The sequence below is a fragment of the Carcharodon carcharias genome, chromosome 1, assembly GCF_017639515.1.
Source record: "Carcharodon carcharias isolate sCarCar2 chromosome 1, sCarCar2.pri, whole genome shotgun sequence".
Taxonomy (NCBI): domain Eukaryota; kingdom Metazoa; phylum Chordata; class Chondrichthyes; order Lamniformes; family Lamnidae; genus Carcharodon; species Carcharodon carcharias.
Genome location: NC_054467.1, coordinates 227,205,527 through 227,493,884, shown reverse-complemented (window position 1 = coordinate 227,493,884; position 288,358 = coordinate 227,205,527). Strand labels below are relative to the sequence as shown.

General features: G+C 44.4%; 1 protein-coding gene and 1 non-coding gene across 9 annotated transcripts; one reads left to right on the top strand and one right to left on the bottom strand.

Annotated features, from left to right (window-relative positions):
- Window positions 1-42,317: 42,317 nt before the first annotated feature.
- Window positions 42,318-42,455, bottom strand: LOC121285729. Its single transcript, XR_005944760.1, has one exon. It is a non-coding gene; the product is annotated as a U4 spliceosomal RNA (small nuclear RNA).
- A 27,207-nt stretch (window positions 42,456-69,662) lies between these two features.
- On the top strand, window positions 69,663-237,551 carry fgfr3 (fibroblast growth factor receptor 3). 8 transcript variants are annotated; one of them, XM_041185735.1, is made up of 20 exons: window positions 69,663-69,692; window positions 105,109-105,340; window positions 123,142-123,377; window positions 163,396-163,665; window positions 177,025-177,078; window positions 189,771-189,940; window positions 193,687-193,810; window positions 200,613-200,803; window positions 207,254-207,346; window positions 208,157-208,301; window positions 211,714-211,901; window positions 213,955-214,103; window positions 214,212-214,333; window positions 216,538-216,648; window positions 216,931-217,121; window positions 219,099-219,221; window positions 219,796-219,866; window positions 220,317-220,454; window positions 225,357-225,462; window positions 234,847-237,551. In XM_041185735.1, the coding sequence occupies exons 3-20, from the start codon at window positions 123,206-123,208 to the stop codon at window positions 235,009-235,011; spliced, it is 2,583 nt and encodes an 860-aa protein (XP_041041669.1). In that variant the 5' UTR covers window positions 69,663-69,692; window positions 105,109-105,340; window positions 123,142-123,205; the 3' UTR covers window positions 235,012-237,551. The 8 variants fall into 8 exon arrangements, with proteins under 8 accessions (XP_041041669.1, XP_041041660.1, XP_041041679.1 ...); XM_041185726.1 differs by lacking the exon at window positions 69,663-69,692 and adding an exon at window positions 70,163-70,404; XM_041185745.1 differs by lacking the exons at window positions 69,663-69,692; window positions 105,109-105,340 and adding an exon at window positions 70,163-70,404.
- The last annotated feature ends 50,807 nt before the right edge of the window (window positions 237,552-288,358 follow it).

Below are 288,358 nucleotides of genomic sequence, written 5' to 3'. Positions count from 1 at the left end.
CCACACTTGAAGTATTGTGTGCAGTTTTGGCCTCCTTATCTAAGAAAGAAAATACTTGCCATAGAGGGACTGCAGTGAAGGTTAGCAGACTGATTCCTGGGATGGCACAATTGTCATATGAGGAGAGATTGGGCCAAATGGCCTGTATTCCCTGGAGTTTAGAAGAATGAGAGGGGATCTCATTGAAACGAATAAAATTCTGATAGGGATGGGCAGACTGGATGCAGGGATGATATTTCCTCTCGCTGTGGGGTCTAGAACAAGGGGGTCACAGTCTCAGGATACAGGGTAGACAATTTAGGACTGAGATGAGGAGAAACTTTTTCACCCAGAGGGTGGTGAACCTGTGGAATTCTCTACCACAGAAAGCTGTGGAGGCCAAGTCACTGAATATATTTAAGAAGGAAATAGATAGATTTCTGGACTCTAAAGGCATCAAGGGATATGGGGAGAGTGCGGGAGTACGGTGTTGAGATAGTGGATCAGCCTTGACCTTATTGAATTGTGGAGCAGGCTAAATGGGCCCAATGACCTACTCCTGCTCCTATTTTCTATGTTTCTATATTTCTATGTTAACTGCCCTCTGAAATGGCCTAGCAAGCCAGTCAGTTCAAGAGCAATCAGGGATGGGCAACAAATGTTGGCCTTGCTGGTGACCCCCACATCCCATGAAAGAATAAAGAAAAAGACAGTGTTGGACAGTGTTGAAATTAAGATCTAGGACACATCACCTTCCCTATTCATTCTCTATTCACAGAGGCATTGAATTGGGTGAATTGTTACAGGTTCACAGTTGAGGGGTAGCCTGGGCTCCAGCAGCCTCAGTAGGCAGGTCTCTTGGTGATGCTGTGTGACAAAATGAAAACAGTGGATTAAAACGGCCTTCCATTCATGATGTTGTGGTCACTGATTTGGAGCTTCCCGGAATCTGGGAAATTCACATCTGCTGATTAAACAGGCCTTCAGCTGGAATTTCTTTTTAGCAAATTGTGGAATGATCCAGCCCTGAGCAAGGTCAAGGCTGAAATCTGAATCTGCAATGATCATAATTACCTCACCCAAGACTGGCTGGTTGTCATAACTTTCCAACCAGCAGCCAGCTTGTCTGCATTTACAACCAGTTCAATCAGCAGATTCAAATTTCCTGTGCTGGTGGTGACTCATGGCTCCCCAGAACATGCGAAATTTGAAACTACTCATTTAACCACCACAAGCATGGGCAAAGAGGGCTGCCAAGTAGCAAACTTCCCTCTGATTATCTCTGCAAGAACACGGCTTCTAGTTTCTTTTGCCTGGCTGTGGCTGTTTTTTCTTAATCCAAGTTATTCCCCCCTATAATCTTGAGCTATTTATTAGCAGATAATGAAATTGTTTTGACTTCATAAGCACGCACATGAAACTAAAAATTTTATCTCAAAACTTTGCATTGCGAGCCAGCAAGTGAGTTTTGAGCTTTTAAAGTCAACAACTGAATTGAAAGAACGCATCCACAAGCATCCTTTCAGATGCTGTGTTTCGTCCTTGAGTTTCCAAGGTTTGGCATATCTTTTTAACTTGTTCCACTGTAGACATGAAGGAGTAGACCATGATCAAGATTCTGGGACACATAAGCAGAGGTTTGGAGAACAACTCCCCGGAGATGATAATGAATCTATATAAAGCATTGCTATGGGCACTGCTCTTGACCTGGAATACAGTTTATAGCTCTCTGGTCTAAAGAGATGCAACTTGCTAGCAGCAAGGGTCTCCAGTCAATAAAAACAATGAAAAGCCAAACGGTTATCCAGCTTAAGGCTATCTCAAACAACAGCATCTGCAGCTTGATCCTTTTTCTTTATGGCCCTCTGTGCTTGAGGAAGGAGTTAAAAGCCTGAAAAGGCATACTCTAGAGAAGAGACAATTCAAGAAAAGATATTATTCATGTTTTCAAGATTCCCATTGAGCAACATAGGTGCTAAGTCAAAAATTACCTCACAGTTTCCACTTTAGTATAATTTTATTCTGAAGAAATTCTCTATAAGTGGGATGTTGGATGAAGGTGGCTCAATCATGTATAACATCTGATGAAGCGCCCAATCCAGTATTTGAGAGTAGGTCAGTATGATCAAGAACAGTGCAGGGGTGGGGAAAGAGAGAGTTTTAACCCTGCCCGGTTGGGTGAACAGTTAAAATGCCCTGGGTTACTCACCTGTTGGATGGCTGCCCAAATTCTGCCAGGTCTGATTTTTGAGTGCACCTAGACAGATGGCTAAGCTCTGCAGGGCCCTAAGATACATAAAGCTGTTTCGAGTCCAGTGAAGTCATCTGGTTTCCATGGAGATTTTAATTTTGGTCTGAGTAGGGAACCAGCCAGGTAAAGGCCAGCATAAGGAGGATTGGAACACGCAAGAGGCCCTCCAGGTAAAGTTTTATTTTCCATTTCTTTGTGGGACTATGAGGAGGTAAGTTCTCCTCTGGACGTCAGATGGAAACCTTCGGCCTCACCTGCACTGGATTCCCCCTTCCTCCACCACACCCCCCCACCACCAACAACCCCCCCCCAACCCCCTCCCCACCTCACCACCACATGGTGTGACAAATGACTCTACCCCTGAAGCGTCAGCAGGCAAACAAGAACTGCCCAGCTTCAGGAGGCCAGCAAGCACTTCCTGCCCACTTCATGCCTAACTCATCCCACACGCCAGAACATGTCACCATGGTCTTCTCTCTCAGACCCTTCTTTAAAGGTGTTATATTGAGAAGGTAATCAGTCAGAGTAGTTAGTATTACATATTGAAGACTGTAACAACAGTGCACCATCGATTGCTGGGCTGGAAACACATCCTTCGCCTTTTGTGCTTAAATAACATATTTCATTACTGACCAATCTATCATATCTAATAATTCAGGCAGCCGTGAGGTATAACTATTTGCACACCTCAGAGTCAAGGGAAGACCTTTTAGAACAGAGATGAGGAGAAACTTCTTTAGCCAGAGAGTGGTGAATCTATGGAATTCATTGCCACAGAAGTCTGTGGAGGCCAGGGCATTGAGTGTATTTAAGACTGAGATAGATAGGTTCTTGACTGGTAAGGGGATCAAAGGTTATGGGAGAAGGCGGGAGAATGAGGTTGAGAAATTTATCAGCCATGATTGAATGGCGGAGCAGACTCGATGGGCCAAATGGCCTAATTTCTGCTCCTATGTCTTATGGTCTTATGGTCTTATTTCTGACCTTCTGCAATTAACAAGACACAAAAACAAATCAAAGTAATTAATTTTCTGGCATTCCAATGCATCTTTTAGTGTATTAATATAATGTTCAGAACTTTTGTAGTGCCCACAGTTTCATAGCTCATAGCAAAAGTAGGTTGCATTTTCCAATGGCACTAACCAAAGCACTGGCGCTGGGAATGAATATTTTAAATCCCCAGAAGCTGGTAATTCTGTCCGAATCTAATCCATTGAAATAAATGACAAATGCTGCAATGGGGGTTACTTGTTTCAGATGTGACACTGCAACCCCTCTTGGCCTGTCACAACAAGCATAGAAAGATGAAGCGCCAATGCCTTGGTGTAACTGTGAATCATGCCACAGAAGAATCATGAGGATTAAGATAAAAGTTTTGAGCCCATTGCATTTCAGGTGTAACACAAATGTAGAAAGTATCAATAAACTGCAATATCCTTTAAAAGAAGATACATAAAGAAAGAAAAGGACAGATCATTAGACTGTCACTGACCTCAGGATATCCATTATCAACAGCAATTGGGCACAACAGCCTTTAAGTACAGCTTCGACTTAACACAGAAAAAAAGATCATGCTTCACATGGTACCGCTGACATTACAAAACAGCATGTTCTCTGACTCGACCTATGTGTTGCCATGGAAGACCACTTGTACAAATGAAAGCAGCATTACATAGAATATACGACTGAGAAACAAGCCATTCGGCCCAAGCAGTTCATGTCAGTGTTTATGCACCATTCAGACCTCCTTCCTCATCTAAATCTACCATTGTAACCATCTATTTCCTTCTCCTGGATATGCTTGTCTAGCTTCTCCTTAAATGCATCTATACTATTCACTTCAACCTCTCCCTGTGGTAGCGATTTCACATTCTCACCACTCCTTGGGTCAAGAAGTTTCTTCTGAATTTCCTATTGGATTTCTTGGTGACTGTCTTATACTGATGGCCTCTAGCTATGCTCTTACTCACAAGAGGATACATTTTCTCTGTATTCACTCTGTCAAAACCTTTCGTCATTTTAAAGATCTCTGTTAGGTCATCCCTCACCCTTCTTTTCTTAAGGGATGTATCTGCAAGATACATGTTACAGAATATTCCAGCGACTGCAACCCTTGTAGCAAGCAGGAAAGATATTGCAAGTTTTAAAATGCCTGAAATGTTTGTAATTGGAAATGGTTGGGGGGGGGGACGGGGGAGAGGGGCAGCAGCAGATCAACAAGACCTTCCCAAAACCAACAAGTGGTGGAAACACTGGGCAGGTCAGGCAGCATCTGTGGATGGAGAAACAGAGTTATGAGATTTTAACGCCTTCAAAACCCATCTGCTTGCACAGACTTAAAGTCGGACCAATGTTTCAGGTCCGAGTGACCTTTTATGTTGGTCCACAAAACTGAAGGGTTATAAATCGAGAGCAGGGAAAGTGCTGGGGGACTCATTCTTGACACAGTCACAAGTAGCCCAGGGTACAATCATAATGAAATACTATAAGCACTACACAGCAATCAAAGGTAGCAGTGAAATAAATCAGGCACCTCCATGTACTGTGGTTCTTGCTGGTACACAGGGCGTGGGTTGGCAAAAGGTGCAGATAAAAAGGAAAAGAAAACTGGGAATGCTTGAAAAACAAAATGAAATCAGAAAACGCTGCAAACACACAGACAGTACCGGTGGAGAGAAGAGATAGAATAATACTTTCAATGAAAAGATCTGACTAACTTCTGTTCACAGTTTCTGTCAGAGCTGTGTTATATTCCCACCACTCTCTATTGACAGAAAGTGTTGCTGAGTGATGATAATAGTTTGTACATTGGACATGAAGTGGAAAACGTTACAATTAAATACATGAAAGGAAAGCTACGCGATCTGCTAACCCAATTTATTGATTTTCTGTGAAACGTGCTTGCTTCCCATTAAGTAAGCCTCGAGTAAGGAAGGCACAGAAGCATTGTGATTTCAGTCTGTCTCATGAGTGACAATAAATGGCTCTGCTGCTTAAAGCAGCGAGTAATTAGACCATACAGAACAACAAGGTCCCAGGTTTAATTCCTAATCTATGTCAAGCGAGTTTATCTCTGATGTGATGATACAATTAGCCCCCAGCACTTTTTGTGAAGTAAATCAGCCTGAATGAGTTCCTGCTTCTGCCCACCATCCTGCTGGATGTGTTTGCATGCAAATATTGGTTGAGGAAAGATTGGGCTCAGCTGTAAAGCTTCCCCTTCTCCTTTCAAATCTCACTGACGACACCCTTATTTTCAAATATGAATATGCAAACATAAGAATTAGAAGCAGGAGTAGGCTATTTGGCCCCTCGAGCCTGCTCCACCATCAATAAGATCATGGCTGATCTGATTGTTGTCTCAATGCCACTTTCCCACCTAACTTCGACAACGTTTGATTCCCTTGTTAGTCAAGAATCTACCTACCACTGCCTTAAAAATATTAAATCACCCCGCTTCTACCACTCTCTGGGGAAGAGATTCCACAGACTCATGACCCCTTGAGAGAAAAGAAATCTCCTTATCTCTGTCTTAAATGGGAGACACCTTATTTTTAAACTGTGTACCCTAGTTCTAGTCTCTCCTACAAGAGGAAGCATCCTTTCCATATCCACCCTGTCAAGTCCCCTCAGGATGTTATACATTTCAATAAGGCCACCTCTCGTTCTTCTAAACTCCAATGGATAAAGGCCCAGCTGCCCCAACTTTCCTATTAAGATAACCTCCCTCCATCCCAGGTATTAGTCGAGTGAACTTTCTCTGAACTGATTCTAATGCAGTTATCCAAACATACGAATTAGGAGCAGGAGTAGTTAGAGGAGTTACATATGCTATTTCCCAATCTGATGGAGCCTTTCAAGAATTTAAGGAATATTGGAAAATTAAAACAAAGATATCCACTATCTCAGCAGCCACTTCATTTAAGACAAGCCAGCAAGCCAAGAGTGAATGTAAATAGGACTGGCTTGTTGCAGGGCTGGATTTCCTGGGGTTTAAAGGGTTGGATTGCCTGTGGTTTAAAGGGTTGGATTGCCTGTGGTTTAAAGGGTTGGATTGTCTAGGGTTTAAAGTGTTGGATTGCCTGGAGTTTAAAGGGTTGGATTGCCAAAGGCTTGAGACCACATCCCCCACCGGGATGGTCTGAAGGCTCTCCGCTTCTTCCTCGAACAGAGGCTCCGAACAATCCCCATCCATCACGACTCTCCTCTGTCTGGCTGAACTTGTTCTCACACTGAACAATTTCTCCTTAAACTCCTCTCACTTCCTCCAAATAAAAGGTGTGGCTATGGGTACCTGCATGGGCCCCAGTTATGCCTGTCTCTTTTTGGGATATGTGGAACATTCCTTGTTCCAGTCCTATTCCAGCCCCCTCCCACAACTCTTTCTCCGGTACATCGATGATTGCTTCGGTGCTGCTTCATGCTCTCATCTGGACTTGGAAAAATTTATTAATTTTGCTTCCAATTTCCACCCCTCCATCATTTTCACATGGTCCATCTCTGACACTTCCCTTCCCTTCCTTGACCTCTCTGTCTCAATCTCTGGTGATAGACTGTCCACCAATATTCATTACAAGCCTACCGACTCCCACAGCTACCTCGACTACAGCTCCTCACACCCAGCTTCTGTAAGGACTCCATCCCATTCTCTCAGTTCCATCGCCTCCGTGGCATCTGTTCTGATGATGCCACCTTCAAAAACAGTTCCTCTGACATGTCTTCCTTAACCGAGGTTTTCCACCCACGGTCGTTGACAGGGCCCTCAACCGTGTCCAGCCCATCTCCCGCCCATCCACCCTCACACCTCCCTCTCCCTCCCAGAACCGTGATAGGGTCCTCCTTGTCCTCGTTTATCACCCCACCAGCCTCCACATTCAAAGGATCATCCTCCGCCATTTCCACCAACTCCAGCATGACGCCACCACCAAACACGTCTTTCCTTCACCCCCCCCCACACCAGCCCCCCGACACCAGCAGAATTCCTTAGGGGGTCGTTCCCTCTGGGACACCCTTGTCCACTCCTCCATCACCCCCTACACCTCAACCCCCTCCCACGGCACCTTCCCATGCAACTGCAGAAGGTGCAACACCTTCCCCTTTACTTCCCCTCTCCTCACCATCCAAGGGCCCAAACACTTCTTTCAAGTGAAGCAGCATTTCACTTCCACTTTCTTAATTTAGTCTACTGCATTTGCTGCTCCCAATGCGGTTTCCTCTACAGTGGAGACACCAAATGCAGACTGGGTGACCGCTTTGCGGAACATCTTCGGTCTGTCCGCAAGCATGACCCAGACTCCCTGTCGCTTGCCATTTCAACACTCAACCCTGCTCTCATGCCCACATGTCCGTCCTTGGCTTGCTGCATTGTTCCAGTGAAGCTCAACGCAAACTGGAGGAACAGCACCTCATCTTCCGACTAGGCACTTAACAGCCTTCTGGACTGAATATTGAGTTCAACAATTTTAGATCATGAACTCTCTCCTCCATCCCCACCCCGTTTCTGATCCCCCTTTTTTCCAATAATTTATATAGATTTTTCTTTTCCCAACTATTTCCGTTATTTTTAAATGTATTTCCATCCATTGTTTTATCTCTACCTTTTAGCCTATTTCGATCCCTTTCCCCTCACCCCACCCCCACTAGGGCTATCTGTACCTTGCTCGTCCTGCTTCCTACCCTTAATGTCACCTATTAGCACATTCCTTAGATAATATCACTACCTTCAACACCTTTTTGTCCCTTTGTCTATGACACCTTTTGGCAATCTCTACCTATCATTGGCCCTTTATCCAGCTCTACCTGTCCCACCCCCCTTAAACCAGCTTATATTTCACCTCTTTTCTATTTTTCCTTAGTTCTGTTGAAGAATCATACAGACTCGAAACGTTAACTGTGTTCCTCTCCGCAGATGCTGTCGGACCTGCTGAGTTTTTCCAGGTATTTTTATTTTTGCTTGAGACCACATGTTGCTCTGAACATCTTAATTAGATGGTCTCAGCAGGGCAGTAGAGGCAACACTTAAATTTGCCTTAGCATTTCTGGGCTCAAGAAGTAAAATTGTCCACCTTGGGAAAGTGAACACAAATCAAATTGGGCTGTCATGTGCTCCACTGTCAGATTGCTTGCCAATGGTCACTATTGAGGATTGTCAATTCTGGTGCCCAGAATTGTCCACAATACTCCAGCTGTGGCCTAACCAGCAATTTACAAAGATCCAGCATAATCTCTTTATTTTTACATTCTATGCTTCTATTTGTAAACCCAAGCAACCCATATGCTTTTTAAATACCTTACCCACTTCCCCTGCCACCTTTAAGGAGTTTTGTGTATGGGCACCAAAGTCTCCACGCCATCGTACACTTTTCAAAATCATGCTGCCTTTCCAAAGTTGGTCCTCTCAAAGTGCAACATTTCATATTTCTCCGCATTGAACTCCATCTGCCATTCTTCTGCACAGTTCACCATCCTGTTTATGTTATCCTGAAACCTATGACTATCCTCACCTGCTACTTCACCAAGTTTCTTACCTGCAAACTTAATAATGCAGCACCCTACACCTGAGTCTCGCTCATTTCTAAAATTTGGCAAGTAATGAACCCAAAATTTACTCTTGAGGCACGTGAGCTCTGAAGAAGGGTCATACAGACTCGAAACGATAACTCTGTTTCTCTTTCCACGTATGCTGTCAGACCTGTTGAGTTTTTCCAGCATTTGCTGTTTTTATTCCTTAACGGTTGATTTGGGTTCTACATACCTCGTTGGAATTGCCTTACTTTAGTTAGCCAGTTAGGTTTGTTTGACCACTGGTTTCTGATTTGCCTGCTTCATTTACGTCTCCATTGCTTGAACTTTCTCAGGGTCTGGCAGCTTTTTTCTTGGAAAAGGATTCCTCCTAGTGAGTGCCTATAGTTCAGAAAAATATTTGTATGTTTACAGGAGAGGTTGTCGGCCATGGCTCAGTGGTAGTACTCTCACCTTTGAGCCAAAAAGTTGTGGGTTTAAGTCCCATTCCAGAGGTTTTAGCACCAAAATTTAGGTTGGCTCCCTAATGCAGTACCAAGGGAGTGTAGCACTGTTAGATGAGATGTCCTGTCTGCCTTCTCAGGTGAACACAAAAGGTCCCTTGACACAATTTCAAAGAAGAGCAGGGGAGTTATCCCACTGGTATCCTGACCAACATTGACCCCTCAATCAACATCGCTAAAACAGATTATCGATTCATTATCACATTGACATTTATGTTTTAATTAACTATTAACTTGAATGTAATAGATATACAAGCAACTTGATATTATAATTGAATAGAACCAAGTTAGCGTACTGAAGCCTTGCAGGAAGCCCTCGTACAGCTCTGGTGAAAGCCTGGCTTTGGACTGTGCCATCTCACCATGGGTGGCAGCAGTCTGGGCTGCTTTGCTGACAGTCAACACCAGGGGCACTGGCAGAGTGGCAGCAATGGGAAGACAAATGCTGTCATCTTGAGAGAGGACAGAAGGTTCGCACTCCATGGAGACACTGCCACTCCCTCAGTGTCTCAGTAATATACTGGAACATAGACTGCTGTGTGAGTTTGAAACCCCTTTGAACCCTGGTATCCTCAACCATGATGGTGGCAGTCTGAGTCTGCATGACAGCAAGCCGAACTTGTGGGCTTCAGTCTAAGCTTCCACTGCAGCACCCAGGCATTGGGTGGCTTATGCTTGTGCTGCAATGGAAGCTGAGACATCGGCCATCAGGTGTTGCGTCGCGGGTGGGTCCACGAATGTTCTCCTGAAGTTTGCCACCATTTTCAAACTGGAAATGATGGGCTCCGAGCTCTGCATGAATCCTGTGCCAAGTTGGAGTCGGACTCCTCCACACTTCATGGGAGTGACCGCAGGCTTTCTGGCAGGCCTGCCCACACACCAAACATTTCTGTATGCATGCGCATCAGCATTTTCCACTAGGTTGCCCCATCAAATTCCTCGTCCGAATCCTCTGCAGCAGGACTTACGTGTGACCTCACCCTCCAGGGGGATAGCACTCGCACTATCCTTTCCCATGCCTTGGCTGCAGCCCACTCATGCCCATGTGCATATCTTACCTCTAAGGTACAACCAGCGCCAGCATCTGATCAGGTTGCTGTGTGCGTGAGATGAAATGATGGTGTTTTGTCTTCATCAGTGTTTTATTCCTCACCTGCCAATTGTTGGCCAGGGGGCAGTTCTTGGGTATCTGAAATGAGGAAGTTGGAGTGAGATAAGTGGGGGATGCTTAGATCACCCGCAGCTTGTAAACGTAGAAGAGTTTGTGGCATGAGGGGAAACGAGGTGTGAGAAGTTGGATTAGATAGAGAGATACCATCACACACCATGTTTTCAGCCCTGTTGCTGGCCACGACCTCAGTTATGGCCACACTAATAATTGCCAGCACCATCTCATCCATCGGGGTGAAAACATGCAGCTGAGCCTGTTCCCTGTTGGTTAGATATTGCTGCCTCTGATTATGGGCTACCTGCAGGAGAGAGAGAGAAACGTGTCTGTGAATGGTGCAATGTGTTTAGGTGATGTGCCTGCCACCATTGAACACAAGCAGTCTGTCCAAGATGCCAGTGTGAGGCTTGCAGCAGGGCTAAGTGTGTGAATGGGAGGGGAGGGAGTGTTTTTGAGTTATTTTTGTTAGAGTCATGTGGGAGATAAGTGAAGCAAGATGACCAACCATCCCTTACTTAATGGGATTGTCCCGAATCCGAGTCCACTATCCTGTGTCCTGGACTGCATGGTGCCGGAACGCTGTTTGTTCCATAATTCAGACCTTTAAATTTCTCAGCTCTAGCAACAACCCTTTCCCCTCTCCTCCCCACACTTTCCCCATCTATATTGACCCTCATGGCAAGCTGTCCCTTAATTTTCTCCATGAGAGCTGGCCACCCTGGAGTGATGGGAGATTTGGTGTGAGGGTAATTTGTAAGGATATGACATGCAAAGATCATTCACTGACTTTGACCACTCATGTGAGTTATTGAACTTTTTGTAGCTCTGCATCCAGGTCCTCAGAGCTAGACTGCTGGTGTTGACCGTGACAGTTATGAGCTCTCACTGCCTTCGTTGTGTCTGTCTGGAGAGTCTCTAGGACCCCTGAGGGATGAGGACCTCTCTCCTCCAGTCCACCTCCTCCACCCAGGGGTGTTCCTTAGAGCATGTTGTCTGGCCTTTTGTGACATTTCAACTCCTCGTCCTTCTCATAAACTCTCCCACAACAACTTTCACCACATGCTCCATTCAAAATGCGCCTCCCCTTAAAGGCTAGCTTTTAGTGTTGCCAGCCTTGCACAAACCTGGGGCCCCCACTGCAGTGTGCAGCCATTCAGCAACACATTTTTAGCACTGGGCTGCACAGCACTATCACTATCATTAGCAACCGGCACAAAGTTTGCATGCGGCCTGCAGTACTTCAAATGGTCATGGGTTAATCACATCATGACCCCTGTCCCTAATTTTCGGGGAACACTCAAATTTTTAGCCCAGCTTCTTACATATAGACCCTTCTACTCCTAGAGGAAATATTGGTTTCAAACAGGCTTTAATATAAACTATCAGGAGTAAACGTTAGGAGAACAACCTTGTTCAGTAAAATGCATTCTATTATATTGGGATCACTATGCAATCTGAATATAACTATGTTCTACTGATATCACAATTGCAGTAATTGGGAGAAAGTGAAAAACAGGACATCTGTGAGCAATGTCGTATCAATTTGGGATTGTACTGTGGCATTACATTGTAAGAAAATGTTAAGACAATTCATGATTCACAATCAATATATCATACAAAAGAATAGGTAACTCTCACTATGTTTAAGACACAGATACTGAGGTAAAGATGAGAAATAGATGATCAAGGGAATTAAGCTTCTTCTGAACCTACGGTTCTCTGTGAGATATCTGGCTGCTGTATATTAGAAATATGTGCTCAGGCTTTGAATTATGTCCCTAGTGGCCCCTCATGGTCGGCTGTAAAACTATCCCTCTAAAAGAAATAAGTCTTTTATTTTTATACACAGTCCTCCAAAGAAATGATTAGGGAAGAGTTTGTTATGCACGGCGAAAGATCTATTTGCAGCTGTGGGGTGCTGCTGTACTCTCTTTTGAAGTGGGAATGATTGAAGCAAAATGCTTTGCATCTCTCTTCATGTCATGGCAAAGGGTTCTGCACTGATGGGAATCTAATGTATTGCTAACAAGGTTGGCAATACTTTTCTGTAAAGAGGTCTTAAGACTATGTCATTATCAGTAAACCCTCATGCAGGTAGAGCAGTTGCTTGGCAGAATAAGTCTGCAGTAATCATTTTAACTCTGCTTATTTTTTTCAAGAGTGTTCAACTGATTTCACATGGAAGCTCAAAGAGGAAGATGTTTATGTTCCGAAAAGCCAGTTCTGGAGAATAAGCAGAATTCAGCCAGCTTTATCCTACAGGTATTCAAAGCTGCTGTTCATGCTGAGGGGAACAGATTGTTTAAGATTATAGAACAACTTCGGTGATGTTGGATAGGATGGATAAACTCAACCACCGATAGTGTAGGTGTCTGGTCTGAAGATAAAGCAGAAGAGATAATACAGGCAGGACATGCCTGAGAGGGATAAATTTAAGGAAAATATTATCCAAGAATTTTTAGACAATCTTCAAGAAGAGAGTCAAATTTGAATGTATAGATCCCCAATGACTCATCCAGCACCCAAACAAAAAGCTGCATGTTTGAAACCAATCTATTATCACACCAATTTCTATTCATCATCATCCTCAATCAGCCCCATCCTCATGGTGGTACAGTTGCACAGGTACTGACTAACGTCTATCTAGCACTTTGTTCAAGTGGTTGTTATTGAAATTTGAGTGTTGAACGTGATTGGTATCAGACTATTCAATCCTGGGGGGGTTGTAAACCGAGATTGAACTCCATTATTCAAGTGTGCAATTTGAATGATGGTTGCTGGACAGTGGGATTCGGAGCAAATTTTTTTATTCCCTAACGAAGGAGTTAATTGATATGTTCCATGTGCCTGACAGATGGAAATCTCTTGCTTAATTCTTTGGTTTGTGGTGGCTGGCCACGTTTAGTTGGTGGAACAATTTGTGTAGTCAATTCTGATTAGAATCATATGACCATATGAATTAGGAGCAGGACCAAGCCACTCGGTCCCTCGAGCCTTCTCTGCCATTCAATAAGATCGTGGCTGATCTGATTGGCTGATCATTCCTACCTACCCCTGATAAGCTTTCACCCACTAATTTATCAAGAAGCTATCTACCCTTGCCTTAAAAATATACAAAGACTCTGCTTCCATCATCTTTTGGGGAAGAGAGTTCCAAAGACTCACTACCCTCTGAGAGAAAAAATTTCTCCTCATCTCTGTCTTAAATGGGCGACCCCTTATTTTTAAACAGTGACCCCTTGTTCTAAATTTTCCCACAAAAGAAATCGTCCTTTCCACATCCACCCTATCAAGGCCCATCAGGACCTTGTATGTTTCAATCAAGTTGCCCCATACTTCTTCTAAACTCCAACTAATATAAGCCTAGACTGTCCAGCCTTTCCTCATTAGACAACCTGCCCATTCCAGGTATTAGTCTAGCAAACCTTCTCTGAACTGCTTCCAATGCATTTACATCCTTCCTTAAATAAGGAGACCAGTACTGTACTCCAGATGTGGTCTCACCAACGCCCTGTATAGCTGAAGCATAACTTCCCTACTTTTGTCTTGAATTCCCCTCGCAATAAACAATAACATTCTATCAGCATTCCTAATTACTTGCTGTACTAGCTTTTTGCTTTTTGCGATTCATGCACTAGCACGCCTAGATCCCTCTGCATCTCAGAGCTCTGCAATCTCTCACCATTTTGGTGATATGCTTCTTTATCATTCTGCCTGCCGAAATGGACAATTTCACATTTTCTCACATTATAATCCATTTGCCAGATCTTTACCCACTCACTTAAACCTATCTTTGTTGCCTCCTTATAACTTCTCCACAACCTACTTTCCTACCTATCCTTGTGTCATCAGCAAATTTAGCAACCATACTTTCAGTCCCTTCATCCAAGTCATTTATATAAACTGTAAAAAAGTTGAGGCCTCAGCACCGATCCCTATGGCACAACACACATTACATCTTGCCAACCAGAAAATGACCATTTATGCCTACTCTCTGCCTCCTGTTAGCCAGCCAATCTTCTATCCATGCCAATATATTACCCCCTACACCATGAGCTTTTATTTTCTGCAATGACCTTTGATGTGGCACCTTATCATTATGTGACTCCTGGATGCAAGGCTGGGAAAATTAGCTGGTTAGAGAAACCATCTGTTCTATTGTTCTTGCCACTGCACAGCTGAGATCAACTAGCTTCGTACTTCAACCTGGTCAGTTTGCTTCAGCTACTCACTAGATAAAATTCATCAAGCGCTCAGGGAGGATATTTAATCAATCAGCTGACTGCCCTGATGCATCAAAGTTGTCGTACAAAAAGGTTATCAGTGTCCATAATGAACTCCATCAACAAACAAAAGGACTTGCAACTAAATAACACAATAACATACTTCACAGTGTATAGTCCAGTAATCTTAGTTTAGGGCACAAATGCTGCTTACAAATTTCATGAACGTCTGTCTCCCACTTTATGGAGTCTCTCTGGTTTAAGATGTCACCTGAAGCCCCATATGAGATTATTGGTTTTTAATCAATTCCAGGCATTTGATGTTTTCCAAATGTTCGGTTTGTTGTTCCCTAAAGAATGTTAAAGGAACAGAACTGAGGGCGAAAACCTCAGGAAACCTGGGCACACATTGGACATTGATGCAGCCATTTCTCAGGCATTTTACAGATAAGACAGAGTCCAAATTCGGCTCGCAAATCCTCCCCCCTTTTGATCTTGGAAGTGTGCCTCGTGCAAAGTTGAATCCTGCCGCTTTCAGTCAGTGAGAGTGCCATCTGAAATGGGAAATAGGCTAATTTTATTCTTAAATCATGGTCCTATGCCAGCCTAAGGACCCTGATGTCAAATTGGACAGTGATTAGGTGGAGTTCACATTGCAGGGGTTCTGACTAGTTTTCCCAGGTCTAAAATGGCTTAACAAGAGATGCCTTTGCTAGACTTCACTGAAATATTCCCAACATGTTTGATGTTTTCTGGAGTCTGAAGGAGAAGGAACGCTGACCCTTTCTCTGCAAAACATCTACAGGCCCAGGCCTGCCCACATCCTCCTCCCCCTGTTCCCCCTACCCACCACCCCACCACTCTAGTTGAATGCCAGAATAGGCTTGGGGGGGTGGGGGGTGGGTGGGGGGGGGGAGCTGAATGACCTACTCCTGTTCCTATTTCCTCTCTTTTTTTCTGATGAAGTACCTGCCCGAGGGCCACTGCCAGCTGTGTAGCAGCCTCAAACTGTTGTCGTTGCCAATAGTAGTTGCTTCAGACGACAGCTTAGCACCTGCAGCCAAAAGCAAATGAGGCACAGTGACAAATTTGGCACTATCCTCGTGACAGCATGGATCGCTACATGGAACATTCATTGCGTTGCCTTTCTGTTGAATCTAGGTCCAATTTCCTGCTTGGTGGATTAATATTTCTTTATCCTCCAGGCCACTGACTCCTTTTCTCAGCTCTGTTGCTAATGGAAAATATACAAACCTCTTCTTTGGTGTGATGTTCAGGAACAGGTTTGTTCAGGAGGAACCAGCTGAGAATCTATGCAAATTACTGGGCAGGGCTCAGTCTGCAGACTCCAGTCACTAAATAAATAGTAAGATAAAAGCAAAATACTGCGGATGCTGGAAATCTGAAGCAAAAACAAAAATAGCTGGAAAAACTCAGCAGGTCTATCAGCATCTGCAGAGAGGAACACAGTTAATGTTTTGAGTCTGTATGACTCTTCATCGGATGAAGAGTCATACAGACTCGAAACATTAACTGTATTCCTCTCCGCAGATGCTGTTAGACCTGCTGAGTTTTTCCAGCTATTTTTGTTTTTGTTGCACTAAATAAATACGTTGGGCGTGTCAATCTGTTCAACTGATGTGCTTATAAAAATGGGAGGGTATGCATGACTTCAAACAATCAGATAGGTTCTACAATTAAATGGTTGAGAACTGTCCAAGATTATTGTTACAGATTCTCTGGATTCAGAAGAAAGGAAGACTTGCGTTTATATAACGTTTTCACGACCACTAGACATCTCGAAACACTTTACAGCCAATGAAATACTTTTGTAGTGTAATCAAAGTTGTAATGTAGCAGCCAATTTGCACACAGAAAACTCCCACAAACAGCAATGTGATAACGACCAGATAACTTATTTTTGTGGTTTTAATCTGGGATAAATATTGGCCAAGACACTGGGATAACTCCCCTGCACTTCTCTGAAATAGTGCCACTGGATCTTTCACATCCGCCCAATCAGGCAGATGGAGCCCCTGTTTAACATTTCATCTCTAAGAAAGAAAAATCAGCTGAAGGCTGCAATTGGGTCTAACAAGCCTCAGCAGGAAGGAACAGATCCCAACTGGCATGCACTGGAGGCAATTGAAACAACTGGTAAATCCAACAGGAAATCAGTTGACTTGTGAACTGGCAGATGCAGATCAGTACTGCACTGGAATGCCAACCTTGATATTTTTGTGCTGTTGAACCCAGAATGTAGAGATTCAACAGCAAGAGTGCAACCAACTGAACCACAGCTGACATGAATGAAGTGTCAAACAACATGAGCACATATATGAATCTACTGTGGAACATTTACCCTGGCTTAGGAAGCAGACAGCGAACCTGATATAATGTGGCGACAATGCAAGGAGTTGAACTCAGGCAGATGTTACATTTGCACCTACAAAAGACCCGCGAGCAGCTCCTGACAATACTGGAGACTCTCGTTCATCTCAGGAGACAGGCAAATGTTGTGGTTAATCCACTCCTGTCACTTCCCCCAGTTAGAATTTGTTGTTGATTTTATCTTTGGGGATTTTTCACCCATTTTTGCACAGTCTCAGATTTATTCTCAAATCAAAACAAAAAGTGCTGGAAATTCACAAAGGCTCAGTCAGCATCTGAATGTTTTAAATTCAGGATTCCTAACAAAAGGTCTCTGCCTAAAAGGTTAAGCCGCTTCAGTTTCCCTTGAGGGGTTAATAAATGTTGTGTTTGTACATTTCCTTATTCCACCTCTGATTTTATTTGAATAATTCAGTAAATCTTAACTAAAAAGTACGGGGGAAAAAGATTTGCTTCCAAGAGGAGGAAAGGAATGATTTTAAGTTGTTAGCACAGTGGAGAGTTCAGTAGTGTGGGAGCTACGTGCACTTGCAACAACAACTTGCATTTATAAAGCACCTTCAATGTAATACAGTGTTATCCAGCTCTTGTTTCTACCCCTCTACTGGCTCACATGATAAATGCATCTTCTTGGAGCTGAACACTAGATCAGGAAGGTCAAAGGCTGAGATTTGCAAGTCAGGAAAGACTTTGCTTTTATACAGTATAGTTTTTCTAACAACCTCAGGGTATCCTAAATTGCTTTACAATGACACACTTCTGCTTTAAAGCATAGTTACTGATGCACTGGAAGAAACACTGGAGTTAATTGGTGCACAACCAGGTGCCACAAAAAAAAACAGCAACGTGATAATGACCCGCTTTTCCGCACAACAATGCAATTAAAGCTTTTATGTGCACGTGAGAGGGGGAGACAGGGCCTTGGTTTGTCTCCTGAAAGACAGCACCTCTGACAGTGCAGCACCCCTTCAGAGATGCCAGATTTTGCGTTGAAGTTACCAAAGAGCAACTTGAACCCACAATCCTCTGAGTCTGAGGCAAGAGAACTGAGCCACAGCCAATGGCTTCAATTGACCTCAGTGCCTATATGGGCCGAGATAGGTAAAAATGAATTCCCACTCCTGATCGCTATACACTAACAGGAATATAGATGTTCAGAACTTCCTTCCCCTATCTCCCAAGGAAAAATAAATGAACAATACTGTCAAATACCTCTATAAACTTCAATCCTGTACATTAACAAGAATTGATCCAGCACCTTTTTAACAATGTATATTAAGTTCAAATAAATTACCTTCCATATTCTACTATGGAAGTCACTGGGGCAAGAATGATCACTTGGGCAAGGCACTGATATATCAGGAGCTGAATCCCATCATGAACAACCACCTTCAAGAAAAGTGGGGGAAAGCAGCTTCTGTTTCTAATCATTTGAAATGTTGCAAACACAAACACGCATTTGGCTTCTTTTAAAAATAATAAAACACATCTAAAGGAATAAAAATCCTGCATAATTATTGGCGTCAATGTTAACAAGAAAGGAGGTTTGCAAGTGGTTACAGATTTTTTTTCTCTCAATCTTTATTCTTTTCTCTCGTGCTGACTATGACTATAGGCTCACTGAAACTGTGCAGACTCAGCACACGCTCACATGTCAGCCCTACTGCTGTCACTTAAATTACAGCATCATACGTGAAGGAGCGGAGCCACTTCTTTCATGCCAAACTGTGTCAGTTCCCAACAAACCCACTAAAAATAAACACTTAACATCATCGCCACACAAAACAAAAAGGTTTGTGATTGTTAATGTGTACAAATAAAGCAAATGCGTAACTCTATAATAGTATGTCAATACTATTGCTGCCAAGCATTATTCTGCCAATACATTTTAATGCTCGTGATTAGTTGTTCTAATGAGACGCAGCAATGATACCAGTCTTCAGCTCTAACAGAGTAAAATGGTGGCTTTATTAAGCCTAAATTAAGCCATAGTTACTGTTGAGTACCAAGACCTGTGAATCATACTCTAATCTCTGCCTAGTCTCCACATTTTAACGCCCTTTTGATGGGCAGACTGTTCCAATCATCGCAGCCAACATTTTCTCTTGGGAGGTCTCATTCAATTGACTTGGCCGTCGCTGAGCTGTATTCCCACAGCATTTGTCGTTATCCTACAGAGACGCCTATATTTACATAAAGTAAACCCATGTGGCTCAGTCACTGTGTCTTTGGGCTGAGCAATTACACTGATCCTATCACCAGTACAACTGGAATTCATTTATGTTGTCAACTGTAGCTTTTCAGCTTAAAATGGGCACGGGATCATGAGCTTGTGGCTTGCAAACCAAAATATTTTGCCTGCATGTCTGCACAATAGGATTACATAGAATATATAGCAAAGGAACAGGCTATTCAGCCCACATGGTTGGTGCTAGTGTTTATATTCCACATGAGTCTCCTCCCATTTTATCTATCCCATTTCAGTATATCTTTTCATTCCCTTTTCTCTTACCTGCTCATCTAGTCTCCCTTTGAAAGCATCTAAGCTATTTGACTCAACCACTTCTTGTGGTAGTAAGCTCTAAACATGTGGAGTGAACAATTTTCTCCTTTTTCCCTCCTAGATTTATTACTAACTCATGTATTTATAGTCCCTATATCATCCCCCACAAGTGGAAATATTCTCTCCACATCTACACTGTTCAACCTATTCTTAACTTAAAGACATCTAACAGGTCACTTCTGTTATGCACATTTTCTTCTTCATTCTTTCATGGGAGGTGGGCATCACTGGCAAGGCCAGCATTTGTTGTTCATCCTGAATTGCCCTTGAACTGAGTGTCATGGTAGGCCATTTCAGAGAGCAATTAAGAGTCAGCCACATTGCTGTGGATCTGGAATCACATGTAACCAGGCAGATTTCCTTCCTGAAAGGAGGGACATTAGTGAACCAGATGGGTTTTTACAATAACCAATGATAGCTTCATGGTTACCATTACTGAGACTTGCTTTTAATTCCAGATTTATTAATTGAATTTAATTTCTACTATGTTGTGATAGGATTTGAACCCATGTCTCAGAGCATTAGCCTCGGCCTCTGGATTACTACTCTAGTGACATTAGCACAATGCCACCATCTCCCCCTTCCACTGCCCATGCTCCCACGTCCTTTTGCTCTTCTGCCCCATTCAGCTTCTTGTTTTTCACAGTGTAGGTTTCTATTTGCTCTGTTTGCTACTATCACCTCATACTATAGAATCTTTGGCAGGATTTTTCAGGGCCTGGCGGAGACGCAGAGGTGGAACCAGGAGCCCTCCCACTACAACCTCCAATCATGGTGTGAGCTCATGCCAGCTGGCCAATTACTGGCCAGCCAACAGACTCACCCACCACTCAGCTTTCAGAGGTTGGCCTTTGGGCAGTGGCCGCATTGTCACCTGATGTAGAAGGAACTGACAGCGTGTTAGAAGGGCCAGCTCCCGAGCCCAGCTTTAAATGGAGGCCTGCAAGAATCTGACAGCTAGCAGCCAGAAACCACCCATGATGCTTGCAAGGAAGCCATAATGTAAACCATTTGTGGGCATGGCAGAAACAAGATCCAGCACAGGCACGCTGGGCTGAATGGCCTCTTTCTGCACTGTAACTTTTCTATGGTTCTATCCCGGCTGGCCCCATGGTTCAGTGATGACTCCATGCATGTTCTCCTCCAGCCTATTCAAGCAAGGCAGGAGGTCCTGTTCCCCAGGGACCAGAGGAGGAGATCGTCCCCTCGAACTAAGCAAGCCTGGACCCAGGTTGCAGAGGAGGTCAGCAGCCATGGAGCTATTCAGAGAACCTGGCTATAATGCTGCAAATGGGTCAAAGACCTTCTCCATTCCACAAAGATGAGTGACAAATCTGAGTTTCCTTTGGGGGCAACAGTAAATGGATGCTGTGGAGGGAGAACCCAATATGTCGGTGGCAATGGGTAGAGGCTGCAGCGTCTCCTTGGAAATGAATGGCTGTATCTTTGTCAGGGAATAAAAGCCTGGCACAGTCGACCCTTGCAAGGATGCTCCAGAGTAGCCCATGACCACAGACTCCACACCATGCTTGCAAAGCAATTGGGCATCATGTTTGCTCCAGTGTGGCCACTAACATTTTTCTCCTGGGGTTAAACTGACAGGCCTATAGTTGCCAGGATTATCCTTACACCCTTTGTTTAAACAAAAGTGTAGCATCTGAAATTCTTCAGTCCTCTGACACCTCCCCCATTTCTAACGAGAATGGAAGATTATGATCAGAGCCACCACAGTTTCCACCCTACTTCCCTCAATATCCTTGGATGCATCTTATCTGGCCTTGGGGGGCTCATCAATTCTAAACATAGCCAGACATTTTAATATCTCCTCTTCATCAATTTTTAGCCTGTCCAGTGTCTCGACTACCACCCCTTTCACTATGACTCCAGCAGCATCTTCTTCCTTGGTAAAGATAGACGAAAAGTGTTTCCGGAAACGAAATTTTAAAAAAACATTTAGGCAGGATTTTAATAACCCACCATGTAAAGGCGCGAGAACCCGCTGTGCGGACATTTTTTTTCCAGACTTTATACGCCTTTAATTTTGCCTTTAACAACTGTCAGCTCCCTGAGGCAGCTCTGTGCCTTAAGGGGGTTTTCAATGAGCACACCCCGGCCCTCCCCCCCACCACCCCCCCACGCAATGTGCAAATTCCGAATGCGCTCGTGCTCCTCCCGGCCCCACCCTGGCAGCGCTGACGCTCTCGGCACGCGTTTCGCGCTGGCTGGCCCGTTCATTGGCCCAGCCAGCGTGAAGTCATGGGCGGGGCCCAAACGCGGGCGGGGCCTAAACGAGCTCGGGGCCCAATCGCGGGCGGCGGACCGTCTGGCGGCCACTCCTGGGCCCGCCCGGCGAGGGGAAAATCCTCCCTTGTGATACAATGATCACTGACCTCTAAATGTTCCCCCACTTGATCCATCTGAAGGGGGCGAGTTACTGAAATACTTGAGGTAGATAAGTCACCTGGCTGGTCTGGATGGGAAGTTGGGGGGGGGGGGGGGGGGGGGGGGGGGTGGCGGGGAATGGCGGTTGTCAATAGTGGAAGGCCTTGCCATAATCTTTCAGTCTTCCCAGGATTAGGGGGAAGTGCCAGGGAATTGGATAGTGGCAAATGTGACACCCTTATTCGAGAAAGAGCGTAAAGACAGCCCAAGCAACTGCAGGCCAGTTAGATTAACATCTGCGGCAGGTAAGATTTTGGAATCCATACTTGGGGGGGGGGGGGGGGGGGAATCGACAGGCACCTGGAGAGGTTTGAGTGAATCACGGGGAATCCAGCACGGATTTGTAAAAGGTGGATGGGCCAGGATTTTCCGGTCGTCGGGCGGGCTCGGCGGGCAGGCCCGGGAGTGGTCAGCAAGCGACCGCTGCGGCGATTGGGCCCCATCGCCGATTTCAAGCTGGTTGGCCAATTAACGGGCAGCCAGTGTGAATCACACGCTGCAGCGCTCAGAGCTGCCAGGGTGGGGGCGTGGAAGTTTGCACATGCCCGTGTGTGTGCGCACGCACAGTAGAAGCTCCCTGAGGCACAGAGCTGCCTCAAGGAACTGAAGATTTTAAAATAAAAAAAATAGAAGATATTAAAAATAATGAAAACATGTCCCCTCATGTGGCTCAGTCACATGGTCAGGGACATGTTAAATATGAGTGTTAAAAGGTCGGAAACCTCATCCTGTCCGAGAAACGCAAAGGCTGCTTGGCCTTTTCGCCCGTCCACCGGGCAGCAGTTGGACGGGCAGCGAAAAATTCTAGTCAATTGATTGATTAAGGGCCTTAATAGGCCCACCGGCCGAAATATCGCAGGAGTGCATGATGACATTGGGACCCTCACCCAACGTCATCGTGCGTCGTTTTACTCTCATTCGGGTCAGGCAAGCGCCCGCCCGACAAGGGAGAAATTCTGCCCATGGTGTTTGACTCATCAAATTGAATTTTTTGATGAAGTAACAGAAAAGATTGGTGAAGGTGGTGGGTGTTTTCTCGAAGAATTTTAAGCAAGTGCGTGACAAGGTACCACATAGAAAAACTGATTGATAAAATTGAGGCTATGGAATAGGAGGGTCAGTGTGCAATTGGATAAAAACTTGGCTTAAGGACAGAAAGCAGCGGGTCATGGTATATGTTTGATTTTTGGACTGGAGTGTCATTGACTGTGGTGTTCCCCAAGGGTCAGTGCTAGGACCTATGCCTTTATTTGCAATATATAAATGATTAGGTCTTGGAATAAGGAGTAAAATTTCAAAATTTGCTGATGATATCAGACTTGAAGGAGTGGCAAACTGTGGGGGAGATACAAATTGCCTGCAATAGGACATAGATATGCTGGCAGAATGAGCAGATAAATGACAGGTGGAATTTAATACAGAGAAGTGTGAGGTGATACATTTTGGCAGAAGAAACAGGGAGAGGCAATATAGATGTAATGGCACAATTCTAAAGAGTAGGCAGGAACAGAGATGAGGGGTTGCATGGGGAGATGGTGATGTTGCGGTGATGTCACTGGACTAGTAAGCCAGAGGCTCAGACTAATGCTGTGGTGCCATGGGTTCAAATCTCACCATGGCAGCTGGTCAAATTCAAATTCAATTAACAAAATCTAGAATTGAAAGCTAGTCCCAGTAAGGGTGACCATGAAACTATCATCAAATGTTGCAAAAAAAAAATCTGGTTTGTTAATGTCCTTTAGGACTGGAAATCTGGCATCCTTACCTGGTCTAGCCTACATGTAACTCCAGATCTGCAGCAATGTGGTTGACTCCAATAAGGGAGAATCCAACCATCTCCTCCTTGATATTCAATGGCATTACCGTTGCTGAATCCCCCACTATCAACATTCTGGGGGTTACCATTGACCAGAAACTGAACTGTACTAACCATATAAATACTGTGGTTATAAAAACAGGTCAAAGGCTGGGAATTCAGCAGAGTGCTACTCACCTCCTGATTCACCAAAGTCTGTCCACCATCTACAAACACAAGTCAGGAGTGCAATGGAATACTCTCCACTTATCTGAATGAATGCAGCTCCATCAACACTCAAGACGTTTGACACCATCCAGTACAAAGCAGCCCACTTGATTGGCACACCATCCACCACCTTCAACATCCACTGTCTCCACCACAGATGTACAGTAGCAGCAGTGTGTACCATCTGCAGCAACTCACCAAGGCTCCTTCAGTAGCACCTTCCAAACCCGTGACCTCTACCACCCAGATGGACACAGGCAGGAGATGCGTTGGAACTCCACCACCTGCAAGTTCCCCTCCAAGCCACTTGCCATCCTGACTTGGAAATATATCGCCATTCCTTCACTGTCGCTGGGTCAAAATTCTGGAACTCCCTCCCTAACAGCACCATGGGTGTAACTACACCACATGAACTGCAGCAGTTCAAGAACGTGACTCACCAACACCTTCACTGGGGCAATTAGGGATGGGTAATATAAATGCTGGCCTAGCCAGTGACGCCCATGTCCCATGAAAGAATTAAAAAAAGCTATTCTGAACCTTTATAAAACTCTATTTAGGCCACAACAGATTGTTCAGTTCTGATCACCACAAGTTAGGAAAGATGTGATGATCCTTGAGAGGGTACAGAGGATACTTACCAGAATGGTTCCAGTGATGAATGGTCATAGTTACAATGTTAGGTTGAAAAGGAAATTGAGGGGAGATTTGATAGAGATGTACAAGATTATGACAGATAAAGCAGACCAGGGAAAACTGTTCCCATTAGCTGAGAGTACAAGGATATGCAGAACACAGATTTAAGGGTTTGGGCAATGGATGTAGGAGAATGTGAGGAAGATTTTTTTGCACAGCAAGTGCTAATAACCTGGGATTTGCTGCCCATGAGGATGGTGGAAGTGAGAAAGCCAATGATTCCAAAAGGAAATTGGATGGGCACTTGAAAGGCAGCAGAGTTCAAACGGGGGAGTGGGGCTGACCTGGGTTGTTCTATATGGACTTGATGGGCCTAGTGACCTCTTTCTGTGCCCTAAATGAATCTATGACTCTAAGTAGTAATGGTCTAGGTTATGGTTTCCTAGTCCTTTTTGTTGGATAGGACATGGCTGGACAACTTTCTATGCTGTTGACAGGATGCCAGTGTTCAATGTTGTTGGAATAGTTTGCCTAGTGAGCAGCTAGTTCTGGAATAGCTTGCCCAGTGAGTAACTAGTTTAAATAAAGAGGATTGTTTATTCTCATGTTCATGCCGAAAACCTAACGCTATATCACTCACTCACCACTTACATGTGCAGAGGGCGGTGGCATAGTGGTACTGTCACTGAACTAATATTCCAGAGACCCAGGGTAGTGCTCTGGGGACTCAGGTTTGAATCCTACCATGGCTGATGGTAACATTTGAATTCAATTAAAATTTGGGATTAAAAGTCTGATGATGACCATGAAACCAATGTTGATTATTGCACAAACCCATCTGATTCACAAAAGGAAATCTACCATCCTTACCTGGTCTGGCCTGCATGTGACTCCAGACCCACAGCAATGTGGTTGACTCTTAAATGCTCTCTGACCAAGAGCAATTTAGGGATGGGCAATAAATGCTGGCCTAGCCAATGACGCCCACGTACCACAAACGAATAAAAAAAAATCACACCTGGAATGGGTGATTTGCCTTATGAGGAGAGGTTGGACAGACTAGGTTTGTATCCTTTAGCAGAGTAAGACATATAAGATGCTCAGGGGGTCTTGGCAAGGTGAATGTGGCGTGAATGGTTCCTCTTGTGGGGGAATCTAGAACTAGGGGTCACTGTTTAAAAATAAGGGGTCGCCCATTTAAGATAGAGATGAGGATTTTTTTCTCTGAGGGTCGTGAGTCTTTGGAACTCTCTTCCTCAAAAGGCGGTGGAAGCAGAGTCTTCAAATATTTTTAAGGCAGAGGCAGCTAGATTCTTGATAAGCGAGGGGGTAAAAAGTTATAGGGGATAGGTGGGAATGTGGAGTTGAGCTTACAATCATGATCTTATTAAATGGCAGAGCAGGCTTGAGGGGTTAAGTGGCCTACTCCGCTTAATTTGTATGTTTGTATGTAATCAATATGACATGTCTTTATTGGACATGACACTTAGTTAACTGCAAATTAAAATTTGTGATCCATTTGATGTGCATGCATTACATTTTTGCAGTATTCCTGGTTTTGACTTCAAATGGAGATGTTTTCCTGCACACTGTCAGCTGAGAAGTGTTTGGGCATGAATAAGAGCCATTTATTACTCCTTCCAAACTCAATGATACCACCACTGCCTGACTCAATTCTCCTCCTTCATATTCAAGACAAACCAGTTCAAATAACACTGAATGATATGTGTAAAATGAGGCATGACAGCTTTAATTATTCTCCGTGAAGATACTTCTCTCTTTAATAAAATTGATAATTTGTGGCCTTGTTAAGACATGTCATACATCAGCCACTTATATTAAATCAGCATGCCATAGAGCCAGATTAGTTAGTGATGGCAGGGATTATTAAAAGTTTCTTTGCTGCAGGACAAAGAAATGAAGAAGCTGGAACCATAGCCTCAGATGGATCTATAGACCCTACATGATACCAGTATTTTGGTGGCAGTGCATCAGCAGGCTCAACCTCATTGCCCAGGATTGGCCCAGATTTTGCCATTTTAAATGACAGTGAAACTGTCAGCACTTGCCGTCATAACCCTGTGAAACCGACAGCAACATCTGGCTTGCACACATGCGCAGTTCAAAGCAGAAATTGAGAAGTTGCTGTCAATGATTCAGGTGTGCTGCTGGGATCCCCACAGATGGGAATCTTGAAGGTCACTTGAACTGACTTGAATTTCCACTTTTATGTCATTAGTCTCACAATAGAAACCCTTGAAAAGGTTACGCCTTGGTGAATATGGTGTAACTGGGCGTGTGAATGCATATTAAATGATAATCCTGCTGAGCAACATCACGGTACCTAAAAACCTATTTGTATATTTGATCTTTTTTCTTTGTTCGTGGAATGTGAGCATGTTGGCAAAGTCAGCATTTGTTGCCCATCCCAAATTGCCCTTGAGAAGATGGCAGTGAGCCATCTTCCTGAGCCGTTGCAGTCTATCTGGGGTAGATAGACCCACAGTGCTGTTAGGGAGCAAGTTCCAGGATTTTGGCATAGTGGAATGTCAAATTTTTCTATTGTGATAAAAAGTTTCCATAGGTATTTCAAATAATAAAAAAGAATGTGGAGTTTATGATATTTCAGCTTCAACCTTAATCCCATATGTATGTCCTGGTCTTTATTTCACTTTCTATAGAATGATTAAAAAGCGAAGGGTCTTTTGTCCTTCTTGCTTCCAGATTTGCTGACTATGAGAATTCTTCAATGTGATTGGCTACTTATCCTGCTTGGTGACATCATTGTTACTGGATGCGTGAAATCCTTAATCATTGGCTCCATGTAATTAACATTGGGAAATGTGAAATCCATTCCAGAGATACATGGACCTTCCCAGGCAGCCTTCACTGAGGTTAGTGGCAGGCTTCTCTGCTGACTGCAAAATCCGAGCCATTAAAGCTGACTGCCAACTGTTGTAGGAGAATTTGAAATGCAAGTAATAATTATTATAGTCTTACCAGGAGCTGTTAAAGCAACGGCAGCTATGATTTTCTATTCAGAGGCTTTTAGGTTCTATCCAGTAATCATCCTGCTATCACTCAATCCAGAAGTAGCTGCCTCCTATATAAGAGCATAAGTAACAGGAGCAGGAGTAGACCTTATGGCCCCTTAAGCCTGCTTCACCATTCAATACAATCATGGCTGATCTTCTCAGTTTCTACCTGGTTCCCCTTTCCCTTGTTTATTTTTGAGATCAAAATTCTGTCTATCTCAGCCTTGAATATCCTTCATGAGGGAGCATCCACAACTTGAACAGGGTAAGTGGTCAATCTTTCAGGTCTGAAACAGGGAGAAATCTCTTCGCTCAGAGGGTTGTGAATCTTTGGAATTCTCTACCCCAGAGGGCTGTGGATGCTCATCATTGAATATATTTAAGGCTGAGATAGGCAGATTTTTGATCTCTCAGGGAATCAAGGGATATGGGGAGTAGTTAGTAAAGTAGAGTTGAATCCTAAGATCAATCATGATCATCTTGAATTACAAAACAGGCTAGAGGGACTGTATGGTCTACTCCTGCTCCTACTACTTATGTTCCTACATTCTTTAATATAGATTTTAAATAGTTGAGGCCTGAGCACTGATTCTTGTGGTACCAGCCTGCCAATTTGAAAAAGCCTCATTTGTCCCTTCTTCCTGACCGTTTTCTGTTAACCAGTTCACTATCCATGTTAATACATTACCCCAATTCCATGGGCCTTTATCTTGCTTATGAACCTTTTATGTGGCACCTTATCAAATGTGTTTTGGAAGTCCAAGTACACTACATCCACTAGCTCTCCTTTATCTACCATACTAATTACATCTTCAAAAAACTGTAATGAATTTGACAAACATGATCTCCCTTTTGTAAAACTATATTGATAATGTCTGATTGTACAATGATATTTTAAGTGTATTGTGAAGACTTCTTTATTAATAGATTACAGGATTTTCCCAATAACTGTTGGCAGACTAATTGCTGCACTTTTGCTCTTCCTCCTTTCTTGAATAGCGCTACAACATTTGCTTTAACTTCCAATCCTCCAACTTTTGTAATGACTCTGCAACACAAAGATGCCAATGCCCAAATATTCATATTTTACAAGGATAAAATAGGCACCTAAACATCCAATGTGGTGCATGTGCACACATTCTGTGCTAGAAATGTGCTATTTTTGGTATAAGCATTCAGGGCACATATCTGGGCCTTTGCATGTACAAATAGGGGCCTAATAATTGTATAAGGCCCCCTGTCAGAAATTAAGCTGCCCTGAACTCAGCCCGTGTCAAGCTAGATGTGTTCAAAATCCATATGTGGCCTAACCAATTGTCCTTAAAGGGACTAAGATAAAAGCAAAATACGGTAGATGCTAGAAATCTGAAACAAAAACAAATATACCTGGAAAAGCTCAGCAGGTATGACAGCATCTACAGAGAGTAATACAGTTGACATTTTGCGTCCATATGACTCTTCATCAGAACTAAAGAAATCGAGAAATGAGGTGAAATATAAGCTGGTAGAGGAGGGTGGGACAGGTAGACAGGTAGTAAACTTATTTCGATCTATTGTTTTATCTCCACCTTTTAGCCCATTTCGATCCCTTCCCCCCACCCCCACTAGGGCCATCTGCCACTAGCTTGCCTGCTTGCTACCCTTAATGTCCCCATTAGCACATTCCTTAGATAATATCACCATTGTCAACACCGCTTTGTCCTTTTGTCTATGACATCTTTGGCAATCTCTTCTTTGCCTCCACCTATCACTTGCCCCCTATCCAGCTCTAACTGCCCCACCCCCCTCAACCAGCTTATATTTCACCTCATTTTTTCCTTAGTTCTGATGAAGAGTCATACGGACTTGAAACATCAACTGTATTCCTTTCCGCAGATGCTGTCAGGCCTGCTGAGTTTTTCCAGGTATTTTTGGTTTTGTGTCCTTAAATAAAAGCAAGCCAGCAACAAAATGGTACATTTTTTATAAGTATTTTTCGCTGAATGTGAACCCAGGGGGAAGACTCCTGTTCTTCCTTGCTCTCACCCATCCCCGTGTGATCCTCCCCGCACCCCCCTCACCCAACCCCATGTGTCAACCACTGCTGGGAGATAGCTGGTCCAACTCCATCTCCATTGAACCGGCTAGCTGTCTCCAGACTCCTAGCTGACATCCAGTACTCGCCTTCAGCATGCTGTTAAGGCATAAGGTCCAATTCCCGACAAGGTTCAGCTTCTTAATTGCGCCTATAAGCTGGAAAATCCACCTAAACAACTTTCCACCCCTAACTGTCCTCTGACTTGGCAAGCTCCCCTACAATCTTGGGGGCCAGCAGCTACACAGATGTTGAACTTTCTGCACTTTAATGAATGAGGCTGTTTACGATAATTGAGACTGACAGCTCAGTGTGAGATGCCAAAATCTCATAAGGTACGTGCCAGCTTAAATACTTTGGACCTCCTTTCACAGTCTCTGGGTGCTTTTAGCTCTGGCTATCTGAAGCATGAGTTGGAGAGGAGATTCCTGGACTGGCTTGTGACCAGCATTTATGACGCTGTTTTCAATCACATACCTGTACAGAAAAAATACTTAACATGTTCATCCTACCAGTAAGTGGTTTCTAAAATCTTCAGATGCAAGGATGGGTCTTTACTGTGGAACTTGACAAAATTCTAACCGGCACAATATGCACTTCACAATCCTACTTGCCCCTCTTTCCATTGAGGTCTGCACCATCATACATGTCCACCCACTTTCACTCACTCTAAATAATCTTATGTAGCAGTTTTCTACACTGGATACAGTGCAGGATGTGGGGCCTGACACCATCAATGATGGAGTGCTGAAGGCTTGTGCACCAAAACTAACTACCCCCTAACCAAGCTGTTCTAATGCAGTCATAACCTTACTCTCTGCTTCCTCTTAGCTAAACAATCCTTTATCCATCCCAATATGTTACTCCCTACACCACCTTTGATCAATTGCCTTTTGGAAATCCAAGTATACTCATCTACTGGTTCTCCTTTATCCACCTTGCTTTTTACTTCTTCAAAAAACTCTAGTAAATTAGTTAAACATAATTTCCCTTTCACAAACCACTCTGCCTGATCCTATTATGATTTTCCAAGTATCCTGCTACAACCTCCTAAATATTGGACTCTAACAATTTCCCTATGACAGATGTTAGGCTAACTGGCCTATAGTTTCCTGCTTTCTGTCTCTCTCCTTTCTTGAATAAAGATGTTACCATTTGCTATTTTCCAATCTGCTGGGATCCTTCCAGAGTCTATGGAACTTTGGAAAATTATAATCAATGCCTCTACTATCTCTGCAGTCACTTATTTTAAGACCCTAGGACGCAGGACATCCAGTCCTGGGGAATTGTTAACCTTTAGGTATAATAGTTAATATGGGCATAGAGTACAAGAGCAAAGAGGTTATTTTGAATTTGTTTAAGTCATTAGTTGGGCCTCAATAACAGTATTGTATCCAGTTCTGGATGTGCCCTTTAGGAAGGTTCCATGGATGAAGAACTTCAGTTATGAAGATAGATTGGAGAAGTGAGGACTGTTTTCCTTAGACAAAAGAAGGTTGAGAGGAAATTTGATAGAGGTATTTAAAATCATGAGGGGTCTGAACCAAGTAGATGGGAAGAAACTGTTCCCACTCATGAAAGGATTGAGAATGAGACAGTACAGATTAAAAGTAATTAATAAAAGAAGTAAAATGATATGAGGTAAAACCTTTTCACGCAGCAAGTTGTTAAGGTTTAGAATGCACTGCCTGAGAGTGTGGAGGAGGCAGGTTCAATTGAGGCATTCTAAAGGGAACTAGACTGAAAAGAAAGAATGTGCAGGGTTATGGGGGGAAGACAGGAGAATGGTACTGGTGATTTGCTCATTCGGAGAGCCGGTGCAGACATGATGGGCCAAATGGCCTCCTTCTAGCCTCAATGATTCTGTGATTTTATTATAGTTTTCCTATCACCTTTTCCCTCGTGATGGTCATGGCTTTAGGTTCCTCGCTCCCTTCCACTTTTTGATTTTAAAGTATCTTTGGAAAGTTTTTTAAATCTTCTACAGTGAAGACAGGTACATAATACCTGTTCAATACCTCCGCCATTCCCTTGCTTTCCATTATCAATTTCCCAGACCCACCTTTTAGAGAACCAACACTAGCTTTATATAGTCTTTTCCTATTTAAATACTTGTAGAAACTCTTGCTATCTGTTTTTATGTTACTAGATAGCTTTCTCTCATTCTCTACTTTCTCCCTCTTTTTTTAAGTCATTCTTTGCAGGTTCTTAAAATCTCTCCAATGTTCTGACCTACAAGTAATCCTTGCGGATAACCTTTGCACTGTAACAATTCTATGATTCTGTGATTTGTACTGTGTTTCTTTCAATTTAATACAATCCTTAATCCTTATCAAAGAGTCTTACTTTCTCACTGGGATAAATCTTTGCTGGCAAAAATCTCCTCAAAGTCTGCCACTGCATCTCTACTGTCCTACCTTTTAACCTAGTTTCCCATTTTACATTAGCCAGCTCTGCCTTCATATCCTTTAAGTTTAAAATACTGGTCTTAGACCTACACTTCTCCCCTTCAAACTGAACATGAAATTCTATCATGCTATGTTCACTGCTGCATAGAGGCTCCTTTATCATGAGTTTATTGATTAATCCTGTCTCAGTGCACGTGAGCGGGTCTAGAATAGCCTGCTCCTTGGTTGGCTGTAGGGCATACTGCTCTAAGAAACTGTTCTGAATACATTCAATGAACTTGTTTTCCTGGCTAGCTTTGCCAATCTGATTCACGCAATCTACATGTAGATTAAAGTCACCCATGATTATTGCGGTACCTTTCTTACATGTCCCATTTATTTCTTCCTGTATACTCCGTCCTACAGTGTAACTACTGTTAGGGAACCTATAAATTACTCCCACAAGTGACGTCTTACTTTTCTTATATCTACCCAAACAGATCCTGCATCTTGATCTTTTAAACCAAGGTCATCTCTCACTACTTTACTAATGACATACTTAATCCACAGAGCCACCCCACCACCTATTTCTAGCTTCCTGTCTTCAATATCCTTCAATATTCAGGTCCCAGCCATGGTCACCTTGCAACAATGTCTGTCTAATGTCTAGCAGGTCATACATATTTATTTATTTCTGTGCTAACAATTCATTCATTTTGGTATGAATGCTGGGCGCATTCAGATACAAAGACTTTAACTTTGTCTTTTCTGCATTCTCTGGCCTTATCTGCTGGTGCATTCTTAAGTATGTACTCTCTGTCCCCTCCTGCCACTCGCTGGTTATCGTTACAGAAATTGCTACCCTGCTCTATTACCTCACTGTTTCCCTTTGATTTACGACACCTCCCCTCACATGATCCCTTCCCCCACTATTTACATTAAAGCCCTCTCTACCACACTAGTTATGCAACTTGCCAGAACACTGGCCCCAGCATTGTTAGGGTGAAAACCATTCCTATGGTAAAGCTCCCATGTTCCCCAGTACTGGTGCCAGTGCCACATGAATTGAAACCCATTTCTCCCACACCAATCTTTAAACGACGCGCTCATTTCTCTAATCTTATGCTTTTCCCTTTAATCGTTCCATGAGATGTTGACATCGCTGCCCAGCATTTATTGCTCATCTCCAGAGGGCATTTAAGAGTCAACCACATTGCTGTGGGCCTGGAGTCACATGTAGGCCAGACCAGACCAGACCAGACCAGATAAGGACAGCAGATTTCCTTCCTTCCCTAAAGGACGTTAGTGAACCAGATGGGTTTTAACAACAAAAATCAGCAATGGTTTCATGGTCATCATCAGACTTTGAATTCCAGAATTACCTGGAAAAACTCAGCAGGTCTGGCAGCATCGGCGGAGAAGAAAAGAGTTGACGTTTCGAGTCCTCATGACCCTTCGACAGAACTTGAGTTCGAGTCCAGGAAAGAGCTGAAATATAAGCTGGTTTAAGGTGTGTGTGTGGGGGGCGGAGAGATAGAGAGACAGAGAGGTGGAGGGGGTTGGTGTGGTTGTAGCGACAAACAAGCAGTGATAGCGCTACAACCACACCAACCCCCTCCACCTCTCTGTCTCTCTATCTCTCCGCCCCCCACACACACACCTTAAACCAGCTTATATTTCAGCTCTTTCCTGGACTCGAACTCAAGTTCTGTCGAAGGGTCATGAGGACTCGAAACGTCAACTCTTTTCTTCTCCGCCGATGCTGCCAGACCTGCTGAGTTTTTCCAGGTAATTCTGTTTTTGTTTTGGATTTCCAGCATCCGCAGTTTTTTTTTGTTTTTATCTTTGAATTCCAGAGTTTTACTGAATTCAAACTTCACTGTCTGCCATGATGGATTTGAACCCAGGTTCCTGGAATACAAGTACCAGTGACAATACCACTATGCCACCACCTCCCCTATGCCAATGTGTTCGTGGCTCAGGTAATAATCCGGAGATTATTACCTTTGAGGTTCTATTTTTGCAATTTAGCTCCTAGCTGCTCATTCTCCATATGCAGAAGTTCTTTCTAGTCCAATATCATTGGTATTCACATGAACCACAACAACTGGATCTTCCCCCTCCCACTGCAAGTTTATCTCCAACCCAGAACGGATGCCCCAATCCCTGGTATTGGGCAGGCAACACAGCCTCCTAGAATCATGCTCTCAGCTGCAGACAACTGTGTCTATCCCCGTGACTTTACTATCCCCTACTAACATTAAGTTCCTATTAACTCACCCTGCTTGAGTGGCTTTGTGGATCACGGTGCCATGATCAGTACGCTCATCCACCTTCCTACCCCCGCTCCCATCCATACAAGCTGCAAGAACCTCAAACCTTTTGGCCAATTATTGCAAGGACTGAGGCTCCTCCACTTCTACCTTATCGGCCCCTTACCTGCCTCACTCACAGTCACACCCTCCTGTCCCTGACCCTGGACCAAACAAGGTGACCCTATCACAAGAGGTGTGACTGCCTTGTGGAATAAATTGTCCAGGTACATTTCTCCCTCCCTAATGTATCACAATTTCTGTAGCTCAGCCTCCAGCTTAATGACTCTGAGCCGAATCTCCTCAAGCCACAGACACTTATTACAGATCTGGTGCCATGGATCACACACATCAGCACCCAAGCTGCAACCCTTCACCTGCCCTGCCATCTTTTTTATGTGTCAATTGATTTATTTTTCTTCACTACTTTATAATTAATAAACCTTATTATTACTAATACAGTTTACAATGATTAGTAAACCTTACTTCTACTGAAAACCTTACAATTGCTCATATACCCGAGTTTTGAAAGATAAGCAAGCAAAATGCCCACCAACCAATCATTGACCTGTTTCCCTGTGATGGCACACTTTGATTTTTCTCAGACCTCGGCCACTCCGTAGACTGAGCAGCACCCCCACCCCCGCACATTTACAAGGCTCAAATCTCCGCTGTTCGCTCCCCTTCTCGCACAGTTTTAAGCTCCGAAATCTCCACTGCCCTGCCCTCTCCCCCTCTCACACAGTTTTTAGGTTAAATTTGAAAGTGACATACTCCAATCACAAACAACTTGAACAAAGCCAATTACATAGATATGAGGGGAGAACTGGCTAAGGTAAATTGGGTAAGTAGGCTAAAAGGTAGGGCTGTAAATGAACACAGGGAAACATTTAAAGAAGCAATTTAAAATCTTCAACAAAACTACATGCCTTGGAAAAACAAAAATTCAGCAAGAAAGACCTACCCATGGCTCACTCAGTAGGTTAGGGATAGTTAGATTATAAGAAGAGCCTTACAATGTTGCAGAAAACAGTAACAAGTCTGAAGATTGGGAGTGTTTTAGAAACCAGCAAAGGGCAGCCAAAAAGTTGATAAAAAGGAAAAACAAATAGAAACTGAGAATAAACTAGCTAGTAAAATAAAAAAAAGATTGTAACAGCTTTTATATGTGTATATAAAGGAAGAGAGTGGCTAAAGTTAATGTTGGTCAGTTAGAATCAGAGACAGGAGAAATTATCACGGGGGAATGAGGAAATGGCAGAGGCATTGAACAAATATTTTCGGATAGAAGATTGGCTAGCTAACAGGAAGCAGAGAGTAGGCATAAATGTGTCTTCAGGTTGGCACGGTTTAACAAGTGGTGTGCCACAGGGATCAGTGCTGGCACCTCAACTTTTTACAATTTATATAAATGGCTTAGGTGAAGGGATGGATGGGGTGGTTGTCAAATTTGCTGGTGACACAAAGATAGGTAGGAAAGTAAGTTGTGAAGGGAACTTAAGGAGGCTACAAACAGATATAGATGAAGTAAGTGGGCAAATGGAGTATAATGTGGGAAAATGAGAATCTGTCCATTTTGGCAGGAAGAATAAAAAGAAGCATATTATCTAAGTGGTGAGAGATTGCAGAGCTCTGAGATTCAGAGAGATCTGGGTTTCCTTGTGCATGAATCTCAAAAGGCTAGTATGCAAGTACATCAAGTAATTAGAAAAGCTAATCGAATGTTATCATTTGTTGCAAGGGGAATTGAATAGAAAAGTTGGAGGTTATGCTTCAGCTTTACAGGGGCACCACATTTAGAGTACTGTGTACAGTGACCTTATTTAAGAAAGGACGTAAATGCATTGGAGGCAGTTCAGAGAAGATTTACCAGACTTATACCTGGAATGGGCGGGTTATCTTATGAGGAAAGGTTGGACAAATAGGCATGTATCCGCTGGAGTTTAGAAGAATAAGAGGTGACTTGATGGAAACAAATAAGATCCTACGGGGTCTTGACAAAGTGGATGTGGAGAGGATTTTCTTCTTGTGGGAGAACCTAGAACTAGGGGCCACTGTTTAAAAATAAGGGGTCGCTCATTTAAAACAGAGATGAGGTGGAATTTTTTTCACTCAGAGGGTTATGAGTCTTTGGAATTCTCTTCCTGAAAAGATCATGGAAGCAAAGTCTTTGAATATTTTTAAGGCAGAGTTGGATTGATTTGTGGTAAGCAAGGGGTTGATAGGGTATCAGGGGTAGTGGGATGCAGAATTGAGGTTACTATCAGGTCAGCCGTGCTCTTATTAAATGGTGGAGCAGGCTCAAGGGGCTGAATGGCCTACTCCTGCTCCTCGTTCGTAAGCTTAATTAGGAAATTAATATTAACAGAGAAAAGTGTGCATGGAGTAGGAGGTAGTATGTTAGCATGGATAGAGGACTGATTAACAGGTAGGAAGAAGAGAGTGGGCATAAATGGGGCTTTTTCAAGTTGGCAGTTAGTGAATAGTGAGTAACATAAGGGTCAGTGCTGGGGCCTCAGCTATTTACAATCTATATTAATGACTTAGATGAAGAGGCAGAAAGTAATATAGCTAAGTTTGCTGATGATACAAAGCTAGGTGGCAAGGTAAGCTGTGGGAAGGACCCAGAGAGGCTGCAAAGAGATATAGACAGGTTACGTGAGGTGGCAACAAGATGGCGGATGGATTAAAATGTAGGGAATTGTGAATTTATTCACTTTAGTTGTAAGAACAAAAGAGCAGAATATTTTTTAAAATGTGTGAAACTTATAAATACTGATGTTCAAAGAAATGTGGGTGTGTTTGTACAAGTACCACAAAAAGTTAACATACAGATACAGCAAGCAATTAGGAAGACAAGTGGCATATTGGCCTTTATTGTAAGGGGACTGGAGTACAAGAATAAAGAAATCTTGCAACAGTTGTACAGGGTTTTGGTGGGACCTGTGGAGTACTGCATACAGTTTTGGACTCCACATTTAAGAAAAGATATATTTGCTTTGGAGGCAGTACAGCGAAGGTTCATTAAATTGGCCCCTGGGATGAGGGCGTTGTCCTAGGATGAGTGGCTGAGCAAACTGTGTCTATTTTCTCTGGAGTTTTAAAGAATGAGAGGCAATCTCATGGAAACATACAAGACTCTGAAAGGGCTCAATAGGTTAGACGCTGAGAGATTGTTCCACTGGTTAGGAAATCTAAGGATAAGGGCCCAGTGGTTTAGGACTGAGATGAGGGGAATTTACTTCACTCAAAGGGTTGTGAATCTTTGAAATTCTTTGCCCCAGAGGGTTATGGATGCTCACTGAATATATTTATGGGTGGGATAGACAGATTTTTAGTCTCTCAGGGAATTGAGGGATATAGGGTTCAATAGGGCAGTGGAGTTGAAGCCAAAAGATCAGCTACAATCATATTGAATGGTGGAGCAGGCTCAAAGGGCTATATGGTCTACCCCGATCCTATTCCTTTCTCCACCACTCTCTCCTCTTCTCGTGCTGTTTTAAGCTCTGAATTCTCTGCCACTCTCTCCTCTTCTTGTGCTATTTTGAGCCCTGAGGTGTCCTACTGGCTTATTAGCATCTTCCCAATAATGAAAGGAGTCATCAAAAATGCCAGGGCACCTACTCACGAACTAGCTACTAACCAATAACAGAATCAGTTTGGACTCTATTGGAAACACTTACCATCAGATCTCATCACATTCTTTATTAAATAAGAGTTGAAAGCCGGGGAACAGCTGAGAATTTTTTTTAAAGCTGGAATAGCTCAGCAGGTCAGACATTTTGTTTTCATTTCAGATTTCCAGCATCTGTGATTCTGTAATTCTGCTCATAACATTCAAGGCTATGGGCCAAGTGCTGGTAAATGGGATTAGGTAGGCAGGTCAGGTGTTTCTCACGTATCGGTGCAGACTCGATGGGCCGAAGGGCCTCTTCTGCACTGTGATTCTGTGATGTACAGTATTTTGTTTGTGGAAGAGGTGAGAATTTCTCCTCCCAATATCCAGGGACCATTCCACTAGGGCAGAGCCAAAGAATCTTAGCAAAACTGAGATCAATGAGAAACGCTGCAATAGCTAGAGTCATACCTTACATACAGTAAGATTGCCAGCGGCCAATCATCACAGCCTAGAACATTGCTACAGGAATGCCTCAGTCCCACTGACCAGAAGCATGTAAATATAGTGTCAATATCAGCAGAATAAAAACTGGGACCACTGGTGAATGATTGATTTATCTCCAATCTCTCTATCGTCTACAAGGCTCAAGTCAGGAATGTGACAGAATACTCATCCCTTGACTGGAAAGGTGCAGCCATAAGGGCACTTAAGAGGCTTGACACCATGGAGGGCAGAGCAATCATCTTCACTGGTGCCCCCCACCCCTACCACCCCAGTGGATTTAATATTCATCCCCTTCATTCTTGGTGCAGCTCCTGGAGTCTGTTCCATCATTCAATTAGGTCGTGGCTGAACTGTACCTCAGTCCATTCACCTGCCCTTGCTCCATCTTTCCTCAATGCCCATCAATCTCAGTTTTGAATTTTTCAGTTGGCCTAACCTCAGTTAGGTTTTTGGGAGAGAGAGTTCCAGATTTCCACTACCCTTTGTGTGAAGAAGTGTTTTCTGACATCAACCCTAAATGGCCGAGGTCTAATTTTAAGGTTATGCCTCTTGTTCTAGACTCACTACAGCAGTGGGAATAGTTTCTGTCTATTGAACTTATGAACATCCTTATGAACTCCTTTAAACATCTTAAACACCGCTATTAGATGACTCCTTAATCTTCAGTATTCAAAGGAATGCAAGCCCAGTATTTGCAATCTGTTCCCATAATTTAACCCTTTTATCCCTGGTATTATCCTGGTGAAGCACGCTGCACCCCTTCCAAGCACAATACATCCTTGCTGAGGTGCGGTGCCCAGAGTTAAATGCAGCTTTCTAGATACATCTAATCAGAGTTTTATAAAACTGCTGAGTAACTTCCATCCCTTTGATTCCGGTCTTCAAGGTAAAGGCCAACATTCCTGGGGTAAAGTGTCCCTTTAAGGGAATACAAAGTTACTGATCACGTGACAGCACTGACAAATCACTGTACAGCATGGGCAACTGGGAACTGTAAGTCTAGCTCTGGAGGTTACTGAGTGAGCACGTATAATCTGTTACTCTGCCCTATATAAACCATCACTGTTTATTCTCAAATCAGTCTCTCCCCGTTATTGATTGCAAGCAGCCATTGATGAGTACATAGAGAGGCGTGCAGTTAAGAGTTCGATTGACAAGTGAACTCACCAACCCAAGATATAAAAATTCCATTAGCCATTTTGATTTTTCTTTGTGCCAGCAAACTAGTTTTTATTGCGTTTTTGTACATGCACCCTTAAATCTTCCTGCTTCTCCACAGTTCTTACCATTTATCATACTATTGATCTATCTTTCTGGGGTCCAAAGTGCACGTTTCCCCACATTGAGCACCATCTGCCACTACTTAACCTATCAATGTCCTGTTGCAACCTCTGCTTCCATTTACAGTACTTAACTAACTTACGAACCTAACTTGGATACATGCCTCTCTATTCCTCAATCTAAACATAGAACTGCAGAGTTAGGTTCCCTCACTGTTACAATTGGAATCAAGGCTTTCAGTTGAAGGGACAGCTGGAAGTAAATAGGGAAGAACAGGATTGGTCTCTATTATATGTGTTGCTCCCTCAAAACCACTTTAAAGTAATAATACCATCACTCAGGATAATGTGGTGTTTTCATTTCAAAAGAAGTAGGCCACAATGGCGGTAACTGCATCCTCACCAAGTTTTGTCTGTCACTCAGCATCTTGCCCATTGGTTTGCTGAACTTCAGCCCACCTTTCAGCGGCACTAAGGTAAAGACTACGAGGCGGGTGTCCTAACAATGATTGGAATATTCACTCCCCCATCATTGAGTAAATGATGATTGGATTTACTTGTGAGTCAACAAATCCAAGTGGACCAAATCTACCTGTTTATGTAAATGAGATTTCAATTGCTTATCCCTGAGGGAAGCCTAAATAAACTGCACCAGCAACAGGAAACACTGTGCAAAGGACAGGCTACTTCCTTCCTTGTCCCTCAAAAAGAAGACCCGAAACTATTGGAGGATCCATGTTAACACCTTGAAAGCATTTTTTTTTAATCACACAATAGCCTCAGTGTGGAATGGAGCTGAATGTGCAACTCTGTGACAGATTGCTTTTGCTTGTACCTGTATTTAAATGTGTTGCTGGGGTGTTTGGAAATGTTTTCTGGTGGTGGTATTTGGCACCTGCTGTGGAATGTTGGCACAGTGCCATAAAGAGCCAGCTGACGGGTGCTGGAGAAGATCATTCTGCCTGTTTGTGCAGTTTTCATTTTGCCTCTGGTCAAAAAAAAACAATTATTCAGAGCGGAGAAACGAAAGCCTGGAGACGCTCGGCAGCCTCCATCTCAGGTTTAAAAAAATGTTCCCCATGTGGTCAGGTAACAAGATATGTTCCAATGCAGGTAATGGTTCACCTCATCACCGTAATTCATCCAGAATAAAACCATCTATCATCCAAACTCCCCCTCCCATCGCCATCCAAAAAACATGTCTTCAAACGCAAAATAATGCAGATGCTGGAAATCTGAAATAAAAACGGAGCATGCTTGAACTACTCAGTAGGTCAGGAAGCATCTGTGGAGAAAGAAACAGAATTATCGTTTCAGGTCGTTGAACTCTCATCGGAGGTTTTCATCAGATAACAACATGTCTGCCTACCTCTCTCACTCTTAAATGCTTTGTGTTTTTGTCTTCATTGCATTTAAGGAAGTTCTTCTCTTAAATACAGAATAATATTAACTTCTAAACTGACAACTTGTGTTTATACAACACATAATGTGATGAAACATCCCAAGTGATAACCAATTGGTGAAGGATGCAACTGCGGCCAATCTTTACATTAAGCAGATTTATTTGCAGAGTGAAACATTATGGGCTGCATCTTCCGGTCGCCGAGAGGGGGGTGGGGGGAGGGGGTGGGGCCCGCTCGCTGATGCGTAAGATAACGCAGGGTGACATTGGGTGTGCGTCCCAACATCACAGTGCGTCATTCAGACTTTCAGTTCGGCAGGCACGCATCTGAGTCGGCTGTGCCCGCCGACCTGTCAACGGCCTATAAAGGCCATTAACAAAGTAGTTGAAGTCATTAATGGACGTGCCCATCCAACCTTAAGGTTGGCGGGCAGGCCGGGAGCCCTGGTGGGCTTCAGAAAAAGCATGAAACCTCAACCACGGGCAGGATAAGGTTCCATGTAGGTTTTTTAAAAATTAATAAAAGTTTAATTAAAAGTAATGGATATGTCCCAACTCATGTGACAGTGTCACATGAGGGGACATGGCAGGGAAATTGTTTTTCTCAGCTTTATTTAAAGTTTAAAATGTGAGCTGACCTCCCTGAGGCAGCACTTTGCCTCAGGGAGATCTGTGTGCTCTTTCACGCTCATGCGTGAAAGAGTGTACTCCCGGCTAAGGGATTCCGCTATGAGTGCATAGTGCTTCCTGACGGACGTCATGCTTAATTGGCCCGCCCATGTAAAATGGTAGTGTGCCCTTGATTGGGAGCGCCAATTGGAAGCCCGCCTGCCCGCTCCTGCTCCCACACTTCCCCCTCAAAGGGGGAAAATATTGCCCTATGAGCATATACCTCCTAACTCAACCACACCACAGTGTCAGTGCCTTTTTTTTTTATTTTTTGTTTTGGATTTCCAGCATCCGCAGTTTTTTGTTTTTATTCTGTTTTTTAATTGGTTATCAGTCTCCGCAAAGACTATCAAAAATTGCCATTGCCGACTATATTTCAAGTCATCATAGCGGGCTATTGGGAAAAGTTTTCAATAAGTAATAATCGAGCCTCAGTTAAACCTCATTGGCTACTCTCCACCTGCATATGGTTAACCATGATTAATATACAATTAACGTCAAGGCACTTCATAGGAGCTATATTCAACAAATTTGACACCAAGCCTTAGTGGATGTTTAGGAGATATAAGCCAGATGAGCAAAACTTGGTCAAAGCATTTAGTATTAGGGAGCATTTTAAATGAGGAAAGAGAGGTGAAAAGATTTAGGGAGGGAATTCTAGAAATTAGAGTCTTGGCAGCTGAAGGCACGGCCACCAACGGTGGAGAAATCAAAATCAGGGATACTCAAGAGGCCAGAATTGGAGGAACGCTGGGATTTCAGAGGATCTTAGGGCTGGAGGAGGCTACAGAGGTAGGTAGGGGACAGACCATGGAGGGACTTGAAAACAAGGATGTGAATTTTAAAATCAAGGCGATGTTTAACCGGACCAAGGTAGGTCAGTGAGCACAGGGTGATGGGTAAACGGGACTTGGTGTGGGTTAGGATGTGGGTGGCAGAATTTTGGATGACCTCAAGTTATTGCGGGTGTAAGATGGGAGACTAACTAGGTGTGTATTAGAGCAGTCGAATCCAGAGGTAACAAAGGAATGGATGAGGATTTCAGCAGCAGATGGGCTGAGGCAGGAGTGGAATTGGGAGATGTTACCAGGTGCAATTAGGCAGGTTTAGTGATGGAGCAGATATGTGATCAGAAACTCACCTCGGGGTCAGGTATGGCACCAAGGTTGCAAACAATCTAGTTCAGCCTCAGACAGTTGCCAGGGAGAGGGGTGCAGTTGATAGGTGTGAACGGAGTTTGTAGCAGAGATCAAGGACAATGGCTTTGGTCTTCCCAATATTTTGTTGGAAAAAATTTCTGCACACCCTGTACTGGGCATTGAACAAGCAGTCTGACAATTTAGAGAGGTGATGGTGAGGCAGAGTTGGGTGCCTTCAATGTACCTGTGGAAACTGATGTCAATGAACGGCAGTGTGTAGATGAAAAATAGGAAGCGCTTCAGTAAGGGAAAGCATTGCTGTTGGGTGTGAGGTAGAAGCCTTTAAAAGGCCGAGCTATAAATTATTCCAGTGTAAATTGAGGGGTGATTTAATAAAATTCCCATCCTTGTTTTCAAGTCCCTCCATGGTCTGTCCCCTACCTACCTCTGTAGCCTCCTCCAGCCCTAAGATCCTCTGAAATCCCAGCGTTCCTCCAATTCTGGCCTCTTGAGTATCCCTGATTTTGATTTCTCCACCGTTGGTGGCCGTGCCTTCAGCTGCCAAGACTCTAATTTCTAGAATTCCCTCCCTAAATCTTTTCACCTCTCTTTCCTCTCTCTTCCTTGAAGAGATAAGAAGGATTTGATAGGTTAGAGACAAGAAGCTATTTCCTCAGGTAGGGAATCCAGAAATGAAGGGTATAATCTTAGCAATAGGCCAACACATGTGAAAACAGAAATGGTTTCACAGTTTGAAACAGGATGGAAGGATAAGCATGAAAATGTAGCAAGTGTTGAATTTTTTGATTAGTTCAGTATTTATTTTGGTTTTAATTTTGGTTGGGACAATGAATTATCATCGGATCAGTCAATGAAATGGAACTTGACATTTGTCACTTTCCATTAATCGAATATGTCTATTAATCTCAAGTAGCAGCTCTGAGATTTGTTGTGTAACACTAACAATGAATAGTCAGAATTACCTGCTTGACAGATGTTTCAATAATTTCCTTGCCAGGCGCATGTAGCTATGGTTTTGAGCTAAGGATACAGATGCAGCTCTTGCAGTTTAATATACTGCTGTCGATCTCACAAACCTCAACTCGAGGCCACGTGAGTGTGCAAGACCATGTTAGTTGACACCAGGAAACATTCCACAGCGGCAACGCTCTGCCAACCATTGCAACTGAAAATGAGTGCCACAGAAAAATAAACAAGGTCAAGCAGCAATTTAACATGAGATGCTGCCATTTGATCCAGACCGCCATGTTTATTTCAGGAACCTTTGAACTTCTGCAAAGGTACTTCAGCGAATTGTGTCAGTCTAAAATATTCACGCAGAATGTAGTTGGCAAAGCTTAATGTCCTGTTGCATCTCAACTGGAAGCCTGCTCCTTGAGTGCAGAATTATAAATATATTCACAAGGCATAAGAATACTACTGGTGTCTGTGGTACACTCAGTGTGAGTCAGCACCATTTGGAATGAGGACATCATGAAGAGAGAAAGGAATATACTTGAAAAGGAGACATTTGTAAGGCAATGGGGAAGGAACAAAGGAATAAGACCGAATTGGCTAAGTCTTTCAAAGAACTGGCACAGGCACAATGGGCCAAAAGACCTCCTTCTACGCTGTTTGATTCGATGATAGTGGAAGATCACCAGAGTTTTCTACACAGCAAAAACAGAGTCAGAGCCCTCTTGCTAGAGCAATACTGCACTTTTATTATTGGCATACCAAATATCTATAACTTATAACCATTTTATTCCCCAAGGCCACTGGACCACATTGCATACCAGACCGATAGTCACTTGGTTGCATGTTTGAATCAGTGGCATTTGTAACTCTGATACTATCACTCTTCTTGCACTTACCTTTGTAGAGGTGTTGACTTTCTTTACTTCTACAAGAGCTCCAACTCCTTGGCGAAAGATTTCCTCTGCTCACTAGTTGTACCAAAGGCATCAACACAAGTATAAAACAATTTAGCAAAGCAGTAAAAAAGGTACAGAAATGTGTTCTGACTTAAATTCTTTCTCCCTGTGCTCCTCACTCTGGCCTAGTAATGGATGTAATAGATGTGCACATTTTTATTCCTAAATGTTCAAAATGGTTGCCTTATTGCCACACTAGACTTCGAACTCCGGGACATTTGAGATCCAGCAAACTGAATTTCTGCTCTATATATCTGCAGTAAAGCAGGATGCGTCAAACTCACAACATGTATTTTCTTTCATCACCAAAGGCTACCACTCCTTGTCCTTCCTGTGGTGTCTGATCATACAGTATCCTGCTGGGACACCACAATGATTCAAAGTAATTTTTAAAACAATATGTGCTTAATAAAAAACAGGCCTTTGTGTAGTGGTCAGCCACACAATGAGTGGACGATGTAAGCCATGGTCTCAAGGGAAGAAAAGTAACTGAAGCAGTGCACTTACCCTCAGGCCGAGGGTTGAGTTATCCTAACCTACTCTCATGCATCTCCTGGCTGCTGAATACAGAATTGTATTACTGAAAACCTTTGGGTTTGGATCTGAAGGGTTTGGATCCAATGCCTACTGCCACGGACGGGACATAGGTAGAGGAGTGGACCATTCATCCATTTCAGCCAGCTCCACTAGTCAATTAGATCGTGGCTGCCTATCTTAGCTCCATCTACCTGCCTTTCCTCCATATCTCTGGATACCATTACCTAACAAAAATCTATTAGAACTTATTGAAAGCACCAATTGTCCCAGCATCTGCAGCTTTTTGGCAGAAAGAATTCAAGATTTCTGCTACCCCTTGTGTGGAAAGTTGCTTCCTGAAATATCATGTGCATTTCAGCAGAAAAGATAAAAGAATAGGAATTTTTTTTTAAAAGAAGGGTCATCATCGATCTGAAAGGTTAACTCTGTTTCTTCCTCCACAGATGCTGCCTAACTTACTGAGCATTTCCAGCATTTTATGTTTGTATTGCAGATTTCCAGCATCTGTGGTATTTTGCTTTTGTGTAAAAAAAATGCAAATATGCTTTATCTAGAAGCATTCTAAAAACCTGCGTAGCACAGCTAGACAGGGCAACATGGTGAGTTTAGTGAGAAACTATTTCCTTGTTACAACTGCCTTTGGAGAAGAGAGCTGTCCAAAAGTATCTTTGTTTTTAAAAAAGACATAACACTGAGTCCACATTCGTCCTGTCACATTTGATTTTGAATCCAATGAAGAAGCTGGAATAACTGATTAAACCAGTGTACAGTGTTAGAAGCTGCAAAATGGCTCCCACCCTGCCTTTGGGAGAACTAGTTAGAGAATGTCATTGGTATGCTAACAAGTCTCAAAGGGATAATCCAGGCTTAAGAAAAATAGCTGACATGAAACTTGTTACCAGTGGTTAAGGGAGCCATGTTTCACTGGCTACAATGGGTGCTGTGATTCTGAGGACCTGCCCTGTGATTTTGTCTGCACCATTTGAATTTCCTTTCTACTTGCCAACATGCGTTTTGATTATAAAACAAGGCACGTGTGCAGTATTGATTCATTAAAGGGAAAACTAAATAGCAAATCTTTCCAAAGTAATGACTCCTGTGACCTCTATCACCTAGAAGGACAAGGGCAGCAGACACATGGGAACACCACAACCTGCAATTGAGTTCCCCTCCAAGTCATGCATCATCCTGACTTGGACATATATTACAGTTCACTGGGTCAGAATCTTGGAAATTCCCTACCTAACAGCACTGTGGGTGCACCTACACCACATAGTTTGCAGCAGTTCAAGAAGCCAGCTCACCAAGAGCACTCAAGGGCACTTAGGAATGGGCAATGAATGCTGGCCTAGCCAGTGATGCACACACACAAGAAATATTTTTTAAAATCAGCTAACAAGCATTTTGGGATATCCTGAATTCAGGAAAGATGCTACAGAAAAATCATGTTTTTCTCTCTTTTATTTCACATTATCCCTGTTGAATTTCTGCAGTTATTAATGTAAGAGGGCAATAAAAGATTGTCCATACTATAGGGTGAAAGGTTAATAGTTATTATGCGTCATCAGTGATGTCAGGAGATGTCAGGTCAAATGTAACTGGAACCTATGGGCAGAAGGTTCTAATGGAGTCTTGCTAAAGTCCACCTCTGTAAATAGTGTAAATAGTCAATAAATGTTTGCTAGTTTGCAACAGCATGGGGCGGAATTTTACAGCCCCATTGTGGGGGTGGGAGCCGTTCAAAAGTCTGTTGACTTCGGCAGGACCATAAAACCCTGCCGGTGTAAAATTATGCCCTTGGTTTCCAGCTCTCTTCTATCAAAGGCACCCAGAGCCCACTTGTGATAATAATACATGGTGGCAGATGTCTGCCAACTCTCCACTGGCTGGAGTCATACCTAGCACAAAGGAAGATGGTTGTAGTTGTTGGAGGTTAATCATCTCAGTCTCAAGACATCACTGAAGGAGTTCCTCAGCTGCTTCATCAATAGCTTCCCTCCATCATAAGGTCAGAAGTGGGGATGTTCGCTGATATTCGGCACTATTCACGACTCCTCAGATACAGAAGCAGTCTGTGCTCATATGCAGTAGACCTGGACAACATTCAGGCTTGGGCTGATAAGTGGCAATTGTACCACACAAGTGCCAGACAATGACCATCTCCAATAAGAGAGAATCTAACCAGCACCCCTTGACATTCAATGTCATGACCATCACTGAATCCCCCATTGTCACATCCTGGAGATTACCATTGATCAGATACTGTACTGGACTAGCCATATAAATACTATGGCTACAAGAGCAGGTCAGTGGCTGGGAATTCTGCAGCAAGTAATTCACCTCCTGACTCCCCAAAACCTGTCCACAATCAATAAGGCACAAATCAGGAGTGTGATGGAATACTCTCCACTTGCCTAGATAAGTGCTACTCCAACAAAACTCAAGAAGCTTGACACCATCCATGGCAAAGCAGCCCACTTGATTGGCACCACATCCACAAACATTCACTCTCTTCACCACCGACGCACAGTAGCAGCAGTGTGTACCATCTACAAGATGCACTGCAGGAATTCACCACTTAGACAGCACCTTCAAACCCACAACCACTACCATCTAGAAGGACAAGGGCAGCAGACAGATGGGAACACCACCACCTGGAAGATCCCCCTCCAAGTCACACACCATCCTGACTTGGAAATATATCGCCATTCCTTCACTGTCGCTGGGTCAAAATCCTGGAACTCCCTTCCTAACAGCACTGTGGGTGTACCTACACCACATGGACTGCAGCAGTTCAAGAAGGCAGCTCACCACTACCTTCTCAAGGGCAATTAGGGATGGACAATAAATGCTGGCCTAGCCAGTGATCCCCACATCCCATAAAAGAATAGAAAAAGATCAATTTTTTTAAGGATCTGCGTCGACACCAAGAAAGGCGGGAAAGCGGAAAAGCAGTCAGCTCAGTAGAGCACACGCAAGAAACACCCATGGCAGAAAACGGAGCGAGGAATTGTTTGCAGAGTCCTGCACCAGTCAAAAATCGGCGCGCAGAGATATGGAGAAAGCCTTACCACGCAGAGGGCCTCGACCGGGCTATGCACTGAATCAACTGGTGTTGCCGCTTCCACCGCCACTGCACTGCCTCCAGACTCACGGAGAAACCGGGGATCAGGTCAGTGTGCTACTATACACAGTCGGCAGCAGAGCCAAAGACATGCTAATATGACAGCGGCTTCACGGGGAAACCGCTAGACATGCAGAAATCCTTAGTGCTTTTGACTCCTAATTCAGTTTGAAATGTGATTCTGATACAGACCGGGAAAAGTCTGACAAAACTCTGCAGCAAGTATTGGTTCCTTCCAAAAGGGTTGTTATTGGCTGCCAGTTCACAAGGGAATATGACAGGGCACCCAGAACGCCCACCCAACAAGGAGAGCAAGAGGCAGGGCACAGTCACGGCCATTGTTAGATGTTTCCATTGTGGCGGGAAATGATCAGAACGTCGCCGTGCCATTAAAGCAGAATGCCAAGCCTATCACGGGAGTGGGCCTTCTCAGACAGTCTGCCACGGTAGAAAGCTTTCAGCTCCAGTTCAAATATTTAAAGGCACACTCGTCCCAACAACAGTTTCTAAAGCACTAGAAAACCCTCATGAGTATCAACCACATTTTTAGTTCAGGTCACAGAATCCAAAGGGCATTTTTGGACCACTGAAATAATGGTCACTGGCCACAATCATAGAATCATAGGAAATTTACAGCACAGCGAGAGGCCACTTGGCCCATCGTGTCTGTGCTGGCTGAAAAACGAGCCACTCAGCCTAATCCCATTTTCCAGCATTTGGTCTGTAGCTCTGCAGGCTATGGCGCTTGAGGTGCATATCCAGACACCTTTTAAATGAGCTGAGGGGTTTCTGCCTCTACTACCCTTTCAGGCAGTGAGTTCCAGGCCCCAACAATTCTCTGGTTGAAAAGATTTTTCCTCAGGTCCCCTCTAATCCTTGTACATGTCACTTTAATTCTATGCTCCTTAGTCATTACCTCTCTGTTAAAGTAAATAGGCCCTTCCCATCCACTCTATCCAGGCCCCTCACAATTTTGTACACCTCAAACAAATTTCCCCTCAGCCTCCTCTGTTCCAAGGAGAACATCCCCAGCCTATCCAATCTTTCCTTTTAGCTGCAATTTTCCAGTCCTGACAACATCCTCGTAAATCTCCTCCATACCCTCCCTAGCACAAATACATCCTTTCTGTAATGAGGTGACCAGAACTGCACACAGTACTCAAGTTGCGGCCGAACTAATATTTTATATAGTTCCAGCATAACCTCCCTGCTCTTATAATCTATAGCTCAGCTAATAAATGAAAGGATTCCATATGCCTTCTTAGCCACCTTATTGGCCCGTCATGCTACATTCAGGGATCTGTGGACTTTCACTCACTTCCTCTACACCTCTCAGTATCCTCCCTTTTATTGTGTATGCCATTGTTGCTGGAGCTGCACTCATCCAGGCAAGTGGGGAGTATTCCATTATACTCCTGCCTTGCGCCTTGTAGATGGTGGACAGGCTTTTGGGGAGTCAGGAGGTGAGTTACTCACAGCAGAATTCCCAGCCTCTGATCTGCTCTTGTAGCCTTAGTATTTATATGGCTAGTCCAGTTCAGTATCTGGTCAATGGTAACCCGCCAGGATGTTGATAATAGGGGATTCAGTGATGGTCATGCCATGAACATCAAGGGTTAGATTCTCTCTTGTTGGAGATGGTCATTGCCTGACACTTGTGTGGCGCGAATGTTTCTTGCCACTTGTCAGCCCAAGCCTGGATATTGTCTAGGTTTTGCTGCATTTGGACATGGACTGCTTCAGTATCTGAGGAGTCATGAATGGTGCTGAACATTGTATAATCATCAGCGAACATCCCCACTTCTGACCTTATGATGGAAGGAAGGTCATTGATGAAGCAGCTGAAGATGGTTGGGCCAAGGACACTATTCTGAGGAACTCCTGTAGTGATGTCCTGGAGCTGAGATGATTGACCTCTAACAACCACAACCATCTTCCTTTGTGCTAGGTATGACTCCAACCAGTGGAGAGTTTTCCCCCAATTCCCATTGTCTCCAGTTTTGCTAGGGCTCCTTGATGCCACACTCGGTCAAACGTGGCCTTGATGTCAAGGGCAGTCACTCTCACCTCACCTTGGGAGTTCAGCTCTTTTGTCCACATTTGTACCAAGGCTGTAATGAGGTCAGGAGCTGAGTAGCCCTGGCGGAACCCAAACTGGACATAATCTTAAGAGGGCCTTGAAGGTGTTGTCTACTGCAGTAAGGTGCAGGGACTGCCAGCACTCCATCCTGGGGATTCTGTCTGGATCCAGGACCAGAACTGACTTGGCGAGTTTTGAGTCCCTTGGTTCATCCTCATTCTCACTTAGTCAACACTGACCACGGCGTCCTCAGGCACAACAGATCAGCGCCAGTGTCTACCAGCAAGCGACCTTTGCAGGCCTGGATTGTCCGGCCAGATGAAAAGGGAGATAGCGCGACCACCTCAGTGGATTGTTCACATCATCCTTCACAGGGTGCCTGTGTTCCTACCCCTCCTCTGAAAAAATGAATACACGGTCAGGCAGATTAGTTAAGTCTTTCCCTCTGACTTAGAGAGCCTGACAGTGACTTTGGAGGGGGGTGGGGTGGGGTGGCAGGGGGAGGGGAGTAGGAGTAGGGTAAAAATGTAAATATTTTGTGTAGAATAAAAGACTTGGGGAGGAAGGTGTGGTATAAAGAGTTAATGGCTATTCTGCTAATAGCTAGAGGGCATCATCAGTGATGTCAGATGATATGTAAGTGGAACCTGAGGGAAGAAGGTTCTAATGGAGTCTTGTTAAAGTCTATCTCTGTAAATAGTCAATAAATGTTCACTCATTTGCAACAGCATGGTTTCTATCTCTCTTCTATCGAAGGCACCCAGAGCTCGGTCATGATAATAATACACACATTTTTGTACTCGGAGGTAACATCATGTATTGCAAAATCAGGTACAACACAATTAAATGTAAAGTAAACATTATTCTACCTCAGTAATTCCTCGAGTCACTGTATGTAACAACAGTGTAAATGTGGCTGCGAAGATCTTTGTTTCATAATCCAAGCAAAATAATTAATATAATTAGGCTTTACAAATGTGCTGGAAAAGCTGCTTGTAATAAATATTCATGAACCCATTTATGATACTTCAGGACCACACTTGTAAGTAAAACTCTATTTTATGGAAATTCTTACAGGCCACTTGGATCAGAGTGAAGTCCGTTTCTCTTTCCAGTTATCCTGTTGACATTTAGAGTGAAATAAAAAAGTACTGTTAATTATCTCAAATTAAAGATAAATCTGTAACAAAAACAGAAAATGCTGGAAAAGCTCAGAATGGTCATAAGGACTCAAAGCGTTAACTCTGTTTCTCTCTCCACAGATGCTGCCGGACCTGCTGAGTTTTTCCAGCATTTTCCCCTTTTGTTTCAAATTTCCAGCATCCCTGCAGCCTTTTGTTTTTATCCCATAGATAATTCTGTGCTGTCCATTAAAAACAAAACACTTGGGCCTAGAAATTCTGGAAACTCTAGTCTGCTGTCAAAAGCATGGCAGTGTGGGGATGCCACCTGCCCACCTGACCTTACTGTGACACTGACCAAATCCCAGGGATGGGGTTGCTTGATCGCTTGTGGGGTAGGTGCTGCCTGAAGAGTAACGCACACAGTATGGTGGGGTACGGTGGAGGGCAGCACATTTTGGGGAATTTCAGTGTCACTCGGTGGAGAGTGCAGGTCTGTTTGGCCTAGGTGCTAAGTCCAAGCCATTTAAATTCAGCTTTTGCTCCTCATGAGCGATAATCGATCTCTCACTTACAGCAAACCGGCAGCAAATTGTTCTGATCTGGAACGTACTGCCTGAAGGCTGCTGAAAGCAGATTCAATAGTCACTTTCAAAATGCAATTGAATACATACTTGAAAAGGAAACAATTGCAGGGCAAGGGGGAGGAACAAGCAGTGGGACTAATTGGATAGTATCTTCAGAAGAGCTGGTAGAGGCATGATGGGCCAAAAGGCCTCCTTCGGTTCTGTAAGAGTCTTTGAAAAGGGATGGCCACCACATAGCTTAAGTGGTTGTATTTGGCATAACAATCGAGATATTTATAAACAAATCTGAAGGAGGCCAGTTTGAGGGATTTGTGGTTTTCAGTTTGGTTCCAGTCTCCTGAGTTACACAACAAATCTATTGTGTAAAGTTACCAGCCAGGCCTGAATATGACCACAAAGATTATGAAGTTTGATCTCACTGCTGTAATTTTGAACTGTGAGTATATCCATTTAGAATAGATGGTGCTTCATTCACGGCTTTAGGCACTTGTGGTCTGGAAACCTTGCCAATAAAAATAATTGCTTATAACTCTAGATTACGAGAGCATTCCTTAATAAATGGAGTCGCTGAAGCTGATATAAATATTCGAGCAAGTTCTCAGGCCCTCCCACCCTTCAGAAAGCCGAATGTGAACCCCCCGGGAAGGGCTTAGGAGCCACCACCTCGGACTTCCAACTACCAAAGTCTCTCCTCAACCCCCAACTGTCGAGCTCCCACTCCAGACCCTCAACTATTGAGCTGCCTCAACTCCCTGCTCTCAAGCTCTCCCGACATCACAGCCACCACCCCCAAACCCAAAAGTCACCCCCACACCTCAAAGACTCCAAACCAGAGGAGACAATCTTACCCGATTCATTCGATTAAAACCCTTCTTTTAATTTTAAAAATCTCTATTAAGTCTCTTCCTAAGCACCAGTGGAGATAGTCCCAGGATCTCAAGGCTCTCCTTATAACTGGTGAATCTAACCTGTAGGCTCTGTTGACCATGATGTCTTTCTTAATTTGTTGAGATGAACAATTATTAAGCTCTCTATCAGGGATCGTGGCAATTACAGCATCTTGCCAAAGGGTTCGTGGCGTGAATTTCACCCTCACTGGGGAAGGTACGGCAGTCACCGTTCACTTCACTGACAACAGCCCAGACTTTGCTGACTTTACAGTGCAGACATTGTTAAATCTGCTGTCTGATCCAGCTTGGAATCACCTACACATCTGTGGCACCTGTAAGCAGGGCAAGAAACAATGAGGCTCTTTGACCCAACAGATTGAAGAATATTCATTAAGACAAGTATCGGTGAGGGTACAGTCACATAGTGGCTATATTACTGGACTAATGATCCAGATATCTGGAGACGTGAGTTCAAGTCCCACCATGGCAACTGGGGAATTTAAATTTAGTTAATAAATAAAGCTGAAATGAAAAGCAGGGTGACTATGTAACTACTGGATTATTATAAAAACCTATCTGCTTCACTTATATCTTTTAGAAAAGGAAAACTGTTGTACTTACCAATTCTGGCCTACATGTGACTCCAGACCTTTTTTAAAAATTGATTCCTTCATGGGATGTAGGCTTTGCTAGCTGGGCCAGCATTTGTTGCCCATCCCTAATTGTCTTTGAGAAGGTGGTGGTGAGCTGCCTCCTTGAACCGCTGCCATCCATGTGGATCCACAGTACTGATAGGGAAGGGGTTCTACGTTTTTGACACAGCGACAGTAAGGAACAGTGATATGGCCTACTCCTGCTTCTAATTCATATGTTCATATAGTTCCAAGTCAGGATAGTGCGTGGCTTGGACTGGAACTTGCAGGTGGTCGTGTTCCCATGCATCCGTTGCCCTTGTACTTCTAGGTGGTAGAGGTCGTGAGTTTGGAAGGTGCTGTCGAAGGACTCTTGGTGAGTTTCTCCAATGCATCTTGTATATGGTACACACTGCCGCCACAGTGTGCGGTGGTGGAGGGACTGAATGTTTAAGTTGACTGATCAAGTGGGCTACTTTGTCTTGGATGGTGTCAAGCTTCTTGAGTGTTGTGGGAGCTGCACTCCTCCAGGCAAGTGGGGAGTATCCCATCACACTCCTGATTTGTGCCTTGTGGATAGGTTTTGGGGAGTCAGGAGGTGAGTTACTCGTCGCACAATTCCCAGCCTCTGACCTGCTCTTGTAGCAACAATATTTATAGGGCAGATCCAGTTAAGTTTCTGGTCAATGGCAACCCCCAAGATGGTGGGGGATTCAGAGATGATAATGCCATTGAATGTCAAGAGGAGATGGTTAGATTTTCTCTTGTTGGAGATGGATATAGTTTGGCACTTGTGTGGCATATATGCTACTTTCATACGAACAAGGAGCAGGAGTAGGTCATTCAGCCCCTCGAGCCTGCTCCGCCATTTAATAAGATCATGGCTTATCTGATAGTAACCTGCAATCTGCATCCCACCTACCACTGATAACCTACTTGCCACTTCTCAGCCTAAGTCTGAATGTTGTCCTACAGCAATGTGGTTGACTCTTAACGGTTCTCTGAAAATGGCTCAGCAAGCATTCCAGTTAAGGGCAAATTGCGATGGGCAATAAAGGATGGACATGCCAGTGATGTCCACATTTTGTAAATGAATAAAAATAAGTCCAAAGCAGGAAAAGTACATTATATTTAAATCACATACAGGAAGCAAAGTAAATAAAAATTGGGAAAGACAGATGGGATAAGAGAGAGAGATAAACATTTTTTTTTTACTTTTCCCTCTTTCTCTTTTATATCTCTAGTAAGATCTTCCACTTTAATTAATTTCTGAAGGAATGCGACTCCACACTTATAAAATTAATTTTTCAGGGCTAGGTTGCTCGGCAGTGATCATAACTTATTCCACCAATAAAAATTCTCTTACTGCTGAAGTTAGCAGCCCTAACTTTTCATGCATTTTTCGTGGGAAACTAGTAGGCAAGTAACTCAACTTCACACCATTGCAAGTCTTTCTCAGTGAGTGTTTCGGCAAGGGCTGTTATAGCACAACCTGTGAACAAATGGGGCATTCTCTGACAACAACATTTAATCTGCATTTAAGTGTGCGTGTACAGACATCTGGGGCTGGATCTTCGTGGTCCAAAGTGGGCCAGAACGGAGGCAGACAGCTGAAAAAGTGGCATCAATGACCTGCCATCTCCATTCCCGACACCAAAGATGTTCGAGAGAGCAGGGGGAGGGCGAAGTGTGTGTGTAGACCACCGAGCTTTCCCACATCCATGAACAGGTTAATTAGTTAAGCAGCTCTTCTGCACTGTTGTAATTCCCACCAAGGTGGGCAGCCTCCTGCAACTATCTGCTGCAGGTCTGCTCAACGGAGGTGAGCACAGAGTCAGCTACTAGCTAATGCAAGAAGATGCAGCTCGAAATGGCATTGAAGAAGCTGAGTAGGGCAGTGGGGTTCCCGTGAAGAGGCACTGGAGAGGCTGAGCATGGCAAAAGGGGCCTACCCCGTTATATAAAAATTCACTAGCTCAAAAGAACACGCCAGCAGCCTACCCCGCCCCAGGTTCCAGACCTCTCACTGCCCTCCGAAGTGTGGGAAATCTTAACTCTGCCAACTTCTGTCCTGAAACATTAATATGCAAACAGCAATCACAGCCGAAAAGCTACACAACTTGGCTCGCTTTTCAACTGACCCAACTTCATTCCTGACCCGTCAGCCACTGATTGATTGGCAAGCCCATCCCCAGCCAATTGACAGATCACCTCCAAAAAAATTACAAGAGGCTTCACCTCCAAAAAAATTACAAGAGGCTTCAGTTTCCCAAAGGAGCAGGTTCACTGCATTTGATACAGTGCCACACAACAGACTTGGGAGCAAAGTTATAGCTCATGGAATAAAGATTCACAGGTATGGTTCCAGGGATGAGGAACTTCAGTTATGAAGATAGATTGGAGAAGTTAGGACTGTTTTTCTTGGAAAAAAGGTTGACAGGAGATTTGATAGAGACATTTAAAATCATGGGGGCTCTGAACAGAGTAGATAGGAGAGAAACTGTTCCCACTCGTGAAAGGATTGAGAAGGTTTAACGTCATCAGCAAATGGAATAAAAGTGATCTGAGAAAATACTTTTCCTTGCAGCAAGTGGTTAGGGTTTGGAATGCGCTGCCTGGGAGTGTGGTGGAGGCAGGTTCAATCGAAACATTCAAAAGGGAATTGGACTGTTATGTGAAATGGAAGAATGTGCACTGTTACGGGGAGAAGGCGGAAAAATGGCACTAAGTGAAAGCTCATTTGGAGGGCTGGCACAGACATGATGGGCTGAAAGGCCTCCTTCTGCACTGTAACAATTCTGTGATTCTGCAAACCAGAGTTCAACCAACCTCCCAGTTCCCGACTCCTCTAGGAAAACCTTGCTGTTTGAGTTATTCCATAATAAAAATGCACATTGTTAGCTTCACTATCAATATTAACTTATAAACAGGGTCAATGTGTTTTCTGATATGGGGATGCCTCACTACACTGTCCTTACATTGATCATCTTTGAGTTTAGATCCCTTAAGAAATTGAGCTTTGTGTAATACATCTACATTTAAAAATGAACTTATCATTAGCATTGAGAAGGATTAATATATCACAAGAATAAAAAATAGATTTGAATGAGGAAGGCTCCTTAACCATTCTATTTCAATTATCTAGGAACATAGAAACAGGAGAAGGCCATTCAGCCCGTCGAACCTGCTCCACCATTCAATACGACCATGGCTGATCGAACACTTTTACCCACACTTGTCCCATAATTCTTTACGTTATTGTTAATCAGAAATTGTTAATCAGAAAACAGAAAAGGGCACCTCCCCCTCTTCCCAGCCAGTATCCAAATAACTTTTACATGCGCTAAGGTTTTTACCTCCAGCACATTGCTCAGAACCTCACACCATGTTGGTCATTTCTTGAGATTCCTTCACCAGCCTGACCCTGAAACCCTTTGTCCCACGGCCAGCTTGACGTAATGTTCTGGATTTACTTTTGTGGTGCATTTTTTTGGTGTTTAACTTTCTCAGAATATGGGCATTGTTGGCAATGCCAGAAATTAATGTACCTTAGTTGCCCTAATAACTGGGTGATTCCCTAAGTCAGTTCATAGGACTGTCAAGAATCAACCACATTGGTGAGAGACCTGGTGTTACATATAGGCCAAACAGGGTGAGGATGACAGGTTTCCTTCCCTATTGGGGCACTCGTGAACCAGTTGGGTATTTATCGACAATCCAACAGCTTCATATTCACTTTGACAATTACTAGTTTTGTATTTCCAGCTTTTTTAAAAATCTGAATTCAAATTTGCAAATTGCCACTTTGGAACGTGAACTTGCCTTTCCCAGATGCCTAGCCCAGTAACGGCAGAGTTAAAATAAAAAGCAAAAATTGCTGGAAAAACACAGCAGGTCAGGCAGTATCTGTGGAGAGAAACAGAGGGCAGAATCATCTCAGATTTGCAGCAAGTGCGATAGCAAGCAGGTAAAATGACATTTTAATCGCCGGCCGCAACGGCGGGTGTTCATGCTGTATCGTCCCAAACTCACCACTCTACAACTCACCACTCTACAACCCACCACTCTCCTTACACATTCCCAAAAACAAGTTGTTTCCATGGCTGGCGGGCTCTCATTCACCTGCTAGCCATCACTTCGCTGCTTCATCCAGCCAGGCACCATATTTAAAGTCCAGCTGCACGCACACCTCTCAGTGCTTCCAGCCCACAGCTGCTGCTGCTGGGAAGATGTCCATGAAAGGCAAAAAAAGACTGCAGCCCCTAGGTTTAATGATGCGTCACTGGAACACCTTTTGGATGCTGTGGAGTCCTGCCGCAATGTCCTCTACCCCTGCTCTGGCCGCAGGATAGGCAGCAGCGTGACCAACCAGGCTTGGGAGGTGGCAGCGGTGGTCAGCGTCAATGACCTGAAAAAGAGGACAGCCACGCAGTGCCACAAAGGAATGAATGATCTCCTCCATTCTGCCAGGGTAAGTCAATCTTTTCATCGCTCTCAACTCACACACTCACAAACCCATCACATATCCACAGGGCCCTCACTCACTGCCAGTTCAAGGGACATCACCATTCACTCTCTCACACACACCTTCATTGTCCTCATCCCATCTGTGGGACCACTCACCACCCACACATGCCAGGCATACTGATCATCTGACCTGGCAGACGTCCTTCTTACACTTTCTCCATCTGTATTCATGCAGGACAAGCTGGCAACAACAAGACGGAGAGGTTGAAGACCAGTGGAGGAATGCCTGAAATCAAGGTCTTCATGGACTTTGAAAACAGAGCCATCCAGCTGGCCAGCAATGATCTGGACCATTCCTGTGCTTACAGTGAGGTCGATGCTGCTGTACCAAATGAGGATCCAGCAGTGCAACAACCATCAGACAACCATGCTGTGAGTGATGTGTCCTGTTTCACAGGCCACTGCCATGCACTAATTATCTCCCCTTGCATTCGCAGACACATCAGCCCATGGAGTCCATGACCCAGGGCCTCAAATCAAGCTCCGAAGAAACCTCTGAAGAGGAATCTGGAGGCAGCCTCCTTGAAGTCCCATCACAGCGCTCACCCACACCCTCCACCAGTGCAGAGACACACATCTCAGTGGGACCTAGCTTTAGAATAGCCTCAGAATCACAATCTGGTGAGCACATCGCACTGTCTGATCCACAGCAGGCAGCGGCAGGGACTTCACATGTGTCCGGCACTCAGAGGACTGCTGGAGGCAAGATATTTGCTGAGTCAGATGACCAAAACTGTACTCAGTCATGTCACAGTTGCTGGAGTTGCAAAGGCAAGCTCAGGAACGTCAGGAAGGGATGTCCGCTGCACTCCTCAGATTGCAAGGCACGATGGAGGAGTCCGTCCGCCTTCACGCTGAGATGATCGCACCGGCATGCCAAAGCACCGAGGACAGCAGCCACCATAGAGACCTTGGTCCAGGATGTTGCTGCTGTGGGGGCTGAATTCCATCGCTGATGTCATAGTTGGCCTCCAACAGCGTGTACACAAGAGGGGCACTGGGCAGCTCGATCTCACTCCAGCTACTCTTTCTCAACAAGGAGTCAGCCTGCAGCCCTCGAGCACCCATACGGAGGAGGATCAGCAGATGCACAGCCAGTGCCATCCACCCAGGTGACTCCGGGAGTGTCCGAATCCCCTCTTCCTGTGACCCCAGCAGCTCCGGCCAAGGAGGGTGTCACTGCCACACGGCAGGAGCCCGAAAGCAGGCCAGAGCCCAGCAAATCTTGGCCCTCCAGAGGACACCCATCAAGGTCATTAAAGACAAGGCGCAGTAGTCAGCAGGCTCCCTCCACTTCCGCTGTGGATGTCCGGGGAGCACCAAGGCATAGTGACAGGGTTAGGAAAGTTAAGAAGTATTAACTCTTTTGAGTCCAACCAATTAAATTAAAGTAACAAAATCAGGGACAAAGTAAACGCAGCTCCTCAAAGGGAAACAGCAAAAACAAAAGACAAAAATTCAAAGGAAACTTACCAACGTTAAATCAAAATATGATTAAGGGAGTCGATAAAACACCCCGGTCCCCGTGGTGCCCACCAAGCATGGAAGGCCTCAACCGTGCCGGCAGACACCGCATGCTCCCTCTCCAAGGACACCCGGCTACGAACGTAGCCGTGTAAGAGGGGCAGACAGAGTCGGGTTAGACAACCCCCTTGATCACCCGCTGCCTGGACCTGTTAATGACTAACTTGGCCAGGCCCAGGAGTAGGTTCACGAGGAGGTCCTCCTCCTTCCCAGCCCCCCTCTGCACCGGATGAAGAAGAATTAGTTGCACAGCCTGGACACGGGTATTAATCATTGGTACATACTTTTCACTATTGTCAGTAAACTCCCAAGAATGTCTCCCTGCCTATGGCTCCTTGTTCTAATGAGCAGTGTTCTTGTCACTCAGATGTGAAACCTTTCTGCACAAGATAAAGGCAGGTGTCTCAGTCCAGGGCCTCTTCCCTGTGCTCTGTGCGGCCTTCAGACCAAAGTGATGGCCCGGCCTCACACTCCCGGAAAATATTACCGTAAGTTTATCCAACTGTTTGAACAAAAATACTTGCGAATTTTAGAGCAGTGCTTCATCCTGCTTAGGAATACAAAGGTTTTGTAAATTCTCAATCCTTCCCTCTCAAGGCTGAGGTAACCAAAACTATCCAGTCTTTTTCTCATACCTCAAGCCTCTAACAAATGGGATCAATGGTTCTTTGCTGCACCATCTCCATACTGAATGCTGCATTTGCTGCTTGATGGCTAACACTGGGAACAATTCTCGATGTCCATTCTCACCAGCACACTGTTCAATTTTGCCACAATCCTCCGATTTAAACTCAACTCATTTAGCAGAGAGAGCTCAGCACTCAATTTGCTTTGTTGGTTGTCCAGTCTACTCAGCAATTACCTATGATTTCATACATAACACAACAAAAGGACTAAGGAACAAAGGGATCTTGGTAACAGGTCAGATGCTGGTGACGAAGTTGATCTCAGGGTTGTTTCAGTAAGGATTATATCCCCCTTCATCCTTAAGTTCTTGACTATTTTAACTTCTGTCCTAATCTTTTCAACTTTAGTGGGGCAATACTTTTATATTTACTCTCTGAGGATGTGGGTGCAAGTGAGCAATGCTGCATTTATTGCCCATCAATGCTTGCATTGTGATGGTGTCTCCACTGCAGTGTTGGTGTTCTAGGATTTTGACCCAGTGATGATGAAGGAATGGTGATTTATGTCTAAATCTGGTTGTTGTTGTTTTTGGAGCAGAATTTGCAAATGATGGTTCTCCCATGATATTGCTACTCTTGCCCATCTCAGCTGAGAGGTTCTGCCAAAGCCAGCTTGAGGAGTTTCTGCAGTGTTTTCTATAGAATATAAAGAGATAGCATATACAGCACCAGTAGTGGAGGGGTTGTATATTGAGCTCAGAGGAATCGATTGAGCAGCCTACTTTGTCCAGAAGTGTTCTAAAGTGTTCTTACAGCTTTATGGGGGGGAGGGGGGCGGTGGAGAGAAGGTGGCATGGTGGTAATGTCACTGGACTAGTAACATAGAGGCCCACATTCTGGGGACACATGGCAGCTGATGGATTTGAAATTCAATTTAAAAAAATCTGGAATATAAAGCTAGTCTCAGTAATGGTGAACATGACAACTATCATCGATTGCTATAAAAACCCATCTGATTCACTAACGCCCCTTAGGGAAGGAAATCTGCCATCCTTACCTGGTCTGGCCTACAGGTGACTCCAAACCTCATAGCAATATGGTTGATTCTTAACTGCCCCCTGCAATGACTTACCAAGCCACTTAGTTCAAGGGCAATTAGGAATGGGCAACAAATGCTGGCCTAACCAGTGACACCCCCATCCCATGAAAGAATAAATTTAAAAAAAGAACCTCTTTGCTGTTCCCTACTACCTTGATTCCCACCAATCTATTTTCTAGTATGCATCCTCCAGTCCTCTTAGACCCTCCCACGGCAACTCCCTTCCCTCCTTCAAGAGCCTTTGACACCTTCCGTTGCAATCTTGCTTTTTCACCTTTCTTGGTTTCTAGCTATTCCCACACACACTACTGCCCCACCTTTTCCCACACCACACCATTTACTCAAGTGTCCTGTAAAGACTTCTGGCACCTCTTGTGTATATAATGGTTGCCATAAAAGTGTAAGTTGTTTGGGGTTGTTTGATTGTTACTAACAATGAAAGAAAACCCTGGCAAAAGAATGTCCTGGTAACCACCCCTGTAAACCCGATGATACATGTAGAGCTCAGCACTTGTATATGGGGGATGGTTGCATTATTAGCCCAGAAGACCCTGGAAGATAATGTAGGCTGCTCTCAACTCTATTGAAAATTGCAATGTGCAATGACATGGCCCCTGCCATGAATTAAATGTTTTGACTTAAGTGTAAAAAGGTCCCCCAAAGGTATAAATGTGAATGATATATTGACAGAACACTCAGTCGTAATATTTGACTGGCAGGCTTTGTGTAGTGGAGAGCACAAAGTGGTAGTGTTTTCAGTCCATTTTGTAGGTGTGTGAAACATTATACTGCAATGCCCTACACTATCGTGTATCGTTTTCAAGACCCATATGTAGCAAAAGAAATGTGACACGGGACATTTACAGCGTGTAGCTACAGTATCACATAAAGGTCAAGCAATCATAAAAGCAAAATGCTTTCCAGATGCTTCATTAAAGTAAATGAGCTCCTGGAAGTAAAATAAAATCTCCAAAATGGTTCCGTTTAGTTTTATAGAGGTAAGGTTTTAAAATAGCAAAGTGCAATCAATTGGTCGTCACTGTCCTGGATGATTGAGCTAGAGCTAATTGTGCAAATTTACATAAATATCTGTGAATTCTGCTCTCAGGCCCACTTTTCCATGGGAACATTACTCCTTTGCTGGGTAAGGCAGGATGGAACAATGGACCTGTCTAACTGAAGCTTGTGAAGGAGGGGTCACCCCATCCACCACCTCAAACTATCACTCTCTCCAATGGACAATGTCAGCAATCTACAGCATGTACTGTAGCAATTTGCCAAGATTGCACTTTCCAAACCTGTGACCTCTACCACTGAGAAGGACAAGGACAGCAGATGCTTTAGAACACCACCACCTGAAAGCTCACCTCCAAGCCATGTGCTATCCTGATTTGGAAATATATCACCACTTGTTCACTGTTGCTGGATCAGAATCCTGGAACTCCCTTCCTAACAGCACTGCGTGTGTTCCACATAAGAGTACAGCAATTCAAGAAGGCAGCACACCACCACCTTCTCAATGGTTACCAGCGACACTCATATTCCAAGAACAAATAAAACAAAAGTTAGGGAGATCAGTGAAGAGTGCATTTGGAAGTCAACTTCATGAAGTAACAAAGATATAGTTTAGAGCCATGACACAGCAATGGTTAAGAAACAAGTAGGCAATTTTTCAAGCGTAGAAGAAGCTGTTTTTGGTGATTGACTGGAGCTGGGGCATTTCAGAGTGAAGCACTACAGTGCTTAGTCTAAGTGAACAAGCAGGTACCAAATGTTAAGTGTTGTCAGGTTATAGGAGGTAATGACATTCTTGCTGTTTATTTGTCTAACAGCTGTTTCAAAAATCAGTCTCTTCAGTTCATAGAAAAAAAATGACTAAAATGTTGAATTGTTGATTGCCCTTGAACTGAGTTGAGTGGCTTGCTAGGCCGAATGGTCAACCACATTGCTGTGGATCAAGAGGCATGTTGAGGCCAGGCCAGCAGATTTCCTTCCCTATCAGATATTAGTGAACCAGGTGGGTTTCATTTCATTATTGAAACTAGCATTCAATTCTTGATTTTATTAATTAATTGAATTTAAATTCCACTAGCTGCCATGGTGGGATTATGAGCCCTTGTTATTCTGGGCTTCTTAATACTAGTGCAGGGGAATTACCACTGCACCACATTGTCCCTGGCAAATTTATGAATGAGAGCAACATTTTGATTCATTGATTGCAAAAAAGATTTAATGAATGGGGAAAGTTAGCCAGTTAAATGCATTGTGGGACTTCAGCTGTTGCAAAGTGATTAGAGGAACTATTAACTCCATTAAAACTGGGATGTGGACATTATTTCCTTAAACTAGGTCACCAATGTAAATGTAAAAGCCTAAAAGGAAACTATGCAAAGCTTGAATTCTCCAAATATAAAAACATTCTGAAAGAGAGAGCAATTGGGTCTTATTTTCCACTGTTAATTTTGTTTTAATGGAAAATAAAATGTGAAAAAGGGTGGTGCTCTATTGGGAAAATGCATTACTTGTGCTTGTCCAATGTTAGCACTGATTTGAACTGAAACTATGGAACTACAGAAAAAGAAAGTTTTAGATCAATTTGGGGAAGAAAAAACTGACAAAATTTCTCTCTAAACCCACCCACCTTCTGTTAGATGTAATGTTAGCTACTGTCAGGAATTTTGGCTTGCAGCAAATCCATAATTGCCTGGGGAGACAGGGGCATAGCAGCAATGTTCTGGACCAGTAATCTAGAGGTTCAGAACCACAGTCTGGGGACATGGGTTCAAAACCCAACATTGAGCCGGTGGGATTTAAATTAAATTAATAAAATCTTGAAATGAAAGTTAGTCTCATTAATTATGACCTGAAGCCATCTTTGATTGTCAGAGGAAACCCATGTGACTTACTCTTGTCCTTTGGGGAAGGAAACCTGCTGGCCTACCTGTGCCTCCAGACCCACAGCAATTAGGGGTGGGCAATATGTGCCAGCCTAGCCAGGCAATGCCCACATCCCATAAATGAAATTTAAAAAAGAAAGATTCATGTCATTGCAAATTTTGATATTGTGTCCTGTACCTCAAAGTCTAAATTATTGCACATAAAAATGTAATTTGATAATGTATATCAAAAACAGCAGTTGTCATACTACTGAAACTTGGGGAACATCATTGTTTACCTCCAGCCAGTCTGAAAAGCAGCCATTCATTACAACTCTCTGATTTCCATTCCTTAACCAATATTGTATCCATGATGCTTCTGCCCTTTTATCCCATGGACTTTAATCTTGCTATCAAGCCGAATATGTGGTATGGAACCAGAGAATCATAGAATGATTACAGCACAGGAAGAAGCCATTTGGCCCATTGTGTTCATGCTGACTGTCTGCATGAGCAGCTCAGCAACTCCCCTGCCTTTTCACTGTAATCCTGCATTTTTTTTCAGGTGCTTGTCCATTTTCCTTTTGAAAGCCACTATTGAATCTGCCTCCATTGTACTCTCAGGCAGTGCATTTCAGATCCTAGCTTCTCGCTGCAAAACATTTTTTTTCCTCATGTCGCCTTTGGCTCTTTTTGCCATTTACCTCATATCAGTGTCCTCTGGTTCTCAATCCCTCCACAGTTTCTTCCTATCTACTCTGTCCAGATCCCTCATGATTTTGAAAACCTCTATCAAATCTCCTCTTAACCTTCTCTCCTCTAAGAACAGCCCCAGCTTCTCCGATCTATCCATGGACTGGAAGTCCCTCATCCCCGGAACCATTCTTGTAAATCTTTTTTGCACCCTCCCTATTGCCTTCATACCCTTCCTAAAGTGCGATGCCCTGAATTGAACACAATACTCCAGTTGAGAATGAACCAGTGTTTTATAAAGGTTCATCATAACTTCCGTGCTTTTGTATTCTATGCCTCTATTTATAAAGCCCAGGGCCCCATGTGCCTTTTTACCCACTTTCTCAACCTGCCTTGCCCTTTTGAATGATTTATACTCCCAGGTAACTCTGTTCCTACACCCCCATTGAAATTGTGCGCTTTATTTTATATTTATATTTTATCTTGATCTTCCTATCAAAATGTATCACATTGCACTTCTCTGCATTATATTTCATCTTTCAAATGGCTGTGCATGCCACCATCATGTCTTTGTCATGTTGAACTCTCTCACTATCCTCCTCACAGTTCACAATACTTCTGAGGTTTGTGTCATCTGCAAATTTTAAAATTTTGCCCTATATACTCAAATCAAGGTCCTTAATATATATCAAAAAAAGCAGTGGTCATAGTGCTGACCCCTGAGGAACCCCACTGTATGCTCTCTTCCAGTCCAGAAAAATAACCATTCACCACTACTCTATTTCCTGTCACTCAGCCAACTTCGTATCCGTGCTGCTACTGTCCCTTTTATTCCACGAGCTTCAAGTTTGCTGGCAAGTCTATAATGTTGCACTTTATCAACCATCTTTTGAAAGTTCATAAACACAACATCAACTGTGTTGCCCTTATCCACCGTCTCTGCTATCTCATGAAAAAACTCAGTCAAGTTAGTCAAATATAAAATATAAACAGAGAATGGTGGAAAAATTCAGCAGGTCTGGCAGCATCTACAGAGAGGGGATCAGAGTTAATGCTGCAGATCTATGACCTCTTACTTGACAGTTATTTTTGGCTGAAAAGGCAGAATTACAAAAGACTAAAAAGCTCAAAAATAAAGTGTCAAAAATCAATACTTTCAGATTTGGAGCATGCCCCCGGTGTCTACTAGAAAATAAATCTTTTTCTTCTCTGCTCCTGCCCACACCCCCACTATGTTGAAATCTGAATCCATAGCACCGTCCAAACTCATAGCAAAGGAACCATTTCCCTTATGGAGTTATTTTGTTAAAGCTTTTCTGAGGGTTTGAAGCACAGAGGCTCTAAATTCAAACAAAAATCCAAAATTAGGAGTTGCAGAGAATGTTAGAATTTTCATTACCCACCAGTGCCTTTAAACCAAAGTGGAGACCCTACATACATACAAGTTGCGACCAATTTAGATGCAGCTTTATCGGATAAAGTAAATGACTCACATTTATATAGCATCTTTTATGGCATCAGGACCTCCCAGCATCCTTCATAATAAAGGAAGTAGTATTGAAGTGTGAGTCTCCTGACCAGCCCCCCGACACCCCCAGCCCCCATCCTCCATCCTCTATAAACTCAACCAAAGTTCTGCTACCTCTATGCTCTCCTGCTCTAAGTTCTGCTTGCCTATCACCAATGTACCACAGCTCTGAAAAAGTCACACAGACTCGAAATGTTAACTCTGTTTCTCTCTCCACAGATGCTATCAGGCCTGCTGAGTTTTTCCAACATTTTCTAGTTTTATACCTGTTGACTTAAGTTGACTCCTAATCCCCTAATGCCTAATGCCTCGGGTGGGGGGTGGGGGGGCAGTGGCAAAGTGGTATTGTCATTGGACTAGTTTTCCAGTAACCCAGAGTAATGCTCTGGGGACCTGGGTTTGAATCCCACCATGACAGATGGTGAAATTTGAAGTGATGACCACAAAACCATTGTTGTAAAAACCCATCTGGTTTACTGAAAACCTGCTGTCCTTACCTGGTCTGGCCTACATGTGACTCCAGACCCACAGCAATGTGGTTGATACTTAACTGCCCTTTGAACAAGAGCAATTAAGGATGGGCGATAAATGCTGGCCCAGCCAGCAATACCCACATCCCATGAATAAAAAAAATCTTTGTGATTAAATTGCTTCACAAGCTTACCCTGATTATCTCTGTAAGCTCCTCCCACCCCTTAACCCTCAAAGAACATTGCAATCCTCCAACTCCGGTATTTTGGGTTTCCCCATTTCCTTTGCCCCACCATAGGTGGATGTGCCTCCATCTATCTCAGTCTTAAAATCCAGAATCCCATTCCTAAACCTCCCTCACTCTCCACCTCACTTTACTCCCTTCGGGAGCAGCTGAAAACCCATCTGTATGACCAAGTTTTTAGTCACTACTCCTAACATCTCCTTTAGTTTTTGTTTGATTATGCTGCCATGAAGCCCTTTGAAATAATTTTTCTGTATTAAAGATGCTATATGCATGCAAGTTGTTGTTGTAGCATATTTGCAGACAGGGAAGTCCTACAAACAGCAATGAGGTAACTAACCATAAAATCTTAGTGCTGTTGGCTGAGGAATACAAGGGGAAGACTCCTGTTCTCCTGTGAATACTGTGAATAAGGCCATAATGATATTTCATATGCATCTTAGAGCGTTTGGAGGGGGGGGGGGGGGGGGGGGGGGGGGGGGGGGGGGGGGGGGGGGGGGGTGGTTGCGGGAGGGTGGGGGGTTGATTTCAGTTTATGCCTAATCAAAAATCAGCAACATTGACAATGCTCATTCACTATTGCACTGAAGTGTCATCTTAGATGACGTGCCCAAGTCTTTGGAGTCGCTAATCCAATCCTAATTGACGTCACATCTTGCTTCCTCTGTAAACTCTAAATCAAAACTCTCTGTTTGTGTCCCAGCTTGTGTCAAATCTTGTTCACCCATTACCCCTAAGCCCGCTGACCCACACTGGCTCCCTGACCAGCAGCACCACGTTTTTAAAATTCTCATCCATGCTTTCAATTGCTTCATAATCTCCCCACTTCTTTCTCTGTGACTGCCACCAGCCCAACAACCCTCTGAGATATCTGCGCCCCTTCAATTCTGACCTATTGCGCATTCCAGATTTTAATCTCTGCACGATTTGTGGCTGTACTTTCAGCTGCCTAGGCCCTAAACTCTGGAGGCCAGTTCCCAAATCTCTCTCTCCATCTTTAAGGCGTTCTTTAAAACCTGCCTTTTTAACCAAACTTTTGACCACCTCTCCGAATCTCTCTTTATGTGGCTCGGTCTCAAATTTCATTTGATATTCTTCCTGTGAAGTACCCTGGGACATTTTGCTACATTAAAGGTGCTATAGAAATTTAAATTATTGTTGTGGCTTGAACCCACAACTCTCTGACTCAGAAACAAAAGCTGTACCACTGAGCCAGGGCAGATGCACCAGCCTTTGAAAAGGGATGAGATGGGTTAGTTCATCAGTAGTAGAAACCATAGAAAAGTTACAGCCATTCAGCCCATCTTGTCCATGCCAGCCTGAGGACACCCAGGTTCCCTTTCTAATCCCACCTTCCTGCACCCGGCCCATAGCCCTGCAGTTTACAGCGCTTCAGGTGCAGATCCAGGTACTTTTTAAAAGAGTTTAGAGATTCTGCCTCTACCATCAACTTGGGCAGCGAATTCCAGACACCCACTACCCTCTGCATAAAAAAGTTCTTCCTCACATCCCCCCTACACCTTCTGCCACTTATCTTGAATCTTTGCCACTTTGTGGCATGCTGAGGATGTGACAGGCACTATATAACTGCAAGCTAATTCACTGAATCATTTTTTTCTTAGACATTTTGAAATAAGGTTCAATATCAATGCCAGATATTTTGATTATTTATATGCGAGTTCCTGTATAATCCCGGCACCCAGTTGATGCTATCAAATGGCAACAGTGCTGTGGGCAGGATTTAACCCTCATGATTATAATCTCGTGAGTGCTCGGGTTCGATTTATGGTCTGTGCTGAATTAACTCACTCACAGCACATTACCATTGACCTCTATCAGTCCTGGGGTGGAATATCGGTCAGCTTTTCTCTCCTGACCATCGGCTAGTAAACTTAAGCCGATTGAGGACAGAATCGGGCGAGGTTGTGATGCCTTTCACAGCTGAATAGCCTGTCAGCCCCGGGGTGCCCAGGAAGCCACTTGAGCATTAAAGTAGAGAGGAACTGTGTCACTATACACCAACGAGGAGCCAAGCACACAGCGGGGAAGAAGGCAAACTGGCAGAAAGACAGGCAAGGTAAAGAAAAGTAAATTAAGTGAGTTGGAACCTCCAGCGGCCGATTCTTGACTGAAGGGAATTTTTCCCTCACTATTTTAAAATAAGATCATGTTACATTTTGGGAATCGTGTGCTCAGTGCCACGAAACCACCATTAGCTGCTGTCATTAACAGCTCATTCTGGTATATAGTGTGTGCTAATGCCACCTCGTCAAGTACAGAGACAAGAGGGGGGAAATGCATCATCTCCCTAATTTAAATGAATTAGATATGTTTCAACTGGTCTACATTGAAGGCCGGGCCGGGATAAGGCAAGAGATTTCTGCACATTCCACCAGAGAGTAAATGGAATGCAAAAGGACAGCTTCTGCCTCATCCCAGCTCCGAAATGCAGATTGCACCGAGTCCAGTTTCTCTGCCCACGCTACAGTGTGATCTCACACTCCGCATCAGCAGCAGCACAGCTCACAGCGAGTGACTGGAGGAAAGGTTGCTGTGCGGAGAGGGGAGAACAGAGCAGTGATGTCAGGCGGAGAAGCTGCTCTGTTAGAGGGAGCTGGGTGAGAGGAGGGAGAGAGACAGACAGACAGAGAGAAAGAGAGAGAGAGAGAGAGAGAAGGAAAAAAAAGGCTTTAATTGCCAGAGTCGGGTTACTATCACTTGACTGCTGAGTTCTGCGGAGGATTAGCACGTTTGAATCAACTTCATGACCACACGGTGTTAGAAGTGAGGTAGGATTCTGTGAAACCCAATCCTTGTTTCTTTCGTCTGTTTCTGATTTTTTTTTCAAACACTGAAGGAGCTGCAGAAACTCGGGGCACTTTGCCTGCTGGTCACATTGCAAAAGAACAGCACACTAGTTTATTTTGGCTGGGAAAAAGAAGTGGAATTTTGATAAGTGTGGGAGAGGCGTCCTTCAGTGCCATCAATATATAGCAATGACGCGATGGAATATTTTCCTCCTGTTTTAAAACAGTAAATTTCTCTTTTAAAACATCTCTTCGTTAAAAGCTTCGGATAAAGTTGCTTACAGAACAGTAATTTGTTTATTTTTGTAGGTGAGTGGATGTGTATGAGGGTGTGTGAGTTTGTGCCTGACTACACACAAACTTTTACCCCTTCCGCCTCAGAATATGGTTTTCTTTGCAGCTTGATGCTTATTTATAGTTATTTTTTATGATTATTTCTTATAATTGCATTGCATAATATTGTGTAGGAACTTGATATAATAAAACGCTAAATGTAAGCGTGTTACAGTCCCAACTAAGGCCCGGGCTATCTTGGCATAGCCATATTGCCATAGCAACGAAGGAGTTAAAGTGATGTGCTGTTTGCAATATTGACCTCTTAAACGGGCTTAACTGGAGGATTGTGAGGTCGATAAATAACAATGCAGAAAGATAAATAAAACTTGGTGCAGCTAGAAATTCATCTCAGGCGGTAGCACAAAACTGGCGTTATCAGGTTGACCGCCTGTTCCATGTAGCATCTGATATTTAATTCCATTGACTGCAATGGATCTGAATATCAAGCACTGTACAACGGGCAGCCAATCCCATACCACCCGTTCTGTGCCATCGCCTGAAATAAATTTCCAGCCTCTTTGCGTTTTGGGAGAAACTCTTTTCTATTTAAAAATAACAACTTTATTAATTGACATACAAAATTCACCATTGCATTAAACTCTAGCAACCCTACTGATTATGGGCAGGATATAAAAAGTAAAGTTCTGATATATTTTGGTAAGCTCTGTCAGTTAAAACAGAGGCACGCTAAAGTGAATTTGACCTCTTGGTCATTGAGATGTTGGATTAGAATAAAAACATTAGGCAAGTGTGTGAATTTGACATTGGAGGAACTGTGAAGAATCCATCATTTGATCCTATTCCCATTCCAGGACCTGAGGTAACAATGTGTGACCCAGATTCTGCTCTAAATCTGGCCTATTTTATAGAGTAGAATGTGAGCCTGAGCTCAATGGCTCTTAACACCTGGTAAAAGTTCACTTCACTTCCTTGAAATCTGGTTTTGTGATTACAGAGAGCTACAATGAGTTTACAGCACAGAAACAGGCAGTTTGGCCCAACAGATCTACGGCTGTGTTTCTGATTCACACAAGCCTCTTCCCACCCTATTTCATTTCACCCTGTCAACAGGTGCTTCTATTCCTTTTTCCCTCCTGTGCTCACCAAGCAGTCTTAATTGCATCTATTCGATTCACCTCAATAACACCATGTGGCAGCGAGTTCCACACTTTAACCACTTTCTCAGTAGAGAAGTTTCTCTTGTCAGTCAAATAAGAGGTGAGACTGTTCAGAGCGGCTCAGGAACTTTAGCTAACATGACACAGGCAATCCACTGAGGCACCTCAAAAGGGTAGCAGACAGGAGATTAGACCTAAAAAGCTAGCTGCGGATGCTGGAAATCCAAAACAAAAACAGAATTACCTGGAAAAACTCAGCAGGTCTGGCAGCATCGGCGGAGAAGAAAAGAGTTGACGTTTCGAGTCCTCATGACCCTTCAACAGAACTTGCATTCGAGTCCAAGAAAGAGTTGAAATATATGTGTTCTATTGTACTATTGTCGTTGACATCTTTTGATGATCTGCTTCTATCACTGCTTGTTTGTCCCTACAACCACACACCCCACCCCCCCCCACCTCTTTGTCTCTCTATCTCTCCGCCCCCCACACACACACCTTAAACCAGCTTATATTTCAACTCTTTCTTGGACTCGAACGCAAGTTCTGTCGAAGTGTCATGAGGACTCGAAACGTCAACTCTTTTCTTCTCCGCCGATGCTGCCAGACCTGCTGAGTTTTTCCAGGTAATTCTGTTTTTGTTTAGGAGATTAGACCTGTCAGCTCTGATAAATCTTCTGCCCAGAACACTTCTGTATCTATTGGAGTTTAGAAGAATGAGAGGTGATCTTATTGAAACATACAAGATCCTGAGGAGACTTGGCAGGGTGGATGCTGAGAGGATGTTTCCCCTTGTGGGAGAGACTAGAGTTAGGGGACCCAGTTTAAAAATAAGGGGTCTCCCATTTAAGTTGGAGTTAAGGAGCCTGTGAAACTCCCTTCCCCAGAGAGCAGTGGTCAGTGAATATTTTTAAGACAAAGGTAGATAGATTCTTGACTAACAAGGGAGTCAAAGGGTATTGGGGGTAGATGGGAGAGCGGCATTGAGGTCACAATCAGATCAGCCATGATCTTATTGAATGGCGGAGCAGGCTTGAGGGGCCAAATAGCCTACTCCTGCACCTAAATCGTGTGTATGAATCTAGTCAGTCAACCACAAAATACTTTTTTTTTTGAAAAAATGAAGGTTGTTCTGTAAAAACATCACAAACTTGGAAACGAGCACTGGCCATATCAGCACCTAATGCAGACATTTGCTGGTATGTTGTTATGACAAGAGTGCTAACCTATTTAAAATGAATGGATGAAGCCCTGGGTTAAAATTGATGAACGTGCTAAGCATGCACCTGCATATATGGCCAGTAATTTCCAAGCTGTTGTGATAATAGTCACAACATCAGTACTGAAATGTGTTTGATTAGTTGCAGTTTTTTTCCTGCCATTATGCATTAAACTTTTGATTCTGTTGCCTGGCTGGGTATAATTGAATTTTGATGGGAGGAGCGAAATAAATGTCATTCCGCTTTCCCATAGGGCTGGTCATGTTGTACACAGCACCAGCCAATGGAAACACACAAAAATGCTAACCCACATGCCTGCCTCAGCAAATTAGACACCTCATCCCCTGACCCATTGAGTGGCTACCCGAGCTGCTGTTGTGTACATACATTCACACATCAGTATTTGTGATTGCACATGCCTGGGTGAGCCAGTGCTTTATGGGTGATGTTTTCCTCAATGTCACCATAGGACCCAACTTTTAGTTGGTCACTTTGTAGAAAATAGGCATTGCCACAATCAAGCATAGTAAGTGCAAATGTTTTTCCTACTTTCTTGCAGGTCTGACACAGCTGATGACAACTGCCAAGTGAGCTTGCCACACTCGCTGAGGCCAGTGAGTGGGAACAATCTAATTATTTTCCCCTCTATCCTGCACCTTAATCGAATCTGGCAAGTTTACACTAGGTTTGTCATTCGCTTGTGCCAAATTTTTACATGCAGCAACAACAGCTTACATTTAGATAGCACTGTTAACATAGTAAAACATCCCAAGGTGCTTCACAGGAGCGGAATCCAATAAAAATTTGATATTGAGCCACCTGAGATATTAGGACAGGTGGTTGGTCAAAGAGGTAAGTTTTAAGGAGCAGGTTCCACAGTCAGGGCTAGCCCACCCTTATCTAAACTGTTTCTCTACAATGTAAATCAAGTTTAATTGTGTGGACATTGCCTGTTTGATACTAGTGATGCCCAAGTGGCTAGGCTTACACTACTGGAGAGCATGTTGCCTTGTGAGTAATAAGACTGGCACTTAAAGCATTGGATACTTATTTTTTCAATATTTCTCAGAAGTGCAACTTTGTTACACATCCAAGATTAGAGTTAACAGTCAGGTTGGGTCACTGAGTATCAGTGTTGCAAACGCATCAGTGCAGATCTTTTTGGTGTGTCTAGTGAAACCATGAGCTGAAACACATGCTCAAGATTTTGACAAAAGTATTGAGCAGCAGAAGTCTTCACATACACATCACTGTCCATAGCAACTGGAAGAACTCTTACTCCTTGAATTTAATTTAGGAGTCAATAAACAAAAGTAAATTTTGGGCCAACATTTCAGTAGACCTACTCTACTGGCAGAAATGTAACAAAGAGAGGTGCTTATCCTGTTCCAAACTGCAGGGACACAGCTAATAGCACGTTCAAGGTGGGTAGGGGAGGTTTCACGAGGGCCTATCAGAGAAAGAACTATGCAACTCCTCAGTTCATAAAAGAGCAACTGCATGTCTTTGCAAAGTTATTGATCCCCTCAGCTTCCTTTTCTCTCATGCATTTAGGGGCCTTTCAAATACATATAACAGAACCTACAGCTGCTATCATCTGCCTGGTCCAGTTAGGTATGGGGCAGAATTTCTAGGGAGGCCTGGGAACTCCTTCAAATATGTCTCCCAGCCATAGATAGGCAGGGGTAGAGGATCCGACCCTTTTCCCCCTCCCTCCATGGGAATTTCATAATCTCCTCCCTATAGCGCATAATCCCTATGAACTCAGGTTCAGCCCTTCATGATGGAGCCAGTAGATCAAGTGGAATTTTGGGTCCGTTGTCCACATAATTCTGCTATTCATATTATTAACTTTTAGGTTTAGCTTCATGATAAAAAAAACTTTCATTTTAAGTAGTGTCTATTTTTGTTGTAAAAAACTTGAGGGTTGGGGCTACAATACCCATTCTATGATACCAGTATTATAGAATGTCACAGCACAGAGAAGAAGACCATTCAGCCCATCATGCCTCTGCCGACTCTTTAATAGAGTAATCTAATTATCCTACACCACTGCTCTTTCCCCATAGCCTTGTAACGTCTTCCACTTCAGGTATCGATCCTATTCCTTTTTGGAAGTTATTACTCAATCTGCTTACACTGCTCTTTCAGTACGTTTTGGATGAGAACAATATCTGCCAGGTGAAGGTGGCAGTTGATCCTCCATTTGCAGAAGGGGCAGTTGGCCTTTGGGGGGAGGGGTGATGTTAGCTAAGGATCCCATCGCTGACTGCTGACCAGCAGCTTTTCCCGGATAATGTGATATCCCGTCTCCTGGATGCATTTAAGGGGAAGCTAGATAAGTATATCAGGGAGAAAGGAATTGGTGATAGGGTAAGATTGAGTGCGGGTGGATGGAAGCCCATGGGAAGCATAAGCACTGGCACTGACCAGTTGGGCCGAATGGCCCATTTCTGTGCTGTCATTACTATGAAATGCGTTTGTGTGAATATCAGCTGAGAACAACCCCTCCAGAGTCGAATAGCCTTCCAGCACTCACCACCTGAATTAGCAAGTAAAATATGGCCATCTCTTGAAATACCCACAGAACTGAACCTGAGCAAGAAACGTCAACTGAAGGACAAAAGTGGAAAAGCAAAGAAAATCCCTTCATAATTTCAACTGAAATCAAAAAAAGGTCCTTTTAGCATGAGTTGAAAGAAAGGGGGCAGGAGTGAAGTCAGTCCACCAGTAATGGTAATTTTTTTATGGCACCAGCAGAACGTCGAGCTGCTAGTGTCTGGCAGAGCAGAAATAAACTAAAGGATGAGAGCAGATTCGGCTGAGATCAACATGACCTCTCAGTGCACCAACCAGCTACAATTATTTGGCCTTCACAATAATACCTGGATTAGAACAGTTTGGCATTTAACTGAAACAATACCGAGATACCTGGAGATTACAGTTCCCCTATCTGCATTCCTATTGTTTGTTAGCAATGTGTGTACTCAAAAACTGGATAAGATTAAATGAGGCCTACTCCTTTAAAAGAATGTAGGTGAGAAGGTAAAATGAGCAACCATTGGATTGCTCAAAATTGTGTTGCCATAGTTATCTCAAAAACTCCGCCCATAATTGACATTCTTCTTGGGTGAAGGGCGATCAGTTGTGCAAGTGGGACAATTCCTCATTTGAGCTCTTTGAGCGCTCTTAAGGTCAGGCATGGCACATTTTGAAGTTGCCACTATTTTCCCCCCAACGTTAAAAGAGCATCATTGCTGCAACAGTGCGAAATCTCCAATTCTTACACAACAGCGGTTCTGCAGCCGTTCAAGGAGGCGGCTCACCACCACCTACCTTCTCAAGGGCAATTAGGGGGAATGGGGCAATAAATGCTGGCCCAGCCAGCGATGCTGACATCCCGCAATTGAACAAATTAAATAGGACTGGCTCTGAACTTGCACCCATCAAAGAATGGGCCAAGAACAAAAAAACTGCGGATGCTGGAAATCCAAAACAAAAACAGAATTACCTGGAAAAACTCAGCAGGTCTGGCAGCATCGGCGGAGAAGAAAAGAGTTGACGTTTCGAGTCCTCATGACCCTTCGACAGTTCTGTCGAAGGGTCATGAGGACTCGAAACGTCAACTCTTTTCTTCTCCGCCGATGCTGCCAGACCTGCTGAGTTTTTCCAGGTAATTCTGTTTTTGTTAAGGAATGGGCCAAGGCAGCCGATAATCATTTCACGCGGGAACTTGACGACCAGCAGAGAAGAGAAGCATCCAGCCCGTAAAGTGGGACTGGATAACAGCCTGGGATCCTGCAAGTCAAAGGGACAGTCAGCATTCCAATTCATTGCAACCATTCCGACTTCTAATGGACAGTCATCGTATCAGCAAAATATGATGTAAGCAGGAAGACAAAAGTCGACAAACCACCGCACAGTTCACTGGCGGGCAGCCATCACGCACTGTGGTAGAATGCATCTCTTTTTAAAATGTTATATCTGCTTTTGGCCTATTGAGGTATCCTCTGGCACATGATGCCTGACACTCAGTGACAAATTGAGCTTTGAGAAATTACTGAAAAGCCTGAACATGCAGCTGGTTTTGTAACTTGTGTACACATTAACCATAAATAATAACTTAACCACTTTTTGTACATTATTGTAGGTTTCCCCCATTGCTCATTTGGCAAAGGCACAGTGCAAGTAGGCAGAAGATTACAAGTTCAAAGCAAAAAACTGCGGATGCTGGAAATCCAAAACAAAAATAAAAATACCTGGAAAAACTCAGCAGGTCTGGCAGCATCTGCGGAGAGGAACACAGTTAATGTTTCGAGTCCATATGACTCTTCATCAGAACTAAGTAAAAATAGAAAAGGGGTGAAATATAAACTGGTTTATTTTTCACCTCTTTTCTATTTTTACTTAGTTCTGTTGAAGAGTCATACGGATTCAAAACATTAACTGTTCCGATGCTGCCAGATCTGCTGAGTTTTTCCAGATTACAAGCTCAGGTCCCTAAGGTGATTTAGCTGAGTTAGCTGACCTTAGCTGCAATTAGCCCTAGCACCTCCTGTGTCAGGGAGGTGGAGAAGTCAAACTGGGTTCTGCTCTTGATGCGTCCTGGTCTCCATCTCATTTCTCCATTGTCATTATGGAAGAGCACTTAAGTGGAGAGTAGCTGTATGTGAATGGGTGTGGCTGCAATGGACCCCTCCTGGTCCCTCCCCTTTCCCCAAGGTCAGAGATAAGCTTATCAATGGGCATGGATGAGGTCGTGTTGGGCCCAAAGGATCATACAAGCAGAAGTCAAGTGGAGGAGGAGAGCAGAAAAAACTGAAAGAGGGTGTGAAATAGGCTGTATGGTAAGTGAGTGGTTATAATTGATTAAAAGGTCATTGTTGGTGAAAGTTGTTATCTGGTACACATTGACCTATCAGTTCCATGCTGCTGTATGAGATTTGAGTGCTGGTAAATTTATGAGGGGCCAAGATAGGGCATGCAGGAAAGACTTGCTTCACCTAGCTGAGGGGCTAATTACCAGGGGGCATAGATTTTAAGTGATTGGTGGAAGGATTAGAGGGGTCATGAAAAGTTTTTTCACGCAGAGGGTGGTAGGCATCTGGAATTCACCGCCTAAGTTGGTGTTTGAGGCTGCAATGCTCAACTCATTTAAAAGATACCCGGATCTGCATCTGAAGTGATGTAGCCAGCAAGGCTACAGACCAGGTGTTGAAAAATGGGATGAAAATAAGTTGCTAGTTTCCCTTTTTGGCCAGTGCAGACACGATGGGCTGAATGGCCTCTTTCTGCACCATAACTTTTCTATGGCTCTAAACACAAAAGTGCTGACTTTCACTGTTCAAACAGATCAGTGGGTAAATATACTGTAAGGTGTGGTGCTCAACCATATAGACAGGAATGTACCAGCCCTAGAGTCTAGACTGACACTCCAGTGCAGTGCTGAGGGAGTGTTAACACTGTCCTCTCATCTGGACATGAAGGAACCCATGGCTCTAATCATACAGGGCAGGGAAGTCTTCTCTAATATTCTGGCCAATGTTTATCACTCAATCAATGTCGCTAAAGCAGGTTATCTGGTCATTTTCACATTGCTGTTTGTGGGAGCTTGCTGTGTAAAAATTGGCTGTCCCATTTCCTATGTTACAGCAGTGATTCCATTTCATTGGCTGTGAAGTGTTTTGGGACATCTTGATATTGTGAAAGATACTACATAAGGGCAAGAAACCTTTCTATCTTCCTTTCTTCTTTCAGCCTGAGCTGTAGAGGGAGCACTACACTTGGCCTTTGAGATGCCTGTTTCTGACTGTCGTCTCCTCCTGGAACATACACGTGTAGATGTCCCACGGGGATTGGGCTGGGCTGAGCTGTAGTGAATACAGAGCCATGCATGAGTAGCATGCCGACATTCACTGTCTAACTTCATGAATGACAAAAGGCCATGAATGCGCAGGAGCCCTGGCTGAGGTCACTGCACCCCCTCCCTGTCCCCAGCCCCACCCCCTGCCAAACTTAAGACGTTGCCTCTCTGTCACACCTCACACAAGAAATAGGAGTGGGAGTAGATCATATGGCCCATCCAGCCTCTGACCGGATCTCGACTGGGATGAGCTAACTCAGCAAATACCTGGAAGGTCCCTAGTCTATGTGACTAGGGTTTTAGCTGGAGAATTCAGCTGCTGAGCTTGGTTATCCTTTCATTTTACAGCAAGCAGTATGTTAAGGAGTAAAGGCCCCTGGTAGAATGTAAATCAGTGACGACTGTCCTTCCCCAGAGAGAGGAAAGGGCAAGTCAAGCCATGCTGGTGCTCAATATTGGCAAGTCTACAGCTACCCACCTTACCTGAGGAAAACTCGTGAGTGATGCAGGAAGGCTATGGGGAGGGGAGGGAGAAAATGAGTGTAAATAACCATTAAATTCATTCTTAAAACCAGGGAGGAGGAAGAAAATAAGTATAAGCAACCATTAAATCCAGTCTTAAAACCTGGGGGAGGGGAGGGAGAAATTAAGTATAACCATTAAATTCAATCTTAAAACCAGGGGGAGGGGAGGGAGAAAATAAGTATAACCATTAAATTCGGTCTTAAAACCAGTTGTTTCTGGCCTGAGGAAGCTCCCAAAGGACTCCTCCGCTCCATCAAAGCAAAATAGCAGCAACTGAGCAGAATGACTTTGAAAATTCAACCTAATGATGATTCAATCGTGTTTATACAATAATTAATTGTATAAAGCCCATCAGATGAGCTCAGAACATTATCCAACAGCTTTTGACTGCGCTACACCCTCTAGTGGACAGAGGTGACATTTTCTCACCACAAATTGTTTTACGAAAATAATGTCTTGGCTTTCTGAGACTGGGAAGGGATTTCATTTCACTGGAGCACCTTTTTGCTTTGGCTAGAACCTGAACTCTTCAGACCATTTCATTGCGAGATGTAGATGCGGGAAGTGGGATCAGAATTCTATCTGCCTTCAGGGCTGGGGCTGAGCTCTTCATCCACCTGGAGATAACAGGAGTGGACTGGAGCCAGTCCCTGAGGAGCAGGGTCCCAGCTGAGGGGGTGTGGTGGTTTGTAAAGGAGTTGTAATTTATGTTTTGCCAACAATAGCTGCTTAATCCTCCAGAAAGGCTTCCCTGGGAGAGGCAAGCCTTTGTCTCTGAGATTCAGAATGCAAAGAAGACTTGATTCCATCATGTAATTCATGGTTGGGTGGAGGGGGTAGCTTAGCTCACAGCCTATCCTGCAGTTATCTGATTAAAGTGAGACCCTGGTCACTTCTCAGTTGCAGACAGTTTGTCTTTTGTTGGTGGTATTTAATTTTTGGAGGGAATGCTTCGTGGCTGTTATTAGCGTCTCTTTAGTTACTGATTAGTTGATGGCTCAGATTGTGACAAGACAGTTTTGACACAATATTAGCAGGAGTGCAGCTGGCTATTCATTGTGGTGATGCTTTGCTTTTGCAGCAGTTAATATTCTGCTTTGCAAATTGCTGACTTCACTATCTCAGGGCATTCATTTGCAGGAGTTACACACTTTTTATGTTTCATTTCTTTTCAACTATGGCACTGATTTTTTTTAATCTACTCAGGGCAGGCTGAGGATCACTTTTTTTCTTAAAAAAAAAGAGAATTTCACTGAGATTGAAAACTTGTAACATCCTGTCCTCCAACCCTTTCCCCCGCACCCCCCAATTTCCCAGCCTCCTCTCTCATCTCCAAGCCCTCTTGCCCCTCTCCACTCCAAAAAAGGTTTGGACCCCAGTGCATAGGCTGTTTGTTAACATAAGAAAATAAAATAAAACTGTTAACCCCAAAATATTCAGAAAACCAAGGAAGTGAATTTGTTGACTCAAGATTTTTTCACGTTAAGAGCCATCTTGACAGCAGCCTGGGACCAAAATAATACCATAGACCCAGGAGGAGTGGTTATCATTTATTAAACACCGTTTGTTATACCTGATATGCGGAGAAATGTGAGTGGTAAAGTTGCTACGCGTTTGTGTGCACGATAACCACACACTGCACTTCAAATCAATTCGTTATTTACGAAGCCCTGAGCTACTTCTTAGAGGAGCAATGAAGGAGAGGCTGTTTCAAATGCTTGATTTACCTTCTCCCCCAGTCTTTTCACTGCTGGCGCTTTCCTGCCCTTTATACTTTGACCTTTCACTTCAAGTCTTTTTTTTAAAATTGAGACACCATTCCCGCCAAATATCAATGATTAACTTCTCCTATTGTGGCGGCCCACTTTAGCTCATGAGAATTCAACTATCACCTAAAATGAACCCACCAAAGAGCGAGTCGACAGTAAAAATGACACTGGCACAATTGCTCCAGACAAGCAGAGTCATAGATCTTTAGCCAGCCTGCAAGCATATTTGTGAATCTCTCCTGTTTCTGGCTGGGACCAGCAGCCCTCCATCATCTCGCCCCACCCAAGAGGTCACCAAGACCACAAGTGTTGGCAAGTCTATTGACTTATAGAGGGGGGGCTTGTTGCACAGAGCTAGCATTGAACCTGGGACCTTCCAGATGCCGCCGAGCCAGTATCAAACCAATCAATGCCCTTAGTCACTGAGCCAACAACAGGAAATGGAGGAGCTTGTGAAAGAAGCAGGACTTTCAATAATGAAGATAAAATCAGGAAGGGCGCATGGGTTGGTTGAATCCATTGAATGAGTTCACTGGTTCAATCATTCTATTTCTGACTGAGCTCCTGTTATTACACTGAGAAACCATCTCAGAAGTTTCAAGTGCAAACGTCTGGTGTTTCACTTCTCCTGGGAGCCCCAGTTCTGTTTAGTTGGGCAGCCACACGGGTTTTACATGCCGCAGAATTGGGACCTTTGTTCCCTAACGAATCACTGGCCCGAAGAGTGCCTGTTATCTCCAGTTTCCCTCTCCTGGTTGTGGAGTGTGGGGAGAGGGCAACAGAAACAGGACCGGATGGAGAACGTGATTAGCCAACGCAAAGGACAGCCCTGGCAAACAGAAAACTAGTAAAATCAGTGACAGTGGCTTGCCAATTGTGCGAGTATCCATTTAGTTCATTCTTAGAATCGTACAGCAGAGAAGGAGGCCATTCAGCCCATCGTGCCTCTGCTAGCTTTCTGAGCAACCTAATTGCCTCATTCCCCCAAAGCCTTACAATTGTTTTCTTTGTTTTGCGTATCTATCCGATTCCCCTTTGCCACTTTTTTTTTGGTGTCAATGATCTTGAATCTGTGTCCTGTATGGAGAAGGGAGCAAGGTATTGTTTGATGGTGTCAGTACCCAGTTGAGTTGATAGCACTCTTGCTTTTTTTCTTCAAGACACCAGGTTCTGAGTTCAAGTCCCATTCCAGGGCTTGAGCCTGAAAAATCAAGGTTGACGTGTCAGTGGAGTGCTGCACTGTCAGAGGTTCTGTTTTGCGAATGAGACATTAAACTGAGGCCCTGTCTGCTTTCTCAGGTGGATGTAAAAGATCCCATGGCACTATTTTGAAGAAGGGCAGGGGGCCTGACCGATATTTAACCCTCAATCAATATCATAAAAATAAGATGATCCGGTCATTGTCACATAGCTGTTTGCTGTGCTCAAATTTGGCTGCTGCATTACCTCCACTTCAACAGTGACTGTACTTCAAAAGTATTTCAATGGCCGGAAAGCACTTTGAGAGTTTGGTGGTTGTGAAAGGCGCTATATAAATGCACGTCTTTCTTTTATCTTTTTATAATATTCTTTCGTTTTGTAATACCATTCTGGCAAACCTCCTGTGCCGCCTCCCTATAAACCTTGCCATGCTTTCTAAAGTGCTGAGCTCAGAATTGGACACAATGCTCCAAACTAATGTCTAAGCAGTGATTTAGCTGCCAGAATAAACCAGAATCTCGCTGCCTTATTTTTTATTATGTGCCTCTATTTATAAAGTCGAGCTTTTTTAAAAGCTTTTTCAACGTGTTCTGCCACGTTCAAAAATTTGTGTATGCAAATTCCTAGGCGTTTCTGTCCCTGCGCTCTGTCTGAAATATTATAACTCCTCTTCCCCCAAATTCCCAAAATCTTTTTGTTTAGTGTGTGGGGGAAGTGGCATCGCTAGTTATTGGGGGGGCGGTTAGCTTTCCTAAATTGTACCAGTTTTCTGGTCAATTACTCTTCAGGGCATATTTCATGTCACCCTTTCTGGAACTTTTTTCAGTCTATTTTAAGCCTTGTGTTTGGTTTCGACCAACCACTCCCTTCTTTACAAAGTACAATTTCTGTTTATTCAAAGATTAAAATTCTGACAGCAACCGAGCTTTTAATTAAACCTGGGCACTGAGTATATTTTTTAAATGAAAAGAAGAACAACCGTGACTCTGGGAATCTAAATTTTTGTTTTTAAAAACGGAAAACGCTGGAAATAGGCAACAGGGCTCATTGACATCTGGGAAAAGTGAACATGCTGAATATATACCCTTCATAAATTCTGTTACTAATCCTACACTGAAAATATCAACCCACCTTTTATTTTATTTTCAGCTGCTAACGAGCAAATGTCCAGCATTATTTGCTTCGTTTCTTTAGTTTTTAAAGCTCTAATTGATACCTAAGTGACTTTCTCAGTTTCTTCAGGTCTTTAGTTGGGCTGACCACACATTCTCTCTCTCGCACTCTCTCTCTCTCTCTTTATGTGGTTAGTGGTGTTGACAGAGTCCCAGACTCTGTAATGTGGGTTGGTAACATCTTAATCAACTGTGGATCAAACTCCTTTCATGCTGTATTCCAACAACATGCTTGGACGCTTTAACCACAGAACAGTACCTCTGAAACCACTCAGTGTTCAGTGTGTGAATGGGCTACTTGGGAGCTTTGTGCTGTTTGTTTTCCAGCCTATTCTGCCAGAGTCAAATATTCATGCTAATGGAATGAGTGGGATTTTTGTGTGTGTGTGTGTATGTGTGTGTATGTGTGTGTGTGTGTGTGTGTGTGTGTGTTGTTGTACACGTTTGTTTTTTCCTCATTTCTTTATGCTGTATAAATCATTCACCCTATTGTACAAATCTTTGTCATTTGAAAATCTGAGTGGAACTGGTGAGGTAACATGAGTACTTTACATTCTAATCTTGATTCAAAGCAGTACTTTGCTGAAAGCTCTGAAGAAGAGTCACATGGACTCGGAACGTTAACTCTGTTTCCCTCTCCACGGAGGCTGCCAGACATGCTGAGTTTTTCCAGCATTTTCTGTTTTTATTGCAGTACTTTGCTGGGTGTATTTTAAATTGGATTTCGTTCGCACAGGATGTCAGTACAACAGTCTGAGGAATAGTAACTGTTTTTTTTATTCGTTCATGGGATGTGGGCTTTGCTGGCTAGGCAGCAATTATTGCCCGTCCCTAACTGCCCTTGAGGAGGTGGTGTTGAGCTGCAGTCCACGTCGTGTAGGAACACCCATAGTGCTGTTAGGGAGGGAATTCCAGGATTTTGACCCGGTGACAGTGAAGGAACAACAATATATTTCCAAGTCAGAATACTGAGTGACTTGGAGGGGAACTTCCACCTGGTGGTGTTCCCATATGTCTTCCGCCTTTGTCCTTCTAGATGGCCATGGTCGTGGGTTTGGACAGTGCTGTCTGAGGAGCTTTGGTGTGTTTCTTGCAGTGCATCTTGCAGATGGTACACACTGCTGCTACTGTGCATCGGTGGTGGAGGGAGTGAATGTTTGTGGATGTGGTGCTAATCCAGCTGGCTACTCTGCCCTGGACAGTGTCGAACTTCTTGAGTGTTGTGGGAGATGCACTCATCTAGGCGAGTGGGGAGTATTCCATCAGACTCCTGACTTGTGCCTTCTAGATTGTGGACAGGCTTTGGGGAGTCAGTAGGTGAGTTACTCATCACATGATTCCTAGCCCCTGACATGCTCTTGTAGCCACAGTATTTATATGGCTAGTCCAGTTCAGTTTCTTGTCAATGGTAACCCTCTAGGATGTTGATAGCGGAGGATTCAGCTATAGTAATGCCATTGAACGTCAAGGGGCGATGGTTGGATTCTCTCTTGTTGGAGATGGTCATTTCCAGGCACTTGTGTGGCGTGAATATTATTTGCCACTTGTCAGCCCAAACCCAAATGTTGTCCAGGTCTTGCTGCATTTGGACATGGACTGCTTCTGTATCTGAGGAGTTGCGAAAGGTGCTGAACATTGTGCGATCATCAGCGAACATCCCCACTTCTGACCTTATGATGGAAGAAAGGTCATTGATGAAGCAGCTGAAGATGTTTGGGCTGAGGACACTACCCTGAGGAACTCCTGCAATGATGTCGTGGTGCTGAGATGATTGACCTCCAACAACCACAGCCATCTTCCTTTGTGCTAGGTATGACTCCAACCGGCGGAGAATTTTGCCCCTAATTCCCATTAACTCCAATTTTGCCAGGATTCCTTGATGCCACATTCAGTCAAATGCTGCCTTGATGTCCAGAGCAGTAACTCTCACCTCATTTCTGGAGTTCAGCTCTTTTGTCCCTGTTTGAACTAAGGCTCTAATGAGGTCAGGAACTGAGTGACCCTGGCAGAACACAAAATGAGCATCAGTGAGCAGGTTAATGCTAAACAAGTGCCCCTTGATAGCACTATAGATGACCCCTTCCATCACTTTACTGATGATCAAGAGTAGACTAATAGGGAGGTAATTGGCTGTATTCGATTTGTCTTGCTTTTTGTGTACAGGACGTAGCTGGGAAATTTTCTATATTGCCAGGTAGAAGCCTGTGTGGTAGCTTTACTGGAACAGCTTGGTTAGGGGCGTGGCAAATTCTGGAACACAAGTCTTCAGTACTATTGCCGGAATATTGTCAGGGCCATAGCTCGTGCAGTATCCAGTGCCTTCAGCCATTTCTTGATATCACATGGAGTGAATCGAATTAGCTGAAGACTGGCCTCTGTGATGCTGGGGACCTTCGGAGGGGGCCGAGATGGATCATCCACTCAGCATTTCTGGCTGAAGACTGTAGCAAATGCTTCAGTCTTATCTTTTGCACTGATGTGCTGGGCTCCCCCATCATTGAAGATGGGGATATTTGTGGAGCCTCCTCCTCCAGTGAGTTGTTTAATTGCCACCACCATTCACAACTGAATGTGGCAGGACTGCAGAGCTTAGATCTGATCCATTGGCTGTGGGATCGCTTAGCTCTGTCTATCACTTGCTGCTTATGTTGTTTGGCATGCAAGTAGTCCTGTGTTCTAGCTTCACCAAGTTGACACCTCATTGTTAGCTATGCCTAGTGCTGCTCCTGGCATGCTCTCCTGCACTTTTATTTGAACGAGGGTGATCCCCTGGCTTGGTGGTAATGGTAGAGTGGGGGATATGCTGGGCCATGAGATTACAGGTGTGGTTGAATACAATTCTGCTGCTACTGATTGCCCACAGTGCCTCATGGAGGCCCAGTCTTGAGTTGCTAGATCTGTTCAAAATCTGTCCCATTTAGCACGGTGGTAGTGACACACAACATGATGGAGGGTATCCTCAATGTGAAGACAGGACTTCATCTCCACAAGGACCGTGTGGTGGGTGGTCTCCCCCACCATACTGTCATGGACAGATGCATCTGCAGCAGGCAGGTTGATGAGGATGAGGCCAAGTAAGTTTTTCCCTCTAGTTGGTTCCCTCACCACCTGCTGCAGACCCAGTCTGGCAGCTACATCATTTAGGACTGTCAGTAGTGGTACTGTCGAGCCATTCTTGGTGATGGACATTGAAGTCCCTCAGCCAGAGTACATTTTGAGCCCTTGTCACCCTCAGTTCTCCCTCCAAGTGAGATTCAACATGGAGGTGTACTGATTCATCAGCTGTGGGTGGCAGTATGTGGTAATCAGTAGGAGGTTCCTTGCCCATGTTTGACCTGATGCCATGAGACTTCATAGTGTCTGAAGTTGATGTTCAAAACTCCCAGAGCAACTCCCCCCTCACTGTATACCACTGTCGCCACCTCTGCTGGGTTAGTCCTGCTGGTGGAACAGGACACACCCAGGCATGGTGATGGCAGTGTTTGGGACATTATCTGTAAGGTATGATTCCATGAGGCTGTTGCTTGACAAGTCTGTGAGTTAGCTCTCCCAATTTTGGCACTAGCCCCCAGATGCTGGTAAGGAGGATGTTACAGGGTCAACAGGGCTGAGTTTGCTGTTGTCATTTCTGGTGCCTAGGTCAATGTCAGGTGATCTGTCTGGTTTCATTCCTTTGAGGCGTTTTAATAGTTTGATGCAACTGAGTGCCTTGCTTGGGCATTTAAGGCTCAACCACATTGCTGTGGGTCTGGAGTCACATGTAGGCTAGACCAGGTAAGGACAAGTGAACCAGATGGGTTTTTATGACAGTTGGCATGGCTTCATGGTCATCATTAGTCTGCCGTGATGGGATTTGAACCCGGGTCTCCTGAGCATTACCCTGGATTACTAGTCCAGCAACAATATCACTACGCTGCCACTGCCACCACCTCCCCGCACTCCTGCTGTTGTTCCCCCCTCCTGCTGTTGTTCCCCCCTACTGTTGAACAACAGTATGTGTATGCTTATGCAAGGTTTTATAATTTTAAAATCAGATGCTGCGATCCTGAGCTATGTGCTTCAGTTACACATTCTCGTTTTGCTTCACTGATGTGAAAGGCAGTGTTTATTTCTCTCCTCCCTCCTCTCTAGAAGGGACTGTCTCTTACCGATGTGCAGCCCAGGGCATTATCAGACCTCCTTTGGCCATGTATCTGACCATTATGTGTAAGCCTTGAGAGTTGAGCAGCATAGAAGTACATTCAGTCTATAGCACAGAAACAGTCCATTTGGCCCCACCTGTCTATGCCAGCATTTATGTCCCACATGAGCCTCCTCCAGCCCTTCTCATCTTTACTCTATCAGCCTGTCTATTTTCTCCCTCATGTGTTTCCCCTTAAAAGTATCTGTGTTAAGTTCTGGAATGCACTGCCTGAGAGTGTGCTAGAGGGAGGGTCAAAGTGAGGCTTTCAAAAAAGAATTGGATAACTATCTGAAAAGGAAAAACGTGCAGGGCTACTTAGAAAAGGCAGGGGAGTAATACTGTAAAATCCTTTCATTACAATCACAAAAGGTTAGTATGCAAGTACACCAAATAATTAGGAAAGCTAATCGAATGTTATCATTTATTGCAAGGGGAATTGATTACATAAGTAGGGAGGTTGCTTCAGTTATACAGAGCACTAGTGAGACCACATTTGGAGTACTGGGTGCAGTATTGGTCACCTTAGTTAAGGAAGGATGTGAATGCGTTGGAAGCAGTTCAGAGAAAGTTTACCTGGAATGGGTGGGTTGTCTTATGAGGAAAGGCTGGACAGACTAGGCTTGTATCCGCTGGAGTTTAGAAGAGTAAGAGGTGACTTGATTGAAAAATAAGATCCTGAGGGGATAAAAGCAAAAGCAAAAAGATCCTGAGGGGGCATTGAGAGGGTGGATGTGGAGAGGCTGTTTCCTCTTGTGGGAGAATCTAGAACTAAGGGTCACAGTTTAAAAATAAGGGGTCGCCCATTTAAAACAGACATGAAGAGAAATGTTTTCACTCAGAGGGTTATGAGTCTTTGGAAATCTTTTTAAATCATGAACTCTCTGCTCCATCCTCACCCCATTTCCGATCACGCTTTTTCCAATAATTTATATAGTTTTTTCTTTTCCCAGCTATTTCCATTATTTTTAAATTTATTTCCATCTATTGTTTTATCTCTATCTTTTAGCCTATTTCAGTCACCCACTAGGGCCATCTATCACTTGCTCGTCCTGCTTTCTACCCTTAATGTCACCTATTTGCACATTCCTTAGCTAATATCACCACTGTCAACGCCTCAATAAAAGCAAAAAACTGCGGATGCTGGAAATCCAAAACAAAACCAAAAACAAAAATAACTGGAAAAACTCAGCAGGTCTGGCAGCACCAGCAGAGGAGAGCACGGTTGATGTTTCGAGCCCTCATGACCCTTCAACAGAAGTAAGTAAAAATACGAAAGGGGTGAAATATAAGCTTGTTTAAGGGGGGGTTTGTTGGGACAAGCAGCCAGTAATAACCAAAAGATGTCACAGACAAAAGGACAAAGAGGTGTTGAAGGTGGTGATATTATCTAAAGGAATGTGCTAATTAAGAGTAGAAAGCAGGACAGACAAGGTACAGGTAGACCTAGTGGGGGTGGGGGAATACTAAAAGGGCTAAAAGGTAGAGATAAACAATGGGTGGAAATACATTTAAAAATAATGGAAATAGGTGGGAAAAGAAAAATCTATATAAATTATTGGAAAAACAAAAAGGAGGCGGAAGAAATGGAAAGGGGGTGAGAATGGAGGAGAAAGTTCAAGATCTAAAATTGTTGAACTCAGTATTCAGTCCGGAAGGCTGTAAAGTGCCTCGTCGGAAGATGAGGTGCTGTTCCTCCAATTTGCGTTGAGCTTCACTAGAACAATGCAGCAAGCCAAGGACAGACGTGGGCATGAGACCAGGGTGGAGTGTTGAAATGGTAAGTGACAGGGAGGCCTGGGTAATGCTTGTGGACAGATCGAAGGTGTTCTGCAAAGCAGTCACCCAGTCTGCGTTTAGTCTCTCCAAAGTAGAGGAAACAAATGCAGTAGACTAAGTTGAGGGAAGTGCAAGTGAAATTCTGCTTCACTTGAAAGGAGTGTTTGGGCCCTTGGACGGTGAGGAGAGAGGAAGTGAAGGGGCAGGTGTTGCATCTTCTGCGGTTGCATGGGAAGGTGCCGTGGGAGGGGGTTGAGGAGTAGAGGGTAATGGAGGAGTGGACCAGGGTGTCACAGAGGGAATGATCCCTATGGAATGCCGCCGGTGGGGTGAAGGGAAGATGTGTTTGGTGGTGGCATCATGCTCCGTCACCCCCTACTCCTCAACCTCCTCCCACGGCACCTTCCCATGCAACCGCAGAAGGTGTAACACCTGCCCCTTCACTTCCCCTCTCCTCACCGTCCAAGGGCCCAAACACTCCTTTCAAGTGAAGCAGAATTTCACTTGCACTTCCCTCAACTTAGTCTACTGCATTCGTTGTTGCTCCCAATGCGGTTTCCTCTACATTGGAGAGACCAAACGCAGACTGGGTGACCGCTTTGCAGAACACCTTCGGTCTGTCTGCAAGCATGACCCAGACCTCCCTGTCGCTTGCCATTTCAACACTCCACCCTGCTGTCATGCCCACATGTCTGTCCTTGGCTTGCTGCATTGTTCCAGTGAAGCTCAACGCAAACTGGAAGAACAGCACCTCATCTTCCGACGAGGCACTTTACAGCCTTCCGGACTGAATAATGAGTACAACAATTTTAGATCTTGAACTCTCTCCTCCATCCCCACCCCCTTTCCATTTCTTCCCCCTCCTTCTTGTTTTTTCCAATTTTATACAGATTTTTCTTTTCCCACCTATTTCCATTATTTATCCCATTGTTTATCTCTACCTTTTAGCCCCTTTAGTATTCCCCCACCCCCACTAGGTCTATCTGTACCTTGTCTGTCCTGCTTTCTACTCTTAATTAGCACATTCCTTTAGATAATATCACCACCTTCAACACCGCTTTGTCCTTTTGTCTGTGATATCTTTTGGTTATCTCCACCTATTACTGGCTGCTTGTCCCAACAACACCCCCCCCCCCCGCCCCCACCACTAAACCAGCTTATATTTCACCACTTTCGTATTTTTACTTAGTTCTGTTGAAGGGTCATGAGGACTCGAAACATCAACTGTGCTACTGTGCTCTCCTCCACCGATGCTGCCAGACCTGCTGAGTTTTTCCAGGTATTTCTGTTACCATCAACACCTCTTTGTCCTTTTGTCTATGACATCTTTTGGCAATCTCCACCTATCACTGGCCTTCAATCCAGCTTTAGCTGTCCCACCACCCCCCCACCCCCACCCCCCTTAAACCAGCTTATATTTCACCTCTTTTCTATGTTTCCTTAGTTCTGTTGAAGAGTCATTCGGACTCGGAACGTTAACTGTGCTCCTCTCCGCAGATGCTGTCAGACCTGCTGAGTTTTTCCAGGTATTTTTGTTTTTGTTCTAGATTTCCAGCATCTGCAGTATTTTGCTTTTATCTTTGGAATTCTCTTCCTGAAAAGGCTGTGGAAGCAGAGTCTTTGAATATTTTTAAGGCAGAGGTGGATAGATAGTTGGTAAGCAAGGGGGTGATAGGTTATCGGGGATAGGTGGGATGTAGATTTGAGGTTACTATCAGATCAGCCATGATCTTATTAAATGGCAGAGCAAGATCGAGGGGCTGAATGGCCTACTCATACTTCTTGGTCATATGTTCATATCTTGTGGGGTGGGGTTAGGGGGAAGGAAGGAATCATAGTCCTTCCTTATCGTGTGCTCACCTACATATGCACTTTCAGCAAGGTTATTGGATAGTATAAGGAAGGGGAACCCTGGTTGATTTTTCCCCGTCCCTCTCTCCCTAACCCCAGGGCATTGCAGCCTAATTATGACTCCTTTCCCAGTAAATTAGATCTGAAAATCCCTGTGATGCTAATGTCCCTGGTCACACCATTTGTGAGTCTCAGGCACACATTCCTACAGCTGCATATACTCCTCCTGACAGGCAGCTCATCAGTTAAAGTTATATCAGTAATGGTGAGCCATTATTAAGTGAACTAGAAGGTATTATGAAGCCGTTAGCATTTCAAGATTAGTTTTGCCCCAAGACAAAAGAGAATCCTTTTGTGTAAAATGCATGAAAATGCAGTTTAGTTTGGAGAGAGACAGGCTCCAGGATGAGAGATGCTTCAGTTAGATAAAGAAAGAGGGTCAGATCAGACCTGCATGTGATGGTGCACTAGATAATAGCTCCTTACTAATGTTGGCCCTGACTCAGTTGGAAGCACTCCCACCTCTTAGTCAGAGGTTGGGAGTTTGGAGACCCATTCCAGAGACTTGAACACAAAATCTAGGCTGACACCCCAGTACTGAAAGGAGTGCTTCCCCGTCTGAAGTACCATCTTTTGGATGAGACTTTTAACTGAGATCTGCCTCCTCAGGTGTATGTAAAAGTGATGTGGCAACATTAGCAGGGGAACTTTTCTCTGGTGTTCTGGCCAGTATTTAGGGGAGGTGATGATATAGTGGTATTGTTGCTGGACTAGTAATTCAGAGACCCAGGGTAATTATCTGGGGACCTGGGTTTGAATCCCACCACGGCAGATGGTGGAATTTGAATTCAATAAAAATCTGGAATTAGAAGTCTAATGATGATCATGGAACCATTGTTGATTGTTGTAACAACTCATTTGGTTCACTAATGTCCTTTCAAGAAGGAAATCTGCAGTCCTTACCTGGTCTGGCCTACATGTGTGGCCAGCAATGTAGGTTGACTCTTAAATACCCTCTTGAGCAAGGGCAATTAGGGATGGGCAATAAATGCTGGCCTAGCCATGAATGAATAAAAAAAAATTCATCTTTCAGCCAGCACCTTCACTTCAAAAGTATTCATTGGTTGAATAAGGCACTATATAAATCTACATCTTTCTTTCTTCAATTTTCACCTTATCACCCTGTCTGGAGGCCAGTTTAGTCACAAAGAAATTCTGTTTTCAGCTTGTTAAGGGAACCAGCTCAGACCAGTTAACCTGGCAAAAACTTGGGGTCTTCCTGCTCTTGGAGGTTTAGCTGCTCACTTGCTGAAATATTAGGTGAGCATCAGTTAAGGCAGATTAAGTTCAACCAGTTTGTGTTAGTTTTAGCTTATCTTGGCCAAGGGGGCAGTTTGAGCTGTACATTTGAATATCGAGGTTCATAGAATGCCGAAGGGAGCCATCCAGTGACCAGCAGTGGAAAGTGTGTTGACTTTGACTGTGATGCTTCCCAAGCTCGAATAGTCAACAATTAATATGATGATTGGTCAGATGGGCAAGGTACTGGTGGCATCTGCGCCAGCCATGGCCCAGTTGGTAGCATCCTTCCCTATGAGACAAATCCCGCTCCAGGGACTTGGAACACATAATCGAGGCTGACATTCCTGTGCATTACGGTACTGAGGGAGTACTGCACTGCTGGAGGTGGCATCTTGCAGATGAAATGTTAAAATGAATCTCTGTCTGCTACTTTAGGTGGAAGTAACTATTCAGAAGAATAGTAGGAAGATTTACACCTCCCCCCCTTGTATTGTGCCTGGCCAATGTTTTTACAACAGCTAGCATCAGTGGAACATTACCACATTACTTGCTGGATGAAAGTTACCTGCACTGTTTTGTACATTACAACAGGGACTGCACTCCTGGTTGTCAAGCACTGTGGGCTACCCTGAGCTGGTGAATGGCGCTATATAAATGCAAGCATTTTTCTTAATCAAAGAGCCATGGTCATGTATGGTTCAGGAGGAAAGAGTTGCAAATAGAAGGGGAAAGGAAATATTCAAACCTGAATAAAACATCATCGGAAGGATTTATTTTAAAAAAACTGAATCCAAACCAGTTTCACAGTGAAATAAACTTGCTGGATTAAATGGATGTTGCAGATAGGCACTTTGTTCCACTTACTGTATGGCAGAGTTCAGTTCTGAGGCTAATTTGGGTGGTGAGGAGCAACAAACTGTGACCCAGCAGATCAATTTTCTTACTCATTCTCAGGGTGACCAACTCTTATTAAGTAAAATAAGAGATGCTTCAATTGTGGGACAGGGGAGGGGATGCTGGTGACCATAAGAGTGGTGGTGGGGCAGGGTGGTGGTGTTGGTTGGTGACCATGAGTGTGTTGGGGGGCAGGGTGTTGACCATGAGAGTGGGAGGGGGTTTGAGGAGCTGGCAACCATAAGAGCAGGGGGTGGAGGAGCGGTTGTGACCATGAAAGTCAGAGGGGTTCTGGAGCAGGAGATGGGATGGTTAGTGATCATAACTCCCCTTGGTGGCCAATGGCCACAGAACGCATGCTCACACATTAAAACAATGAGGCAAAGGCAAGAGGAAACTCCCAGGCTCAGTCTCCCACAGACTGTCTGAGAAATAAGGGACACAGGACAAGCAGTCAGAATAAGGGAAGATCCAAAGAATCCAAAAACATTATATCTGTGGAGATAGAAACAGAGTTTCAGTTTCTGACCTTTCATCAGAACTCTTTCCTCCTCCCCTATTAGCAGAGTCACTCAAAGGAATTCAATGTTTTATCTTTCTGGAGTATTTGCTCAGGTCTGTGAAATTGTGCCAATTTCCAGGACATTGTTTTTCATTAAGTTTTATGCAGAACTCCATTATGTACTTTGGGACACAATAGTGCTCAATGTTAGCCCATTAGTGACCCAGCCAGGGCCTCTCTCAGCTACCTGAAGCGTACAGAGGGATAGAGATTTGCCTTTGAGTAGAGATGGAGGAGAATCATATGGCAGGACCTTGTGTTGTCACTGAGTATTTCTAATAAGGGAGCCACTTTGTTGCTAGACGCACTGACATGCCTGAGTCATGCCGATAGGATCTTTTAATTTCCACGTGACATTTTCAACTGTTGACGTTGTGTCTGTTTACCTCACCTTTCCCTTGACTTTGAGCTGGCCTTGGATTAGACCGTGCCACCCCCAGGTTTTTGCAGTGCACTTTGGCTTTGGCACACTTGAGGCCCAGCAACATCTGGATTGAAAGATGAGGTGAAGCAGTCCCACCTGAAGAGAGGTAGCCCAATCTGTGGATTCTCTCTGCTGTGCTCTGATAAGCGTTTCGAGGTTTTAGTTAATGATCTTGAGGGCCTGGAGGTCATCGTTGGGTATTTTTCTTGCCAAGTGCTTTCTCAGCAAGAGCAGTGTTTGTAGACAGAGGGGCTCTGTCGCAGGAGGATGATAGTGAAGCCTTTTGTTTACTGATTAAAAAAACTCCCTTTGATGTGAAGGACATAAACCAGGGCTTCAGCTTCCCATGTAAACTGCGATAGAAAGTGAATGTGACACATAGGCTGCAAAATTAGTGAGGAAAGTGTCACAGAATAACATTTTAAAGAAGAATTAAGGTTAAAAAAAATTGGGAACTGTAGTGTTTAATTTTAATATCTGCTCAGTCTTCTCATTTATTTTGTCATATCTCGTTCCTCCTGGAATTTTTCCTTCTGATTTTGACCCAACTCATGAAGATGCGGACTCATGCTGGAATATGATTCCTTGTTCCTTAGGTAGTGCTTCCATTGAAGCAGGCCCATTCCTTATATGTGAGCCTGGACAGTCAGTAATGTGGGCTATTTACCTTGAGAGGCCATCACAGCCAAGGCAAGCCTGTTACTGCCTGACGTCTTCACATATCTGCTTCTCAGTAGAAGTCACTAGGGCAATTTGTAAGCATGGCCCTTTATTTTATTTCCCTTGATTCAATTAGTTGTCCTGCCACCATGTTACGTGTTAAGCTTAGCCCAATTATAACATCCTTGGTTCCTTAGTCAAAAGGTCAACAAATTTAGCCCTGCTCTCGGATTGTGAGTGCACAATCCAGGTTAATATTTCAGTGTAGGACTGAGGGAGTGCAGCATTGTTTGAGGTGCTGTCTATGGGGTGCGATGTTAAAATGAGCCCTGCTCAACTTATGTAGGAGATCCCATGGGAATGTTGAAAGAAGAGCAGGGGAGTTCCCCTAGTGTCTCTGACAATATTTATCCCTCAACTAACAGACTATCTGGTCATTCATTTCATTTTCTGTTTGTGGGGTTTTGTTGTGTGCTGAGTTTTCCCTACAAAGCTCCAATGGCTACACTTTAAAGGTACTTTATTGGTTGTGACTCACTTTGGGATGTCCTGAGGATGAGAAAGGTGCTACCTAAATGAAAATTGTTTCTTTCATTTAGACCATCTAACTAAGCACAGGTCTCAAACCTAGAACTCCCTACACTCTATGGTTAGGAGCCACTGTGCATGCCCCTTATTCATTGGCGCATTTTCACATCTACAAAAATGGAGCATACTCCAACTTCAGGACAGCTGAGTATGTTTGAACTGGGATAGACTCTTCAGAAATAATGTGCCACAGCTCCTTAGTAACTGTGTAAAGAAAAATTGTGAAAGTCAATTTTACAAATTCATGCTTTTAGTGTGAGCTTTTCATGTCAGGAATGTGCATCTGGAAATTTCGCTTTAATGGTGGAAAGTCGTGTGTGGGCTGCTGGACTCTGCGTCCAAATTCCTGTTATTTGTGACTGATACATAAAACTGAACACCAGCAACAGGAATTCACAAAATATACTCCCAGACTTTTCATAGAATCGAAGAATGATACAGCAAAGATCCAGCTTGCCTGTTAGTCCCATTCCCCATAACATTGCAAATTTACCCGCTTCAAATATTTATCCAATTTCCTTTTGAAAGTTATTATTAGGTCGGCCTCCAGCATCCGTACAAGCAGTGCATTCCAGCACATTTTTAATAACAATTTTCTAAGCAAGTCATTAAAGGGTGGACCTTCCAAATGCCCATCCATGATGAGACACTGGGCTTGCTGCAAACACAGATCACAACTTGGGAGAAACCAGTATCTACCCTCGATGGTAAAGTTTTCTCTGGAATACAGTGATTGCCTGTGTAACCAAACAGCACTGATAACTTCTCAAAATGGACTCTATTTTTGTGCTTATTAAGGTGAGGGATAGTAGTGCTGAGGAAAGGAACCTTATTTTTAGCCATTTCAGAGATCTACTGTCAGCATGAAGCACTCCATGTCAGATGTAGCACAAGCATCTGCAGAGTAAAGGTGCCTCCATTGCACTCCAATAAGCAATGATATTTTTGTCCTTGTGGTTTCTGAGTTAAATGTCCTTTTTATTACTACTGTGCTAAATTGTGCCTTATAAGGCTCCCTAGGAACTTTGTAAATGTAATGCCCAACACTTTGCCTTCATTGATTGTGTCCTGTCAAGTTGCACGTTTAGTTAAACCAGGAAATGCAGAAGGTGCAATTTGCTCCATATTTTTTTTTATTAATGCATCTTAATAAGAGGCGTAAGCACTCAATTGACACAGCCATTTCACATTGTGCCTTACAACCAACAAACTCATTCCATGAGTAATTCATAGTTTAGTGATACCTTATGGATGTGAAAGACGCTACTGCCTACTCCATAACATCACCCACCTCCATCCCCTACTTTAGATCATCTACAACTTCACTTAAAACAACAACTTGCATTTATTCAGCACTTTTAATGTAGTAAAATGTCTCAGGGCACTTCACAGGAGGATTATCAAGCAACATTTGACACCGAGCCATATGAGGAGATACCTGAGGGGCTGACAAAAAGCTTGGTCAAAGAAATAGATTTTAAGGAGCATCTTCACATAGAAACGTGAGATAGAGAGATGGAGAGGATTAGCGAGGGAACTCCAGAACTTAGAAATAAAAATAGTAAATGTTGGAAACACTCAGCAGGTCAGAGAGCAAAACAGAGTTAAAGTTTCAGGTTTGTGACCTTTCGGTCATCAGTCTGAAACATCGACTCCATTTCTCTCTCCACAGATGCTGCCTGACCTGCTGAGTGGTTCCAGCATTTTCTGTTTTTATTTCAGATTTCCAACAAGCTTTTTTGTTTGCAGGAGTTAGCACTTGGCAACTGAAGGCACAGCCATCAATGTTAAATGATTAAATTCGAGGATGCTCTAGAGGCCAGAATTAGATTTGGGGGGTGGGGGGTGGGGAGGAGGTGGGGGGGGGGGGGGGGGGGGGGGGGGGGGGGGGGGGGGGGGGGGGGGGGGGGGGGGGGGGGGGGGGGGGGTGTGGACGAGGTTGGGGGGGGAGGGGGGGAGGGTGTGTGGGGGGGAGGTGGGGGGGGGCGCGGGGAGGAGGGTGGTGCGGGGGTTGTAGAGCTGGAGGGCAATATAGAGATATAAGGACGGGGTGAGGCCATGGAGGGATTTGAAAACCAGGATGAAAGTTAGAAAATCGAGGTCTTGTTTAACTACCCATGTCTTTGTCACCTTCAAACTGCATTATTCTAATGCTCTCCTGGCAGACCTCCCATCCTCCAACTCAGTAAAGCCCAGCTCCATCTGAATCTTTGCTGTGCTCATCCTATGCCAGATCAAACCACATTTAACCATCACCCCTGTCTTTACTGACCTCTGTTTTTCTACATTAAGGTCGCTTCAGAAAGTCAAGCTTTCTCATGTGCTGCATTGAAATTCCGAGGTGAAGGGACAAGTTACTAATTTGCCAAGCCACCCTGTTTGCTCCAGGAGGATGGTTGAGTGACTTGGCAATGCAGATTAATCATTCAGTTAGCCCAGCTGATTCTCAACTCCCCACTTCAGTCAAGCCCTGTGTCCCTAACAGAGGAATGTGAGATAGAGAGATGGAGAGGATTAAGGAGGGAACTCAAGAACTTAGAAATAAAAGTTAGAGCATGTCAGAGCATGCTCAGTTAGATCTTGTGTGTCCACTCAATCTCAATTAGAACATGCTGCTAATAATGCCAAGGTGGCAAATTGGATCCCAGTATTGGCCATCAGAGGTTTACTTATAAAATGATAGGATTATATGAAGACAGATGGGAGAAAGCTGATATGGAGCATAAAGACTGGCATAGACCAGTTGGGCTGAATGGCCTATCTCTCTGCTGTGGACTTAATTGAAATGTGCTAGAATCATAGAATGTTAAAGCACACATATCAACATCGTCAGATATGGACACAGATACACATGCATTAAGCAGATACATACATCACTATACTGCACCTGTACTGCAGCCAGATAATATCCCTAAGACCTGACAGTGGTTTCTTTATTCCTGCTCTCCTGGGGGTGCTGGAGCATGGTTCCCTTGGCACTTGATAGCCCTTCATCGCCTCACCCATTTCGCACATGAGCCGTGTTGACACACTTTTTAAACTGTCGAGAGCATCACAGCAAAGCTAATCCTGTTCTCACCAGGCTGAAGCCATCAACCCACCACAGCTGCTGCCCGAACCACCCTGCATTTCGAGCAATTTCTGTTTTAATTCCCATTCTCGCCTGATCGTGTGCTTTTCCGAACAGCAGTCACTGGATAACCACCCATGTTAGTAATGCTGGCTGACCTTTCACCCCCCCCCGCCTCCCCCCCCCCCCCCCCCCCCCCCCCCCCCCCCCCCCCCCCCCCCCCCCCCCCCCCCCCCCCACCCCTCACTCACTCACTCACTCACTAGCCCAGAGCCACTGAAGCTAATTTCAGAAACTGTGCTGCTGCTTCTGGCTGTGATCAGCCAATTTAGCCAAGAGGGCATAGTTGAGTAGAGGCTTCTGCACGAAGATCGCACTGTTCAAACTCTTTAGAAACCACTTATTGAATGGATTGGGGTTACCTTAAAGTCAGCTGTTACATTGGAAAGTCATTTAAATCTCCACAGTGACAGTTTAGGCCATTTTAAGCTGTCACCATAACAGTTTACCTTCACATCCTGCCTGGAGGCAGAACAATGCCTCTTTAATGAAAGAATATTCCTGATAATCTGAATTGCTCCAGAGATACCAGATTAGTTTGATGCATTGCAAGCTTGGATAACTACAAGGTTACTAAGAGGTTAAATTTCAGGCGGTTGATTAACATCAAAACGATTATTAAAAAGTACATTGGTTTTGGGTGATGGAAATCGGATCTTATTCAGTAATTTAGCTACACATCCTCACTGAGAACAGTGCATTCAAATTTTTAAAAATGTTTTTGAAAACAACTCATTAAAATGGTTTGTCACAATAACATGTACTGTATCTTCCATAACAGGTTAAACTGAATCAGGGTATGTTTTATTCAATAGAAATTAATGTTTGTGCAAATCTCTCTGAAATGCACAATGGTTTAGTGAGTAGCTGAACCGTATAGGCCACGAAAATCCCAGATTAAGTGCCCAATGTGAGACAGGTTCACTGGTCCCAGCCGAAATAGCAGTCAGGACACTGCAGATGACCTCAACATTCCTGAATTAGGGAGGGGAAAAGTTGGCCAGGATTCCCACTCCTGGTTCTTTTCCAGGAATCCCAGCTGGAAGTTTTTTTTAAATATATTCGTTTGTGGGATGTGAGCTGCCTTTTTGAACTGCTGTAGTCCATGTGGTGTAGGTACACCCACAGTGCTTTTAGGCAGTCAGATACAGGATTTTGACCCAGCGACAGTGAAGGAACAATGATATATTTCCAAGTCAGGATGGTGTGTGGCTTGGAGGGGAACTTGCAGGTGTTGTTCCCATCTATCTACTGCCCTTGTCCTTCTAGATGATAGAGGTGGTAGGTTTGGAAGGTGCTGTCTAAGGAACCATGGTGAGTTTCTGCAGTGCAGAGTTCCTTCTTTTGACTTGTTTTCAGGTTTCTCTGGATAAGTGGAGCCTTTGCTTTTAGTGGTAGGTACTTCTTTAATTGCACAAAATGCTTCTTTGCTCTTACTGGCTATCTGTAGATGTTCCCTTTCTGCCAGATTGTGAACTAGTTCATTATTTATTATTAAATTTAGAATTACCTGTCCTCTTTTCAACTCTAAAATATCTCGTTCTAGGTAACGTCCTGAATTCATCTTGGAAGTTCATTTCTTGAGCTGTTCTGCATCTCTCTGTCTGTGAAAATTAAAATCGTCCACTATATATTTTTGTTACACACTACCTCCACCTCCACATTGATACATCATTATTATTAGGCAGTCAATAGGCAACTCATACCAGAGTTTTGCCTCATTTGCTGTTCTTTAGCTATCCATAGCGGTTCCATTGCCTGATCGTGCTGATTTGAAATCCTTTCTTTCTACTGCCATAACTCCAACATATATAATGATTTATTTTTCCCAACTCTCCACTCCCAATTTTCCTCAAACTTTGTTATCCCGAAGGTCTTTTCTCCAAACTGCGGAACAATTACCCAAGTGGACTTACTTCAGTGAATGTTAATAGTGTATTCAACCATGGGGGTGGGAGGAGGGGGTGGGGGTGTAATCATATCTGCCCGATCCTGCTGTTACTTAATGTCTCTACCTGTGTACTTTCAGCAGTCTCTGATTAACAATCTGAAGCAGGACCCAGGGATAGCTTTTTCCCTTAATCCTGGGGAACTAAGGATAATTGTTGCAACCTTGTTGTGTTCCAATTAAAATCCGTTCACTCAATACAAACTGGCAACTGAGCGTAAGATATTTATTATCTGAATGTCTGTTACTCACTGAATAAATGTTGAACCATCAACAAAGTTTTTACTATGAACTTGATAAGAGTTTGTCTCAACTGAATGCACCATTACCTAAAAGATCATTAATAAGACTCTGGATGTTTCATTTGGAAAGGAATTTAAGGATGGCATTTCATGGTCAGTGTTAAAGCACAATAAGTGAATATATGTCATGAGAAATGAATGATACTTTAGTTTTTGAAGTGCTGAGGGAATGACTGTGCGGAGTGGCAGAATGGTGGTGAGGTTGTTTATGTTTCAGTCATGACCTTGCTTCTGTTGTTGGTACATTGTATGGTGCAATGGAATGATCATGATGTCATAAATGTTTTTAATATTGAATAAATCTAACATTAAAAAGAGCACCATTACCTTCGGAGTCCTGAAGAACATGGGTGCAAGCCCCAATCCAGAACTGCAACATATAATCAAAGCTGACACTTGAGTGTGGTAATGAGAGGTGCTGTCTTTTGGGTGGCATATTAAACTGAGGCCTCTTCAGCTTCTTAAAGTGGAGTCAAAAAAAAATCTCATAGCACTATTTGAAGAGGAGGGAGTTCACCTAGTAGCCTGGCCTCAATCAAAAAAAGCAGATTAATTGGCCATTTATCTTATTTTGTTTGTGAGGCTTTGTACAATACTGGCTATTGTGTTTATCTGTAAAATAATAATGAGACCACAAAAAATAATTCACTCAATGCAAAGCACCTTGCGATGTCCTGAAGATTTAGTAAGGTAATTTACAAAGATAAGTTATTTCCTTTGGTGCGAAACTGTTGTCAGTCTTATTGCGGCCATTAAACTTACACTTTTGAGTCATCAGCAGCTTACCGTAATATAAAAGCACCTAAAATCCTATCACCCGATTTCGAAAGAGAGACTGAGAGGGTAGGGGTGCATGGAGTTTACAAACAAAGAGTATGTGTTATCCCTGTCACATGTGTATTTGGGTGGAGAGAGATTTCTTTATTACTCAGCAGGTTAATTTAAGGAGTATTAGTTGGATCCTATAACTTTCCAATTAGGCAGGTTCTGCCATCCTAATGAGGGACAATGAGGAGATTATGGGACCCTTTTGTCTTGCAAAGCAGTGCCTTTCTTCTGCGGGTGTCACAAAGGTGTTTCTCAGCCCGCAGAATGGAGTTACTGTGGCTGATAAGTTTATTCAGCCAACAGAATAGTGTTGAAGGGGAAAAGAAAGAAGAGAGCCAATGCTCGCCAGAGCGGTAGAGGGGTCAGAGAAGCGGATCAGCCTAAATTAGGCTCATCAATCCGTCCATTAATGCAAAGCTTCTCTCCATTGTTGGACAGCCTGTAAAGCTGTCATTTGGTGGCAGTTCAGAGTTTTTAATGCCAAGCTGTCTGTGACACTCACTCCTCTCCTTTTCTCTCTGTTGATCATACTGCCACCTCACGCACCCCTTTCATCTGTAGGGAAAGACACTGCCTGTTCACAGTGGTCTGGCTAATTAGGCTTTACCCATTGTATGCTCAAACAAAGGAAAGTAAAGGGAAATTAAACCATATTCATTTTTACACTCCCTCCTCCAAAAAAAAACGAAACTAGCGGCACTATTTTGTTTGATTTCAAAATTGTTAGTCCATATTTTTTGTTATTGTTATTACCTACAGTATGGTAAGATTGAGTCGGCATCCTAAAACTGGGATATTTAAGTGAAAAGGGAATGAATTATTTGAATGATTGCAGTTGCTTGAATGTTTTTTTCCTTAGGCCAATGCTGCAAACAAGTTCAGTCGAGGAGTGTTTGATTTGTAGAGTGGCAGAGGCCATCTGCCTTGGTTGGGGGAAAAGCAGGCTGTCATTTACAATCTGTTTGTCAGTGAGTTCCTTTGACCACTGCACGTTTCCACATTGTGCACTATGTAGGGTGAATTCTTCAATTCCTTTAAGTACTCCTTGGGTGTAACGTGCTCCTGACTTAGATTTTGAGATTTCAAAAATGTTCCTCATCCAAATTAATGTGATGACTATTCAAATTATGGTTTGGGCAGCTATTAACTGTTAGTGAAGAAACACAGGACTATTTTAATGCAATTTGATTTCAGCAGCATAAAATCAACCATTTTAATTGCAGTTTGTAACTTATTAATGTTCATGACACCGCCTCTATGCTATTTCAAGCATGGTTCAGACTCTTGCACTGTTGAGCATATGATTCAACACAGTTTTTTTTGTCTAATTGCTAGTGAAGTTGAGAGCTATTGTCAGATATATATATATATATATATATATACATCACCCCGGTAGTACTCCTCATCCAAGCTCATTTCTTTCCTGAGGACTCAAAAGAAGTTTTTTGCCTGATAGTATTCTGGAAGAGAAACTTTACCTGGTTTAAAACACCACATCACACGTATTTACGATGGCATCACTGATGTATTCAGATCTACTGCATTTTAGAAAGTAGTTTTTGTCCCTCTCCTCACTAACTCCTGCATCACACACCATTTTCTGGGTGAAGAAGTTGGAAGAAAACTCTCTCCCTGCCTGGTCTTACCACTAGGAGGCACACAACAGCAGCTTGAAATACTGTACCCGCTAGTTTATACTGTCCCTGCAGAAAAACATTTAACCTTCCTCAGGAAAACCCCTGTTAGAAACTACATGGACAGGCACTAAACTAATGGGTGCTATCTCAGCAGGCACCACTCCAGCAAGAAGTATATCAGGAGGCATCGTATTAATGGGCATTATACAGGAGGTGTCAGATAATGGGGGGATTATGAGCACACAATGGGCATGATATCTGCAGGCATATGAAGAGTGGCTGTATCAGCAGGTGCGATATCAACACTTGATTTATCACGATATCAAGCCGAGGTTTTCTTCAAATAGGCTCCCTGTATCAGCAGTTGATATATTGATTGGGGTGGGGGAGAGAAAAAACAAGAGTTTACTCTGCACGATTGTTTAGGTTCCTGGAAGATTTTACACTTGTGATTATGCAAGTGAATTTTCACGGACACTTTAACTAAAAAAGCTAACTAGCGCAATTTCAGGCACATTTTGGCGCTCAACGCTGAAATTCTCTCCGGCTATTCAGGGGTCTGGTGGCCCCAACACTGCTATCTCGATGCTCACGCCAGTGAGATTTATGGACTGGGGAATTTTCTCGAGGTCACTTCGAAGTGGCTGCAAAACATGCCTGTCCCACTGTTCTCGTGACAATTCCCAGAGTGTTCCGGGATTCCGCAGACTCTGGGAATGAGCCACGTAACTTTCCGGGCGATGGGAGTCTGCAGAAAGGGGCACTGACTTACAGCCGAGAAACTGTCACCGATGCTATCAGTTGGGAAGAGGCTTCGGGCCAGCCCTGGGAGAAAGAAGGGGAGGAGTCTGCAGTTGGGAGTTTATTCCTATTCCCCCCGCCCTCCAACTCCAACTCAACCTGCTTACATTTCACGGCGCGTCACTGCCGAGTGCCCCAGAGACTGAAATCTGATCCCCCTTCATTTTCTCTCACTGCCGCTGCTTCTCCTCTGGCAGTTAAAGTCAGCGAGCCAAGCTTTCACACACACGCACACGCTCACACACACACACACACGCTCACTCTCACTCATACACAGCGCGGTCAACAAAGCGAAAACAAAAAGTAAAGCGACAACGGAGAGAACAGCGGCACCTCTTGAGAACAGCTTTACAGCACTCAAAAAACACACACACACACAATCTCTCTCCAGCCCTCACCAGCCAGGAACTCTCCTCAAAGGCAAGAAACAGGACCGGGCAAAAGAAAACTTTTTTTGTTGCTGTTTCAAAGCTGGGTGAGGTGGTGGTGGTGGTGGTGGTGAGGGGGGGAAGAAACGGAAGAGAAGATGCACAGAAATCCTCGGTTAAAAAGAAAATAAAGAGGACCCGCAAACTGATGAATAAATGATTGGTTTTCCAGGCACAGTTGAAACCGAATTCAAGAGATTGACATTTCTGGATGCGTTGACAAGTCTCCAGTCCTGTTTGGATTTACAAATGACTTGAATACTCAAAAGAAAGTCTGCATTTCTGGTCGTTTTTAATCCCGACCGAGGTAAACCTTGAACTTTATGCTGTGGAGACTCGAGGGATTCCTGACTGAATCGAATCGGCACCTTTTAACTTGAGCGCCTCGCAGTTTTCTGTCACTGGTTAGTAAAGCTTGTTCCGCTCTCTTTGATTTTCTTGGTAGTTGAAGGACGGTTGATTGTAAGGTTCATTGCCCTTGCATTGGGGTGAGGTAGTGGTGGTGGGGGATGCTCTATGCAGGGCATCCCCCTGAGGTAGCAGCTATGAGCCAATTAGGGGTGTATGATATATGGAGACAGGGAGGCGTGTGGAGGAAGACTGGGAGCTGGACAATTGCTGCCCGGCTTCACTCGCAAAGAGGGGAGATTGGAAAAAGAGTGGGTCAGGCAGTGATTGACGAGGAGTGAGTTCTGTTTGTATAACTGTACCTATATATATACAGACACAAACAATTGCAAACTTCAATCTGTCGAAGCGAGGTGTTAAACCTCAGAGTATGGAACTGTTGGTAAAGCTGCAGGCAGCTGGAACTGGAACATAAAGCCGGGAGTAGAAAGTTTCCAAAGGGTTAAATGTGTGTCATTTTTCATTTGATCGTTCTGTACTCACAAATCAGATTCTCTTTTTTTTAAAAAAGAGAGGCGTTGGACAGCGTCTTGGACAATTTTCTGAATTATATTCGATGGATGAAGTATATATTTTATTGGCATCTCTAGTCCCCCTCTCCTGAATAAAGAAAGCAGCTTGCAAGGAAGGAGTCGCTGAGCGTCTCCCAAGATGAGTGGAAGGTGTGAGCTGCCGCTTGATCCCATACTAACACCAGGCTGGAGCCCCCTCGGTGATTTATTTACTGAACTTTAGAGGGCGGCCGCCTGAGCTGGAAACCCTAAACCCTCCCCACCCCCGAGTGAGTGTGGTGTGTGTTTCAAATGGAAGATCCTTGCCCAAACACCTGACGGCCGGTTAAATAAACATTGGCCACCTTGCTACTGGCAAGTTCAGCCTGACCCAAGGCTGTGTTGGTCTCCCGGCACTCGCTTCCCCTCCCCTCCCCAGGGTCAGTGTGTGCCTGTCAAGTTACTGTAATAACCTTTCAAAGTCCCTCAAAACAATCCAAAGAATCGCCGTGGGGTCTTGGAGTCCCTTTCTGCTCCCCCACTGCCCTGTTTGAGGGTAGAAGTGAGTTGGAAAACTTGGCTTGCAGAGAGAAAAGATTCTGGGAATTCGCTAAATTGTCGAGTCGTTCACACCCAGTCACCAGACGCTTCAGACGCTTGGCAACTGTTACCGGAGCTGAGCAGATCTGATTTAAAACTTGCAGTTGGGGAATTTTATGAAGTTGCTATCTGGCTTCTCGTTGCACTAAATCCGAGTGTTGAGAGCAGGAGTGGCTGAATCTTTACTGTATTCAGGATGCCCTCTTCCAAATGCTTCTCATCCTGACTTTTAACGGGCTGTACTTTGAGAAAGGAAAGGGCTTCGAGAGTCATGAGGGGTGGGGGGAGGGGGCGTGGGAAAAGTGTTGGAGTCAAGAAACAATTCGAAATTCCCCAACTCCTCGCTTTAGGGAATATCTAAAGCGTGATATTAACTCATTCAAAAATGGGGATAAATCCTGCAGGACTCTCTCTGCTTCCTCATGCCCCTGTACCGTTCAGGATGGGTCCCAGCAATGTGCAGAGCAGCGGCTGTCAGTATTTCCACTATGGGCTCACTGGGTGTCTGCCTGTGGGTCATAGCGAGCCGGGGGTTGGGAATTGGGGAGAGAAACTAAACATGAGTTTCGAGGAGGGAATTCCACCCCCCCCCCCCCCCCCCCCCCCCCCCCACCCCAAAGGAAAGAATCGCCAATAAGCCTCTCTGTAAGGGCCTTTTGCACAGTGCTTAACTCTGTATCGGTGGCCAGCAACCCCGACACCTCAATACGACCATTGGAGCAGGGTGAGGGGCCGATGTGATGATGTGAGACGGCGGGGATAAAACACTTATCCCGCTGAGAATGCGGTATTAACCCTGTCGGCACACTGGCAGGGTTTGCATGTGCATTTACAGAATGTAAATATTGCAACCGGTTTCGTTTTTCTCTGTGTGAGTGAGACAGTTCGACATACGCAGCCGCTCAGCCCAACATCAGAAAGGGCAAAGGTCCGATAATGGGTTCGGCTGTAAGCGCTTGAGCTGAATGAATGAATCATGGTTGTGAAAGATTGCGGTGTTCTGAGTCGTGCACCCGACACGTTTTCAATAAATAAAAAAAAACCCCAAAATGAATAGCAGAAATGTGCAAAAAGTAAATGGGAAAATGTGTTTGAAAAGATGGGCTAACGTTTGGGGTATGAGTCAGAACACTTCCTCCTAAGAGCACTGCATTTGAGCGGCTTGCAGCTGTCTGTGGAAGGATTGTCAGACCTCTCCTCTTCCAGATGTTGGCCGGACCCGCTGTGCGTTTCCAGCCACTTTTATTTCGAGAACGGCACAGAATCTACGAGGTGTACACGCGTTGTGTGATGGAAAATGTTATGTTCAGAAAGTTGTAAAAGGGAGCTCAGTGTGGAGAGTTGAAGACCTATTTACTCTGCTCAGCATATTTCAATTCCCCAGTGTAGCATTCAGCCTTACGGTTACACAGAGTGCCATTCTTCTTGATGTACAGTGCACGCCTGTGAGACTCTTTCTACAATATTGTACACGTTTATTAGCGATGTAGAGAAGTGAATGTGTGCTGTAAGCAGAGAGAGAGAAAAAAAAGAGACGGGTGCAGAACAAAGAGAAACCTGGCAACGTCACAAAAAGGAGGCACCTTAGGGTACCCGAGATTAATGGCATCTTGACTGGGTTGGTTACACTGAATAATTAGCCAGTTAGCGGTTCGTGGTATGCGGAGCAGGACTAGACAATGCAGAATGATACACTTCAGGAAAGAAAATGAGCCTTTATTATACGCCTTCCCAAGGGCAACTGGGGATGGGCAATAAATGCTGGCCCTGCCAGCGAAGCCCACATCCCATCAATGAATACATTTTTTTAAAAAAAAAGTTTAAAACAGCCTCGAAGAAGATGAGCAACAGGCAAAGGAGCCTTTCTTAAAAAAAAACCTGACGTAATGAACTTGCCACAACGAAAGATATTTGACATAAAAGCAAAATACTGCGGATGCTGGAAATCTGAAACAAAGACAGAAAACGCTGGAAAAACTCCGCGGGTCTGGCAGCATCTGTGGAGAGAGAACCAAGAGTTAACGTTTCGAGTAGGTATGACCCTTCTTCAGAGTTGAAGAGAAGTGGGGGCTATTTGATATTTGAGCTTTATTTAAAAAGAAATCAACACCACTTTTCAAGGTTGCTTATTCCTTCTGCTCTGAATTTTTATTCTTAATAAACTGGATTTAGTGAAAGGTAAGACGAATTAATCAGTTATGTCTTTGACAATGGGTTTTACAAATGAAAATGATATCTATTTTTGGTTGCTGTGTGCCACTGTAGCCTTGAAAGTGTTAACATGTAACGTGTGTACGTCGACCAGGAGTAATCTGCGCTGACAGAAATTTGCCACCAAATTTAAAAGAAATTTTATGCTTGAGAATGACCAACTCACTGGTCATTTTAATGGTCATCTTTAGGTGCAGGTACCCTTGCAGTTAGATGGAAGGTTCTTTATGTGCTGACTCAAAATTTTAACATTTTTTGATAATTTTTGATTGTATCATTTTTCTTCAATTTGCAAAACCGTTTAAGTTTGCACCCCCATCTTAGTCTGTGGTACACCAAATGATTTCAGCCGAGAGCAGTGATGAGGCACAGCCATTATCAGAGTTCTCCAAGTTAGAGGAGGAAAAATTAATCAGGCACCTCTCCCCCAATCATTGTGCAGTGGTTCTTCTGGACGTGTGAATTCTGATTGAGGAGATGGTCAGGTTCAGCTCCGGTGTGCTCTGTAGGAAGGTAGTTTGCTGGCACTCAGCAACACTCTCACATGAACACTGGCCATTTGAATGAGGTACCAGAGGGCAACCATATCCAAGAAAGTGAGTGAACGCCTTAAAGAAAGGAGGAGAAGAGAGAGAAAGTTGGTAAAAGATATGTGCGATCCATTCGAAATTAAAGGAGTATTGTAGTTTATGCTTGTCCTAGAATCAAACAAACTGTCTCTGGTTTTGATTCGTTCAAGAATGCTGCTATTGGTGAAGGGAATAATGCTGTGCAAGCATTGTGCAGAGCTTTCCCTCCCATTTTACTGAGTTTATGTACCACTTGGCTTGTTGCTGAGCTGTATAAATTGAGGTTGCCTTAGGATAAGTCTCTGGTCTATGTTGAGCTAGTTGGTACCAGATGGAGCAATGGTGGGAGTGTGACAACTCACCCCAGTATCCTTAAGCCACAGGACAAAAGGCTTCCCTAATGCTACTTAAAGACGCAGCAGGGAAAGTACACAAGTACGAGTGAACAGGTATGGCAGGCAATGGACTCAGTTGTGATGGCTCCCATAATGAACAACCATCATCTAATCACTGTATAGACTAATACAACAAGGGTGAGATGCAAGAAAGCACCAGTTCTTGTGAGTCCATACCTCAGCAAAAGTGAGGAGGAAAGAAAATGAGTTAGTAATGGTGCAGAGGAAGGCAGAATGATTTGGCAGAATCTACATGAAAGAAATATAACATTGGGAAAAAAATAATTAAAAGGAAAGAACTTGCATTTATCTAGTGCTTGACCTCAAGACATCTCAAAGTGCTTTGCAGCCAGTCAAGTATTTTTGAAGTACAATTACTGCTGTTATGTAGGAAGCACCATTTTGGTATAGAGATCACACTTATACACCCATTCCTTCAATGGTAAAAAGTCACTTAATGCTGAAAATGTCACAGTCCAAGCATGCAAGTCATACAGTGCCACCTGGGTGAGGGTGTTGCTGGACCAGATTTTGCAGTTTTCCTTTTGGAAAACTTTCTTTGATGGTTGAAACTGTTAAAGAGGTCTAGCCATGTCTGTGAAGAGATTTGTTGTGTTCCCACCAAATGGGTCCATTCTGATTCTAAAATTGGTATTAAAACACAAGATATCTCCATGGTAAGCTTCCCAGTGACTCAAATGGTAATGGCAGCTCACAACTGAGCCATGTTCCCTCCTTGGTTTGTACTCAGTTCGCTGATGTTGGCCAGGACGGTGATAGTGGACATCACAATTCAAGGCCCAATATTCCTCTGCCAACCTAAAAAAATGTCCCAAAATCCATGGGCTCCCACTCCTGATGGTTATCTAGTGACCCCTACTGGAAAATGTATGTGTAAACTTTTAATTATATAATGTCAGAGCACGGAAACAGGTCATTCAGCTCAACAAGTCTACACTGGTATGTTTCTCCATGTGAGCAACCTCATCTAATCCTACTCTTTTGCATTTTCCCTATACCCTTTAAGATTTCTCTTTCTCAAGCAGCGATCTGATACATATGAATGTCGGACAGGGACAGGATTGGACCCGGCTTTGGTGTTCATCCCTAGGCTGCCATTACTCGCTATCTAGACTTGTACAGGAAGGTTTACCGCTGGCATAAGACACCAAAAGGTGGTGCTGTGGGAACCTGTTCCTAATGATGAGACGATGCCTTCAATAGAGGAGGAGGGAAGATTAAAGAAGGGATAAAGAAATCCTTTCTTATTTTGGACATTTTCAAGAGTTTGTCACTTAGAACCAAAACTAAATCGGAATCACCAGTAATTGACACTTTTTTTTTACAAAGCCATTGCAAGGTTGTATCTCTGCTGAGTTCAAGGTTATATGATGCGTCAAAGTGTGATTTATTTTCTATTCTGGTCTCATGAAGATTTTTTTGCTTGTTTTCTTTTCTCTTGGCTTCCTTTTCATGTGTTGCCAACAGCATTGAGCTCGGACAGCAGAATTTTGTGCAGCTCCATCTTCCGATCTTGTATCGTTCAGTTGTTTGCTCAGCATTGAATCCCTCAGGCCTCTTACAATTTGAATTACTCAGAGAACTGTGTTATTCGGTGCAACATTCTTCCTCCATCTCAGAAACCCATGCCTTGCCCCTCAGAACAATTTTCCTAAAATGCTTTGTCTCGTTATCATTCTCCCTTCCTCAGATATTTGCAATGTCACAAATCAAAGATGAGTCTGGAGTTCTCTTGGTGCCCTGACCAACATTCCTCCCTAAAATAATACTATCAGGAACAAGTTAGATGTCATTTTTTTTTTGTAATTTATGGGAACTCACAATGGGCAAAGTTGGCCACAGTGTTTGCATTCATAAAGTTACTGAGCAAATTTCATCAGTAATTCTTGTGTGTCAGTCGCTGCTCAATTGGTAGCATTCTTAACCCTGAACCATGAGGTTCCAGATTCAAGTCCCACTCCAGGGCTTGAGCACAACAATCAAAGCTGACACTCCATTGTGGTACCAAGGGAGTGCTGTGCTGTCAGAAATGCCATCTTTTGCTCTGGTGGATGTAAAATATCCCACAGCACTATATTGAAAAAGAGCAGGCAAATTATCCCGGGTGTCCTGGCCAATATTTATCCCTCAATCAACATTACAAAAATAAACAGATCATCTGGTCATTATCATGTTGCTGAGTTTGCCGAGTGCATGTTAGCTGCTGCATTTCCTACATTACTACAGTGACTACATTTCAAAAAGTACTTCATTGGCTGCAAAGCATTTTGAGAAGTCTGGTGCTTGTGAAAAGTGCTATACAAATGCTCAGTCTCTTTTTATTGAATATGAGATGCATTGGTATGCTCTAGCATGTGATAATGTGATAAAGGAAATGCAAGTTTATTTGTCTTTCTTCTTTTTAAAACCTATCCCTCTCTAACTGTGTGTTCAGTCTCTCCTCTCCCTTAATCTTTACGCCCCCTTTGCTGGAGACGCCTTCCTCTCCCCATTTGCAATGTGCTCTGAGGCACTCTCTCACGCGAAGCTCAGAGTATCAATTCAAGTTGTTCAAATTTATCCATGCAACATAGTTGAAAAGCATTGAAGTGTTCATGAGTTATTGCAGGGCACTGAGAAAGGACACCAAAGGTGACGTCACCTGATGATTTCATTCCCCTCGACACCGGGATCTTGTGCTTCAGGTTTAAAAATTAGCCAGGCTGCAGAGACCCGCTACGGTAGCTAATGTTTAGCTGCTGGTTGTATAGGCTTGGAAGAGCAGGATGGCAATAAATCCGTACAGTCAAGTGACAGCATTGGGTTATTATTAACAGTGGGCTTCATGTTGGGTTGTCCCTTTAGAAATCCTATCAAGAAAAAACTGGCAATAAAAGGGCGCTACTCTCCTCAGCATCCAGGCTGTGGAAATTTAAGTCACCCAGGCTTCCCATTCATAGTTGCTGTTCAGTAACCCTGTCTGACACCAGTGAAGACAAGATTTAGAGTCTCCTTTAATATCTTAGCTTGGATAAGCTTCCAATATGCACTGTTTAACTTCACAAATGAAGAATGACCACTTGGGTGAGATAATACAGGATACCCAGCACTTGTGGATGAAGAAATTAACTCCAATAAGAATGAGCAGCTTTACAGCTGGAAAATAAACCCTTTCACCAATTCCATGAATGGTGTTTTAATCTGTGCAGTAAAAGGAGTTCATTCGGAAGTGTAGCTGTACTTCTAATGCAAAATCCTTAAAATCCTTCCTTTCTCCCCATCCGTCCTGCACCCCACCCACCACCACTTAAAATCTACCTGTATGACTGTATAGGCAACACAAAATATTTTGGTAAGGCTGTTTGTATTAATTGCCCATCAACATTTGACCAATTTATTTGACTAATCAGTCCAGTTATTATACTTCATTCTGTGATGCCCTTTGAAAGCAAAAGATTGTTTTTAAGTGCTTTTTCCTAGAATGTTAAATTGGTTGTAATCTCATGCCCTGAATCCTCCTGTGCTTTTGGCCACAATGTCTTTTTTTAATCTTGCATAATTTAAAATACAATTGATGAAAACATGGCAAAAAGCATTTCAAGTATCTACTGGAGAAAGATATTGTAAATGGAGCTTGAAATAAGATGGTTCGATGAAAGGAGCATTGGACTTTGAAGATGCAACATTATTTTGGGGTATTTGGGTAGATGATGCCTGGTGAGAGAGTTCTTGCTATTCCTGGTTTCATTGCCAGCTCCATGCTCTTAAGTAATCTGTAGTGGAGCTCACTGCAGGAAATCCTGGGACAAAGAATCATGTCACTGACCTCAAGTACTCGAGGTGCCGGGGTAGGAGGCTGCTGAAGGGACAAAGGAGCCCTCAGAACGACAGGACAGGTCACTGAAATGAGCAGATGGCACTTAACGGCCAGAACAAGGGAAGACAAATGGGGTTTCTTGCCGTGTGAGACAGGCAACTTCTATTGACATTATGGAAACAGAGGCAAGCTAGAAGCATTGGAAAGCTGTGTGGCTTGTTTACAAAAATGCAAAGCCTGTGTTTCATATGCAGCAGAAAAATCTTTGATGTGCAGATTGTGATCATCTATTTGCTGAATTAATGCCAACTGGAGCACTGGGCTTTGTTTGTTTTAAAAACAGTGAGCAAGGTCAGCAGTAGATACATTCTATGTTTTTCTCATTAAATTCCTTGGATCAAAAGTGAAAGACATCAGCCGGTTTCCATCTGAGATCATTGTTCAGTACACTTGGTGTTGATCCCGAATAGTGACGTTCAGTGAAATCCAGTTGTCCACAAACCTGCCTGCTGGCGTGATACATTTCTAAAACTTGGATTCCAGTTTACTGTCCAAATGAATACAGAAAAAGCTGGAAATACTCAACAGGTCAGTCAGCATCAGTTACATTCCCGAAACATTACAACCTGTCTTTCCCCTTTTACTGATGTTGACTTGTGTCGTCTGGTTTTATATCAGATTTCCAGAATTGACATTTTTAAAACAGTTTTTTTAATTTGGTTCATTCCTCATTTGTGAAGAGGGATGGACACAGCCAGTGTCCCGTTCTTGTAGTCAATCAGGGAAAAGTTAAATTTATATAGCACCTTTACTGTAGAATAGAGCCCCCAGGCACTTGACCAGAGTATAAGTAGATAAAAATGGACATTGATCCAATGAAGAAGATATCAGGAAGAGCTTGGTCAGAGAGGTGGCTTTTAAGGAGGAGTGGGAGATGGAGAGGCAGAAGAACTTAAAAGGGGGGATTCAAGACAATAGTGCCTGGACAGTTGAAGGCACAGCCATCAGTGGTGGGGTGAATGAGGGGGGAGGGAAAGTGAACAATGCATAATACAGACAATTCTGTCATTACTTGGCATATATGCTTTCCAGCAAGCATCATAAGCAGCAATCAGTGGCTGAATGCTGGCTAACTTTATTTCTCCACCCCCAGCTCCCAGCTCAAAGGTGCAGAGGTCAACTCTGTAAAATCCCAACTTCTACCTTCGACCAAGATCAACTAATTTCAGGTTGCTGAACCTGGAACTTGTAGTTTGGTTTGGTGCTGTGTATGTGAAGCATCCACTGTGCATTATATTTATGCAAAGGGAAAAAAATGCTGGTGTTAAAATGTTTGCGTGTTTCCAGAAAAATCCTTGGGTGTTGAATGCTACATGTTGGATGATTCACAGAATTACAGATTGCAGCTGACAGGAAGATGGATCGCAACCAGTTTTGACTTGCTATAAGCTTGATGGCAAACTTTTTAAGGTGGGAAAATAAAGCTTGTCTATACATGTCTGAAAACTGGCCTGGCCTGAGGCCTCACTTTCTGATGGTGAGATGTAGGCTTGCCATTGGTAGCCATCCAATTGTATTTGTCCACAGAATTTTCCAGTATCACTGAGGTTAAAAGCAAGTATTTTGCCAATGTTACTTTGGGATCTAAATACAGCAAATGCCTAATTCCCAAATTGGGTGGTTTGGCACAATGGTGTGGTTTTGGCTTTCCCTGTTTTCCATTCTGTGCATGTTACACTTTTTTCCTCACCACCTCCTGGATGGATAACTTGCTGAAACAGGATTTTGTAATACCCCACTTCCTTGCCCAAGTGAGCCTTGATAATAAGTCCCAGTGGGTCTGTGATGGAACACTCTCCACTTGCCTAAATGAGAGCAGCTCCAACACGACTCAAGAAGCTCAGCACTATCCAGGACAAAGCAGCCGCTTGATCGGCACCCCATCCACCACCTTAAACATTCACTCCCTCCACCACCAACGCACAGTGGCAGCAGTGTGTACCATCTACAAGATGCACTGCAGCAACTCGCCAAGGCACCTTCGACAACACCTTCCAAACCCGTGACCTCTACCATCTAGAAGCAGAAGGTGAGCAAGTGCATGGGAACTCCACCCCCTGCAAGTTCCCCTCCAAGCCACACACCATCCTGACTTGGAACTGTATGGCCATTCCTTCACAGTCTCTGGGTCAAAATCCTGGAACTCCCTTCCTAACAGCAGTCTGGGTGTACCTATACAACATGGACTGCAACAGTTCAAGAATACAGCTGACCACCACCTTCTCAAAGGTAATTTGTGATGAGCAACAAATGCTGGCCTAGCCAGTGATCTTCTAATCCCAGTAACAAATAAAAAAATGAACAAATGAAAAAAACTATTTCTCTGAGTCTGAGTCTTTCCTTGGCTTTCACCACTGTCATCATCCCCACTCACCCCGCCATGCTCACTCCCCTACACCCACTCTCACTATACACAAACACACACACACATACAGACACATACGTGTATGCTTCTACTAGGAATAGGACCTCCAGTCAATTTTGTTTCCCCCTTGCTAAGCCCGAGGTGGGGTGGACTGACACTACTGCTAATTCAGCACAGGCCAGGGACTAAACCTGAGGCCCTCCTGCTTTGTGTGGCATGGGCACTCACAGGATTGATGCTCTTTAACCAACATGTTACACAAAGTAGTCTTTGAATTTTGCCAGAAACTGAATAATGCAACATTTCTGTTTTCCTCCCCTTTCTAACAATAAGAAAGCTGCACATATCCTGGCTCAAGAATCTAAGTTTGCCTTCTGAGCAATAATAATTCACCTTGATACTGCCACCATTCCCCAGAATCAATCCATGGGGTCACACACAATCCTGGCCACATTGAAAGGCACATCTAGTATCGTATTAACTCAAACAGTGAACTTTGTGTGCTGTACACTAGGATTGTAACAGTGAACCGTAACAATTTAAGAACAGTTATATTGGGAAAATTGAAGATGGTTGATTAAGGATACTAAGCATTACCGCTAGACCATATATACTTTATCTTACATATTTAAGACTATGAAAATAGTGATAGGCATGTAAGGTGCTTGACTGAATGAATTACATTTTGAAGTAGGCAGCCATTCTGTGCTATTGACGTCTCACAAAACCCATGAGACAAATGACCAGTTCAGCTGTTTATTGATGGCAGTATTGGGAGAAAGGAAATTAGCCAACAATACCCTGTTCTCCTTCAGTTGGTTCTTTACATCACTGACAAGCAGAGGACTTGTCTTAACATTTCTCTTTAAGGATGCTGCCTCAGGCAACGCAGAGTACCCTCAATTACGCACTAATGTTAATCTAGATTATTGGCTCAAACCCTGGAGTGATATATAAAGCCACAGCCTTCTGAGAGGTCTATCAGCTGAGCTAAATTGACCCATCCACATGATTTCTATTATTATTCATGAACCTTATATAATACTGGTTCAGCTGGAGTATTATGCCCAATTCTGGGCACCACACTTTAGGAAAGATGTGAAGGCAGTAGAGACGGTACAGAAAAGATTTATAAGAAATAAAATGAAGGACTTCAGTTGTGTGGATAGATTGGAGAAGCTGGGGCTGTTCTTCTGGGAGAAGAGAAGTTGAGAGGAGATTTGATAGACATATTCAAAAACCATGAGGGGTCTGGATAGAGTAGATAGGAGAGAAACTGTTCCCATTGGTGGAGGGGTCGAGAACCAAAAGACACCGATTTAAGGGGATTGGCAAAAGAAGCAATGGCGCCATGAGGAAAAACTTAGCTAGTGCTTAGGATTTGGAGTGCACCGCCTGAGAGTGTGGCGAAGGCAGATTCAATCACGGCTTTCAAAAGGGAATTAGATAAGCACCAAAATATATTTTCAGGACTACAGAGAAATTGCAAGAGAGTGGGATAGGTTCGATTGCTCTTGCGGAGACCCAGCATGGACCAGACCAGCATGTCCTCTTCTGTGCTGTAACCATATACTATGATTCTATGATTCTCTGGCTGTGGCTAGCACTGGCAATTGTGGCTTTTACAGTCAATCCCAAACAGCATTGAAAGCAATTATTTTATTTGCCAGTGATGTCATTGTCATGTTCTGCGAGCAATTCTTCCTCCCCCAACAGAGATAAGTGAGCCATGAGTGTTTCCATATGATGCTCTTTCATTGAGAGCACACAAGTGCAGAATAAGAAAAGCCATGGGCTGGCATCGTGCCATCACATCAGAATCCTCTGTGACATGGAGATGTGCCTTGCATGTCAAAAACACTGACGCATCAGGTGCCCCCCGCCCCCTGCTAACTCATCCTGTTATCACAGAGCCTCAGGGGTGAGTTTCCAATCTGATTTGACACCAGCACTGGTGCCAGTGACATTTAGTCTAGAATGCTGGTTCGCTCCGCAAGCATAAGCTTTGAAGTGTAAAAAGGGACTTGGGGAACTTTACCAAAATAAAGAACACCCTCGTGTGAAAGCCTGCACAAAGTATCATCAATCATGTAAAACAAAAATAAAAATACCTGGAAAAACTCAGCAGGTCTGGCAGCATCTGCGGAGAGGAGCACAGTTAACGTTTCGAGTCCGTATGACTCTTCAACAGAACTAAGTAAAAATAGAAAAGAGGTGAAATATAAGCTGGTTTGGGGGGGGGGGGGTGGGTGTAGAGCTGGATAGAGGGCCAGAGATAGGTGGAGATAACCAAAAGATGTCATAGACAAAAGGACAAAGCTGTGTTGAAGGTGGTGATATTATCTAAGGAATGTGCTAATTAAGGGTAGAAAGCAAGGTACAGTGGGGGTGGGGTGGGGTGAAGGAATCGAAATGGGCTAAAAGGTAGAGATAAAACAAAGGATGGAAATACATTTAAAAATAATGGAAATAGGTGGGAAAAGAAAAATCTATATAAATTATTGGAAAAAAATCAATCATGTCTTCGATAAAACTGGTTTCCAAGCCTTGCTTGGCTGCCGCCATTTTCAGTGTCCTTAAATTATTCCATGTTTAAATGCAGCAGCCTTTGCCTGGAAGCCATAATCTGCTAATGGTAATGAGCCATTCTACAGTTAAGACATTTTCAAGTCAGCAGGGCCATGTCTCCTCTTCCTTCAGGTCCCATGACCCAGAGAGAGTATTGGCAACCATGGACTTCCAATGGATTGGTTCATGATTATGCTTGGTAAAGTACTGCAGTGGTTTGCTGCTGGGAGGGCTGATATCACAGGTAAATGTGATCTGTGCTTTTTAGCAGTGTTGGCACGAAATGCAGTTCTTTGGGCTAAGGTACGAGAATAGATGCAAAAAGTTTGGTGATTTCCTACCGTTTTCTCCCTTTCTCTCCTGAAGATTAACTCTCAGTGGTAGCTGGTTGGCTTTATCGTGTGTGAGATCGGACGCTAAGATCATGATTTTAGCACCAAGCAGAAGGTCTAGGCTTAAATGTCTATCAGTTGGCTTTCCACCCCATCAAGGATTGAACCTGATTTTCTTTCCCTTTTCACTAATTTGAACACCAGCACATTTTTCAGCAGGCCAACTGGCAGGAACAGGATGTGCTTGGTCTCCCCTCCCTCTCCACCCCATAGCCAGTTGTAACATCCCAATTCTGAACCTGCCTGAGATCTTTACAGCTCAGGACAGGAATCGAACCTGGAACACGCATGACTCCATAGCACAAAATCCTCTCTCTGAGGAGAAATTGAAAGATTTGTTCACCAGGTTTGGAGATTTTCTTGCAAATGCTTTTTTTTTAAAAATTTCTTACGGCGTCAGCTCCACTCAATTACTGGTGAGTCAGAGGTCATGGGTTCGAACCTCATTCCCGAATTCAACACATCATCCAAGATCACACTTCACGACCTGATGAGATTGCTGCAGTGTTGGAGATGACGTCTTTTGGGTGAACTATTGAACCAATTGCACATTGGAGATCCCATAACAGCACACAAAGGAGGACGACAAGTATTCCCAGTAACTTGGCCAACATTCCTCCTCAACCAAAACTAGATTAACTGGTCATTTATCTTTCTGTGTTATGGTTTGTGGGATCCTCAGTTGTGTACAAGTTGGCAATGCTTTTATCCCCATAACAACAGCAAGTTTACTTCAAACGGGACGCCCTTCAGGATGTTGTGCAAGGCTACATGCAAATGAAAGATTTCTTTTGATTTGCTTGGCAGAGTATTTGAGGCTTTTACACAGTTGTATTAGCCGTGGAGATAGCTGGTCTTTTAGGAGTCCCACTGATAAGGAATGCATTGTTAATTTAAAGCTGTGTTATGTGGCACAGTGTCACTGCCCACCGTTGTGTGTTGACCTCCCCAAATTCTATCACATCCCCCCAAATCCTAACCCCCAATCCCACCCCCCAAATACTAACGCCCACCCCACACCTCCCAAACCCTAACACCCAATCCCACACCCCCAAATCCTAACCCCCACCCCACCCCCCAAATCCTACCCCCCAATCCCATCCCTCCCAAATCCTACCCCCTCCCCTCAATCCTACCACCCCCCTCCACCCCAAAAATCCCACCCCCACCTTCGGGCTGTACAGTAAAGATAGAGAAAATAGCTTGCCACAAATTATACGTTTTGGAATGGACATTGTCTGCCAACTTGTCATCAGAACGAAATTATTGAAATGAGTTATTTACGGCTGGAAAGTTTTTGGAAGCAGCAGGGCTTTGGGATGATATATTGTCTGCTGTGGTATATAATCTACAGCTCCTTGGACACAGTTCGAGGCTGCTGATTTTACTACCCGCCCAAAAGCCTGTAACATAAGGGACATACAAGGGCCCAGCAGATTGCAAGCTGTTTCACATCCCAGTGCCTCCTGCAACTCTGGTGGGCGCAAGTTATTGATACGGCTGCACAGCAGAGCAGAAGCATGTTGTAAGATGCTTTCACAGTAGTGTGTGCTCTCTTGCCTTTGGCTGAACTTGTAGGTCTGATTGACCTGGCCTTCAGTTCTCTGTGGGTCTGTGCGAGACACCACCCAGTCTTTGTATCAAAAGTACAAGAAAGAAGATCGGTTTTCCTCAGTTGTAACCCTGAACTATTACCCCAGTTTGATAGCTACAGTCCCCTTAGCAAAAATTATAAGTGAGAAGTCCTTTCATCGAGACAGTGTGTGTGATAGGGGCTCTCTCCTGCATTTATGTTGAGTGAGATCCTTGGCTATTATTTCCAGCTTCCATTAAGCAAATATTATGGGAAGCCTTAGCCAGTACTGGAAAATTTCCATTTGCCAGATCAATCAAGATCTAATCACGAGAACAGGTTCAAGGGGCTAAATGGCTTACTCCTGTGCCCCCCTACGACTTACAGCCAGCTCTGTCAGTCCTGTGCTTGGGGAACTAGCGCAATATAAAAGAGTCCAACTTATAGGTATTATGCCACGTGCTTTATCAGTGTAGAGTGAGGGGGCTAGTTTATGTTTATGGAATGAGAACAGAAAATGCTCGAAAAACTCAGCAGGGTTGGCAGCATCTGTGGAGAGAGAAACAGTTAACATTTCGAGCCCGTATGTCTTCTTCAGTGCTCAGATTTCCAGCATCCTCAGTATTTTGCTTTTATTTTGTGCTTATGGAGGTTTACATCAGCTTCAAGATAAAAAGCGTGAATGGGCAATGCAGTGGTAATGTGCATTGATGCACGAGCCAACCTGCTCTTACATAAACAGAGGCGATTATGAGGTGATTTGATAAAAATGTTTAAATGTTTGATGGAATAGGAAGTAGATTGATTCCAGTGATCCAGGGCATTCAAAACAACAACAGCTTGCATTTATATAGCCACATTAATGTAGTAAAATGTTCCGAGGAGCATCACGGGAGTGTTATTGAACAGAATTTGACACCCAGCCAATAAGAAGATGTCAAGACAAATGGCCTAATGCGTAGTCAGAAAAAAAAGAGAAAAAAAAACAAAAATACCTGGAAAAACTCAGCAGGTCTGGCATCATCTGCGGAGAGGAGCACAGTTAACGTTTCGAGTCCGAATGACCCTTCAACAGAACTAAGTAAAAATAGTCAAAGAGTTAGGTTTTACCTCTTAAAGGAAGAGAGAGGTGGAAATGTTTGGGGAAGGAATTCCAGAGCTTGGGGCCAAGGCAGCTGAAAACAGCTGGACAAGAGTTAGGACAGAGAGTTGGGATAGGGTTATTTTTAAACAGACCTGTGAGGCTGCAGAATTATCAACTGGAGTTGGTGTTTGAAGAAGACCACATGTTAACATTTAAAAATAGATTGAAATAGATTAAATAAGTGATTGAAGGGAAGCTGGAGCAGGAGAGGCACACAGAATTTGAGCTACTGCTCACGTGGAGGTTAAGTGACATGGACTGCTTGGGCCAAACAACTGGTTTCTGTGTTGTGCTTTCTATGTAACAGAATGATGGGATGCACGCTTGTAGTCAGTACCCACATGGTGAGATTCCCGTCTGCACTGTGATAAAGGGTAGGTAAGGGCACCAACTGAAGTCCACTCCCTCTCTACATTCTCTTCTAGCAATTGGTTCTAAATTTATTTTTCGTTCACGGGACGTGAGCTTCGCTGGCTGGGCCAGCATTTATTGCCCATCCCTAGTTGCCCTTGAGAAGGTGGTGGTGAGCTGCCTTCTTGAACCACTGCAGTCCCTGTGGTGTAGGTACACTCACAGTGCTGTTAGGGAGGGAGTTCCAGGATTTTGACCAAGCCACAGTGAAGGAACGGTGATATATTTCCAAGTCAGGATGGTGAGTGACTTGGAGGGGAACTTCCTGGTAGTGGTGTTCCCATTCATCTGCTGCCCTTGTTCTTCTGGATGGTAGAGGTTGTGGGTTTGGAAGGTGCTGCCTGAGGAGCCTTGGTGAGTTTCTGCAGTGCATCTTGTAGATGGTACAAGACTTGCCTTTGAGGAGTACTCATACTGCTTAAGTGTGAACAGGACATATTTTCTATATCTGGCATGACTGATGAAAAGCGAGTATTTTTATTGGTCAGATTCTGCAATTCTTGTCATGAAGTTGGCGGCCAGCTGTCTGAGATCTATGGCAGCATTAGCGCCCCTACAGTGCTAGTGTGAAAGCAGTTATTGGCATTGCTTGAAGTTGTGCCATGGTAGTGTAATGGTTATGGTACTGAACTAGTGACCAGAGATTGAATAGTCCAAATCTGAACTATAACATGCTTCACCCATGCCACCAACCACCTCCTTTCCCTAGTCCTGGTGAGAACAGATTTTTGATTTCTCAGGGAATCAAGGGGTGGGGAGCAGGTGGAAAAGTGGGGTTGAGGCAGAAGATCAGCCATGATAGTCTTGAATGGCAGAGCAGACTTGAGGGGCTGAATGGTCTACTTATGCTCCTGTTTCTTAATTTTTTAAAAGGTTGCAGCTTCCCAGAAAGGACTCTTTCCTTTACATTAGAAGAACAGTTTCTCATCATGGAGTGTATGCAACCTGATTACATTTCATATAATGTGCATAATCCCTGTTAAATATTCTGGCAACAACCTTTAAAAAATGATGTTCTATTTTGGGTTGTGGTGATGAAGGTGTAGCACAGCGCTCCTGGAAAATCAATCTTGGAATATCAAAGGTTTTAAGGACACACAGATGTATGTTACTGATCGCACCCTGTGGTACGATTTATGATCAGGCGGAGATAAGGAACTCGCGCACATGTTAATACCTCTTTTCATGCCCTCTCTTCTAGTGCACTCAGCGCAGGCAGTGGTCAGTGGAATCGCAGTGCCCATGACTGTGAAGAGCACATATAGATGATGACTGAGGCTGGGCGGGGCCGCAGCAGTCGGATTGGCAGCAGCTCTGGAGGAATGATCACCCTGTGGTACGCACTCTGCCTCTGCTTAGTCACCGTCACCAGCGTCCCAGCTGCCAGACTCCGCATTTCAGAACCTGAAGAAAAATCCACCAGACGCCCTCCTTCAGGTAAACATCAGAACCAGATTTCTTTTTCTCTTCATTTTATCTGTACTTTTTTTGGGCGAAGGGGAAGCAGAAAGGTAGGATCAACGGGGTTTTTTCTGTGAATTTTTTTGCCCCTTTTTACACAATTCACTACAGGTATATGGGCATCGCTGGCAAGGTCAGCATTTATTGCCCATCCCTAATTGCCCCTGGAGAAGCTGGTGGTGGGCCTGTCTGTGTGATGAAGGCCCTCCAACAGTGCTGTTCGGGAGGGAGTCCCAGGATTTTGATCCAAGTATCTATTACAGTGCAAAAGCAGTGACCCTCCTGAACAATTTATTGTGTGAAGCAATTCCTGATGTTCCAGTTTAACAAAGCCCTCATAAATTCTATATTTATAACAGTTCGTTATTTTGGCTGCTCATTTTTTCTTGGAGCCTTTATCTATCAGTCAATAGTTTGACTTCTATGGGAGAAAGAATCTGTTCTGTTTAAAAACCTCTGCCAACTGAAATCCTGACGTCTGAGTAGGAACAAGATTATTTACATAATCTGAACTCAGAATTGAGTTGTTTTCTCTGCTCGTTTTTTAACTGCAGTCCATTTTTGATGTTGTTGCGTAACAGGATTTGCTGGATTTATCTCGGCCTTTTCCAGCCATCACCTCCCCTCCCGAGTTGGTTGGAAGGCCAGCTGGAAAGACTAGACAACCATTTGGCAAGGCCTACCAGTGCATACAGCTTTCTGCACCATCCCCGTCCCAGCCTGGCAGCGTGTTGCCCGCCCGCCACATGTAAATTTCAGTGGGGGGAGGAGGGGGTGGTAGGACCCAGGAAGCTGACCCATTTCCCTACTTTGTGCTGCTGCTGACCTCATCTGCAGAGGGATGGTTCCTGTGGCAGCCCAGAAAAGGCCTGCTGATGCCCCCTTCTGGAGGGGAATGGCTCACTGGTGAGCAGCTCTGATACCCCTCAACCTTCAGCCACTCACCATTTTCAACAGCAACCATCTCCACACTCACCCTTCTTACCCCCCCCCCCCCCCCAACCACCACCCCCAAACCCCACCTGAGTCCAAAATAAAACCCCGTTTTGATTTTTGAGCTCTTGCTGCCCTTCTCCAGTGACTACCTTTTACTTTTATTCTTTCCAGGGGTGTGGGTGTCGCTGGCTAGGCCAACATTTATTGCCTGTCCCTAATTGCCCTTGAGAAGGGGGTGGTGAGCTGCCTTCTTGAACCGCTGCAGTCCAAATTGTAGGAACATCCACTGTGCTGTTAGGGAGTTCCAGGATTTTGAACCGGTGAAGGAACAGTGGTATATTTCCAAGTCAGGATGGTGAGTGGTTTGGAGGGGAACTTCCAGGCAGCAGTGTTCCTATGTGTCTGCCCTTGTCCTTCGAAGTAGTAGAGGTCATGGGTTTGGAAGGTGCTGTCTAAAGAGCCTTTGTGACTTGCTGCAGTGCATCTTGTATACACTGCTACCATTGTACAACCATGGTGGAGGGAGTGCATGTTTTAAGGTGGTGGACTGGGTGCCAGTCAAATGGGCTGCTTTGTCCTGGATGGTGTTAAACTTTTTGAGTGTTCTTGGAGCTGCACTCATCCAAGCAAATGGAGAGTATTCCATCACACTCCTGACTTGTACTTTGTAGATGGTGGACAGGCTTTGGGGAGTCAGGAGGTGAGTTATTCGTTGCAGAATTCCCAGCCTCTGATCTGCCCTTGTAGCCACAATATTTATATGGCTGATCTAGTTTAGTTCCTCATCAATGGCAACTCTCAGGATGTTGACAAAGTGGGATTCAACAATGGTAATTGCAGAGCTCTGAAATGCAGAGGGATCTGGGTGTCCTAGCGCATGAATCACAGAAGTTTGGTAAGTAGGTGCAGCAAGTAACTCGGGAACCTAATAGAATGTTATCGTTTATTGTGAGGGGAATTGAATACAAAAGTAGGGAGGTTATGCTTCAGTTGTACAAGACACTGGTAAGGCCACATCTGGAGTACCATGTATGGTACTGGTCTCCTTATTTAAGGATGGATGTATATGCATGAGAAGCAGTTCAGGGATGGTTTACTAAATGAATACCAGGAAAGGGCAGGATGTCTTATGAGGAAAGGTTGAACAGGTTAGGCTTGTATCCATTAGAGTTTAGAAGAGTAAAAAGCAACTTGATTGAAACCTTTAAGACCCTGAGGGGTCATGACAGGGTGGATGTGGAGAGGATGCTTCCCCTTGTTGGAGAATCTAGAACTAGGGGTCACTGTTTAAAAATAAGGGGTCGCCTGTTTAAAATGACAAGGAATTTTTTCTCTCCAAGGGTAGTGAGTCTTTGGAACTCCGTTCGTCAAAAGGAGGTGGAAGCAGAGTCCTTGACTATTTCTAAGGCAGAGCTAGATAGTTTCTTGATAAACAAGGGGGTGAAAGGTTATCAGGGATAGGTGGGAGGTTACAGCCAAGTCAGCCATGATCTTATTGAATGACAGAGCAGGCTTGAAGAGCCGAGTGGCCTACCCCTGTTCCTAATTCGTATGTTCATATGTAATGTCAAGTGGTGATGGCTAGTTTCTCCCTTGTTGGAGATGGGAGATGGCCTTGCACTTATGTGGCATGAATGTTTCTCTCCCCTTCTGGAAGTCCTGCTGCAGCATTTCCTGAGTTTTCCAGCCTTTCACTAGTAGGATCCCTCGTGTTAGGAGACCACGCTGTGGACTTTATAATCCCCGAGCTCAGGAAGATTGGTCAGAATCATGAAGCAGGGACAGCAAGTGAAATACATGCCCCAACCCTGCTTCAGTGCTAAACCTAGGAATCCCAGGCCACTTTCTCTTGAGCATTGCTTTTATCCTGATGACTGTGAGGTGATTGCGCTGCTGGTTCTTGGATTTGTGTAGCTGGCAAAAACTACAAAGTAAGTTGGAAAAACTCACTAAGGCTGGCTTCTAGGGAGTTAAAGTGAATCCGGCCAGTTTACAGTAAAATTGCCTCTAGCTAGACAAGACCAAAGCTTTGGGATTTTCTTTCGTAGTATGTGCGTATGTTTGTGTATGTGAGATTGTGTATGTGAGACTGTGCATGTGTGTCCATTTGTGACTGTCCCTCGCTGCCTGCCCACATCGAGCCACCTTCCCCCAATTTATTTGCACATGTGCTCACTCATTGACTCACGCGCTCATTCACTTACTATGCACAGAATATGTCCCATCATTTTGTTTACCCTCTCATGGGATGTGAACATCACCAGAAAGGCAACAATTGTTGCCCATCCCTAATTGCCTTGGAGAAGGTGGTGGTGAACCACCTTATTGAACCACTGCAATACATGTAGTGTTGGTACATTCGCAGTGCTGTTAGGGAGGGAGACGGCAATGTATGGTCATGTCACTGGGCTAGTAAGCCAAAGGTCCAAGCTAATGTCCTGGGGATATTGGTTCAAATCCTGCCATGGCAGCAGGTGGAGTTTGAATTCAATTAATTAATAAATTCAAATGATCAATTAAAAAATGGAATTGAAAGCTAGTCTCAGTAACAGTGCCATGAAACTACCATTGATTGTCGTAAAACCCAACTGGTTCACTAACGTCCTTTAGGGAAGGAAATCTACCATTCTCACCCGATCTGGCCTCCATGTTACTGCATACCCACAGCAATGTGGCTGACTCTGACTGCCCTGCTGAAATGGCCCAATGAGCCACTTAGTTGTCATCAAACCACTGCACAAAAGTCATCTTATTATAACTTTCTTTGTCACACTATATCCTTATCTATCTTTCAGTGTAGTTGTCTCTCCTTTGTGCTCTCTTTGTCATTTTCTTTCTCTCTCTTTCTCCATCTTGCCCCCCCTTCTCTACATCTTTTCCTCTCCAAATGCTATATACAGCATAGCAGCTGTGTTTATTATTTGAAGTCATGCAATGGAAAGTAGCTTTTTCCTAGTTTCCTGAAGGAGGTAGAGAAATGGTGCTTGAGCTGTAACAGATTTGGTGACTTTTGAATCATTTACTTGCATAAAACCAACAGTTAAGCTGAGTTGTCTGGTGGAGGCCTGAAGCTGGAGGTGTTACCTTCCTCCCCTCCCCCTCCTTGATTTAACACCATAAATCATTGCCTAGGTTGTTTTTGTCAGCAAGAAAGCTATAATAAAACACATATTCTAAATGTAACTCAACACAGCTTATTTTTCACAGCTAAACAGGTTGATTTATGGAGCTCCCTGAGTAGCTGCTGATGAATTTGCTGGAGTTGGAAATAAAGACTCTGCTGATTAGGACTGGAGCCTGCTTCTTCCCCCTGAAGAACTGTTGCGTCTTGTTGCTCAATGCGAGCTGATTGTGCTGTGTGCAGACTGTGGCTGAGGCCTCTAATGTGCTGGAAGGAGTTCCTCTCATGAGACCGTTACCAGCCACCCCGCCACAAGTCTACAACAGAACATAAGGGTCCTACTGCTACTGAGTGAATGCAGCTTTGTGCTTCCACGGGCCCTCATCTATAATACCCACGTTGAACCAAAGCTTGCTGCAGGAGCCTGAATTTTTCTAAGAGACCTAGGAAGGGCAGACTAGGATGAAGCAAGGGAAAGAAGAGGGGTTGCTTTGAGGTGGGACTGTGTAGGTTGCAGATATTAAGGTCTCCAAAGGGAGATGCCTCATTCCTGGCAGGGAGACAAGAGATGCCGGTTTCAGCCTGAATGGAGTCCAAGGCATAGGCACCAGGGGCCTCATCTGGGCTAAATTTCCCCTCAGTTTGTTAGATTTTTGTGAATGGGAGTGGAGAGGCTAGACAGAAAGTGAATGCAAATGCCATTAACAAGCTGCTTTGCAGACGATTAAAGGGGTCATTGAACCCTTTGCCTCATCAAGGATCACGGTCAGTGTGTTCGTCAGCTGAGAATGGGGATTCAGGCACTAAAGGCAATCTCCATAGGAACTCTAACCTGGAGAGGGAGCTGTCAATGACATTCTCTCAGTTCTCCTGCCACACTCGCACATATAAAGGACCCCACTTCCGCAGGCCCAATGATGGCATAACAAAACCAGGCCCTCATGGCTTTTGTGAGCTAGTGCAAGATTGGGCAACTCCTGCACTGACTTGCTAAAAACACAGAGCCAGTTTCCGTGCACGCTTTTGTGTCACAACACAGGTCACAGCATGACACAAGTGCATGGACGCACAGAGAGGCTGCCCGTGAATTGCCAGGCACACTGTTTCACCATGTACAATTGTTGTGGCGACATAATGGACCGTATTTTCCTCTAAAACTAATGCTGAGGCTCACAGCACTCATGAACAAATCAGGCAGCAACTTCTGGTGAGCACACCTTTGCAGTTAGATGCACCAATCTGGATGTTGCTATCCGAGATGCTCCTCCCAAAGCTTCCCATAGATGGCATCTCACCCTCTGACACCCCACTCATATGTATTGAATGGAGTGAAATTGCTGTACTTATCTCATAGATACAGATTAACTCTGCAAAGGAAAAATCGCAGGCTTTTCCATTCCAGTCGAAATACCTTTTTAATTGGGTGCAAAATCTTAATTACTTGCAAGGCGGTTGACCCTGTAATGGCCCAGGAACCACTCAGATGTATCTGACTAGTATAGAAAAGCTGAAGAAAAATAAAACCACATGGACCACCCAGCAATGACCTAGGGATCAGAAATTACCAAGGATCGCCTGCCCTGTCGACCCTGCAAAGACCTCTGCGTTAACATTGGCAAGCCAGGATTGGGAAAACTGTTCCACAGACTAGTCAAGCAACAGCTCACTGAATCATACCTTACAGACAATACTCGAGATACCATTATCACCATCCTTGGGTATGTCCTGTCCCTCTGCTGGGGCAGACCCAGAAAAGGCAGTGGCACATTGGTTTACAGTCGAGGGAGAATGGCTCTGGGAGTCCTCAATATTGACGCAGATAACATGAAGTCTCATGGCATCAGATCAAACGTGGGCATGGAAACCTGCTGATTACCACGTTGCTGATTACCCTCACTGATGAATCAGTGCTCCTCCATGTTGAACACCTAATGGTTCACTGAGGATGGCAAGGACACAGAGTATACTTTTTCATCAAGGGTGGTTCAGTAGCCCCAATACTAAACCGAGTTGGCCACATCCTGAAGGGCATACCTAACAAACTGGGCCTGTGGCAGGTGATGGAAGAACCAATGAGAGGGGAAAATCTACCTGACCTCACCATCACCAATCAACCTGTCACATGCATCTGCCCATGATTTAATCAGTAGGAGTGACCACTGCACAGTCCTTGTGGAGACAAAGGCCTATCTTCACAACTGAGGACAACCTCCATCATTTTGTGCGGCATTACCACCGTGCTGAGTGGGATAGATTCAGATCAGGTCAATACCGGTCATCCATGAGGCACTGTGTTCAGTCAGGAGCAGCAGAATTGTACTCAACCACAATCTGTAATTGTCATGGCCCAGTATATCCCCCACTCTACCATTACCACCCAAGCTAGGGTACCAAACCTGATTCAAGAGTGCAGGAGGGCATGCCAGGAGCAGTACCAAGCATACCTAAAAAATGAGGTGTCGACCCGGTGAAGCTACAACACAAGGACTACATGCATGCTAAATCATGGAAGCAGTATGCAAGCCCACAAACAACGGATCAGACCTAAGCTCTGCAGTCTGGTCGCATCCAGTCGTGAATAGTTGTGGACAATTAAACAACTAACAGGAGGAGGTGGCTTAGTGGCTTTGTCATTGGACTAGTATTTCAGAGACCCAGTGTAATGCTCTGGGGACCTGAGTTCGAATCCTACCATGATAGATGGTGAAATTTTTGAATTCAATGAAAATCTGGAATTAAGAGTCTGATAATGTCCATGAAACTATTGTCGATTGTTGTAAAAACCCATCTGGTTCACTAATGTCCTTTAGGGAAGGAAATCTGCTGTCTTTACCTGGTCTGGCCTACATGTGACTCCAGACCAACAGCAATGTGGTTGACTCTTAAATGCCCTCTGCACAAGGGCAATAAATGGCCCAGCCAATGACGTCCACATCTCATGAACGAATAAAACAAAAGTTCTCTGTTTTTCTCTCTCTCTTAATCAAATCTTTTTTTCACTCTCTTTATTTTGCTTTCTGTACCTGATTTATCACTGAATTAAATACTTTAACTGACACTTTCTGCTTCACATTCAGCTGCTTATTAACAATACTTCAATCTGACTGGTTAAGGAGATACATAGTTACTTACCTTGCTCACCAGATTCCAGATGCCCTGTAGAGGCCGGCGCACCTTTTGGATGGTTGGCTGATAGGCACTTGCTATACGAAAGCCCTGACAAGTACAAGTGTGCCATCTGTCCTATTAATTCCCAAAACCAGCTGCCAATGGCCCTCTAGTGGAAGAGCACTGATAGTTCAGGGAAGGTAGACAAGTGGAGGCCAATTTAAATCCTGTGATTCAGGATAAAACTACCTCTTCAGTGAGCTTCTTCAAAACGTGCTGTAACATTGTATTGTGTCTCTCAGCACATGCTGTGAGGCTTAGTTTAAAAAAAGCTCAAGAACATTTCTGTTAATTAACAGTCTAAGTACTTCATCTATCTATAAATATTCGCGACATTTAGAAAATATCAACGGGATTAAACAAAATCAACATGGATTTACGAAAGGGAAATTATGTTTAACAAACCTGGAGTTTTTTGAGGATGTAACTAGCAGAATAGATACGGGAGAACCAGTGGATGTGGTGTATTTGGATTTTCAGAAAGCTTTTGATAAAGTCCCACGTATGAGGTTAGTGTGTAAAATTAAAGCACATGGAAATCGGGGTAATATATTGGCATGGGTTGAGAATTGCTTAGCAGACAAGAAACAGAGAATAGGAACAAATGGGCCTTTTTTTGGAATGGCAGACAGTGACTAGTGGGGTACCACAGGGATCAGTGCTTGGGCCCCAGCTATTCACAATATATATCAATGATTTGGATGAGGGAACAAAATGTAATATTTCTAAGTTTGCTGATGACACAAAACTCGGTGGGAATGTGAGTGGTGAGGAGGGTGTAAGGAGACTTCAAGGCAATTTAGGTTGAATGTGTGGGCAAATACATGGCAGATACAGTTTTACATGGATAAGTGTGAAGTTATCCACTTCGGTAGGAAGAACAGAATGGCAGAGTATTATTTAAATAGTGATAGATTAGGAAATGTTCATGTACAAAGGGACCTGGGTATCCTTGTACGCCAATCACTGAAAGCAAGCATGCAGGTTCAGCAAGCTGTTAAGAAGGCAAATGGTGTGTTGGCTTCATTGAGAGAGGACTTGAGTACAGGAGCAAGGATGTCTTACTGCAGCTGTACAGGGCATTGGTGAGATCACACCTGGTGTATTGTGCACAGTTTTGGTCTCCTTACCTAAGAAAGGATATATTTACCATAGAGGGAGTGCAGCGAAGGTTAATCAGACTGATTCCTGGGATGGCAGGATTGTCGTATGAAGAGAGATTAGGCCAACTAGGCCTGTATTCACTGGAGTTCAGGAGAATGAAACATATAAAATTCTGACAGGGATGGACAGACTGAATGCAGGGATGATATTTCCTCTGGCTGGGAGTTCTAGAACAAGGGGTCACAGTCCCAGGATACGGGGCAGGCCATTTAGGTCTGAGACGGGGAGAAATTTCTTCACTCAGAGGGTGGCGAGCCTGTGGAATTCTCACTAGAATGACTTAGTCCTTCCATGTGAACCAGAGATATACAATAACTGTATATGGAACTGTGTTGCCTAGTAAATTTACATTAAGAATTATTAAGTGTAGGGAAGCTAATGGTGAAGTTTGCATATTTTGTATAATGAAGCATTGATTGTGCATTACCTATGCAGCCTTTGCAAAAGCACACAATGACACAAAGCCTCTCCATTTAGCATAGTCTATGCATTTACAAACTTATACCAACTCCTAACTCGCACCACATACCATTCACCATCATTCCTGTTCACACTGACCTCCATTGGCTCCCGATTTGGCAAAGCCTCTATTTTAAAATTCTCATCCTTATTTTCCAAACCCTCCATGGACTTGCCCCTCCCTACATCTGTGATCTCCTCCAGCCCTACAACTGTCTTGAGATATCTGTGCTCCTCTAAATCTGGACTCTTGCACATCCTCAATTTTAACCCCTCCCCCATTAGCGGCTGCACATTCAGCTGCCTGAGCCTTAAGCTTTGGACCTCCCTCCCTGAACCTCTCCACCTTGCTACCTATCGCTTTTCTTTTAAGGCACTTCTTAAAACCTACCTCTTTGACCAAGCTTTTGGTCATCAGTCCTAATATCCTCTTATGTAGCTTGATGTCAAACTTTGTTTGATAACCCTGCCCTGAAGCACTTTTGAGGCACTTATTGTATTAAAGGCACCAAATAAATACAAGCTGTTGTCCCTATGCAGCACATACCAGGTACCGTGTACGTTGCATTGATTTCCCAATAGGGGATGCACATAGCATAGCTTTTCCAACACATATCACATGTAAGACCTTACACTAAGCTTTCTCTTTATTAAGCGCATGGAGCATTTACATCAACCATTTCAATAAAAACTTCAAGTTTCTTGCAGCTTTCTCCAGCCACTTGTGCAGAACAGATGTCCCGAGTGACTACTGAACTGAACCCTTTAAACCACAAGATTTTTATAAGTATTGAGAGTTTAAGAAATGCACTCAGCATTTCAATTATTTCAAACAACCATTTAATTATAGTTTGATTAAAGACTCACGCATGGGGTATAACATTTATAAGGGCAAGATCCAACAGCAGATACTGTTTTCTGTTTCCTGAAAGGTGGTTGGTCATGCAGCAGTGAGCAAGTGGTTTGAGGTTCAGATTAATTTGACGGACTTTCCACAAACCCTTTATTAAAACTACCTTACGCCAAGATGCCACTTATCCTCTTCAAGACAGTTTGTTTTTCTTTGGGAAAAGTAGGCTGTGAGGAGATTTGATTGAGGTCTTCAAAATCATGAGGGGTCTGGACAGAGTAGATAGGGAGAAACCTTTCCCTCCGGTGAAAGAATCGAGATTCAGAGGGCACAGATTTAAAATAATTGGCAAGAGAAGCAAAAGCAACACAAGAAAAATCTTTTTCATGCAGCAAGCGGTTAAGGTCTGGGATGCACTGCCTGAGAGTGTGGTGGAGGCAGGCTCAATCGAAACATTCAGAAGGGAACGAGACTGTTATGTGAAAAGGAAGAATGTGCTGGGTTATGGAGAGAAGCCCCTTGGAATTGCACCAAGTGAATTGCTTATTTGGAGAGCCAGTGCAGACATGATGGGGCGAATGGCCTCCTCCTGTGCTGTAACAATTCTATGATTCATTCTCGTATTTAAATCCCCTGTCATATCTCACCTCTCCACACCTATATAACCTCCTCCCTCCATCCAAACACTTTACTGCTCTGGCTTCTCCCCACCCCATCTCCTTCCCCATTGCTCTATCATTGGCAGCGTGTTGTTAGCTGCCTAGGTCCTGGAAGCCCCTCCCTAAACCCTCCACTGCTCCACTTCCCACTCCTCCTTTAAGCTCTCTCCTTAGATTCTTTCTCTTTGGCCAAGCTTATGGTCACCCCGCCTAACATCACCTTTGGCTTAGTGTCCATTTTTTGTCTGATTTCCCCCTCTGCCATTTGCCTTGAGGTATCCTTCTATGTTAAAGGTTCCTCATAAATGCAAGTTGTTACTGCTGTTCAGTACTTGTGGGTTAAGGCGACTCCAGCTTTCAGAGTATGGCAACTGTTATTAATTTGAGGTGAAGTAAATCCAACTGTTAAAGGATATGGTGATGGATGTGGTTGTGAGGCAAGGCTGAGCAACAGTTATGGAATAACATGGATCCAGTGGCTGCGAGAGGAGCCAACCCCAGATGTTGCAGAATAACCTGAGTCCAACTGCTGTGGGGTTACTTGAATCATTTGTTATTAGGTATGGGTGATTTGAATTGCCATAGGATAAAGCAACTTCCAGCAGTCACAGGGTAAGCCAACTCCAGATGTTTCAGGGTAAAGTGACTCTCTCTGTTGTGCAGGAAAGAACAAATTCAGCTGTTAGCACATCATTCCACTGTTAAAGAATGCAGATTATTCCTGTTAGCTCCAAGTTACAAATTGAAAATGCAGGTTAATTCAAATATGAATTGTATTTAAGAGGGAGATGGAGTAATTTTAATCTATTGGCATGACTGGATAATCTGGATTTTGGGGGTTAAAATGACTGAATTATCAAGTGTGGACTGTAATCTGCAGCGAATCATATTATACAAGCAATAGATTTATCATGTGCACAGGAGTTGATTGTAACCAGCAGTGTGTATCAAAACACCTGACAAAATTGCTTCCATCAAGAATCTCCTTCATACATTACACCACTCACCTGTGGTTGGACAAGTGCTACTGTGCTTTAACTAATCCCTATAAAATAGATTTCTGAAATTTCGTGGGAAAATAATGAAGAGAATTACACTTTAATTACAAGATTAAAAAAACTTACAAACGTATGAAATAGGAGCAGGAGTAGGCCACTCGGCCCCTCGAGCCTGCTCTGCCATTCAATAAGATCATAGCTGATATGAATGTAACCTCAACCCCACATTCCTGCCTTCCCCGATAACCTTTCACCCACTTGTTAATCAAGAATCAACCTAGCTCTGCCTTAAAAATATTCAAAGACTCTGCTTCCACCACCAGAGTTCCAAGACTCTCAGCCCTCTGAGAAAGAAAAATTCTCCTCATCTCTGTCTTAAATGAGCAACATCTTATCTTTAAACAGTGGCCCCTAGTTCCAGATCCTCCCACAAGAAAAAACATCCTCTCCACATTCACCCTCTCCAAGACCCCTCAGGATCTTAAAGGTTTCAATTAAGTCACCTCTTATTCTTCTAAATTCCAGTGGATACAAGCCTAACTTGTCCAGCCTTTCCTCATAAGACAACCAGCACATTCCTGGTATTAGTATAATTTCCTTCAGAGAAGACAACCCACCACCCTTACCTGGTCTTGCCTACTTGTGACTCCAGCCCCACACTTCACGTTTGACTCTTAATAACCCTCAGGACAACCAGGGATGGGCAATAAATGCAGCATTTGAGAAAAAAACTTTTTGAGTAAAGCCAACAATAAAATGGACGTGAGCATGAGCATGAACAATGTCTTAATAAGCGTACTATTTTAATATCAAATACGCCAGTGGCCTCTGTTCTTAAGATTGCCTATACATTCTTGCCTAAAAAGAGGCTTGAAAATTATATCACTTGAGACACAGGAAATGACTTATGTTGAAAAGGTCACTTCCTTTCGGAAGTCGTAAGGAAGCTCAAATAATGGTGTGTACCTCGATTGCCAAATAGTTGCTTTAATTCATTCCAGAGCTGTGCAATTTGCAAAATGTTGTCAGTAGGTGCTATTTTTCTAAATAATACCAGAGGCCAGACTTAAAATGAGGTAAGTTACTTGATGGAGCAATTAGAGTTTGTGTGACCATTTGAAAATGCCAAGGTGTTAACCCTTTCTTTGCTGACCCTCAGCGATATCCTTCCATGGCTCTCTTAAAGGCAAAGCACTGTACTGTGGTTGCCAGGTTAAAGAGGCACAAAGCAATATGATGCCATATCTGCGGTGCCTAGCATCTGCTGTTGTTTAACCTGAAAGCCTTTATTAGTGTTTTGTAGCTTGTCTTAACAGCTACTGGTGAGACTTGCTGAGAGCTCACTTCAATGGGTTGCTAGTTTGGAATGAATACGAACAGTGGGGAGGGCAGTGAGGTACTGGCTGCTGGCCACACCCGTCCCAGGGAGAAACTCTTAGAAAATACACAGTTACAGACTTTGTGGAAAGAGAAGTCCTAACAAGAGCTGTAAAGTAAAAGCAGAAGCAATAAAACAGGGGGACTTGAGGACAAACAAAACCCCCTTGTATAGCAGCTACCACCCTCACTCTCACCACACTTGAGTTAACCGATGTTAACTATTGAAACAGAAAACGGATAAACTGGAACTGCCACCTCATGATAATGCTGCTGTGGGCAGTGGATGTTGATGGCCATCTTTACCTTTTGGTCTCCGCAAATTGATGCCACTTTGCATCCAGTTGTTAATGAAATCCCTCCCGACACTTTGCTCACTGAATGGGGAGAGTGACCCCCCCGGCTGGTACCTTTTATTCCCATTGATTGTAGTGACCTGTAAGGGGTCAGGTGAGATTTGAACCTGAGACTTGGTGATCTAAACGGCTGAGTCACTCACCAGCCAGTTCCTTTAGCAACTGAGCCCGTGCCCCAATGTTTATGTTAGATTTCCATAAGATTTTTTTCCTCATAGTTGGAGTTACATTGGGTTTAAGTCCATCACCCCAATATCTAGAAATGGTTGTTTCCATTTTGGGATATGAATATAAGTGGGAAACACATCCAGAACATAAGAAATAGAAGCAGGCACAGGCCATTTGGTCCCCTGAGCCTGCTGTGCCATTCAATGAGATCATGGCTGATCTCCCTCAACTCCACCTTCCCGCACTATCCCCATTTCCCTTAATTCTCTTAGTACTCAAAAGATCTATCAACCTCTGTCTTCAATATGCTCAAACAACTAAGCATCCACAGCTCCCTGGAGTAGAGAATTCAAAAATTCACAACTGTCTGAATGAAGAAATTTCTTCTCATCTCTGTCTTAAATGGCTGACTCCTTAGTCTGAGACTGTGACCCTGTGTTCAGATTCAACAGCCAGAGGAAATATTTTCTTGGCATTTACCCTACCAAGTCCCTTAAGAATTTTATAGGTACTGCTGAAGAAAGAGACAAGTTGTCGAAGCTTTTTGTCTTGCACTCTTCAGGACAGCGTCGCAAGAACATCAAATCTCATTGGAAACAACAATTTATACTGCATAAGAAGAGAGTGCGATTGGTTGACAAGTGGACCTTGATTGGTGGAGGCATTGGCATGGAGAATGCACCAGGGAAGCAGTTAACTCCCAGGCTTTTGTTTGAACTCAAACCAGGCAATTTGACTCTGATTCGTCAAAACATTGCCATGCGAAATGAACCAGGGAGTGGCTGTCCCCCAAGCTTCTGTTCAGTTGAGAAAGGCTCATGGGATGGAATTGTCCCAGATTTGTACTAAGTGCGGTAACAGGCAGGACAAAAGGAGGTTTTACCCGCCAGCCGTAATGTCAGGTTTTCGAGCTGTATCATCTCAATCCCACCTCATTAATCATGTATTCCCGGGAAGCGTGCCATTTCCCTGCCAGGCAGCCTCCAATTCACCCGCCTCGCCGTTTCCTCACGCCGGGCGCCTTATTTAAAGTGCAGCCACTCGCACACCTCTCAGTGCTTTCAGGCCAGAATGGCACTGGTGAAGGCATGGCCCCAAAAGCCAAGAGGGGTACAGCCCCCCAATTATGTGATGCCTTCTGGACACCGTTGGAGTCTGCCACGATGTCCTCTACACCCGCTCTGGCCACCAGAGGCCCATCAGTCTCACCACGCCAGCTTGGGAGGCGGTGGCAGAGGTGATCAGTGTCAATGCTACAAAGAAGAGGTTTGCCATTCAGTGCAGAAAGAGGTTGAATGATCCCATCCATGCTGCCAGGATAAGGCAACCATCTCATCACTCTAAACTCACACACTCACAAGCACAGCACATATCCACTGGCATCTCACTCACTGCCAGCTCACCACGCATTCTCTCACATACCCCCTTCCATCTCCATTTGGCCTCATCTCCTCTGGAGACTACCTCCTCGGCCCTCACCGTCTTGAGGCCACTTGCACAGATCAACATGTGTCCCCACGCACACCCTGGGATACCCCCCCTCCCCAGTACAGCCCTCACCCTGCAGCCTCTTCCCTTCCCCTGCACTTCCCCCCCACCAATTCTCCAAGCAAGCTCAAGCCCTGCAGCCATTGAAAAGCTACCCCCACCTTACAGCTGGTCTCATAAGTAGAGACCTGCCCATAATACCCCCTAAAAATGATTTGGTTCTGTCTGCGAAGCCTGTTGCTGATGACCACGAGTGCTGCCTGAACCAAGGCAGGCAAACAAACCTCAAAGTCCCGAGTGAAGTGCAGCCTGCCAGGTGCACATCGCATATATTCAGTTGTGAAGCACCAACATGCTCAGATGATCCAGCGTGGGGGTGGGGGTTGGTGATTCCAGTGAGCTGGGTTTATAATGATATGCAGATGTATTACATGAGGTTCCTGATGTCTGACAGCGGGAAATGTGGCCCGCCATTGATGGGCAGAGCGGACGATTGCAAACTGGCTTCGCAACATCGTGAAACCAATTCGAGGCCTTCTTGCCATATTGTCCGCTCACCCCACCAAACTCACCCGACATCAGCGGGCGTGGAAAATTCCGCCCATGTTCTTTCTGTTTGCGGAGGACAGGGCCCGGTTAGCAGGTAGCTTCTAGCACCCCTTAGTGTGCCACATTGCCCGCCCGACTGTTAATGTAATTCTTAGCACAATCAGGATTGCTTAGTAAGTCTTGTCCAACTGTGAAATCATATCTAATGTTGGATGCTATGTTCTGAGTTTTGCAAGCATGGGCTTGTTGAGTATGGTCCGTACTTTGCTGGCTGTGAACAGCTGAGGGCCATGCTGTTTGATACGATCCACCAGTTATTGGGATTAATGGCCTACAAACCTGGCATCACACTGGCACTGAGATTCATATACCATATTACTCATTTGTGTGGTAGGCAGAAGGTCTTTTTGGCAGCATCCTGTTAGTGACGAATACCACTCAAGCAGCGCAAAATGGCTAGCTTCACCTGTTGCTCACATTTTTGAGATAACCTGCCCTTCCAGGGTAATCTGACATTGACTGGACACTTTTCAGGGCCGAAAGTGGTGACCATAGGCCCACTCGTGAGTGTGTGTGACATACAACGAGCAATGATTTGATCAGGGTTGCTATTATCCCACAGGATAGCTTTGCTGTACCCTATTTTAACGTCAAGCTTGCATGGTAAGCAAATGGATCAGGCACTATTTACGAAGTTGCCGATAAGACCAATCTTATAAAGTGTGTGGAACTCTAGGAATCCCAACATGTATATTGAATTTTGTAGGTTTTAATGACCTGTTCCAATATCAGACAAAGGAAGGGTGTACAGACACCCTTAAACTAATGCTGAAAATGGTCATTCCCAGACTTTGCTTCCTGAATGTTTATTACTGGACACCAGCACTGTCAACTCTCATTACAATCTGATTGAGGCCTACTGTTAGCAGGTGAAAATAGGAAAGTAAGTAACCTCTTAATAACAAAAAACCCTTGAAGAATCAATTTTGTTACATAATTTAGGGAGCAATTAAATCAAAATTAGCTAAAGAGAGAAAGATTCGCACCATCTCACACCTCACATTCATCTAAAATGGATTAAACATTTGCAGTTGAAGCTAAAAGGCATTATAATAATAGAATGAGCAGCTCATTGGTTTTACTGAAAAAACATAAAATGTGCAGTGGGACTGTCAACATGAATAAAAAGCAAAGACAGGTTATAGCTTTTGGGGTGTGTGCCCTTAATCACAATTGAAGGATAAGAAATAAACAGGCCTTTTCATAACCTTACAAAAATAGGGAGGATGAGAAAATAGATACATTACTCACAGGGAGGGAGTAGAGCCTCGAGGGTAACCTAACTCTCCCAAATGGGAACCGAAAAATGGATGCTCCATTTGCACTCCACCTGACTTTGCTCTCCATTGACCTCTACACAAATATGGGGGGAGATGGTGGTGTAGTGGTAATGTTACTGGGCTAGTAATCCAGAGGCCAGGCTAATTCTTTGGGGTCATGGGTTCAAATCCCACCATAGCAGATAGCAGAATTTAAATTCAATTAATAAATCTGGAATTGAAAGCTCAGTATTGGTTGTCATAAAAACACACCTGGTTTACTAATGGCCTTTAGGGAAGGAAATCTGCCATCCTTACCTGGTCTGACATACATGTGACTCCAAACCCACAGCAATGTGGTTGACTCTTAATTGCCCTCTGAAATGGCAGCAGGCAATTCAGGATGGATAAAAAATGCTGGCCTTGCCTGTGATGCCCATATCCCATCAACGAATGAAGGAAAATAATTTGATGTAAAATTCCATGAGATGCCCCAAGCATACCCTGTGACAAATATCTTTTGTTTGCTGGCATAAATAATCGCAGAAAGAAATAGCTGGAGTACAAACTAAAAATTATGATTAATTGACAAACCATAACCACACATCTACCAGGTTGTAACGTTTAATTTGTGCCCAAACGTCATAAGGAATCTCCTTGACCAATCAGGTTATAAAAAGAAAAACTAGATTGTTTCAACCATTTACTTCCCAAAAACTTCAACCAATTATAGCCTGAAGATGGCTGTCTCTTCAGCCAATCAGATAGGAGAACTTGGAGGCACCCCAAACCTACACCATGGTATCAGACCTCTCTAAGTTCATTCCTGATCTGTTCTGACCAATCACATTTCCTCCACGAATTCTGCACCATACATCCACCATCACTTACTCGCCCATTCTACTTTCTAAACTAGACACTAATATTATAGGGGGCCAGGTAGCTTGGCTGGCTAGTGTGTGGTTCAGAATAACGCTTACAGCGCAGGTTGGATTCACATTTTGGCTGAAGTAGACTTGGGACCTGACTCCTTGCCCTGCCCCTGAGAGTGGAAGGCAAAACCATCACTGACCAAAACTGCCAAAAAAATGGCTGGAGATAAAACATCAGCAGATAATGAGCCAAGGACCTGTTTTCAGCTGAGCACAAGTGAGTGAACTACTGTTATCACGTAATTAAAATACAGACAAAAGAATTCACAATAATGACCACAAATTTACCCGTAAACTTCCATATCCCTCCCACTGTCTAGAGAATTCCATAATCCCACACACAAAATGAGTAACTGTGAACTAGGGAAACCTCCCCCTCAAACAGACTGCACGGCCAATCATACCATCATACTCCTGAGTCCAGTCCAATTCAGAGCCACCATCCAAAGGCCAGAGGTAAACAACACAAGGAATGGATGAATGGCACGAAGGCTGAGATCTCTGGTCCTCCAATGTGAGCTCTTAGTATTCCGAACCACTACCCACCACCATCTCCCCCCTCTCCTCCCCAAAAACTGTTATACGTTACAGCTCACCGCCATACTGAGACTCTGCTCACAGGAACAGTGTAGCAAAGAAAAGGAGAGAAAGACAGAGGGAAGAGAGTAACAGAAGGAAAGAGCAAAACTAACAGGAGGAGAGAGAAACACAGAGAGAAAAGGGAAAAACAACAAGTTTCTGAAAGCCTTGGATACAAGGGAATCTTCAAAACAGATGCAGCAACACTATGTGTTGAGTAGCCTCAACTTGTTGCTATGAACTTTTCCCTAACCAACCTTTATGTATTGGTCTCCTTATGGGAAGTGCTACGAACTTATGAACAAGGAGCAGGAGTAGGCCAATCAGCCCTAGAGCCAACTCCGCCATTTAATATGATCATGGCTGATCTGATAGTAACCTGAAATCTACATCCCACCTACTCCTGATAACCCATCACCCACTTGCTTACCAAGAATCTATCCGCCTCTGCCTTAAAAATATTCCACCGCCTTTTGAGGAAGAGTTCCAAAGACTTGTGACCCTCTGAGTGAAAATATTTAGCTTCATGTCTGTTTTAAATGGGTGATCCCTAGTTCTAGATTCTCCCACAAGAAGAAACATCCTCTCCACATCCACCCTGTCAAGACCCCTCAGGATCTTGTATGTCTTAAAAGTACTGTGACTGAAGCTGTGGTATTTTCCCACAGGGAGAACAGTTGGCCCTGATAAGTTCCTCCAAATGTCCTAATGACTGGTTACAGAGTTAAGTAGGTACATCCACATGAAATATACACCATGCTAAAGAATCTACAAAGGATAAGGAATAAAATAAAATGGGGAAAAATATACCCACCCACAGGACATCTCAATTTAAGACAGCTGTTTGATTTTGTTCCTTGAAATCACAAGATAAATACAAACGAGGAAACATTTTATCTCGATTTTTTTTGGAAAAATTGTACATTCCCCTTCATGGCATTCAGTTGTGGTGTAAATGCTGCAGTTGTTTGTTAGATGATTCCATGGGTTTACACCTTACCACTGCCCTGTTTACTAGTTCATTCCATGCTTTGCAAATGCTGTATGAAATGAACTTCCAGAAATCAACTCAACTTTGTCTTTTTGAACTTTCATTCCCTTGACCTGCTCTCCCAATGCAGTCCAAAGTAACTTTTTGAATCAACTCTTTCTATACCATTTGTTAATCTCAAGTTTCTCCTGATAATCCAGCCCTCTAACTTTTGGGATCAGCCTTGGAGCCATGCAACAAACCTTATCTCGCAGCACAGACTTCTCTCAAAGTTTAATCAAGATAGTGATATGCACACAGATGAATATTTAGAAACTTTTACAAACATATTTTACCCATTAGTAATAAACGGATTTTAAATTGAGAAAAAAATACAGCTGAGGCTGAGGGAAGAGGTGTCACTGATACTTTAGTGTTCATTTAGTGCAATGATTAAAATCCAACGATACCCGCCCCCCCCAACCCCGGGGAATGAAAAAAACTACTGAAAAATGTTAGGCCGGTTACTATGGCAGCTATCCAATATGGTAAGGTTGGTGAAACGAGGCCAGCCTTTGTTCCAGTGATAAATGATGCTGACTGAAAGCACTCAGTTGGGGGTCATTTATGAATAAATCTGTACTCTTCCAATCCTAAGCAGTGTTTTTTTTTTAGTAGCGTGCTAATCAGGAGATCTGTCAAAATCCAACTGGCTTGCACGTTCCTGCCAATTTCCCTGTGTCCTGCTAGATGTTGTGGACAGTTCTTTTTTATATATATATATCTGCACCAAGATTAGCTTCCTCTCCTCTCTCATTTCTAATGAAATCTTTCCAGGATACTTTTAGATTAAAGGCATTGTTCGGGTTATTTACATCCGGCTGGTCTGCATTAAACACAGCTTAGCCAAGACACTTAAAAGTGCAAAGCACAGAAAGGGACAGGATTTAGAGTCTGCATAGCTGTGAAATAAAGAGTTTAACCCTCTGCTTTGTTAGGGATTCTCCGATACAAAGTGCGCAAGCCAATCCGTAGCAACAGCCTGACACCAGCACATGAAGTGTCCTTTAAAACAGAGGCCGGTTGCAAAACATTTCTGCAGGTCATTCCTCTGGGGGCTTTGTTTTAGTAGATTTTCCATTTCTTTCTCAATTCCTGCTTTCTTGAAGGTACTGACTCAGCATGAGATGAAGAGCAATGCCGTAAGCACTGATCATCTCCTGATACCTCGCACAAGAAGAAATAGGGCTGAATATTCCCCCCATCGGGGAGACAGTTCTGCTGGGGCGGGCGAACCTGATCTGCGCCCCCCCCCATTGGGTCCACGCTGCCATTTTACGTGGTTGGGCCAATTAAGGCCCGCCCAGTGTGATGCACACCCAAAAGCGCTGTGCACTCCCTGTGCGGGTGGTGGTGGGGGGGATTCCCTGAGTCGGGGCCTGCGCTGCGCATGCGTGCGAAAGAGTGCAGAAATCTCCCTGAGGCACCTTCTGGAAAATTTAATGAAGGTGAAAAAATGTTTTAAGGACATGTCCCCTCATGTGAAACTGTCACACGAGCTGGGACGTGTCCATTCATTTTTTCAAAAAATTTTATTTAATTAATAAACCCTTCATGAAACCTCATCCCGCCTGGTCTCTTCGCCTACCCTTCAACCTTAAGGTCGAACGGGCAGCATTCTTAACCACTTTAATTATTTTCTCAATGGCCTTAATAGGCCTTTGACAGTTCGTCGGCTGGGCACCCGCCAAACTGACAATCTAAGTGATGTGGGGATGCTCGCCCGACATCACCGTGTGTCATTTTATGCATCGGGGGCCCGCTTGCTGACAGGAAAATTCTTCCCATAAAGAACTTGCATTTTTATAGCACCTTTCCTGAACTCAGGATATCCCAAAGTGTTTCACAACCAATGAAACACATTTGGAGTTGTGATATAGGAAGCACAACTGCCAATTTTGCAGACAGCAAAATCGCACAAAAAGCATTGTGGGAATGACCAGAAAAACTGCTTTAGGGATGTTGGTTGAGAAATAATAATTAGTTAAGACACTGGGGACAACACTCCCTTGCTCTTCCTTGATATAGCGTCATGGGATCTTTTCCACCCATCTGTGAGGGCAGAGGGGACTTCCATTTAATGTCTCATCTGAAAGGCGGCACCTCCGACAGTACAGCCCTCCCTCAGTGCTGCACTGGAGCGTCAGCTCAATTCTCTGGAGTGGGATTTGAACCCACAATTTTCTAACTTGGAGGTGACCTGAGGCTGTTCTTCTTGTGTAAGTCTGCACACATCAGGTGGCTGTTTGAGTCACGGTCGCGGAGGAGGGCAGTGCAGCCCCTGATCCTTGGTTCATCGGCATTTACACAGTGCACCTACCAGAAGAAGCCACTGGAGTGGTGACCATGACCTAGGCTCGGAAGGAAACTGTAACTCCTATATCATGGGGCCTGGGTGAAATCTATTGTAGCGCAAATGTGAATTGAACCTGGGACGTCCCTAGTCTGTGTTAGGACACTTTACTCTGTTAAAGGTGCTACATAAATGCAATTTGTTGCTGTTGCAGCCTTGAGCAATACTTTGTCAGTTGAAACTTGAAGGCAGCTATTCATTCATCCTGTTCAAATTTGATCTGTTTTCTGTTTAATTCGTTCTCTATTTGAGCTGTTTTTTTGGATTTTAGGTCCTCTGCGCTTGGTGTTCGAATGGTACACAACAATCGAGTAAAATTTTCCCCTCGTTGTGCTGCACTGGAAGCTGATGTAGATGTCGGTGTCTTGTGGTGTCTTGACACACAGGCTTCAATTGAGCAAATTCTTTTGTGCATGTTTCCCTAGCATTGCTGAGATTCTTTACAGATCCACTCAAACTTATGGATCAGCAGAGCCACAAGTTCTAGCCAAGATATATTCCTGGCAGTCAACCATGGGGGTATGGGGACAGCTCCAGGAAGCTAAACCTCTCCTACCCTAAGTTTGCAAGGTAGTAAAAACATTTTCCCTTTCCAAAAGCCAAGGTTACATTCAGAGAATGATGACAGTACCTTTCACTTTTGATCCTTAGTTGGAAATCAGATGGTAGCTTTTAATTAAATAACAAGCTTTTAATTCTTACCAGTTACGACTTTGTAAATGATCCATTTTTACTTCAAAAAATGTTTCTTTATGGAAGGCCATCTGATCAATGGGTAGTGCTTTGCAGAGCTCTCATTGGTCCATTGTAACCATCTGCACAGCCTTCCTCTCAATCCTGATTATTCTCTGCTAAGCACCAGGGTTATGAACTTTTGGCTATTCCAGCATTCCTAGCAAGGTTTTAACTATTTAAAAATAATAACTGAAAATGTTAGTAACTTTTGGTAGCAAAACATTTCAAAATTCAAGCTGAAGATGAGGGTGTTTGGTTTGTGTACACTCCTGGGAAAAGGCCCCAGACTCCATGGTAACTAAAACACCAGTAGATGACTATTCATTATCCCACTCCAATGGGCATGTTTCCTATAGACGGAGTAATGTTTTACTCCAGAGTTTTTTGTACAGAGAGTAATGTTTCCTATATTATAACTGTGACTACAAATCAGAATTGATTGGCTATATCGATTGGTTGTAAAGCGCTTTGGCACATTCTGAGGTCATAACGGTGCTATATAAATGCAATTTTCTTTTCTTTTTGAAGGACAGCATTTTCCCCACAGAAGGCTGAAAATGTGCCGGAGTTGTGGGGCTCCTGCCCCTCCCCAATGTTCTCTGCCTCTCCCCAGGATGTTGTTCAAACCATCAACATCATGTGGCAATGTAGTTGCTGGCTGCTCAATTATCACATCCTCAGGTTGCAAGTGTAATGCGTAAAGCATCTGTGGGATGATAGATCTTGAGTCAACCTCCCATACATCTACTCATTCTTCCTGTTGCCTGCTGTTCCAAGATCTCAGTCTCCCATTCACTTTAGGCTTTCGGTACTGTTTGATGGTCTGGTGACAATCATTTTGCAAAGGTTGGAGGTTACATAATCTACAGCACAAAGACAGGCTCTTTGGCCCAACTGGCCTATGGTGGCATTTATGCTTTGCATGAGCCTCCTTCAATCCCTCTTAATCTAGCCCTATCAGAATATCTTTCTATTCCTTTCCCTTTTGTGTGCTTATCTAGCACTTACTTAATTTCCCTAGATTCTGATTTTAGGCAAGTATCTGTTGGACAATTCCAGTGAAGTCAGCTGAAGTTTTTTTTTTGGAGTGTAACTAGGTGAAGGAAAAGCTTCATTTGAAGATGGCTGGTAGGATGGAATCCGTTTGCTAGTTTTTGGAAGGGTGTAATCTGTCCCACAGTGAGCAGCTGATCCAGCGTACTGATACTTTTCTGAAGCTACAACTGCCTTCCAAGCCTGGGTTTACACCCATGGTCACCATTCCAGCTGCTTCTTCTGGCAAGTGCACTGTGTAAACACCAACGAATCAAGGATCAGGGGTTGCACTCAAGGAATTTAGGGGAAAGATGGGTCCTTTATCTAGGCTGGTGAGGGGAAAATTTTCAACTTCACACTTCTCGGAGGGACCCTTATCCGCCTCATGCGCACATCACCAAGAATGTGGGCACGTGGTGAGCATGCATTACCAATTGAGGCAATTGTTGGGAAATCATACGCAGCCCACACTGAATTTCCATAGGTGTGCTGTGACTGCCTGGGAACGTGAAATCAATTAACTTGGGACAGAGCCTGGTGGGTGGGACCAAAGCTGGTATGTAAAGTTGGAAAGTGATTCCTACTCATCTCCCATCTTTACCATGGTGCATTTCTGAACCATGGCTGCCTTCTCGGTGGTTTATGAAAGCATACAATGTGGGAGAGGCCTTTAGAGTGTGATACTAATTCCATTCTGAACCATGGCTGGTGGGGACAGATGAGGTTGCCGGGCTGTTTCCTTACAGATTGGCTGCTTAGTAGCTGTACCGCAGTACCTGGGATTCATCTTTGGGAGGTAGCTAGAGGAGGTCCATTCGGAAAGAGTAAGCGATTTCCAAAAGCCAGGAATCCAAGGTAAGCCAGATCCGTTTAGTGTCCAATTACGATTTGGATACTGTAGAAAACAAGTCTGTTGTTTCTCAAGCTTCTAGAAAATTGTTTCTAGCAATGTGAAAACACATGGCCTCTCTTGGCACACGTACACCAAACAGGCTCAGCTCTGGTTGTTGTTACCATTGCTTTGATGAAATTGCTGAAAGTGCTGACGTGAATACCTCAGACACTTTGATCACTTCTGCTGTCCCAAGTGAATCTGACTCATTTGTTTGCATTAATATTGAGAAGCCCTCTCACAGAATACAATATAAAGGACTCCAAAGTGAGTGCAAGATGATCCAGTGCATGATAAGATAATTCTAGGCAAAATCTTATCACCAAACAGCTGATAAGACTCTAATTTTGATATGTTGACTTACCCTAGGATAATGATACTCTTCCAAGATGAGCAGTGATATTTACCCGACAGGAGTTAATTTTTTAAAAATTCATTCATGGGATGCGGCAGCATTTATTGCCCATCCCAAGTTGCCCTTGAGAAAGTGAGCTGCCTTCTTGAACCACTGCAGGCAATCTGATGTAGGTACACCCACAGTGCTATTAGGAAGGGGGTTCCAGGATTTTGACCCAGCGACAGTGAAGGAACGGCGATATATTTCCAAGTCAGGATGGTGAGTGACTTGGTGGGGAACTTCCAGGTGGTGGTGTTCCCATCTATCTGCTGCTCTTGTCCTTCTAGGTGGTAGTGGTTGTGGATTTGGAAGGTGCTGTCTAAGGAGCCTTGGTGAATTCCTGCAGTGCATCTTGTAGATGGTACACAATGCTGCTACTGTGCGTCAGTGGCGGAGGGAGTGAATTTTTGTGGATGTTGTGCCAATCAAGCGGATAGTTTTGTCCTAGAAGGTGTCCATATTCTTGAATGTTGTGGGAGCTGCATTCATCCAGACAAGTGGAGAGTATTCCATTACACTGCTGACTTGTGCCTTGTAGATGGTGGATATGCTTTGGGGAGTCAGGAGGTGAGTTACTCGTCGCACGATTCCTAGCCTCTGATCTGATCTTGCCGTTACAGTGTTTATATGGCTAGTACAGTTCAGTTTCTGGTCAATGGTAACCCCCAGGATGTTGATAGTGGGGGTTTCAGTGATGGTAATGCCATTGAACATCAAGGGGCAATAGCTGGATTCTCTCTTGTTGGAGATGGTCATTGCCTGACACTTGTGGGTTGCGAATGTTATTTGCTATCTGTCAGCCCAAGCCTGGATATTGTCCAGGTCTTGCTGCATTTGGACATGGACTGCTTCCACATCTGAGGAGTGGCGAATGGTGCTGAACATTGTGCAATCATCAGTGAACATCCCTACTTCTGATCTTATGATGGAAGGAAGGTCATTGATGAAGCAGCTGAAGATGGTTGGGCTGAGGACACTACCCTGAGGAACCCCTGTAGCGATATTCTGGTGCTGAGATGAATGAACTCCAACATCCACAACCATCTTCCTTTGTGCTAGGTATGACTCCAACCAGCAGAGAGTTTTCCCCCTGATTCCCATTGACTCCAGTTTTGCTAGGGCTCCTTGAAGCCACACTCAGTCAAATGCTGCCTTGATGTCAAGGGCAGTCACTCTCACCTTACCCCGGGAATTCAGCTCTTTTGTCCATGTTTGAACCAAGGCTGTAAAGAGGTCTGAAGCTGAGTGGCTCTGGTGGAACCCAAATAGCACTGTTGATGACCCCTTCCATTACTTTACTGATGATCGAGAGTGGACTGATGGGGCGGTAATTGACTGGGTTGGATTTGTCCTGCTTTTTGTGTACAGGACATACCTGGGCAATTTTCCACATTGCCAGACAGATGCCAGTGTTGTAGCTGTACTGAAACAGCTTGGCTAGGGCCGCGGCAAGTTCTGGAGCACAAGTCTTCAGTACTATTGCCAGAATATTGTCAGGGCCCATACCCTTTGCAGTATCCAGTGCCTTCAGCCATTTCTTGATATCACGTGGAGTGAATTGAATTGGCTGAAGACTGACATCTGTGAAGCTGGGGACATCCGGAGGAAACTGAGATGGATCATCCACTCGGCACTTCTGGCTGCAGATTCTTGCGAATGCTTCAGCCTTATTTTCTTCACTGCTGTGCTGGGCTCGTCCATCATTGAGGATGGGGATATTTATGAAGCCCCCTCCTCTGGTGAGTTGTTTGATTGTCCACTACCATTCACGACTGGATGTGGCCGGACTGCAAAGCCATCAAGGGAATCAAGGTTTATGGGGAAAAGGCAGGAAAGTGGAGTTGAGCATTATCAGATTGGCCATGATCTCATTGAATGGCAGAGCGGACCCGATGGGCCAACTGGCCTACTTCTACTTACTTCTTATGGTCCTACCTTCAGCAATGGAGAAATTGTAAAGTTAAGACAATCTGGGAAATTCTTCAGTGAAAAGGGTGCAGAGCAGGGCTAATGCCCTGTACTTTCAACTCTGGGCTAGGAACCTAGCCAGCACTGATGGGATAAAACTCTCCTCTGATGGTTATAAGGGCCCCAGATGTGATGTTTTGGTGCTGTCTCTGCCCAGTTCCTGATTGTATGGGTCCCATGCACACTAATTGTGGTAACTGGTTTCATCTTCTGCAGCCTGTGAACTGGCTTCAGGAGTTTATGTTGTTAAATCCAGATCCATGTCTTCCAAGACGCTACAGAATATGATTTAACAACATGACCACCAGTGTCCAGGAATATGAAGTGGGAGAACAATATAAAAGCAGCCTGTGTAGAAACACTGATGAGGGACGGTCCACCTAAATTTAAATTTCCTTGTGTTGCATAAAGCTGTGTACCTGATGTTTATGTGGGTCTGTTAGTAGACAATCTTTGAAGTCTGACTCTGGCCAAGTGATGGCCACATTTTTTCTTAATGATTTTTTACTTCTATTTCTCTCTCTTATCCTTTGGTAAAGGTATTGAGTATTTGCCAAATTCCCTCCAATACCTCACCCAAATGGTCACTGTTCATACAAAAGACTTGACCTTGAGTAGCAGCAAAATATTTGACCGTGAAATGCTGAATCCAATCCTCTCCGGGGTTCACTGGATGCGTACCCAGGAGTCCTAGCCCCATTTTGCCCCCCCAGCACCTCTCATGCCCCCTGAGGGCACTGAGATGAACTGCAACCACCTGAGAGTGTGAGAATCAACAAACTTGGGGCAGAGCCTGAAACTGCGGCTCAGCCACTCACCGAGCTGCTTGCGTGTGGACTTTGGGTGAAGACATGACCACTCCTAGGATTTCCCGTAGGTCTGCCAAAACCTCAGTGCAACAGGACCAGGCATGACGAATGGGCCTGTGTAAGCCGTGACCCCCAGGGAAATATCCCCCACCCTGCCCCACCTGGCATGAGTCACTACCTCCAGAGGTTAGGAAACAAGACATCAATAAAGGCGGCGAGGGACAAGCACTCATGAGAACCAAACAGTGAGAAAAATGTAATTTACAATAACAAATACATTGCTCTGAAACAATTGGTTATTGCTGCATTGTGTAAATATAACATAAGCAAGGGCACAGGAGGTCTCCACGTATCTCAGCAGTTTGAAAGAATACAGAGCTAAATGCAAACCTGCACACTGCTTTCTGGTGGTTCCAATCTGCTTGTGGAATCCCAGGTGATTATGTTACTGGAAAATGAATGAAAAGCAATTTCAAATGGCTTGTGGTTTAAAATACAATACTTTCATTTTCTACTTGGTTGATGAAACAGAAAACCAATTATCAAGGCTGTTCGAGAAAAGAAGACACAAAGTTCCTGGAGGGAATGAAGTGGCTGATCTTCTTTCAGCTGATTTCAATCCACCCCGTTGTCGCGATTCCACTGAAGAGTCACAGAACAGAGCCGCATTGACTTGGGAAGGAGGGAGGAAGATTTAGTGCATCCATTGAAGTGGCATCTGCTTTTTGACTGTGCTGAGTTTAAGGTGATAGCCAGCCACTTGTTCCTTTCAGGCCCCTACTCTGAATCACAAGAACTAGGCTCCTTGGCAGAGTGTCTGGCGGAGGTCAGGCACCACTCTATGAAAGACTGCCTTTTACAAATCAATGCAAGTCATTCCTTCAAAGGATGAGTGCCTCGGGTTTAGCTTTTGTCATTCTGTGAAGGAATGCAGAGATACATGCTGATGGCTCAGTGAGTTTATTCCTTGAATGCCTGAGTGGTGCAGGCCAGCATGTTTGACCTCTAATCTGAGTTGAGTACTTGATCTCTGGTGGGCTGTTGTACAGGTGGAATGTGTGCTATTTTAATTAGGGAGGGAAATAACAGGTATGTGTGTGTCTGTGTGTATGCATGCACGTGTGTATGTGTGTGTGTGTGTGTGTGTATGCACGTGTGTATGTGTGTGTGAGTACATGTGTGCCTGTGTTCATGTATGTGTGGTCGAGCTGCCTTGTCCAAATTCACATATCAGTAAGACCCTCTTGATTGGACATCGGAAACACCCAGCACCTGAGGAACTATCACAATGGACAGCCAGTGTCTTTGAGAAGAGAGTGGGAACAAAATAACGGAGAGAAAGAAAATGTCTAACATGACGGAAAAAAATCGCAGGGATATGGGGAAAGAGCAAGCGAGCGGATAACTATATTGCTCGTCAGAGGAGCCGGTGCAGACTCGATAGGCCAAATGGCACTCTTCTGTGTTATATTATTATAATTCTGTAATTAGATCAGTTTAATCTGCAGTTCAAAAAAACACAATTGGATTACAAGCTCTTCTCATTTTCTTCCTGCTGCACTGAAGTTGCTAATTCTTGCTGGGTTAGAGATCCACAGGAACCAACAGCCCTCCAGCAGTTTATTTGTGTTTAGTTGTGGATGGTGAGTTAGCCAATAACAGAGTCTTTCACCATAAAGTAGCCCACCTGCAATGGGTGGGTCACTATGTAGCAGTCAGTATGGACAACCTTGCAGCTTAAACCCCACTCTGGTCCAAGACCCACTTGTGACATCCTGATTGTCAACCTGACCAAGATCACTGTCCTGTTCTGTATGGCTCAGTATTGTACAAGGTCATCGGGAAACCCAAAGTTTACAGCAGGATAGCACAGGTGTGCACAACATTCAACTATTCATTTCATACACTTCCATTTCCTACCATAAGTTGGCAGAGTTGATAGCCAAGGCTGTAATTTACACCATGTAAATCTCTCCAGGAGTTCAGACCGATTCCCTTTAAATGGTCTCCACATTTTCTCTTTGCTGCTTGTTCAGAATAGGCACTAGGTTCTGTGGTTAGACTCATCCCCAAAATGGAAGCAGGCTCTGAGAAGGTGACAGAGATAAACAGTAGACTTGGAGTGTGGCTGGATGTTGGACATGCCTGCACAGCAGTTTTAAGTGGATGCTCCTGTCACTAAGTGCTGTTGGTATCTATGTTTTTAACAGCATTTCAAAGCATAGCATGTGATGGGAAAGTGCACTGTATTTTCTAAGTAGGTGCAGTTGGCCCTGTGTGTGGTGCCTGCAATCAGGCTTCAACAGAGCTTTCGAACAAGTGACAGCTGCTGCTTCTTTCAGCAAATCTCACTCCACTTCTCCTGGCTCGCGCCTCGACTCAGGATTGAGACATCATTTACATTGTGAGTGCAATGCTTTTTCCATCAGCGTTAAAATCATAGTGTGAATACGCCATACAGGAGAGGCAGCGGGATTTAACTCCAGCAGCATGGAATTCTGATTGGTTCTTCAGCACAGACTGAGGTCTGCCCGATGCTGGTAACAATAATGAGATGGTGATGAGCATTCGATTGGCTGCTTATAAAGGTGTTGATCCGGCCCAGCACTCCCCTCAGTAGCTAACCTGAGACCTACAGAGGGGAACCAGAAGCATCTCCCGCAAGGAGGAAAGCAAATCCAAGGGGGTTTGTTCCCACCTTGTCATGACCAGCTCTCCAGTGAGCAGCCAAAGGAAACCTTGGCAGACATCTGAAAACAGGCTATTATTTATCTTGGGGACAGTCGCCAACAACGAGAAACATTAGGTGCGGTTTTTGTTAATACTTTGGCCTGCGGATATTCCCCCCACTGCCCCCAACCCACCCTACAGGGAACCATTTCATTCTCTCCACCTTCCCATCTTGTTATGACTGAGATTAGCTGGCGGGGGGGGGAAACCTAGGCTTCACTCAACAATTATGGAACTCACAGGATCCCCAAAGCACCTCACCGTGGCTACTTCTTTTAAAATCAACAATTCCCTTCATTTTCTCCCTCTTGGTGGTGGTTTTTTTAAAAAATGTATTCACGGGATGTGGGCTTCGCTGGCTGGGTCAGTATTTATTGCCCATCCCTAATTGCCCTTGAGCCCGCTGCCTTCTTGAACTGCTGCAGCCCCTGTGGTGTAGGTACACCCACAGTGCTGTTAGGAAGGGAGTTTCAGGTTCATGTGGCAATACATTTTCCTGTGGCACTAATCGCCCCCTCTCCAGCTGACCAGGATTACTGGAGAGTGTTCAGGAGCCCAGGCATACTTCCATCTACCTCTAAGCCTGTGCCACTGAGCTCAGTAATGGCATCCCTACAGCCACCCCGCCCCCCCCTCCCCAATTTGCACCATGCCCAGCGACTGAATTCAGTTAACTCTGTATAGCCTGGGGTTGCCTTGCCCAGTACAGTCACAGCAACAGTCGCAACAATGTAAGCATTGCCCTTTTGACATATTAAAATAACCCAAGGTGCTTCACAGGAGTGTCATCAGACATAGTTATTCACAAAGCCATTTCAGGTGATATGAGAGCAAGTGACCAAAAGCTTGGTCAAAGCAGTAAGTTTAACTGTATCTTAAAGAAGAGGGAGCTTCGAGAGGTGGAGAGGTTTAGAAAGGGTATTCCAGAGCTTCGGCATAAGGCAGCTGAAGATATGGCACCAAAGGTGGAACGATGGACATCAGGGACACATTACGGCATGTGTGTTATGTTAGAGCTAGGAACTAATTGTTATGGGAATATAAATCCCTGTGTGCCAGCTTCACTGTCACAGTGCAGTCATGTGCTGAGTAACAACGTATCAGTCTATCAGTCCACCAGCCACACGGAGAGCAGAAAAAATTACTCAATGAAGCTGCAGCATTTTGAATCTAAAGTGTGATTATTTCTAACTTATGGGAACCAGAAGACATAACATGAGCCATTTTCCAATTGAGCCCCCAGGGCAGCTATCCACAGGCCTATGACAAGCACAAGGCCAAAAAGTCCAACAAAGTCTTTACTGCAAATGATGCAACTGATTTCCCCCAGACCAATATATTAACATTTTACAGTCTTACATTTGTTTAATTTGAATTGTAATTCAGCATGAGTTCATAAAAGTTAATTGCTGCAGCCTGGAGGAAATCTGTCACACTACTGGGTGCAAGACCTGTTCTTTTGCTGCTAATAACATTGTGACTCTTTCCTTCCCCTGCTCTGTAACCTCGTAGTGCTCCATGCAGTGCTGCACGCACCATGCAGCTGCTGGTGTGGGAGGCACCTGCCATTCATTTTCGTAGAAGCAAAAAGCTATTGAAGGCAAGTAGTCAAATACTAGCATTTCCTAAAGTTTCCTTTTCATCTAAGCCCAGTCAGTCACTGCTTGCCTGGGGTTAGACGAATGACACTTTCAATCCTGCTCTTAAAGTTTTGTTTTGGAGAAAGAGCATTATTTTCATATAGTGTTTGAAGGGACACCAATCTTTTAGTAGATTGTTTTCCCCCTTTGAACTAGCAGGGCCTTTTGCCACTTTAATTTTTAATGTTTATTCCCCCTCCCCCGACACACTCACAGGAGAGGAGCCCAGGCTCAGTCCTGTCCGCATTTACCTCCAGCTGGGGTGACAGGTCACTGGACAACAGTTGGAATCAGGAACAAAAACAAAAATACATGGAAAAACTCAGCAGGTCTGACAGCATCTGCAGAGAGGAATACAGTTAACATTTCAAGTCCGTATGACTCTTCATCATATTTTTCCCTCTCTTTCCTAGAGGAATTGCAGCCAGTTTTCGTGCCTCTCCAGTGCTCAGCTTATCAGTAACAACTGGGAGCAAAGCTGGTTTAGTCCAGGTTTGTAATCCACACTGGACATTGACTCTGCCTCAGTAATTTCTGGGTATGGGAAGTGAAAAATGTCCTCCTGAACTCCATCCCACACCTCCGTTACTTAAGTGATTATTACAATCCTTTAGGAGAGAACTGAATGTTGAAATACTGCAATAATAGCTAAGGACTCAAAAGCTATACTGTTAATACGATGGGCAGATTTGTGTTTACAGTCCATTTACATTAGTGATGGCAGTGACATAGGCAGGCTCGTATGGGACCCAAACGCAGGCATAGGCATATTGGTTCTGTTCCTATACTCTAAATACTTTGCGATTACTTTGATGTGTGGGAGAAGGGTTTGCACTGTTTTACACTGGACTGCACAGCATTGGTGTGGTGACTTCATTGAGTGCCCCTTGTTACTATGGCACTAGTTTAACACTCACATCGCCAGTTTAAAGGCTGAGTGCTTCCACTTGGTATTCCTACCTTGGTTTGGGTAGGCTAGCCTGCATAATGCTGCCAATAGTACAATATGTGCTAGCTGCGTTCTGGCACCAGTTTAACAGTAGTCAACATGTTTGAACATGGGTCAGTGTGTTGAGAAGAGGTGGGAGGAGGTAGTAAAAAAAAACTACCGTATCACAAAATGACGTAAAAAGAGTCAGGGTTGATCTCTGCTCCTCTCTTTCTGATTCAGGTTTTTAGTGATTTGATCCATTCGGAGTATTTAAAAGCAATATCCAGCTGCCTCTTTATTTATTTAAGATCTTTTATTTCTGGGATACAGGCCCACCAGAGCCCAGCACACTTCAGTCCCTCACCCACCAATCTGTTCCTCATGTCACCATGCCATTCCATTGAGGGTGGACATCTTGGCTGGGCCTGATTTTGTTCTCACCCAGGGCCCACTCGGGCATTTCCAGCAGGGTGTCCTACCTGGCTGATGTTCCCCCGTCCCTAGGCTATGAGCATTGTAACAGCCAGCTGCCTGAGGTCAGCTAAACTAACACAGGCTACAACAACAACTTGCATTTATACAGCCCCCCCCTTTAACATAGTAAAAATCCCATGGCAATTCACAGGATCATTATCAGATAAACTGTAACACTAAGCCACGTGGGATGTATTAGGGCAGGCGAAGTAGATTTAAAAAGTCAAGCACGTTCGAGAATTCCAGAGTCTAGGGCCGAGGCAGCTGGAGGCACGGTTGCCAATGGTGGTGCTAAGGAAATCGAGGCCAGAATTGGAGAAGCGCAGAGAACTTGGAGGATTGTGGGGGTGGGGGAGGGACTTCTAAAAATAGGGAAGGAAAGGCCATGAGGGGGTTTGAACCTAAGGATGAGAATTTTAAATTTGAGGAATTGCTGGACCAGGAGCCAATGTGATCACAGGAGTGATGGGTGATCAGTACTTGATACAAAGTCAGGATATATACAATTGATCTTTAGATGAGCTGAAGTTTACAGAGGGTGGACGATGGGAGGCCATCCAGGAGAGCTTTGGAATTGTTGAATCTTCGGGTACCCAAAGCATAGATGGGGGTTTCAGCTGCAAATAGGATGAAGTGGAGGTGGAGATGGCAATGCTCTTGGTGACATGGAGGATACGGTCTCGTAACTTAGTTCGTTGTCAAGTAGTATGTGAAAATTGCGATCTGGTTCAGCCTCAGAGAGCGGCTAGGGAGAGAAATGAAGTCAGTGGCTAGGGAATGGAGCTTTGTGGCAGGGACTGAAGACGATGGCTTTGGTCTTCCCAGTATTTAGTTGGAAGCAATTTTTCTGTTCATCCAGTACCGGATCTCAGACATTCAGCGTGACAAATCAAAATCAAATGCAGCAAAAGGCAGAGGAAGTTGTGGTGGAGTAAAGTTGCATATCATCAGTGTACATGTGGAATCTGACATTGTGGTTCCATATAGTGTTGTCAAGGGGCAACATGTAGACTAGGAATTGAACCAAGGAACTTTCTGGTGTGTAAGCTTAGATTCACGTCAGCCCCACTGAACTACCAGGGAGCTGAAGTGCAAGAGCTTGAATTGTTGATCAAAACTGGGGAAAAAACATGTTGAGAAATTAGTTGGGAAGTGAGCAAACTAGCAGCTCAATCCTGGGAACCAAATTTATTTCATTTTGAATAACAATTTGTAAATACCATGAAGATAGGGTGAAAGGAAGCCATGTCGCTACACCACCATTGGTTTAGAGGAGGGAGCAGCATGTTTATCAAATTGAACTAGCTCTCAGGTTCATGTTCTAGTGTTTGCTTGATCATACTGAACTGGGCCAACTCTCCTGGACTTGTATCACCATTATAACAATAGCATTTATCAAAGTCAACAAAGGGAGGAATGGGGTGGGGGGAATCAGTGAACCATTGTACAGAACAAGATGAACAGAAAGTACATGCTGTTCACCAAAACAGCTGAGGAAACTGGAACTAGCACAAGAAAAATGTGGCCTCAGTGACTTAAGATTCCAGTCCTCGATGCTTCGCCTTCCTCATGCCATCTCCCAGTGTTCCCCTTTCACACACACAAACCGCTGTCAAACTGTGTGTAGCTGCTCAGATTTGCATGGTGCAGGATGGAATCATTTGCGTTTTCTCAAACCACTGGCTGTGCCAATCGCTGTCAGAATGACAAATGTTCCTGGGCACAGACTGGTGAATTGCTTCAGCTGTGTGTTGGGATTAAGAGGGCTCATTTGAAATTTTAAAAAAAATTGTTTTTCTAACATACCGGTACTCCGGTAAATAAAAAATATTTGAGCATACCTTGCCTAACAGAATTGCAGCCTTTCAGGATAGCACTTATTGCTGCTAAGAAAATACATACAAAATGCAACAACTCAGTGTTTGCTATGTATAGGAGATTGTGCCTGAATGAAAGGCAGCTTTATGTTACCTCTCTGTTTTATTTGTTTTCCTTTGTCTAGGCATATTCCTGAGTTGTTGGATTGTACGAGCGTGTGGGCCAAAATATACAGTTGGGTGATTATATGTTGACAGATGTATCCATAGCTGTTTTCTTTCAAACTATTTAATGTTACTTAAGCACATATAATGGCTTTAGCTTCTTCCTGGTGCCATAAGAACAAATGAACATAAGAAATAGGAGCAGGAGTAGGTCATTTGACCCATGAGCCTGCTCCACCATTCAATACGATCATGGCTGATCTGATTTTGGCCTCAACTCCACATTCCCGTCTGCTTCGCATAACCCTTGACCCCCCTATAGTTCAAAAATCTGTCTAACTCAACCTTGAATATATTCAGTGACCCAGCCTCCACTGCTCCCTGGGGAAGAGAATTCCGAAGATTTACGACCTTCTGAGAAGAAATTCCTCCTCATCCCCATGTAAAATGGGAATCCTCCTACCTATACTGAAATTGTGCCGAGAGTTCTAGATTCCCCCACGAGCAGAAAAATCCTCTCAGCATCTACTCTGTTGAGCCCCCTCAGAATCTTAAATGCTTCAATAAGATACCTCTTATCTTTCTAAACTCCCAATGGGTGTAGGCCCAACTTGCTTAGCCTTTCCTCATAAGAAAACTCCTTCATCGCAGGAATCAGCCTAATGAATCTCTCTGAACTGCCTCCAGTGTAAGCATATCCCTCCTTAAGTAAGTTGACCAAAACTGTAGACTGTACTCAAGGTGTGGTCTCACCAACACCCTGTACAGTTGTAGCAGGCCTTCCTTACTTTTATACTCCATGCCAGATGCAATAAATTAAGTTGTAAAACCCATCATATTCCTAATTTTCTTCAGTTCCAAACAAGAGTCATATTGGACTCGAAATGTTAACTCAATTCCCCTGTCCACAGATGCTGCCAGAACTGCTGAGCTTTTCCAGTACTTTATTTCAGATCTCCAGCCTCCACAGTAGTTTGTTTTTATTCTTAATTACTTACTATACCTGCATGCTAACCTTTAGTGGTTCATACACGAGAACACTCAGATCCCTCTGTACCCCAGCACTCTGTAGTTCTCTCCATTTAAATAATAATCTGCTTTTCCATTAGCTCTACGAAAATGGACAACCTCACTTTTCCCCACATTGTACTCCATCTGTTGAATTTTCGTCGACTCACTTAACCTGTCAGTATCCCTTTGCAGACTCTTTGGACAGGATTTTCCCACGACCCTCACGTCAGGACCAAGTGGGAGTCCCAAGCCCACACTTGTCAGGAGCCAAATTGGGGAAGTGGGTTTCCCAGAGCTGGTGACCTAATTGGCTGCATCCGTGCCTGCCATTGTATGAAGGGTGGCGAGCGGGCTCCCGATTACAAAGCTGACAGCTGACATTAGGAGAGGTGGGCACTGCAGGTAGAAGACTGGCAGAATGCCTCAGACTGATGGCACCCTGGAAGGCATAAAAGTAATTAAATATTTCAGAGGGTCAGAGAGGAATTTCACCAGTTGGATTGTTGGGGCCATGAGGATGCCTTTCATGCCCGCTGCCCCCTCTTTGAGGGATGGAGCCTCGGCTCCACTGGTCCCCAGACTGATGCAGGGAGGCTCTCTCCATGGAACTGGTGGCTGTCAAAATGTGGTGCCACAAAATCACCCATAAACGGGGCCTTACCATTTTAAATTGCCTGTCTGCCTCCATGCAGTGGGCAGGCTGTCTAATTCCCAGAGGCAGGAATACACCGGCGAGCCATCCCAACACAATTCCCCCTATTTTTCTGGCCCCCTTCAGCCCCCACTCCTGCCACCACAAGGACTCAAAAATTCATCCCTTTGTGTGCTTCTCACAACTTGCTTTCCCACCTATGTTTGCATCATCACTAAACTTGGCTACAGTACACTCAGTCCCTTCACCTAAGCCTTTAATATAGATTGTAAATAGTGGAGCCGCCAGCACTGATCCCCGTGGCATTCCACTTGTTACAGTTTGCCAGCATGAAAATGACCCATTTATCCCGACTCTTGTTTTTTGTTAGTATGCTTATATATCAGCCCCAACACCATGCGATCTTACCTTGTGCAGCAAGTTTTTATGTGGCTCCTTTTGCAAATCCAAATAAACTACATCTACTTGCTCCCTGATTGTTAGATCCTTAAAGAATCCTAATATATCAAACATAATTTCCCTTTCATAAAACTGTTGACTCTGCTCAATTATATTGTGATTTTCTGAATCTCCTGCTACTACATCCTTAATAATGGATTCCAGCATTTTCCCAAAGACAGGGGTTGGACTAACTGGCCTATAGTTTCTTGCTTCCTATCTCCCTCCTTACTTGAATAAAAATGTTACACTTGCAGTTTTCCAACCCGCTGGCACCTTTCCAGAGTCTAGAGAATTTTGGAAGATTAGAACCAGATCTACTCAGTCTCCCCGATCCACCTCCACCCGCAACACCAATCACAAATTAAGCTGGTATATATCGGTGACACCGAATGCTAATAAATCCGATCAACATTTATGTCCTTGAGGTGTTTTAGTGCGGATGGTATCCTCTCGAGGCTGCTTTGGGTGGACAAATTGACATTGCACAGTCTCATACAGTGATGCGCTGTAACAATGCAGACTAATCAGCTTGCGGTGATCGGCTTTCCAGATTCATGAGAGGCACCCCGGCCAACTGTTCATTGCAGCGAATTAACATTCATGCAAAAAAATCTAAAACAGATTTGTTGCTGCTTATGAGCTATCAAAAAGCATAGGATTAACAGACCACTCTGTGACTTAGCAGATGTGATTCCTTAAGGGTCAACTGCTTATTTTGCCCTTAAAAATAAATGATGCTTTCCCCTCATGAGTACACTGTTCTTGCCTTGCCCCATTTAATCTCCCCTTGACTCCCAAAGGTATTGTATTGAACCAAGTAAAGATTCTTCATGTTTAATCTAAGCAGAGTTCTTGCAAACAAACATTGGCTCCCAGTCCTCAAAATTAAAATTCTCACTCTCACTTCCTGGCTTCACTGCTCCCTATTTCTATAACCTTCTCCAACTATACAACCTGGCTTCTTGGCCATCTTGATGAGGAGAATTTTTTTCTTTCAGGGGCTCGTTTGTCTGTGGAGTTCTCTTCCTGAGGAAGCATTAGAGGCTGGGTCATTGAATTCATTCAAGGCTGAGTTAGACAGATTTTGATAGACAAGGGAATCAAGGGGGGTGCAGACAGGAAAAGGGAGTTGAGACCACAATCAGATAAGCCATGATCTTATTGAATGGCGGAGCAAGCTCGAAGGGCCAAATGGCCTACTCCTAAGTTCGTATGTTCCTTACTCCCTGCACCACCAGGAGCTGTGCCTTCAGCCAGCTAGGCATCACTTCCCAAACCAGTTTCCGATACAGCTCCATTTTAACACTTGAAAATTAACACAATCCCAGATGCCAGCAAAAACAAAACAGCAATATAGCTGCATTATAATATTCAGTATATAATTATTAAAATTTGCTTACTATAGTTCTATATATAATCCATGATATAAATCTGAAAATCTGTTTTCAAAGTACTTTGTAAATGTTATTATTTTATGTACTCACCAATCCATAACTTCACTTGAGCTGCTCTGGCTCAAGGCCTTTGGCCGGGAACCAGCAGACTTGCAGGTTGAGAGCTTGAGGTGGCTGATGTTGGAGCCTAGCACCAGAGTGATGGTGCTGGACTCAGACAGGCCAAGGCTCAGCAGCGGAGGCATTACCACCGGTTTCATGGTTGAGGTTGGGCTTCGAGATTCAGTGAAGTGGTCATGGCAGGAGCTCATTGCCCAGAGAGAAAGACCTTGAGATGAATAGGGCCGGTCTCCACAAGTCTCAGAGGAGAGGGAGCTCGTGACCCTATTCACTGTTTCTGCGAGCCCTATTGGGGCCGTAACCCTGTTTTTGGGAACTGTGGATCTGGGCACCACCTCCTGCTCCTTTAAGACCTTCCTTAAGAAGATTGTTTAAGGTCTTAGTCACTTTTGTTAAACGCCTTGCAATGTTTGTCTGGGCTAAAGGTGCTATATTGATGTAAATTGTTGTTGGAACATCACCCACTCCCCCACCCCCAGTAACAACTTGCTGCAATGTGTGACTATAATTGTCTATAATTGTTCACTGTATGAATGGAAGCATAACTAAGTAGAAGTTGTGACTGGATCAATGCAGTAGTTTTGGGGCAAACACCATGTGTGCACTTTGTGAGAAGAACTAGAAGTGTGGTGGGAGGTTAAATGAAGATCATTGCTTTTGCACTGCCAGTTAATGGACCATTTATACCACAGTGCTGCCTTCACTGGCAGATACTTTGGGAGTAGCCACCATGTCTAGTAAACCACCAGGAATGTGTCTTCTATGCCAAACTACAAGTAGCAGCCAGCGGCATGCCAAGGGGCATTAAAGTCAAGCTCGCAACCAAGAAACAGCACGTGTACAAACCTCACACATGCACAGCTCTCCATGGCTGACTAATTCCATCTGCATGATAAATGGATCGGATTTGGCACAATAAAACCCACACACGGTAAGGGGTACCAGTGTGGGGTGAAAACCTGGCATGGATTCCTGCACTGGGATCTCACAACACAAGATGTTTAGCACCCAGCGTCCAATTACAGTCTCGCATGCATCCCAGCCTTAGTATCTCCTGGAGGGGTAATGTATCAGTCAGGTCACCTTGCAGCAAAGGTGGGAAATAGTATGAAATGAGGTCTCTTGACAGTTGACCCAGGAACGACATTTGTGGAGACACTGAAGGCTTTTGGTTGAGGACAGGATGGATGTTGTGGGGGGGAATTAAAAACAGAAAAAATGGGCAAGTTAAACATTTCAATGTGCCAGCTGTTAAAACTGTGTCGCTTTCTCCCCAGGCACAGAGTCTTTGGGAAGCCAGCGTACCATTCTAGAGGAGTTCATTCTCAGCAATGGGGACACACTGGATCTGTCTTGCAATTCTCAAGGTTCCTCGCTGGCTATGGTGTGGTTAAAAGATGGACTTAGAATTCTGCCTAGCAACAGAACACAAGTAGGACAGAAAGTGCTGAAAATTATCAACGTTTCGTACGACGACTCTGGGGTTTACTCCTGCAAACTCTTGGGCACCAGTGAGATTCTGAGCAACTTCACAATAAAAGTCGCAGGTGAGTGCTGACCAATCACAGCTGTGTATGTGCTAAATACATTACCATTTGGAGTACTGAGAAATAGAGACCAGTAGGTCTCTGATTAGTTACTGTGTTAGCTGACCTCTGCAAAGCCCATTGGAGGTTACAGTTAGCCCCATACTAACTCTGGGTTGAGAAAAATAAAGAAAGCGACAGAGTACGGTGGTGTAGTGGTTATGTTACTGGTCTAGTATTCTTGGACTAATAATCTAGAGACTATGAATTCCACAGCAGTTTGAGAATCTGGAAACTGATACATGAATGGTTAGGTTGTCATTAAAACCCCAACTGTTTCACTAATGTCCTTTGGGAAAGGAAATCTGCCACCCTTAAGCATGTCTGGCCTATATGTGACAATTTACTCTTAAATGATCTCTAAAGTGGCCTAACAGGGCACTCATGGGCTGGGCAATAAATACCAATGACGTCCATGTCACAAGAATGAATAAAGGAACAAAATGTGTGCAAATATCAGATGACAACAGGGTCAGACTTGGAAAAATAACTATTTGGGCGAGATAGCAGTGCTCCTGACATGCCTGGAACCAGACTGTAGTAACTACCTAGAGAGAAACTTGAAAAAAAAGTTTAATGTGGCCTTCTTTTCTTTGGAAATGAAACCTACATCTCTCAGGATTACTTACCTGTAATATTTATCATGCTGATGTCATTACACCTGCAAAGTACAGACAAAGTTTCAGACTTGAAGTGAATCGAGGTGTAAAGACTCCACTTTCAAGTATTTATTATTGAAACATTAGCATAACATTCAAATGGTGGAGCCTCAATCAGTTTCATTCAGCTAATTTCAAATACCCTTTAAGACAGAATCACACAGTGCAGTAGAGGCCCTTCGGCCCATCGAGTCTGCGCTGACACATGAGAAGCACCTGACCCACCTACCTAATTCCATTTACCAGTACTTGGCCCATAGCCTTGAATGTTATGACCTAAAAAAAGAAAAGCAAAGTTTGAAATGCTCCTTACCCCCAAATGTAAAGTGCAAAATGACAATAAAATTTTTACGAGGGATGAAAAGTGAGAATGTATCTCAAGAGTGCCTCTATCTCTCAACATTAGCTAGGTCTTGGTTACTGCCCTCAGGTAAATTGTAAGAATGCATGAGCCTAAGTAGTAAGCACTCGTGCCCTGGGGAGGTGTCCATTGCAGCTTTACATCAGATGTTGTCAGGCAAACATGAAGAAATCATTAAAAGGCCATAATATTTTGTAATCGAATACCTTGAAAGCTGTTTATCTAATTGACAATGAGAACTGTCAAGAATAGACACTGAAGGCAGAGAAATCCTGCAACAGGTTCATGCTGAGAAGAGCTTATTGCTATGTCTTAACATTCATTTGTAAAAGCTGCTTTCTCTGAAAAGTACTGAATAATAATTTACTAAAGAACCAAACATTTTTTTCTGCGCCAGTATTTTTCCCTTCTCCCTCCTTGCAAAGATAGAATTCCACTGGCACCTTTCATCCCTCAGTTTCTCATCCAAATGGCTATTATTCCTGAGTGCTGGTTGGTGAATCAACCACAAAGGGTTAAGCAGTGGAAATGGATCCTAACCCCACCTAGACCCTACACATTGCACTCGCCATGATGTATTTGGCTCAGATGAATGGTGGCAGAGTGGTAATGTTATTGGACTAGTAATCCAGGGACCTGGACTAATGTTCTGGAGACAAATCCCACCAGGTCAGCTAGGGAAATTTAAATTCTATTAATTAATAAATTAAAAAGCTAGTCTCAAAAATTGATCATGAAATTACCAGATTGTCATAAAAGCCTGTCTGGTTCATTAATGTCTTTCATTAGAAAGGGAAAGAAATCTGCTATCCTTACTTGGTCTGGCCTACATGTGACTCCAGGCCCACAGCAATGTACTGACTGTTAACTGCCCTCTGAAATGGCCAAGGAAATGAATGGATTGTTTCAAGCACTCTGGGTGTACTACACCACATGGACTGCAGCTCACCACCACCTTCTCAAAGGCAATTAGAGATGGGCAATAAATGCTGGCCTAGCCAGTGATGCTCACAACCCAAAAATGATTTTTAAAAATAGCTACTCAAGGCTTGCTGGAATAGCTATCAGAAATGAATACAATGTTCTCCTCCTTAACTGAGTTTGTCTGTAATTGCACCATCTCCAGTCAAACTAAGGAAGTAAACCTGGGCCCTTCATGGTTTATTTGCCTGAGCTAGCTGAGTCATCAGGACAGGCCATCTTTGGAAGCAAGGGGGTGAATATTTGTATTCAGTAGGGTAAAAGATGTCTCTCTGGTGGAAGGGATTTTCTTGTCCACAACAGTTGTTCACAGATGTCAGAGCTGTATGCTCCTACATCAGGAATAGCATGGACAGAATCACAGAATCACACAGTGCAGAAGAGTCCCTTTGGCCCATCGAGTCTGCACTGACACATGAGAAACACCTGACCTACCTACCTAATCCCATTTATCAGCACTTGGCCCATAGCCTTGAATGTTATGATGTGCCAAGTGCTCATCCAGGTACTTTTTAAAGGATGTGAGGCAACCCGCCTCCACCACCCTCCCAGGCAGCGCATTCCAGACCGTCACCACCCTCTGGGTAAAAATGTTTTTCCTCACATCCCCCCCTAAACCTCCACCTTGAACTTATGTACCCTTGTGACTGACCCTTCAACTAAGGGGAACAGCTGCTCCCTATCCACCCTGTCCATGCCCCTCATAATCTTGTACACCTCGATCAGGTCGCCCCTCCGTCTTCTCTGCTCCAGCGAAAACAACCCAAGTCTATCCAACCTCTCTGCATAACTTAAATGTTTCATCCCAGGCAACATCCTGGTGAATATCTTCTGCATCCCCTCCAGTGTAATCATATCCTTCCTATAATGTGGCGACCAGAACTGCACACAGTACTCCAGCTGTGGCCTCACCAACGTTCTATACAACTCCAACATGATCTCCCTAATTTTGTAATCTACACTAAAGCTCCTGCTTTGTCCCAACACATACATTAATCATTTCTGGTAGTACAGAACTTGAGTATTGCTGAAAGAGAAGACTTGCTGTCAAAGCTTTTCGTCTTAAACTCATCAGGACAGATTCACAAGAATACCAAATCTGCAAGCGAACAACCATTTAGAACAACAACATACATCAGTCCCGAAGTGCCCCACTGTGGCAATTCCATTCTTCAAGATTTGAATTTGTTCTCTCGATCTGGTAAAGAAAGTGAAGAACATCGGAAAAGCCCTCAAACCTGTTCCACCATCTGGTTAGCACAATTGGAAAGAACTTGCATTTATACAGCACCTTTCATGACCTCAGGGCACCCCAGAGTGCTTTACAACCAGAGTTGTACTTTTATAATAAATTCTGTCTTCAGATTGTAGGAAATGTACCTGTAAAATGAATACTCTCCAGAAGCTGCAGAGAGCAGTGGCGGGTCCACCATGTACGACAACTCTTTTCTATATTTGTTAATGCATTTAATTGCCAATTTAAAACCTTACTTTGTAATCAGGTGCATTCAATTTGTTTTTTAAAAGATATTTTATACCCGGAAATAGTTAAGGAGAAATTATAATACCATTAAGTGCACTATTCTTATGGAAAGAAGCAAGAATTGGAGCACTTCAACTCTTAAGCTGCAGCATTTAGGAACATGTACCACAAATGTATTTATCATTCAGATGACTCTGAGATTTTTAAAATATAAATTAAGCAAATATCTGCCTGAAAAGGTGCTGGAAGCAGTTTCAATGGCAACTTTCAAAGGGGAGTTGAATAAATGCTTGAAAATAAAAGAATTGCAGGACTTTGGGGAAAGAGCAGGGGAGTAACACTAATCTTTAGAAGCGCTTGCACAGACATGATGGGCCAAATGGCCTCCTCCTGTGCTGTATCATTTTATAAATGGTCTGTATGGGAAACAAAGTGCAACAAGCAATAGCTTGCTTAGGACTTTTTTTTTAAAAAAGCAAATGGTCTGTGTGAATTCTATTATTACTCTACAGTCTAAAACCATAAGATTTATACAATAACCTCCTCAGCTTTAATAACTTTCTCTTGGAGGATGGGCTCTGGAAATATTAAGTGCTATTGTAACAGTGCTTGGCTCTAGTGGGTATAATTTTCAACTTGGTCGAATGGGCAGAAACCTGACAGAATAGATCACCTATGCCAGCTGATTTTCAATCTGTTGAAATCAACGCAATGTAAATCTAGTGGGTTCTATAGAGTGCGAGTGATCCCCTCTTGGCAGGTAACTGGCCAGGTGGCAAAGCTGAAAATGGCCCCTTATGAATCAACAACAATAAAAGGTTGCATTTTGAATAATCCCTTTGATGACAATAAACATTGGCCACCATTTTACGCTCCCGCCCACTCCCCCCAGCAGGTTCTAAGGTGGAGGGAGCATGAAATTGCACAGACGGGATTCCCTCCATGATCCGGCCCACGCCAATCCGGTTGCAATTTTATGCTGGGGCGGACAGGGCCTTGGACAGAAAGCCCCCCCTCCAACCCCAGTTAAGTCCCTTAAGTCGTCACTTAATGGCTGTTTCCTGCCCAGCCTCAATTTTTAGGCTGGCGGTCGGATGACAGATATGGGAGACAAACCCAAAAACAGAGTTCGATCTTGGATGAGAAGGGTGGGCGGGGCAAGGGGAGGGGCGGGGCGCCTCCATCAGAAGTCCATTTCTTACCAGGGGCACATCAGGAGTCCTGGTGATCTCCAGACCTCAACCTACCCCATCCCCCCTCCCACCCAACCCAGCCTATTCCCCAGGACTCCGATCGCCTTCCTTGTGACCCCTGGCCTCCCCTACCATCCCTGCCCTGGGACCCCTGCCACTTACCTCTCCTCCGCCTCCCAGCACTTACTTCCAGGCAGCTCCCCACAACACCTCTTGCGGCCATTGCAGCGCTGTTCCTGACAGGACTGGAGAGCCGCCAGCCAATCCGATTGGCCGGCAGCTTTCCAAGGCGGGGCATCCTCCCGGTGACGGACAGAAGCCCTGCTTTATGCCTATCAACATTCATTAGAGAACGAAATGGCATCAGGCCTGCTGGAGTTGGCAGGGATGTGCCCCCCAGGGTCCAGCCCCGCTAACCCTGAAAATTCAGGCCATGAAGTTCCTCCAAGTGGAGAACAACGCTGAGCAGCAGCAGACGATTTAGGAAGATGACCAAAAAACTGGGCAGGAGGTGGTCGAGGAATCGACTTAAGGTGAGTATTTAAGGCACTTACGTGGGAAGTTCTGGAGAGTAGGGCCAAAAGGATTGAAGGCTACATTCCAAATGATGAAGTGAAGGGTAGGAGGATGTCATTGGACAGAATCAAAGGGCACTAGCTGAGGCAGGAGGCTGCAGTGGTACCTCAGAATAGGGTTCTGGTTGTTATATCATAAAGAAGTATAGGCCCCTGGGGCTTGTAGGACACAAACGTAGTTTTGACCAAGTTGGAGGGAATTTTGAAATAATAAATGGTAATTTTTGATTTGTCTGCATATGGTGTGATCTTTAGCTATAGAAACAATGAGTACATCAGAATGTGTTTGCACAATGTTGCTTCCAGTGTTGACCCATAAAAATTATATGCGCACAAAAAGATTATGGGCAGAATTTTATGGTCCTGCCGAAATCAGTGGACTTTTGAATGGCTTGCTGCATTTTACGGCCCCACCCCCGCCACGATGGGGCCTTAAAATTCCGCCCTATTTCTTTTTTTCCCTCCCATTTTTACCTCATTCTTTCCCCTTTGAGCCTTTACTTTTAAAAATGGTCCTACAGACAGACACGCATTGCCTTTCTTCACTTTACTCACAAGGTAACTTCCGTTTGTGAGTTGGCAGACTAAAGCAACATTATCCATCCTATTAATGAAGCTGAGGGATCACAAGCAAAGCCAAACCTGCCCTCGGTCAATATTTGCATGCATTAATTTCCAGCTGGGGCCATTGGATAACAATCAGGAGCAGAAACCTTAGCCCAATTTGCCTTCACTAACCCAGGAATGATGAAGCCCTTACTGCCACCTCGGCTGAGATGGGCTAGGTCAGCACAGATGGACATTAACAGACTGGATAGCTCAGCAATGTTTAATTATAAAGAATCTTTGTAGGCCTAGTTAGGCTTAAAGGGATTTCTTTAGGAATTTGCAGCATGCAAATTCTTATCGTAAACAAATAGCCTTCTTCAGCTGATAACAAACTGTGAGTTTGCCATGGTCACTGAGACATAAGGGAGGCATTCAGGCACTGAAGGCTTAGAAAGAAGAGCTTTGATCCCTAATGTCAAAGGTTTGAGAAATGAGTAAAGGCTAGAAAAACTTAGCCCTTTCACCTAGGAAAGGAGATATTTGAGAGGTAATATACATGGGCATAAGATAGTTAATGGAATATTACTTTGTGACTAAACTGTAAAATGAAGGCAAAGAAATATAGATTCAAAGCAGTAAATGGTAAATTTAGGATGACTCCAAAAGGTTTTTTCACATACACGCACACACAACGATTTCAATGAATCTGAATGGACCTCCAACTGGTTAAGTGAAGGTGAAAATCCTGGATTAATTTAACAATTATTTGGATGCTGTAGTGGGCGGACTTTATTTATCACCATGGATGGAGGGGCTATGAATGGCCTTCCTCATCTGTCATTATCAGGTACTTGTGACTATTCAAAAATTCAATTTATTGAGGAGATTCTGCCAAAATTGCAACCTGCTGTTTTATTCTGTACTCAATCTCTTATCGGTAACGGCTTGAAATATTCCAGATCTTGCCACAGCCCCTCACCTCCCCTAATGGAATGGAAAGGCCCTTTTAATTGAGTCTTACAATGAAGCTCCAAGGAAATTCTGTTTCCTGCAAAGGGTGGCGATTTAAGTAAGTGTTTTAACCCCCGATTTATGGCCATATATATTGAGGAGCCCCATGTTTCCACTTGTCTCGGTTTTTTATTTGTTCACGGAAGTGGGCGTCGCTGGCTAGGCCAGCATTTATTGCCCATCCCTAATTGCCCTTGTTGATGACTGATTGCAGGTTTATCGACTCTAGTATGTGGATATTGAAACCAGCTGGGCTGGCAGCATTTCACATATTCAGATTAATCCTTTGTTTGGAAGTTTGCTGAAGTAAATTAGCTTTTGTGTGTAAAATTAACTCTGGATCACATGTAAGTTGTCTCCTTCCAGATCTGCCACCTTTCCAGACCACGTCCCTTTCCCAGACCTGCCTCCCCAGACTTGCCTCCATCTTCACAGACCTGCTGCCCCCTCCTACCAGACCTGTGACCCTCCTTCCCAAATTTCCAGACCTATAGCCCCTTCACTAGATGTGCACCCAATGTGATCCATTCCCACAATTACCAGATTTAAAGCAACACTGTTCTTCAAACAAGGGACAATACAGTAACTGGGCTGGGCTATGATTTCTGCACTTGAACTTCCTAAGTGATTCAAGCAGCTGCTTTCAATTGAAACAATGTGCACATTGCTGGGAGGTAGTTCTGGAGTTGATCAAGTAACGGATGAAAGAGAGCTCTCTGTGTGAAAGAATTTTCACCCATGTTCTGCTCCATTAAAGTGTGCACCTGTTAGGCAAATACAATTAAAGTTCATTAATGCAAAAGGTTGGCAAATTTATTTGCCTTATCATGAGTGACCACATCAAGATCTGTACTGACTAATGATGTCTCTGATAGTAACAAAGAAATTATACTAATTTGACAGTAGAAAGTATCATTCATTACATGTCAGCCTTGTCTAGGTGGTAGCACTCTCACCTCTGATAGAAGGTTTAGGTTTTGTCTTCACTGCAGGGACTTTTGCAGTTGATCCAATGCAGTATCAGGGAGTGCTGCCCTGGTGGAGGTGTCATCTACATATCAAAAATGCTTCATTGACTGTGAAGAGCTTGGGGACATCCAGAGGTTGTGAAATGTGCTATTTACATTCAAGTTCTTTCCTCATCATTGTTAGCTTCTTGAGTAAATGCACATTGTTGTTTGCTGCTGAGCTTTTAGGAGCCAAAGATCCTATATTCGTTCCCTGTCTGTGCTGAGTTAGCTGAGTTTAAACCATGATTGGATGCTTTCATTAGCTTCAGTGCTCCTTGGCTAGAAAGGGAAAATCTGGCTAGCTTTGTGTTCCTGATGACTGGAAAGTGCTTGTGTGCTGTTATTGGGAGAGGACAGAATCCACTTCAGCTGCGTTACTCAGTGTGTTCAAGCAACTGTCCCACCCTCAAACATCTAGGTTCATAAGTGAAGACAGGAAGACACTCCTCCAATTCTGGCCTCTTGAAAATCTATCCATTGCTCTACCATTGGTGGCTGTGCCTTCAGCTACCTCGGCCCTAAGCTCTGGATCTCCTTCCCTTAACCTCCCCACCTCTTTATTTCTCTCTCCTCCTTTAAGATGCTTCTTAAAACCCTTTCACTGAGCTTGTCTGCTGTTCTAATATTTCCTTATGTGGCTTTATATCAATGCTCCCATGATGCACCAAAGAATGTTTTACTACATTAAAGGCACTGTATAAATGAAAGCTGTTTTTAGTTGACATTGAGAATCAAATACAAGGCACAATTATGGCTAATTTAAGAGTGTGGCTTAAGTTCCCTAAAAGCCCTAAATATCCGACATCATTTCTCTGGAGGATCTTTTTGATGACCTGCATTTTGGATCCTCAGGACAAACACCTCCCCATTACTGACACATTCTAAAACATTGATGAATTACAGAATGAACCTGGCTTTGAGCAAGTGTTTACTACAGCTACTACCTCATTAAACACTCGCAAGGAAAAAAAAAACAAACTGGAAAAAGGAAATACAAAATGGAAAATGCATAGCAGGGCCCAAACCCTTTCAGATCTGGCTGCTTGGCATTAACGTGCTGACAACCAATCATGCAATCTGCAAGTGCAGCAATTGTTGTAATGTATGAAGCATGGCAGCCAGTTTGCTGAGGCATAAGTATTGGCGAGACCCCTTGATCTTTTTCAAAATAGTGCTATGGGAACCTTTACTTCCACCCGAGAGGGCAGATGTCTTATCCAAAGGATGGCACCTCTGACGGTATAGCATTCCCTCGGAACCACACTGAAGAGTCATCCTAGCTTATGTGCTTAGATCTTTGGAGTATGTTTTGAGCTCACAAAGCTCTGAGTCAGTGCCATAGCTGACAGTCGGATGGGGAATTAGAGTTGAATTTAGAATGGTTTTGGATTGAAACTGCCCAAGCTCATTTCATCCAAGACCTTTAACAGAGGAGACTTTCTTGTTGAGTTTGATTGGGACCAAAATCCTAGAAGGAAAAGGCCAGTGTCTAACCCATAGTGACACTCCATTCACCAGCAAAGGCTTTTCATTTTCCCTCCCAGACCCTGGCCTTTTCCTTCGGTAATTTTCTCCCCTTGTTGCTACTAACCACGTTCATTTTGTACAAGCCCGACCGAGATAAAATGAAAATAAATGATTACTCTTGAGCAAGGCTACTCATTCACGCATCCACACAATGGGGAGGCGATGACATAGTGGTATTGTCACTGAACTGGTGATCCAGCGACCCAGGGTAATGCTCTGGGGACCGGGATTCAAATCCTACCACAGCCGGTGGTGGAATTTGAATTCAAGAGTCTAATGGTGACCATGAAACCATTGTTGATTGTTGTGAAAACCCATCTGGGAAGGAAATCTTCTGACACCTGAATCCAGACCCACAGCAATGTGGTTGATACTGTTGAGGTAAATGCCCTCTGACCAAGGGCAATTAGGGATGGGCAATAAATGCACCCACATCCCATGAACAAATTTTTTTTTTAAAATTCACAGAAAAGGTGGACAGAATTAAGGAATTCTGTCTCCTGAAGTACCTGTACAACAGCCAGAATCCTATCCGATTCAAACACAATGTGGTTTATACAGTCACTGAGCCAGTACAAACAGAACGCTGTAAAAATGGCGGAATCGGATATTATAAAATGTGGAATTTGACTTGCTATGTTCAGCTGCCAGTGTGTCTTACATTCCATTTGCTCGATATGGTGAATAGTGGAATTAGACTAGGTGAGACCTTTGGACGATGAAGCAGAGGAGGAGGTGCCCCCACAGTGAATCATACAAGACCACAGGCAGCACTTGCCCAAGTGTCCGTCGCCCATGTGTGGGCTTTTGCGATCAAACTGAAGAGGGGGGAATCACAGCTGAACTTGATCCTACCCTCACCCAGCATCCATACTCATATATCTCCAGTCAGATTTGCAATACCCTTACCAATTTCCCCTTCCCCAACACTGAAGCTAATTCTGCAGATCAGCCAACCCAGCATAGGCCTGAGACTGAATCTGTGAATGTGAGATTCCATAGAGGTTCGATTCTATAAAAACATGACCTAAATTACTTTCTTCACTTAAAACCCCAATTCATGTTGAATTGGTTTGGAAGCAGGACATGGGAAACTTGCCAGAGCTAGATTTAACTGATCTGTGAACCTATACCTAAATGCAGTAACTGTTTAGGTGTGCAGCACATGCACAGAGCTTCACTGTTTTGCAATCACCAGACATTTCTCTGAAAGGCTAACATCTAACTTACATGCTCATAAAAAACTGCAGTGTAAATTATAAATAAAAATACTCAACATACTTCAGATACTGTGCCCATTAACACTTTTAGTGAATGAACTCAACTCACTGAGGCAGTTTGCGCTAAGACCATGTGCTCAAACCCCACTGCGGAGACTTGAGCACATAATCTCAGTTGATATTCCAGAACAGCACTGAAGCACCTGAGATGTTAATCTGAGGCCTGTTCTAGTGAAGGTGAAAGATCCCATGGCACCATTCAAGGAAGAGCGGTGACGTTGCATTGGTTTCCAGACCAACATTTCTTGCTGAATCAACAGCGCCGGAGCAGATTAACCGATCATTTATTTATTGCTGCTTGTGGGACCTTGTCGTGCCCAAATTGGCAGACGCTTCAGAAATTATTGATTGGCTGAGGAGTCCTTTGGGACATCATAAGGTTAGGAAGAGTGTTGCATATAAATAAAAGTTCTTTCTTCCTGTCTGGATTTATGTGGAAATCACAGAATTGTTACAGTGCAGAAGGAGGTCATGCAGCCCATCGTTTCAGCACCAGCTCTCCAAATGAGCTTGGTGTCACTTAGCTCAGTCATTTAGTCTCACTTAGTGTCACTTTGTGCCATTCTCCTGCCTCCCCCCCCATAACCCTGCACATTCTTCTTTTCAGATAACAGTCTAATTCCCTTTTTGAATGCTTTGATTGAACCTGCCTCCACCACAATCTCAGGCAGCGCATCCCAAACCCTAACTTTTTCACGCAGGTTTTTCTTTCTCTCAAATCGCTTTTGTTTCTTTTGCCAATTACTTTAAGTCTTGTGTCCTCTCGTTCTCAATCCTTTCACCAAATATTAGGTAGCTAGGTCAGTTTGGCCCCTCTGTTGAAAATATGATTACCTCCCCAACCCAGCAGCGAAACCTCCCCCCACCCCCCCACCCCCACCCCCACACTGGCATGGGGCTGGCTTATTTTACACTGCATCATTTCTGAAGTAAAAGTAATTTTAAAAAATCAGTTGAGCAGCATAACTTACAAAGTTTCTTCTTTCTTGTTCGAATGAGTAAGTGCACCACATGGTGAACAAACCCAGCAATGTCAGAGGTTCGATTTCTGTGCGGCGAATCAGGTCGACATGAAGGAGGGCGACCAAAAAACAGCTGTCACGACGTCTGGCGACCACGCCCTACCCTGCCGATTTTCACGAGGGTGGGGGAGAGAGCTGGAGGGAGGGTGGGAAAGTGAAATCGTCCACACCATTAACTGGGCGCGTTTGGACAGTTAAGTAGCTACGGTCTGGAAATTCCCGCAGGATCAGTCGGCTATTGTGGGGAGGGCGTAAAGCTTGAGAAGCTCCAGGCTTGTCAGGAACAGGGTCAGTGGTGTGGAAAAAGTTTCATTGGATTGAAAAGAGTGGACGTTTGGAAGAAAATCTGTTCCACAGCGAAGAAATTTCAACAACACTAATATTCCCCTAGCCCGTCCTGGGTTCCTGCTCTTCATCTATCCTGGACAATCTGAAGATGCAGGTGCTTTAATTTTTTAAACCATGCACAGATGGCAGCCATGTCCTGCTGGAATGTGGCCGCTTCCCTGGTGTCCTGCCTCCATTCCTGCCCCCCTGGAAACTAATTCCAGGGGCCACTCCTGACCCCTCACCAATTAACCTCCCGCCTCCATCAAAATGGGGAAACTTTGCCTGTTTCCTGTCGGGGGAGGGAGATCGCTGGAAATGAACCTACCTCTTGAATCCCAGCTCCTTAGCCAAAAACCTGGTCCCTGTTGAGTTAACTGACCTGAGACAGAGGGTGTTGCAGCTGTACTTCCGTGCTCCTAATATAGCGATGGGAAAAATAAACCACTCCTTGATTTCCATCCTTGCTGGAGAGTATTTGGGTGTGTCCAGTAAGGACAGGATAAGGAGTGGCTGTTGATGCCTCCATAGCACAACATTCGCTACTTGCGCGTAAATGATCACTCAGGTGAGGTAACAGGAAGAGATGCTGGTACTCAAGAAAGTACCCCAACATGATTCAAATCCATCAGAAATACCCAGTGAAGGGACGTACTTGGTGAATAACAACTCTAGGATAGAATGCTGTAATTGATTGTTCAATAATTGGGTATTAAATTTTTGCTTTCTCTGGATATTTGTCATCTGTTGTTCTCCCTCCCTGATTAATTCTGTTTAGTTCTAGTTATCTCAGTAGAAACATAGAAAATAGGAGCATGAGTAGGTCATTCAGCCCTTAGAGCCTGCTCCACCATTCAGTATGATCATGGCTGATCCTCTATCTCAACACCATACTCCCCATACTCCTTGATGTATTTAGAGTATAGAAATCTATCCATTTCCTTCTTAAATATATTCAGTGATTTGGGCTCCACATTCTCTGTGGTAGAGAATTCCACAGGTTCACCACCCTCTTAGTGAAGAAGTTTCTCCTCATCTCAGTCCTAAATGGTCTACCCCATATCCTAAGACTGTGATCTAGACCCCCCCACAGCCAGAGGAAATATCATCCCTGCATCCAGTCTGCCCAGCTCCGTCAGAGTTTTATACGTTTCAATGAGATCTCCTCTCATTCTTCTAAATCTCAGTCTAGTCAGCCCAACCTTTCCTCATATGACAATCCTGCCATCCAAGGAACTGCTTGCTGGCTGCATTCTGGGTGACTCCTTTACAGTAAGCAATTATTTTACATGTTAACTATGATGCAATATTATGCTGACAAGAGGTTGATTTTGTCTTCCAGATTCTTTGTCTTCAGGCGATGATGAAGATGATGATGATGGATCTGAGGATGCAGGTACTGTACTGATGATGGAGAAAGTTCAGTAATCTATTTCTCTTCCCAAAGTTAGGAATCACACGGTCCTATTTAAAGAAAGGCAGACAGCATTTGGCCAGCATTTCCCACTCGATAAATATGTTGCTGTTTGTGGAATATTGGTGATGTGTCATGTTTGGTGATGTCATTGCACTTAAAAAGCAGCCTGAAGCCCTTTGAGACATGTTGTCGGCCTGAATTTCTGTGAACTGTCAGAAAACTGCTTATCTATTTTTTCCAGTAGGTGCTCCCACTGTAGCAAGGTAGCAAATTAACCTTGAAGGAATACAAGTGCTTTGCTTCTCCTTGTATTTCGTCAAAATCTGACTACCTCTGGAAAAATTATGCAGTCTTGTAATAGGGCATCTCTACATGATCTCTTGACTGATAAATGAAAATTTTAACTGTTAAATTCGTCCTTCGCCATTCTTCAGAATATTTACTGTGGACCTGTTTAAGTATAGAAGCTGATTCCAGCAGTCTCTATTTTGGGAGGCTGGTAGGAAGGCCAACCCAGTCAGGGTTCACACCCCTGATCACTACCCTGACACATACTAGAGAGAGAGTGAAAGAGAGTATGATCGTGTAAAAATGTGGGCTGGATTTTACGAGGAGTTGTATTCCCTATCCACCTGATGGAAAAGTCAGTTGTGAGCCCAGCGACTCAGAAACCAGCTGCCCCACAGCAGTATTACGCTGGGAGCAGCCTTAACTGATTTCGAGTGGGTCATCCGCCCCCGTCTGGGAGGAGGTCCTGCCCTAGAGAGCTGCTGGTCAAGCTGATTGGCCAGTGGCTCTGTAGTTCCAGCAGACACAGGATTAAGTGCTGGGACCACAGCCAGTCCCGAACGAAGAAGTGTCATGGAGCCCGGACTCAGAACCAGAAACATATTTTGGAAGAGGGCGAGGAGACCCCAGCGAGGGGGGGTAGGGTGCTGGGTTAGAAAAGCCAGGGAGGAAGATTAAAGGGAGGGCCTGATTGTGTGGTTGGGGGGGTGGTTTGCCTCCAAAATCAATAGGGAAGTCCCTAAAGGTGGTATTCACCCCCCCACTTGCCCAACAGCAGCCTGCACAGGTTACCCATCTTGCCTCCACACCCCCCCCCCCCCACCTCCTGCTGCATGTTAAATAACAGCAGAGGTGTAATGAGGCCCTTAAGTGGCCATTAGCTGGCCACTTAAGGGGCTTAATATGTCTAAAGGCAGGCAGGCTGCCTGGCACCTACCCCGCCCACCTTAACATAGGAGACGATCCCCCCTCCCCCCACCACCTTCAAATATACAAGCGGAGGGAGGCTGTTAAATCCAGCCCATGGAAAAGAGGGAGAGTTGGCAGAACAAAGGATCAGGCTCAACTGTGAGAACTCATTGTCTGAATGGAATAATTGTCTAGCTCACACATGTAGGAGATTTTCTACATCCACTTGAGTGGGCATCTTGGTTTAACATTTCACCTGAAAGAGAAGTTACATTTTTAAAATTCTTCCTGGTTGTCGCGTTAGTTCAGAGCATTTATCCAGTAAGAAGCAGAGCCATAATGCCCAGGAAGGCCCTAGACTTGATCTTTGCTTGTTTACAGGACAGTAGTTGACTGCTTTGGTCTCGGGCCCTTTGAAAGAGAAAAATCATCTGGGGTTCCTGTTGCCTGACTTAGTATCTGACCAAACCTTGCTTGGAGAGTGGAAGTAGAGATAGGATTTGAGGGCAGGACAAGGCTCTTGGCTTGTGCTAATATGCAAATAGCCTGCTGATACTCCCAAGCCTACTTACCACTTGTTTGTCTCCCTGTCGAGTCAAAAAGGACAAGTGAGTGGGTTAGATCCAGAATAGAATTTCAAGAATCAAAAGGGTTGCTAAGTACAGTTAGAGAGAGAAAGATACTCAAGTACGAACATTGGAAATGAAGACCCAACACTCTTGTCCCAGCAACAACTGAAAAAGAAAGTGAGGGTAAAAACAGAAGAGGAAGAAGAAAAACCACATGGGTGGATAACATTGAGACGTGGACTGAGGGAGGTTTGAAGAAAGCTAGAGAAGAAGCAAGACAATGCCAATGGCCCCATTAAAGTTGTGGTGACAACAAATGAGCAGCTGAAAGGCCTGGTCAACGTATGAACAATGATCTCTTGGGCAAGATACTGGAGGGCAAGCTGCACCTTGTGAAATGATGTCCCCTGTTAAGCACTGGCAGTATCTATGAGCTTTTTCCTAGCAGCTACAGGAACATTGAGTCCCTCTTCAGCAGAAACCAAAGCTGAGCTGGTATCGATGAATATGGTAGTTCTTTCACCGGGGTAATAGGCCCATAACTTAGAGGAGCCTGTGGCATGAGTGAGTTATGTGTGTGTTTCACACCACAGACTCTCCACAAGTTAAGGATCTTTCCTACTTGTGAAAGAGCCTCTGTATTCAGCGGTCCACTGGGAGTTGTTGTCTTATTTACTTCCTCAGTATATAACGTTGTGCATTAAAGTTCACCCAGAGACTATTAAAATGCCCCTTTATCTTCTGGTGCATTCAGCGGTGCCATTTTGGCATAAGTGCATGCTCCAGGGAGTTAGAACGTCATCAGGGTAGAGGATATTTCAGGATTTGCTTTCAAGTTTGAAATAGTGGTGTAGAATCAGACAAAAAGAGTCACAGAGCTTAGGCGTGGTTGGTAGTTTTTATTGGTGCCAGTGGGTCTCTGCGCTGCTGCTTCCCGAGGCATGGAGCTCACGTAACCAGTAGCGATGCTTGTGTAAAGCTGCTGGATTGGTTGAGGCCCAGCTCCAGGAAAGCTGGGAGCTTTTTTGATGTCAGTCATAATAAGGTGGACACAGGGCTGAGCAGGAAGGAATGTGCCAGAAGGAGCTACAATGGCCCCCCCAGATTGGCTCCATTACATGAGAAACAGCCGTTTACACCACTAGGGGCCGGGGGAGGGAGGGTGGGGGCGTGGGTGGGTCAGGTTCAATCCTTCAATCCCTGCTCTTTGCTGATGTAGTTAATTTCCACCGGAAGTAGATAGTAAGAGCTATATTACTGTACCCCCACCCCGCCTCCCCCACTTCCCGTGCCACCAGTGAGTGAGGGGCACAATGGAGCCAGAATTCCTATTCCTGATTATGCACTCTTGCTGGGGAAGTGCGAATGTGTAGCCAGGCGGGGGCAGTCTGAAGGCCACTTGTGATGCCTGCCCATGTCAGATGGGGAGGAGTATGAGTTGGCTGAAATACAGGACCTCAGAACAATTCGGTACCTTGAGGCAGGGAGGTGAGGAAAGAGGGGAGAAGGACTTACAGTAGGACCTGATTAATTTAGAATGAAAAGGGCAGGGCAGTGAGTCTGAATGCGCCTGTGTTGGCTTTCTGAAAACAATAACCAATTAGCCTCCTGCCCTGTGGTAACATTCTGTGACTCGTTACTGGATGTGCAAGTTTTAAAGACAAGAGTCGACATGTAGTCTATCTGTGGATCGCTTGCCAGTCTCAAGGTTTCCACCCAATAAGTTACAAGCAGTTTGCCACATAATGTTCAATAGTGAGAAACCCGAATATTTTTATTCCCCTTCCTCCACCCCCTTCAGCCTATTGCTGTGCCTCCCACCTCTTCCCATGTCCTCATATCGAGGAGCAAACCCAAGCTCCTTCTGGTCTCAGCAACTCTCTGCTACTCCATCAGGGGACCACTTACAGCCACCTATAAAGCCACAGAAGGCTACTCATCTCGATGCTCTAGAAACCATTCATGCTGCTAGGCAATTGTTTACAGCAGCTGATCCCGCTTCACAAAGTCAGCAGGCGCTGGGTTGCTTTAAACCTGCTGCTCACAGCTGGCACTCGCACTGCCCCGTTTAAAACACCACCCATGGGGACGCTTCGCGGCTTGCGACAGTGTGCATGGTGCCATTGGGTGTGGCACTGGCACCAAGCCATTGGCCAAGCATGCGCCCCTCCCAGCAGTAGAACTGCCTTGTTTACATTGTGACCGTGCTAACGATGGTGGGCCAGCAACCTCAGGACTACATTAGTGGGTTGTGGAACAGGTAATTTTCACAGGAGTTAGCCCTTCATTGTTTTGTTAGCCCTTGTAACAATTAATAGGGAAGGAGGTGAGATCACATACCTGCAATTACAAAGGAGCATTGTTTCTGGTGTTGAGAAAGGTTCCATGATTGCAGTGAAATTCTGGCAGAGAAAGCGATAAGTACATTTACTTGAAATATTCAGTGCAATACATACAGGGTCCAGTTTGGTCAGTGGCACCCTAAACCAGGAGCCCCAAGGCCGGACCTAAGCTGGCCCTCTTTGAAATAGTCAGGTGTGCACCTGATGCCTCTCAGGCTTCTACAAACAGATCACTCCTTCTGCAGCTTCGAGTTTCAGGCAGTCCTCCTGGCAAGTAACAGCCTTAAGTAAATATAAAAACAAAAAAACTGCGGATGCTGGAAATCCAAAACAAAAACAGAATTACCTGGAAAAACTCAGCAGGTCTGGCAGCATCGGCGGAGAAGAAAAGAGTTGACGTTTTGAGTCCTCATGACCCTTCGACAGAACTTGAGTGAGTCCAAGAAAGGGGTGAAATATAAGCTGGTTTAAGGTGTGTGTGTGTGTGTGTGTGGCGGGGTGGGGGGAGAGAGAGAGAAGTGGAGGGGATTGGTGTGGTTGTAGGGACAAACAAGCAGTAATAGAAGCAGATTCATCAAAAGATGTCACAAACAACAGAACAAAAGAACACATAGGTGTTAAAGTTGGTGATATTATCTAAACGAATGTGCTAATTAAGAATGGATGGTAGGGCACTCAAGGTATAACTCTAGTGGGGGTGGGGGAAGCATAAAAGATTTAAAAATATTTAAAATAATGGAAATAGGTGGGAAAAGAAAAATCTATATTATTTATTGGAAAAAACAAAAGGAAGGGGGAAACAGAAAGGGGGTGGGGATGGAGGAGGGAGCTCAAGACCTAAAGTTGTTGAATTCAATATTCAGTCTGGAAGGCTTGTAAAGTGCCTAGTCGGAAGTTAAGGTGTTGTTCCTCCAGTTTGCATTGGGCTTCACTGGAACAATGCAGCAAGCCAAGGACAGGCATGTGGGCAAGAGAGCAGGGTGGAGTGTTAAAATGGCAAGCGACAGGGAGGTTTGGGTCATTCTTGCGGACAGACCGCAGGTGTTCTGCAAAGCGGTCGCCCAGTTTACGTTTGGTCTCTCCAATGTAGAGAAGACCACATTGGGAGCAACGAATGCAGTAGACTAAGTTGGGGGAAATGCAAGTGAAATGCTGCTTCACTTGAAAGGAGTGTTTGGGCCCTTGGATGGTGAGGAGAGAGGAAGTGAAGGAGCAGGTATTGCATCTTTTGCGTGGGCATGGGGTGGTGCCACAGGAGGGGGTTGAGGAGTAGAGGGTGATGGAGGAGTGGACCAGGGTGTCCCGGAGGGAACAATCCCTACGGAATGCCGATGGGGGGGTGAAGGGAAGATGTGTTTGGTGGTGGCATCATGCTGGAGTTGGCGGAAATGGCGGAGGATGATCCTTTGAATGCGGAGGCTGGTGGGGTGATAAGTGAGGACAAGGGGGACCCTATCATGTTTCTGGGAGGGAGGAGAAGGCGTGAGGGCGGATGCGCGGGAGATGGGCCGGACACGGTTGAGGGCCCTGTCAACGACCGTGGGTGGAAAACCTCGGTTAAGGAAGAAGGAGGACATGTCAGAGGAACTGTTTTTGAAGGTAGCATCATCGGAACAGATGCGACGGAGGCGAAGGAACTGAGAGAATGGGATGGAGACTTTACAGGAAGCGGGTGTGAGGAGCTGTAGTCGAGGTAGCTGTGGGAGTCAGTAGGTTTGTAATGGATATTGGTGGACAGTCTATCACCAGAGATTGAGACAGAGAGGTCAAGGAAGGGAAGGAAAATGTCAGAGATGGACCACGTGAAAATGATGGAGGGGTGGAGATTGGAAGCAAAATTAATCAATTTTTCCAAGTCCCGACGAGAGCATGAAGCAGCACCGAAGTAATCATCGATGTACCGGAGAAAGAGTTGTGGGAGGGGGCCGGAGTAGGACTGGAACAAGGAATGTTCCACACACCCCATAAAGAGACAGGCATAGCTGGGGCCCATGCGGGTACCCATAGCCACACCTTTTATTTGGAGGAAGTGAGAGGAGCCGAAGGAGAAATTGTTCAGTGTGAGCCTTAAGTAAATGTTGTTGGGAGGTGAGAGGGGAATGGAGTGGGGGGCGGAGGGGTTAGGGAGGGTGGCAATCATGGCAGGCAGCGGCTGTCAGGAGTGCCGTGGTGGCATGAGGAACACTTCTGCTCCTCCTGGTTGCACGTATAAAGTACATTAAAAAAGTTATTACCCTTGGGGTAGCCAGGCGCTTGCGAAGCCACATCCAAGCTAGCAAAATCTGTGCAGGGCTGTCTGTGTCCTTTATGCTGCAGTAGTGGAAAAGGAGGTTTGTGCAAATGTGTTAATGTACCTGTTGCTCATACTGCAGCATGTTATTTCAACCTGCAGTAGCCCTTTCTAAATGTACATGATGCATACCTTAGCGTAGACGCCACATTCAATATTTTGAAGCAGAGGAAGCATTGCGGTGGCGATTAAATTTACACAGCTAGAGTAAAGAGCCAGCAAAGACATGATAGTTGCTTCAATGCACAGTTCTGCTCTTTTAGTACAAAGGATAGCCAAGTCAGCACAGGTTGCCAGAAAGGTAACGCGATGCCTGTAACTGAGAGCAGTGTTGGTAGAAAATGTGCTGTTGTTGCGTAGCGTTTAATCCCAGACATAAATCAGCCTCGTGACCATCACTGGCTCTGTCACAGGATATCGGCATTTTAAAGAAGGGATTAGTATAAATTAGAGCCAATTTGTTGCGTTAGGAAGCAGGACAACCACTAATCCAGTCCAAACAAATCCACTCCTCACAACAAAACATCCATTCCTAAGCCTGTTAGACTTGAGTTGAATGCACATCAAAATTTCTCATTGTATGTGCTGGAAAACAAATTCCAATTGTGGAGTTAATTCTGAGTGAAATAAGGTGGTTGTAGGCTGTATCATTGATGAGAAATAACGAAGTATATAAAAAGGAACAGGAGACCTATTTTCATTCAGATATATGTTGCTTCTGCTGGTTACAATTTTATCCTGCTCCTCAATTACAGGAGGATTTCTCCAGCCGTTTGCAGGTCGAAAATCAGCACCTGCCGTGCTGTGCACGGATTGGCTGCCAGGTTTCTCCATGCTACAATAATGGCTACACTTCAAAAGTAGTTCATTGGTTGTGTAGCACTTTGGGATGTCCTGAGACCGTGAAAGGTGCTATATAAATGCAAGTTCTGTCTCGCAACCAGCAAGGAGAGGTGGGCCAGAAAGTGTGGGAAGAACAGCAAAGATATAGGTGAAAAGTATGGGCTCTTAGAAGGTTGTTGAAATCAGGGAGGGATGTGGCAAAGCAAAGAGCTGTGGATAAAATGTTCCAGAGGATGTGGGTCACAAGAGTTGACGTTCAAATAAGGAGCAAGGATTAACCTTGTGTCTGACGAGGAAAGGATGCTTATGGGGACAATATAGCTGGAGGAAATCATTGCAATAGGGTCCATGGACAAGGATTGTGAAATTAGCTTTCAGGGCATAAGAGCTAATGAAGGATGGCAAGGCCTGATAGGAGTATAGAACATGATTGGATGAAGGTAGGGGCTGTCAGGAATTCTGAATGAGTTGTAGTTTGTGGAGACAGAAGACTGCTATCAGTTGGATGCGATGCAGGGAGTAGTTGGGTGTCTGACAGGCCATTTACATTGTGTCTGGTCGCATACCAGTTTTGTCATCACTTCACAGGCAGTGCCTCCAGTTACACTGCAATACACATCCCGTAATGAAAATGACTTGGGTAACATTTAAAATGGACTTCCCAGGCACTTGCTTCAGTGTCCGCACAGGAATTCCCCACATGCTGACACTGGCCACTGTCATCCACCCAGTATCTGCTCAAGAGCTTCTCCTGGTTGGTCAAAGGAATGAGTTAACCTTCAGCTTTTGTTCCCTTGTTCTGTGCTTGTGCTCACTCATCAATTGGAGAATGTGCTCTCAGGGTCAGTAATAATGGGACTCTGGTAAAAGCTTAATATTTTCCTTCAACTGAAGGATAATTATGTTTTTCTGGCAATCACATTTAAGTCAAATAAAAACAATGCTTCACTTTTGGTAAATATCTCTGTTTATACGAGCTCCCCTCGGACTCTCAGCAATGCGCCTTTATGTATTGAGAGGCAATTTGATCTCTAATTAAATCTGGCTGTGCACTCACAGGCATCAGCTGAGCAAATTACATAATTAGCACGGATTCTGTCTACTGCACAACTTGTGGTAAGCACCAATTTGTTAAATGAGGTCCCAGTCCTGTTAATCAAATTGAATATCTAACCATCAACTGTGTTATTTAACAAGCTATATTCAGGGCAAAGGGGGGAGGGTAATACAGAATATCATCCATCAGTGTCTTGTTAGAACACTTTGATATGGCACAACCTCTGATATAAAATGCATCACCAATGGCTCCTACAGAACACACCCTCCCTTACATGACTATCTTTGTGGGGTTGAAATTGGTAACAAACACATTAAATCAATGGGTCTGAAAACTTTCCATCTCCTACTGTGGCAAATGTTTACAAGATATTTTGGGAAAGGATTTCCTTGGGTCACCATATGTAGTGACATTGTGAGCTTCCCAGGAAGATTTTTTATGTTTTGTGTCTAGTGGAATGTTTGGGGAATGGTTTCACTAGAAATGGCACGCAGGCAATTTGTCTCCTTTCTAGCTCCCACAGATAGACTTAATAGAGAGACTGTACTGTACCATTACCAAAGAACGCCTCCCTCCATCCACAATCCACATTACTTCATACTGCAGTCTGGTTCAGTCCTGTTTCCATCTCTGAAGTAATTTGACTCTTGGCTCTTTGTGCGGAATTTTAGTCTTACTTTCATTTTGTTTCGAATAAAACATTTTTTAGCCCTAGTTAAGTGTCAGATTTGTCTGATTGTTGGCGCCCTTCCTTCTACATCCAGAGGCTTATAGGTTAAACTGCCAATCCAGAGATTTGAACACATAATTTCGGCTGACTATCCACCGAGGTCCTGTCTGGCTATTCACATCAATGTAACAGATCCCATTACCCGACCTGAAGAAGAATGGGGGAACTTCTGCAATTCCCACCTCTTGGCCAGTGTTTATACCTGAGGTCAACGTCATGAAAGAACGGTTTAATTGGTCTGCTTTCTTGTGCTATTTGTGGGATCTTGCTGTTCACAAATTGGCTCCCATGTTTCCTACAGCACAACTGACTATACCTCAAGAAAGTACTTCATTGGCTGTAAGGGACATGAATCATGAAACGTGCTTCATAATGCAAGTTTGACTATATAGTCAGAGGGCAATAAATCTTTGGAATTCTTTACCCCAATGGGCTATGGAAGCTCAGTCACCAAGGCAGAGCTTGATAGATTTCAAGATATTCAAGATATCAAGGGTTATGGGGATAGTGGGGGAAAATGGCATTAAAGTAAAAGATCAGCCATGATCTTATTGAATGGTGGAGCAGGCTCGAGGGGTTGGATAGCCTACTCCTACTCCTATACTCCTACTCCTACGTTCCAAAGAACAGTCAGGTTCAGCTGCTATTTAGTTGGAGGATACGCCTGTTCACCCAGTACTGGCTGTTCGATAAGCAACATGGCAAATCAGAGGCAACAGAGGGACAGAGAGAGGTTGTGATGTGGTGGCAACCCTGCAACACTCCATGCAAAATGAGTAAAGATTTGGGATAGTGTCAGAATGCAACACTCAAGCCCACTCTGCCACTCTCATGGGCTAGACCAGAGATAATTATTTTGACACAAAACAAGCTCCATTATAAGGTAGAATGTGATGAAATAACATATCACTGGATTTCGCGAGAAAACAGAAATTGATTTAGCATTGCAGAGACAATGGCATTTGGAGTTTGAACTCACTTCAATATATGTCATTTCGGGGAGTAGTGCCCATGAGCTGCAGGGAATGGAAAACAGATTTAACAGCAAAAGTGTTGCAGTTCCAGAGTACAAATGAGATGAACTGTGAGTGGTATGGTTGTTGTTAAGATTTGGGGAAAAAAATGAACATTTTCTTGAGTTGATACAAGCTCCATTTAAGAAACCTGATGTCTTGCAACCTAAGTTAGCCTCATTTATTTTGAAGAACTTGTTGAGTTTTGCAAACATTGAGCTTGCAAGTAGGTATCCCAAAACACTACAGTGCTCCTTCCACACAGCAGCAGGGATACTATACTGGACCTGTATTATGGGAAAGTGTACACAGGGCAACAAGTGAAATGGGATTGCAGCAGCTTCACTGGGCATTCTGTTTCTCCTGTTCAAAACTTTAAAATTTGTATGCAGCAACTAAGGTTGGGGAGCTCGGGTCATAATCATTGGCTCGACAAGTTATTTTAGGCAGTTTGCCACGATTCATCCTCGGATTCCCTGTAACACATGCAAATGCGTCTTACAGTAAGTACTCGATTAAACATGCGCACACCTCCAATTCAGGGCTGATGTAGTCTTTTCCCACAGCCCATAACCTTGTTCCCCACGGTCTCATAAATAGTTTTGTTCAGTGAAATTAAATCACTTTGTGTTGGCAGTCAGTGAGTTCTCTTGTCAGTCATGAGGTCAGGAAGACAATGTTCTTGGCCATATCTGTCTGTGGAGAAACATCTCCCTCACTGCAAATCTGTCAGCCAATATCTACCAAGTGCCAGAGTAAAATAAATGGCCTGCATTATTGGTTCAATTCTCTTGTGAAGGTTAACGGTGAGAACTGCTGTGACCCAGCATTGGTATGTAGCAGCAAGCTTTGATTAAGCTCACACTGCTGGGAAAGTAAATTAGTTTAACATTGCTGCTCCATTGCTGGGTGAGAAATGATGGACCCCAGCATTATATGACAGAAAAACAATGTGTGAAGTGTTGCTCGGGCTGTGAGACAGGAATCTTCACCTCCCCCCTCACACCCCTGCTTCCCACCCAACAATCTCCCACCTCCCCTCCCCCAACAATCCTTCACATGCCAGCAGCTAATAGAGACACAGGAACAGTTATGATATCTGGAATGACCACGCCACAATTGCAGGCCAGAACAACGCAAACCGCGTGGTTACATATTGGGAGTGCAGATCCTAAGGCAAACAGCATGGTGCGGATGAGGAGGTGGAGGCAGAGAGAGGATTAATCATTTCAGACCCCCTGTCATTTAAGCTGTTTCTTTTTACTTTTCTTTAAAGTTCATATTTCACAAATAGTCTACAAAACCTTGGAACATTTTGTTATAGGTTGATGAGGCTATTAGATCCTGCCCACATTAAAGAGGCTAGAATGGAGGTTTGTGTCACCTGCAAGTGTGTGCATGGTTATCATCTGGATGTGAGCAGGTTTGGCTGTTGGTAGATGTAGCTTCTGTAGTGATCATTGTTGCATGTTTGGTTTCAGCTATTGACAGAGCCGAACCTTAAAGGGTTTGTTAGCTTGAAATGCTTTCAACACTTCTCCCTTTTCTTTGTTCTGAACTCAACAAAGTGCACTCCGTACAGTTAGCTCAGAATATAGAAGGAATTTTTGATGCCATCTTAATAAGCGCAGGTATGCTCCCTAAAATAATATTGACGAATTTTGTTATCAGCTGAGTCCACAATCAACAAAATCTGGTCATTTTCTTCCCTCTGGTTTTCCCCCCCCCCACCCGCCTGCTGAAGGTATCAACTCCCATGATGGGGGAGTGATTCCACCATTGTTAGCATTTCTCACGTAAGAGGTTATTTAATAACAGAGGTATCGCAGTCAGTTGTGTATGATTACGTTCCAGTTTTTTACGCGCTTGATATATTTGCCCTCTCTAAACTATTTTGAAACCCATTATTCCGTTGGTCCCTGGTTGGAAGGTCAGCACTGTGCTATTAGGAGCTGTCGTGCTACCCCGTCAGCAATCATTTTCTTTCTGCATTGTAATTGCTCACTCCAGACACCAACAATGATCATTTGGCTCCGACCTTTTCCCAAGAACCATTCTTTAATGTTGCGGGTCCCAGTGCAGCAATTTCCCTACTGTAGTTAGGCTGGTTTGATCATTGATAAGGATAAGAATTTTTGGCAAACAGCCCTTAAAATTATTTCAGATTGGAATGGTCAGAAGCTTCAAAGCGTGCAAAATGAGCAGAGTGCGTTTTTAAGTCCCCTGCCCAACGGTCTTGCTTTCGAAGTGTGATTGAGCGAAGATTTCACGGTGTGAAGCATTCTCTCTTATAAGTAGCAGTAAGCTTGCATTTATGTCACACCATGGTGCTGAGCAGAGGTGATAAAATGGGCCCAAGCATAATTAGGGGAATAAAGAGAGCTGACCAAAGGCCCAATGGAATAGGTATTTAACTGAAGGCCTTCAGCCCTGGTATCATTCTGCTAAATCCCTTCTGCACCCTTTCTAAGGCATTGAGGTGGCAACTCTACATCATTTTGAAAAGTAAAAAGTTTCATTTCTATAATGCCTTGAGAGTACAGATAGATTCAATAACTAGGACTCGTGTTACTTTGTTGCATTGGTCATTGATGCAAACCATCACCTTTCTTATTTATTGGCGTTTTCAGGAGCTCCATACTGGGCCCGTCCTGACAGGATGGAGAAGAGACTTCATGCAGTGCCAGCGGCTAACACAGTTCGCTTCCGGTGCCCGGCTGCTGGAAATCCCACTCCCACCATCCACTGGCTGAAGAATGGCAAAGAATTTAAAGGTGAACACCGCATTGGGGGCATCAAGGTGAGTCATTACTCCTAACTGGCCTCAGCTTGTCAACTTTCAACTACTCACAGTGCCTCTTCACTCCTTGACAGGGTCATTATTGGTCATGTGATAAACAAGGCCCGAGGGCAAAGGATTATGAAACTGCAGTCAGGTCATTCCAGGCCCACAGCCCCTTCCTCTAAACAAAACTACTTGTGACCACCTTCATGCATTTTCAGCCCTCGAAGGTGATCTTTTTACTAAGGGCCTGCTGCCAGCAGGATTGCGCCAACTGATGGGATGGGTAATGTGATGGAGCGGGTAGGCCGAGACGAAGGTGGAGCATGGGAACTGTTTCGGAAGAGGCAGGGCAGCCTGCTGCAGACAGAGCCCCATCAGCAGATACGGCTGATGAGAGGGCACCAGCACTTTAAAAACATCGGATAAGGCCTTCCATCAAAAAAAAACCCTGAGAATTGTTGCAGAAATTTTCCAGCCCCACCCCACTGTTTAGAATCTGAAGTGCAGGGTGAGTGACTCCTGTCAACGTTTTCGAAGTATTTCGGTGACTTTCATTGTGACGAAATTTGGTTTTCCCAAAGCTGATGTGTGCCCGAGCAGCCTGTCTCACTACAGCGGGTGAATTGTGGGATGAAGCTAAAACAGTTTGCGATTGAGCTGCACTTGCCCCCTGTAAAAGTAGAGCCTCTGGAGGATCTACTTGACAGATCCCATTTATGCTGGGCACCTAATTCAAAGTGAAACATTGTGGGGACGCCTTATCCAATTTCAGAATTAAATCCTTTCTCAAACCTTAAAATTGGCAACAATAAAAACTGCTTCCGTTGTTAATTTGCGCATCCTGTGAGGGTGTTTGTGGGGGAGGCGGTGGGTGGGGTTTAAGATGTAAATATGCCTCCCGTCCCCGCTCCGAGGCAGTTGATCCGGTATAAGTTTTAAAGTTTTACAAATAAAGTCGGTCTCTTCTTCAGCTGGCCCAGTTACACCGGTAGGAATCGCTCATTTTTAAAAATTTATTCATTCATGAGATGTGGGTGTCACTGGCTAGGTGCCAGCATTTACTGCCCATCCCTAATTGCCCTTGTTCAGAGCACATTTAAGAATCAACCACATTGCTGTGGGTCTGTAGGCCAGACCAGGTAAGGACAGCAGATTTCCTTCCCTAAAGGACATTAGTGAACCAGATGGGTTTTTACAACAATCAGCAATGGTTTCGTGGTCATTGCCAATCTTTTATTTCCAGATTTTTATTGAATTCAAATTTCACCATCTGCCTCGGTGGGATTCAAGCCCAGGTCCTCAGAGCATTACCCTAAGTCTCTGAAATACTAGTCCGGTGACAATACCACTACGCCACCACCTCCCCTGCAGCAGCCATTCTTGTTTCTCCTACAGAAAGTGCATAGGGAGTGGTGAGTGGTCTGGGGTAGAGAGAACTCACTTTGTGATGTGGAAACCCCATCAGGAGCCTGCCACTGTTATTCAATGTGACTAACCCTCGCCACCTCCACCTGCCCCCCATTCCGCTTCACCCCAGGAAATGAGGCAGGCTTGACAATTACTCCATCAGGCTATATCCAGCTTTATCTCTTCACCACTGCCCTCAGAAGGATAGGGAACAAATATCATAAATGTTTTTCTCCACCAGAGACTGGAATGGCTGTGCAGACTGAGTTCCTGTCCATTACTCGTGAGGTGAATCAGATAAACTCTCTTAAAGAACAGCAATAGAAAAATGGCAAATACACAATAACAAACAAAAAAAACCTGTTTAATGACAGCTCTTAACCTACTAAAAAAAATTAAAATATACAACAATTTGAAATGCTCCTTGGTTTTGTTAAAATTACCTAAACATCCCACCTTCACTACAGAATTGCACATAAACTAGAAAAAGTCAGGTTGGTTTTCAGTGTAAAATCCCATTTGAAAGCAGCTTTCAAATCCGTTCAGGAATCTGCAATATTTTATAATCCTTCTAAAGCCCATGTGACATTGCACGCTTAACCAGATGAATATAAGGCTTGTTTAATCCTTTACCAACCAAGGAAGCCTGCGATTGTCTTGCAAGCTATAACAAATGTGTTCAAATGTGTTTCTGCTCTTTGCTCCCATCTCTTTCTAAACAGCAGCACAAAGATATTAACTTTAATCTCTCGCTGGTGTCTCCTTTGGTCTCTTGAAACCGCTGACCCTTTACGGCTGTGCACGGCTCTGGGTATTACTCACTCACTGGCTTCCTCACCCAGGTGGACATTATTCACGTCTGGAGCTATACATCTCACACCACCTTGCTATTCGAGCACAAGGGGCATCACAGCCAAGCCTGTTCCGATCCTTAACCACTGTACACTTTCCAGTGGAGTCACTGAATTGTGAACGGGAGTGAGGTCCTCCGACTTGCAATGAAGTAAAGCACTACAAAAGGAGTTAACATCAGCCCCTGCCACCAGCAATGTTCACCATACACGGATAGAAAGTGTTGTCAGTGTCACTCCTCCTGAATCAGTGACCTCCTATAAGCCATTTCCCATGTAGTCAGTATAAATGACAATGAACCTTTGAGGCAGCCAAAATGGTCACCAGGCTACATTCACTTTGTATCCTCAGCAGCATCCTGTTGTAACTGTGGACTGTTAATAGCCTTCCTGAGAGCAGTTCTGTATCGATGGAGTACTGCTTATGCACAGTGCTCCCTCACTTTTTAATGTATTTGACCCGACCACATGAACTGCTGTCAGGTCTCCAGTTAATGGAGGGAGCACAGGGAGGGATTCCCTCCCTACATTAGCAGTGGGAATGGTGGGGCTTCTGGCTTTGGATAGTATTGACAACAGGAAGGAAAGTTACTGGGGGGAGTAGCTGACAGCAGTCATGGGTTGTCCCAGTTGAGCACTGTTCTCCTGAATCTATTAAGCATTCTCAGTTCAAATCTTTCCATGAATGAGGAATTTTAATGTGTCCTTTGCCTGGGAAGTAAAGCAGTGGTTCAGAGCTTTGATGGTCTCGAACATTTTGTTTTTCATATCTAAAGTATCACGGCCGAACATGTTCTGAAACATATCAGACATGCTTAGCTGGCACCCCTGTTACTTCTTAACAAAACTTTAAAGGCGGCAATGGGATTTGCTGCGCAAACAGTAGAAACCTCGCCAGGATTTTGCACCATCAAAGCCTCCGTTGCTTCCAGAAACCGGTCATGTAAAGGCATTGCCATAGTGTGCACTCAGCCAAAGCCTGCTTCACTTGGAAGATAAAGGGAGCCTTTTTGTCCTGAAGGCAATGACTTTTGACTGGGATTGGGCCCAATGGCAACCCGTTAGTGCCTCACCAAGTTGCTAATCTAGAATCTCGAATGTTTGCCTGAAGGGGAGCTCACACAAAGGAGGCCTAAGGGCGGCAGGTGGTGGGGAAGCACAGGGGTGGAGGCAATCACTGGGTAGCGATCAGCCACGGGAACCCAGGCTGCTTATAACTTCCTGCTCTCTCTTACAGCTGCTGGCTTCCACATTTCACTCACTGAGATTGTGGGTTGGCAGGGAAGGGGCACGGGGATCTGCCAGTGTGTTTGAGCTTTGTAAGTAGAACATTTCACTCAATGACGCACTGACCTGCAGTTTGCTGATTAACCAGTAGGTGAGCTGGTCAGGGAGCACTTCTGTTTCTTCTATGTTTGGAAAGGCTCACACTCAGAAACCAGCAGGAATTTAGACCCCTTGAAGAAAAGTGGTGACCATCTTTTATCTGCTTTCTTCCACTAGTTGCGACACCAGCAGTGGAGTTTGGTGATGGAGAGTGTAGTCCCTTCGGATCGTGGCAATTACACGTGCGTGGTCGAGAACAAATATGGCAGCATTACCCACACCTACCAGCTGGATGTACTCGGTAAGATGGCTCTGTTCGGTTTGATTGGGCTGCTAACAAATATGGGTTGAAATCACAATGTGTAATATTGGTAATGAGCCTGTTAGAAGTCATCGGGCAGCATTTTCCCCCCGTTGTGCGGGAGCAGGCGGGTTCCCGATCTGCCACCATTTTATGTGGGGTGGGCCAGTTAAGGCCCACCCAGCATGACATGCGCCAGCAAGCACCATGTGCTCCCTGTCCGGCCAGGGAGGGGGGTTCCCTGAGCCAAGAGTGCACATGTGCGCATGAAAGAGCGCACAGATCCCCCTGAGGCAAAGTGCTGCCTCAGGGAGACCAGTGCTACTTTTAAAAGGATAATAAATGAGGTGAAAAATTTTATTGACATATCCCCTCATGTGGCACTGTCACATGAGCTGGGACATGTCAATTACTTTTATTAAAAATGTAACATAAATTTTAAATCCCTCATGAAACCTCATCCCACCCGTGGATGAGGCTTCATGTTTTTTCTGAAGGCTGACTGGGCTCTTCACTTGCCCGCCAACCTTAAAGTTGGACGGGCAGCATTCTTAACAACTTTAATTAGTTTAATAATGGCCTTAATAGGCCTTTGGCAGTTCGCTGGGTGCGCAGCCACCATCTAAATGACGCGTGGTGACATTGGGACGTCCACCCGCTATCACTGCGCGTCATTTTAAGCGCCGGAGAGCAGGCCCCGCCTCCGCTCGCTGAAGGGAGAATTCTCCCCATAGTTTCAAGCTCTAGTCCCAGATTTGAAGACATTGTCCAAGTTGATACTCCCCAACAGTGCTGAGTGGGCGGCTGTATTCTGAGATGTGCTGTCATTTTGGGTGAGATGGTAAACTGAGGTCCCACCTCCCTGTTCAGGTGGGCAAAATTGATCATGTGGCACCGTCATAAGCAGAGCAAGGAGCTTCTACCACTATCACCCCAAAAACAGGTTAGCTAGTTATTCATTCCTTTGCTGTTTATGGGATCCTGCTGTGCGCGAATTGGATGCAGTGCTAGCCTGTGTAAGAGTACAGGTCGGAAGTAACCCATTGATTGTGAAGTGCTTTGGGGATACCATGAGGATGTGATGAAATATTATTTCAACACAAGGTCTGTTATTTACTCTTTGCTTCTTTCTTGAGGCCTTGATTCCCTCACTGGGCTACTGTTTCACTTGTGCTGGACAGCCTACGGTGCCTCACCAAGCTGATCCTCACTCCTTACCGGGGAGAATGCCACAGCCATGTCCAATCTGGTCCACTCATCTTCCAGGAGAGATGATTACAGACCGATCAGAATAGGGGAACTGTGACTGATTTTCCACTCCCCTATCCAGAGGGGCTGAGGCCTTTTGTATCACTGATATGAGTTAGCTGAGTGCAGAATGGAAGTTGGGACCACAGGGCTTGTAAGGGGGAGATACTTGATGATGGAGAGGATAGCTGCACCTCCAATTCATCAGACATTCTTATATTTTTGATCTGAGTGAGATTTTCTGGAGGATGTCCCCAGTATCGCAGATGCCAGTCTTCAGCCAATTCAATTCACTCCATGTGATATCAAGAAATAGTTGAGGGCATTGGATACTGCGAAGGCTATGGGCCCTGACAATATTCCAGCAATAGTACTGAAGACTTGTGCTCCAGAAATTGCCACGCCCCTAGCCAAGCTGTTCCCGTACAGATACAACACAGGCATCCACCAAGGCAGCATTTGACCAAGTGTGGCATCGAGGATCCCTAGCAAATCTGGAATCGTGGGGAAACTCTCTGCTGGTCAGAGTCATACCTAGCACAAAGGAAGATGGTTGTGGTTGTTGGAAGTCAGCCATCTCAGCTCCAGGCCATCACTGCATGCGTTCCTCAGGGCAGTGTTCTAGGCCCAACCATCTTCAGCTGCTTCATCAATTACCTTCCTTCCTTCATAAGGTCAGAAGTGGGGATGTTCGCTGATGATTACACAGTGTTCAGCACCATTTGCGACTCCTCAGATACTGAAGCAGTCCATGTCCAAATGCAGCAAGACCTGGACAATATCCAGGCTTGGGCTGACAAGAGGTAGCAAATAACATTCGTGCCATACAAGTGCCAGCCAATGACTCATCTCCAACAAGAGAGGATCTAACCATCGCCCCTTGACATGGCATTACCATTGCTGACTCCCCCACTATCAACATCCTGGAGGTTACCATTGACCAGAAACTGAACTGGACTAGCCATATAAATATGTGGCTACAAGAGCAGGCCAGAGGCTAGGAATCCTGCAGCAAGTAACTCACCTCCTGACTCCCCAAAGCCTGTCCACCATCTACAAGGCACAAGTCAGGAGTGTGATGGAATACTCTCCTGGATGAGTGCAGCTCCAACAACACTCAAGAAGCTTGACACCATCCAGGACAAAGCAGCCCGCTTAATTGGCATCTCATCCACAAGTGTTCACTCCCTCCACCACCGACGCACAGTAGCAGCAGTGTGTACCATCTATAAGATGCACTGCACGAACTCACCAAGGCTCTTTAGACAGCACCTTCCAAGCCCATGACCACTACCATCTAGAAGGACAAAGGTAGCAAATACATCCAAATGCTAACGCCTGGAAGTTCCCTCCAAGCTACACACCACCTTGACTTGGAAAATTTTGCCGTTCCTTCACTGTCACTGAATCAAAATCCTGGGACTCCTTTCCTAACAGCACTGTGTGTGTACCTACATCACATGGACTGCCCTGGTTCAAGAAGGCAGCTCACCACCACCTTCTCAAGGGCAGTTATGGATGGGCAATAAATGTTGGCCCAGCCAGCGAAGCCCACATCTCATGAATGAATAAAAACAAGGAAATGGCCTGCTGCAGCTTAATTGAAAGAGACGTGTAATGGGTGGTTTAGTCATTGTCGCCCGTGTTACACCCAAAGTCAGAATTCCCCCCAAGCATTGAAATCTGAAGGTCAAATCAATCTTAACCTCTTTATGGAGGCCAGTAACATGAGGTACAGGCAGAGGCCTGGAAGGGGGTCAAGAAAAATGGATGCCTGACAAAAGCAGCAGCGACTGTCAATTCCTTTAAGAAGGGGCTGGAGAAATAGTAAGATGGGAACAATGCTGGAGGTTGTAAGAAGAGGAAAGTCCTGAGAAGATTGAGTACTGTACAGGGAGGATGGGTGGGAGGGCTGTTGTTGTGGCAGGCAACAGTCCAGTGGGATTGTGTGACCGAGACGAATGAATATTCTGGAGTTTAGCTTGATTACCTTGGGGGAGCTGGGAGTATTTAAACAAAACTACCCCACGGGATGTTAAATGGATGAAGTGAGACCATAACAGAGAAACAATATATGGTCTGTGGAAGGAGTGGGCCTTTCCTTACCCTCTGAACTGAAGGGGTACTTAAAGATTGGAATAGAAGATGAAAGTAGAAGCTTTCAATTATAATGATTTATTGTTATTGTAAAAAAAAAAATCACAATAATTACTTTTGTCTGTAACAACAATGATTTCCAGTGCACTTAAAGGCAATTGTAGAAAATCCAATTGTAAAACTCTTTAGGGATTGGATAATAAATTGCTGAAGAGCCAGTGGTCCATATCTTCTTATCTTGTTGCATTGATTAGGGATTCAAATGAGATCACCTTTAGTAAGATGTCATTGTTCATTCAAACAAGCCTAATACCTTGAGGTCAATTAGTTTGCTGTATGGAGAATATTAAACCCAGAAATAACGGTTGATAGAAGTATTAGGTAGCTATCATTTAAAGCTGAATTATTGCTTTTTCTCAATCTTATGATTGACATTTGTTGAAATCCTGAAGAAAATGAGGGCTTACTGTAGACTGAGTGATCCATGGTCAGCAGTGAAGTCAAAATATTATATGAAATATCAAAGCTGGCAATAAGTGCTCCTACTACTTCATCTACAATATCGTTAGAAATAGAAAGACTGGCATTACATACCTTTCATGCCCACAGGTCATCCCAAAGCATTTTACAGCCAATGAAGTACCTTTAAAGTGCAATCACTGCTGTAACGTAGGAAACAGGACATCAAATTTGCACACAGCAAGTTTTTTTCATTCGTTCACGGGATGTGGGCGGTGCTGGCTAGGCCAGCATTTGTTGCCCATCCCTAATTGCCCTTGTTCAGAGGGTGTTTAAGAGTCAACAATTGCTCCTACAAGCAGCAATGTTATAACGACCAGCTATTCTGTTTTAGCGATCAATGTAGGCCAGAACACCTGGAAAATGGCCCTGCTCCTCTTCCAAATAGTGCCATGGGCTCTTTTACATCCACCCCAGTAGGCACTTGGGCCTTGGATTAACAGCTCATATAAAAGATGGCACCTCCAACAGTGTGGCATTCCCTCAGTACTGCACTGTAGTATCAGCCTAGATCTTGTGCTCAGCTCTCTGAAATGGAATTTGTACTCACAGCATTGTAACACAGGAGGTTGAGTGCCACCATCTGAGCCACAGCTACCAAGGGAATATTATCAATAAGGTCTTCAGCCAAGTCAACAGCTCAGGTATACAAGTCTCCCTGTCTGTACCGTACAAGAGGCATCCTCAGTTCTTGATTTGTGCCAGGTTAGTTGATATCAACCAGGGCTCAGACCTGCATTAGGGAATGGAAAATTATCCAGGGCTCTTACACCTGGTCACTCCACAGTGACCCCTGTAGAGGCACAGCCATTTACTCAGGGTAGGTGGGATTGGATTTGGGTGAGATGGTTGGTTAGGCTGCAAAGCCTCAAAACCAGTGTTTTTTGATTGGCACAGTTCAGTGCTGGTGGAGATCCAATTAAAAACAAATGGGCTACAGCGGCATTCAAATGAAGGCAATTGGAAAATCCAGGCTTCAATGTCGATACAGGGAGAGGGGATATTGTGCCAGAGGGTGACAGCTGACACTTATGGAATACTATGAAGAGTCATCCAGACTCAAAACATTAACTGTATTCCTCTCCTCAGATGCTGTCAGACTTGCTGAGTTTTTCCAGCTATTTTTGTTTTTGTTGCTTATGGAATACTGCCCTGGTTATCAGAGATTGGCCAAGAAGAAAGTGGGCAAAGAAGAGGTTTATAGGAGGCAGACTTTAACTTTTTTTTTCTCTTAATCCCTGTACATCATTAGTGTAACAACAGTGAAAGGGTGCCTCCAATGGCTACTGTGTGTATCCAGGACTCAGGACCATGCTGCACAGTCCTTTTTTATTCATTCATGGGATGTGGGCATCGCTGGCAAAGCCCATCCTTAAGTCCCCTTGGGAAGGTGGTGGTGAGCTTTTTATCAAATGAGTCGTCAAGCCGGGGAGCCTTGTTTTTTTAGCTGTTTTTTTTTAACCTGCTTATTCAGCCTCTCATTCATGTTTCGAAAATGGAAAGAGAATGTATGACCCCTTACCACCATATCTCCCAGACAGAATAGTTAATATTCTACACTTCGTACAAATACACCACAGTCTGTGTTTAAAAAGAAATAGCCCAGACCTCATTTGTATGAATAATACGGCATCATTTTGGATCATAGAAAGCCCCTCATACTAACACCAGGAGCTGGGCTCAGTCCCAAAACACTACAGCCCCCTAATCTATTATTGCTGTCGTAGCTTGATTAAAGACTACAGTTACACTGTTAACAGTGAAAAGGAGTCTGTGTGGTTAGACACTGCAAAAGCTGATTTGAAGCAAAGGTATTAAAAAGGGGATTAATGTTTGAAATGAACTGTGACAGTCAGTGAGCTGCAGTGGTGTGAGATATAATTAGTTGCATTTTTAATTCAAAGTCACCTTTGTCGATAATATAACACATTTCCATTCAGTGTTCGCAACAAATATGCAAAGGGATAGGCTTCCCCCATTCATTTGCTGCATTAAACTTGCTCTTGTCGGGCCTTGCCTCTGTTGATCTCCACGGCAGCACCAGGCCAACTGTGCTGACAATGCCCTGCGGCCATGGATTGGCCTTTTATTCAGTTTAGTCCTGTGGTTCAGGACAAGGCCCTGAACATAAGATGCCCTAATGTATGGGTCACTGATAACATGCGACTACAGCCACACTGTAATCACACCCTTGCTTTGCTTTCTTGTCCCTCTCGCTCCCCAACACCAGGCACCGAGATAAAACTGTGCATCTCTTGATTTGAGGGAAGGGGAACGTGCAGGCTCAGTGCCTGAGGAATGTGGTGACACAACTTGAAGGAAGAGAGAAAGCTACCAAGTGGGAGTGGTTTTGGGAAAGATGGTGATTAAAAGGGACAATGCCAGCAGAGAAGACCAGCAGCCATGAAAATAAAAATCAAGCCTAATTGGAGCTTCGAAGGATGAATCATCCACTGGATCATGTGTGGAACTCAGTGTTGTAATGGCTGGTATCAATTAGATCAATAGCCTGGTGTTTTGTTGAGTGATGAAGGTTTTCACAAGAGTTTCATTCTCTCGGAATTTATCTGTAGTTGTCTTCCTCAAGATCACGCGGATTGGGTAGAGTTCATAGTATAGCAAAATGACGTGTGGAGGGAATAGGCCAGATGGAACAACTGACCTTTCTAATTCCATACTCATGATAAAGCTGCCAGTGGCATTCACATACAAAAATGAGAGAAAGCCCTTCACTTGGCGTATCCTCCAATAATTTACTCTCTCAGCCTGTCATCCAGAGCCCTTTCCCTTAACTCTACTACCTCACCTGCAGCTTAATCCAACTGCTGATAATCTTGCACCCTGCGGATAAATAATAATAACTGTTTTATTACTAATTCCCAAATGAAGTTGCGTGTGTTGCTTTGTTTTAATCTGAAACGTCTCTTTCCATTTTTAGAAAGGTCTCCACATCGGCCTATTCTTCAGGCGGGACTGCCTGCAAACCAGTCAGTGGTTGTGGGCAGCGACGTGGAATTCCATTGCAAGGTCTTCAGTGATGCACAGCCGCACATCCAGTGGCTTAAACATGTGGAAGTCAATGGCAGCAAACTGGGGCCAGATGGAGCTCCGTACGTCATGGTGCTGAAAGTAAGTAACAGGATTGTTGAGCAGCACAGCAGATAAACATGGCAATCAATAATTCCATCTGTGCTCTGTGGCATTCACCTGCACAATGTGAAAGTGTAATTATTACTCACAACTATTCAAGGATTTGACGATCACTTGTGTTTCTATGGCATCTTTATCATAGAAAAACGTCCCAAAGTGCTTCACAGGAACATTAACAGACAAGAGCCAAAGAGATGATATTAAGAGAATTGACTAAAGATGGGGGAGGGTCAAAGAAATCAGCTTTTTAAAAAATAAATTTATTCATTCAAGGGATGTGGGCTTCACTGGCTGGGCCAACATTTATCATCCATCCCTAGTTACCCTTGAGAAGGTGGTGGTGAGCTGCCTTCTTGAACCGCTGCAGTCCATGTGGTATAGGTACACCTGCAGTGCTATGAGAATTTGATGAGAGTCTTAAAGGAGAAGAGAGAGGTGGAGAGGTTTAAGGAGGGAATTCCAGAGATGAGGGCCTGGGTGGCTGAAAGGCAGGAGTGTGTTGGAGCTGCACAAGAGGTGAATGTTAGAGGAAAGCTGGGTTCTCAAAGAGTTGTGAGGCTGGAGAAGGTTACACGAGTAAGGCAGGAATGAAGCCATGGGGGGGATTTGAACACAAGGATGTGAATTTTAAATAATAAAAGTATTGCCAAGCTTAAATGACTGTTCTCCTGATGGGTGAGTGAGTGAATGCATCACCCAGTGTTTTTTTTAATTCATTTATGGGATGTGGGCTTCGCTGGCTGGGCCAGCATTTATTGCCCATCCCTAGTTGCCCTTGAGAAGGTGGTGGTGAGCTGCCTTCTTGAACCGCTGCAGCCCATGTGATGTAAGTACACCCACAGTGCTGTTAAAGAAGGGAGTTCCAGGATTTTGACCCAGTGACAGTGAAGGAACAGTGATATATTTCCAAGTCAGGATGGTGAGTGACTTGGAGAGGGACTTCCAGGTGGATGTCTTTCCATCTACCTGCTGTCCTTGTCCTTTTAGGTGGTAGTGTTCAATGACATTATTCAATGTTACACTGAACCAAACACAGCAGAAGGTCTGTAGCTCATCATCTAGCCCAAGCTGATCTCAGCCAGTGACAGTGAATAACAATCAGGAGTAAGTGCTTTAAATTTCCGCAACCTGGTTCTGTGATGCTGAGTCTGCTCATAGCTTCCCCACTGCTACCTTTAGCTAAGCCAACACAGACAAAGAATTAAACCCCAAACCATCCTTTTGCTATGTGTTTGTTTGTGCGCCCAATTGCACTGATCCTCAAACAAGAAGTATGAGCACTTGGGAAAGGCAGCGAAGAGTTGAAACTCGTTCTGTTTGCAAATTTTTCAAGGACGGAAGAACAGCAATTCAGTCCAGAAAATGGGAAATCAAATCTCCTTGAGCATTAGATGAAATCATGGAGTCAATTAGATCAATAGCCTGGTGTTTTGTTGAGTGATGAATGTTTTCACAAGAGTTTCATTCTCTTGGAATTTATCTGTAGTTGTCTTCCTCAAGATCACGTGGATTGGGTAGAGTTCATAGTATAGCAAAATGACGTGTGGAGGGAATAGGCCAGATGGAACAACTGACCTTTCTAATTCCATACTCATGAGTATGGAATTCCCCAGAGTTCCCCCAGAAGAACTGTAAAAGCCTCCCGAATCCCAATCGTGAAAATGCAGTTTGATACGCCGAACAGCATAAACTAATGGACTTGCTGATTTTCTGTTCCAGTAAAGTAAGCTTTTATCTGGGGCGTGGTGGCAGTGTCAGTGGCCACCAGTCTCACAGTGAGATATTTACTGACCGCACTGCCTGACATTGCAACTTTCCATCTATCTGCACATTGCCCTATCAACGTGATTTTCCCTTTTTTTAAAAATTGCCCGGAGTCCTGCCCAGCCCAGCTGGGAAGACTGGATACACACTGAGGTTTACAGTGGGACCATGATTCTCATACCCTTGTTATAGTAAAACAAACCGCAGGAAAGACTTTAAGCCTCTGCTTATCCCCTATTTTTTGAGCTGGCTGGCAAGATGCTTGTGTCTGTGGATTCAGTGCAGCCACTTTGAGCTGCTGTGTTGTTTAACCAAGTTCCCCTTAAACCTGGGATCAGAGAAGATAATAGCAAAAAAGCAAGGGGTGTGGAGGGGTGGTAGGGGGACATAGCAGAGTGAGTGTGGAATGTGCACAGTGAGCACAAAGAGGATTTTCAAATAGACGCAAGGCAAACAATGGCATCACGTGGATTTAACAGCCCTGCCAGGAATGAAGACCACTGGCCTGGAACTAAACAGCTTTCTCTTTAAGAGAAGTCAAAAGGGATAAGAAAAAAAAATTCGTCTGTAAAAACAGGGCTGAAACAGTGCTTCAGTGCGGCTTGTCATTCTGAGACTGATTTGAAATTTTGGGGCGGCAAGTAGCATGGAAATTCATGGCATGTTGGGTCCTCTGAAATCAGGCACCTTATTGTTCAGGAATCAGCCCAATACTTTCTATACAAACAAGTTGAATCCTGCTTAAAAGGTGTGACACCTTCGTGAAAAAGTGCTTGGTATTTGTGATTTATAAATGACATAATGCTGTAAGATGCTGCCAGATGCACCATAGCAAGTACAATCTTACTCACTCCCCAAGCAAGGAGCATTGTCTCAAGTACCTTGCAAACCGTGCCTGTTAATCGTGCTTTCGGTTGCACAAGGTCTGAGGATCGGTTTCAGCTGCTTAGAGATCATCGATGATGTAGCACTCCATTGCTGTGTTACATAATATCATGGAATAATATTATGTAATACTATGTTGGTTGTGGGTAGCCATCTTTCCTCTGAGTCAGAGCATCGTGGGCACAAATGCCACTCCAGATACTTGAGCACAAAATCCAGGCTGACACTCCAGTGCAGTACTGGGGGAGTGCTGTGTTGCAGTTTCAGGCAGGATGTTAAACCCAGGCCTTGTCTGCCCTCTCAGGTGGATGTAAAAGTTCCCATGGGACTAGTCGGAGAAGAGCAGGGGAATCCTGACCAATATTTATTGCTCCACGAACATTGCTTAAATGGATTATCAGGTTATTATCACATTACTGGTTATGGGACCTGGCTGTGTGCAAATTGACAGCCACGTTTCCTACACTGCAGTAGTGACATAACTTTTACAATGTACTTCATTTGCTGTAAAGCCCTTTGGGATGTCTTGAGATCATGAAAGGTGCTATATAAATGCAAGTTCTTTTACAAGTAAGACAAGTAACTTAACCTCTAACATGACATATGGTATTAACAAAAGTGACAATGAAGCTGACAGATTGTTATAAAAGTCCCACCTGCCTCCTTCCTTTAGGGGAGGAAACCTGCCACCCTTACCCAGCTCTGGCCAGTATGTGACTCCAGCTTCACACCAACATGATTGATTCATAACTGCCCTCTGAAGTGGCATCAAGCCATCACCTTCTCAGGGATGGGCAATAAATGTCAATCTTGTCAGAAACAACCACATCCTGAGACTGAATTTTTTTTAAAATCGTGTGAGCTTGCACACTGCATATTGCTATCCAGCCGCTGCGGCCTCCCATCAAGTGGCTCGGAGGCAGTGGAACCACTGAGTGGATCTGAGAACTGACCAGTTGCTGCAAACAATTGGCTTTCACCCCTCCACCCCTGCCCGGTAATCAGCTAAGTAGCATTCTCTCTGGGGCCGGTGATTCCCAATCTAACTAATGAAAAGAGATGGGGAGAGGAGATAGTGATGGGGGGGAAGGGCTAGAGGTGGGGGTGGGGAAAGCCTGGAAAGTGGAACACCTGCTCCTCTCTTGCCCGGAGGGGCTTGTTTGATGTTGTAAAGGCTCATTTATAGAGTGTGGCAGATGGCAACAGAAACAGGGCCCTGGAGCTCATGTTAAAAAAAAACTGAGTGATTTCCCCTCCCACCCCATGCTTTGCACAACACGCTGCTCAATGAGCAGATAACCTGAATAATGGAAAGCATTTTACAAATGTATTGGTTTGGCATCCCAAAGAATTAAAGGAACATGACCATACTGAGAGTTTATTAAATGTGCTTGTGCAATGTCAGGCAGGTCACTCATTTTGTGCCTGTGAGAAATATATTTTGTGCTTATTCAAAATTACTATTATCCAACCTCTCCCCCACTAAACCCCCCCCCCCCCCCAACTGATAAAAGGCAGACCCGAAGCCATAATGCCATAGGATGAACTATACTGGCGGAAAATTAACATTCTGCAATAAGAAATCTAGAACGTGTGACAAAGGCCCTTTAAATGTGGGGCTCAACTGTCCGGACATAGAATATTTCTGGCCTCCGGGACCACTTACGGGTCCGTAACCCGGCAGCCAGAGCAGTGCGCCCTCCCCGGGTCAATTTTCCAAAAGGTGACCAGTTAGCCTTCAGGTTTGCTGTTCCATTAAGGATGGCAGGAGGTTTGAGGAGGAGGGTGGCCCAATCAGCGTTACTTCACAGCGCCTGGACTGTCTGTGAGGCAAAAGCCTCAAAGGAAGCTGGAGCGAAATGGCCGCAAGAAAGTCCCAAGGGAGCCAGCAGCCCTCTCAGCGCGCTGAGCGCAGTTTCTCGGAGCTGCTTTCGCCGTGGCCAGCCTCTGCCCGCGGATACCCCCAGCCTTGCCGTTTGCCCCATTAAACGGTCAGATTGCAGCTTACCTCCGCGCTGCTCTGACCTCGCGTGGTGCAGCTGCCTTCGCTGAATAGCCGAGGCTCTGACACAGCGTGGGGCCTTGTGCGACGCTATCACAAATGTGGAAATTTGCTGGCACTTGCCCATTTAGGAAGCTTGAATTTGATTCCCTGCCACTGCCGGACGAGTTGCCATCGCTGCACAGAAGCCGCCTCCGGGGAAGAGGCAGGAGGCAGGGACGCAAAAGGGAAACGGGTGCAACGCATCTTTTTCTTCTGATCTTGCTCCTCCTCCCCCTCCGAACCCACCTCCAAGGGCCCCGTTTAAAATCCCCTCCCAGCAGGGGCACCAATGTCTGCACTTTGATGGGGCTCCATTTAATTTTCTGTGGGTTCCGCTGGCATTAAAACTTTTTGCAGTGAAATCTGCTCCCTTCAGTGGCAGAGCCTGGGCAGGAAAATGAAGGCCTGAAATGAGGCCTGAGCGCAGGCTGGCCAATCTGGATTGGGCCCTGAGGATCAAGCCTCCGGCCTCAATCTCGCCTGCAGACTGAGGAACTGGATGTGTTCACCTGCTGGTTTAGGGGTTCTTTTCTCTTGCGTGGGCGAGTGGGATCATCCGTCAGACTTAATATTAGAAAGCCGCACTTTCCCCCTTTCAGCCGCGGCGGCTTGTTAACCTGTCTCAACCACATCACCATGTAGGTCTGGAGTGAGGCCCTTTGGTGTCATTTGGATTCAGCCCCAGAATTAAAGGAATGACGTTTATTTGTTTGAAACCCAAAAAAAACGGGAACGTGCCTGGGCTTTTTTCCCCTCCGTAATTAAGGATCCATCAATAGTACATTAGGAATGATGCTTTGCGGTGTATAATTTTCGAGAATGTGATTCCGGAAGAAGATTGTTCATTAGAGATTCCAAAAATGATCAAGCTAGAGCAGGAGATCCCAACAAGGCAGGAATCAATGCCAATGGTATGGCTATAATAAGATTTCACTGTCGTCCATTTAATATTCAATCAAAGCAAGGAGGCATCTCCAGGCAGGATGCCTATTAAAACTGGGTTTACCTGGGAGGTCTGAGGTGGGATGCAACTCGACTGCCTTCAGTGCTGCAAACAGGTAGTCCCAATGTGTGGTGGGCCACCCCCAAAATAGCCCACCCCCCTCGTACCAGCCCTCAAAGGAAGGGAATAATCAGATGGAGTTTTTAAGCTTCTTCCCTAATAATAAATGTTTACCAAAAGGTCACATGCCTACCAATATTTGTATTCTTTCATGGCATGTGGGCATCATTGGTTAGACCAGCCCTAATTGCCCTTCTGAAGGTGGTGGTGAGCTGCCTTCTTGAACCGCTGCAGTCCATGTGGTGTAGGTACACCCACAGTGCTGTTAGGAAGGGAGTTCCAGGATTTTGACCCAGCGACAGTGAAGGAGCAGCGATATATTTCCAAGTCAGGACGGTGAGCGGCTTGGAGGGGAACATGCAGGTGGTGGTGTTCCCATGTGTCTGCTGCCCTTGTCCTTCTAGACGGGACATCTCCAGCTAACAATGGGACAGGTAGGCCAAGGGGGCAAGATAAGTTCACTGCCGAGTTTATTTTATTAAATAACGCCACCACTCCCCGCCACTCCATCCAGTGGTCTCCATTCGTGAATGTCTACTGCTACCATTGGCTGTAGCCTTGCTGTGGAGCTGCATCTGAACCTACTGATCTGTTCTGTGTGATCTATTCTTGCAGTCGTGGATAAGTAATACCGCTGAAGCGGACGCTAAACTCATTCTTTACAATGTGACAGAACAGGATGAGGGCGAGTATCTGTGTAGAGCCACCAATTTCGTTGGCATGGCTGAAAAGCTGCACTGGCTGTACGTCAACAAACCGAAACCAGGTAAACGCAAAACTCTGTCCCAGGCCTCGAATCCCTGAGGGCGACCTTTAACCTCCAGCCACCGCTCCCCGCCACCATCGCCAGTCCAATGTGGAGCAAGAAAATCCCTTGTATGTTACTGAACTCAACTGCTGCAAGCTGCCAACCAATCACCAGTAACCTTTCCTCTTCTTCCCTGCTATGCATAGAAAGAGAACCCCTCTCTGCTGCCCTTTGCTGTGGAAAAAATTCCTACAATACAGAGGATTGCATTCCACCTTTTGCTCTTTTCCTACCATGATCCCCTTTTGCTCACTCTCACTTTTCCTAATTTAAAGACTATCACATTGAATAACCAATGGCTGCTCTTAAATATCACCCCCTGCTGTTCTGTTTAACAGTGCTGTCTTTCTTGTCCACCCCTTTCTTTCCCTCCGCCTGCTGCGACTATTTCTGGAAAAAAAAATCCTTTCTTATTAAACCTGACTTTGAAGCAATCCAGCATATTGTGGGTCAATTTCTTCCCCCCCCCTCCCCCCCACCCTTCAAGTTCAAACACTTGTTTTTGCTCTTGCATGCCTAATAATGGGACAGAGAGAGTGAGAGCCTGGTGAAGGGAACTCTTGACTAATGTGCAGGTCGCGGAGCTAGGAATGTCTATCATGTTGCACCATTCTGGAGCAGGATGGAACGTTCTACGTGTGCTTGAACTTGCTTTCAGGTCTGTGGTGTGCAGGGACTTTTACTGAGGTGCTGCGGGTCAAACCTACCTTATTGTCTCCTCTCCCTTCATTTTCTTCTATCCTGTTTGGTTTCCTTTTTTTTTTGTAGACTGCTGGTATTAACACAACGGATAAGGAAATAGAAATTCTGTACTTGCGAAATGTTACTTTTGAGGATGCAGGGGAGTATACCTGTTTGGCTGGTAATTCTATTGGGTATTCGCATCACTCTGCATGGTTGTCCGTTCTGCCAGGTATTTCTGCTCTTTCACATTCTCTCTTGTGATTATCGTGTAATGTTTCTTTCTTCAAAATGGGAAGATTGTGATGTATTTTGTTCTTTTAATCACACGTATTTTAAATAGAAGTCTCACCATCAGTATCCATTTTTTGTTAAATACTTCCCAATTCTATCTCTTAAAGGTGCAGTTTTTCCCATTATTTCCCATTATTCCAACCACTAACCTCCCTCCCACCCCACACACACCAAAATGTCATGTGTAAACAGTGAGTATCAGATGGCTATTCAACCTGCAGCAAGGTGAGCAGCCAGAGCCGTTAACTCTTCTGTTCCCTCTTCCCTAGGCCAGAGAGGTTGAGAACAATTTAATGTTGATGTCCGCCAATCTTCCTAAGCACATCTTGATTGGGATTGAACCTGGGCACCTCATGATGTTCACAGCCCAGTTCTCTCTCCCTCACACACACACACACATTCACACGCACACACACACACACACCTCACACACCACAGTGCCCCTTCTAGAGAAAATATTGAAAAAAATTGGTGATCACCTCAGCTTTTTATTTTACATTTGTGTGTGTGTGTTTGTGAGTTTCTTCCCTCCCCCAAATTTAAATCAATCGGTCAGTGGGAGCTGACATGATTTGGGAAGCTCAATGATAGGAGAAATCAAATCTCTATTGTAACATACTGAAATGATGGGCTTGCTGAGACACCCAGGAACTTTATCACCACTGATGTATCTTCCTTTGTCTAGTGTCAGTCTGAACGACCTTGAGCTCAGACACTGGCAGGGATCCACCCTTCTGAGCTGAGTAAAGTGATAATCTTGTCTTGGGATATGAGGGGTAAACACTATCCCATGAAGTTTACTCGGCTCCTTTCCAATGTCAGGCTCACCAATTCCCCCCAGGCCGGTTTCCTGTTTGCCACCGTGTGGACATATATTTTTGAAGAGAAAGGATCCAGATGGTGAAAATTTCTGTTTGAATGCAAACTGATGAAAAAAATTATGCTTTTCAAGCGCAATGATTTTGCCAGCTTGTTTTCAATAACTTAAAGGGTAACACCGCATAATAACGCAAAGGCTCCACTCCTGTCGGAATATGGACTGAAAATTGAACATTTCAATTGGGTTATGACTGGAGGTAAAATGAAATACAATAATGTAATAAATTCATAAACCAGACTCGTTCACTAATTACTGTGTGGTTTCCATGACAGTGCAATCTCTGTTCACTGCCATATCAGAAAGGATACCTTATCATAAGAGGGACAGTCCCTCCTTATAGTCCAGAAGGCATACGTGTGACAACAAGTAAAATGCCAGTTAATAAAATGAAACTCTCTGTAGGCCTATTCACCAAGAAAAGGAAATACCAATAGTGAAAGTAGCTGGGCAATGAGCTGATGTTTCACACAAAGCATTTGTTTTGTTACTTCTCATGGACAACCTGGAAGACAGTGAATAGGAGGATGGAAAATGGAGGTCGCACTGTGAATGTGACCATTTTATCTGAATGTTTGTGAAAAACTTTCACAGTTCACTGAAATTAGATGAATAGCAGGAGCCTGACAGGCTCGCCTACACTCACCCAGTAGAAATATTTCATAATAAATAAACAAACACCGCTGTAGCCTATTTGAACATTTCTAATGGGATTTTATTTGAAAAAGCTTCAAGTCCCTCAAGGTACTGTCTTTGGCATATCTGAGAACTGACGCCAAGAGTACAGGCACTCACCCCTTTACAGTAATAGCTCTGATCCTTCAGGCACAATGCCAGGAGACAGGCCAAAACTTTCTTAGATACAAGTTTATGTGAAACACAGCATATTGCCCAGATAAAATGGTTTTTGATTTTTTAAAATTTTAATTGTTAATATTAACATATGGATGAAGTAATCAATTATGTATACTTGTATTTATTATGTAATTCATTTGATTTTTACACATTGGTATTTGGCTATGCGCTTCTGGTGACTGAATTTCATACGTGCAATGCTCAGTTTCACCGCTAGATGGTGCATCTCTTTACCTGTACATTCTGATGCCACACTCAGCCCCATTGCTTCTTCCTTCAGCCTCTGTGGTCACTTGGAAATGTCAAAGTATCACAAATGTTCAGAATTAAAGGGAGACCAATTTACGTGTAGTCTATTTATCATGGGTAATATTTTTCCACTAACATTTTGCTGGCTAATTTAAGGCCTGCCACATTATTAACAGATAATTTCCATTAGTGTTCTAATTTCTTCTCTTCAATATGCAATCAGAATCAGTCAAGTTGACAATATCTTGAGCCTTGCACTATTATAAAGTTATCTTGGGGCAGACCACACAATGTGTAGAAAGGGTTATTTTTTTAGAAATATTGTTTTTGCCCATCAATTCTCTTCTTTCCCTCCTCTTCTGAAGTCTTCCACTTGCTGTTGAAGTATGTTTCCAAGGGCTGAGCTCGTGACTCCACCCACCCCCCCCCCCACCCAGTACTTCACCAAAGTAGCCAATCATTGCCAGTGAGTGGTAAATGCATATTCAATCGTGATGGGCAGCATGTGAGCCAGATCCTGTCTGTACAACATCACGTGAACACGCTCCCAGCAAGAGTTCTACGTTCACTGAACAGCAACCAGTAGAAGCTTGGCAGGTTTTTCTTCCCTGACCCACTGGCATTCCCAATTGTAACATCCTGACAACTGCTTAGCTGAACAGCAGAAGATCAAACCTGGGGACCTCCCAGGTCTGTTCAACATGTAAACTCTCTGTGTTTAGTGAAAACCATCTGATTTGATTTTTAACACCAGCGGACTCTGCCTGCTGTGCAGCCGGCTCTGAGCCACACACACCAGGTTTAATTTCCTGGGGAGTGCTGAGTTAGCTGACCTCCACCTTGGCGTTGGCATGGCTGAACTCAGTACCCCGAGTTAATTATTGGAAAAGTGCCCGGGGTTCCCGATCCTGATCACAGTATCAGAGTGGGTGAATGTTGGATAATAGGGTGAGGGCCATTGTATCCTCCACAGTTAAGGTACCCTGGTGACACACAGATAACAGCCACTGGGTAGAGAACTGGAGGATGACCTACACTGTAAGGCTGTGCCCCAGCAAGATAGTAATGGAAAAGCAAGGGCACAGGGAGGAGAGCTAATTAGTAAGAAAGATAAAAATCATAGCTTTTTGAACAGGATTTTGCCTCCTTGAATCCATTTGTGTCTTTTCCTTTGGCTAAGTGACCACAAGGGTAATTGTACTTTTGGACAGTTATTGTCAGAATACACTGTGTGTGCTTAAAGAAGTAAATCACAAAGTAAATTGGACTCTCCTCCCTCGAGAATTTTCTGACCGAGCATTATCTGTTGGCACACAGAAGCCCCAAAGCCCTGTATTTTAACTTGTTTCTCACAATATTTCCCCTGCAGCGGAAGACTTGGTGAAGGAGGATGATTCTGGCTCAGTCTATGCTGATGTCCTCATCTATGTGACGGGCTGTGTCCTTATCATACTGACTGTTATTATAGTGATCATGTGCAGAATGAGAACATCTTCAAAGAAAACCCTGAACCCACCTCCAGTGCAGAAACTCTCCAAGTTCCCGCTGAAGAGACAGGTAACAGAAAGTAGATACAAGAGTTTGGAGCGTATTGTAGACCAGCTTTTTTTAAAGGTGAATTCGACTGTACTTCTCCATGCACTTTTTTGTTTTGTTGATTTTTCATATTGCTTGCTCCCCCCCACAAAAAAAAACCTTCAGCTCTAACCTTGATCGCCTCTTAATTAGATCAAGGAAAATTCACGTTTGTCTTTTTACAATACCCAAGCCACCATCACCACCCGAGTGGCTGCTTGCTTCATGGCTGATGGCTGTCTCGTGAACTGCCATGTTTAAAAACAGGAGTCCCCTTTTTTGCAACGTTCCAGATTAGAGGATGGATTTTGCAGCAAAAATACTCTATATATTCAGCAGCAGGGACCTTAGTACCCCTGAGTTAGGAAGGGGGAAACTATCCCACCACCGAATCCTAATCATTACCAGATGACCCACTCCCTTTGCCAGAAGCACATGTGTGTAGACAAACAGGGCTGGATTTTCAGTCACCCATGGGGGTCAAGTCGGGTGTGGGCGCACTTTGAAAATAGTGTTCCCGGATGGTGTGTCTGTCTTCCGGCTCCTCAGAAACACACTGCAATTTTCAAAGGGAGGGGACCGGCAACCCGCTTGCCTCCAATTAACCCACTGTTAAGCTCAGTGAAGAGCTTCTTAATGGGCTCAAGAGGGACAGAAAGAAACTTTCATAAGAGACGGACAGGAAGAGCAGAAGGTCTGCGACATGCTGCTGCAGAGCTGTCGGGAGCACTGCAGGGAGCCATTATTGGTTGTGGCTGCTGATATCAAAAGGGAAAGTCAAACCGAGGTGCTCATGCAGTGGCACAAAGTTGCCTTTGCTGATTAAGTACTGGATCGGCGAGTATTTGGGCACTTGGCTGCACTGTGAGGCTGTGGCCCTCTGCTCCCCTGCCTGTTACAATCCACAAGGCAACAGCAAACTCAGTCATGGCTGCTGAATGTCTTTTGATCATTACACCCTGGAGTCAGTTCCTGCCTTCAGGCAGCACTCGACACCATAATTGGATGCTGAGCCCGCCTCTGGCCCAATTAGGGTCTGTGTGTATCAAAATAGCATCCCAGAGTCAGGACCTAGAAATGATCCAGGTCATCAAAAATCCAGTCCACAGTGAGGACTGGATTAGGTTTGGGTGTCATGCTCAGACAGTCCAGCAGTCTGCAGGCAGTCACCTGCTATATCATGGATTATATCATTTCTGAGGTAAATGGTGCCTGTGGGATTCTCCCAGTAAGCAGTCACTAAACCCTGGTCTGAGGGAGTGGAGAAACAATGGGTGAAGAGATGCCTTTGCGGTTGGTGGTTTTGGGATGCAGATTTTGGATGATCATCTCGATCATTAGGTGCTGACATGAAGTTATCACTCTTGCTCTAAGATTCTGCTGAGCTCTGACAGATGAAATATGAATGGAGAGTAACACTATAGCTGAGGTTTATTAACAATGGTGGGGCTGCTGTCTGTTCAGTTTAAGACTGTCACACAGACAATATTCAGAATCACAGAATTATTATGGTGCAGAAAGAGACCATTTCGCCCATTGTGTCTCTCCTGTTACTCAAACGTTACTGTGCCCTGGTCCAAGCATTTCCATTTCCATGTTGAAATATAAGTGACCCAGAAATGCGACATTCTGGTTGTTTGAATGCTTGTTGGACATACACAGCCTGTGAGTTAACTCTTTCACTCTGGTGTTGTCTAATATATCTGTTAGCTGGAGCAGACTGAGACACAAGCTACTGGCTCAAAATGTAAGAGAACCAATGACTGAATAACAATGGGCTTCATTCTGCACAACAGAATAAATAAAACCTGCTCCACACATCTGCCAGTCTCTCCTCCGTTCCCTGATGGAATCCAGCATTGGAAGAATGTCAAATAATAATATAATCAATTGAAGGGAATTGGTTGGTATAATGCCCTTAAAGTTTGTTTTTTTAGTTACTGGTCTGCCACCTCAATCCCTCCTCCAGCTTAAGTTCAGATTTGCTAGTAATTTGTGGTGGTTGGTAACAAATTTGAATTATTTTTCACTCAAGCAGGTGTCCTTGGAGTCGAACTCCTCCATGAACTCCAACACGCCATTAGTGAGAATTGCCCGCCTCTCCTCCAGCGATTCACCAATGTTGGCCAACGTCTCTGAGCTGGAGCTCCCAGCTGATCCCAAGTGGGAGTTTCAACGTCCAAGGTGAATTTTACACCCAGACTGTACCACTAAACATCGGCCAGTTTGATAGCATTCTTGCAGTCGGTTTCTTTCACCGTTTATCCTCAACGGATCTTTTCTGTCCCCTAGACTGACTTTGGGAAAACCGCTTGGCGAGGGCTGTTTCGGTCAGGTGGTTATGGCAGAGGCCATTGGGATCGAGAAGGACAAGCCCAACAAGCCTATCACCGTCGCTGTTAAGATGCTGAAAGGTAAGCACATGCAGGCTGGCAGCAGCTAGACTGCACCATTATGTGAAGCTGGTATGGATTGGGAAGGCCATTATCTAGTTTCACAGAACAGGCTGTACCCATCATCTTTCACATGGGGAGGCTGAGACTAGCTTCAGGGAGGGAAGGCAAACATTAGCAGCTGACTCACTTTGGGCATAATCTTGAGCAATTTCATTTCTCCTGTTGTCTTCCCTTTTCTTCAGAGGACCAACTCTATCTGTGTTGGTTGCCTTCTGATTCCTTAACTAATGGGAGATTTGTTCTCTACAAACCTCGATAGGGACTTATGGTAGGATACTCAACCGTGGCTTATTGTCTTTGATCCATAGATTGTCACACACGGAAGGCCGTGAGCATATTTCAAAGTCTCCAAACTACAAGTTAGAACTTTGGTTTAGCTAACATGGAATGCACACACTTCTCATGAGGGCAAATGCCACTTAGGCATAAGTTGGCAGTACCAGAGGTTGGGGCACAGTAAATGTACTGCATTGTTGCAAATGTTAAGTAGGAAATGGAGGGGTATAGTTCCCTGTGCACTGGTCACCTTTTTGTTGCTTGTCTTGTCAGCTAATGTGAATAGGTTATTCAACTGTGGGAGCATCACAGCCAATCTCCATCTTGTGTGCAAATCAGGAGGAGGAAGTCTGGCTCAGTCCTTCCCCCTCTCCCTCATACAGTTGTATCATCCCTTACCTCTACCTGTTTTCCTACAACAGTCACTCCACTCCAAAAGTTATTTGTGTATTTTTTAAGCATATTGTCTCACTCACTTTTTCCCTTTGGGGAATAGTAACGAGTTTGGTGGAAGGGTTCCCGGGCTGACTATCAACCCATTTAACCAGGTCATGGACGCTCCTTCCATGGCCAACAAGCCCTGGCATGGGACTTGAACCCAGAGCTTCTGGTCCAGAGGTAGGAACGCTACCAGTGAAGGGCTTTGAGACATTTTCAGGCGATACCAAGATCATATAAATCCTATGAATGGACACAGAAGACCTTTATTAGCTCATCCATCCAGAATCACCCTACAGTTCTCCACGATGCAAAATCCAGTACTTTCTTAAATGATGCCAGTGTTTTTGCCTTCACTGCTCCATATGGAAATCCATTCCAATGTCAATCACACTCTTCTTGAAGACAAGCTTCCTGATATCAGTCCCAAACATACCTTTTACTAGTTTGGATTTGTATTTTTTCCAAACTGTTTTTAATTCTGTGTACCCCAAACATCATCTCGAAGTCATCTCTCCAGAATGAAAAACCTGAGCTTCTGCCACTTTGTTCATAGCTCAGATCCCAGCCATGAGGCGTCAAAGCTCTTCTCTGCTCTTCTCTGCACTACACCCAGGTCTTAAATGTCCTCTTTGCGTCTCAAGGACAAGCACAGTGCTGAAGTTGCAGTCTGAACAGAACACTGTCTGGTTTGATCTATTGGCAGTATATTGTTATATTTATTATCAGCTCAGCTTTTCAAACTTGGAACCCCCTACCTGTGTGGTTCAATCGCATACTTCCCTTACCAGCTGAGTCATTGGCGAGTATCCTCATTTCTTAGCTTAAGATCTGCTGAATAAAGCTTGGAGCAAGTCACAAGACATGGGTTTCACATGATGTTAAATTAAAGTAAAGCTTTAAGTGGCTTTTTAACAACATCTAAACCCCAGCATTGAATTATCGCCTTTAACTCGCTCCAGTTCTTTTTTTTTTAACAAAACACAGTAAAGTTTCCAAGGTTTTTCCCAAAGTTAGTTGATTAGTATGATCAGTAGTGATGAAGTTGAGGTAGAGACCTGAGAAACACATTCTAAAGTGCCATCTGGTGGGCAGATCCTGCCACTACATTGTGACTGTTGACACAGCCACATTGAATAGGAAATGCGGATATTACAAGTTACAGATCTAAATGTTTGAGAAAAGTATGATCGGAAATGATGACAATGGGAAGTAAGGTATGTGAACAGGAAATGTGGACCCTAAGCAAGATTTTTATTTTTTGTAGATATAAGTTTAGGCACATGGAGCAATATTCCCTGTAGCTGCATAGCCACTGCATATATCCACCCTGAAAGCTGCCAGTTCCACTGCATCCAGCAGTAAGACTGGGCCTGTGATGTTATTCTGTGTATTTTGCCATCCCGATGCTTTTAAGTAGTTACAGTTTCTGTTCTTTATCCTTGTAGATGATGCCACAGACAAGGACCTATCTGATCTGGTGTCAGAAATGGAAATGATGAAGATGATTGGAAAACATAAAAATATTATTAACCTGCTCGGTGCCTGCACGCAGGATGGTGAGTTCTAAAGGTGCCCTTTTCCAAGCGAGCAGTGGGAGGATGCAATCTGTACACTGGGTGTTACAATTTGTACAGTGCTCTTTTTGTACCATAATAATACTTGCTACCTTGCTGACCAGCCTGGGATTGCCAGAAGGTGGGCACAACGAAAGTTGGGCCTCATGCCTCCATGGGCTGATGGGTATTGGCATTTGCTAAGGGCTGATCCTTCTGTTGAGACTCTTTCCTCTCCCTGTGATAGTTCTGCAACATTACAAGCAGCATTTCATTCCCATTCAGGTCCACTCTACGTCATCGTTGAATATGCATCAAAAGGCAACCTGCGGGAATACCTCAAAGCACGACGGCCTCCTGGCATGGATTATTCCTTTGACACCTGCAAGGTGCCAGACGAGCAGTTAACTTTCAAGGATCTTGTGTCTTGTGCCTACCAGGTTGCACGTGGCATGGAGTACCTGGCTTCTCAAAAGGTGAATACTTTTTCCCTTTTCCCCCAATGTTTCTTTACCAGCAGTGGCAGGAATGTCATAGGAACAGAAAATCTACAGCACAGAATGAAGGAGGCCATTCAGCCCATCATGTCCGTGAGCTGGCCGCAAAAGAGCTACCCATCCAAAACCCAATTACCAGCATTTGGACTGTAATCCTACAGGATACAACACTTCAAGAGCATATCCAAGTATTTTTTAAATGCAGTGACGTTGACTCTTGCTGGGATACAGTTCTGTGAACAATAACAGGCCTTGACCAAATAGCTACTCCCTGTGTAACAAGGAGCAATCCAATGGGAAAGGGCAGAGGGAGTGGGAAAGCAGGTGTAATCCAGTTTGAAAGGAACCAAAAGAGTGGGAGCCTGGAGTAATCTGGTGCTTAGGGAGCGAACAGGGCAGGTGGATGTGTAAAGTTGGGAAAGTTTGCTGAGACAGGGTAAGGCAGTATTTCAAAGATGAGCAGTAGAATGAATTTGCTGGGGTACTGTACAGGTGAATATATCTTAATATTCATTCCCACTGTATATATATAATGTAGAGAGAGATGGAAATTGCAGGTGGAACCAATAGCCCTGCAAAATTATTCAGACTTCAGCCTAGCAACTTTATCAAATTCCACGACATTGTTTTATAAATATCATAATCACACTTGAATTTAGGGGAGATTCCAGTGACCACCTTCCATGGGGAGGTGGCTATAGAAGTTTAAATGTAGAGCTGAGCTATACACACCAAGAAGGTTTGTGATTCCTATCCTGTACTGGTTCAACTGACTCAACCATAGTGTCGAGTTGCTGAACCAGGCTTTGGTGTTCCAGTATCCCTGGAGAGGAAACTCCGGGTTGATATCTGGCAGAATATGCATGAGGGTACATTAGACAAGGACAGTATCTGGCTCAGCTGTGACACTCCCCAAGGTCTTCTAGATTGCCGATAATCACCACTGGATTCACAAGTGGCACTTGATTTAAGATGGTGGAGACTGGCAACATACAAAGAGCCAACCCAGGAAGGTATCAACTCTATCCTTGGGGGGGGCAGGGTGAGAGGGGAAATGGCAGGGGAAAGTGAAGAGGAAGACAGTCAAATATGGGACCTTGGCATTTCTTTATCCAATCTTTTCAAGGATTTAGTTTGGTTGAATTATTAGATTAAATTAGAACAACTCTGATGTACTGATCTCTAAAGCCCCTGTCAGACAGATGGGCACTCGCCACAGTGGGAGAGCTCCTCCAGTGGAGAGTTCACTGTGAGGCTCAGGGTGCTTAAACTCCCAGGACTGATTTGCATGTCAAGGATGCTGACACTAACCGAACAGAGCTGATATCAGCACCAGCGAGCGGGAGTCACAGTTCATCCAGAACTGGCAGACTCAAGTCACAGGAGTCATGGAAATAGCATCTGACAAAGTAACTGGAAAGCCCAAGGTACCCTTGGCCCCTGAAGAGACATTTTTGCAGCTCCCTCTGGCCCACAATGAATTTACAAACAGTAAATACTAAATGAATGTACCCGGGGCCTCCTATATCCAGGATTATGTCTGCTGGCAGCCTTCACCAGCAGCTTTGAGGCTCTGTGGGACTGAGCTGGACCACAGTTAAAATGGCGGCACTTCCCGGCGACATCAGCTGAGACAGGTGGCCCTGCTGTGCCTGAAGTCAGGCAATCTAAGAAGTGGGGGGGGGAGATAGGGGAGGGTGAAAATCAGCCCTTAAATGTATGAGCTCATTGTGATTAACATAGTTTATAACCCCGGGCTACACCTGCTCACAGAGCAGAAGTGAACCTCGATGGATCAAATTAATTGAATGTCAATGGACCCAAATATTAATAATCAGCACCACTCTCGCGAGAAACAAGGAATAACAACTGAAGAAAAGTGAACACTTGCTGCACAGTTTTTCTTTGGTAACCAATTTAATTGTTCCATGTGGGAATCTTTTTTCTCTCGGTTAGTGTATTCACCGGGACCTGGCAGCCAGAAATGTGCTGGTGACAGACGATAACGTGATGAAGATTGCAGACTTTGGCCTAGCCAGGGACGTGCACAACATTGACTACTACAAGAAAACAACAAACGTAAGTGTAACCACAGCCTGCTTCATCTGCTGGAGGCTAAAGTGACCGAGCATTAGGGACTGGCAGCTGAAGCGAGTGGCAGGTGGTCGGAGGGGGCTGAACCCAGGCCTGGGGCTCTTTTCTCTAGAAAACAGAAGGTGGCGGGGAGACCTAACAGAGGCCTTTAAGATTATGGGAGGCTTTGATAGGGAGAATGTAGAGATGATGTTTTGGCGAGACCCGAACTAGGGGCCACAAATATAAAAGTGGTTAGAGTGCGGAACTTGCCACCACAAGGAAGTATTGAGGCAAATAGCTTTTCAGGGGAAGCTCGGTAAACGCGTGAGGGAGATTGGGCCAGAAAGCTACGCTGGTGGGGTCAGATGAAGAGGGGCGGTGGGGGGTAGGCTTGTGTGTGGAGTATAAATATCAGCACGGACCAGTTGGACCGAGTAGCTGGTTTCTGTGCTGCGCACTATGTGCAATTCTGTCAATGGTAATTGTGGCTGGTTTAAAAGATTACAGTGCAGGCATTGCCTTTGTGGCTGCCTGTCGATGTGATTAAATAATAACTCCCATCTCCTGCCGTTTACAGGGGAGGCTGCCAGTGAAGTGGATGGCTCCGGAGGCACTATTCGACAGAGTCTACACCCACCAGAGTGACGTGTAAGTGCTACCCATGAGAATCGTGCCTTTTTTTTTTAAATCAACTTAGTTCTACCTAAAATACATAGGCCCTTTTGTAAAGGAAAGTTACAATGGCCAGAATTGGCTCTGTGACTTGCTTGCAAATTGTGCAGTCCAGGAAAACGAATTTGGAGAAAAATATGTCGTTAGTTCTGCTCCGGGGACTTGGCAGAAGAGCTGACAAGTTATAAACAGCCTGTCAACTATCTGATTAACTGGTCATTTTAATTCCAGCATTTGCGTCCACTGATCTTTTTTGTGATTGAAGGGATCAGCGCGATGCTCCAAGTAACTAGAAAAGAGTTTATTCAATTAAGTCACGCCATTGATAACTATGTTAGGCACGCATGGCAGCACCAAGAGAATGGGGTGGTTTGACAAAAAAAAAAGCTTCAGTGAATTAGGTTTCTATTCTTTTCTCATTCCCAGCTGGTCATATGGAGTCCTGTTGTGGGAGATCTTTACATTGGGAGGATCCCCTTACCCCGGAATCCCAGTAGAGGAGCTCTTTAAACTGCTGAAAGAAGGCCATCGGATGGATAAGCCAGCAAACTGCACCCACGAGCTGTAAGCAATAGCCCATCATTACCATCCCACATTACTAAATTGTTGGTTGAATGCTGCATAACTTAGCTTGATGCTTTGCTAGAAAATGTTAGCTTTCACTTTGGCATAATGTTTGATTATTTTCATTTCTCCTCTCGATAATTAGATAGTCATCTCTTTGTGCATTGGTGGGGATTTCCTCTTCCCCTCGGCACCGCAAATAATTCCCCGAGTGGCTGCACAGGTGGGAGTTCTCCAGGACTCCTCACGCTGTGACAGCCTGAGGGGAGCTGCAGATCTTCTACCCACCACTACAGTTAAATAAACCTGTCCCACCACTACAGTTAAATAACCCTGACCCACCACTACAGTTAAATAATCCTGTCTCACCCCTACAGTTAAATAACCCTGACCCACCACCACAGTTAAATAACCCTGACCCACCACCACAGTTAAATAACCCTGACCCACCTCTACAGTTAAATAACCCTGTCCAACCACTAGGTTCCTGACCCTGTTCCACCACTACAGAAAAATAGCCCTGTCCCACCACTACAGTTAAATAACCCTGTCCCACCCCTACAGTCAAATAACTCTGATCCACCACTACAGTTAAATAACCCTGACCCACCACTACAGTTAAATAACCCTGTCCGACCCCTACGGTTAAATAACCCTGTCCCACCTCTATAGTTAAATAACCCTGACCCACCACTACAGTTAAATAACTGACCCACCACTACAGTTAAATAACCCTGTCCCACCACTACAGTTAAATAACCCTATCCCACCACTACAGTTAAATAACCCTGTCCCATCACTACAGGTAAATAACCCTGACCCACCACTACAGTTAAGTAACCCTGTCACACCCCTACAGTTAAATAAGCCTGTCCCAGCCCTACAGTTAAATAACCCTGACCCACCACTACAGTTAAGTAACCCTGTCACACCCCTACTGTTAAATAACACTGACCCACCCCTACAGTTAAATAACCCTGTCCCACCACTACAGTTAAATAACCCTATCCCACCACTACAGTTAAATAACCCTGTCCCATCACTACAGGTAAATAACCCTGACCCACCACTACAGTTAAGTAACCCTGTCACACCCCTACAGTTAAATAACCCTGTCCCACCCCTATAGTTAAATAACCCTGTCCCACCCCTACTGTTAAATAACACTGACCCACCCCTACAGTTAAATAACCCTGACCCACCACTACAGTTAAATAACCCTGACCCACCACTACAGTTAAATAACCCTGTCCCACCACTACAGTTAAATAACCCTGACCCACCACTACAGTTAAGTAACTCTGTCCCACCACTACAGTTAAATAACCCTGTCCCACCACTACAGTTAAATAACCCTGACCCACCACTACAGTTAAATAACCCTGTCCCACCCTTACAGTTAAATAACCCTGTCCCATCCCTACAGTTAAATAACCCTGACCCACCCCTACAGTTAAATAACCCTGACCCACCACTATAGTTAAATAACCCTGAGCCACTCCTACAGTTAAATAACCCTGACCCCCCACTACAGTTAAATAACCCTGACCTACCCCTACAGTTAAATAACCCTGACCCACCACTACAGTTAAATAACCCTGAGCCATCCCTACAGTTAAATAACCCTGTCCCACCCCTACAGTTAAATAACCCTGACCCAGCCCTACAGTTAAATAACCCTGACCTATCACTGCAGTTAAATAACACCCTTTTAGAATTGTACCCTGTATTTAACAATGTTTCTCCCTGTTCTTCCTACCAAAATTAATCACCACTCATTTGTGCATCATATTTCATCTGCCACCTGTCCATCCATTTAGAACCATCGAATCCTTCACCCAACATGCCTATGTTTTTTGAAGTTCTACCCTATCGTACTCTCAGTTCAAAAGTTATGTATCATTTGCAAATGTTGAATTGTCCCCAATACAGTTAAGTAACACCCACCCACAACACGGTGGAATAAGCAGCACTGCCCCCCACCCCCGCCTCACTACTGTTCGAGTTTATAGTAATATTTTCTGCCTCCGTTCCTCATTTGCTTTTTATTGTTTATCTGACATCCTGCTGACGCCCTCATCTGCTGGTTGTAATCTTGACTGCATTTTTAAGACAGAGGTGGATAGATTCTTGGTAAGCAAGGGGGTAATAGGTTATCGGTGGTAGGTGGGATGCAGGTTTCAGGTTAGTATCAGATCAGCCATGGTCTTATTAAATGGTGGAGCAGGCTTGAGGGGCTGAATGGCCTATTCCTGCTCCTTGTTCGTATATTCATATGACTACTCCAAAACTCTTCTGACCAGTCTCCCATCTTGCAACTTCATAACCCAAAGCCCATCCAAATCCCCACTGCCCATATCCAAACTCACACCACATCCCAATCACCCATCACTCCTGATCACCCATCACGTCTGTTCTCACTGAACTACATTGGCTTCTGGTCTGGCAACAACATGATCTTAAATTCTCATCCTTGTTCTCAAATCCCTCCATTACCTTCCCCCTCACTATATCTAACCACTTCCAGCCTTAGAACCCTCCAAGACATCTGCATTTCTCTGCATTTTCACTCTCAAGAATCCCAGCCACATGGATCCTAAGCTCTGGAATTCCCTCCCTAAACTGGAGAGTGGAGGAAGGTTTAGAGTGGAGTTCCCCAGGAGTCGGTGTTAGGACACCTGCTTTTCCAACTATATATTAATGACCTAGACCTTGGCCCACAGGGCACAATTCCAAAATTTGTGGGTGATGCAGAAATTTTTGGGAAGAACAGAGGGACCTGTGTGTGTGTGTATGTGTATAAATCATTGAAGTAGGCAGAACAGGTTGAGAGAGCAGTTAATAAAGCCTATGACATCCTGGGCTTTATCAGTAGGGGCATAAAGTACAAAAGCAAGGAAGTTTTATTAAACCTGGATAAATCACTTGCTCAGCCTCAACTCTAGCTGCGGTGTACCGGGACTCTAGCTGCGGTGTACCGGGACTCTTGCTGCGGTGTATGGGGTCTCTTCCTGCAGTGTATCGGGACTCTAGCTGCGGTGTACTGGGACTCTAATTGTGGTGTATGGGGTCTCTTCCTGCAGTGTATCAGGACTCTAGCTGCGGTGTACTGGGACTCTAATTGTGGTGTATGGGGTCTCTTCCTGCAGTGTATCAGGACTCTAGCTGCGGTGTACTGGGACTCTAATTGTGGTGTATGGGGTCCCTTCCTGCAGTGTATTGGGACTCTAGCTGCGGTGTATGGGGTCTCTTGCTGCGGTGTATGGGGTCTCTTGCTGTGGTGTACCAGGACTTTTGCTATGGTGTACCGGGACTCTTGCTGCGGTGTACCGGGACTCTTGCAGTGGTGTACCTGGACTCTTGCTGTGGTGTATGGGGGTCTCTTGCTGCGGTGTACCGGGACTCTTGCTGTGGTGTATGGGATCTCTTCCTGCAGTGTATCGGGACTCTAGCTGCGGTGTACCGGGACTCTTGCTGTGGTGTATGGGATCTCTTGCTGCGGTGTATCAGGACTCTTGCTGTGGCGTATGGGGTCTCTTCCTGCAGTGTATTGGGACTCTAGCTGTGGTGTACCGGGACTCTTGCTGTAGTATATCAGGACTCTTGCTGCGGTGTATGGGGTCTCTTGCTGCGGTGTACTGGGCCTCTTGCTGTGGCGTACTGGGCCTCTTGCTGTGGTGTACTGGGCCTCTTGCTACGGTGTACTGAGACTCTAGCTGCGGTGTACCGGGACTCTTGCTGTGGTATACCGGGACTCTTGCTGCGGTGTACCAGGACTCTTGCTGCGGTGTACCAGGACTCTTGCTGCGGTGTACCGGGACTCTTGCTGCGGTGTATGGGGTCTCTTGCTGCGGTGTACTGGGCCTCTTGCTGCGGTGTACTGGGCCTCTTGCTGCGGTGTACTGGGACTCTAGCTGCGGTGTAGTGGGACTCTTCCTGCAGTGTATCGGGACTCTAGCTGTGGTGTATGGGGTCTCTTGCTGCGGTGTATGGGGTCTCTTGCTGCGGTGTACCGGGACTTTTGCTGTGGTGTACCGAGACTCTTGCTACGGTGTACGGGGACTCTAGCTGCAGTGTACCGGGACTCTTGCTGTGGTGTACGTGGTCTCTTCCTGCAGTGTACCGGGACTCTAGCTGCGGTGTATGGGGTCTCTTGTTGTGGTGTACCGGGACTCTTGCTGTGGTGTACCGGGACTCTTGCAACGGTGTACCGGGACTCTAGCTGCAGTGTATGGGGTCTCTTCCTGCAGTGTATCGCGACTGTAACTATGGTGTACCAGGACTCTTAACTGTGGTGTACCAGGACTCTTAACTGTGGTGTACCGGGACTCTAACTGTGGTGTACCAGCACTCTAGCTGTGGTGTACCGGGACTCTAGCTGTGGTGTACCGGGACTCTTGCTGCAGTGTACTGGGACTCTTGCTGCAGTGTACCGGGACTCTAGCTGCGGTGTACTGGGACTCTTGCTACAGTGTATTGGGACTCTTGCTGCAGTGTACCGGGACTCTAGCTGCAGTGTACCGGGACTCTAGCTGCAGTGTACCGGGACTCTAGCTGCAGTGTACCTGGACTCTTGCTGCGGTGTACTGGGACTCTTGCTGCAGTGTACTGGGACTCTAGCTGCGGTGTACCGGTACTCTAACTGCAGTGTACCGGGACTCTAGCTGCGGTGTACCAGTACTCTAGCTGCACTGTACTGGGACTCTAGCTGCGGTGTATGGGGCCTTCTTGCTGTGGTGTACCGGGACTCTAGCTGCGGTGTATCGGGTCTTTTGATGTGTTTTGGGCCTCCGTCCGCTGGCCATTTGCCTAGCCATTTACTTTTTTCTAGCACATCCTTAAATAACATTATGAAGATATGTGTTGTGCTTTGTTTAACTCTAATCCTGTGTCTTTCTCTAGGTATATGATAATGAGAGAATGCTGGCATGCAATCCCATCACAAAGGCCAACCTTCAAACAGCTGGTCGAGGATCTTGACAGGGTCCTGACAGTGACATCAACTGAGGTCAGTCTTTTAAGTGAAAAAAAACTCAAAGGATTAACAAGTTAATTAAAGCAAATTAAAATTTAACAACTTGTAGGACTTAAAAAGTATTCAAAAACCCAATTATTTCTTTGCTTTATGAATTTCTGTGTTATTCCCTTAAAAGATGTCAAGTGAAGACTCTCAACTATTAAGATGCTTTGTACTATTTAGTGTGTATTCGTTGCAAGCTTAATACCATTGATGCAGCAAAAAAATCTTTGCCCAGTTGATAAATGGATCACACAATCTAGCATTGACACATGAACACCAGCAAGGCCCCAATTCCCTTTTTCCCCATCCCCTGCCCATCGCTACCCACCCAGCCCCCTCTTGTCAGTAGAAGAGGCAACGTTGTCGGTGCCCAATTCTGTCATCAACACCCACGTGCGCTTTTCATGGCAGAGATCACCAGATACCATTCAAGAGTGGAAGGCTTGGCTGATTTCAGCTTTCAAGGGCCCGGAACACTGAGGCCAAAATTAAGAAAAGAGAAACAAGCAGGATTTGCATTAATGTAGTGTTTTTCATGATGTCCCAAAGCTCTGTGGAATCAATGGAAGTTCCTTTTTGAAATGCCTCATTGTTGTATTGTAAGAACGCAAGGTCTCACAAACACCATAAGAGCTAGGAGCAGGAGCAAACCACATCACCCCTCGAGCCTGTTCCATCATTCAATAGGATCATGGCTGATTTCCCGCCCACTGCCCATATCGCTTGATTCCCTGACAGACCAAAAATTTGTCCATGAATGTTCAGCGATGGAGCATCCACAACCCTCTGGGGTAGAGAATTCCAAAGATTCAGAACCATCTAAGTGAAGAAATTTCCCATCTCAGTCCTAAATGAACGCGACCTTATCTTGAGACTGTGCCTGGGTTTCCTAGATTCCCCAAACAGCGGAAACAACCAGTCAGTGTCTATCTACCCTGTCAAACTCCTTCAAAATCTTGCATGTGTCAATGAGAACTTAGATATGGAGACCACAAGTGCGTACAGTATTCTGGGTGTAGCCTCACCAAACTCCTTTACAATTGTAGCAAGTCTTCCTTATTTTGTACACCAATGTCCTTGTAGTAAAGGCCAACATGCCATTTGTCTTCCTAATTGCTTACGTGCTAACTTTCTGGCCAGAATATTGCTGTTGGCATGAGGGGGCGGGCTCGATGTCATTGCGCATCATTTAGATATTTCATTTGGCAGGCGCACGCCAGAGGCCATTAAAAAACCAATTAAAGTTGTTAGCAATGCTGCCCATCCAGCCTTAAGGTTGCCGGGCAGGCGAAGAGCCCAGGCGGCCTTCACATTTTTCAGGAAAGCTCATCCACAGGGGCGGGGGATGCAGTTTCCTGAAGGTTTCTAAAAATAATTAAATTTTGCTAAATTCACATGTCCCAGCTCATGTGGCAATGTCACCTGATGGGACATGCTTAAATAATTTTTTTCCTCCTTTATTAAAAAGTTTTTTGACGATCGACTTAGTCTCCCTGAGCAATCTTGAGCGCAGGCCCCGACTCTCCCTCCTCCCACCCGCCCCCACAGGTAGTGCTCAGCGCTACCAGCCACGCGTTACGCTCGCCCACGTAAAATGGCGGTGCACAGCCAGTCGCCGGCAGCGACCAGCTCCGCGCCCACCCCCACCCAGCCCGCCCGACATAGATAAGATGCAGCCCCCCCAGCCGTGTTCCTTGTGCAAGTACACTGAAATCTCACTGAACATGAGCATTTAAAAGATGTACAAAATCAAAGTACTGTGGGTGCCGGAAATCTGAAATCAAAAAGAAAACGCTGGAAAATCTCAGCAGGTCTGGTAGCATCTGTGGAGGGCGAGAAACAAGAGTTAATGTTTCAGGTCAAGGACTTTCTGGAGAAAAGTTTTGCGCCTTTTAAAAAATATTCTGCTTTTTTAATTCTTGCTGCCAAAGTGAATAGCCTCCAGTTCCCATTTCATGCAACACTGGCATCTACCCAGCTATGTGGAAAATTGCCCAGGTGTGACCTGTACACAAAAAGCAGGACAAATCCAACCCAGCCAATTGCAGCCCCATCAGTCTACTCTCAGCCATCAGTAAAGTAATAGAAGGGGTCATCAACAGTGCTATCAAGTGGCACTTACTTAGCAATAACCTGCTCACTGACACTCAGTTTGGGTTCCGCCAGGGCCACTCAGCTCCTGACCTCATTACAGCCTTGGTTCAAACATGGACAAAAGAGCTGAATTCCTGAGGTGAAGTGAGAGTGACTGCCCTTGACATTAAGGCCACATTTGACCAAGTGTGAAATCAAGGAGCCCTAGCAAAATTGGAGTTAATGGGAATCGGGGGGAAACTCTCCACTGGCTGGAGTCATACCTAGCACAAAGGTTGTGGTTGTTGGAGGTCAGTCATCTCAACTCCAGGACATCACTGCAGAGTTCCTCAGGGTAGTGTCCTAGGCCCAACCATCTTCAGCTGCTTCATCAGTGACCTTCCTTCCATTATAAGGTCAGAAGTGGGGATGTTCGATGATGATTGCACAATGTTCAGCACTCCTTAGATACTAAGGAGTCCATGTCCAAATGCAGCAAGACCTGGACAGTGTCCAGGCTTCAGCTGATAAATGGCAAGTAACATTCGTGCTACACAAGTGCCAGGCAATGACCATCTCCAACAAGAGAGAATCTGACCATCACCCCTTGACGTTCAATGGCATTACCATCACTGAATCCCCCACTATCAACATCCTGAGGGTTACCATTGACCAGAAACTGAACTGGACTAGCCATACAAATAATGTGGCTAGAAGAGCAGGTCAGAGGCAGGGAATTCTGTGCAGTGAGTAATTCGCCTCTTGAGTCCCCAAAGCCTGTCCACCATCTACAAGTCAGGAGTGTGATGGATTACGCCCCACTTGCCTGGGTGAGTGTAGCTCCAACAACACTTAGGAAGCTTGACACAATCCAGGACAAAGCAGCCCCATTGATTGGCATCCCACCCACCACCTCCAACATTCATTCCCTCCACCACCGACGCACAGAGGCAGCAGTGTGTACCATCTACAAGATGCACTGCAGCATCTCACCAAGGCTCCTTTGACTGCACCTTCCAAGCCAGCGACCTCTACCAACTAAAAGGACAAGGGCAGCGGATGCGTGGGAACACACCATGGACAGAATCTTCCAGTCGGCATGTGGGAGCGGGCCCGACAAGCCGACGCATAAAATGACGCACGATGATGTTGTCTCGATATTTTGTTCAGCGGGTATGCGCCGGAGTTGGCTGAAATGCTAAGGGCCTGTTAAGCCCATTAAGAAATTAATTAAATTAGTTAAGAATGCTGCCCGTCCAACCTTAAGGTTGGGGGGTCGGGGGGGGTGGGGGGGGCGGTGCGGTGCAGGCAAAAAGCCCAAGTGGTCTTCGCGTTTTTCAGGAAACCTCATCCACGGGCGGGATGAGGTTTCCTGCAGTTCTTATAAAACGAAAAAGTAATTTGTCCCACCTTTACAAACGTGTCCCAATCATGTGACACTGTTCACTGTTTAAATAAATTTTCACCTCGTTTATTGAACTTTTCATTATCCATTCAGTCTCCCCGAGGCAGCTCCCGTGCCTCAGGGAGATTTCAGCGCTCTTTCGTGCGCCTGCACGAAATTGACCCGCCCGCATAAAGTGGCGGCGCGCAGCTGATGGTGGGTGGCTATCAGCTCCGCGCCCGCTCCCGCCCAGCCTGCCCACCAGGAAAAATCAAAGCTCCTAAGCAAGTTCCTCTCCAAGTCACACACCATCCTGACTTGGAACTATATTGTCATTCCCTTCTACTGTCACTGGGTCAAAATCCTGGCACTCCCTCCCAAACAGCACTGAGGGTGTACCTACACCACATGGACTGCACCAGTTGAAGAAGGTGGCTCTCCACCACCACCTCAAGTGCAATTAGGTATGGGCAACAAATGCCAGCAATGTCCACATCCTATGAAAGAATAAGAAAAGAGCTTTTTTCCACCATTCTGCAAGATCATGGCTGATCTCTGACCTCATGTACCTGCTTTTGCCGCACACCCCTTAATACCCTTAATAGACTTCTTCCCCCCCTTTTGTGTAAAGTGTTTCCTAATTTCATTCTTGAAAGGCCTGGCTCTAGTTTGTAGACTGTGTCCCCTAGTCCTAGACTCCCCAACAATTGGAAATGGTTTCTCACTAACTACCCTATTTGTTCCCCTTAATATCTTGAAAACTTTGATCAAAAATCACTCCTTAACCTTCTAATTTCCAGATTTTGAGGGCATGCTTTGGTAGAGGAGGTGGTGGCATAATGGCATTATCATTGGACTCATATTCCAGAGACCCTGGGTAATTCTCTAGGAACCTGGGTTCAAATCCCAACATGGCAGATGGTGAAATTTGAACCCAATAAAAACCTGGAATTATTATCCTGATGATGATCATGAAACCAGATTGTTGCAAAAACCCATCTGGTTCACTGATGCCCTTTACTTAATGCTCTTACGTGTGACTCCAGGCCCACAGCAATGTGGTTGACTCTTAAAATGCCTTCTGAACAAAGGCAGTTAAGGATGGTCAATAAAAGCTGGCCTAGCAAGTGATGCCCACATCTCATGGACAAATAAAAAAAATAAATCTCTCCCCATAAATTAACTCCAGGTATTATTCCAGTAAATCTACATGGCACTCTATGTCCTTGTCATTTATCCTTCCTAAGGTGTGGGGCTCTGCTCACAGTCGATCTAGAGTTTTATATACCCACAGAGTAAATTCACAGGCTGAAACAATCTTTCTGGCCACACTTATATTCAAATTTGTAAGACTGATGCGACCATTTTATTTTTCTTTTGCCTTTTTCTGGTCACTTTTGTCACCACTCTGTTTGCCTGAACACATTGACTCCTTTGGGATATGACTCCACAGCTGCTAGGTACCTCCCGGATCCTCACCCATAGGAATATAGCAATAGGTGCAGGCTAATCAGCCCCTCGAGCCCCTTCTGCCATTCACTCATATCATGACTGATCTGGCATCTACCTGCCCTGGTTTCCTAATTCTTAATACCCTTGCTGAACAAAAATCTACCAATCTGATATTACCCCAGCCTTTAGGTTTTCAGATTTCCACTATCCTTTGAGTGAAGAAGTGCTTCCTGACATCACCCCTGAATAGCCCAGCTCTAATATCCAAGTGATGTCCCCTCGTTCTGGACTTCTGCCACTAGAGGAAATAGTTTCTCTCTATCCACCCTACAGAATCCTTTAATCATCATAAATACCCCAATTAGATCACTCCTTAATCTTCCATATTCAAGAGATCTGTCTTCATAATGTAACCCTTTTAGCCCTAGCATCATATTCACATTGGAGCCAAAGACAGTGAGAGTGTCAAAGCTGAGCTCACTTCTGCCTTCCCACTGTGTCCAGTGAAGCCAAACCAAGGTTACTGGATGGTGTCAGGCACTAGGCAGAATCGTCAGCGTTTATATCAGGACCCTTCCCTGCAACTTAAGTTGTGTCCTATTATCTCAGCAGAGACTGGGCATTGAATCCAATACCATTCTGGTCTGCGCAGCTCAGCTGTACACCAGATGAATTCATTGAAACATCAGGGGAGTGACCGAGGTCAACCTTTGATAATGTTTTCAGTGTAAACACAGCAACCCAATAGCATCCAGACCAGTAAACATCAAGTGCAGGAAGCAGGGTAAAATCAGTCAACAAGCCAATATTCCTCAAGACTACTTTGCAATTCAGATGTATAATGTTCCCCTTTAAGCAGCGCACAGCCAGATCAGTCGGCTGGTAAACTCCTTGTTTTGGAAATTTTTGTGCATATTAACATGGCATTTAACATTATTGATCAAAAATTGTATGGATTATATTTTTGACTCAAGCCAAAAGCAGGAAATGCTGGAAATATATGGCAGCTATGTCAGCCTGTGAAAAGAGAAAAGACAGGTTGGCATCTTACAGTCAATGTTGATTGGGTTAGATGGCCATATCAGGCAACAGAGTGGCAATCAGTTATATCCTTATATTAGATTCCAGTGAAGTATCTGTACCCAAAATGTTAATGTTTCTTTCCCCTTTTCAGCTGTTGTTGGACTTGCCGCAGTGTTTCAGCATTTTCTATTTCCAGCATTTAGCTGTTTTTAAATCTTTTTGCAGCCTTCCCTTTCAATACGCCTAAGTGCACTGTTTAATGTAAATCACAATAAAGATATGCTTTAAATGCACACAAGGGCCACGCCACCCTGCTAACTGATTTAGTGCACCGTTTAAAGCCTTGACAGATAATAATTGAAAATGATCGACAGCACCAAATCTCCAAGCATGTGATCGTAAAATATTATCGCCAGGATTTATATAGCATCCCTCCTGCCCAATAACCTGCCCCAGCCAGAGAGTTAACCTTTGACCTGGGAAACTGAGATGGAATGTTGCCAGGAGTCTAGTTTAAAACCATTCAGATTTCTGTCTAATTTTGCTGCCTGAGAAGGGATGGAGTAGTGAGCACATTCACTGTAATCACGCTTTTATGGTGTTGCTGCTCGGCAGCCCCTATCATGTGACGTTGGGGGCTGGGAAAGGGACATACATATGGCAATAAAATGCGAGGACTATAGTCAGCACACTTAACTCTTTAGCATTATGGTTCTCATAAGGAACCCATCAATTGCTATAATTTGGAAAGTAAGTAGTTACCCTGGGGGATTTGCTTTAAGATATTTTTTTTAAAAAAGGAGCAGTTTCCTGATTTCGTACAATGCAAAACATTGTCATCATTCAAACAGCAGTACATGAAAAATATATTACTTAATCCCATTGAATGGTCTTCATAAAGTGTATCGTCACAAGGAGAGCATACACTCAACGTACTCTCAGTGGGGAAAGGCTGTTCTATAATTACTATCATTAATCAAAAATTGGTAAAGGTTATATCACTGCGTCTGAATTAAAAACAGAAAATGCTGAAATTCACTGAAGGTCTGTCACGCTCTGTAAAGAGGAGGGATGGGTCCTAGAAAGTCAGCCGCATGGTGCTCTTTCTTGGGCACTAAATAGCCTCCTAAGCCCCCAAGATGGTGAGCAGAAAGCACATGCTCATTACAGGCCAGAAGTGCACAGCTCACCATGTTGGTAAAGGCCAAAAAACAAGTAATCATGGTCCATGCTTGAAACAAGTCTTCAGCAAATAAAGGGGTTGATGCCTGTTTGAGGCCCCCATTGCAAAACGGGTTTGCACTGGGACAGCCGGGACTATCTAGGACAACCAGACCTTCAAGCAGCCTAGCGGGCAGTGCTTAAAGGGACCACAACCAACAAGGTGAGTTTTAATGTGTAACTTGCCTGAGTGAGGATCCAAGCGGTGCAGAGAATATGTCCAGGCATGGCCCCAACCAGCTGCTGAGACTCAGTGAGAACAGGTAGAAAAGGCTTTCCCATCACAACACAAACCCACCCCTGCCCCAAGCCCAGTGCTTGTCCCCACCCCCCGCCCCATGCCCAATGCTTGCCCCCACCCCCGCCTCAAGCCCAGTGCTCGTCCCTATCTCCTCCCATTTGAGGTTTCTTGGGTAGTTTAAATGAGACAAGCACAGCAAATCTTGGCTGTTCTAAATTACAACCTCCCTCACTGATGCTGAAATTATGTGGTCTTTCTTCCTCCTCCTTCCCACCCCCCCACCCAACCTCCCTTCCCCCCCCCACCCCCCACCCCCCCGACCCCACTGTCTGGGGTAGAATTCTATCCTTACTATTAGATGGCAGCTTCACGAGTGACAAATGTGTCATGTTGAACAAAGTAGATTTTACTACCATGATTGCTGTAACAAATCTGAGAGCCCCGGTTATTGAAGGAACTGTGCTGGTGTGGTGTACCATAGGCCGATCTGCTTTTATCCCGCCTACTGATACACTGGGTTAGTTAGCTCAGACATCGCAATGTAGTAACAATTAAAGTGTCCATCCATTATGAAGCCCTTAAGGATCATCCCAGTTTTTACCACCAATAGTTTCTGCCTGCTGCCAGTCTGATCGCACATTGCTGGGTAAACAGTCAGATTTCAGATTCTCAGTGCCCGTACACTTTGACTGTTATTACCATTTCTGGGTTCCTGACACCAAGAAAGGGCCAATCTGCTTATTAAAGTGCACCCGTGGATGAAGGCGGGCACACAGGTGGGTGCTTGACTGCAGTGGCCCATGTGATTAAATATCCTGCGATTGCTCATCATCTTAAGCTGGGAATCCAGACTGTCACAGGAAGAAAGGCCGCTTGGGATGGCTAGAGTCCATTGACATGTATCACAATACCTTCAGGAAGGAAAAACACTGGAGGATTTTCCAAATGAAAAACCATTCACTCTTGGGTGGTAAAATACACCATACAATATAAAGCACTATCATAAAAACAGAACCATAAATTGGAATCTACAAAAGGTTGAATTGATGTTGTTTTGGGAGAGAAAGAAAGGCTTGCATTCACACTGACATTTTCATAACCTTAGATATCCCAACGCATTTTGCAACCAATTAAGTACTTTTGACATTGGGTCAATGTTGTAAAGTAGGAAAATACATCGAGCTCCCACAAACAGCAATGTGATAAATGACCAGATAATTTGTTTAGTGATATTGTTTGAAGGATAAATATTGACCAGGAAATGGGGGATAACTTTGAAACAGTACCATGGGATCTTTTACACCCGCCTGAGTTGGCAGACAGGGCCTCGGTTTAATGTCCCATCTAAAATACAGCACCTCCAACAATGTAGGACTCCGTCCCAACTGTGCTGGACTGACAGCCCTTTGTGCTCAAGGGCAGCATTTCCTGGCTGGCGAGTGGGGTCAGGGCCCGCTCGCTGACGTGTAAAATGACGCGGGGTGACGTCGAGCATGCGTCCCGACATCGCCCCGCGCCATTTAGATTTTCAGTTCGGCAGGTGCTTTGCCTCAGGGAGATCTGTGTGCTCTTTCATGCGCATGTGTGAAAGAGCACACTCCCGGCCCAGGGAATCCCACCCCCCCACTCCCTACCCACATAGTGCTTCCGGACGGACATCACGCTGGGCAGGCCTTAATTGGCCCGCCCACATAAAATGGCGGCGCGCCCCCAACTAGGGGTGCCGATCAGGAACCTGCCTGCTCGCACCCACTCCCACACAACTCCGCACCCCGCCCCCCCCCAACCTCCTCCTCCACCGACAGGGGGAAAATGCTGCCCCAAGTCTCTGGAGTGGGACGTGAATCAACAGTCTTCTGACTCAGAGATAAAAGCGCTACCAGCTGAGGCACAGCTAACACTTCACTTGGGGAAACCTACAGTAAGTGCACTTGCAATTCTTGCCACATAATGTTTTCTCTTTTCCTTTGTATTTCAGGAGTACCTTGACCTATCAGCACCTTTTGAGCAGTATTCCCCGGCATGCCAAGACACTCACAGTACGTGCTCATCCGGAGACGACTCAGTGTTTGCCCATGATGCTTTGCCTGACGAACCTTGTCTCCCCAAGCACCAGCAGTGCAATGGTGTCATCAAGACATGAGACTGTTTGGGACAAAAAGAAACAGGATTATAGAACGCTGAACCATGGACAACTCACATTGAAGGAAATACACTGAACCACCTTGGGACTCTTGTCCCCATTTTACTTCCCACCATTTTTTGAGCCTTACATCTTCAAGTGCTGTACCCATCTAAAACAAAAAATACTGTTTGGCATGAAGAAACATTTTTCTTTTGGAAACAAAATGTAGAAACTGAAATGAAACGTTTTGCAAAAAAAAATCTAGAGGTGATTACCTTTGACCTCTGACATTTTGACTGCTAAAGGAACCATTCTGTGCCTAAGTCGACAAGTGTGTGCTAAAAAACTGAAACAAAAAGACAATTATTTTTCTTTACAAAGAGCATTTAAATACTTTTTATTTGTATGAAGCTGCAGATTCCAGAAGAGTTGTAAATATATAAATATGAATATTGTATGATAATGTTTAAAAAACACAGTTGTATACTTATGGTTTGCTTGTTTAGGAAAAACACAAAAATAACTACGAATATGAGGAAGCAAATCCTAAAATCATTGCAGTCTAGGATATTCAGTATTAATCAGGAAATTATTAAAGAAACACATTGTGTAGTGAGCAAGGGATAAAATAGTTCAAAAATCATTAATTATTTGCAATCTGATTAGCACATTGTATATTTGTAAAGTTGTTCATAGACTTTAACATATCATTTTGGTTAAGAGATTTATGAGTATATAGCTTATTTACTAATTACTGTACACATCTATAGTTACCTAGGTTCTTAATTTTTGTTTTTACATGTTTATAATTTTAATTTATTACCCGTTTAAAATTGGTTAGAAGCAAAAGTAGATTATGGTTCATGAGGAAAAAAGTATTAGAATCAAGTTTTCAAATGTCATGTAAAATGAGCATTATCAGTTTTTATTTTAGATTGCAATGATTTTTTTCTGTTAGCTAGAAATTTGATCCTAGAAATGTATTGACTTTTCATAACATATGAAGGTTTGTGCTTTGTGGCTGATTTTTGATCAAGACACAACAAAGCTAAAGTGTTGACTGTGAATGGTGACCATGTTGTGTAGATCTGGTGCCTTGCTGGCCGCTGCCCTGACACTATTGGCCCCGTGAAAGAACGCTGGCATTGTCGCTAGGACAACATTGGGCGTGTGAAATTCTCACACTGGGTGCCCATTTGAACTGGAGCATGACACTAAATGTTGGCCTACCCAGAGCTGGGTTGTGTCTGGAGAGAGCATTTTCAAGCCTGATCAGAAGTACAGTCAGATTCTGGTGCCAGTCACAATTGGGGCAGTTTGAGATCATGAATCAAGTGTGCGGCATGAAAGGAGTGCAATGCGCAACATTAAAGCATATTGGCTTATGTGTGATTTACATTTCTTTTCCCTTCTCCCACCGCCCACCACCCCCCTCTCTCCCCCCACCCCCATAGGATAATGGTGCCAAAATACTAAAAGCGCCCAGTGACAGCACTGAATGTGCAAGTGCGGAGAGGCGTTGTGCTGGCACTTTGCATGGTTATAATGAGAGGGTGCAATGATAGTGAATGTCCATAACAAACAACTTGAGAAACGAATTGCTTGTCAATCAATCACTGACATCGGTCCATGTATCGGTGACTTGTGAGTCAAGTCCCTTCTCCCTTCTCTTTATGCAGATAGTGCCACAAGCACGACTGATGTGGTGCAATGTAAATGTGCAATTTTGCAGAGAACTCATTTGAGGTAAGCCCTTTTTTTAAAACAAAGAAAAATTACTAGAACATATGTGTAGCAGACAGAGCAACTATGTAACCCGGAATAAAAAATAAAAGATCTCTTTGATTTGAAATAGGATTCTGCAGGTAAAATACAAAAAAGAATTTAGGTGGGAATCCTGTTAAAATCAATTAAAATTCACTTTGCCTCCTTTAACCTTTATTAGGACCCTGAAGCTCTTACTCTGTAGAAAGACTAATTTACTAGATTAAAGTTACCTGTTAACTCTTTGATACAAAGGTAGGAGTTCTATAGCTGTGTAATTTTTGTAAAATGAAAAGACACTTCGTTATTTTCTTACCGATCACTGTTGATGTGTACATTCCAGGTACCGAATGGATAAAAAAACTTTTCCAATATTTGAAATTTGTGCATGATTTACAAAAAAGAACTTAGATATATATCTAATTTATTGAGTTTTTTTTTTACAAAATATATGTATTGTAGCTTTGACCGATCTTAACATTTGATATCCAGTTCCTGTTATGTAGATGTAATAGTGTCAAGCATTACTGGCAATAGCTGAGGTTCCCAATTTATGTTCTGTGGTTAGATTGGACCACTGCCTATAATTCATACATTCACACTCTTAGTAGCCAGAGGTAAGCTCAAATAAAACAGTAAAAATCTCCATTCAAACCTATTCGCCTGCCTGAAACCTGTAAAAGGTCACAGATGGTCTTGTTGGAGTTTAAAAAAGAAACTAGCACTGAACAATATCTGTCTGCCTTTATGAAACTTTGTTATTAACATGGAACTGTTCCATTCCACAAAAATAAAAGGATATTGTTTTAAAATGCAAGAGTTTCCATTCCTTGTTCTTCGTTGTCCGATAATTGGTGTGATTTATAATGGGCTGGAGTTTCCTGCCATGGTAATATTGTTCATGAGTGTTATAAATTATACCACTGTGACCCCCCCAATCCTCCAGTGGCAAATTTACGCTAGGATTTACAGGCGCACAGGATAGAATGCACCACAACAAGGGTAGCGGCGAGGCAGAGACAGCACAGCCAGTGGCCAGAGGGAAAACCCATTGCAATTCAGATTGCTACTCAGTCCTTCTGTTTGTCTCCACGCAAAACCCAGGAACACGGACAAGTTAGAAAAGAGCATTGTTTATTGGAGCGCATTTACTACTGATGAACTTTTTATAGCCAGCAGTGCTTAAAATAGGTGCTTAACTGTTAAACTGATAGGTAGAAGCAAGTAAAGATGCAAATTTACACCGAGCTAACAGGCTGAATTTTCCCAGCCCTGTGAAGCTGGGTCTGGAGGTGGCAGTGGGCAAGAGTGGCGGCTGGTAAAGCAGCAGAGAAACCCACTGGGACAGCTCCCCTATGCAGTCCCACCTCCAAGCGCCATTGCCAGGCCCAGGGAGGCAGGCAGACAATGAAGGCTTCCCCAATCCCCCCACCATTGTCCTTCCTTAGACAGCGAATGCAGAGGCGGCCAATGGGGATGCTGCCTGATGTCATGTTGGTGGGCACACTGAGTTTGGGGTCTCGACAGCCGTGGGAAAATCCAGCCCGATGTACCTTGAGGACTATCTTTATAACTGGTGTTTGGTTAGTTCATTATATAAAATAGTGCCATCCCACCGAGCTTGCACGCACAATATTGAAGCTAGGGACTTTGGGGGTAATGTTAATCCCAAAAAAGCGATGGCTTTATGTTGGATGGGAGGTAAAAATGTCAAATTCTGGTGTTAACAGAAGTGGAATGAGGGCAACCAATAGGCCGCTCAGCAGGCTCCAAATAATGTGACCAGGCCAATAATGTTTCAGGCTGCACAATGTTTCAGTGGACATTTCGGCAGCTTTTTGGAAGCTGAAGGAATATTCCATTGGATATTGTTCCTGTGCTGTGGATTTCAATAAGGTAAATGGGCACATAGTAATCACTGACCACATTTTTAACAGGATTGCCAATCTGATTGATAGTTTAAAGAAAAACATCACATTCCATTGGCAGTTTAAGACTGTGGTCCACAAACACTTTTTCCTTTCTCCCTTGTACATAGGATTGAGATTTTGGTTTTATTGTTTTGCACTTTGAACCAGTGACCTTAGACAGTGTCAGAATGGCACATTTTAAAAATAAAAAATAGCCTAGTGAGGGCGACATCATTATTACTCCTGCTGTTTAAACACAAAGCTAAGATTCCTGTGATTACACTAAATATACTGAACCCAGCAACACCATTCTGCAGCAATTTCAAGTGGCAGCAGCAGTTGAGTACCATTCAGGGAGCAAATTCTCAATTCCCAGTGATTCGAATGAGGTGTGGAGCTATGACACTGTTTCAGTGGGAGAATTCATGGAGCAGCGCAAAATTTCTAGGAAATTATGGCAGGGGCAATGATGCAAGCCACTTGCGCCATTATCTCCTGGGATGTTTGCACTGTAAAAGAAACCCTGTGCTGTGGAGATGCCATTCCAATGGTACGGTTACAATTCAAATGCATTGCTTATGTTTCTATTTACTCCACGTTTCTTTTTCACCTTTCCTGAAGGTGTTGATTTATCCTGCAAAAGGTTTTACAGATGCCAGAACCCCCTGATATCTGCCTCAAGTGGCCATTCTTCATTTTTATGCCCAGGCAGTGAGGACTGACAGACTATTCAACCATAGGAGCATCATAGTTGAGTCCAATTTCTTCCTAAACAATCGCAAGATTCAATAGCGTTCAAGGGCAAACACCCTAGCCAGCTTTCTCTTCCCCACCAACAGATGGCAAGGCCGAGTACAAACTCCACTGGCCGCCTAAGCACAGCAAATTCAGCCCAGATGAAGGGTATACCCTGGGTCAAGAACAAAGAACAAAGAAAAGTAACAGGAACAGGCCCTTCAGCCCTCCAAGCCTGCGCCGATCATATTGCCCGTCAACGAAAACATTTTGCACTTCCGGGGTCCGTATCCCTCTATTCCCATCCTATTCATGTATTTGTCAAGCTGCCTCTTAAACACCACTATCGTACCTGCTTCCACCACCTCCTCTGGCAGTGAATTCCAGACACTCACTATCCTCTGCGTAAAAAACTTGCCCCGCACATCTCCTCTATAGTTTTCTCCTCTCACCTTAAATCTATGTCCCCTAGTAAATTCCATCCTGGGAAAAGGCTTCTGACTATCTAATCTGTCCATGCCACTCATAATTTTGTAAACTTCTATCAAGTCGCCCCTCAATCTCCGTCGCTCTAGTGAGAACAATCCGAGTTTCTCCAACCTCTTCTCATAGCTAATAACCTCCAGACCAGGCAATATCCTGGTAAACCCCCTCTGCACCCTCTCCAACGCCTCCATATCCTTCTGGTAATGTGGTAATCAGAATTGCACACAATATTCCAAGTGTGGCCTAACCAAGGTTCTATACAGCTGCAGCATGACTTCCCAGCTTTTATACTCAATACCCCTGCCAAGCATGTCATATGCCTTCCTGACTACCTTATCCACCTGCGTTGCCACTTTCAGTGACCTGTGATCTGTACACCCAGATCCCTCTGCCTGTCGATGCACTTAAGGGTTCTGCCATTTACTGTATAATTCCTGCCTGTATTAGACCTTCCAAAATGCATTACCTCACATTTGTCTGGATTAAATTCCACCTGCTATTTCTCCACCCAAGTCTCCAACCGATCTATATCCCGTTGTATCCTTTGACAATCCTCTTCACTTTCTGCAACTCCTCCAACCTTAATGTTGTCTGCAAACTTAATAATTAGCCCAGTTACATTTTCCTCCAAATCATTTATGTATACTACAAAGGTCCCAGCACTGATCCCTGCAGAAATCCACTAGTCACAGCTCTCCATTCAGAAAAGCACCCTTCCACTGCTACCCTCTGTCTTCTATGACCAAGCCAATTCTGTATCCATCTTGCCAGCTCACCTCTGATCCCGTGCGACTTTACCTTCTGTACCAGTCTGCCATAAGGGACCTTGTCAAAGGCCTTACTGAAATCCACGTAGATAACATCCACTGCCCTTCCATCGTCGATCATCTTTGTCACTTCCTCGAAAAACTTGACAAAGTTAGTGAGACACAACCTCCCCTTCACAAAACCATGCTGCCTCTCACTAATACGCCCATTTGCTTCCAAATGGTAGTAAATCCTGTCATGAAGAATCTTCTACAATAATTTCCCTACCACTGATGTAAGGCTCACTGGCCTGTAATTTCCTGGATTATTCCTGCTACCCTTCTTAAACAATGGAACAACATTGGTCATTCTCCAGTCCTCTGGGACCTCACCCATAGCCAGTGAGGATACAAAGATTTCTGTCAAGGCCCCAGCAATCTCCTTCCTTGCCTCCCTCAGTACTCTGGGTTAGATCCACCTTAATATTCTTCAAGACGCCTAACACCTCTTTTTTGATTTCAACATGATCCAGGCTATCTACACACTCTTCCATAGACAAATCGACGGCTAAGTCCTTCTCTTTGGTGAATACTGATGAGAAGTATTCATTTAGTATCTCTCCCATTTCTTCTGGCTCCACACACAGAATCCCTCCTCTGTCCCTGAGTGGCCTACCCTTTCCCTGGCTACCCTCTTGCTTTTTACATATGTATAAAAGGCCTTGGGATTTTCCATAATCCTGGTTGCCAGTGACTTTTCATGACCCTTTTAGCCCTCCTGACTCCTTGCTTAAGTTTCTTCCTACTTTCTTTATATTCTCCACGGGCTTCATCTGTTCCCAGCCTTCTAGCCCTTACGAATGCTTCCCTTTTCTTTTTGACTAATCTCACAATATCCTTCGTAATCCAAGGTTCCTGAAACTTGCCATGCTTATCCTTCATCCTAGCAGGAATATGCGGTCCTGAATTCTTATCAACTGATGTTTGAAAGCCCCCCACATGTCAGTTGTTGATTTGCCCTCAAACATCCGCCTCCAGTCTAGATTCCTCAGTTCCTGCCTAATATTGTTATAATTAGCCTTCCCCCAATTAAGCACCTTAACCTGAGGACTCCTGTTATCCTTACCCACCAGTACCTTGAAACTTACTGAATTATGGTTACTTTTCCCAAAATGCTCCCCTACTGAAACTTCGACCACCTGCCGGGTTCATTCCCTGATACCAGGTCCAGTATTGCCCCTTCCCTAGTTGGACTATCTAAATATTGTCTCAGGAAGCCCTCCTGGATGCACCTTACAAATTCTGCACCATCCAAACACCTAGCACTAAGTGATTCCCAGTCAATATAGGGAAAGTTAAAATCACCCACCATAACAGCCCTATTGCTTTTACATCTTTCCAAAATCTGCCTACATAACTGTTCCTCAATCTCCCGCCAGCAATTGGGAGGCCTATAGTAAACCCCCAACATTGTGATTGCACCCTTCCTATTCCGGGGCTCTACCCATATTGCCTCGCTGCATGAGCCCACCGAGGTGTCCTCCTGTCGTACAGCTGTGATATTCCCCTTAACCAGCAGTGCAACTCCCCCACCTCTTCTACATCCCTCTCTATCCTGCCTGAAACATCCAAATTGGTTTATCTGCCAATCCTGTCCATCCTTCAACCAAGTCTCTGTAATAGCAATAACATCATAGTCCCAAGTACTAATGAGCTCTAAGCTCATCTGCCTTGCCTGTTATACTTCTTGCATTGAAACAAATGCATTTCAAACCCCGAGTCCCACTGTGTTCAGTAATTTCTCCCTGCCTGCCCTTCCTCTTAGTCCTACTGGCCATATTCTCTGGTTCCCAGTCCTTTATTTCACCTGCTGACCTATTGCTCTGGTTCCCACCCCCCTGCCATACTAGTTTAAACCTTCCCGAGTGACACCAGCAAACCTCGCAGCCAGGATATTGGTGCCCCTCCAGTTTAGATGCAACCCGTCCTTCTTGTACAGGTCCCACCTGACCCGGAAGAAATCCCAATGATCCAGATATCGGAAACCCTCCCTCCTACACCATCTGTTCAGCCACGTGTTCAGCTGCACTATCTTCCTATTTCTAGCCTCACTGGCACGTGACACAGGGAGTAATCCTAAGTTTATAACCCTAGAGGTCCTGTTTTTTAACTTTCTGCCTAACTCCCTGAACTCCTGCTGCAGGACCTCATCACTCTTCCTGCCCATGTCGTTAGTACCAATGTGTACCACGACCTCTGGCTGTTCTCCCTACCCCTTCAGAATGTCCCGTACCCGATCAGAGACATCCTGGACCCTGGCACCAGGGAGGCAACATACCATCCCGGTGTCTCTTTCACGACCACAGAAGCGCCTATCTGAGCCCCTGACTATAGAGTCTCCTAGGACAATTGCTTTTCTGTGCTTTGACCCACCCGCTGAACAAAAGAGACAGCTGGCTGCCACTGCTCTGGCTACTGCTGTTGTTTTCCCCTGATAGGCCACCCCCTCAACAGTATCCAAAATGGTATACCTGTTAGAGAGGGGGACAGCCACAGGGGATTTCTGCACTGACTGCCTGCCCCTTCTAGCGGTCACCCATCTATCTGTCTGTACCTTGGGTGTGACCACGTCTCCAAAACTCCTGTCAATGACGCTTTCCGCCACCGGAATGCTCCTAAATGCATCCAACTGCTGCTCCAACCAATCCATGCGGCCTTTGAGCAGCTGCAATTGGGCACACTTCCTGCAGATGTAGTTGTCCGGGACACTTGAAGCATCACAGATTTCCCACATCCCACAGGTGAAGCACTTCACCCCAGCAACTGCCATTTCTCCCAAATCAGTATGGCTTGGCAGTTCACCTCAGATATACAATTTAAAATTGTATTTTACAATTTCCTCCACAATCCCCACCCTATTCTTTTGCCTTCCCCAGGCCTATGTCCAATGTGCACTGCTCTTTCAGTTGTGGTCTCCTATTCAAACCTCCCTCTCCCTATTCAGATATATTAGTCCGTGTGATCCAACACTCTGAAGCTGTCTCCCTAAATCCTTCCAACTTGATGCCTCTCTTCTCACCTTCAAAGGTCTCCTTGACATTAACTCTTTGATCATTACCATTGGTTACTTTCCTTAATCTTTCTCCTTCTCCCACTCAGCATCTAGTTCTGTGGAGCTTTTTGGGGATGTGCACTATGGTAAAGGTGTTACAGCAATGCAGGTTGTAATTGTAGTTGCTATTTTTTTCCAACTTAAACACTGTCTTTATTAAAACAGAATTTAAAGGGTTAGCGTTGATATAAAAATACAGGCTGGTCACAAATCCAAATGCAAGCAAATTTTCTGCTTATACTTGTGAGTTATGCTCATGCAGGAAATGCACCTTTACAACACAAAATCTAATACAGCATCCGTACCAAATCTACAAGCAAGGCACCTTCCTTTGCATTAAACACGACATAATTCCATAGGAAAGATACAACAATGAAATGTTCTGAAGTATCGGAACCCAATGTTTTAAATATGTTCAATGTTATGAAGACAAAGCTGCATTGCTTGTTAGATGTACCTATCCAGGAACCATGTTATCAACCATTCACTTTCTTTCTCAAGTGGAAAAACACCCTGATGGTCACAAATTTCCTTGTCCAGTTTGCAAAGACAGCTGGCTGGATTTTTGGCCCAATGGGGACAGGCTGCTGGCATGTCAGTACCCCGGCTCTACCCCACCATTGGGCCATGTCAATACCCCGACTCTACCCCACCAATGGGCCATGTCAATACCCCGACTCTACCCCACCATTGGGCCATGTCAATACCCCGACTCTACCCCACCAATGGGCCATGTTAGTACCCCGACTCTACCCCACCATTGGGCCATGTCAGTAACCCGACTCTACCCCGCCATTGGGCCATGTCAGTACCCCGACTCTACCCCACCATTGGGCCATTTTGCCAGAGGCAGGAAATGGTGGGGTGGGGGGGGTGGGGGGGTGTGTGTGTGTGGTGGTGGTGGTGGTGGGGGTTGGGGGGGGGGGTGCAGTGTGGGGTGGGGGTGGTGGTGTGCAACAAAGCTATCCACCAGAAAGTGCCAATTCAACTCGTTAAAGACCTATTAAGGCCAATGCCAGAGTCCGACTAGAATTTTCCAGTCAGCCTCCAGGTCCCTAGAGGTGCCCAGGAACAGTGTGGCTGACTGGAGGAAGCCTCCCAGCAGTAGACTGGGGTGGAGGGCAACCAATGCTGCATGCAAGTTTGAGACTCTCTCCCACCCCATCCCCCAGCCTGGCTTCAGGCGCAGCTGCAGGTCAGCATGCAGAGGGGTTCACCCCCACACAATGGTGACCTGGCTGCTGAGGGAATTTTTTACTTTAAAGTTAACAAAGCTGTTAAGATTGTGCCTCCATATTGTGGCACCCTCTCCCTCACTTACCTGAAAAGGCAGCTTTCTGCCTCCTAAGTTGAATTGTGAACCCACCACTGGTTACTAACTGGCCTATTCAGCAGGGTGACTGTTTCTCACACAGGCAGGCTAATTTTGACCCCCATTTTACTTTGATGGCTGGGTCCTGAAGCCCATGAGGAAAATGCAGCCTGGGCTTACTGAGAATGCCCCAGGTGTTTTGAAGTAAGTACCGCCTGGGGTTGATCCCTGGTGGAAATAAATCTTGCCCAATTCCTCACTCTACCAAAACATCTATAGTGAGTAATTAGTTCACAATCATTAAAAAGAGAAATGTTGCTCAGGAATCCTTTAAAGAGCTGTTCAAAATATCTGCTGGCTGAATTTTCATAGTTCATTGATAATTGAATTCAATGCCATAGGCCGCAGAATGCTTCATTTTACTTTCAAAATCAATCTGGCTCACTGCCCTGACATTCCGTGGGTTTCTTCTGTGACTGGTTGACCTTTTATAAGTGTAAATGTGTTCTTTCAGAATAAGAAAGTTCCCGATTTAATTCCTGGTCTGCGCTGAATTTAGCTCAGCAATTAGTAAAGGGAGCTTCAATTGCCCTGTCCCCTGGCCCTGGGACTGAGAAGGTAAAATCAGTCAAGTTATCTCTTTCTGAAGACTATCCAGTGTATGTTTACCTGTATGTAAGTTGACCAAGGACAAGGTTGAAGTCAGCTATGATGCAGCCCACGTCTACCCGAGTGGTATAGCCTACTAGGTCTTCCACCATTCAAGTTCACACATCACTTTACTGAGATACCAGTGGGCATGAATCCCAGCAACGACTGAGGAACTCCAGGGCAGGAAGCGAGAAAGTTGGTGAGAAAGAGGTTTTATTTCAAAACAAATATATCAACTGCTCGAGTATTTGTGGGCAGGGCAGGTTGGAATCCTTGTGGCTATCGCAGACGCCATCTGAGAAAAACTCTGACCTCCATTTTGTACCTCCAAATGTGGCTTGCTTATCGTGTTCCTACAGGGGTTTGAAGGGAGTCAAGGCTAGAAAGTATGTGAGAATTTATCCTTGGTGGAAATTGGTTCCCTTTTCAAATGTGTTTGCTAATAAATGAGCTGACAAGTGCTCAGAAATGCACTTTGGTGATAAAGCTGCAGAAATGTAGACTGAGGGTCAAGGGGAAGGTGTCAAATTCTTTTCTGATAAATGTTAATGTGTAACTTTAATTCTATATATAGCAAATCACATACTTTATTTAAGCATGCAAAGCTTCACCTTGGGCTGATTATTGCTCTGTTGGTTTAAGAAATACGTCCAGTCACTTCTGGTTGGGGAAGTCTTGTGACGCAAGTCTTGTGGGTAACATCCCTGTCTCTGAGCCAGAAGCTCTGGGTTCAAGTCCCACTCCGAGACTTGGTGACCAAGGAAGATAAGCTCATAATGTGCCCAAACAGGTTGAGTATCAACTTGTAGATTGTTCCACCATACACCAATGACAGGTGGTAAGAATGGGAGAGACCATGTGATGGAAAGAAATTGGAGCCTCTGCAATCATTATCCATAGCTCCAGGCTACAACATGCATTTAAAGTGCATGTTGTCTCAAGAGCTGAGACTCCTTGGGGCCTGCTGTGGATCAGATCGGTGCCAACAGCATGGCATGGAGTTCAATCCCCATTCCAGCTGAGGTGGATTTGGGACCTGCCTGTGGTGGAGACCATGGTGTTATGGGTTTGGTCTGCCTTTGGCCAAAGAACTGAAGAAGATGGCTTCTGGTTACAATTTTTTTTGGAAGAATAAAAGAAATTGTCACTGCCTCTAAGAGTCACACTCACTTTGTTCTTCAGCTCATTCGGTGGAATTTAGATGGAACAAACTCTTGAAGGAGATCACAACTTGGATTTTGAAAGACCACAGTGTTATTGAAAATTTTGGAATATTGTAAAATATTTCTATTTATGTTATTTAATTTATAGACTAGCCCATTCTTCACTGATGGACTTCTCATCTGTCTCTATTATATGCAATATTGTGAAACAATTTGTTTTCCTTCAGTTCTTCAAGGCACCTTAGTATTTTCCTTCTGATTCACAATTTATTAACAATTTGGAATTGGAGGTGCAATTTCAATATTTGCAGACGACATTATATTAAGGGTGAGGTGCTGTACTTAATACAAAAGAAGATGTGACAAAATGCAAGATGTTAATGAACTTGATAACTTATAACAGATAAGTTTGAGGTGGTGCATTTTGGTAGGAAGGATAAGGAGACTGCATACCGCTTGGATAATAAGTAATCTAAATGAGGAGAGAAGCAAAAGGATCTGGGGTACAGATGCACAAATCACAAAAAGGTAGCAAAACTGGTTAATGAAGCAATAAAAAAAACAAGCAAACCAAGCATTGGGGTTTATTTCAAGAGGGATAGCATTGAAGTTGAGGTGAATGGCATAGATACATGCAAGGAGAGGCAGGGAGGTGGTGGCAGGTTGTTACTGGACTAGTACCCCTACAATCTAGGGTAATGCTGGGGACCCTAGTTTGATTCCCACCGTGCCAGATGGTAAAATTTGAATTCAATTTAAAAAATCTGGAACCATGAAGCCATTGCTGATTGTTGTTAAAAAAAAACTCACCTGGTGCACTAAGACCCTTTAGGGAAGGAAATCTGTCATCCTTACGTAGTCTGGCCTACATGTGACTCCAGATCCACAGCAATGGTTGACTCTTAAATGCCCTCTGAACAAGGGCAATTAGGGATGGGCACTAAATGCTGGCCCAGCCAGTGACACCCACATCCCATGAATGAATTTTTAAAAAATAAAATAAGCACACACAATAATAGAGTTGGGTGGAGCATGCATAGGCCAATTGAGCCAAATGGTCTGTTTCTGTGCTGTATTATCAATGCAACTCGATATAACATTTCGCAGTTCTCTGTTAAGCACACTGAATTACAACAGCCAATTTTGTACATGCTACTAGGGCTTGGAAATTGTCGTCCGTGGTTTTCTACTCCTCATTGGCAATGCACAGTTAAAAAAAATAGCCTTCTAATTTAAACCAATGGCAGTTTAGGGTCAGACCCCACAGGTCTTCAATGAAGAATGGCCCAGATTTCATTAATATAATGGGAGCACACCACCACTTGCCAGATTACCTGACAGCTGTCATTGGCTATGAACAGAAACTGAAGGTGGTAGCTACTTTTGATGAGCAAGACACAGTTAATGTACTGCAGCTCATAGGTATCAATGAACCATTGAACTTTCTTCTTGAGTCTACTGTTTGTTTTTACACATGAGCACTCAGAACATTCTTCCTGATGAAGAAGCCAAAGTGCCCTCTTGCAGTTATGACATGTGACACTCAAAGTACTATCATGACCAATCAGTTCTTTCAGCCGTTTTTCTCCTTTCTTTTGATTTATACACTCCCGCCCTCTTCAATTCTGAGACAATAAGTGATGCCGATGGGAGCAGGAAGTTGCAAAGGGTCAGAAACAGAATGAGAAAGTGGGTAAAACTCAATGTGGGCAAGTGTGAGGTCATCCACTTTGGATCTTTGGAAAGACATAGCAGAATATTTTCTAAACGACGAGACACTAGATAAAGTAGATAAAGAGATTTAGTCATACTGCACCTCAGGAAGGGTATATTACCGTGTGGATTAACCAGAATTATACTGAGACTTAGAAACTTAAATTATGAGGATAGGTTGCACGAATTTGGTGTGTATTCTCATGAGTATAGAAGTTTAATGGGTGATCTGATTGAGGTGTTTAAGATGATTGAAGGATTTGATTGGGTGGAGAGAAAGAAACTATTTTCTTTGATGGGAGACTCCAGAAAAAGGGTGCATAACAAAATTAGAGCTAGACCGTTCTAGGGTGATGTCAGGATACACTTATTTACACAAAGGGTGGTGGCAATCTGGAACTATCTATCCCAAAAGCTGTTGAACCTAAGTCAAGTGAAAATTTCCAAACTGAGATTGATGGATCTTTGAAAAGTAAGTCTTTGAAAGGATTTAGACCAGGCCAAGTAAATAGAGTTATGGAGCAGATCATGCATGATCTAATTGAATGATAGAAATGCTCTAGGGGCTGAATTGCCTACCCCTGTTCCTATCTTCCCCTCTTTGGCTCTGTGCTAAGGTTTTGGAAAAGGTTAGAAGTGATCCCTAGCCATTTACATTGCCCTCAGATTTCCAGGGCCTGTCACCATTATTGGGATGGGATATTACCAGCCCACTTCTCCAATTTTCTATCCTGGCAAATGAAGAGGACCCATTTCTAGTGCCACTTCAAGAAGCTGGTGCTTGTGAACCTTGTACCCGGACTCCTCAAATTAATGAATCTAAGGGGGCTAGAAAGCAGCCAAAGAAAGTCAAAGCATTAATAAATAGTCTGAATCTGGATAAGGCCAGAACAGTTAAATATTTATTAATGTTTCTATGCACCATACAGTCCCCTGTGTCTTTCATTTTAGTAAATTGATAGCTCAGCCCAGGAACATTTCAACAGATAAACTGGTTTAGTTCATTTACGATAGGCATCGAATATGAATTTACACTCTGAAGCTATTTCATTCATAAGTCTTGCAGCCTATTACATTCTGTAAGAAAAATGCTCTTAAAAAAAGAGTTTGAAGGCTTTTGTAGATATACTCCATCTTTATTCTTTACAAAATGTTATACTACCCGTTCTAGTTACTTACTGTTTCTTACTGCTTCTGCCTATTATCTTACATGCAAATAAATCTAAGTAGTAGATTTAGCCTGCATTTGCCAACCTCAGTGTAGTATTTGCTGCCTTGGAGAAGATTGGTGAATGCGGTAAGCATCCCACATATTGCCAGTTTTGAATACTGTATCACAGGGTTAATTTTACTTCTATGGCATTCAATTCCACTCCTTATAAAAATATAGGTTTCAATTTATAAGATTGTCAGAGGTGTGATCCTACGAATGAAGGGTTACTTGAGTCCCTCAACTGCCTATTTAAATGGTTGTTAAAAGCTATATCAAATAGGTTGCTTGAAGCATCTTGGGATATTTTAGCACATTAAAGGTGGTATATAAAAGCAAGTTGTTGCTATTCATGTTAGATGCTAAAAATATTGAAAGAAAAGGATGCAGGTGCCACAAAATTGAAGGCAGCTGGTATAGGCACACTGCTGTTATGTCAAGTGAAACATGTCCATCAAGGATGTAAATTAGGAGAAAAGATTACGTCAATATTCTGATGTTTTTCTTGACTTCCCATTTCCAGGCAGGTGGAAACTTTGCAGAATGCAGAACCTGTCCTCAATAAATGGGGCAAGTGGAGTCAACATCTAATGGTGTCTGTGGAAGCAAATCCTTGAAGACCCTTTCATATCCTGTGGTTTCCTATATTCTTACCATTTCTGACACAAAACCCCACAAAACACAGCTCTTTCATTGCTAGCTGAGATAAGGTGAAATCCTTTTATTTAAAGCTCCAACATACATTGTTTGTAGGCAAGCTGTCCTCAACACATAATTATTTTGTCATTGATGCATAGTCTGCTCATTGGCAGTTGACTGCTGGCTTCAAACTGATTGACTGTATGTCTGTATGTCTGTAAGGAAACTTATGACTGTGAATTGGCTGTGGGATAACTGGCAAGCTGCTGCTGGTAGATGTCTGCGGGTTGCTGGTTGACATTGAACTGGTGAATTGCTGCTGGTAGATGTCTGTGGGTTGCTGGCTGACATTGAACTGGTGAGTTGCTGCTGGTAGATGTCTGCGGGTTGCTGGTTGACATTGAACTGGTGAGTTGTTGCTGGCAGATGTCTGCGGGTTGCTGGTTGACATTGAACTGGTGAGTTGCTGCTGGTAGATGTCTGCTGGTTGCAGGCCGACATTGAACTGGTGAGTTGTTGCTGGTAGATGTCTGCTGGTTGCTGGTTGACATTGAACTGGTGAGTTGTTGCTGGTAGATGTCTGCTGGTTGCTGGTTGACATTGAACTGGTGAGTTGTTGCTGGTAGATGTCTGCTGGTTGCAGGTTGACATTGAACTGGTGAGTTGTTGCTGGTAGATGTCTGCTGGTTGCAGGTTGACATTGAACTGGTGAGTTGTTGCTGGTAGATGTCTGCTGGTTACAGGTTGACATTGAACTGGTGAGTTGCTGCTGGTAGATGTCTGCTGGTTGCAGGCTGACATTGAACTGGTGGGTTGTTGCTGGTAGATGTCTGCTGGTTGCTGGTTGACACTGAACTGGTGAATTGCTGCTGGTAGATGTCTGCTGGTTGCAGGCTGACATTGAACTGGTGAGTTGTTGCTGGTAGATGTCTGCTGGTTGCAGGCTGACATTGAACTGGTGAGTTGTTGCTGGTAGATGTCTGCTGGTTGCAGGCTGACATTGAACTGGTGAATTGCTGCTGGTAGATGTCTGCGGGTTGCAGGCTGACATTGAACTGGTGAGTTGTTGCTGGTAGATGTCTGCGGGTTGCTGGTTGACATTGAACTGGTGAGTTGTTGCTGGTAGATGTCTGCGGGTTGCAGGCCGACGGGGCTGCTGGTGATCTGAATGCTGGTGGCAGCAGGCCGATTACTCCATCTTTCTGACCCTATTGCCAACTGTTTGCCTTCTACTCTTCCAGCTTTTGCTTTCAATTTCTTTGCAAAAAAAGAATGGGCTTGCATTTATATAGCATTTCTCACAACCTCAGGATCTCCCGAGATGTTTTGCGGCCAATGGAGTGCTTTTTAAAGTGTAGCCACTGTTGTAATGCAAGAAACACAGCGGTCAATTAGTGCACATCAAGCTTCCACAAGCAGCAGTAGAATAATATTTTTGGTGGTTGTTGAGGGATGACTATTGGCCATGAGCCTCAACTCCTGCTCAACCTGTAAGATAATAGGTCAAGTGCCCCTCTCTAACTGTACGTGTTTTCAAAAATTCTACATATTTGTGCTGTTAAGATAAAAAAAATCATCTAGGCTATTTAGTAAAGTGCCACAGAAACCAGATGGACTGACCATGATCTATGTTCACTCATACAGAATTTGGTTCTCTCGTCATGGAAATAGGCCTTAAGAGCTGCAGAATGTTTATTTGCAGTCTGCTCAACTTATGACAAATGGCTAAAAAAAAAACCCAGGCCTTACGACAACAGAAGTTCCTTTTAAAAAATCCTTTTTGGAAAAGAAACTTGATTGTGGCCATTGGGAAGTGATGTATCATGCTGGGGAGAATCTCTGAAAAGGACACTGCGCTGGTTGACACACGAGTGTAAATGTGATTTTTATTGCTTGACCTAATAAGCGAAACAGTGCTTTCCATTATGTAAGTAGAGTGCTTACTGTACCTTCACTCATATTAATTCCCTTAAGCTATTATGAACATTGCACAACAGTAGCTGCATTGGAATTTCTTAAGAAACCAAGTGCTTCGAAACATATCTATATGTGTTTCCTTTGCCACTGGGATGTGTAGCTGGAACAGTCACTGTTAAGATCTGGTTCTAATCACATCTAATCATTTTTGCAAGTGATGTCATTTTTGCAGGTCAGATAAAAGAAGCATTGTGCACATTTGTCCCACAACTTACTTCAAGTTCAATGTTTGTTAAAACCAAGGGAAAGCGTTTTCAAATTTAGCAACAATGTGAAGAAGCAGAAAGAAGGACAGAACTTCTCTCCTCTCAACGGTGTTTCTAAGTCATGGACTATTCACCTCTACAGAATAAGAAAGAATGGAGTGAGACAGCACCAGTCTGTCAGGATCCATTGCATTCTGCTCTGTCTAAATAATCTCCTAAGGAAAAGGCGTCTTCACACCCTCAAATATTTTTTAAAACTCGTTCTCAGGATGTGGGTGATGCTGGCAAGACTGCATTGATTACCCATCACTAAGTAAACCAACCAAAACTCCAGAATATTTACTTTCAACTTGATGACCTATGTTAATCCTATATACAATACCACTCATCCACGTCAGTGTAACAGCCACGAACTGAGGTCAGCAGTGCTTTGGGAATGGGCCAGAGTGGCAAAATGAGTTTGCCATATGGAAGATATTCCACAAATAAAACTCAGTGAAATTCATTACCAATCCCTAAATTAATCTGGCAAAGTTATAGGTTGCGAATCTAACATTATCACTGACATTGTTTGGAGCGGCTCAGCTATATTAGCACTTCCTTGTTTCCAGCAGCATTGTGTCCCAAGCTATATTTAATCGTCTCCTGTAAGTTTTAGCCCTTCTTAAACAGATATCTTTCCACATGTTTGACATGCTGGGATAGAGTGTGTGTATGTGAAAGGCAGAGTGCAACTTATGTACAACAAGGATATCTGAGCTGGAAGGTGGCAATTCTTTCAGCTTCCCTGGATTAGAGGCCAACTCACTGACAGAGCAATGAGATAATTATGCTCTTTGGCAGAATCCTGATAATTGCAGTTGCTTCAACTCAGGTTTTCACCACTTTCCCAGAATTATACATCCTGTTCCAGAATCTCTCAACTCATTTGCATGACACTTTTTTTTAACAATCACCTTCTTTGTATTTACATTTCAAGTTAAAGGTACAGAGACGGTCTCTTCAACGTACATGTGGTCCACCTCAGCCTTATATCTGTCTGCAGTTCTGCCAGTTATGTTCGCTAGTTACTTGGTGGGATTGATCTCCCCCAAATTTTATGTTTAAAAATAACAATTTGTCTCCTTTGCAAGGATCCAGACCATGATCCCAGCAAGGGCCCTTAGTTGGGGCCCACATGCTCCCTCCCACACACTGATATGCTCCTTCTCATTAGGTGTACCAGCCAATGTTCATGCCCAATTGATACCTAGGCCGCAGGGGTGCAGTAAATCTCCACTCCCAACCTCACCCTGTGCCACGCCACTGGCTTTGTAAGGAGTAGGTAGTAGCTCCATCTCTTACAAGGCCACATGGAATTCCCCGACGTCTGACTAGATCCCAATATCTGGGCCCCAGCCTATTTATTTGGGATTACCGTCGCATTACTGCTGGATAAATGATGACAGTGATGCTCATGGTGTCATTGGCCAGGTGATCTGTGACAACAGATACCGAAAAGGGAGAGTGAAAAAGAGAGGGAAAGAAAATAATAAGACAGCAAGTAGATGTTAAAGAAAATGGGAAAAAGAGATGGCAGGCGAGACAAGTATTTATGTTGCATTAGGGACGCAGCACTGGTTCTATTTTAAGAGCCATACAATCAGGAGATGAAGATTTCATTTTTTGCTCTTAGCATTGTTAAATTGGAAATTCAGATTCTATTCATGCGTCCAAACACATGTGGGGAATGACCTGTCACTACCACCAGCAGTGAGATATTTAACACAAGAGCCAATGCTGGAATTATTCAATATGTCTGGCAGAATCTCTGGAGAGAGAAAGAGTGTTAACGTTGACTCTCCTTGAGAACTGGGAGGAATTAGAGATGTAACAGTTTTTAAACCAGGCAAGGAGAGAGGGAAAGGGGAGGAAAGAACAATAAAGACGGTTTGTGATAGGGTAGAAGACAGGAGAGAGGAAATGACAAAAGGGATGATGGTACAAGACGAAACCCAGAACAGGAAAGCAGTAAAAACTGGAAGATAAGAATGCCAGTCCAAACTGTTTTCCCTTCTGGGAAGGAGTTGGTAATGGGACAAATAAAGAAAGAACAGATGGGTCTAGAGGAGGTGTAAGTGGAAAAGCAGAATCATTACCTACAACTGCCATCTATAAACAAAAAAAAGCAAAAAGAGAAAGAAAATGGGAGCACAGTTTATAATTTGAAATTGTTCAACTCAATGTTGAGTCTGGAAGACTGTAAAGTAGTCAACTGAAAGCTGAGCTGCTTGAGCGTATATTGAGATCCATGTCCCTATGGAACAGTGTAGGAGGCTGAGGACAGAGAGGTCAGAACAGGAATGGGGCAGAGAATCAAAACAACAGCTGACTGGAAGCTCAGAGTAATGCTTGTGAACGGAATAGAAGTGTTTAATAGAGCGGTCGTCAGTCTGTGTTTGGTTTCCCCAGTATAGAGGAGACCACATCATGAGCAGTGAATGCAGTATACTAAATTGAAAGACGTACAGGTAAGTTGCTGTTTCGACTGGAAAGAGTATTTGGGGCCTTGAATTGTGAGAAAGCAGAAGGTAAAAGGGAAAGTATGGTATCTCCGATGCTCACATGGGAAGGTGCCGTAGGAAGGTGAGGGGGTGTTGCGGGTAATTGAGGAGCAGATCAGGGTGTTGTGGGAGGGAATGTTCCCTTCAGACTGCGAGAAGGGGTGGGGGAGATGTGTTTGATGATGGAATCATGCTGGAGGTGGCAGAAATCAGGATGATCCATTGAAATCTGGAAGGTGGAGAGATGGAAGGTGAGGATAAGGTAAACCTTAGCATGGTTCCAGGAAGGTCTGAGAGCAGAAGCATGTGAAATGGAACGGACGCATCTAATGGCGCTGTCAACCATCGAGTCGGATACTTAATGTGGATGACATGGTACAGGAATTGAGCTGAGTTTGAATTTATAAACACCGGAACCAATTATTTATCTGTGGGAATTTCCCAATCGTCTGCTGTAACTTTAGTAGAAGATCCAGGGATGTGGGTCTTCCAACCACCCCATTCCCACTTCCCGCACACACCACACCACCACCCAGCCAACTTCTGATGAAGCTCCAGTAAATGATTAGGGGATGATAAGCTTCGGGAGCAGCTCCTTGCAACACAATCATGGCAGACACAAATGCTTATATAAAAGAGTACATGTTCTCATAATCAAATAATCTCTTTCAGAGTATAAGAGTTCCCTCATCAGCTCTCCAATGGGCACCACTTTCAACATAGACGAAGAACTTACAAAGGACAAATTGTGAAACGCCAAAACACATTGATGTTCTAGATGGTCAAGCTCTTTGTTGTCTTCCAGCCTATTTATCACCTTCTGCTAGGTCCAAGTCTTCATGTTAGGGGCTTTATCACAGACATGTGGCATAGAGAACTTGGTGGGGTAGCTTCCGAGAAACTTATTCCCCTGGCTGAAGAATCAGGAACATGGCAGCATGTTTTCAAGGTAAGGGGTTGGCTACTTAGAATTAAGATGAGGAGAAATGTCTTCACTCATAGGTCTGTGAATCTTTGGAATTTCCTGCCCGAGAGAGCTGTGGATGCTCAGTTATTGAGTGTATTCAAGGCTAATATCGATATTAAGGGAATCAACTGATTTGGGGAGTGGGCGGTAAAGTGAAGTTGAGGTAGAAGATCAGTCATGAGCGTATTGAATGGTGGACCTGGCTCGAAGGGCCAGATGGCCTACTTGAGCTTCAAAATGTCTTCATGTCCCCCAGAGGCTTACTTCCCCATCTCAATGAGAGCCTACAGTAAGCTGAAGCTTTTGTTTCCCACAAATCACAGAATCACAAAGTGCAGAAGAGGCCCTTCAGCCCATCGAATCTGCACCGACACGTGAGAAACATCTGACCTACCTACCTAATCCCATTTACCAGCACTTGGCCCATAGCCTTGAATGTTATGATGTGCCAAGTGCTCATCCAGGTACTTTTTAAAGGATGTGAGGCAACCTGCCTCCACCACCCTCCCAGGCAGTGCATTCCAGTCTGTCACCACACTCTGGGTAAAAAGGTTTTTCCTCACATCCCCCCTAAACCTCCTGCCCCTCACCTTGAACTTGTGTCCCCTCGTGACTCACCCTTCAACTAAGGGGAACAGCTGTTCCCTATCCACCCTGTCCATGCCCCTCATAATCTTGTACACCTCGATCAGATCACCCCTCAGTCTTCTCTGCTCCAACGAAAACAACCCAAGTCTATCCAACCTCTCTTCATAACTTAAATGTTTCATCCCAGACAACATCCTGGTGAATCTCTTCTGCACCCCCTCCAGTGCAATCACATCCTTCCTATAATGTGGTGACCAGAACTGCACACACTACTCCAGCTGTGGCCTCACCAAGGTTCTAGACAACTCCAATATGACCTCCCTACTTTTGTACTCTATGCCTCGATTGATAAAGGCAAGTGTCCCATATGCCTTTTTCACCACCCCACTAACATGCCCCCCCACCTTCAGAGATCTATGGACACACACACCATGTCCCTTTGTTACTCAGAACTTACGAGTGGCATGCCATTCATTGAATACTTCCTTGTCAAATTGTTCCTTCCAAAGCGTATCACCTCACACTTTTCAGGGTTAAATTCCATCTGCCACTTATCTGCCCATTTGACCATCCCATCTATATCTTCCTGTAGCCCAAAACACTCAATCTCACTGTTAACCACCCAGCCAATCCATGTGGCATCTGCAAACATAGTCATCTATGTTGTTTATATAAATGACGAATAATAGGGGACCCAGCTCAGATCCCTGTGGTACGCCACTGGATACGGACATCCAGTCACTAAAGCATCCTTCTGTCATCACCCTCTGTTTCATACAACTAAGCCAATTTTGAAACCACCTTATCAAATTACCCTGTGTCCCATGTGCATTTGCCTTCTTTATAAGTCTCCCATGTCGGACCTTGTCAAAGGCTTAGCTGAAATCCATATAAACTACATCAACTGCACTACCCTCATCTATACACCTGGTCACCTCCTCAAAAAATTCAATCAAATTTGTTAGGCATGACCTCCCTCTGACAAAGCCATGCTGACTATCCCTGATCAAACCTTGCCTCTTCAAGTGGAGACAGATGCCCTCCTTCAGAATTTTCTCCGATAGTTTCCCTACCACTGACGTGAGACTCACTGGTCTGTAGTTCCCTGGCTTATCTCCAGAACCCTTCTTAAATAGCAGAACCACATTAGCTGTTCTCCAGTCCTCTGAAACCTCCCCTGTGGCCAGAGAGGAATTAAAAATTTGGTCAGATCTCCTCCCTTGCCTCCCTCAGTAGCCTGGGATACAAATCATCTGGACCTGGAGATTTGTCCACTTTTAAGCCTGCCAACACCTCCAATACCTTGTCACTCCCTATATCAATTTGCTCAAGAACCTCGTAGTCTCTATCCTCGAGCTCCATACCTTCAGCCTCATTCTCTTGGGTGAAGACGGATCTAAAGTATTCATTCAACATTCTACCAATGTCCTCTTGCTCCATGCATAGATTGCCCCCTTGGTCCCTAATGGGCCCTACTCTTTCCCTGTTCTCCTCTTCCAGTTGATATACTCATTGAATATATTGGGATTTTCTCTACTTTAACCAGCCAGAGCTTTCTCATATCCCCTCCTTGCTCTCCTAATTGCTTCCTTAAGCTCCACCCTGCAATTTCTGTACTCCATAATGCCTCCACTGATTTGCTCCCCTTGTACCTGCTAAAAGCCTTTCTTTTCCTTCTCATCGTTTCCTGAATATCGCTGGTCAACCATGGTTCTCTGGTTACTCCTTCCTATCACCCTAGAGGGAATATGTTGAGCCTGTAACCTCCCCATTTCCTTTTTGAATGCCCCCCACTGTTCTTCTGTAGATTTCCCCACAAGTAGCTGTTCCCAGTCTACCTTGGGAAGATCCTGCCTTATTTTACTAAAAGCCGCTCTCCCCCAATCCAAAACATTTTTTTGCAACTTGTCTATTTCTTTGTCCATAACAAGCTTAAATTGTACCATGTTGTGGTCGCTATCACTAAAATGCTCCCCCACCATCACCTCAGCCACCTGTCTGGCTTCATTCCCCAGAATTAGGTCCAGCACTGCGCTGTCCTTTGTTGGACCCTCAACATATTGATCTAAAAAGTTCTCCTGTACACAGTTCAAGAAATCCACTCCATCCAAGCCCTTAACATTATTTCTATCCTAATTAATGTTGGGAAAGTTGAAATCACCTAATATAATTACCCTACTGTTATTGTTTTTACACACCTCCGCAAATTGCATACATATTTGCTCCTCAATTTCCCACTGACTATCTGGGGGTCTATAATAATCACCTAACAATGTGGCTGTCCTTTTTTTATTCCTAAGCTCAACCCACAAAGCTTCATTTGATGCCCCGTCCAAGATATTATCACTCCTTACCGCAGTAACTGACTCCTTAACTAATAATGCAATGCCCCCCTCCTCTTTTACCCCCTCCCCTGTCTTACCTGAAGATTCTGTATCCCGGAATGTTGAGCTGCCAATCCTACTCCTCCCTCAACCACGTCTCTGTGATGATTACTATAACAATTCCACGTGTCAATCCTCACCCTTAACTCATCCGTTTTACCTGTAACACTACTGGCATTAAAGTAGAGACCATCCAGCCTTGCCTTATTCCCTTGAAACTTAATGCAGCTGTACTCCCCCTGACTTGATTGTTTTACTGTATTATGATGTATCCCTATTCTGCTAACATTCTGTGTCCCCTTCCCCTGCTGAATTAGGTTAAACTCCTCCCAACAGCACTAGCAAACCCCCCCACAAGGATGTTGGTCCTGCTCAGGTTCAGATTGTCCTGCTTGTACAGGTCCCACCTTTCCCAGAAACAGTCCCAGTGATCCAGGATACTAAAACCCTCCCTCCTGCATGAGATCTTAAGCCATGTATTTATCTGCGTATTCTCCTATTTCTGTGCTCGCTAGCACATGGCACTGGGAGTAATCCAGAGATTACAACCCGAAGGTACTGCTTTTCAGTCTATTGCCTAACTTCCTGAATTCTTGATGCAAGACCTCATCCCTCTTTCTACCTATGTCATTGGTACCACCATGTACCATGACCTCTGCCTTATCACCTTCCCCCTTCAGGATGCCCTGCAGCCATTCAGTGACATCCCAGATCCTGGCACCAGGGAGGCAACATACCATCCTGGAGGCACGTTGATGGCCACAGTGGCGCCTACCTGTTCCCCTGACTATAGAATCCCCTATTACTATTGCTCTTCCTCTCTTCCTCCCCTCCTGTACAGACAGGCTGCTTGTGGTGCCAGAAGCTTGGCTCTGTCTGCACTCCCTGGAGGAACCAGTGCCCTCATTAGCCTCCAAGATGGAATACCGATTTGTGAGCAGGGCCCCAGGGGACTCTTGAACTACCTGCTTGTTTCTCTTGGACTGCCTGGTGGTCACCCATTCCCTTCCTTCCTCAAGTCCCTTCAGCTGCGGTGTGACCACCTCTCTAAACGTGCTATCCATGATGGTCTCAGACTCATGGATGCTCCACAGTGTCCGCAGCTGCTGTTCCAAACCCAAGCTTCCAGAAGCTGCAGCTGGACACACCTCCCACACACATTCTGGTCCCGGGCACTGGAAATGTTCCCGGATTCCCACATGGAGCACGAAGAGCACAGCACAGCTTTGAGCTCTCCATCCATGACTCATCCCTTTAAATTAAACCTTTTAAATCAATTACTGTAGGGCCCTCCTTCCCTGATCCTCCTTACTACACAATATACAAACTATACAAACTATAAACCACAAAAAGACCTTAAACTATAAGCGATAAAAGTAGTAAATACTTACCCGACCTTACCCACTACTTACCAGTCATTTCTTTCCTTTGTAGCCTCTACTGCTGCAACAGGGGAAGACCACTCTCTGAAGAATTAAGAAGTTGGATAGCAAGAAAAAATGCAAAGAGCACCTCTTCCCCTCTGCACCGAATTCCCACTGTGCACCAAATTGGCAATATCCACACTCACTCTGGCTGTGTCTCACTCAGGATGAGGTATCTCCCCTTCTTGTGTGCAAGCACACTGATAGCACAAATACTTCCTCATTTTACCAGAAACCTACTTCAGTAAACCGTATAGCAGAATTAGAATCTTCCATTGTCTGGCTAAGAATTCTTTATATCTCTGTACTCCTTTACCACTCGTTGACCAAGCTTTTAGTCACCCATTCTAACGATATCTTCTCATGTGGCTCAGTGTTAAATTTTCTCTGAAAACATACCTGTGAAGCGGCTTGAGGCATTTGACTACATTGAAGATGCTATATACCATCCGCAGTTTTTTGCTTTAATCTATATAAATCCATACCGTCGGCGTATAACGGCAGCTGATTCACTTACTGTTCACCGGCTGCTGATGAGGGTTAAAATCTTCCCATGGGAGAAGAAGGTCGCTGGAGCTTTAAGAGCTGTTTTACATCAGCATGGGTTAGCTGGGAGAAAGCTGTGGACAGGGCATGTGAATAAATGATGTTAACGCTTTCGGATTCAGATTTATTTTCAGCAATGCAGATTTTTCAGCTCATTAAAGTGGGAATAGTTAAGCTTCCTTTGTGCAGGTGAAGTAAAAGGAGTAAATCCGTTCCTTCCCACTGAAAACACATCAAGCTACTCCTGTTTGAAAGAAAGGAGAGAAACAAGAGGGAAAATCTCATTCCCAGTTCCCTTCTCCTCTCTTCTCCCCACCCCAAACCCCCACAGGAACATCTTGGCATCAATCTAACAATTGTGAGGGATTGGAGGCTTTTCTCATTTGGCATTTGCTGTCAGCCTCGCTGTTCACTCTTTGCCAAGCTGATTGCTGAGTGAAGGGGCCAGGACTAGTAAACAACCTCCTCTGAGACTTGCTCCAGTGGTGTTAGCCAAAGTGCACTGAGGGTATCAATGATGCCAAGAAGACATGCCTCATAGAAAGCAACAGTAGGAGCTTTCAGGTGAAAGTTAAGCTTTTTTTCAACAAAGCGCATGAAGAAAGTGTGGGCAGGTGGGATGAGGCCTAGTACTCTGTCAGCACGGCATGTTACTGTGACCAGACCAGCATTCATACTGCAGTTCCATATCTTCCTTAATCTCCTCACCTATAGTTAAAGCAACACTTGCTGCTAAGTGTTTCTACATTACAATTCTTCCTAATCTTCCACTCTTGCCGAAAATCCTAGGTATTTCTGACATCATTAGTAAGTAGTTACAAAATGATCAGTTCAACTCACTAAGGGATGTATTCTCCTCCCGCACCTCCCCCACTCCCACACTGTCTTGCCCCTTCTCGGTGCTTCTTGCTGCGAATCAGATCTCCAGACAATAAGAGTCAACAGATTTTGTCTAACTCTGGGATGTAAGAGGATCAGCACTGGGTGTGGTCCTTTTTTTTATTCATTGGGTGTGGGCATCACTGCCTCGGCCAGCATTTATTGTCCATCCTTAATTAAGGGTCAACCTCATTGCTGTGGATCTGGAGTCATATGTAGGCCAGACCAGGTAAGGACAGCAGATTTCCTTCCCTAAAGGACATTAGTGAACCAGGTGGATTTTTATGACAATCGACAATGGTTTCATGATCATCATTAGACTTTTTAATTCTAGTTTTTTATTGAATTTTTATTGAACCGGATTCTAGTTAATTCTAAAACAAAAACAAAATTTGTTGGAAAAACTCAGCAGTTCTGACAGCATCTGTGGAAAGGAAGACCGAGTTAACGTTTCGAGTCCGAATGACTCTTCATCAGAACTAAAAAGGTTTTTATTGAATTTTTTATTGAACCCGAGTCCCCGGGGCATTACCCTGGGTCTCTAGAATACTAATCCAGTGATAATGCCCCTATGCCACTGCCTCCCCCTATTCTTATAAACCCATACACTTAAGCATTTTCCAGTTGGGGACTGTCATTGGATGCAATGAGGAGCCAGAACCTGGCTGAGTTTCCATTCCTTAGGGTAGGCATGATGTTCAATTATACTGCAACCCTTCATAAGTTATTTCAATTTATAAATGAATGAAAACTCCTTCCCGCCCTCCCCACTTGCTTATCCAGGTACTTTGCTAATTCCTGGAGCCATAGACCGAGCAATTCGGGCATGCCCATTTAATGGGCACAAGTGGGAGATAAGGCGAAATCTCTGGATGGCAAGTTCTGAGATGGGCCTAATATTAGACATCAGTGTTAGGGAGTGGTGGTGGCACAATGGTATTGTCACTGGGCTAGAGTTTCAGAGACTCAGGGTACTGCTCTGTGTTCAAATCCCACCACAGCAGATGTTGAAATTTGCATTCACTAAATGTCTGATGATGACCACAAAACCACTGGTGATTGTTGTAAAAGCCCACCTTGTCCACTAATGTCCTTTATGGAAGGAAATCTGCTGCCCTTACCTGGTCTGGCCTACATGTGACTCCAGACCCACAGCAATGTGAAATCAAAGATTATCAGGGTTAGGTGGAAATTGAAATACAAGAAGATCAGCTATGATCTTATTGAATGATGGAGCAGTCTCAAGGTGCTGAATAGTCTACTCCTGTTCCTCTTTCTTATGACTCTTAAGTACCTTCTGAATAAGGGCAATTAAGGATGGGCAATAAAAGCTGGCCCAGTCAGCGACATCCACATCCCATGAAAGAATAAAGGAAAAGGCTCAAACCTAGTGAGCTGAGGATGATTACCAGCAAATCACTGGTGAAGTTCAGTTGAAGATCTGGCATTGCAGGACCTCTCAGTTAAGCGAGGAGCAGTGGCAGCAAGTAGGTGGGGGTGACCGAGAAGGGAAATCAGGACATAATGGTGACCAGGGATGGCTGGTTAGGAAGATAAGACTGGCGATCTGGGGAGAAAAGCAGCAATCGGGACTGGGAACAGCAGTGATTAGTTAGGAAGAGAAGAGTGTCTGATGGGGGCCCACATGCCACAATGTTGAGTCAGGAGGAGCGTTCCTGTGCCTCTCAACTCCACATTCAGGGAAATTTTGTAAGTTGTAATGACCATTTGTTGGGCTACATTAGACCGAGGGAGAGGTGACTCAGGCCAAACTAATCATGGACTGTATCAGCAAACTGCCTTACACCTATTTCAGGTGTGAGCATGCCATGCCGATTCTTTTAATAAGATGGTGGGTGGTGAACTCCAGCTCAGAATTATTGTGCACATTGTGCCTGTCACATTAGAGGCTTAAGAGGTCACCTGGTAAACAAACACTGCATGGCTGAAATTCCAGGCCACTGAAGTTACAGAACTAGAAGAGGCCATTCAGCCTATCAAGTCTGTACCAATGTTTTACTTCATGTGACTCTCCTTGTTTAGTTGGGGAGACCATGGTGTAGTGGTAATGTTACTGGACTAGAAATCTAGAGATGGGTTCAAATACCACCAGGGCAGCTGGAGGAATTTAAATTCAATGAATAAATCTGGAATTGAAAGCTAGTCTCAGTAACAGTGATCATGACAGCATTCACTGATTGTTGTAAAAACCCATCTGGTTCACTAATGCTGTTTAGAGAAGGAAATCTGCTATCCTTACCTGGTCTGGCCCACATGTGACTCCAGACCCACAGCAATGTGGTTGACTCTTAACTGCCCAATGGAATGGCCTAGTAAGCCTCTCAGTTCAGGGGAATTAGGGATGGGCAACAAATGCTGGCCTTGCCAGCAATACCCACGTCCCATGAAAGAATAAAGACAAGTCATACTTTCTGACTTGCTCCCAATGCTGTGTTATTACTCTTTTTCAAGAGATTATCCCTTTTAAAAGAATTAGTGGAGGCTATGGGATGAATGCTGGCCATTCACATCTGGGGCCTTGGCATCAAATTGAGCCCAGTCTCGTGGGCTTTCTGTGAGATGAATGTGACCTTTCACAATCCAAGTCAGTTGTCAGTGGGCACAAGCCTACAACACAAAACTGTGCTGAAATTGGCAATCTCATTCAGACAGGAAAGCAGCTGTAGAAAATGGGGAAACACGTCTTTTGGGGCTGAGGTATAATGCTGAGGCAGAGTAAGTGAGCTTTACTTAGTGTCTGACTGCTATACCTAACCTGGAAGTGCTTGCAAGGTGCTGACACTGGGGACAGGGTTTTGGACCCAGTATGGGACGGCGGATGGAGGCAAGCAGGCTTGAATTTCTTTTTCATTCATGGGATGTGGGCTTTGCTGGCTAGGCCAGCTTTTATTGCCCATCCTTAATTGCTCTTGGGAAGGTGGTGGTAATATCCTTCCTTGAACTGCTACAGTCCACATTTTGTAGTAGCAACAACCACAATGTTGTTATGAAGGGAGTTCCAGGAATTTGACCAAGGGACAGTGAAGGAACGGCAATATATTTCCAAGTTAGGATGGTGAGTGACTTGGAGGGGAACTTGCAACTGGTGGTGTTCCCATTCATCTGCTACCCTTGCCCTACTAGATGGTAGAAGTCACAGGTTTGGAAGGTGCTGTTGAAGGAGCCTTGTTAAGTTGCTGCAGTGCATCTTGTTGATGGTACACACTGCTGCCACTGTGCATCGGTGGTGGAGGGAGTGAATGTTGAAGGTGGTGCATGGAGTGCCAATCAAGCAGGCTGCTTTATCTTGGATGGTGTTGAGCTTCTTGAGTGTTGTTGGAGCTGCACTCATCCAGGCAAGTGGAGAGTATTCACACTCCTGTCTTGTGCCTTGTAGATTGTGGACAGGCTTTGGGAAGTCAGAAGGTGAGATACTCTGCACAGAATTCCCAGCCTCTGACCTGCTCTTATAGCCATAGTATTTATGTGGCTTGTCCATGCAGTGTCTGGTCAATGGTAACCTCCGGTATGTTGATAGTGGGGGATTCAGCCATTGAATGTCAAGGGGTGATGGTTAGATTCTCTCTTGTTGGAGATATTCATTGCCTGATACTTGTGTCGCATATGTTACTTGCCACTTGTCAGCCCAAGCCTGAACATTGTCCATGTCTTGCTGCATATGGACACAGACTGCTTCATATCTGAGCAGTTGAGAATGGTGCTGAGTATTATGCAACCATCTGCAATTATTCCCACTTCTGACCTTATGATAGAAGGAAGATTATTGATGAAAAAGCTGAAGATTTTTGGGCCTAGCACACCACTACCCTGAGGAACTCCTGCAGTGATATCCCAGGGCTGAGATGACTTGACTTCCAACAACCACAACCATCTTCCTTTGTGCTAGGTATGATTTCAACCAGTGGAGAGTTTCCCGCAATTCCCATTGCCTTCAGTTTTGCTAGGGCTGCTTGATGTCACACTCGGTCAAATGCTGTCTTAATATGAAGGGCAGTCACTCTCACCTCACCTCTTGCGTTCACCTCTTTTGTCCATGTTTGGAGCAAGGCTGTAAAGGAATCAGGAGCTGAGTGGCCCTGGCAGAAACCAAACTGAGCATCAGTGATCAGGTTATTGCTGAGTAAGTGTCGCTTGAAAGCTCTGTCAACAACAGTTGGCAATGCTATTGAGTGACACTTTGCTGACGACTGAGAAACTCCCAGCCATTTTCCTAGGGGCAGGATTGGAGGGGCAGCAGAGCTGGTGGGGTGGCAAGGTGCAGCAATGCTCCAGGATCAATTAACAGCACCACCCCGCAGCCACCATACCCATCTGGTTACTCATGGCAGCTGTGGCCACTTTTAATTTTAAAAATGTCAAAAGCATCCTCTCCCTCCCTTACCTGCAGTCACAGCTGCAGCTCCTTCAGTGCTGGAACGCCTCCAACTTAAGAGCCCAGTCGCCACCCTTCACTTTCGACGAGCTGCCCTCAGACCCCGAACTGGGCAATGTCGGGTTACTGCTCCTGACATGGTGCAGGGTCAGGACCCGTATTTGATCCCAATCCGGATCTTGGTGTCTGGAGTGGGAAGAGTCCCATAGTCCCATTCTTTAACAATAACTCCCCTTGCCTTGATAAACATAAGATTTAAATCAAATAAATAGGCTTTTGAAATTAAGGTTTTAATGGGTCAGTTTAAACAGTAGTTTACAACTAAGCAAACCAAATTCTAACCACCTTTTGAGTGCAGAATTTTTCCCAACTTTCTCGTTAATTTTTTTCATCTTCCCTCCGGAGGCTGTCGGGTTTTTAAAATTTCTGTCAGCCCTTTATTGCACATTTTTGCTCACTTGTAATAAAGAGGCTAGGTCTTTCTAACTGAAGAGTGTGGCAATCAATTTTTTCATCTTTCATTACTAGCTATTCATAATCAATACCAGGCCCAAACATATTTGAGTACCAAGAAAGTCACACATGTAATACCATTTATTCTTTCCTTCTTTTCACCTCACCACTTTTGACGACAGTTGATCCCCAAGTAAAAATTGTCATAATTCATCCTTAAAAGGTCTCTATTGTTAACACATTTTTCTGAGGCCACTTTTATATAATGTGGTTAGCGAGGTTTTATAAAGTGCTGAAAACTATCAATCTCCGTCAAATCTATTTACTAACACACTGCCTATGAGCTATAGATTTCCACGCTCTTTGTTTCAAAGATGAGGCCAGGTTTTGCCCTCCAGCTCCTGTCTTGAATTTTTTTCTTTTTTTTACTCATTCATGTGATTGGGCATCCCTGGCTGGGCCAACGTTTATTGCGCATCCCTATTGCCCTTGAGAAGGTGGTGGTGAACCACCTTCTTGAACCGCTGCAATCTATGTGGTGTAGGTACACCCACAATGCTGTTAGGAAGGGAGTTCCAGGATCCTGACCCAGTGACACTGAAGGAACGGTGATATATTTCCAAGTCAGGATGATGAGTGGCTGGAGGGGAACTTCCAGGTGGTGGTGTTCCCATGTGTCTGCTGTCCTTGTCCTTCTAGATGGTAGTGGTCATGGGTTTGAAAGGTGCTGCCTAAAGAGGCTTGGTGAGTTCTTGCAGTGCATCTTAAAGATCGTACAGACTGCTACCACTGTGTGTCGGTGGTGGAGGGAGTGAATGTTTGTGGATGGGATGCCAAGTAAGTGGCTGTTTTGTCCTGGATGGTGTCAAGCTTCTTGAGTGTTGTTGGAGCTGCACTCATCCAGGCAAGTGGAGAGTCTTGTGCCTTGTAGATTGTGGACAGGCTTTGGGGAGTCAGGAGATGAGCTACATGTCGCAGGATTCCTCACCTCTGACCTCGTCTGGTAGCCACAGTATTTATATGGCTAGCTCAGTTCAGTTTCTGGTCAATGGTAACACTCAGGATGTTGATAGTGGGAGATTCAGTGATGGTAATGCCATTGAATGTCAAGGGATGATGGGTAGATTCTCTCTTGTTGGAGATGGTCATTGCCTGACACTTGTGTGGCACAAATGTTACTTGCCACTTGTTAGCCCAAACCTGGATATTGTCCAGATCTTGCTGCATTTGGACATGGACTGTTTCAGTATCTGAGGAGTCATGAATGGTGCTGAACATGATGCAATGATCAGCGAATATCCCTACTTCTGACCTTATAATGGAAGGAAGGTCATTGATGAAGCAGCTGAAGATGTTTGGGCCTAGGACACTACCCTGAGGAGCTCCTGCAGTGATGTTCTGGAGCTGAGATGTTTGACCTCTGACAACCACAAACATTTTCCTTTGTGCTAGGTATGACTTCAACCAGCAGAGAGTTTTTCCCCGATTCCTCAGGAGTGTGATGGAATACTCTCCACTTGCCTGGATAAATGCAGCTCCAACAACAATCGTGAAGCTTGACACCATCCAGAACAAAGCAGCCCATTTGATTAGCACTACATCCACAAACATTCACTCCCTCCACCACCGACGCACAGTAGCAGCAGTGTGTATTATCTACAAGATGCACTGCAGAAGCTCACCAAGGCTCCTAAGGCAGCACATTCCAAACCCATGACTGCTACTATCTAGAAGGACAAGGGCAGCACTTACATGGGAACACCACCATCTGAAAGTTCCCCTCCAAGCCACTCACCATCCTGACTTGGAAATATATCGCCGTCCCTTCACTGTCACTGGGTCAATATCCTGAAACTCTCTCCCTAACAGCACTGTGGGTGTACCTACACCACATGGACTGCAGTGTTCAAGAAGGCAGCTTTCACGACCATCTTCTTAAGGGCGATTAGGGCTGGGCAATAAACACTGGCCTAGCCAGCGACGCCCGCGGCCCGTAAATAAATTTTTAAAAATGATCGAGAGTAGACTGAAGGGGCAGTAATTGTCTTGCTTTTTGTGTACAGGACATACGTGAGCAATTTTCCACATTGCCGGGTAGATGCTACTGTTGCACTTGTACTGGAACAGCTTGGCTAGGGGCCCAGCAAGTTCTGGAGCACAAGTCTTCAATGCTATTGCCTTAATATTGCCAGGGCCAAAACCTTTGTAGTACCCAGTGCCTTCAGCCGTTTCTTGATACCACGTGGAATGAATCGAATTGGATGAAGACTGGCATCTGTGTTGCTGGGACCTACTGAAGGAGGCCAAGATGGATCATCACTTGGCACTTCTGGCTGAAGATTGTTGCAAGTTCTTCTTTTGCACTGCTGTGCTGGGCTATCCCATCATTGAGGATGGGTATGTTTGTGGAGCCTCCTCTTCCAGTGAGTTGTTTAATTGTCCACCACCATTCATGACTGGGTATGGCAGGACTGCAGCACTTTGGTCTGATCTGTTTATTGTGAAATCGCTTAGCTCTGTCTATCACTTGTTGTTTATGCTGTTTGGCACGCAAGTAGTCCTGTACTGTAGCTTCACCAAGTTGACACCACATCTTTAGCTATGCCTGGTGCTGCTCCTGGCTCTTTCCTGCACTCTTCATTTAACCAGGGTTGATCCCCTGTCTTGTTGGTAATGGTAGAGTGGGGGATATGCAGGGCCATGAGGTTACAGATTATGTTCAAGTACAATTCTGCTGCTGCTCATGGCCCATAGTGCCTCATGGTTGCCCAGTCTTAAGTTGCTAGATCTGTTTGAAATCTATCCCATTTAGCACGATGGTAGTGCCACACAACACGATGGAGGGTATCTTCAGTGTGAGGACGGGACTTCGTCTCCACAAGGACTGTGCGGTGGTCACTCCTACCAGCAGGCAGGTTGGTGAGGATGAGATAAAGTATGTTTCTTCATTTTGTTGGTTCCCTCACCACCTGCCGCAGACCCAGTCTGGCAGTTATGCCCTTTAGGACTTGGCCAGCTCGGCCAGTAGTGGTGCAACCAAGCCTCTCTTGGTGATGGACATTGAAGTCCCCACCTAGATTACATATTGCGCCCTTACCACCTTCAGTGCTTCCTCCAAGCGATGTTCAACATGGAGGAGCACTGATTACTCAGCTGAGGGAGGGTGGTATGTGGTAATCAGCAGGAGGTTTCATTGCCCATGTTTGACCTGATGCCATGAGACTTCTTGGGGTCTGGAGTCGATGGTGAGGACTCCCAGGGCAACTCACTCCCGACTGTATATCACTGTGCCGCCACCTCTGCTGGGACAGGACATACCCAGGCATGATGATAGTGGTGTCTGATACATTGTCTGTAAGGTATGATTCTGTGAGTATGATGGTGTCAGGTTGTTGCTTGACTAGTCTGTGAGACCAGCTTTCTCAGTTTTGACGCAAGCTCCCATACGTTTGTAAGGAGAGCTTTGCAGGATCAACAGGGCTGATTTTGCCATTGTCATTTCTGGTGTCTGGGTCGATGCCGGCTGTTCCATCCGGTTCCATTCCTTTTAGCGGTTTGAGGTGATTGCTAGGTCATTTAAAAGTAAGTCCCATTGCTGTGATCTGGAGTTACATGTAGGCCAGACCAGGTGTGGTAAGGATGGCAGATTTCCTTCGCTGAAGGATATTAGCGAACCAGATGTGTTTGTTCAACAATCAACAATGGTTTCATGGTCATCATCAGACTTTTAATTCCAGATAATTATGGAATTCAAATTTCACCATCTGCCATGGTTGAATTCAAACCCGGGACCAGAGCATTACCCTGGGAATCTGAAATACTAGTCCAGTGACAATACCACTCCGCCACTGCCTCCTCCGAATTGAATCGGGAATGGGTAAAATGAGATCCGCAGGTCTCAAATTTTAAACTTACCTCTTCGTTCCCGACCCTTCTTTATTCAAAAAGGGAGGGAAATTGAAAGCTGGAAACTATAGGCCAGTTAGCTTAACAGCTGTCATAGGGAAAATGTTAGGAGCTATTATTAAAGAAAGTAGGCACTTAGGTAAGAAATTGGCTGAGTGACAGGAAACAGAGTAGTGATAAATGGTTGTTTTTCAGATTGGAGGAAGGTTTGTAGTGGATTTCCCCAGGGGTTGGTGTTGCAACCCTTGCTCTCCCTGATATATATTAATGACCTAGTCTGTGGCGTGCAGGGCATGATTTCAAAATTTGAAAATGATACAAAGATTGAACGTGTTGTCAACTGTGATGAGGATAGTCTTGAACTTCAGAAGGATATAGACATGTTGGTGGATTGGGCAGACAAGACAGATGAACTTCAATGCAGAGAAGTGTGAGGTGATTAATTTCGGCAGGAAAGATATGGTGAGACAGTATTAAATAAAGGGAGAGCCTCTAAAGGAGGTGCAGGAACAGAGGGACCCTGGAGTATATGTATATAGGTCACTGAAGATGGCAAGGTATGTTGAGAGAGCAATTAATAAAGCATATAGTATCTTAGGTTTTACTAATAATAGGGGTAGTGAGTACAAGAGTAAGGGGGTCATGTTGAACTTGTATAAGACACTAGTTAGGCCTCATCTGGAGTACTGCATCCAGTTCTGGGTGCCATACTTGAGGAATGATGTGAAGGCATTGGAGAGAATATAGAGGAGATTAACAAGAATAATTCCCAGGATGAAAAACTGGTGCTATGAGGATAGATTGGAAAGGTTGGAACTGTTTTCCTTGGAGAAAAGAAGGCTGAGGGGAGACTTGATCAAGGTATTCAAGATCCTGAGGGATGTGGACAGGGTAAATAGGGAGAAACTGTTCCCAATCAAGAGGACATCAAGAGCTAGAGGGCACAGATTCAAAATAATTGGCAAAAGGAGTAAAAGTGATGTGAGGAAAAAGTTTTTCACTCAGGGGTTGGCTGGAGTCTGGAACAAACTTCCTAAGAGGGTGGTGGAGGCAGGTTCGCTCAAGGTATTCAAAAGGGAATTGGATTGCTACCTGAAAAGAGAGAATGTGCATGGTTATGGGGATGAGGCAGGGGAGTAGGGCTAGGTGGAATGCCCTTTCAGAGAGCCAGCACAGACTCGATGGGCTGAATGGCCTCCTTTTGCTTTGTAAAGGTATTGTGATATTGCGAAGACTTTAAAGCAAAGCACTTGGGTCAATACAAGGTAATCAGGCAATGTCAACATGATTTTGTGAAAGGGAAATCATGTTTAATTAATTTCTTGGTGTTTTTTGAAGAAGTAACATTTGCTGTAGATAAAGGGGAACCGGTGGATTTATTGTACTTAGATTTTCAGAAGGCAATTGAAAAGGTGCCACAACAAAGATTATTGTAGAAAATAACAGCTTATGGTGTAGGAGGTAACATATTGGCATGGATAGGAGTTTGACTAGCTAACAGGAAAAAGAGAGTAGGCATAAATGGTTTATTTTCTGGTCGGCAAGATGCAATGAGTAGTGTGCCACAGGTATCAGTGCTGGGGACCCAACTTTTTACAATTTATATAAATGATTTGGATGAAGGGACCGAAGTTATGGTTGCTAAATTTGCTGATGACACAAAGATAGCTGGAAAAGTAAACTGTGAAGAGAACATAAGGAGGCTACAAAAGGAGATAGATATGTTGGGTGAACGGGCAAAGATCTAGCAAATAGAATATAATGTGGAAAAATGTGAAATTGTCCATTTTGGCAGGAAGAGTAAAAGAGAAGCATACTATCTAAATGGTGAGAGATTGCAGAGCCTTAAGATACAGAGGGATCTGGGTGTCCTAGTGCATGAATCACAAAAGGCTAGTATGCAGGTGCAGCAGGTAATTAGGAAAGCTAATAGAAAGTAATCATTTATTGTGAGGAGAATTGAATGCAAGAATATGGTGGTTATGCTTCAGTTATACAGGGCATTGGTGAGACCACATCTGGAGTACAGTATTGGTCTCCTTATTTAAGGAAGGATATAAATGCATTGGAAGCAGTTCAGAGAAGGTTTTCTTGACTAATACCTGGAATGAGCAGGTTGTCTTATGAAGAAAGGTTAGACAGGCTAGGTTTGTATCCACTGGAGTTTAGAAGAGTAAGAGACAACTTGATTGAAACATATAAGATGCTGAGGGGTCTTGACAGGGTGGATGAGGAAAGGATGTTTCTTCTTGTGGGAGAATCTAAAACTCGGGGTCACCATTTAAAAATAAGGGGTCGTCCATTTAGACAGAGATGAGGATTTTTTTTTCTCTCTCAGAGCATTGTGAGTCTTCCTCAAAAGGCAGTGGAAGCAGAGGCCGGGATTTCCGCCCCATCATGGTGGGACCTGCCATAACAGATTCAGCGGCCCAGCCATCGACTTTGGGTGGGACCAGGTGGTCCTGGCGGCAGGTGGGGCCAGAAAATCCTATCCAGGGTCTTTGAATATTTTTAAGGCAGGGGGCAGATAGATTCTTGATAAGCAAGGGGGTGAAAGGTTATCAGGGGTAGGCAGGAATGTGGGGTTGCCATGATCTTATTGAATGGCGGACCAGGCTCGCGGGGGTGAGTGACCTTCCTGCTCCTAATTCGTATGTTCGTAAGTATGAATATAAAAACGGTCAACTCCATGCAGAACCCCCTGCCTTTTAATACACCACAAACTTTTAACATCCAGTGAAACAGGCTGACAAAGCATTTGTTTAATATCCCTTCCAAAGGAGAGCTGCTTTCAATAACAGCAATTCATGAGCAAGTGTCAACCTAGAACATGAATAAACATTCTTCTGTGGGGCTTAAACTCACATTCATCTGGTTTATAGTTAAGAGTTAAGCAAACCAACTCGGTCAAGCTGACAGTATGCTTAAAATGCACTTATGATTAAGGTGAGCTTGTTAAAATAATAGTCAGCAGAATTTGATGTGATTTTGTTAAACATTCGCACAAAAAATATATCCAGGTTTCAGCGTGATTATGCTGATGATATTTACGCTAAGCAAGGGCAATATAAAAGCAGCTTGAGAGGTTCAGGTGTTTTTCAACCTGAAGGGAGTTAAATGGGGGTTGGGTCTCCATACAAAGCTCCTGCTGCAGCCAAACTAACAAAATACAACTAACTGTAACCCAACAGCAAAGAAGGCAGCCATTCGGCCCATTGTGCTTCCCTAGCTATTCCTTCAAAACCTTCATTGAGAACTAATTGGGAAGGTTTGCCATATACAACATATCTCTGAAACTAGGAAACTATGTGCCAAATCTTCTGAGCAATGGCAATCACTGTCAGGTAGCCATTCTGCTCCTATTTTTTTAACCTAAGATGGAGCTCCACATTTCTGGCTCAGACTTCTGAATCAGGGGTCGGGGGTGTCAGATGATCGGGGAGTAGTCAGGTCGGAGGGAAGTCAGGAGTTTGCAGGGTTAGTCAAGTGGTCGGGGGGTTCGGGGGGCGGTGGGGGGTGGGCGGAGATAGTTGGGTTGGGTGGTCAAATCAAACATGATTTCCCTTTCACAAAACCACGTCGACTCTGCCTGATTGCATGAAGATTTTCTGAATGCCCTGCTATACCCTCCTTAATTATAGATTCTAGCACTTTCCCTATGGCACATGTTAAGCTAACTGGCTTGTAGTTCCTTCTTTCTGCATCCCTCCTTTCTTGAATGGAAGAGTTTTATTCGCTATTTTCCAATCTGATGGGACCTTACCAGAATCTATGGAATTTTGGAAAATAAAAATCAATGCTTCTACTTTCCCAGCAGCAACTTCTTTTAAGTCCCTAGGATACAGGCCATCAGGTCTTGGGGACTTGTCAGCCTTTGGCTCTAATTGTTTTCCCTGTAACCTTATCCTAATAATTGTAATTGTTTTAAGTTTCTCCCTCCCTTTCACCTCTTGATTTACAAGCATTTCTGGCATGGTATTTGTGTCTTCTACAACGAAAACAGACATAAAATGTCTGTTCAACACTTCAGCTGTTTCCTTATTTTTCATTATTAATTCCGCATTCTCACTCTAGAGGACCAATGCTCACTTTAGTTATTCTTTTCCCTTTTAAAAATTTGTAGACCCTCTTACTGTCTGTTTTTATATTTTCTATATAGCTTTCTCTGATACTCTAAATTCAAAGTTTCCATAAGTATGTGAAGAGAAAAAGATTGGTGAAGACAAATGTAGGTCCCTTACAGTCAGAAACAGGGGAATTTATGTATGGGGAACAAAGAAATGACTGGCCAACTAAATACATATTTTGGTTCTGTTTTCATAAAGGAGGACACAAATAACATACCAGGAATGTTAGGGAACACAGGGTTTAGTGAGAGGAAATTGATGGGATTGAAGGCCAATAAATCCCCAGGGCCTGATAATCTACATCCCAGAGTACTTAACGAAGTGGCTCTAGAAATAGTGGATGCATTGGTGGTCATCTTCCGAGATTCTATAGATTCTGGAACAGTTCCTATAGATTGGAGGGTAGCTAATGTAACCCCACGATTTAAAAAGGGAGGTAGAGAGACAACAGGGAATTATAGACCAGTCAGCCTGACGTCAGTAGTAGGGAAAATTCTAGAGTCCATTGTACAAGATTTAATAGCTGAGCATTTGGAAAACTGTGGCAGAATCGGACAGAGTCAGCATGGATTTACAAAAGGGAAATCATGCTTGACAAATCGACTGGAATTTTACGAGGATGTAACTAGTAGAGTTGATGAGGGGGAGTCAGTGGATGTGGTTTATTTGGACTTTCGGAAGGCTTTCGATAAAGTCCCAAATAAGAGATTAGCGTGTAAATTTAAAGTGCATGGGATTGGGGGTAGTATAAAAAGTTGGATAGAAAACTGTTTGGCAGACAGGAAACAAAAAGTAGGAATAAACTGGTCTTTTCCGAATGGCAGGGAGTGACTAGTGGGGTACCGCAGGGACTGGTGCTGGGACCCCAGCTATTCACAATATATATTAATGATTTAGATGAGGGAATTAAATGTAATATCTCCAAATTTGCAGACGATACAAAGCTGGATGGGAGGCTGAGCTGTGATGAGGATGCAGAGATGCTTCAGTGTGATTTGGACAAGCTAAGTGAGTGGGCAAATGCATGGCAGATGCAGTATAATGTGGATAAATGTGAGGTTATCCACTTTGGTAGAAAAAACAGGAAGGCAGATTATTATCTGAATGGCCAAAATTGAGAGAGGGGAATGTACAACGAGACCTGGGTGTCTGCTGAAGGTAAGCATGCAGGTGCCGCAGGCAGTAAAGAAGGCAAGTGGTATGTTGGCCTTCATAGCGAGAGGATTCAGGTACAGGAGCAGGGATGTCTTGCTGCAATTATACAGGGCCTTGGTGAGATCACACCTGGAATATTGTGTGCAGTTTTGGTCACCTTATCTGAGGAAGGATGTTCTTGATATAGAAGGAGAGCAGCGAAGGTTTACCCGACTGATTCCTGGGATGGCAGGGCTGACATATGAGGAGAGATTAAGTCGGTTAGGATTATATTTGCTGGTGTTCAGAAGAAAGAGGGGGGATCTCATAGAAACCTATAAAATTCTATCAGGACTAGACAGGGTAGATGCACGAAGAGTGTTCCCGATGGTGGGGGAGTCCAGAACCAGGGGTCACAGTCTGAGGATGTGGGATAGTCCATTTAGGACTGAGATGAGGAGAAATTTCTTCACCCAGAGAGTGGTGAGCCTGTGGAATTTGCTACCACAGGAAGTAGTTGAGGCCAAAACATTGTATGTTTTCAAGAAGGAGTTAGATATAGCTCTTGGGGTGAAAGGGATCAAAGGGTATGGGGAGAAAGTGGGAGCAGGCTATTGAGCTGGATGATCAGCCATGATCATAATGAATGGTGGAGCAGGCTCGAAGGGCCGAATGGCCTACTCCTGTTCCTAGTTTCTATGTTTCTATGCTCCTCTCTCATTTTTTTTTAGTCATTCTTTGCTGGTTTTTGAATTCTGTCCAATCTTCTGACCCACCACTAATCTGTGCAGAATTGTACACATTTTCTTTCAATTTGACAATGGGCCATAAATCCGGACTAGTGTTGGCCCACGGAAATTAGAAGAAATAAATACCTACTTACCGGGCCTTGAAAATTACGTGGCCACTTCCGTTGGGCAGTGCTACTTGGGGCCTGCATCGAAAGAATCCTCACAGGCCCCAGTGAAGCCTAGATCCAGTGAATTCATGGAGGTCACGTCCTTTTTTTTACAGCACTTGCTGCTGTAACGCAGGTAAGTTTAAAAGGCCAGGGAAATGGACAGGCCAGGGCGAAGGTAAGTGTCTAGGGTAAGCAGATGGGATTTTGGGGTTGGGGATGTCCGGGGGTCGGGTGAGTCCAAGGTCAGGGGGCCGTCTCATGGTCTGGGGGCAGGGATCCGGGGTCTTGGAGGCTTCAAGGTCTTGGGGGGTCCGAGGCCTGTGGAGGGTCCACCTGGGGGTTGTCTGAGGTCAAGGCTGGGGGGTGACGGCGGGGGTCCAGGGACCGAGATCTGGCATAGTACAAGAGCGGCGGGAGGAGTGGCCAAGGGTGGGGTTGTTGGGGCCCAGAGTCTGAGATCAGGGAAGGGGGGATCCTGGGTCCAAGGTCAGGGATGGGGGGATCCGAGGTCGAGCAGGGGTGTCCGGAGGTGAAGGTGGGTGGAGGGGGGTGTCCAGAGGTTGGAGGGTCTGAGGTCGGGGTGGCAGAGGGTGTCTGGAGATTAGGGGGTCTGAGGTCTTGGGGGAGTGGGTCTGGAGGTCAGGTGGGGGGTGGGTTCGGAGGAGGGTGGTTCAGATGTTGGGGTGTCCAGAAGTCAGGACAGGTGGCCCTGAGGTCGGGGGGGTGTGGTGCCCAGAGGTTGTGTGGGGGGCCGGAGGTTGGGGGTCCAGGGTCTGTGCTGGGGATCCGAGTTGGCGGAGTTCGGGGTCTGAGGTTGGGGCTGGGTCCAAGGTTGGGGGGGGGTGGTGTCTGGTTCAAGGTCATGACAGGATGTGGGGTTGTCGGAGATCAGAAGGGGGTGCTTGGCGGGGAGGCCCGTGGGGGACGGGGGGTGTGGGGGAGGCCCATGGGGGTCAGTCTAGGTCTTTAGAATAGTTACCCAGGAGTTAGAAGAGGTTTTAATTCTTTTAACTTTTCCTGGGTAATTATTGGTGTAACCCCGGAGGAACCATTGAAGTTTGTGATCTAAATTGCATTTTTGGATTGTTCCCAGCACAGCGCAATTGTCCAGAGGAAGTCAGCACTTCTGGGGAATTGCTGTTCAAATCCTTGCCTGGGAACTTGCCAGAAGGAATCCCCAGCCTCTGCGCATCTTTGGGGTACTGGGGAGCGCGGAAGTTACGGGCCAATATCTTTAACCTCGTTAGTTAGCCATGGAGGTACATCCTCCTACTAGAGACTTTCTTTCTCACTAGGTTTTTTTTTCATGAATTCACGGGATATTGGCATTGCTGGCTAGGTCAGCATTTAATGTCCATCCTTAACTGCCCTTGCCTCTTTGCTGAATGTTATGAAATATCTAATAGCTTCTTAAATGTCTGCCACCGCATCTCTACTGTCCTACCCTTTAATGTAATTTCCCAATTCACTTCAGTCAGTTCTGTCTTCATACCCTTGTAATTGCCTTTATTTAAGTTTAAAACATTAGTCTTACCTAACCCTAAACCCTAACCCCTAACCCTAACCCTAACCCTCAAACTGAATGCAAAATTCAATTATGTTATGATCACTGCTACCTAGAGGCTCTTTTACTGTGAGGTATGTCTTGTTTGTTGTTTCTTTTGTTTAATGATACACACAGGCCAACATCATTGTAATTGAGCTAACTTTATTAATAGCACTTTTTCCCAACATGAAAACACACCTACCGTGTCTGAACTCTACTAAGACAGGCTCCAACATGTGCTACCTGACCTTCAACCCCCAGATCAGGTGACCTCGTATTTGGTATAGAGTACCATATGTTATCTAATACTGGAGTCCACAACCACAATCAGCTATAATCATGACAACGTAATGAATGTCCCATTGCATTGTAATAACAAGGTCTAGAATAGTGTTCTCTCTGGTTGGTTGTAGAACATGTTGCTCTAAAAAATTATATTTGTATAAATTGAATTTCTAGAAATTGTAAGAAAGTGCATAAAAATTTGTAAAACAACATTATGTAAGTTCATATTTGACATTATTTAAAGTGCAATACAGATCAATTTCTTTCAGTACAATACGTCGCACTCCCAGGTGCCTCACTATGCTTACAATTATAGGTTACATTTACATTTATATTTCACGTCCAACACTCTCTGGTGTATATAGACCACAGGGTATTACATGGGTTCTGGCCCCTCAGTTTACTTTGGCAGGAGAGCCTTAGAATGTGGCCTTTTCCTATTCACTGCCTTTTGCGGTGGCTGCCCCACGCTTTATCTCATCCCTCAGCGCGTAGTCTTGGAATGTGCCAGTCTGCAACGCTTGGGAGCGGACAACTGTTTGCACTGAGGTCATACAATGATGGAGTCAGCATCATTCCAGCACAGGAGGAGGCAGTTTGGCCCATTGAGACCATGTCGGCTCTCTGTGAAGCAATCCAGTCAGTCGCAACCCATTGCTCTACCCTCAAATTTATTTCCCTCAAGTGCCCATCCAATTTCCTTTTAAATTATTGACCATCTCCACTTTCCTCATCCTCAGAGGCAGAGATTTCCAATTCATTACCACTCCCTGTGCAAAAAAATTCTTCCTCTCATCTCCCCTCTAGCCCAAAACCCTCAATCTGTGTTCCCTAGTCCCTGTACCATCATCTAGTGGAAACAGTGTCTCTTTATCTCCCTTATCTGAACCTGCCAAAATCTTGTATGCCTCTGTCAAATCTCCCCTCAGTTTTCTTTGCTCTAAGGGGAACAAGTCCAGGTTCTGCAATCTAATCTTGTAGTTAAAATCCCACAAACTTGGAACCCACAAGTTTTCGGGCAGACTGTCACTACAATGTTAACAGTTTATCTGCATGGTTTGCATTGGCACTGCCTCCCTGCTCACACACTGCAGCTCAGCTACTTACTTCCAAAGTCACAACATAACCTTGTACTTTTAGCATCCCTAAAGTCCATCCCACGTGCAACCAAAACAGAGTTCAGAAGTCTGATATGATGAACTTGTGAATAAATGATAGCCAATTGGAAGAAACCAACCCATGAAAACAAAGCTTTGCTCCTAAACCCTTGCTGTGAATATTGCCTGCTAACCAATCACATACAAACTGAACCTCCCTTTTAACATCAGGACCCAATCAATCCCGCGCAACCAATTTAAAACGTTGCAATTTATTTTGGTTCAGTAATTCCGAGTAGTAAGTTATTGTCAAACGAGCACTTTTGGCATCTACCTCTGCACTTGATTCTCCAGTCCGAACAAATGCTTCTCAGTTTTAAATGGTGCAGCAGAGACCAGTGAATGACAACCATTCAGCCATTGTTTCCTGACAGCATTGCCATGCAAACAGGCCCGAGTCCGCTTCTTGATCACTGCCAACTTCCCAGTCAACGGCAGGAGTCCTTGGGGAGCCAAGCAGCTACCAGCTGTGAACAATTACTGCATCTGGCACCCTCACACCCATCAAATCCAGTTTACCAACATCCAACACCTGCTGGGAGCAATTATCTGCACACTCTACTGTTCCAACTTGAGGAATGAACTTGTAGTTCATTGAACTCTGGTGAGAGAAAAAAAAGTTGTTCTTTATCCACCATCTGTTAAGGAATTGTGCAAATGAAGCATCAAAGCTGCTAATTAAATATCGAGATGGTTACGATGACCTTTCCTCACATTTCACAGTGGAATGGGAAGTACCCGCTGCATCAGTGAATGTGCAAGATTCTGATGCATAGTTGCTCACTGTAAACAATTCAACGTCATAATAAACCATCCACTTCGCCGTAAACCCTCAACATCACCCTCCACATCACCCTAAACCCTCCACATCACCCTCCACATCACCCTAAACCCTCCACATCACCGTAAACCCTCCACATCACCCTCCACATCATCCTAACCCCTCCACATCACCCTAAACCTTCCACGTCACCCTCCACATCACTGTAAACCCTCCACATCACCTCCACATCACCCTAAACCCTCCACATCACCCTCCACATCACCGTAAACCCTCCACATCACCCTAAACCCTCCACATCACCCTAAACCCTCCACATCACCCTCCACATCACCCTAAACCCTCCACATCACCCTCCACATTGCCCTAACCCCTCCACATCACCCTCCACATCGCCCTAAACCCTCCGCATTGCTGTAAACCCTCGATATCACCCTCCACATCACCGTAAACCCTCCACATCACCCTCCACATCGTTGTAAACCCTCGACATCACCCTCCACATCAGTGTAAGCCCTCCACATCACCCTCCACAACACCGTAAACCCTCGACATCATCCTCCACAACACCGTAAGCCCTCGACATCACCCTCCACATCAGTGTAAACCCTCCATATCACCCTCCACATCAATGTAAATCCTCCACATCACCCTCCACATCACTGTAAACCCTCGACATCACCCTCCACATCACCGTAAACCCTCGACATCACCCTCCACATCAGTGTAAACCCTCCACATCACCCTCCACATCACCCTAAACCCTCCACATCACTGTAAACCCTTGATATCACCCTCCACTTCACCATAAACCCTCCACATCACCTCCACATCGCCGTAAACCCTCCACATCACCCTCCACATCACTGTAAACCCTCCACATCACCCTCCACATCGCTGTAAACCTTCCACATCACTCTCCACATCACCCTAAACCCTCCACATCGCTGTAAACCCTCAATATCACCCTCCACATCACAATAAACCCTCCACATCACCCTCCACATCACTGTAAACCCTCGACATCTCCCTCCACATCGCCATAAACCCTCGACATCACCCTCCACATCAATGTAAATCCTCCACATCACCCTCCACATCGCTGTAAAACATCCACATCACCCTCTACATCAATGTAAATCCTCCACATCACCCTCCACTGTAAACCTTCCACATCACTATAAACACTCCACATCACTGTGAACCTTTAACAATACCCTCTATATAACTGTAAACCCTCCACATTACTGTAAACCTTCCACATCAGTGTTGTATTAACTGAAAGTATAGCCTCTCCTGCTGTCTATCAGCGATCACATGACATTCTGGGAGGTGCTGACCTATGACTCCTAAGCGCAGGCAGTTTGGGGATTGGGGCTTCCTGATGAGAGTCCTGATCGAGCAGAAGATCTTTGTAATAAAGTTTATCTGTTTACTGTTGGAAAGTGTCCGCTCCATCGAGTCATTACACTTGGTGTTTGGTGACGAGGGTAAAATGTCTCCGGCGCTGCACCTCGCCTCGTATACGTGAGTGCGTCGAACCTTAAGAGTAAGAAAAGGCTACTCACCAGTCATGCCATTCTTCAACCCTTATGACGCGTCCATGGAAGACTGGAGCCAGTGTGTAGAGCGCCTTGGTTTTTATTTCGTAGTGAATGAAATTACCACATAGGAAAAGCAGAAAGCAATCCTTTTGGGTTGGGTGTGGCAGTAAGATGTACAATCTCATTCACAGCCTGATGGCCCCGAGCGCGCCCAGTTCTAAACTCTACAATGGATTAGTGGAACTCATGAAAACGCACTTCCAGCCGGAGCCATCTGTAATAATGCAGCTTTTCAAATTTAATTCCAGGGTAAGGGCCGCAGGAGAGTCTATCGCATCCTATGTATTGAACCTTAAGCAGTTGACAGAACACTACCGCTTCGGGGTCACATGAAATGATATGCTGTGGGACTGGTTAGATTGTGGAGTTCAGGACAACGCCACACAGTGCTGTCTACTTGCCGAGGTCGACATCGACTTTAAGCACGCTCTAGGATTCTCTCTTGTCATGGAAAGTGCTACGAGAGACTCACAGGCTTTGCAACACGTACAACATGGCGCTGTTCTTCATGTGAGGCGGGAACCGACTGCCGAGCGTGGCGCAAAAAGCGGACCCACAGCATTGAAGCGGGAGGCAACGTCCACTGTTGAAATCATGAAAAAGCCTAGTAGAAACACTTCAACAGCGACTCCAAGGTTAATTTGTTTTGGATGTGGAGGTGACCACGGACCGGACACCTGCAAATTCAATGAGGCAGAACACCATTCCTGCCATAAGAAATGTCAGGTGGTAAGGCAATGCAGGGCAAAGTCAAAACAGCCCATAAAGCAGCAAATCAACATGATTGAAATAAATGATACAGCAGAACCTGAAGCTGCCAACATTGATATTTATTCCCTGCATAAAGTAACCGCTGTAAAACCCGAACCTATCACTGTCACAATCCAGGTTAATGGAAAGCCACTAATAATGGAGGTGGATACGGAAGCCTCAACTACAGAAGTGGGAGAGCACATTTTCAATTACCTTAATGAAGGTAGACAGCCAATAAACCTGGAGTGGACAACCGCGAAATTAAAGACAAACACTGGGGAATCTATTCAGGCAAAGGGCATTGCCACAGTACCAGTGTCTTATATGCAACAGACAGCCCAGCTGGAGAAGGACCCAGTCTTCTAAGCCGTGACTGGTTACAGAACATCAAGTTTCACTGATCTGAGATATTTCACCTGTAAACAGGAAGAGTTCCTGAACTGCTAAGGAAATATGGGTATTTCAGGATGAATTAGGGAAGTTAAAAGGCCTGCAGGCCAAGATGTATGTGGATCCTCAGGCGGCACCACGTTTCTTTAAGGCCAGGCCTCGGTACTATGCGTTGAAGGAGGAGGTGGATGCAGAACTGCGCCAGTTAGAAAATCTGAGCATCATCCAACCTGTCCAATTCTCAGAATGGGCAGCACCCATAGTTCCAGTGGTGAAGCTTGACCAAACCATACGCATTTATGGGGACTATAAATTGACCAAAACAAGGCAGCAAAACTAGACAAGTATCCCATTCCAAGGATAGACGATTCATATGCAAAGCTGGCTGGAGGCAAATCCTATACAAAACTGGATATGAGTCACGCCTACCAACAATTAGAACTGGATAGCACATCATGAGAATATGTGACTATTAACACACACAAGGGCCTTTATCAGTACACTCGGCTACCCTTTGGAGTATCAGCTGCGTGTGCAATCTTCCAGAGAACAATGGAGAGCCTTTTGCAAGGACTTCCCCGAGTGGTAGTATATCTAGATGATGTTCTGATCACGGGGTCAACTGAGTTCGAACACTTGGCCAACCTGGAAGAAGTGCCAAGAAGGTTCACGGAAGCCGGTGTACGATTAAAAAAGGAAAATGCACATTTCAAGTGCCAGAAGTTACTTACTCGGGTCACAAGGTGGACACTATGGGTTTGCATTGGCAGAAGAGAAAGTTCAGGCAATATAAGATTCACCCTCACCATTCAATGTAACTGAATTCAAGTCTTTCCTGGGTATGGTCAATACCATAGCCGTTTCTTGCCTAACTTATCCAGTGTGTTGGCACCATTACACTTGTTGTTACAAAAGAATCACCGTGGGCCACGGAATTCGCAACAGGAAGAAGCCTTTGTGAAAGTAAAGAAACTGTTGCATTCGTCGTGTTTATTGGTACACTACAACCAATTGAAAGAATCGGTATTAACATGTAAAGCCTCTCCTTATAGTGTTGGAGCTGTTTTATCACATAGAATGGAAAATGCATCAGAAAGGTACATTGGTTATGTCTTGAAAACCCTCTCCTCAGCCAGAAAGGGCTATTCCCAGCTAGAAAAGAAAGGATTATGAAGGTATTCAGAGTGAAGATATTCCACCAGTCTGCATGGACGACATTTCACCACTGTGTCGAACCATAAACCATTATTGGGTTTACTCAGTGAGGATAAAGCTATTCCGCCAATAGCATCAGCAATATTATCCGCGTATGAGTATCCTTTTATGGCTTACACATTGCAAATGTGAACGCACTCAGTCATCACCCATTGCCAGATAGCATTGTACATGCTCCTGTTCCACAGAAGTTGTGCTATTCCTGAATGTCTTGGATTCTTTATCTGTACGTGCAAAGCAAATTAGAAATTGGATGTACAGAGATCCGATATTGTCAAAAGCCAGAGACTTTGTTTTTCAAGGATGGCCAAATTTGCTTGTACCTGACGGGTTGAGGCCATTCCATGCCATAAACACAGAGTTAAGCTGCCAAGATGGAATTTTGTTGTGGGGATCAAGAGTTGTCATCCCATCACAAGGAAGAGAGCCACTCTTGACAGAGCTTCACAGTGCGCATCCAGGCATATCAAAGATGAAAATGCTTGCACGAAGATATATCTGGTGCCCAGGCATTGACAGTAGCATTGAAAACATGGTCAAGCACTGTCTCCATTGTCAGCAACAACAGACGTTGCCTGTTTCAGCTCCCCTGCATCCGTGGGAGTGGCCTGGTTGACCCTGGGTTAGACTACATACCAGTTATGTAGGATCATTCTTAGGCACCATGTCTTTTGGTGATTGTAGATGCACATTCTAAATAGATGGGTGTATACATAGTCAAATTGCCAACATTGAGCGCAACTATCGAGAAGCTGCATCACTGTTTTAGCATACATGGCCTACCTGAAGTCATCGTTTCTGATAACGGTGCGGTCTTTCAGAAACTGATGAACCTGAATGGAATCTGATATATTAAACCTGCTCCTTACTCTCCCTCATCAAATGTTTAGCCGAGAGAGCTGTACAAGCTTTCAAGTCTGGTATAAAAAGGTTATCAGAAGGTACTCTAGAATGATGGCTTTCCAGCTTTCTTTTCAGTTATCATACAATGCCACATTCGGCTACGCGTTCAACGCCATCAGAATTATTGATGAAATGTCGCCTACGTACATGCTTAGGCCTGGTGTTTCCAAATTTAGAGGGAGAGGTAGAGCGGAATCAAAGTAATCAAAAATTGAACCAAAGCTTGCACATTAGGTGACACAGAATTCAGGCGAAATTTTGGAAGGGGACCTTGTTGGGTTCCTGGAACCATTGTCTCAGAGGCTAGTCCATTATCTTTCCAAGTACAAGTGGAAGGTAGAATCATGTGTAAGCACATAGATCATATTCGTGCTAGACAGACATTCAATCCACCATCCATTCCACCTGTGATTAACGTCACACAACCACAGAATCACATAGTATAGAGAGGCCCTTCGGTATGTCGATTCTGCACCGACACGTGGAGAAACACCTGACCTACCTACCTAATCCCATTTGCTAGCACTTGGCCCATAGCCTTGAATATTATGATGTGCCAAGTGCTCATCCAGGTACTTTTTGAAGGATGTGAGGCAACCCACCTCCACCACCCTCCCAGGCAGTGCGTTCCAGACCGTCACCACACTCTGGGTAAAAGAATTTTTCCTCACATTCCCCTAAACCTCCTGCCCCTCACCTTGAACTTATGTCCCCTCGTGACCAACTAAGGGGAACAGCTGCTCCCTATCCACCCTGTCCATGCCCCTCATAATTTTGTACACCTCGATCCGGTCGCCCCTCAGTCTTCTCTGCTCCAACGAAAACAACCCAAGTCTATCCAACCTCCTTTCATAACTTAAATGTTTCATCCCAGACAACATCCAGGTGAATCTCCTCTGCACCCCCTCCAGTGCAATCACATCCTTCCTATAATGTGGCAACCAGAACAGCACACAGTACTCCAGCTGTGGCCTCACCAAGTTTCTATACAACTCCAACATGATCTCCCTACTTTTGTAATCTATGCCTCGATTGATAAAGGCAAGTATCCCATATGACTTTTTCACCACCCCACTAACATGCCTCTCCACCTTCAGAGATCTATGGACACACACGCCAAGGTCCCTTTGTTCCTCAGAACATCCTAGTGTCATGCCATTCACTGAATACTTCCTTATCAAATTACTCCTTCCAAAGTGTATCACCTCACACTTTTCAGGGTTAAATTCCATCTGCCACTTAACTGCCCATTTGATCATCCCGTCTATATCTTCCTGTAGCCCAAGACACTCAACCTCACTGTTAACTGCCCGGCTAATCTTTGTGTCATCCACAAACTTATGAACCCTACCCCCCCACATAGTCATCTATGTCGTTTATATAAATGATGAATAATAGGGAACCCAGCACAGATCCTTGTGGTAGGCCACTGGGCACTGGCTTCCAGTCACTAAAGCATCTTTCTGTCATCACACTCTGTCTCCTACAACTCAGCCAATTTTGAATCCACCTTAGCAAATTACCCTGTATCCCATGTGCATTTGCCTTCTTTATATGTCTCCCATGTGGGACATTGTCAAAGGCTTTGCTGAAATCCATATTAACTACATCAACTGCACTACCCTCATCTACACACCTGGTCACCTCCTCAAAAAATTCAATCAAATTTGTTAGGCATGACCTCCCTCTGACAAAGCCAAGCTTACTATCCCTGATCAAACCTTGCCTCTCCAAGTGGAGATAGATTCTCTCCTTTAGAATTTTATCCGATAGTTTCCCTACCACTGACATGAGACTCACTGGTCTGTAGTTCTCTGGCTTATCCCTACAACCATTCTTAAATAGCAGAACCACATTAGCTGTTCTCCCGTCCTCTAGAACCTCCCCTGTGGCCAGAGAGGAATTAAAAATTTTGGTCAGAGACCCTGCGATCTACTCTCTTGCCTCCCTCAGCAGTCTGGGATACAAATCATCTGGACCTGGAGATTTGTCCACTTTTAAGCCTGCCAACACCTGCAATTCCTTGTCACTCCTCATATCAATTTGCTCAAGAACTTCCCAGTCTCTCTCCCTGAGTTTGATATCTTCATCCTCATTCTCTTGGGTGAAGACGGATGTGAAGTATTCATTCAACACACTACCGACGTCCTCTGGCTCCACCCATAGATTGCCCCCTTGCTCCCTAATGGGCTCTACTCTTTCCCTGGTTATCCTCTTCCAATTGATATACTTATAGAAAAAATTAGGATTTTCCCTACTTTTACCAGCCAGAGCTTTCTCATATCCCCTCTTTGCTCGCCTAATTGCTTTCTTAAGCTCCACCCTGCACTTTCTATACTCCACTAATGCCTCCACTGATTTCTTCCCCTTGTACCTGCTAAAAGCTTCTCTTTTCCTTTTCATTGTATCCTGAATATCTTTGGTCATCGATGGTTTTCTGGGCTTGTTACTCTTTCCTATCACCCTAGGGGGAACATGTTGAGACTGTACCCTCCCCATTTCCTTTTTGAATGCCCCTCACTGCTCCTCTGTAGATTTCCCCACAAGTAGCTGTTCCCAGTCTACCTGGGCCAGATCCTGCCTTATTTTACTAAAATCCGCTCTCCCCCAATCCAAAACATTTTTTTGCAACTTGTCTATTTCTTTGTCCATAACAAGCTTAAATTGTACCATTTTTTTGGATTTCCAGCATCCGCAGTTTTTTTGTTTTTATTTTTAAATTGTACCATGTTGTGGTTGTTATCACTAAAATGCTCCCCCACCATCACCTCAGCCACCTGTCCAGCTTCATTCCCCAGAATTAGGTCCAGCACTGCGCTGTCCCTTGTTGGACCCTCTACATATTGACCTAAAAAGTTTTCC

Bases quoted from the DNA above. Each gene is read 5' to 3' on its own strand.
- fgfr3 (XM_041185735.1), top strand. From the start codon at position 123,206: ATGATGACTGAGGCTGGGCGGGGCCGCAGCAGTCGGATTGGCAGCAGC. The intron at 189,941-193,686 runs GTGAGTCATTAC...TTCTTCCACTAG, and splicing joins ACCGCATTGGGGGCATCAAG to TTGCGACACCAGCAGTGGAG. The intron at 220,455-225,356 runs GTAAGCAATAGC...GTCTTTCTCTAG, and splicing joins GCAAACTGCACCCACGAGCT to GTATATGATAATGAGAGAAT.